This window comes from Brachyistius frenatus, unplaced genomic scaffold (genome assembly GCF_029030835.1).
Source record: "Brachyistius frenatus isolate BFR_SWC_R1_liver_20210118 unplaced genomic scaffold, ASM2903083v1 Contig_30, whole genome shotgun sequence".
Taxonomy (NCBI): domain Eukaryota; kingdom Metazoa; phylum Chordata; class Actinopteri; family Embiotocidae; genus Brachyistius; species Brachyistius frenatus.
In genome coordinates this window covers 2,448,487-2,736,844 of record NW_027210629.1, presented here as the reverse complement: position 1 = coordinate 2,736,844, position 288,358 = coordinate 2,448,487, and the positions used below count along the sequence as shown (strand labels likewise).

Genomic DNA, 288,358 nt, shown 5'->3' with positions numbered 1-288,358 from the left:
ACAAAGGCCTGGAATCTGCTTCTCCCAGTCTCTCAGATACACACAGTCAGAGAGCCTCCATGTCTCTTCACATGGATGCAGTCGCTGCCCTGTTCTCTCGCTCTCTCCCTCATGGACAGCCAGATGTTTACACTAGCTCTAGGCTCAGCCATGTTTCCATGACGATATAAGCCCAGGGTTAGTCACATGCCTAGGGGTAGACCCGAGGCACTGGATCCAGGATCATGGCGCCATCAACACTCTCACCTTGGAGCTTGGTGCAAAGACGACACCTGATCACCTGACTTTAAGATTTACCGTCACAGATTCCTCTCAAATTTACCGTCACAGGTTCTCCTTGGCTAATTATTTGGACTAACATGAAACATTTGTGGGTACTATTTGTAATTTGTCAGCATTTCTTTAAGTCCAAAGTCACAAGCTGAGCCTCTTTACGACACCTCGGTTTCCCAGCTTACTTGGAAGCGTCCTGTCTCTCCGTCTTTGGCGGTAAGCATGTGGGCTCATTCTCGACGGGCATTGTAAAAAGATAAAGGAACTCTCTAACCTAACAGGAAAATAAAACCAGAGCCACCCACATGAAAAGAAACAGCCCACACACAAGCAGAAAGAATCAGCCCTCACCCACTGAAAAACACTGAGCTCAGTCTGACGCCGTCTTTGCAGACGACATGCTCATGCAAGATTTACGTTTCGCATCTTAAATTCTGTACCTTCACGGACTAAATGCTTGAAATGTCGATGTGGGTCCTCAAGAAGCCCTTTGAAAGGCCTTGTGAGCTCTCAGTTAAAAAAAAAAAAAGTGAAGAGGAACAAATTTGTGCATGCACGAGTATGTTCTTGCACAAACAAGCTCACGGTTACTTCAACTTTGTAAGTGGCACAGATTTCTCCTTGGCACTAGTGTGTGCAAACAGTTTTTGTTCCATCAGCCAGCCCCTTTGTTTTGTTGGTATATTGTTGTAAATTATGACTGATATTGCTGTAGTTCTACCTAAACGCTAAGAAACGACATGTGGTTCTACAGCGTCTCTATTAACACACCCAAAGTGAGCCTTTAAGGAGCTATACATAAGAATTAGAGGAGTCTGTGTTATGATTTTCTCCATCTGTGTTACAAAAAGGTAAAAAAAATAAATACAAAAAAAAGAAGAAGCAGGGAACCACCCGCCTGGTTGTTGTTTCACCGTTTCATTGACATCATGATAAAAAGTGGGTGAGAGAGAGTAGATGACGCAGAAACCTAATTAAGATTCTCCAGAGCGTGAACAAATTAACCTGAGTTATGAGCATGCAGAAGCAAAAGACAGACACACACATATGCACAAGCAAACACACACCAATTTGTCTCTGAAATAGGTGGAGCAGAGGAGGATGACATTCACACTCAAACAGGCATGACTGCCACGGACATTCAGTGATATTTTAGGCCTGGGAAAGGCAAAATATTACAGGCTATCAAGTCCAACGACACTACCACGGAAAATACACCAAAAATAGTCTCCTGGGTATCTGCTTTCATTCAAGTCCAATTTCAAGTGTGTCCGCCTCATCACTCAGATTTGGAGCAGCAGCATGATACAATGACATGTGAAAAATTTGCCTAACAAGGAGAGCTGGATAAATAGGCTGTAGCATGTATGCTAATGACATTGCAGAGAGCGACATATGCCAGGCATCAGTATGTCACTCCTTGGGGACATGGGGCTTACGGTAACAGGATAGTAAAAGAGTGAGGTGAGGTGGTGTGTGTTTGTGTGTGTTTGTGTTGTGGTTATGTTGGGTTTTTTTTTGTTGTTGTTTTTTTTACCTCCTAGCACAAAGCCCAGGAGGTAGACAGGGTGGTAGGGTGGGGGAAGTTTAGAAATATAAGTACAAGGGGGTCAAAAGTAGGAGGAGTGGGACAGTGTATGTTATGAATAAATGAGAGAGGAGGGGATGAACTTGACCCAGACTGGAGGACTAAAACAGGAAGGAGGGTAATGAAGTGCAAACATGCTTTGTCATGCCATGTTAGAGCCATAGGATTAGAATTCTATAATTAGAGGACGGGGCACCATAATACTAGCCTTTCTTTCAGCACGATGAGCTGCTAAGAGTCTAAATTACACAAGGGGACCGGGGAACAGATGCTGTGATCAGGACAGGCAGGTCTGGAAGTTTTCGAAACCAGTAAATGATGCTCAATTACCACACTGCATAGTCTAGTCTGATTGACAAGCTACAGAAAACTGAAACTTGGCACGGCGGTGAGATTTACTGATATTTCTGTGATCGGCTCATGACAATGTAATTTTTATGACAGACAGCTGCTGTTATGGGACTGATTTTCAAATCAGCATGCGTATTTAATCTTCTTCATTTGCGGGTTTTAATGTATTGTTACACACAGGACCTTTTCATGCAGGTTGAGGTGAGGTATGTGTTCAGCGGCTGACAAATTCATCTGTGATTCGACAGTGGAAAAGTAGAGTCCAAGAGGGTGGTTATAACACCGCCATACCCGAGGAGCAGTGGACTGCTAGATGATCCTTGCATTCATATCTGAATATTTATCTGGAAGTCTGGCAGTGGAACAGATGAGCTCGCATGGGAGAGAGAACAACCCATCCATCTCACTCTCTGCCGTTTTCTGCGCTTCATTCTTTACTTTCATACATCCTCCTTCTCTTGCAATCACCATTTCAATGCTTCTTTCCTCTTTTGCATTTTCCACCCACATTTTCCCTCAAGGCTTCCCCTCTTTTTCTTGATATCGGCCGATCTATTGCTCTTCCCCTTAAACGCCGTCCCCCCTATCCATTCCCTCCGTAGCACTGATGTATGGAAAGTGATGGAGGAAGAAGAAGAAGAAGAAGAAGAAGGAGAAAAAAAATGAAAAAGCGTGTGATTAATGTCTTTGAGAAAAAGATAAATAATCACAGGAGACTGGGGGCTGGTAGTTGGCCTTAGGGGAGTAAATATGGAGAGTTTTATAGCTTCTCACTTGGGAGAGATAGGGAGGTGGAGGAGGAGGAGGGAGGGGAAGGAGAGGAATAAAGCGACAGCAGATCCATTCAAGTATATTAGCTTTCCCCCCCCCCATACACAATAACTTCAGCATCTATTCTATTGCACTACTGTCTTTCATCATCAACACTGAATCCCATCCCACTGACAGCAGACACACACATGCGCAAGAAGCGACACAAAGCCATGCATGCATGCTTGTGTGCACACACACCCTCACGAGCCACCCTGCACTTTTTTTTTTTTTCCAGGCCAGACCCACTGTATGTGTTTGATGGGCCAACACATGTGGCGTGTGATGTGGCTGACAGCCCCCTCCCATGCTGCCCTGCTTTTAAGCCCTCATCCTCCAGTGGCTGCCTGTCCCCTGGAGTAGATTGCATCTTTTATTTATCATTTTCTCTTCCTTGGCTTTATCTTCTCCAGCTAAAAAAATAAATAAATAAATGAAAAAAATTCTGGGGCGAAAATTGCAATCAGCATAACATGCCGTCCTCCTGCTGTGTACTCGCCTGTCATTCCCCACTCTCTGTGAGCATGCAGGATGAGACTGACAGCCCATGCCGACGAAGACACGCACACATACTCAGACCCATGTACAATCCCCCTCTGTGTTTATCACCCCCCCCCCACACACACACACACACACTGACACACATTCTATCTCTTTCACACACACAGAAGCATGGGCACAGAAAATGACCCTTTTACCCCCATTTGTCGCTATTTCTGACTATTTTCCAAAGCACACGCACATTTCCTCACAGATGCCTCGCACTTTATTTGTATTTTACCTCGAGCTGAATGTTTAGCTTCCTGAAGCCCCAAAAGAGAGTGCACATAAATGAGCCTAATGCTGGGGAATCTGGTAAACAGGCCAGAGAGGGAGGGAGAGCTGCCTGCCTGTCTGCCTGCTCCATGGCTACTATTGTGCACTGCACATTCTCTGAGCCCACAAGAGCTGAAGCCATCTCTCCACACAGATTCTTTGGAAGGATAGTAAGCCAAGAAGTGAGAGAGAGGAAGAGGGAACAAGGGAGAGAAATAGAGAGAGGGTGAGGGAGGGAGGAGGAGGAGGAGGAAGATCATGCATAAAATCTTGTTTGCAGAATGCATTAAGATTCAGATGAACTGGGGAGGGTAATGGGATTAGAATCCTGAACCGTTTCCAAGGGTGGGGAGTCGGATTGACAGCTGAGTCTATTGCACTGACGAATGCAGCGAAATATTGTGGCTCTGGCAAAGGCAGCCAGCCAGCCAGGCAGGCAGGCAGGCAGGGAAGCAGGCAGGCAGGCAGGCAGGCAGGGGGTTGCTGAGCCTACAGCACCTCTGTTTACTCCAAGCTTTACCACAAATAATGCAGCTGATGGGGATGGGGGGGTGGGGGCGGGGGGGAGGGAATACATCTTCGCCTTTACAATGTGCATACAGCTTGGGCTTTAAGTGAATATTGGGAAGGCAGGAGAAAAGCTTCAGTCCGTTTCACAAAGGTGTTTGGCAAACAAAATAGAAGCACTGTGGCTTTAAATCACCGTCCCTCCCACCCCTTCTAAATATCGTCTATTTAGCCAGCGGTGAAAAGATATAGGGGGCTTTTGTCTGCGTACCCATTGGTGGGGGCACAGAGAGCTGGAAAGACACAAAAATAGGAACAAAGTGCTAAGCTTCCATTTGGGATGGCTGTGGGCCATTCAATGCGCGCAGCTCAGTGGGTAAAAACAAGGAGAAGTGGGCTACTATTACGGGCTTATCTGAAAATAGGCTATTCTCACACAGCTATAGGGTAGTCTGGTGTGGAAATACCCTGCATTGTTTATAATAGACCGGGCTGTGGACGGCTAGCGCAAGCCCTTTAAAAAGTCTGGCACGGTTCCACAGAGCGAGCGAGAGGTTTTGTTGATTACAGGCTGCTTTTCCTGCATTATTGTAACGTTTATAGTCCACTCACCGACTTGCAATACGTTGTCCACCCAGCCACCCTCCAGCAGAGTGACACCCCGTAGGAAAGGCAGCTGGGTCTCGTCATTATTGTCCCCGCTAGTTCCACTTTCCTCTCCCCCGGCGTTGAAAGAGGAATACATACAGATCTCCTTCTCGCTTCTCGGGAATGACCAATATACGATCCTCCGCTGGACGGGCTCCGGGATCCTCTCGAACCGCTCCTCCACCCTCTGGAACGGCCACTTCTCCGCGACTCTGCGTGCCGCGATGTCGAGCAGCGACTCCGGGTTGTGCGTTTTCCCACTCCCCGACCCTCCCGGAGCGGACCCCGCACCGCCACACAGGACTCCTCCAGCCCGCTGCCCCTGCCTGCATGCCGGGTTGTAGCCGGGCCGGCAGCAGAGCCGCTTGGCTGGGGGCTGCTGGACTCGCTCGGCCATGATCGCACCGCTTCCAACCTGAAGCGCAGTTCCTCTCCGATCATATAAACGGGATAAGGAAGAGAAAAGGGCAATCTCGCACCGATTGTTTGCCGTACATGGAGAGACTGCCCTTATTTGGGAAGGTAGGCGGCGCCTGCGAGTTCCGTGAAGTCCTTTGTGTTGTCAAAGTAACCGGGATGGGCGGGATTCTGGAGCGCTGCCAGCGCACGAGTGGCGCTATAAAAGGAACTGGAGGCGGAATTCCCGAACGTCGGCAAATCCTTTGTGAAGCCGTTCGGGAGCGCGAGGGCGGAGCCCCGGCGGCCGACGGCCTTTGAAGTTTCCTTCTTATTTGAGTTTAAAGGCGGGGACTTAATCCAGGGGCGGCCTCGCAGTTTCCCACAGGGGTAAAAGGGGGCACGAAAACTGACTTTTTTTTTTTTTTTTTTTCTTTCTTTCTTCCTTTGGAGCCTGAGCTACCACCCCGGGCTCTAGCTTCTTCAATAACAACTTGATGGTTGTTTTCGCTGCTTGTGTCCAAAAGGACTCTCTCTTTCGGCTGTCAAAGAGAGAAAGGCCGTGGGAGGAGGAATATGAAGATATGAAGCTGGACACGCTTGTCCTCTGTAGTCAACATCAGTCATTTTCGGTCAGCTGTTTGGCTGACGATGCTTACAGCCTATGGACGATTAATCAAAACAGTCTTGACAGACAAGCTCGATCTCTTTATTTTTTTAAAGGAGCCTGCCGCAGATTTTGTACAATGAAGATCAAGTCAGCTGAAATTGTGTGGGGCACTCAGCCTGGAAAACAGTTCTGTGGCTTTTTTTTTTTTTTTTTTTTTTTTGGGGGGGGGGGGGGGGGGGGGGAAGCTCCGGGATGTCTGAGAAAATAACCCTGACAGGAGCCTTGATTGAGACATTCAGTTTTTCATTAGAAAGCTTGATGTCCCTATAAAGTTGCTTTATGTAAAGTGTAGGGTGAGCATATATGTAGACTAGTGCTTTTGTAGTTTGACCCATACTTTAGACTTTCAATCCACATATGTAGACCTGATCCTTTGAGTTTGCCCACTGTTTTTTTTGTTTTTGTTTTTTCTAGGCTTAATGAAAGTGTGAATCCTAAAGGCTGGATTACTCCTTTAAGGGCTCTGCATGCCACCATGTTTTCTTCTCTTTACTCACTCCAGCAGTTGACTCTATCAATTTGCAACAGAAAAAAAATGTTGGAAATTCCTCATGGTCTGGCCAGACCTAGTCTTTTTTTTTTTTTTTCTTATAACAATTATGACACATAAACCAGTGGAGCTGGTTAACTATAAATTGTGGTGCAGTCATTTTATGGTCCCCCACCCTGTCTGTTGATAGTTCCATAGCTGTGTCATGAGAAGGGGGCCCACTTCTGTAGGAGTAAAATACTCATCAGGGGTTAGGGTGTGGCTGCCTTGCCCATGCACCCCCCTGGATCTCCCTGCCCGATGAGACACAGCAGAAGTTAATAATTATAAGCACATCATAAAAAGGAAAACCATCAGGTTGTGGATGTTTTTTCTAAATTGTCTATACAAGTTAAACAAAACTATGCTGGTAAACCAGAGTGTGTGTGTTTGCAATGTGTTTGTCCGCTGCATGTGTTCCCAGCTGCCCCGCTCCTTCCTCTGAGTAGGTCTAAAAGGCTGGCCTTTGAACTACTCTGAAAGTGATCCATGCCGTATGGACAGAGCAGATGTGGTCTAACCTGATTTGGTTTCAATACTTCCCCACAGGAAGTTCACAAAGCCAGCAGGTCCTCCTTTGTTATGTTAGTCATCTTTCTCAGAGGGCCAGAAGAGCCTTGTGCTTCTTTTTTTTTTTTTTTGCACAGTTATTGCCTGATTATTTGCTTTATTCTTCAGACAGAGCAGTTCCACATATGATCAGAAGTTTCAGCTGCAGCTAAATGTCATCCGATTCTGTATCCAGTAACAAAGTAGACTACAATGTGTTCTTTAATTCTTCACTTATAAACTCAATCTTTGACTTCAATCAATATCTGTCATTCATTGTTCCAGCAGGAATGTCGTCACATGTCTTTTGTAAAATTTGTATCATTTATCAAGCACATGGTTTCACTTACAAATACCAAGTGTTTTATTTAATTTCACTGGATTTTAACTTTGGGCTTTGGCTTTGACTCCAGAATAATTTAGAGCATGACTCACATTTTACTTTTTTTTTCCAGCTCACCTTGCCACATGTTCATGTCCCTTAATAATAGGCATACGTATGGGCTACTAAGAAGAATAAAATAAGTATAATATCAACAACAATAAACACAGACTTTTGTGTTTCCTATTACTGCTGCTTTCAACCACTGTTTTTTTTTGCATGTATAATGTTTACAACATTATTTGGATGTTTTTTAAAACTCTCTGGTCAGTTCCTGTCAATATGTTTAAAGTTATACTGATGCGCACAGGACTTCCTTAGGGTTACTATCAAAATACATGAACTATTACGTAATTTGAAGTTTTCTTGTAGGTTATTTGTCACATTGCTAAAACCCCTAAATTGTGTGAGCCTCACAATTTTAAGCATCCAGGCAGTTACTTTAAAACAAAGTCAATCACATTAACCTGACATTAAAAAAAAAAGAAGAAAGACTAATGGTACTTCGAAACTCACCGAAGAGGAAAACTCGTGTGACTTTATATCATTTTCAGTGCTTTTTGATTTTCACCCGTATTTCAATGGTTTAAAAAAAAAAAAAAAAAAAAGGTCCAACACTAAAGGACTACATCTCCCGTAGGTTAAGGTATACGTCATATCCAATCACGCGCAAGTACTTATGCAGCGTTCAAGTTACATCGAACTAACAGTAATTTCGAACATCTACAATGGGAAGAACGTTCATGAATTTCCGACACCGGCGATACCTTCACTTGGTAAAAAAAAACAACTTTAGATATGTCAGCATACTGTTGGCAAAATGGCTCCAAATACACATGAAAGCGATTCAACTAATTTTACAGGAGCTCAAATTTGTGTATATCCGGTTTCATTTGGCAGCGAACAGCGACAGATACACAACACAACAAAGGCAGCTAAACTTAAGCTCTTTGTGCGTCGTGAGTCTGGCTAAAATATTAGTGCTAAGGGGGGAATTGCTTAGGAAGAGCGCACGAATCCTGCCAAATGTAAAAAAAATAAAAATAAAAATATAAAGCGGTTTTTTTGTAATTTTTCCCATTTGGTCGATTCCACTTGAATGCGTCATTGTTTAGGCCCACACCAGTTACACTTCCCGGAACAGGGAGGAGCTGCTGGTTACCATCGCGGATACAAACACAAATACCTGCACTGTGGTAAGATTAATCACGATTCATAGCGCGGGTTTTTTTTTTTTTTACCACCACTAACTAATTTGAAAACATAAATTCGTTGTTTTTGTTGTGATCGCGTTCACAGCTGTGGTTGTTGTCGGCCTGTTTAGCCGAAGAGTCCTTGTTCTCCGCTCCTGGAAGTTAGGCCGTTATGGATGGGCGGGTTTTTTTTGGTGTTTTTTTTTTATAGCGTTACCAGAAATATAACTAAAATCTTTTCATCTCGGCAATCAAATGTTAATACGAGCTCAAGTTGTTCCCTGAAATGGTTTACGTTGAATGGCGGCGGCGCGAATAAAGGAGGATTTATATATCCGTGGAAACGTTTAGCGTGCGCTAGCGAGCTGATGCTAGTTAGCCAGTGGTCACTGGCGGTTTACGTTGGTCGGACAGATGGACGGACAAACAAACAAACAAACAAACAAACAATAACTCACGTTAAAATGCGCGTCAAAACCTTTCGAAATGTAATATCTTGGTTCACTTCAGCAAATTCAATTGGAGCGAACTAACCAGACTGAACGTGTATAATGGATCCTGTCACTGTTGTTTGTTTTCGGTGTTGTTGTTGTTGTGTTGTTGTTTTGATCTTTATTAACCAGCTGGTGAGTCAGATTTGTATTTTCCCAGTCGGAGATAATTGAGAGGTACACCTTGAACATCGCCTCGGATGGCTCCAGTTATATTTCAGTAGTATCAAACACACAGTTGGACTTTCCTTAGTCTTGGCTTTGACCATGTTTTTTTTTTGTTTTTTTTTATTCAAGCAGATCAGAGTAAAATTAATTACTGTATACTGTTGCTGTTTTTTAATGTGAAATGAGCCCGGATTTAAAATGCATACAGTGACCACCACCATGGAGTAAATAATAAGCACCGACAAGTGTTTTCTAACTTTTCTAACTCTTTACATTTTTATTAAGGCTCTCAAAAAAAAAACCTTCTTATGAGTGTAATGCATAAATGAATAGATACATTAAAAACATCATCACTGCAGGTGCAGGAATCTCTGGTCTTTTGCCCGGTATTATTACAGAGTTACATGCATACGTAGTGTAAACAACAGTGCTGTTTGTGAGTGTGTGTGAGACCGAGACAGAAATAGAAATTGAATGATGGTTTAATGTAGGATTAAGACAGTGGCCTTAGCTTGTAATTCATTTTTCATAATTTTGAGAGCAGTTTTCGCCCCTCGATCGCAGTCTGAGATTACGTGAGGCATTTACGACCTTTGCCCTGCTAGATTTCCTGCACTGGCACTGAGTTTTAATAAAGGGGTTTTACTCAAAAGGAATTTCTTGTGGGTATGATTTTTAATTAGACATAAAATTATACATATATATATATATATATATATATATATATATATATATATATATATATATATATATATACCTAGAAAGGACATAAATGTATCATGTCAAACATTTGACCAAACTCTAAAGCTGTTTACAAAGTGTCATAAATGTTGAAAATCATTGAGGACGTTAGCTTTATGGCAGTACTGGATTTTTCTTCTTGCATCGTTGCGAGGAAGTACCTCATCTTGTCAGGCATTTAAAATGGCTGATTGGCCACAAATGTTATGTACATCTTGTTTGAGGTCACAACTAATAATCTATCCATTTATTTTTTAAGATAAAAAAAACAACCAAAGAATATAGAAAGATATAAAAGACCAACCAAGCCTTACATCTTAGAAGCTTGAAGCAGTGTTTGTTATTGTTTTTATTGTTTAAGTATTTTTCCTTAAACTGTTGATTATACATTATCTGGCATTTGGCTTTTTCGATCACCGGTCTGGTTGTTTATTTTATTAACTATTTCTCATTCATTTTTCCAGTAAATGTACTTTTTCAATTGTACATCATTGACAACACGTTTCTGAAATGGCATACACTGGTAAAGTAGATCCATCAAGATTACTTCTCTTCTAATTATAGGTAGAAGGTACTAGGATTTATTTTTTTTCTTTACATGTACAGTTCTTGCTATTTACAGCTTTCTCTGTGGTACTCTTTTAGGTTCAGTTAAGCGCCATCGTTGCTGAACAGGATGATTGACATTCGGGGATGGGCGGAGTATGTGGTGGAGTGGGCTGCCAAAGACCCCTACGGTTTCCTCACCACTGTCATCCTGGCTCTCACTCCTCTCTTCATTGCCAGTGCACTGCTGTCCTGGAAACTGGCCAAGATGATCGAGGCACGAGACCGCGAACAGAAGAAAAAGCAGAAACGTCAGGAGAACATAGCCAAGGCCAAGAGGACCAAGAAAGACTGAGCCTGTGAGGGGTAGGATGAGGATTTAACATCACGCTCACAGCCCTCCGTATTCCAAATAATGACACGGTGCCCTTCCTTGTCCCAGCCCGACCGTCAGCACAGGGCCACCACGCCTCGTGTCCGGGGTAGGAGGAGGGACGCTGGCCCCGCAGACCTAACAGTGCTGCGATGGACAGTACTGCCCGGAGGAGACTTGTCCCAGTGGGACGTTGGTCAGCAGGAGCACAGTGGTCCTCTGTAGGATGATTTTATACAGAGACCTGCTGTTATATTGTGCAGCTGTTTCAACACCTTGCATTCCATTGGTAGCATCCCTGTTCTGCTGAAGTGACGATGTAATGAGCGTAATGGAACTTTCAGTCACTTGCGAGCTAACCAAATTATTATTTTCTGGTCAATAAAGTTTTCATGGTTGATAAGAAAACTTTCTCTTCATGCATTTGATACCAGACCGTTAGACAAAGTATAACAAGTGCTTTTAATTGAATTTACGCACAGAGTATTCACCCCACCAACACTGAACCGCAGTCTTTGTAATTAGGCTCCTACGTACTAATCAACAGAAAAGACTTTAATGTAACGTAAATATCTACATATAAATCAAAATTGCAGATGCAACAAGTGGATTTAACACTTGGGGTTAAACACTTGTGCGTCTGCAAGGTCCCACTCTTTGTCTGTCAGTTTCTAAGAAAACAAAATGCAGGATGAAGAACAAAATAACATCCAAACAAGTCAGAATGATGAAAGAACATGATAGAGTAATCTTTGCAATAGAGGAAGGTCAATCATAAAAAACAGAAAAATATTGACTTGAAGTGCGTGAAGCAGGGTTATTTGTCGCAGTTTAATTTTATGCAAATATTTAAATTGGGTTTTACATAATTTTTTCTTTATTTAGATACATTTGCAAAGATTTTTGTTCAGTTTAATAGTCTTATCTGTTAATTAGTATTAAAAAAAAATACTTTGAGGTAGGTGGTGAAGGTACATTATGAGCCCGTGAAGAAACAGTGAAAAGTGAACAAATACTTTAGTATATCTGTCTCTCCTTCTCTTTGTCATGCAGTTTTATTCAACCCTATGGTCTGAGATTTGTCATTTCTTGAGAACATTTTTGAAAATGTACAGTGCATCCGGAAAGTATTCACAGCGCTTCACTTTTTCCACATTTTGTTATGTTACAGCTTTATTCCAAAATGAATTAAATTCTTTTTTTTCCCCTCAAAATTCTACACACAATACCCCATAATGACAAAGTGAAAAAAATTTGTTAAATTTTATTTCAAATCTATTAAAAATACAGAACGAAAATATAACACATACATAAGTATTCACAGACTTTGCTCAATACTTTGTTGAAGCACCTTTGGCAGCAATTACAGCCTCAAGTCTTTTTGAGTATGATGCTACAAGCTTGGCACCTATTTTTGGACAGTCTCTCCCATTCTTCTTTGCAGGACCTCTCAAGCTCCATCAGGTTGGATGGGGAGCAATAGTGCACAGCCATTTTCAGATCTCTCCAGAGATGTTTAATCGGGTTCAAGTCTGGGCTCTGGCTCGGCCACTCGAGGACATTCACAGAGTTGTCCCGAAGACACTCCTTTGTTATCTTGGCTGTGTACTTAGGGTTGTTGTCCTGATAGAAGATGAACCTTCGCCCCAGTCTGAGGTCCAGAGTGCTCTGGAGAAGGTTTTCATCAAGGATGTCTCTGTACATTGCTGCATTCATCTTTCCCTCCATCCTGACTAGTCTCCCAGTTCCTGCCACTGAAAAACATCCCCACAGCATGATGCTGCCACCACCATGCTTCACTGTAGGGATGGTATTGGCCAGGTGATGAGCGGTGCCTGGTTTCCTCCAAACATGACGCTTGGCATTCAGGCCAAAGAGTTCAATCTTTGTTTCATCAGACCAGAGAATTTAGTTTCTCATGGTCTGACAGTCCTTCAGGTCCCTTTTGTCAAACTCCAGGTGGGCTGTCATGTTCCTTTTACTGAGGAGTGGCTTCCGTCTGGCCACTCTACCATACAGGCCTGCTTGGTGGAGTGCTGCAGAGATGGTTGTCCTTCTGGAAGGTTCTCCTCTCTTCACAGAGTAACACTGGAGCTCTGTCAGAGTGACCATCAGGTTCTTGGTCACCTCCCTGACTGAGGCCCTTCTCCCCCGATCGCTCAGTTTGGCCGGGCGGCCGACTCTAGGAAGAGTCCTGGTGGTTTCAAACTTCTTCCATTTACGGATGATGGAGGCCACTGTGCTCATTGGGACCTTATATAGACGGTGTGTGTCTTTCCAAATCATGTCCAATCAACTGAATTTCCCACAGGTGGACTCCAATCAAGTTGTAGAAACATCTCAAGGATGATCAGTGGAAACAGGATGCACGTGAGCTCAATTTTGAGTGTCATGGCAAAGACTGAATACTTATATACATGTGATTTCTTTCATTTTTTTATTTTTAATAGATTTGCAAAAAATTCTAAAAAGCTTTTTTCACATTATCATTATGGGGTATTGTGTGTAGAATTTTGAGGGAAAAAATGAATTTAATCCATTTTGGAATAATGCTGTAACAACAAAATGTGGAAAAACTGAAGTGCCGCGAATACTTTCCGGATGCACTGTATATTCAACTCCAGGTCACGCTGCTTTTTTAGCAAGTTTCTGGCCTGATAACTTATTTCAGTAACTCTGACCATCATGCACTCTGGCAAAAGAAGGATTTCTTACTGGGGATCAATTCACTGTAACAGCAATCATAGTGGCCACCATCTCCCTGATAAACAAAAGCATTAACGCAGTAATTAATGTAACTACAGTTACATTTTATTACATTTAATAAAAAACAATTTCAAACAGTATCCTTTAAATGTAGAGTTGTACTGACTGACAACCATTCACAATTTCAGTTTGTCTTCATTAACGGACCTTTCAGCCTCATGAAATTATTGTCGTCGCTAGAAGTCAGCTTCAAGATGACTGATGGATGTTGTCTTGTGTATATAATTTTTATATCATATACACAGACAGGGAAAGTAGGAACCTTTTTATAATGTGATGAAGTCCAATAAAACAGCCTTGAAATAAACACATCCTCTGCAGATGAGTGGATCAAACTAGTCATTTCTGAGGTCATAGTTTATAGAGTTTTTGACATGGAGTTTCTGATATTAAATTTCAGGTAAAGGTAGATATCATTTCACAAACACCGTTTTTTTTGTTTTTTGTTATTGCAGGGCCTTTCTTGAGGATTGTATTACATTATACCACAGTCTCAGTCTATGTGGATGTGCCGGTCTATTTCTTGGAAGTGGGCATCCAGGAGCCAGGCTGGAACGTGTTTGCCGTGCTGCTCGGCTCTTCGCTGACCTCCTGCTTGCCGAAGCTGGTGGTGGCTGCATGGCCTTTGGCCACAGTCTTTGCAGGAGTTGCCACCAGACCTTCCGCGTACTCCTTAGCCTGTAGAGACAGATCTTTCTCCTCCAGCTCTTTGGCCTTCACCTTGATCTGGTCCCTGTTGAACTCATTCTTCAGCAGCTCCTGTAAAATACACAGACAAACGTGCAATTCAGGGTTTCTGCAGTGAACTCGGCAGTTTTTCTAAGACCTCACAGAACGCAATTCAATACTCTTTTCTTTTACTGTCACTGAATGATGGAAAACCCATAAGGCCTCTAAGTACATTAATGTATTGGACATTCATATCATATTCTTACTTCTCAGCTATATATAACAATATTTTTGCAGATACTCTGATATTACGTTGTAGTCTGTGATACCATCTATATAAACATTGAGCATTGTGGGCGGGTAATATGAAAAAAAAAAAAAAAAAAAAGTCCTGTACATGCTCAAATATAATTTTAAATCATTCCTGATGTTTAAACAAGGATAATTTTTTTCTGCATTTAAATTTATTTATTTTTTATTATCAATTATAGTAAATACCAGACAAATCCAAATTCACATAGATGTAAAAATCCTATAAAATATTCAACGATCTTCACGGTCAATGATATACAATGAGCTTGTTAGTTTCCAACACTTCCCATTATGGCTTCTTGGTTATATTAAAGGCACTACTATCACAGTATAGCCAGTACAGCACAGTCATATCCACCCCTGCTGGACTTCAGCTCATCTGCTGAGGCGCGTGGTCAACGCGGCAGTTTCTTGAAAATGTTTGAAAATGGAGTGTGACCACAAGATTACTTGCTTGAACCTCCAAACTGTGCTGCAAAACTGAAGCCGTGATAATTTCCACTCCTCTGTTTTGTCTTCGAGCATCAGCTGCTCACTAGTCAAAAGCAGAGGAGAAAAGAAGTGAGGCTGGGGAGCTTCCAGGAACAAATGTGTGGACCTGGCGAGTATGAAGTAGGGCATTCACCAGAAAAAACAACAAACGTGTTCAATTCACCTATATTGGTCCAATGTTTAAAAATGTAGCACTTGGAAGAGATTGGTAAGCTAACATGACAGGAGGCATTCACAACATCAACAACCGTTCCAACTGGTGAAAACTATTCTAAACTGAACTCAGTCCACTGGTGGAACAGTTACCCACTTGAGCCACAGCAAGTGTCCAGTGATGTTAGCCTCTCCCTCGCACTGGGAGCCAAAAAGGAAGGGAGGACTGGGCATAATGCTGTTGTGTGCTGGCAAAACTGAAGGACTGGAAAAGAGAGGGGAGAGCAGTGGCCAAAAAGCCCTGCTTTGGGGAGGGAGACAAACATACTGAGCTGCTTTTCCAGCCTGTTAATGACAGGATTTAATCCAATCAATTTATGTCGGCTTGGACCAGGAAGAGAGGGAGCGTGACAAGGGGTAGGGTAATGTGCTGGGAGTGAAGCCTTGGCCACATCAACACTGTCCAGCTGTCGATGGCAGCTATTGGGCAGACGCAAGGCAGAAAATTGGAAGAGAATGTTCTGGCACTGGAGGTAGGGGATGGCATTGGCTACTGGCAGGGAGCGAGGACAGAGAGATAGAAAGAGTGCCTGGGTATCGGCCTTCCAAGGGATTTCCTATAGACCCAAATTTCACCGGCCAAATAATTTCCAGCATGCTCACATTTAAAGAGCAATAAACCCAGTGAGAGGTACACGGGGAGTGGGGGGGGGGGGGGACTGCACTCCTTCACCATTTCCCATCTTAGAGACTGCCAGAAATAAAACACAAAAAGCCGAGATGCAGGCTTCTGCTGGAAAAAAAAAAGAAGTAAACTAGGACATGGTGTCAGTGAGCCCCCTTGTTCGGAGGCTGTTTTTGCTCTCAGTCTCGCCATCAATGCGCTTCAGCTGCTGTTTATTTTAACACCTGTCCCCCAAAGTTCCTGGATTCAGTTCGAAACTGTAAGATAAAACAAATCAAAGCCTTTCCATCTTTGCTTCTTTCCCTCCCTTGTAACCAGCCCCCCAGAGTCCAACCATCAGCACAGCAGGGAGGTTTGAGGAGGGGGGCGGGGGGTGGGGCCTACCTCGACGGAGGGGGGCTTCTTCCGTCTGCCTCGGATCCAAGCTGGAGGAGAGAGGAGGGGAAAAAAAAGAAGAAGAGTGAGAACACCCACACAAACATACGCAGCACAAACAAAACCTGCAGTCACATTTAAAGGCTGCAGCTACGGCATCACTGAGTTTTAAGGGCACTACGGTAGCTCAGTGTAACTACTGAGTAACCGAGATAGCTAGGGGAGCATATCCAGGTTTTTGTTGTTGTTGTTGTTGTTTTGATTCATTTCACTTAGCAAACTATAGGGAAAACATGCAGAGCAATACACACGGTAAACTCAGAACATTAATACTGCTTTAGTCGAGGTAGAGCAGTGCCACCGAGTGCTGCGTCTCAGAAGACAAGAGTGTGGATGTGCTCTGATCTTTGAATTTGAAAGTACACACTCTATCATTCTTCATCAATACCTCTGTCCTTCTTTTTCCTCCTGAGTAGAACTGTATCTGTCTGTCATCTTTTTTTTAAACTCTTTTTAAGAAGCTCTATTTTGGCTCAGCTGGCTGCACAGCAGAGCAGGTTAAAGGGAGCCAGAGAAAGAGAGAGAGAGAGAGAGAGATATTTTCTAACTCTTCCTCCAGCTAGCACAGGGATTCTGGGCCTCTTTTATCCCCTTCTTATTTGCATCCTGATGAAAATGCATGAGGGATGGGGCGAAGCAGGATGAGGGGTTTAAGGTGGATAAAGCCGGTCTGAGACAGAGGGAACAGTTTGTATCCAGTTGTAAGAATTTTGAAACACTATTTTATGGTACGGTTGTATAACACCAGCAGAAGGCATCTTTGATAAACTCATGAATACGCTTTTCCCAGCCCCCATCCCATCTTGCAGTATGAAAAAAAGAAAAAAAAAAAGAAGGATGGATTAGCCAAGGCCCCAAAAGATACAGCCGTGAATTTGTCATTCCATTTTATTTGTGCAGCACTTTGTGTACTCTGCTGGATAGCTCTTTTGTTTACACAGACATTTATCCATGTTAGTGATAGTTAAAGTATGTAACAGTGATGCTGCAGCCCAGACTTACCATCCCACTCCATCGGAATGCTGCCTTCCATGTATTCGTATTCGGTCGGATTGGCTGCCACTACCATCCGCTTGGCACGGACAGGCCTTCCTGGGGAAAGAAAAAAAAAAAAAAAAAAGACAGCAAGTGGAAGCGAGAGTAAGATAGAGATGCTCAACAATGATGCATATAAAATTCGAAGGAATACAAACAAACACAAAGAGGCGCAGACACAATGCTCTGTGTCTCCAGCTCGCACAGACACAGACAGACGCACAGACACACAAATACACAGAGGGATGACAGTGCGGTGACAGGCCATGGATGATTACCTCGTGGCCCTCGGGCCCTTCTCCTCAGATCTCGCTGAGTGGCTCCAAATCTGGGCTAAGCCTTTATGCAAATCAGGCTCCCTTTAACCCAACCAACCACAGCCCCCCTCACCGACAACCTCTTCCAATCACAGTGCTCCGGCTAACAATGCCCACCAAAATCAACATCAAGCCGAGCAGGAGACAAAAGAGGTCAGATATCACAGAGAACAGGAGAGGCACGAGCTGCGTGGAATATTAAGTGCTCCTTTCCCTATCTGTATACAGCACGACGCTCGCTAGCAGCAAGGCCACCGCCAATTATTTTGGTCAAATCTGCTGATTAGACAAGTTTGGCTGGCACACAATGACATGGAGACCAAGGCAGAAGAGGAGGGGAGGGGGGTGATTGAGGACGATATAGACAGAATAAGAGAGAGCAACAACAACAAAAAAAAGACCCAGTTGAATTGCGTCTTTGTGTGGTGCTACAGAGCTGCATACAGTAATAACGAGTGCTGTGTTTCCATAGTTTCTCCTCACAGGTAGCCGGATGTCTATCCATCGCCTCCATCCCTCTGAGAAATGATGAGGCAAGGAGGGAGAGGGAGAGGGAGAGAGTGATGATGCATGGCAAACATGGCTAGGAGAGAAATAGATGGGCAAGGAAAACAACACGCTCCAAAACACAGACAATCTGTCAGGATTCCATCACAGTTTCGCCGCAGCTGACTGGACATGGACAAATGGAGGCAACCACCTCCATGCACGCTGCAGACTCATGGCCTTAATGTTTACTTCAGCCATAACAGATAGGCATGGCACTGGGATGGATGAGTGATGGCACTTGGAAAAATGGCTTCAGTGTGGGCTGTGCAGTTGCTCCGCTCACGTTTCCCCCAACTGAAAATGTATTTGTTTGGGTTTTTAATTTCAATGAAGAGCATTTTTCATACATGTGCTGTTCTGTAATTATGTCTTGTGAGGATGACTCCTTTCCATACTTTATCCAGCCTATATAGTAATCAGGTCAGCTAATTAGGCTAGTATTGCTTTGGTTCTGCTTTGGTTCCCACTAGATTGTCACTATAGGGCCTCGCAGGCTGCAGCTCTGCAGCTTTAGTTTTGCGATATCCAGGTCTGACAAAACACCGCATTCTCTCAGCTTATCAACGTGTACAACACATGACATGATCCTCGCATTTGTTTGCATCCATGCCTTAAAAATGTCTTCAGAGGAATTGTTTCCTAGAAACCCCCCCCCCGTGATAGCACAACAAAAACAGCTGCCAGCAAACAACAGGCTGCGTTCTCTAGGCAATACTAACAAATACATTTAACAGGTATGCTAATTATAAGTAGATCATATCCATATTTGCATTGGGTGTGGGTGGCAGCAGACTAAAATGGCACAATTATATTACAGTCCCCACAAGCAATGTGCTTAGCTACAGCTAATGGCTGGCTAATAAGCATAAAGAGAGGCACCTACTTTTTTCTCTCCATCTCTATCTCTCTCTGCTCGGGTTGCATTTCTGCTCTCTGTCACACTCCAACGTGGCTCTCCTCTTGTCTTGTTGCTTTTGCAGCATGACTAAACCCCTTCCACAACAGCTTTTATCCTTGGATTTGAATAACGACTACAGTATGTACATATATTTATGAAACACGACTGATCCTCCCACCACATACACGTTGGGAGGAGGCTTGTCAGTCTGACTGGGGTGAATCTGGCTCTCTGGGTAATCTCTGATGTGGGACAACTATGGATAAAACAAACCTACAGGCCAAGGCTATACTTTTACAACAAAAGCACAAAGGAAACACAGAAGTTCTCTAAAAGCAGCTAATTATCTCCTCACACGAGCTGATGGAAGACTTGGCAGTGTAAGAATTGGGTTTATTAAAGAATGAAATTACTCCACATAGGCCGACTCTACACTTAATGTAGCATAACAGAATTGGCTGGCCAAGCACATTTTTTTGCATAGTGATTTCTCACCTCAAGGGGCTGCCTGCAACTAACAATTACCATAATTACCAGTTAATCTATAGATATATACTGTACGAATTAAGTGTTCCTTACTTTTCACATCAACAAGCAACCTAACGGAGCACAAACACAGAACATGCACACAAAGACAGGCATTAGAGCACCGACAGATTCTTTTTTAATGAACTGATTAATCTTTAAAATGACAACAAATAATAACAAAGGTCTGTCAGAAGTTATCAGACCCATAATGATGCCTTAACATGTATTTATAAATCCAAAGTAATTTGCTACAACAGTATAGAATGTGGAAAACTAATAAGCATTTCAAATGTAACAGCTGTTGCAAGTAAATATTACAGATGTTCAAAAGTCAAAACAAGAAAGTTGATGAAACGGTCTATCGCACATTACTGGGGTCCATCCCAACATCTTAAAAGTCCAGTGAAGTCAGACTTTGTTATTTACTATATGTACCTTGAAAAACACAAATTTGAGTCAACGTACAACAAAGTTAGTTTCTTTGTATACCTAAAAATGTCAAAAGCCACAAGTATTCACTTCCCAATTGTTTGCTTCCAATTGAAATGTAGGAATGCAATAACATCTTCACATTAGGGAAGATTTAACCTGCAAATGTTTTGTATTTTTCTTGAAAAAGTTCAGCCACAAAGCTGATTATCACTGCAGTTACTCACTAACTGAATCATACAGCCTTAATGGTAGCTTCATATACACTTCAGGGTGTAAGCTGTCCTTCGACTTCACAGTTCAGATGTGCACCCTCATTCTCCCCCACCTTGAGAGAGAGAAAAAGAGAGGTATGAAGGGTGTTGGGAGCTCTCGATCTCAGCGGGCCCCCTTGTGACAGGTCTGCCTTCTCATCACTCACTAGGGGAAACCTACTTACCACACACACACACACACACACACACACACACACACACACACACACACACACACACACACACACACACACACACACACACACACACACACACACACACACACACACACACAACTGGCTAGAGAGCAGGCAGATTAACCTGAGGGACAGGAGCGAGGACACTGCCTCTTACCGTGAAGGACAAACGCAGCACTGCGTTGGGGAGGGGGAGGGGCCAGCGGCAGGAGGAATGAAATCCCAGTGCATAAATATTCATGAGCCATCTCACCTGTCTGAGCGCGACTCATCTGTGAGCCTAGCTGTGGAACCAGGGGCGGGGGGCTGGGGAGGCGAGGGGAGAGGAGGGGTGAGGAGAGGAAAGGAAGGAAGGGAGGAGACAGAGAAGCAGGGATGGGTGAGGGGTTCCCGTGGCAGCAGCGCTTCAATCCTTACCATTCGTTAAAATAAGACATGATGCGCTCCGAGGGCTGCTCTTTGAACCCTGAACACACCCAGCTAAACTCCATCACCTGCTTCAACACACACACACACACGCACGCACACACACACACACACACACACACACACACACACATGCACACACACACACACACACTCTCACAAAACCCCCAACTTCACACATCAGCTCCCAGGTGAGTACTGCTGAGAGCGACCTGAGAGGTTTTTCACCTCCACAATGTCATTCCGGGCATCTTGTGCCGTCTCTTTCTCCGTGTGATTTTCCTCCTGCACTCTGTTTTTTCTTGTCGACACAGATGTCAGAGGGAAACACACTTTGATTAGCAACATCCCAGAAAAGGAGAGTCCTCAAAACTCAAGACAGGACACAAACTGAATGAGCCCTCTGTATCTGACCCTCAGCTGTTGGTCTCATGCTTCAGACCATCAACACGGACGTCTAGGAAAAGAAAACCCCCCATGTTCACTTGTCTCTGAACAGATTGCAAAGTAGACCAAACTGCAACAGCATGACATTCACCTCTCAGCAGAGAGCAGCCTTCTCCGTCTTCATGTTTGTGCGAGGTGAAGCAGCAAGATTTAGGCCCGACACGGTGGTGGAACGAAAAGCAGCGAGTCCATCAGCCTGGACTGAGCCTGGTTTATTCCTCTCCAGCTGAGCTGTGTGCTGGAGAGGGATGAGGGACCAATGCCGTACATCGTAATGGACGGCTTTATGAAGATGGAGTGATCCGATAAGCATCAGTGATACAAGGGCAAACAGGTACCGATATGGACACTCCCTCCAGCCACCCGCTCTCTCTCCCTCCAATCTCTTTTCCTAGATGAGAAAAAAAAAAAAAAAAAATGGAGGGGATGTGTGAGGCCTATGTAACCATGGTTACCCATTAGCCAAGAGCCTGGTGATGCAGGATGAGGTTTAGAGGGAAAAGGCCAGTCGTTGTTTTGCATCAGTTCTGGTGAGAGGAGGGGCTTCGGCATAAAGTAGGCCTGCTGCTTCTGCTGCTGTTCGGTTTTATTCAGCCCTCATTCTGTTTGTCCCTGTTGCTGTCGATCCCGCTGAGGCTTGAGCGACTCACGGCAGAACAGAGGAGAATAATTCATATCGGAGTAATAACACGCTGAAATGAACACTTTGATTTCTCCAGTGTGCTACTTTTAACAAAACTCAGGCATACTTAAGGGTGGAGGAGATACTTCAGCCCCCTGAGCCTACGACCACCCATTATCTTGAAGTCTCCACCCCGCCCTCAGAAGAGGACCATGGTAATCCAGGAAGTTAGCATCCTTTATAAGGCTGTGGAACGGTGTGGAGCAGCAGACTCCTCTGAGGCCCACGCATCTGATGACCATACACCTTGCTGTCCACCCCTTTCTATTCACCTCCATCACTCCCATACAACCCCCTTCCATTTCCCTCCATTGCACCTTGAGCCCCCCCCTCTCCATTAACCTATCTCCACCTTCTCTCTCTCTCCCCTCTATCTGTCTGCCTGATCCACCCACTCATTTCACCCTCTTTCTGTCAGAAACCCTCCTTTCACTTTTACTACCCCCCACACACACACACCCCACTCTATAATTTCACCCCATATGTCAGCATCCCCTTTGTTCTTTGTCACTCACTTTCTGTACCCCACCTTCTTCTCCACCCTCTGTGAGTCTCCCTTGGCCTTATCACATCCTTCCTTATTCCTTGCCTTATTTCTCTCTGCCTGTCTGCTTTATTAAAATATTCTGAATTGAATAAGCAGCGGCAGGCTCCAGGAGATGTCTGCTCCTGTGCTGGGCCTGTCTGTCAGTCTTCCAGGGTTCAGTTTCTGACCGACAAAGAGCCCAGAGGTGTCAAAACATCTCTCTTGCTATCTGACCAAACAGAAAACGCCTTGGACGTGAATCACATCTCAGGCCAACTGGAAAATGGATTTGATTAACTTGTTGTCTTCCTTCCTTCTGTTAGCGTCATCGACTGTGCACCATTGCTAGTCAAACAACAAACAACAAAAATTAATATTCAGACTGAACATATACACGGGTCTACTGTGGATAGCCAGTGTTTAATGGACCTGCAAACTGCTCTAACCACTGACATTGGATCCAGGCCCATTTGAAATTTTCTGCCATTGAAAATAAATGTGCCCATCTCTCATTTTCAGCATCTATCTTTTCAAATGCCTTTTTAATGAAGTAGTTAAGGCACTCCGTGATGTACCGGCAGATACACATACAAATACGCACTTGGCATCCAGCAAACAGCAATATGAGCAAAATCCTATAATGATTCTAGAATGAATCCTTCATTTAAACCCCCATGCATTGCAAAGCTGCTGATCTATTAGCATGATTTACTGTAGCGGCTCTGGACATAGCCGTTCCATGGTAAACACCAACTTGGTGTCCTACTGTAGGATAGACCTTCCTTCATCACACCCTGGGGATGACTTGTGGCAGAATAAACAGCCATTTGGACCCTCGTCGCTCTCCACTGCGACTCTTTTCTGTGGAAATATGCGGCTTGAATCAACGCTCTGATGACACACAGCCATCTGTTGTTGTGTTAAGTGTGTTAGGGCATGAAGTGGAGAGAAAACACACAATTGCAGATTTTTTTTTTTTCTTAAAAAAGAAAAAAGAAAGCAGATACAAATGTGCACGCAAACACACAAGAGTGTGTCGTTGTCATGCCACATAAACACATGTACACAATCACAGATGCACACACTAATGCAAAAGCACACACACATCCCTCACTCGGTCCCCAGAGTCGCCCATCCTGAAATAGCAGAACTGAGGCCTTTTCAGTTTTTCACTTCATAGAACAGAGCTGGGGAATCAAATAAATAATAGACAAAGAGAGAGGGATAGTGATAGGACGACAAGTCAATGCGTCTTTTCTCTGCAACAGCGTGGCACACCTCTGAAGAACCTCTGAATCTCTTCCATTCTCCACACAGTGGAGAGGACCAATAGATTAAAACTGCATGGCACACACTGCTAAAATGAATAGCGCTAAAAATACATCCTTTTCACCGAGACATGAAAGGAAACTGCCTTTCCCCTGTCCAGTATTGAGCAGCCATTGATTCCAAGACAAAGGCTACACCTCCTCAAAGAGGTAAGAAAAATAGCAATCATACAGGCAATTATTTTCAAATGTGCCTGCAGCGGCCGATAATGTCAGCGCGCCTCTCTTCCTAAATAAAGGGAGGGAAGGCAGGCGTCAAAGCTGCGGGCCCGCTGCTGAAGACGAATGGGCCCATCCACAGAATGCTTTGCTTTCATCAGGGCAGCGTGACACGGCGCCCCATGCAGTGTGAGGCAGAGCTGGGCCTTGGGGACATAGAAGGAGAGGAGAATATAGATTCTCTATTCAGCTCTATGGAGACAACACCAAGGCAAAGACCTTCTAAGACCAGTGGCCAGATTGCCAGTGGCTCTCTTGTAGCCCTGCCACAGACAACAATCGCTGGGCCTCCTCAGCCTATAGCACAGTTCTCTCTATGAGGCCGCAGCTCACGGTAGGCCTTTATTGCTGGACCTTTTGTAAAGACAGAGACAGAGATTCTCTCCCTCTCTCTGTCTGTCTGTCTGTGTGTGTCTCTCTCTCTCTCTCTCTAGGCTTGTACTTCAGACCCAGGCCTTTTCATTTTGATGAGGAGCAGCATCTGAGGAGAGGGGGGTTCGAAAGCTCTCTGCTGGGTCTCGCCCTCCACACTGCTGAAATACTCCAGTGTTTTGAATAGAAATCTTCACTGGAGTTACATCAAAAGGAGGAAAATCCAGAGGCGGCAATAAAGGGGAGGGGCGAGGGAGGGCTAGGAGTATGCGAAGGCAAATAAAAAAGGGTAAGAAGCGGTTGTGGGAATCTGATAGGACAGATCCACATAAAGCAAAAAAGTTATTTCCTTTTTAGTTTTCTGTCAGAGCCACCATTAACATCCTATATTGTATGCAGCCTACCACGGGCTGTCAGAATTGCTCACGCCCCAGTTTTCTAGAGTTAACAGATTGAGAGAGGTAGAAAATGGGAGCAGCAAAGCATGGATAAAGGTAGAGAGGGATGGACTGAGTGCTGGAGATGGACAAATGAATAGATGAAGTAGGCAGAGAGAGAGAGAGACTCCTCATCCACTTCAACCACTACTCCTGCTGCAGTGGAAAGCCCTGCGGTCCATGCCTTAAGGCCCGGAGCCCACGCTTGGCCTATCAGTTTAAGATCAAAAAGAACTCGCTTTAGCAAGACATATGGACTGAATAATGCATCTGCTTTATTTCCACAAGGCTGGACGAGGTGAGCGGTAGACGCAAATTTGTGCCCCATGTATTTCTTCATGTTTGTTATGTATGCATATGTGGGTCTGTGTACGTGCCTTTCTGGCGGTCATAACTGTGTTTGTTTGGAACCAGTTCCTCCACAAGCAAACTAGCCTCTCTGCATTGTCAGTCATTGTGACGAGAAAGTGAATACGGTAGCCTGTAGCGTGCGAGAAAATGGGCTTCTGTGATGTCTCATTTGAATAGTCTGACAGCCAGGGGGTGGAGGAGCAGCCTTGTAATGAATTATAAATACGAGGTGGGTGCGAGTTTCCACACAAACTGCTGAGAAAAGGTGAAGCACAAAGTCAAGTTCAGTCAGGAAGAAAGCTGGCTTGCAACCTGCCAGAGGTCGGTCCCTCTTCAGCAAAACAGAAAAAAAAACTCAACAGCTTGGTTGCACTCGCTGAGAAAAGTAGCACTGGGTGTATTCACTGTATGATATCTATTCACCCTATGCTAGTGAAAGATAAACTTGATCCAGCTTGTATAATGTGGGACCAAGAGAGGGAGACAAACACAAGCATGGGATAAAAGGATTCCCAAAGCACTGCCGTCGACAGATTTCTGTAGATTACAGACACACAATATCTGGAAAAAGGGGGGGGGGGGTACAGTAATTCTAGCAAAACCCAAACGGCCGAGGCTGTTAAGCAGCAGTATCCTGTCTTACGCAGACAAAGGTCTTGCTCTTTAACCTGTGATCCCTGACCTGTGACCTATCGTCTGCAGATGATGATTTAAGGCGGTAAAGAGAGGGGAACGTGGGATTCGTAGCCTGGAACAGCGAATGTGTTACGCGGGGGAAAAACAGGCCTTCTGCACACTTAATTTATCAACATATTTTACCTAAAAAAAAACAATGTAATGCTGTAGTGAAAACATTTCCCTTTGGATTAATAAAAGTAGCCATCCATCCATCTATGCACGCATCTATCTAATGTGCAGGTATCACACAATATCTAGAAACTTCCACAATGCACTTTTGTTGTCATTTGGTAAAAGTGAAAGTCAATTTTGCAGAATTTCCCCCTCTCACAAAAATCAAGTATGAAAAGCCTCCATGATAGTAGTCATTATCACGGCCTCCGCCTTCCTCCTGTTCAAGGTGCACCTCTAATTTACTGTTAGAAAGACAGGACAACTGAAGGACTCGCAGTAGGTAAGCCTGTCCATTTGAGTCTCCCAAGCCAACAAGCACGTCCTTGGCCTTCTAAACCAGAGACGGTGTGACTGGCATCCCACCGTGGATTAGCCTGACACAGTTCGACTGCTTGGCTTGAGCATTACGTACTGTAGCACCGCCACGTCTCAGTAGGTATGACCTCCTTACTAATCCTCATCACGGACAAGAAATCATTTCATCTCCAACAGGAGACTGTCAATGACTATTGTCATTGACAGTCTGGGACAGTGGAGATGTCATAACCGCCTTCTGCCTCCTAAAAATCACTGAAACCTCAAAGCAGTGACTTGCATGTATGCCAAGAAATCTTTTTTTTTTTTTTTTTTAAACTCCTTAAAGTGTTGTTATTGAGACTGATGCTCCATCTACTGGCAATTTTATAACACTACAAGGGTGAAAGGGTTGAAAGGTAAAGTCGTATACAGAGCAGCATGTTGTAGGAAGAAAAGCGGTGGCACATTGATGCAAAAATAATTACTAGAAAAGCCGTATTGTGAAGTGTTACAGAACTCGGTATCAGATGCTGAAAAAAAACAACCCAAAAAAGACCAAAAGAGGCTGCAACAGATTAGTTTGTGGTCGTGAATACAGCCACAACCCGAAGAAATGTCGTCAAAGACCCAATAAGTGTCTCACTATGACGTCATGTTTAAGAGCCGCTCTTTGTCGCCATCTTCGCCGCTAAACGGATGTTTACGACTGTCCACCGTCTTTATTTACCTGTCCATGACTTCTGCTCTGGGATTAAGTAGTATTTATTGCCCAGATGATCGGTACCAACGTGCTCGCGTACTATCCCGAAGGTACGCCGAAGAACGCCAGAAATCCTGCTCATCTCCGCAGTGTCTCCCCGCTCCTCGTCACCTGGTTGTTTATGGAAGTGTTCGTGGGACCGGAAGAAGAATTAATAAACCCTTTTGTGATTGGACGGCTGGGTACGCGACCAGCCAATCAGCGCGGTTGTAATAGAACGAGCGTTATAATCCAACATGGCGTCTCGTCATCTGGAGATACTACGGAGCTAGGCGAAAATAAAGCAAAACAACAACAACAACAAAATAAACAATACATCATGATAAACGGCACCCTGGTGAGATTTAAAAAGCGTAGTTCAGTGTTGCGGAGCTGCGGGTACAACATAATGCTTGGTCGGACACCCGGAGATTCAGTCTGGATTAAAAAAACAAACAACCCACTTCACTGTAACATGTTAGGTTTACAGCTCGGTTAGATAATGGCAGCGCAGGTTAAATACTAAAACTCTGCTTCAACATTAAAAGCAGTTTATCTTCCAGTTGAAGCGATGTTGGGGTTTCTGGCAGCAAGGCAGGCCGGTCTGGATGACCCTCTGCGGTTGAGGCGTGCGGAGTCAACGAGAAGGTGAGAAGCGTTTCATAACGAGTCAAAACAAATGAAGAGCCTTGATCTCATTCATGTTGTGTGGTTTGTTGACCTAGTAAACTATATCACAACCTGTATTATATGAAAGTTATGTAAGTTAACAGCATGCGGTATAGTTCACGTTAACATACCTGCCTTTTATCTTAAATATCGGAAGTTACATTTTTATGTTACAAGCAAACGAACTCCAGCGTATAAAGCTTTCTGGAGACCTTTCAATGGAGCCCACGTTTTATCCTCCTTATTTTAATCGAGTCTGTCGAGTAAGATTGCCTATTTTGTTTGAGGAATCGCCACAATTATTCTTTATTCTCCAAATAAAGAGAACACAAAGCCAAACTTTAGCTCTTAGAAACTTGACCTGACCAGATTTTGCATTAAAACGTGTGAACTACTTTCTGCTTCCTGTCAGGACACTCCCGTCTCCTCAGAGGCATTAAAAAACTAAAATATTATCCAATATTTTAACAACTGTGTGAGTCACTTCAGAAGTCCAGTGATGTAGAGGTTCACCTTTCTGTATCTCCGCAGGGTCCTCGGTCTGAAGTTAAATCCTGACAGAGATGTGGATCGAATCCATGGAAATGGCATTAACTCCATTGACATTGAATCTATCGATGGAAGATAGTAAGTCCACTCAGGCTTGATTTAGCATTACTTTACCTTATGGATTTGTAATACTGTTAAATTTAGTTTTGCAGTGATTGGGTTATTGCAAATAGTCAAATAAGCAAGTTTGGCCTGCAGCTGGGAATTGTTCAAAATATGCTGATACCAATACAGTGTTATATCAGAGTTTTAATGCAGACATCTAAATGTTTTTTTTCCTAGCTGTGTTCTTCCACAGAGATGTTTTTTTTTTTTTTTTTTTTTTTTTTACAAAAGTCTTTACTGGTGTTAAAATGTGAGCTGTCTTCTGACAAACAGACAGACAATAATTTATTTTAAATCGGGCACTATTCGACCCCCTAAAAACAGTACATAATTGTAGGAATCAATTGTGGGCTCGGTGATTCTCTGTAGGATTCATAAAGTGTGTAGGACAAAGTAAAGCAACATTTGAAGTTAACATTTTTCCTTGTTTAGCATGTTGTCTGCAGGTGCAGATGGAGTCATAGTCATCTATGACCTGGAGAACTACAGTGGAAAATTACAGTACACCTGCAAGGCAGTCTGCACAGTCGGCAGGTAAATGTTTCTCCAGTTACTCATTTCATCCCCTTGATGGCAGCATTCTATTATTATCTCAGTATTATGTCGCTCTCAACTTGCTATAAAGCTTGAACAAATAAGGTGATCTGAATGATTGTTTTTCTTCTCTCATTTGTTTCAGTGTAAACAGAGAGTACCCTATTAAATCTGGTTTTGTCAACGTTAAAATATAAATCAGAAGTGTATTTGATTTGTGGCAATATAACTTTAGTCTAAAAAGTCATATCTATACATATATTTGCTCTTGCTTTATGCAGCGTTGTCTTTTTTTCTCTCTTTTTTTTTTTTTTTTAGGTCTAGCCGGTATGTCCACAAATTCAGTGTAGAGACAGTTCAGTGGTATCCTTATGACACAGGGATGTTTGTCTCCAGTTCTTTTGACAAGACCATGAAAGTCTGGGACACTGAGACATTAAAGGTAAGGCATGTCACCTAGACACTTAATTACCAGGTTTATTCCATATTATATGCATCCGTTGAGTTTTATTTGGGACGTCTGTACAATTAGTTCCCACTGTGCTGTAGGTAAAGTGGTATGGGCAACATTGAAAGTACACTAATATTAATGCAGTTTAGTATAAGCTTAGTTAATGCAGAGCTAAATCGTCACCTCTGACACAGTGTCAACAAATATTCACTGTTGTGATATAAATTTCACAAAGATAGAATTTAAAATAGAGCGCAGGGATTGCATTGCAGTACTTTATCTAATTCTAGTATATGGGTCCACACTTTTAAGCAAAATGTGGAGCTGTTTTCACTTTGTCTTCCCCTCTCTTTCTTATTTTCTGCTTCATGCTTTCTACCTTTCTATGCCACACGGTCCCATATGGCCAGCCCAGAGCTGTGCTAGAGTTACACTTGCACCACGGTTACCTCAAAAGGTCAGGGAAGGGACAGAAAAGAACCCACGGACCTTTCAATTGGTTTACTCTGTGCCGTTCTGTCCCACACTCCTACCTACTAAATTATTTATTGTGGTTGTGTTTTGCATTGTTTTGCACTTAGTGTATGGCTATGTGGGACATTTTTATGCAAACAGAGCCTCCTCTGTGTGTGTGTGTGTGTGTGTGTGTGTGTGGGTGTGTATGCACCCATTGGCTAAGTCCATACTGGTGCTGGCACACAGTGACAGATGGAGCACAGAGAGGCTTTTTATGTTTGCTGAAGAATTTGCATTGTAACTGCCACTGCTGCTCCGGTGAGCTGCCTTCTGAGCTCTGAGCTGCTGTGACCTCCCTCTCTACTCTTTTTTTTTGTTTGTTTTTCATCTAAATTCATTCTGTGAACTGTGTCACTGAACTCTGTTTAACCAACGTTAAACTGTAAGGCCGTGGCTTTATCTTTGGCCATGTTTTTATATTTTATTATAAGATTATATTTTTCTTTCAGCGTACGTACAAAAATATGACCTAAATATTATCAGAATTCCTCCCCAAACTGACCCTCTATGTCTCTCCCCTCTCCTTATCTCACTTGGTGATCACTCAGCCTGCTGAAGTGTTTGAGTTCGAAGGCAATGTCTACAGTCACCACCTGTCCCCCATCGCCAGGAAGCACAGTCTCATTGCAGGTGTGTGTGTGTGTGTGTGTGTGTGTGTGTGTGTGTGTGTGTGTGTGTGTGTGTGTGTGTGTGTCTGTCTGTCTGTGGGTGTGTGTCTGTGTGTCTGTCTGTCTGTCTGTGTGTGTGTGTGTGTGGTGAGAGTGAGAATGTCGTCACAATTTATGCTGATGTCGAAGAAGCAGAACAAACCAGCTGCTCGCGTTTCTCTCTTTGTCCGGTGAAAAGCATTGAACTTAAGACAAAAATCGGATTAGTTAACCCGTCCGTCAGTAGTTTGTTCCTCCACAGTGTCAGTGCGTTGTACCCCGGGATGTAAAGTGACGTGCACCTGGAGGGGACAGAAGTGGGCCAGAAGCTGTTTACACATGGACAGATTTCTGTGGGGAAACATCCAAGGAATCTCCTCATGTCACTAAGCAGGACCAACAGGTTACTGACTGAGTGTTGTGCTGACTACTGCTCTCTGTCACACAAGCCAGCCCATTTGACACGCCTCTTCCCAAGCCGGAGACAGTCACAGTCTCTGTCTATTTTGTTTTCTCTTAACACGTCCTTCCCTCTCAGAGGAGTGAAGATAAGGACAAACAGGTCGAAAACGTCCCCGGTGTCTTCTCTTTTATCTGGGAAGGCGCTTTTAAGGACTCTGTTCCTAAAATGCACCATTATTCAATTCAATTCAACTTTATTTATATAGCGCCAAATCGCAACGTAGGTTATTTCATGGCACTTAACACATTAAAGTCCTTACAGCAAGACTTTACAATTATCTTATTAATTCTGCATAATTTGGGTTGTTTAGATTTTAACAGCTGTCTAATCATCTTCTGGTTTTTTTTCATTTTCACCAACTACCTTGGCCTCCTCCCCTGTAATCATGTCAGGTGTCTTAGCTCATGTTTATCAGAAGTTTGTATCAGTGCGTTTTCATATTTAACACACCTTATCTGTGGGAACGCAGGTTTCCAGTTTTTTACCATTCCTTTATTGTAGCAGATTACACTCACACATTTATTAAGATAAATGTAAAATGTGACAATATTGATCAGTAGGCATGCCACGTTGAAATTGTATAGTTGACTGGGATGGTAATATTCAGTGTTCAAAGCCAGGGTAGGCAGTTTTTTTTTTTTTTTTTTTTTTTTTTTGGCCACCTTGGTGATAATTCCATAATAACCTTTCAACATATTGTAATTCAAGTAGTCCGAGAGAAAATTAGTCTTCCGCAACTCCTGTGTATTCAGGCTTTAGAAAATCTAGCCCGTGATGGAGACTTCAGACCAATCCCGGCGTTCCTGTTGGCTCTTTTACAAATCTAGTGCACGTCCCATCAGATACTAAGTCCGGATCAGTGGGAGAAAATCCTAGAGATAATTCCAGCTTAGTCAGCAACTAGGAGACATAGAACCACCAACGACTCTTTGGTGGCTAGCCAGAACCGGGTCTCGCCAGAGGGGGGACCCCACACTGGCCTCTTTACCCATACTGACGTCAAGTCCATCAGCCCCAGCAGCGGGCTTGCAGCCTTTACCAGGGGTACCTCTGCAGGCGACAAGAGGTCTTGGCAGCAGCGGATGTTGTGTGCCACAGGGAGGGTGAAGGGCCAAGCCCCCCCTCCCCGACCCCAATGTTGGGGCCAACAGTTATGTGGCCAAAAGACCCTTGGCGATCTGGAGACAGAGGAGCGCGCAGCTGCTTCACTAGGCCCGAGAAGGCGGGCAACCATTGTGTTGTGCACATGAAGTGTGTGCATATGTCGGTGGTCGTCTGGTAGGAGAGGCTCAGGGCACAGAGGGGTGAGGGGAGAGCTGCAGGAGGAGTTCCCAATTTTCAAATTCTGGCAATTGTTTTTGCCGCCCCCTTGATAACTGTATACTCCAGCTTTAAATTATCCTCATAGTTCTTTGTTTTCAGTGTTTTCAACCAAGAAAGGAAGTCTTACTATCTGACTTTTCTCTGTATCTCTGTTTCCAGTTGGCACCAAAACCCCCAAAATCCAACTTTGTGACTTGAAGTCTGGTTCACGGATTCATGTTCTACAAGGTTAATGGTCTACAGTGCTTTTCCTGCTGTTTTTCTCCAAATACACGTAATTATGGTTGCACACACATACCGAAGTGATAATCAAGAACTTATTTGCCATTCCAGGTCACATAGCTGAGGTCCTGTCTGTGCGGTGGTCGCCCAAATATGAGCATATCCTAGCCTCTGCCAGGTAAGCTGTTAGCTGCCATTCTTTTCCGGGGAGATTCAGCCTCTGAAACCGTAACCCGGTTTGCCCTCAGAGCCACGTGAAATCCAGGTACAGGACAATTCCCACCATGTGTTGTCCCAGTTGTTCTTGTCATCTCACTTCCCAGCCATCTGGCCACATTGCAACCCCGAGTCAAGGATAATGGCGCCACATCGCTACTAGATAGGCGCTGTGGCACTTGAGTAGCCCTGTCAGTCTGGCATATGGTAGATACAGTCCCCACCTGTTTTATGCCACATTAGACCTGCTAATTAACCCATTGGGATCGGTGCACTCCCGTCCCTTTGGACTGTAAGTGATTTTGAAAACAACTGGCACAGTGAGGCAAGCAGAGAAATGTATATGATATTCTATTATGGACCAGCATGTTAATTCCAAATTTTCTATTGGGAATTAACATGCTTTAGAAACAAACACTAGGTTACACACACACACACACACACACACACACACACACACACACACACACACACACACACACACACACACACAGCTGTATATGAAACACATCGGGCTGAACGTATACTATGTATTGCACTTGCCGGCGGAAGAATTAAACACGAAGCTTTTTTTTTGGATAGTTTATAGGACTCTGCCTTTATTCGTTAACCAGGAGAAAATAAAACAAACAAATAATACCTCCATATTCGCCCCCTCTAGTGCAGACAGCAAGGTGAAGGTATGGGATGTTCGTCGTGCTTCAGGCAGTCTCTTCACTCTGGACCAGCACAACGGAGACAAGTCGAAAGCCTCCGCTGAGGCAGGTACCGTTACCTATCTACTACTTTTTCTTTCTTTTCCTGCATCTTCTTTTACTTACTTAGTTTGACGTTAAAAATGGGAGCACATACATTGAAGGACATTGGGACAGGATTTTTTTTTTTTTTTTTTTTTTTTGTCATGCCGTGTGGTTCGCTGGGTAAAAAAAACAAAAATCAACTTCAACTTCCGTTTAGTGACCAAATTGTACCTTTAACCACCACGATAAAAGTTACAATTCAGGTTCTCAACTGGTGGGTCACAGGACCAGTCAGAGGGATGTGTGGGTGTCGAGGGAAAAAAGTCAAAGTTAAAATTTTTGATGTAGGACTTTTAATGTGAAGGACATATGTTTCCAATGACGCAGCGCATGCAGTAGCTGTTTGCTAACAGCGTTGTCACATCAGAAGTTTTCTCTCATTTGAGCATTTGTAAACAGGTTTAGGATAACACACACATCTGACTTCTTATTTAATTCAAAAAAAAGTATTTAGATTTCATCAGATTTTTAGCCCTAGTTGCATTTTTGTTGCAGTTTTTTTTTTCACGTTTTTAACATTGCACAAAGGCATGTTGTATTACTGTCCTATTTTTCTGTGAAATGAATTTGAATCTGCCTCTGAAATGTAAAAAAAAAAAAAAAAAAAAAGGGGTCAAGACTTAATGAATAAGGAAAATGTGGGTCCTGAGACAAGTTGTAAACTGCTATGGTGCCGCGCAGACCTACTGTATCCGGTTGATATAATAGGAGCTGAGGTGCATGCAAACCCCCAAATAAGTAACAAGGGATAAATTGTGGGGGCAACCCATTACTGTAGAGCCACAGAACTGAGCTTCCCGATTAACTGATACTTACTGATTATCTATTTGAACGTTACGTGTACCCCCAACAACATTGTTTTCTCTCAGCTGGGATGTCTAATGATGTTCAGATTATTCAGGGTAAATATTTTCTCAAAGTTTGTTTCTCTGGAGGAAAGCCAACATTCTGCACATACAGTATCTGTTTTGTTTTTTTCTGCCGTTCTCTTGGTGTTCTACTGAAGGGTCTAGTTCCTGAAAAGGAACCAGTTTGTAACTGAATCTCATCAAGACTCTGTAAACGGTTGAGATAAGTAGTTTTAACAACAAACACGCCTAGAGCCTGAGATTGATGGCTAAGTATGACAGCTCATTAGGTAGAAAAAAAAAAAGTGTTTTGTTACACCGGTGCTCTGATGGAGGAAATAGATGCCAAATGCACTGTTGCCATGTCTTACCTGTCTCTAAACCAGTAAACACAGCTCACAATGGCAGAGTGAACGGCCTGTGCTTCACCGGTGACGGCCTCTACCTCCTCACGACTGGAACTGATGACCGTATGAGGCTATGGAACAGCGCCACAGGGGAAAACACACTGGTCAGTTGTTTGATTGAAGGCTCTGTCCTCGTAGCCAACCGAAACGAACACTTTTGAGTAGTGCAGTCGCACTACGCAAAAAGTAATTGTACAACCCGCTGAACATCCCACTCGTATACAACTGCACAAGTCTTGGAACCCCCCCCCCAAAAAAAAAAAAAAAAAAAAAATACCCGTGAAGATGCATTCAAAACTTAAATAAAATCAACTTTAACTGAGCCAAAAAAAAAAAAATAAAAAAAATAAAAGACACTGGGCCGAGTCATTTAATAAACAGACTCTTAAGAAAAGTATGAACAATAAGTGAATATACATCCAAAAACAGCCCAGTAGATATCTTCCACTGCAGCGTTAGAACCCGCAGAAGCTGTTTCTGGTGGGTTCAGCAGATATCCCTGAAATACAGCTGCCATCCAGTTGTGTATCCTGAATTTGTAATTTGACGAGTTGTTTTGCGGATTATCCGTTTAGGTTTTTGAAAATATTGATTAATATGGGTGTATATTGAATCGAGGACATCAATGTATGAACTTCTATCTACTTATTAGTGGAAAATTATTCTTGGCGCTAGCGGGCAGTCTTGTGTCGTCTTTGTCCCAAAAGCCAGGAACATCGAAGGTAAACAGACCATTGGAGTTGGAATCCTAGAAGCTTTTACGCTTTTACCCGAGTCCTAATGACTGTAAGGCATCCGTAGCTAAAACTGGATGCTGCTGCACAAGTTCTAACTCGGACAGGAAATCTGACAACATCCGAACTGCTCTGAAGTCTGTACACATCTCTCCAGTGAAAGACTCAGTTCATACCATTCCTTATTATTCACTATTCCTATTTTTAAATAAGGTTAACTCAGAACTGTGGTGAACATTAAAGGCAGATGGTAAATAGTCTATAATTCATTCGCTTATTGTACTAAAACGTAGTTAACATGGTCCATACTAACAGAACGAGCTACTTTTCTTTATATTTTCCTGAAAGAAATTGTTTATATTGCCAGTACTTTCTTTTCTAAACTTTGATATTGTCTAAAACGGTGCTTGTGATAGAATCAGTCAAGAATTGGGGGGGGGGGGGTAACCAAATGATTTAGCCTGAAATGATAAAATTTGCAGCGTCACTATGCAAACAGCTGAAACAGGATTGAACGTCATTGACGGCAAACAATCAAACCACGTTTACAACACAGCTCTTTAAGGCCCTCTGGGACCGAATGTTTCAGCGTTTGAGGATCAACAAAATAGCATAAATGGGTGTTTTTGGATCCCGATTAACAAAACTTTAATTTACGGCCTTGGATCTATAGACAGAATGTAATATTTGCATCTCCAACCCCGGTACGTAACAGCACACCACAGACTCGTACCTCACCCCGAGGCCCGGGGAACGGTGCCTTCACCCTGGGCTCTCTCACGGGCTCCCATTCTCATTTCCTGCTCCGCTGCTTCGGTTGCCACGGGAGGCATTTTCCATGTTCAGGCTGTAGTCCAGCCGAGACTGCTAGTTACTTCAAGGGTAGATCACTTACTCTGATGAGCAAAAAAAAAAAAAAAAAAAAATCAGACTGGGATTATGATGATGTGGTGGGCATTTCTGGTGAACATTAGGGAGATGTGAAAGGGAATGCCTTTAAAATGCATCGTTATAAAACCTTCAAATATTAGTCTTTTGCTATATTGCTCCCACGTTGAAAGCAATAAGACAAAAAAACACAAAAAAAAACATTGTGTTTCCTCATTAGTTGATAAATTGGGACTTAACGGACTTTTTTTTTTTTTTTTTTTTTTTTTTTAATAAAACTCTCGGAAAGGGGCTTTAAGTAGCATTGCAAGTATTTCCAAAAGTCTTAAATACAAGCGGAGAAAATAAGTTGACCGCGTTGTGTTTTCAGTAACCTCTTGATAATAAACTGAAAAAAAAAAAAAAAAAGAAGCTTCATCTCCATCCAGGAAACATGTCATCTCACATTGGGCCCGATTTACTAGGATCTCAAATAAAGGGGACTAAATTCCTTCCGTCCTCTGAACCCCCCCCCCCGGTGTCCCGTGGCCTTTTCCTCCCTCAGGTAAACTACGGGAAGGTCTGCAACGAGAGCCGTAAAAGGCTGCAGTTCAGCGTGTCGCGCGGCTGCAGCCCCGAGTTCGTGTTCGTGCCGTGCGGCAGCTCGGTGGCGGTGTACGCCCTCCACTCGGGGGAGCTGGTCGCGACGCTCAGGGGTCACTACAACAACGTGGACTGCTGCGAGTTCCACCCAGACCGCCAGGTGAGAGACACGGTCCCTGAACCCCCCCCCCCCCCCCGCTGCCCTCGTTTTTGTTTTTGTTTGTTTGTTTGGTTTTTGGTTAAGTCAACATTTGCTGCCGTAAATGCAAATGCGGGTGCCCCCCCCCCGCCCCCCCGGGCCTCAACGGCCGGCTGCGTTACTTTCAGAAGCGCTTCTGATAACCGTTTCATTTGGTGACGAGTTAAATCGCTGAAAATGCTGTTTTTTTTTTTGGTTTTGTTTTTGTTTTTCAGACGTGTTGTAAAAGGGAACTATTTCAGTAACCTTAACTTGCTTTACAGTAAACGACTTGATCGAGGCTGCGTGGTTAATGTTTCAACGGGCTTTACTGCAATACGGCGACAGAACAAACACGCGGGCGAGGTTCACCGTTGGCAGCTTCACAGGCCGGGCAGGCGCAAATTGAGATGAAATAAACATTGATAGTGGATTAAAAAAAAAAAAAAAAAAAATGTAAATTAGAAATGAATAAAAGCAACGTGCTGAAGTAAATAAGTAAAAATGGCACTGAAGCTCTCGAAGTTTAAGGAGATTACTTTGAAATAATGAGCGCTGTGAGCTTCAACGTGCTCTATTGAACCGCTTTTTATAGATTTGTATACGATTACTACTAAATGCCTTTTTTTTTTCCTTTTTTTTTCTTGAAGCAGATATAAGCACGCTCGTATGTGTATTTCTACTCGCGTGTCCTTTAATAATAACAACCTGACGCGGTAGTTCTCCGTCTTCGCTTTTCAAGCGTCTTCGTCTTTCCAAGCGTTTTTCATCTTTTGAGCCGAGCGGCTCCTGAACTGCACTCGCGAGCGTCCCGGAGGCAGAGGGGGACGTCCGACCCGCGGCCCTCCTCGCTCGCCCATTTTCGGCGTCCGGTTTCGCACGTACAGGTCGATTTATGGTGTGCGACAACGCGCGGGAATGCGGTCGGGCGGCTCGTCGCTCTTTGGCGAGCTTCGGGATGGGGCGCGGGATGTTTTTTTTTTTTTTTTTTTGGGGGGGGGGGGCGGGGGGGGGGGAATGCTTTGCCGAGGAAGTTGTACCCCGTGACACCGTGTGAGGGTTTCCTTGTTGTTTGCACGTAGGAGCTGTACAGCGGAGGTAAAGACTGCAACATCCTGGCGTGGGTCCCCGTCCTCCGGGCCTCGGATGTGGAAGAAGAGTCCGGCCGTCCAAACGAAGTAAAGGCCATAATGACAGGAAACAATACCGGAGAGGGAAATATCTCATATCTTAAGTTTTCCTGGAAATTAAATCCTATTAAATCATCATTTTATTTCTATAAATATATATATAAATAACGATTTAATAGGATTTAATTTCTCTGTGGCAGAAATAAAATCGCAGATGAGCGCGCATAAATTTCCAGGAAATGTAGATTATGACGAGAGGAGTCAACTGGTTCACGAGACCAGAGTTACCTTTACTCGGCCGTGCGACGCCGCTTCTGGTTCAAGGCAGTGTTTATTTTGTTACAGGTGTTTTTTTTTTCCAGTCAAACCAGTTGGCGCGTCATCGTCATCAATCGCGTACAAATTGTCGTCTCGCCAATTTTTTTTTAATTTTTTTTTAATGAAAAACACACGAGCACCAATCGTAACCGCCGACGAGGTGTTACACTCGAGGAAACAAGCGAGCGTCGGCACATCCGCGCACATCTGCACATCCTCCTCGGGCTTGAAACTGAGCCGATTTTGTCTCTCATCCTCACAGGCTGCCGGTGGCCAGTCCTCGGCGCGACCTGCCTTTCAAGACGCGTGGAGCAGTGACGAAGACTGACGCAGGCGTTTCCCACGATGAAGGTGTCTGAGCGTGCAAATGAGCTCGCCTTCCTTCACAATTGCCGCGTCGCAAAAGGAAACCCGGTCCGAAGGACGCCGGTGAAGATAATTATGGGTTCAGGGGAAACCGACAGACGAGCGCCTTAAGTGTAAATGTTTGTCTGACTGGAAATGCGCACACTGTTATGAATAACGTTTGTTTTTGTACATTTGATACAGCATTGTTATTTTAAATTTTTTTTTTTTTTTTTTTTTAAATTGGAAAGTAAAGCCTCGGTCGGCGTAATGAGATTCATGTTGTTAATTCTTGTTCCAAACCAGTTTTGCCATTTCATATCATTCGTGGTGGTCGCCAGGGATATTTTGCCAAAGTTGGTGCAGATTCCAAACATGAAATAAACTTCATGCATCTTTGCCGTCGTTTCACACAGAGCTCGCGCACACCTTGTGACGCCGACACGACATTTTTGTAATATTGATGGGAGGCTTCGGGGCTCGAGCTGATCTTGCAGCGGGATTTGTAAGCTTTTTGAAGAGGCGTGGTGTCACAAAGTCTTTCGGTTTGGGTGTTTCTGCAGCCGAGTTGGGGAAAAGCTTGTTTATAATCCTCACATGGGAGTAGCCGGGCATTCAAAAACACATATTGTCGTGTTGTCATTCCCGGTTCTGCCGTCAGCCCTCGTTGAAACTTATCAATGAGGCGTGAACCTCTTTCTCTTCGACGCACCCCCCCCTCACCGTTTTACACATTGGCCCCGCTGCCACATAAACATGTGAAACATTACTCTGATCAACACTTGTCGATTGTCCTGTTTTGCATATACATGTATAGTCTTTCATATCAATATTTCAAATGAAGAATATTTACTGTATATTCTGGATTATGTTTCTCTGTCCTGATGTACTGATTTAAAATGTGAGAGATCTACCCTCCCACCCCCCAAATTACCTGAAGTGTCTTTCATTATTGTAGTTTTTTGTTTTTTTAATGTGTTTAACTGTGTTTTATAATAAAAAATAAAAAAACACTGGAAATGCAACCTCAATTTACTTTAAAACACCGACTGGGATTTACAGGGAAGCAATGGAAAAAAACAACAACAAAAAAAACCCCCAATACTAATTGTAAAAATATTTTTGTACTGGAAGTATTTATGAATCACACCTGAACAGGATGTACTCTATTGTTACAAATATGTACATAGTTTTTGACGAGGCGTCCCTCAAACGAACAAAACAAAAAACAAAAAAAGACCTGGGATCGAGCCCCGTCGCGTTTAACCGGGAAGTGGCCAATCAGCGGGCGAACTGGCGTGGCTCCGGAGCTCAGGCCCGGCCCCCCCCCGCCCCCCCCCGCCAGCTGTCATAAGATCCGAGGAGAGCGTGCCTTCCTTCAGCCCGTGAGCAGCAGAGCCAGAGGCGCACCTGTGTGAAAGTAGCAGGTGGCTCAGAAGTGAGGATACAGTCTGGACGGACCGAAGGGATTTCCCGTTGAATGACAGCACTAAAGGTTAGTCAATTAACTTTTTTTTTTTTTTTTTTTTTTTTCATGTGTTTTAGTCAAAGGGGGGGGGGACCCACACAAAAAAAAACAGGACAGTTAAAAAAAAAAAAAAAAAAAAAAAACCTGAAAAGCACCTGTGCCTTGTCATTTATCGCGAACGTTTCCTGGCGTAAGATGGGTGGTCTTGTTTTCATCACCTGTTCCTCATTTGAGAATTACAGCGCGGTGGTCTGGAAATAATTATGAATCGATAACTTTGAATGTCAGGCTGAGTGGCCTACTTGAATATTATGTAAGAATGTAGGCTACTTTTTCGAGGGTAACGCGACCCTAAACTTTTTTTTTTTTATTTTTTTTTTTTTAAAGCCCTCCATTCACAATTAAATAAAAAAAAAAAAAAGGTTGTATATTAGGCGTGGTTAATTAAGTAGTCTATACATTTTTTTTTTTTTTCTAAATTATTGGTTGCTGACAAAATGAATCAGTTCGTCTGGACGATAAATGGTCATTTCTCTTCGTGTCTGGTAAACGTGAATAACTTACCGGTGTTAAAAAGGTCCGTCGGTATTTTTCCTGGTGACACGTCCGTGTTTGTATTTGAACCGTGACCCCGTTTTGCTATTTTAGAGCCACATTTTCACACGAACGTGCGTTTTTTTTGTTTTTGTTTGTATAAACTGTGGAGAGGAGACATTTCAGACGTTTTTGACGCGCTGCTGAGGAGGTGCGCCGTGGGAGTAGCAGCCTTTTACGTCACGATCCCTCGTTTTATCGCGTTAATTGGCGTGTCGAGGCTTGTTTGTCTTCATTAGGAAAGAGACTCCAGGACAGCCTTGCCTTTTTTTTTTTTTTTTTTTTTTTAATTTCTTTTTTTTTAGTCGGTTCACCGGTCAAGTTCCTTTTTTTTTTTTTTTGCGGGTGGACACACCTTGAAAACCTGTCATGTCGGATTAAGTCCCATGTACACCTACTACACGGGAGGTGTTTTAGTCTTTCCAGTTATTTACCCAAATTGCACAAAGGTTTTCTTGTTGGGGTGAAAAAAAAAAAATAAAAAATAACATGACACATCGTCGTGATTTTTTTTTTGGTTTGACTTTCTGGATTGGCGAAGTGTGTTTCGAGAGGTGTCCCCGGACATGTTTTTGTAAACCAGTCAGGCCAGTCATTGTGAAGGTTTACTTCAATTCCCCCTCCCACAGTTGCCACATTCTCCACGTTGTCCGTCCTCGTCCGTCCTCGTCCACACTGTTAGTTCTGAAAAGCGTTTCTCGTTCACGAGCCATCAAGGCCACTTTTTGTCTTTTTTTTTGTACTAATGTTTCTATGATCGTGAAAGATGCCTGACAAGAATCCTGGTTTTCTCGAGGCACATTGGTCCTTTTTTTTTTCTTAAAAACATTGACAACTCTAACTGGTTTTCAATTCTTCCTGAATATATTCTGATCACACTGGTGTTCCTTGTCTGATAAGAGGGAGACACAGGCTGCTACTCTTTGTACTCTCGTCACACTCTTGGCTTTGTCCTCCTCAGAATGGCTCGGTGCCCCCCCCCCCCCCCCTCGTATAGTCGAGTCTTTTAGACCGTCCCAGTGTTTTGGAGGGGCCATATTCAGCCGGTTGCTGTAACACGGTTCAGATCTTATTACATCCTGAGATGAAACGCTATTTGTATGTAGAGGAAATTATAGTGTGTACTGACCTGTTTCATTGAACAGCTCGGGTCCAACTTGTTGTTGGTTTTTTTGCCCCCCCCCCCCCCCCAAACCTGTGCACCAGTTCTTTGGTGTGATTTACTTCCTGTTTGGCATTTGTAATGAACTTTGAGGATCTGCTACAATACCTCGCCTTTTAATAGAGGCTTTATGTTTAGATTTCTGAGTTTGAGTCGACGAAAGTGTTTAGCTCCTAAAATACAGAGGCTTTCCATTCGTGAACACAAATATCAATGACTCTTAATTCTGTGTTGGACTTTTTTTTTTATTATTATCCAAATGCCAGTGAACTCGTATCTAACCGACATCCTGCCTTTCGCTTCTCAGGAATTACAAGGTCTCAAAATGGAGTTTGATCAAATCAAGTCCTCCGCTGCTCTCATTTATGACGAGTTCATCCAAAGAGCAGGTGAGTCTTTTGCCATCGGGGTCGTCATCTTTTTTTTTTTTTTTTTTAAACGCTTCAATGGTCACGCTTGTAATTTAAAAACCCTCCACGATGTCACTTCCGCTTCGGTTTCCGTGCACGATTCTACACTTTCCTTTGCACCTGAACATTTGTTGGTCTCACAAACGCCCCCCCCCCCTCTGTCCTTCTGCTGCAGACTTGCGGACGGAGAATTGGCTGCTCATGTCGTCCCCTCTCCCCCAAACGATCATGATCGTAGCGTACATTTACTTCGTCACGTCGCTGGGGCCTCGACTAATGGAGAACCGCAAGGCCTTCGACCTCAGAGGGGTTCTCATCGTCTACAACTTCAGCGTGGTGGCGCTCTCGCTCTACATGTGCTACGAGGTGAGCTGCCCCCCCCCCCCCCCGTGGACTATTGATCTAAGGTTAAAACCAGATCAGCAGGTGTGATTTCTGCTTCCTGTTCACTGGAACCTTCGACTGCTGCCTCCAGACTTGTATCTCACCTCTGCGTTGTTGGGACGCACTTCCTTTCGTCGAAGCATTGCGTTCCCATGTCGTAAATCAAAATCACAGCATTTTTTTTTTCCCTTCTTTGTAAATTACACTGTTAAACCTGTTATGCCAGATTTTAGTTTTTCGGTTTCATTTTTTATTATTTGTTTTACTTCACAACCTCGTTTTCTCGTGTAACTTTCATTTTCACTGTCTCTCTCAGTTTGTGATGTCGGGGTGGGGAACGGGATACTCTTTTCGCTGTGACCCGATTGACTACTCTGATTCACCGCAGGCTTTGAGGGTAAGCTGCTCTTTTTTTTTTTGCAGATGGGGCTCTGTTGTATCATCTGAATTTTTGCACTGAACACGTGATAGAAGTTTTTTTTTTTTTTTTTTTTATTTTTTTCCCCCCTTTCTCTAGATGGCGGCAACATGCTGGCTTTACTACTTTTCAAAATTCATTGAGATGTTGGACACAGTAAGTGACAGAATCTGTCTTGTGGTGCAGATTTAATTACATTTATGTGTTACTGAGTTATACCCTTTCCCCCCTTTCCCCCCCCCCAAAAAAAAAAAAAAAAAAAACTTGTCCCTTTCCAGATTTTCTTTGTGCTGAGGAAAAAAAACAGCCAGGTGACCTTCCTTCATGTCTACCACCACTCCATCATGCCCTTCACCTGGTGGTTCGGTGTTCGTTTTGCTGCAGGTAAAACTCCTCCGCAACGTGCAAGCAGCGTTTGCCTTGATTTCGTTTTTTTTTTCCCCATTTTCCGACGCCGTCGCTGCTGCACTCTCCATTTCAGGCGGACTGGGGACATTCCACGCCCTGCTGAACTGTGTCGTTCACGTCATCATGTACTCGTACTACGGGCTGACTGCCTTGGGCCCCAACTACCAGAAGTACCTGTGGTGGAAGAAATACCTCACAACCATTCAGCTGGTATATTTGAAGTAGTCCGTTGCGACCCTGCTTGCCTTTTTGTTTTTGCATCTTGTGTTGTTCAAAGTGTTCCTCGGAAAGACCCGCGTTGACACTTTTAGCAGCAGAAGTCAACCCTTCCTTTTTTCTTTTTTTTTTTTGCTTGTCTGTTGCTCCCTAGATCCAGTTTGTTATGGTGACCAGCCACATCTCCCAGTATTTCTTCATCAAGGACTGCGCCTACCAGTTCCCTATCTTCGTCTACATCATTGGCCTGTACGGCCTGATATTCCTGTTTCTCTTCCTCAACTTCTGGTACCACGCCTACACCAAGGGCAAGAGGCTGCCGAAAGTGCTGCAGGCTCGGACGTGGGCGCACCACACCAACGGCGTTATGAACGGGAACGCCAATCATGAAAAAGACGAGTGACGACGGACTCTGGCTTATCGAGGGAGGGGAGATGGGGGGGGGGGGATTCAGGGTTGACCACCTTTTTTTACGCAAGCAAACCACTGTGGTAGTCTTGAGATTCCACCCCAACTTGTTTTTTTGACTGTATTTATTTTCAATTTCTTGTCTTTTCCACTTGCAACTGCAAAGACAATCTAAACATATTGACCAAATCTTTATTATTGAACCAAACTGATGAGTTGTTTTTTTTGTTTGTTTTGGTTTTTTTTATACTGAAGGTAAAGCCCAGGTTTTGCCAAGTGGATTTCTAAATATTCATCCTTTTTCTGATGCAATTTTAAGCCTCAGAAATTGACTCCAGCGTTCACACTGACTGCAGGGCTTCACCGACGGAACGACTGTAGGGCCCTCAGCTGCACAGTCACACCGGGCCTCCTCAAAAATCTTCTAATGCCGAGATCTTTTTTTTTTTTTTTTTTTTTTTTTACCTTTTTTGCAGCTTGATCTTAATTACAAGATTTTTAGGAAGTTGAGTTTAGTTTTTTTTTTTTTTTTTTTTTTTTTTTAAAGTTGTGCACTGAAAAGTTAAGGGTTGTTTATTTCACTTGGCCGGACATAGTGTTTACTGTTCTGAGTTGACAGTTTTTAAGACTGCGTTTAGGCCACACATGTCCTGTTGTTCAAGTCCTCGTTAAATGGTTCCACCATGCACGCTAAACAGGGCTTTGAGTTTACTTTTGAGCACACATTCACGCCCACTTCTATATGGTTCGAGTCACAACTGCTGCTGATGGTACAGACATTTTAGGGGAAAAGCATTATTTCCTCTCCTGGCTTTTGAAAGTTCTCCTATGAAGCGATTGTTGTGACGGAGGAAGCCGCTGTGGTTCTTGTAGGATGCAGAGTTTTAGCTACAGTCTTACTACTTCCTTACTGAGGCATATTGCAAAAATAACATTTTCAGGAAACTGTACCCACACTTGCATGTATTTAACAATTTAGCCAGTCAGGCGGAACATGAGCAGATTGCTTGCCTGCTTTTGAAGTATTTTGCTTAATGTGTTGAAGCACTGCGGCTAACAAGGGTCTTCACGTGGTGGGGAGGCAGTGCCTTTGGACTCGGCTCTATCGAGTAGTTTTGTATCTCGTTATGATGATCTTTTTAAAATGAGAAGTGAACGTAACGCTGCTCCTCTGGTGAGTGAGGACACAGGATCGAGCTTTGCGTGGAAAGAGTTCCACCTTTTTTTATCCAGGTGCAAACCTACGCTAAAGATTTACATGTTTTGTTTTTTTAACGTATGCAAATGTGAGTGAACTTTTTCTTTTTGTCCAATCCCTTCTCGTACTAATGGATAAATCTGTAAAATATCTGTGAAAATGTTTATACTGTATTTTATATGTATTTATATAAAAAAAATAAATGATCGCCGTACTCCAAAAAGGCCTTGGCTTTTGTCTACTTGACAGAAAATGACTGACGCAAGATGTAAAATACGACTTCATAGCAGGGCTTCACATCGCTAATCGGTAGACTGAAACTAAGGCGGGTGTTGCTTGTAGTTGTTCATTATGTTCGCAATAACGTGGAGCTCTCTAGGAAATGTGGTTGTAAGGACACGGTCCCATCTAGACTCCATGCTGGCTTAGTGACATTCCATTTGCTTTAGGTTTTGGTTACATCTGACTGTAATGATCTGTTTTTACCAGGAGGAAGTGCTGTTGACCCGCGACTAGAGACTGTTCTCAGTGCATTATGGTAAAAATAGATCACCACAACGTAGATAAAATCATTTTCACATTCACGAAGAAGAATGGTTCGATGTTGAGCCAAAATCCGTTTTAATCTCCGGTTGACTGTACCTCCGTGTAGTTCGTCATCTGCAGGATAATGAAGAATTGCATTGCGTTGTAGGGTGAAAGGAATAAAAAAAAAATTGTTTTTATCCAACATGCATTGTTTAGTTTATTTAGAGGAGTCAAATGTAATTTGGCATGGAGCCAAATCCACACAGGAATGCCTTGAAAACGGACACATTCATGATCAAAAGGTTTCAGCTGAGATGGCGCCTACTTGAAAGAGACCGTTCACTGTGTCTGCTTCCAACCTGACAGAGGTTGAGTATTGTTTTCAGAGAAGAATGGAGAAAATCCAGATGGGCAAAGATAATAAGAACAATTCCCACAGGCTGTACTTCTACGCTGACTTGGGAAGGACAAAGAACATAAATCGGTATTTTCAAAAGTTTTGATCGGTTTGCATCCGTTTTCCCTTAAAACATAAAGGGCCATTTTCTGTTGATCGGTGTTACAGTTGTCACATTTAATCTTTTTTTTTTTTTTTGGTCAGTGTCCATGTCAAACATGAAAACATTTTGGTTTGAGTGAATATTTCTAACTGTATATCCACTGTAGAAATAATTCAACCCTTCTTTCTGCCTGTACTTACTGCATATGCGCACACACACACACACACACACAGCACACAAACTTGTCTATTAGATATCAGTCTCCATCTTAACTTGAGGGGTACATAATGATGCAAGTGACTGCTGCCGACCACCAAATGACAAACACAAGAGCTTTTCTAGCACCAAGGAAATTGACATCACGATACAGCAACGCTCTACAGAAATCATTTAGAAGATTATTCAAAGTTTTGTTCCCCATATACATATGCATCAACGTGTAACATATGAGTGCTGAAGCTGACTGTGTTGAACGGAGAGATGAGGACAGGCAGCAGGACCGCCCGGCTCTCGGAGGGCACGGACGATCGCTCTACGCCATGATGAGTTCCAACGACCCCTGTCTGTCTCCGAGCCACCCTCGCAGGTCCTCCCCTGGTCTCGGGGTGGGAGAGGCTGCGGTAACTAGGTCACTATCAGGCTGAATGTGTGAGACGACTCATCATTTCAAATATGTGTAACACAAATGAAGTGAGTCAGTGGGCCCGATTTGTTCCTGCCTTTCACCACAAGAAACGCCACAATATAGTTGTGAGAAACATTTCAATTTGATCATTTAATCGCTTTTGTGTTACAAAGAACATATTACTCACATTTCAAAATGAGAAGCAGACTAAGTGTCAACTTACGCATTCCCCATATTTTAGAGCCTTGTGTTTGAAAGAAATTGTCCAATAACATGTGAATCATTAACTGAGTCTTAATTAGGTCTCATAGCGGAAATACACACGTTATCCCGACATTATTTTCTGTGTCTGTCAGACTGATGCCATAAATAAGTTTTACAAGCTCTAATTGTATTTGCTCAGTGACATTTCTTTGTAATTGTTTTAGATTTTAAACGGATCATTGATGCAGTCACTGTGTTGCAATTCATTTCCATGTTAGGCACCGAGAAGAAATACATAATTATCAACTAACTATGTAGTCCTGATGGATAAAAATGAAATGAGTTAAATGAAAAAATACTACAAAACATACTATAAATTCTTGCATCAACTCTATCTTAAGGGCAACAGAAAACCACAAGCCATGTGCTCCTGTTAATGTAAAACCACACCCATAAAGTGCTGATTCTTAACATTAATAATTCATTCTTAAGGTCAGTCATGACTATTTAAAGCCGCAACAACTGGCCTTTGACCACTTGGGGGCAGCAGAAACCACCTGTAAAGCCAATATGGCAAACGTACTGTGGCCTTTCATCTCAGAGCAATATCAGTACTGGAGTTGTGCTTCTGTCCACCTGGTGGATGAAAGTCTGATATTCTTTTTCCTTCTAGGTTTGCTTGCCTGCGGTTTGGTGCTGAGCCGGGAGTGTGCAGTTGACCTTTAGAGCTTGACAGCCTGCAAGACACTACGAGGGCTGTGAGATTGAATTAAAACAGTGAAGCTGCACATCGTAAAATTAAAACAAAGAGCTTTAAAAAAAATGATGGAAAACTCCACAGGGCTGAGATGGGAAGATATAGCACTTTGACATAATCATATATGACGTAATCTAGATCACAAAGGGTGGTCTTTGTCCACTACCGCGTCGGGCAAACTCGAGGGACTTTAAAAAAAAAAAAGAAAAGCAGAGTCAGTGTAGAGAGGAGGAGAGAAAGTTTAGCAAGGTTAGCAGTGTTTTCTCCTGATCCTCTATCTTGAGGAGAGGTGACAGGACCCTGGAAACTTTCCAGTCAAGGACAGCAATGACAGGTACTGAGAGAAAAGGAAGCTGCTGGTGGGGACAAGGAGTCCACAAAAAAGTAAACAAAAGAGGAGACAAAAACTCTATATCTTTGACGTATACTTCTGTGATATCAGTTTATGTGTAGTGACTCATTTAATGAGGGTAAATTAAACTAAAATGTCACCAAGAGACATTTGTGTGTCTACTGCTGTCAGCAGAGAGCAGATGGTTCTCTGTAATTATAGGTGTTTTAGATAATTGCGGTATTTGGTTGCCCTAATAATAACCTAATCTCCCTCTGTCCCTGTCTATGTCTGTTTCTTACTTCCTCTTAACGTCTCCTCTAAGTAGAAAGTAAAGATAATGATGATTTGACTCATTAAAATTTAAGTAACAGATAGTAATGTTCTGCCAGCGTGCTGCTGTCATTGTTTGTCCCAAACAGAGTCTGCTTTCATTTGTAATGCCTTCAAATAGAAGATTTGTCGCGTTGTGAAATCGACTTTGATATGCTCATTAAAAGCAAAGCTTTCCGTCTATTTTTTTTTGTTTGTTATAATACAGCTGGCAGAGGTACTGCTCTACAGGGAGACATGATTTTCTGAATGTGCAACTTGTGATCATGTTTCTGTTTTTAATGTCAGTCACCACACAGATAATGTGCCGTGACGTGTTATTTGAGACGCTCTTTTTTTGTTGTTGTGTGTGGCCTACGGTACAAACCTAAAAGATACGTCAGCTTAAAGCAGCAAATCCTCTCATCAAATTAATATCCACAGCAGGATTTTATAATTCTCTTTACAATACTTAAAGCGCAAATCCATATTTGTCAAAACGGTCAAAGTATAAGGCCACGGTGCAAGGTGTTCTTCACATTCTGTCAATGTTCAGCTTATTTTGGGGATTTTCTTAAAAGAATATCAACTTTGTCAATCAATTAAGGCCGATTTAGGAAAACAAATCTGGGAGGGGGGGGGGGGGCTTTTCCTTAACACGTTAAACATAGTTGTTTGTCATTAATGGGCAGTTGCATTTAGGTTGGACTCAACACTACAGGCTAAGTGCATTTTCTGATCAGCTGCACTTTTACAGCTCTTATTACATAACTTCTGCTGCCCTTTGGGCAAACAGAGTACCGAGTCCCTACACCTCACACCGTGAAGAACACCTCTTTGTAGCCAACAGCCTTCGCATGTGTGTGTTTGTGTATGTGTGTGTGCGTGTGTGTGCGTGTGCGTGCGTGTGTGTGTGTGCGTGCGTGCGTGCGTGCGTGCGTGTGTGTGTGTGTGTGTGTGCGTGTGTGCGTGCGTGTGTGCGTGTGTGCGTGTATGTGTGTGTGTGTGTGTGTGTGTCAGCTGCTGCCTCTGTGGCTCTAACCTGTCAAATCTGCTTAGGGAAAGGCAGCAGAGAAGCTATTTGTGTAGCCAGTTTTCCTTTCTTTCAGGAATTTTGACCATTAGATCCTTTAGGGTCCTTCAGATTAAAGACTTTGCTCTGACAAATCACAGATGTAAATTTGACTTCGTATCCTGGTGTTTATCCATGTGTACGATGTTTTGAAGCAACATAACGGGAGAGAAACAAAGTGTGCACCCTTTGCGTAGTATTAGCATAACCCTTCCACTCTCGTGAGTTTGACGAACCTTGGGGCCAGGCAGCTTTGTATCGTAGCAGTCTGCTTGCTTGCTTTGCTTGAGCCCAGCCTGCATGCCTGTGCCTGGCTGTTCCCTGAGGGCCTGCCAACTCTGAGGCCTGTATCCCTGTCTGCCTGTTTTGCTCCTTCCTTGCATGTTTTCCTGTCATGAAACTGAAGTTCGATATTCATTGTTAAGTTGCACCTCAAAGGAATAGCTTATTATTATTTCCTCTCTTTCTGAGTGTTAGATGAAAACGTGGATATCTGTCTAATGACAAATGGGAGAAAGAGCAAGTCTCCATCCTCAGGTAAAGGAAAATCCTTCTACTTGCATCTTTAAACTTGACAAACCAAAATATTCTTTTTTTTTTTTTTTTTTTAAGCAAAACAAAAACTAAAGAGTAAAACTGACAAGTTGCGATGCAGTTTGTTTCGATGTGTTTGTTTCGATGCGATGTCGTTTTTTCGTGGGACTATTTCTATTTCACAGAACTCCAGGAAGTCACTGTTCCTGGTTAAAACGTCTTCAACGAAATCACATAAACAAATGTGTTCATCGTCAAGCTTTAATGGTGCTAGTAGGTCGATTTAAGTTTTATATATAAAACTGCACTTCTAACTTGAGCCGGAGTTATATGAGACCCGCTGAAAAGGTAATCTGATTGAGATATCATCACTGTGTGAAAAACGGCTGGCTCTTACAGCTGTCCAAGCTCCCAGTCTGTTTTCGCAGCAAATAACTTCAATGCGTATTTATGTGAAAGGCTCTCTTCCCCCCGGGGAGTGGAGGGAACATTACCTTAAAATGCTTTCTCAGAGTATCAATAACTTAGTTACCATGCAATCTAATCTGACCTGGGCGTATGTTCCCGTGAGGTTTATGGACTCTCTGTGCCTTGTTCAATTTTGTTGTCATAGTTGTTGTTGACAATCATTTTCAGATCAACAATTTGGACACGGATGCAGTGTTGAGTACAAAAAGTATGCGAGCGGTCAGCCCTAAGCCGAACGTGTTCCAGACATAAAAGTAAGGACGGCAGGCAGGCAGAAATGGCAACAGTCGTCCAGGGCGGCCTCACGTAAGGTGCACACTTACATTTTTCATGTATCTTATTGTGGCACATATGCTCACATTTTTAAGTGCAGAGGTACTATAACCGTTATGTCCTTATTACCTGCAGAGATCCACATGCTGCGCTTACTGATCAGTTTAAAGGGATCAGCCAACAATAATATACTGCAACTTGCGCAAAGACTTGTCATAAAAAAGGCAACTTAAACTCCCGTCTCACCAAATTCACCTCTTGACTGAGGTGAGAATCTCTCTTGATCAAACACTCCAGTTTCTCAAGGGGAAAAAGAAAAAAATGTCTTGAGTGTGCATGCAAGCATCTGTGCTGTTATTGGTGCAAATTGACAGCTCTGGAGGCTAAGTAAATATGACAGCTTGTTTCAGATGTATACAAGCAGAGCAGCTGCTCATCTATTCTGAAACACAAGCTATATCTGTCAACGTGTCATTACGAGCATTTGCAGCTAATGTCTTTCAGGGCATGCTGTGTTTCCTGTGGTCGCTGAAGCAAGAGAATCACATCACCTCTGGGAAATGCTAGTTCATCAATAGGCGAGCTACGTAGTAACATATGTCACAGTCTTTATTTATATAGTTATATATAAGTTATTTCCTCATTAAAAGACCCTAAAATGTTGGAGGATTCAATGAACTGTTATTCATCTCCAGTGTCTCCCGAAGTAAACCTCCATCATGCTTCCTTGAGTATATAATCCAATATTAATTTGACTGATCCAGACAGTGGTAAAGCACGGTCAACAGGGATATATCAGCACCTCTGCGTAAGCAGAGCAGCATTTTAGTACTTTAAGTTAAGCCGATCTGATAAATGATCTTTTTAAAAAGCATCTTGACACAGTAAATCCTTACCAGTACAATTAATCTTCGGCAGATTAAACAACAGCTTCCTACTCTTCCTCTGTCCGCTGCTCTTTTGTCATTGAAATGTTTCCACAACTGCTCTATTCTTGTTCCCTCAGACTGTAAATACAACAGCGATTCCTCCCACTCTGTCATACTCCACAAGCAGGAGTTTGTCCACAACCATGAGAACTTTAAGCAGGAGGAGGAGCGGGAGAGAGGCTGGAGTATGACAGATTAGTAATTGGCCAAGAGGCAGAGAGCACTCTAACATGATTGGCTGTGAGCCTGGGAGCTGCAAGCAGAGTTCCCTCCTCATTTCAGAGAGCATCAGTGAGCGGCGGAGTGGGACTTGCTGCGTCTGAGATGCACACCAGATACTTTTGGTTTTTTTTTCTTTTCTTTGATTGGGACTTTCACAGAGCAGACAGAAGACACTGTACAATAGCCCAAAGTGGATAAATAATCTCTTTCTGGAACTTTCTGACCAGGACATAAAGTAAGTACAGACACTGTTTTGCTGTGTGTCACTGTATTGATAGCAGTAGTACAGTAGCGTTTCTTTCTATGCTGGTGGAGCAAAAGTGACACTGTGTATTTGTGACATGACTACGGCACAAAAACTGATATAATGTGAAAACAGATGCGCACACACAGAGGTGCATCATCACCATCATCAACTCTTCATCACAGTTTGTATTTTAGAAATTATAAGTTGTGCGCATGCATGTGCAACGCTGTGCACGCCCTGTAGTAGATCCACTTGCATTGTGCGTGTTTGAAAAATGCATAGAAAGCGGCCTTGTGCTTTAAGGGAGGGACCGGTGCAGTGCGACTTCAGTGACCAAACTCATCAGCAAACCTGTCACTGCAATGCTTAGCATTGACAGAGGAGCTCAAGGACTCCCCTCCCAAAATCTCCTGGTGTGACTTTCAGGCTGCAGGGTAGCGGAGGCAGCGACGGCGGTGGCAGTAGTCGGCTATAAATAGTCCAGCTCCAAATTGTGCTGCAGTCACACATAAATTCACAGGGAACAAGGAATGACACAGTCATTGTTTATATGAGAGTTGGGAACACTTTGATCCTCTTCGCTTTCTATTTTTCAGACAAATTAGAGAATAACTTAAGACTCCGTTTGGCTTTCATATCATATGTAACAGTAACAGCCATAACAAGAGAAGGGTTGGAGTGAGAAAGGCAGAAACAACAGATGGAGACAGAAGTTGTAGCATGTGTCTGTCAGTGTGTGTGTTTTTGTCAGGATGTGCTGTACGTGCAGATGTACGTGGGTGCGAAAAGTGTTTCCAAGTGTCAACAGTGTGTCTTGTTAAACTGTCACATGTGGCCACATGTGACAGAGCAACAGTCCCCCGTTAAGATTGTTATTACCTCTGCTCGCTTGATTTCCATCGATGTGAAGTTAAAGCAGCTCGCTTTAAGGTGAAGTGGATGTCTTTGCAAATGTTGGAGCCCACACAAGGCGCAGGGCTTTTGTCTTGGGATGATGTGTACTCACTTACAAGAACACAGGAGGAGTGAGTTTAAAAAGTTACATCATGCACACACAACATTACACACTTATGTGTACGCTTCTAGCCTGCAGCCTTTAATATCTACCTGTTTATCAGCCACAGCTCTATTATTGCAGTGTAGAACACAGGGAGCCTTGTAATGTACCTGACCTCTACAATGCAAATATATGCCAGCAGTCTACCAGACAGTGCTGCTCTCCTGCTCCACGTGGGTGAATCAGATGCGAGCGACACACTAAGCCCATTGTTTCACCTGTGCGTCACCTGAGTGCTGAGATGATAGAGGCTGTAGCTGCAGGCTGAGACTCTGACCTATGTGACAGGAGTGCTGGTGCTCGCCTCCCTCACTGTGCAGAGATCAGACCCAGTCAGATGAGGCTGAATGATGAATAGTTGTGCTGACTCAACAAAGACTGCTGTAAAACCTCACAGCATCAGGGAAAATGCTTATGGAGCACACATGGAATTTTTATTCTTCTTGTGTTGACCTGAGTGTTGCTATGTGTCAGTGTGAGCGAATAGGACCGCAGAGTAATGAGCTTGGCTCACTGTACTGTGTGTGTCGTGTGCAGGGATGAAAAGCCTCTGCACTGCTGCTGATGTCTTTGTGTCAGTCTTCTAAAGCGGGATTTCTGCAGCTGTTTGTGTATGTCTGCATGTTCACGAATCTGATCTGATCGGTCAGACCTTAACTTCAAGTGACAATGTCAACTCAAGTGTTTATCAGACTTTTTTTGTACCAGGAGAAGCTATGACTTATATAGTGAGTGATGCAGCTCTTGAATTTCCAGAGGTGAGGGGTCATGGGTAAAAGAACAGTGGGGGGGACTGCAGTGTTTGGTGCCAACAAAGTCAAATGTCACAGGTTTCTCTGGGCCACTCTTGGCATTTTATGTGTGGGAGTGAATGGAAAATTATATCATTTGCTTCCCAAAGCATATTCATTACTGTAATAAAGGCAGTGTTTGTTTTCCTCTGTTTTCCTGGCAAGGGAGAGCATGCAAAAGTCCTCTAAAGCTCGCAGTCAGGGGCCCTGCAATATGCATACACACACACATGACAGGCACACACAAACACATATAAGCACGCAACACCAAAGGCATTTAAGTATCTTTTTAGGGAAACTTTGTTCCCATAATGAGCAGGAAAATCTCGGTGTGCTTTTAGAGGTCGTTCTGGGACTATCCAGCTTCAGTCATTTTTACTGGGCTGGTGGATTAACTGTAAAAAGTCAGGTCCTGTTCTTTCGTCTGATCCTTTTAAAGAGATCACCCAAAAGCATTTTCATCAATTAGTCTTACATCTGTTATTCCCTTCAATGGTTGTTAGAGTCATGAATGGTGCATTGTTGAGCGAAAAGATGTTCCCTGTCTCCAGCTGTTTTGCAATATTGTCATGAATCCAGTACAGAATGTGCTGTCTGAGATAAAAAATCAGAGGACAAATGTGACTTTTGAACCTTTAATGGAGTCTTTTCCCACCGTACACCCGTAAAAGGCTGCACCATGGGCATGCCTTGAGAGTATCCCATGACGCATAATGAGTAACACAGACATGTTCAAAACAGCACAGAGAAAACAGATAGAAGAAGATAAATGCGTCCCTCTCCGTCTCGCTCTTACTCCGCAGTGGCGCCCAATAAACACTGACCTTCAGCACAGCTGGATGGTATCAAGACAACCACAACATTACATCTAAATACGAAGCCACAATGTTATGACCGGGAGAGGAGCTGATTTAGCCTTTCATATACTGCACAAAAACACGAGCAGGAGCTGACGAAACAGATCCTTGAGAGGCTCTCTACCTCTGCAGCAGCATCTGCGCGTGATGACTTTGTTACGTTAGGCAGGAAGAATGACCTCCAAGGGACACGGGAGAGGAGTAGAGAAACAGCTGGGGCCGGGAGCTCTCTTGCACTTCCTCTTGCATTTGTTACGCTGGAAGTCCTGTCATTGTGTTTGGTAGCTTTTAAAAAAAATTTAAATTAAAAAAAAAAAAAAAGCTTCACTTCCTAATGGGGGGTACGGGCGGAGGGATGGCTTCATAATGTCTCGAGAGAGAGAGAGAGAGAGAGTGTTGGTATGTAGGTTATGTTCTTCCCATGCGCATCACATCCTGGCGCTTTGTTTAACAAATCCAAAAAAAATACTTTGTTTTCATACGCCACAGAAAACTTTCCATATACACCCGTTGACATTTTCCATGTTTGGACCGGGGCATTGCAATGTTGCTCTTGAAAACATGACATGTACACAGAGGACCAGAAAAGCTTTGTGCTTCTGCAAACTGGGGCAAAGTTTTCCTTGAAACCGAACGCCGGTCCCACCAATCTGCACACACAAACAGAGAGTGTCCGTCCAAGATTAAGAATAAAAATAAGTGCATTCAGCATTTAATGATCATTCCGGCCGCAATTTCTCAAACAAAGAGTCAAACAACTAGATAGAGTTGCACTGCAACATATCAACTCGTCTCACGCTGAGGACTGATTGCATTGCCTGGAGGGAGCGCAAACCGCAGAGTAAGTAGGGTTAAGTGCCTCTGACAACTTGTGTTTGTGCAAGGAGGGGATGAATAAACATCAGGGGTGGCACACCGAGTATTTGACATTTTGGTCCTGCCACAGAACCAAAAGGTTTTTGCTTACTGCAGATAATGGCACAAAGCCTCCACCCTCTCCTAAATTACATCTGCTGTGCTTTCTTGCCAGCTGGCTAGCGAGTTATATTGAAACAACAGCATTTTGTCAGGTGTCCTATATTATTTATTAGGTCAAGGCCCTGAGAAGAACCCCGCCTGGTCCAGGACACTGGGACTAGAGGGAAGCCAGTAAGCTAACATTAAGTTCAGGAACACTTTCTTTGAATTACAACACTCCTCACTTCAACACATAGATAATGCAACTTTTTTCACTAATGGGGTCAATTGAAACTACCTCTGACAAACTGTCCTGAAAACAGTTCAGTCATGTCTCATCAGAGCAGTTTTACTGTTCACTGTGATTCTTTACTGTTGCTGTCAGGTTTTTTTTTGTTTTGTTCCTTTTTGTTCCTTGTCCATCTCTTCCGACCCACCAGAGGTTGCCTGTGTGGCTCTGTGTGGGTCTCTCTCTTTCTCACTCCCTCTCCGTGATTGATCTCTTGCCTCCCACACCCACCTTACCTGCTCCTTGTTCCCCAATCAGCCCCAGCTGCATTTACTTGCCCGTCATCCCGGACACTATGTACAACTGGTGGTTGGATCGTTTTGTTAGTTGTCAGTTTTCAGTAAATTAAAGTCTCTGCCTCGTCCTTTTGTACCTGTGCGTGTTCCCTCGTGTTTGGACTCCTCTGTTCCCCCGTGCTTCCCTGGGTCTTGGATTTTGCCTCAGCCCTCGTGGCAAGTTAAGTTTTCTTTGTTTGCGGTAAATCCTTGTGTCTGAAGTTGTGCGTTCGGGTCCTTGATCATGTGAATCTTGACAGTTGCTGCTTTTGAATCTCCTGAATTAACATCCTTGCATGCTAGGATAAATCTAATTTATATAATATTTGCCTGCCCGTGTCACTATGAGGGTAACATCACACACTTTCAGACCTGGAAGGCATTCATAGTGTTACTGTACTGTTCACATTAAAAGTGACAGAAATGGTTGTGTAAAGATTTTCAGACAACAGGAACCCTTCAGATATGTGCATGCATTGTTTTAATTTTTTTTATTTATGTTGATGCTTTTGCATCTATTGGCTGCTATAGCTTCTGCTTAACTGTTGACATCCACCAAATAATGGCATGGTTATGAGTAACATTTCATAATTTATGTATTATAAAGACTAAGATAATTAAGTCTTCATTTTGCGGGTTACAATACAATGTTTTCATGCTTATAAAATACTATTAATAAATGTGCCTTTCATGGAGCTTATGACTAAAACACAAATAAATAAACAAACAAACAAAAATAAGGAGCCTTTTTCTCCTGAGGCTGTTTCCTTGTTGTTGTTGTTGTTGGGGGAGGAGGGGGAGGTTCCTGTTGAGTCACTGCAGACTAGGGTCCACACTACGTTTAATACACTATAATACTGTAAATTATACATACATAATCATTTTCTTGTTATATCAGCTTCATGGGGAACACAACATAGCTTGTATCAGACAATGTCGTATTTTTTTTCAAGCACATCACGTTCCTCGAACCATGTGACAAACGTTTTAGCGCAAAAGCAAAACGTAGTGGCTTCCGTTCTGTTTCACGCCATCAGGACGTCAAATGAGCTTTTTCATATATGCTGCTGGTACACTCATTGCCATCCATAAATCTATGCCGCATGTATTAATAGTCATTTTAGGATTGCATGTCACAAGTGGTGGTTGAACGTGTGTTTTTGTGAGTCTAAACATGGATTAACATTTATCTGCTGTATAGTCACGTCTTAGCCAGCGGTACATATTAGTACGTATCAAATGGATTAATGGAAATAGATGAAACCATCTCAATCCACCGCATCTCTGCAGGGTTTGGGGGTGCTTTGTTCACTTTAGTTGAATCCACCCATGTTCAGATCTGTATCTAATTTAATAAGTTTTGAGGGAGACATTTTTTATGGTACGAGTTCTGAGAACCCTAAAGATGGCGCCGACATATGGCGACATGCAGCAAGCTGCTCTTATCTGGATGTTTTCATCCTACGAGGGTGCCATCACTCCCTGCGCTCATCTTATCTTGAGTAGGGTGTGTGAGTCATTGGGTCAGAGCCTAAATGCCAAAAATCGTGTATTCATATTATAAATCTGTTCCACATGATTGGCTGATACAGTTCCAATAACATCACAAGGTCACTTACAGATATCTTACATGTGTCATCACATTCTTATCGGCCTCACAATCTCCTTTATCTGTTGTATAGCCAGTTATATACACGAGATGGGACCGCACACAGATACACTAAATGTGTCAGGATCCCTGTCTGTCCCTTTGTTCTCCCCTATCTCCTTTTCCTCATGTTCCTGTCTCTCTCCCCTGTTTGTGTCGGACCACGGGTGCCACACAGTCGATCCTGTCTGCTGTCCGGTGTCGGGCCACGGGCGCCACACAGTCGACCCTCCCTGACGTGCTGAATTATTCCCAGGGAACCATTCAGTCAACCCACCGGATAACCTGTTGTTTGGAAATAAATCTTCTTACCTGTAATCCAACTGTTGTCCGTGCTGCATTTGGGTCCACTCTCACCACATATCGTAACACAAAATGTTTCTCTGAACTCAAATACTTACAACAACATGGACCCTTGTGTAAAGTAAATGGGTAAATTGTTTTTCAGCCGTTTAACTTTGAGGCCTGATTTCATTTGTCTTCTGGTTCAAACTACAAATGTCACTCTCGATTTTGAGTCCTCACTCCCACATTCTTATTTGCCTCACCACAGCGGGTGCAAGAATATTCTGTAAAGTCTATCGGTTTAATTTCATGTGACCATCAAAGAACGTCGTCGGCTCACAAGCCTCAGGCAGACCTAAATTAATTTAATATCAGATAAGATGTTGATCTGTAACATAAAAGATGGCTTTGCACTTGGCTATGTCGAATAAACCAGTCATGCAATGTTATACAGTTTGAACAATGAGTTGTACCGAATATCATTTAATGGATGCATTATTATACTGAATGCATATGTGCACTGTGTGGTTTGCTGCACACAGAAGTCAGGTCAGCTCTGTCACAGAGTTGGTGATGTACCCACGCAAAATGAGCTTTGTGAAGCCTGCTGCACCACACCATTAGCTTGTTGACAAAGCACAAAGTGAAATATTGGTTGTCTTTATATGTTAAATGCACATACGGTGGTGCTTAAAAGTTAATGAACCCTTCAGAATTTTCGATATTTTTCCATAAATATGACCTAAAACCTCACTGGATTTTCACACAAATCCTAAATGTAGATAAAGAAAACCAAGTTAAACTAATAATACAAAATTATTTTACTTGGTCATCTATTTATTGAGAAAAATTATCCAATGTTACATATCTGTGAGTGGCAACAGTATGTGAACCTCAAGCATTAGCCGTTACTTTGAAGGAGAAATTGTTGTTGGGTGTTTTCAGTTCATGTGAAAATAATCAGGAGTTAGTGGGCTGTTTTATTAAAAGAACAGGGATATATAAAAGTCTCAGCTTCACAACAAAGGTCCGTGGAAGTGTATCATTGTACAAAAAAGAAATGTCTGTGGACCTCAGGAAAACACTTGTTGATGCTCATCAAACTGGAATTGTTTAGAGAGCCATCTTTTAAGAGTTTGGACTTCACCTATCCACAGTCAGACAGATTAATTTAACAAAAATGATGAGAAATGGAGGCTTTCCAGGAGAAAGCCACTGCATTCCAGTAAAAGAACTCTATCCCATCTGTGAAACGTGGTGGTGGTAGTAGTATCATGGGTGGGGCCTGTTTTGCTACATCTAGACCAAGACAGTTTGTCATCATTGATGGAACAATAGTATAAAGTTACGTTTTTGTAATTGCAAAGTCAAAGTCTTGACCTCAATCCGATAGAAAAGTTGTGGAAGGACCTGAAGCGAGGAGTTCATGTGAGGAAACCCACCACTATCCCAGAGCTGAAGCTGTGCTGTACAGGGGAAGAGGTTGAAATTCCTCTAAACCGATACTCAGGAATGATCAACAGTTACTGGATACGTTTAGTTTTAGTTATTGATGCACAAGGGAGTCGCACCAAATATATAAAAGCAAAGGTTCAGATACTTTTGCCCCTCACTGATATGTAATATTGTATCGTTTTCCTCAATAAATAAATCACTAAGTTTCATATTTTGTCGCATTTGTTTAAATGGGTTCTCCTTATCTACCTTTGGGACTTGTGTGAAAGTCCAAAAAATGTTAAGGTCATATTCATGCAGAAATATAGAACATTTCGAAGGGTTAAACTTTCAAGGGGAATCAGGAGATTGTGATAAATCTGTTCTATTTCACTTTGACTTTAAATAATCAAAAAGTCACAATCATGTTCAGCTCTAATTATCAATGGGAAGCGTTTTCTCGTTGCGTAAGCCCAATTGCTGGAAAATAGTTGGTTTTGTGGCTGTATGGTATTACATCGACAACTTGTAACATTAGTCTGTGTTTTTTGTGGCACTTCAAACTTTCAAATCAGGGTTTCACTGGAGTAATCAGCCCTGCTCTGTATTTCTGCCACTGGAAATGTTTTTATAAAAATAAGATTACAGATATGTAATCAGCTTTCTGTCTCTCCTCATATAATCCAAGGCCAAACTAAGCCTCACTGGGTAGGTCTCCGTTACATAACATGACAAGAAATCGGAAACGACAAATCACCTCGGAGCAGCAGAGTTTTGGCAGTCCTCTTCTCAGCTGATTGGTTTGTCTGGTTTACTTAACCCGTTATAACCCTCACACTATCTGCCCAGAGAAGGGAGCTCCTGCAAAGCCCTTTCACTACACCGGCCACAATTTCTGTGAACTGTATGTTTCTGGACAGCTCAACTGCACCAGTATGACCCACCCTGTGAGATGGAATACATTTACATGGAATGAAGTTTGCAGGAGTATCATCTGTAATCGGATGCAGGTTGTTTTATAGCTGGAGTCAAATTTTCAATAGGTGGATGTTGCTAAAACTCAAGCCAGAGAGCAGGTTCTGAATGTAGCATTGATATTGTGTGAGGGTCTTTGACCACAAAAACAACAACAACAACAACAAAATAAAAACAAGAAAGAAAAAAAACAACCTCTTTTGTCCTCACTACACAAATAGGTACACAGCAACAAACAAAACACACTTGCTTTAAAGGTTGAAGACAGCATCACGCAACAAACCAATCATAGTGATCATTGAAAGCTGGGATGCCGGAACTCAAAAAATTAAAATAAGTTAATACCATAACAAAAAAACTGGACTCACAAAAGTACGGACGAGCAGTCAGAGCAGTGCAGGCTGAAACTAGCCTGAGTTCAGGAAATGTCCCGCCGCTCCAAACAAGCTGTCACTGCACTGAATACGTCAAGTAGGGGAGCTAACATTGTAAAGGCAGAAAAAAAGAAAGCAAGATAAAGAAAATTAAAACCTTACAGGTGTTAAATGTTTTCGCAGCTTTTCTCTTACAACATTTGGCTATGGACGAATGGTATTGCTTGGTGTAATTATCATGCTAAAATGTTGGCCTTCTTTTTTGCTGGTTTTGATGTACAAATTGACTAAATGACTAAATAATTGCTGAAATAAAATAACAGGAATTAATTTCATAAGCAAGCAATGAAACCAGCCAAAAAAAAAAAAAATGACCATGTCATGTTATTTGAGCAATAAATCATGACAATGTACTCCACTGTTGTTTAGTATGTGGGCAGGAGCAGAGGAAGTGAAACTGTGTGTCTCTAAACTCCCCACAAAAAGAACAGATTACATCAATGTCTTTCTTTAAATAACTTTATGTCCCCACCACTAGGTCTGATTAAAATTTGAAAAAAATTTAAAAAATTTAAAAAAATTTAATTGACATTTTGACGTCTACCTCTTTAAATTAGAGGGCAAATACCAACCAGTCTTATTACAATGACGTAGTGTTGTTGATAGTATTAAACCTCTTCCAAAGCTTCTCGACTGCGTCTTTCATAAATCTGATGCATTTGAAATGAAGCACAATAAATGTCAAATGCGTCACATGCTGAAAAACATGCGCACCAGAGAGGAAAGCAAATCAGCATCATAACATGCAACTCGAGGCTGAAACACAAACAAAATATCTGAAGCTAGCTACAAACATAAGATTTTGTAGTTGCAAACGTACAACACGTTTTTATCCACACAGACACTATGACTATGACAAGTAGAATACGGTCAAAATGCTTCAGCTTAATTTATATAGAAACTGACTTTTCGTTTAACTTGCCAGTAACAAAATGCTTGCACATGAAGCAGTGTCAGGATCCCATAGGTACTCCATTTTCCCTATGATGTGTAATATCTAATTGCCTGTGCACACTTCCTTCTTAGTCTTCTCAGAGGCCTGTTTTTCAGTTTCATAAAAACTTAGTTCCGGGTTTGAGAATTTAGCCTATTAAATGTAGCTTAATTGAACCCTGTCTGCAAATGCACATCTGTCGCGCCTCTTCACAGTGGACCTGCAGGGTTCACACTCCCTCCAACTCTGACAGAAGATGGTTCTGAATGTCGGCTTACTGCTTAGTTACTAGCTAATACAGGTTGTTGGTTTTTTTTGGCAACTTTGGTGTTAGTATGAGGTGCATTCCTGCTCTTTAGGTGGAGGCTAATTTGCCTACATCTGCAGCCCCTGTGGCAAGTTTGCACATCTGGGACCTGCACCGTGGAGCATGTGTGTCTGCATAGGTTAGGTTAGGTTAGGTAGTTACTTTATTAATCCCCAAGGGGACTTTTTTTTTTTTTTTTTTTTTTTTTCGCTACAGCAGCATACAGGAAGCAATAAGATAATAATAGAATAATAAAAAGCAATAAAATAGCAGTAAAAAAAAAAATTAAAAAAAAAAATATAAAATGCACAGTATATACAGTACAGTATGCATACCCTTCCTTGGTAAGCATGGCTCTGTCTGGGATCAGTGTCCCTCCTCTGTGTGCACAGATGATAAAGTTGAATTCTTCATCAAACTACTGGTAAAGCTGCACAACAACACACCACCAAAGTATTGAAGTCACAAATTATTCTACTGAGATTAGTAACTGTAATGTTTAATTTGCTTATATTATTGATAGTAAATCTATTTGACAGTGAAATGCTAAAAACAAACAAAAAAAAAAAAAACACTGACACTAGAGCCCACAAGGCTAAAAAAAAATAAAAGAGAAAAAAAATGTAAAGCATTAACAGTTATCCTGAGAATAAATAAAGTCATTTAGAATAAGCTATTAAATTAGCAACTCCTTTATCCTAACAATAGCCAGCTTGTTTAGCACAAAGCTAAATGCAGAAAAAGTAAGTTAACAAATAACAGATCCATAGCTAGAAAACAACTATAATTAAAAGATACTTCAGTAATTTTAATATACACCGAGCCATCACGCCATTAAAACTAGTGGCACAAGCATTATTCATCCAACAGCCCGGTTATTAAATCTCCCAATAAATCGTACGTTTCAGTGATCATTTTGGAGATCATAATTTGTGTCGCAGTTGAACTGCACTGGATTATACTGTGAGGTGTCCCTTATACTTTTGTCAACCCAATTTATTTGTATAAAGGGGACTAAATATTAGAAAGACCTCTCAGTATGACCCAGTGACCTTCACCAGTACCACAAAATTACAGTCTCCACAATGAGCGTTTGAATGAATCAGCAGCTCTCTCAATCAAACAAAATGACAATTTGGGTCCTTACCAAGGAAGGGTATGATGCTGGGCTGTTGTATTATACTTAATGCTTCACCTGACAGCGGTTTAAATGTTATGGCTGATCCGTGTATATGCTAATATTTGCTTGACGACAGATTTGACAAAACACCAGACACAACTGAAGCCATTAGAGGCTGCACTACGAACAGAACAGCGAGCTGAACCCAAAGCACAATACCCCTGCACAAACAGCATGAGGCTGTGGAATGACTGGGGGGGATATAATGTTAGATCATTTAAAAAAAAAAAAAATTGTGCAGTCGTGTGGACAGTTACAGTAGGTTTCTATATTTAAATTGACTCTTTGTGAAAGTCTGGGAGCTCTACAAAGCTGTGTGCATTCAGATGGACAAAATTCTGCATGTTAAAATATTGTGGTGTAGAAAAGGTGCAACACTGACACAGCAGACCTTCACAGAAGCTGAAGCTATCATGCTAAGGGAAAAACCACATCAGGCTTTGGATGAAAATGTTCTAATGTGCTTGGACGTAGTGTTGGGATTTTCTTTCCCGCTCTGTGTGTGTGTGTAGCATTCCTGTGATTGTACTGCGAGCTTCACAATAACCAAATATATATTTGTAAAGTACATTTGATTTTGGTCTGGATTATTGCTCATTAAAATCAAGTTCAGTACTTCAGGTTAAGTTTGATATACGTTAAATACATTTATAAGAGAGGCTACTTCCCTTCATAAATACACCTGTCTCACCTCTCGTTTGCTAAATATATCAATCTAAGCCCATATTAATGTATTGAAAAGGACACACAGAGAGCCCACCATAAATTATGCTGCCACTCATTCTCAAAAGTGCTGGATCATTAAACGGGATGAAAACCACGAGGGCTGGGTTTCGTGACCTTGACGTTAAGTGGCATTGCTGTGTTCAGTCAGTCATCATCGTGCGTAATAAATCACATCTGATGAGAGAGATGGAGGATGAGATTGGGTTCAGCACGGCGTGCCTGCTGTTTTCTGCTGGGCTGTATGGATACGAGTGACTCATCACCAGCTATGCAGGGCCTGCTCATGCCCTCGGTCAGTGATGTCATTAGGCTATAGTGCCATGTGTCTGAAAGAAATGGGACAGTGGACAATGTTTTTTGTGTGTAAAGATGTCACAGTTCAGGATGAAAAGAAAAAGACACCAGAAATGCTTCAGATTGGACAATTTTATTTCTCCACACCCATATGGTAGACGTGTTGTATTGTGACACCTGCTGTGGAAACAGTATCGAAGTTAAATTTACAAAGTTGCTGCAGATTTTGAAACTGTTCTGTAACAGGGTTAGAGTGGAGGACGGAAAACAAGTGAAAGGTTGATGAGAGACACTCAGACATCTACTGTACAGCTCTCTGGGAGCCCCTGCTGTCAATTTAATGCAAAGCAGCACACTGTTTTCATGCATCATGTGATCTGAATTTAATTTAAGGAACTCTTCAAATCCAGTTTGATTTACATTTTTAATGCTGTTTTGTTGAATATCACCGATGTGGGTTGTAGCTGCTGCTGACTGAGACACTGCAGGCTTTTTACAACCCATTCTTTACTTTAACTGGTCCACAGTGAGTTATAAACTGTTCCTGACAAAGACTTCCTTGATTATCAGTCAGCAGTAAGAAGAAAGAAATAATACAGTTTCAGAGACCACAGACAACAATCTCTTTACTCCAGTAAGCTAAATTGGCTTTTAAGACTAATTATCGTACAATTATTATTAAATATTTATTCCTACTTGATAGACCACTGCTTATGGCCAATAGTAACACTAATTACATTATAGTAGAATTAAAAAGCGGTTTGGTATCATTAGCCAATGATATCATATTGTTATGGTCAGTGTTTGGGTCAGTATTTAGGTCTGATGTTGATCCTGTGTTAAAGCAGCATCAGTTGGCCACTTGGTGGCAGCAAAACAAGCTGTAAACACAGAAGACACATTCACCTTATGGAGATGTTAGCAAAAGTGTCAGTAAATGGCTATGTTTTTTTGGGCTGACTTGATGGTTGAGTTGTTAGGGTGCATACCACATGGGTGGAAATGTCTACAGCAGCACAGTCCTTGGTCTGACCTGCTGGACCTTTGCTGAATGTCATTCCACTCTCTTTCCCACATTTCCTGTCTGTCTTCACAGAAACTATACAACTCCCCCCAAAAGACCTAAAAAAAAAAAACATTTGCTTGTATATGCATTCAATGTAAATGCAGAAAAAAAATAGTGTACACTGGGTTGATCTGAGCATTTATTCTGAAAACAGATGAGTTCTGTGACTGGAGGTGAGGCTGATGAAGGCAGCGGGTGAATCAAGCAGGAAAGTTGCAAACTGTAAAATCCAAAAAGTGAGTTGAAACACCTGCACCATTCATAGTGGCATTCACTGGGATTGAAGATAAGTGAACATTTGTAAAATGCAAAACAAAAAAACAACAACAAAATCAGGAATCATTGCCTTTGATAACACGTACTTAGAGATGTTTAACATTTTCTTGAAACATTTAATAAGTCATGAGCATAATACTATAAATAGGTTATCCAGAGAGGTAGTATTGCACTTACATTAATCTATCTATCATTAAACTATGTGACATATCCTGAATTTCAGTTTCCAGTTGATGTTAAACTCCAAAACTGCTTGACCATACACCTTATAATTGAACTCAATAGTGTCTCCCTGCCTGGTAAACGTACCCATCTGTCGAACCCAGAATGAGAAAGCTCCCTTCAGAGCCACAGCATATATTATACAACTGATTTCACAGGACGTGTAGTATTCTCCATAACAGGCAAACTGAAGTTCATGTGTGAAACGTTGTGGGGGCAATGATCCTTTAATAAATGGGCTTGATTATGATAAATTAATTGTTAGACTGGTTAGCAGCAGGTTTTACTTTATTTAACCTTTATTTATGAGCTACTCTCAGATTAAAATCTCTTTTCCAAGAGATACCTGAGAACAAGAAACATTCACAAGAACACAACACAATACAATACAATAAATATTAAAACAATCATAATAAATGTCCAATAATTAATTGATTAAAAAAGTGCATAGTGCATTTTGTGCCAACATTAGTACGTACAAGAGAGATATCTAGTAGAGTGTACTGTAGGTACTAGATTTAAATGAGAGAACAGTTGTGAGGTAGTTTGGTAATGATAAAATATGAAAGGACTTGACATCACAAACAAGGATTGAGGAGGTGATTATTGGTATATATATATATACACACACACACTTGTTTTTTTTTTAACCAACCCCCTTCCCCCCATTCCCCCTCCTTTCTATCACATTTATTCCACAATGAATAATTAAACTGTCATATTATATATTATACAGTGCATCCTGAAAGTATTCGCAGCGCTTAAATTTTTCCACATTTTGTTGTTACATCATTATTCCAAAATGGATTAAATTAATTTTTTTCCTAAAAATTCTACACACAATACCCCATAATGATAATGTGAAAACATTTTTCTTTGAAATTTTTGTAAATCTATTAAAAAAAAAAAAAAAAATCACATACATAAGTATTCACAGCCTTTGCCATGACACTCAAACTTGAGCTCAGGTGCATCCTGCTTCCACTGATCATCCTTGAGATGTTTCTACAACTTGATTGGAGTCCACCTGTGGTCAATTCAGTTGATTGGACATGATTTGGAAAGACACACACCGTCTATATAAGGTCCCACAGTTGACAGTGCATGTCTGAGCACAAACCAAGCCATGAAGTTCAAAGAATTGTCTGTAGACCTCCGAGACAGGATTGTATTGAGGCACAGATCAGGGGAAGTGTACAGAAAAACTTCTGCAGCATTGAAGGTCCCAATGAGCACAGCGGCCTCCATCATCCGTAAATGGAAGAAGTTTGAAACCACCAGGACTCTTCCTAGAGTCGGCCGCCCGGCCAAACTGAGCGATCGGGGGAGAAGGGCCTTAGTCAGGGAGGTGACCAAGAACCTGATGGTCACTCTGACAGAGCTCCAGTGTTACTCTGTGAAGAGAGGAGAACCTTCCAGAAGGACAACCATCTCTGCAGCACTCCACCAAGCAGGCCTGTATGGTAGAGTGGCCAGATGGAAGCCACTCCTCAGTAAAAGGCACATGACAGCCCGCCTGGAGTTTACCAAAAGGCACCTGAAGGACTGTCAGACCATGAGAAACTAAATTCTGTGGTCTGATGAAACAAAGATTGAACTCTTTGGCCTGAATGCCAAGCGTCATGTTTGGAGGAAACCAGGCACCGCTCATCACCTGGCCAATACCATCCCTACAGTGAAGCATGGTGGTGGCAGCATCATGCTGTAGGGATGTTTTTCAGCGGCAGGAACTGGGAGACTAGTCAGGATGGAGGGAAAGATGAATGCAGCAATGTACAGAGACATCCTTGATGAAAACCTTCTCCAGAGCGCTCTGGACCTCAGACTGGGGCGAAGGTTCATCTTCCAACAGGACAATGACCCGAAGCACACAGCCAAGATAACAAAGGAGTGGCTTCAGGACAACTCTGTAAATGTCTTTGAGTGGCCCAGCCAGAGCCCAGACTTGAACCCGATTGAACATCTCTGGAGAGATCTGAAAATGGCTGTGCACCGACGCTCCCCATCCAACCTGATGGAGCTTGAGAGGTCCTGCAAAGAAGAATGGGAGAAACTGCCCAAGAATAGGTGCCAAGCTTATAGCATCATACTCAAAAAGACTTGAGGCTGTAATTGCTGCCAAAGGTGCTTCAACAAAGTATTGAGCAAAGGCTGTGAATACTTATGTACGCGTTATATTTTCATTCTTTATTTGTAATAGATTTGAAATAAAATGTAACAAACGTTTTTCACATTATCATTATGGGGTATGGTGTTTAGAATGTTGAGGAAAAAAATGAATTTAATTCATTTTGGAATAAAGCTGTAACAAAAAAATGTGTAAAAAGTGAAGCGCTGTGAATACTTTCTGGATGCACTGTACATCAGCAGTTCTAAAATTGATGTTCAGGCGCTTCTAGAAATGTTTCAGACAAAATTGGTATTTTCTTTCTTCTAGCGAAAATGATAAGCAGCGCCCCGCTAATTTGATTTACGGGTGTTTCTTTGTCATTTCTGTTAAAGAGTAAATGTGTCTTTGTGTTCGTGGATCAGAGCAGGAGAGGTGAACAAAGTACTGAAGTGTCCTACTGTTTGAAGTTGCCCTTGAACCTCTCGCGTCCTCACTTGTTGGTTGGTCAGGGGCTCAGCCAATCAGAGAGGGGCGGACAAACTGGCGGCCAACCGGTCAGTGACGGACGAGCAAACGGCTAACACGCTCGCGGCTTCACTGAGGACTGCGCTGCCTGCGAGGGACAGAGACACAGAGGACAGTCTCTCCTGTCAATCAACAGCGCCTTTCCTGCTTGACACCAGGCTTTGGGAAGACTGTATCTGAGGAACAGTGAGTACCGACCACTCTTTTCTGGTGGAGGATTTAAACGAGCTCCAACAAGCGCGCCAACGTATGCTACCATCAGCACAGACTATTAATTCCCGGGTATTATTTTTTTTTATTTTTTTTTTTATTATCTACTGTTACTGTTTGTGTTGTAAATACATGTTAACTGTGTGTTTGCATTCAATGGGTGTAGTTGAACCATTATTGCGGTAAAATAATTGCTATTTGTACTGAAGAAAGTAAGGGTTTAAATAAGAGTAGTTTACGTAACGTAGCGTTGGGATGGTAACGGTTTTTTTTTTTTTTTTTTTCCCAGAATGCTTAGACGTTGTTCGAATGTTCACAGTTGGAACCATAAGTGACATCAGTTGAGCATTAATGTAACTACCTGTGATGTGTGTGTGTGACGTCATCTCTCTGCCTTGTCTCGGCTGCGTGTAATCCCTGATTTGTTATAATGTATAGTTGCATGGGAGCTGAGCTCACACTGACGGTATATCTATATGTTAATAGAACCAGGCCTCTCTGTACTTTAGTCCCAATCGTACCATTAATTGGGGGCTAGTTTAGACAAGTTCTTTAAAATCTGTAGTTTTCTTATATTTGGGGCCTCAGTGTGGATGAAGATCCATATGAAGGCTACAGTGTGCTTGAAACTTGAGTTCAATGAAGATGTAGTTGGAGTAGCTGAGACCACAGAAACACTTGTGCTTGTGTGTCCAGATCCGGCCACGAAAGGTGAGGCTTTCTGTTTCGGTTGGTACAAACACCTCTGTGGTTAGGAGACTTTTCAGTTCTTGTCAAAACCAGGGAGGAGATCATTTTCTTCACGCCCGCTCTGTTCACCCAGCTATAAAAGAAGCTTATGAGAAGTTTCAGGTAACTCCTGTGGACACAGCTAAGATAAATAGAGGGACAGTCTGGTTCACACGAGACACGCCTGTCACCCTGCCCTCTGGTGAGGTCGCCACAGTCACCGGCATTTCAACGTTTGCTGGAAGCAGCTCTGGTCAAGCGGTTCTCGTCGACCGCCCAGAGGAGGGTTGTTTCCCAGGAGAGCTTCTGGTGATGGCTGCGGTCGAAAAGCCAAATTGCTGTCCATTGTCGTCGCATCACGGTTGCGCTGAGAAATATGTCTGGTCATCGTGTGACATTGAGACGTGGAATGCAAATTGCTCACCTTTTTCCGGTGGATGTGATAAAGACCGTGCCAGCAAAGACGAGCACCCTGACGTGTCACTGCTGCTTAAACAGTGGGGAAAAGCTGAAGGTCAAAGACTCTGTATTGTGCAGAGCGAGTAAGCCACCAAACAAACCATGTCGCCAACAACTGTTGCTTCCCAAAGAGTTCATAAAGACGGTACTTCAGTCCTTGCATGACCAGTCGGGCCACCTTGGGTTTGACAAGACCTATGGCCTTTATAAGAGAGAGGTTTTATTGGCCTCGCATGAAAGTACAAATTGAAGAGTACTGTAAAAACTGTCCCGGGTGTATTCAGAGGAAGACACTGCCCAAGAGAGCTGCTGAGTTGTCACAACCTTGAAAGTGATGAGCCGATGGATCTCGTCTGCATAGATTTTCTGAAGATGGAACGTGACTCCGGGAACATTTGCAATGTGCTTGTTGTTACGGATCATTACACACGATATGCTGAAGCTTTTGCAACTAAAGATCAAAAGGCAGTAACGGTCTCCAAAGTTCTGTGGGAACGGTACTTTGTCCACTGTGGTCTGCCACGGAGAGTACACGCAGATCAGGGCACAGATTTTGAAAGTCGCCTAATCCATGAACTGTTGAGCATGCTTGGTTATAAAGAAATCCAGAACTACACCCTACCGCCCTCGGGGGTGATCCACAGCCTGAGCGGTTCAGCAGAACTCTTCTGGATATGCTCGGAACCCTTGAAACGCCAGACAAAAGCAAGCGGAGTAAACGCATAAGCCATCTTGTCCACGCGTACAATTGCACGCTGAATGATACAACATACTCCGTACTTCCTCATGTTTGGGCGAGAAGCCAGACTGCCTGTAGATGTGACATTTGGAGTCTGAAGTGATGGCAAGGATTGTTAATGGCAAGGTATGTTAAAAACATGAAACGTGATCTGCAAGCTGCCTATCAGTTGGGCTGAGTTTGTCAGAGAAGAAGAATGAATGGAATAAGCAACGCCATGACCAGAGAGTTCGTTTCTGTCCGCTGGTCTCTGGGGACAGGGTTTTCATCCGAAACCTCGGACTACGAGGGAAAAACAAGCTTGCCGATCGTTGGAAGGCGGTGCCTTACAATTGTGGACAGTCAACTGCCTGGTTTGCCCGTGTTCAAATTAAAACCAGAAAGTGGGCGGGGCCCTGAAAAGGTATTGCACCGAAATCACATTTTGCCTGTCGGAAAGGAAGTGCAGTTACAATCTAAACGGAAGGAAGAGACACCCAAACCTAAAAGGAGAGTCAGCAAAAGGCTTAAGGCCAAGACAACTGAGAACCGTGATCTCTTTTCTTTCCCGGCCCCTGAGCATGAGGACAGAATGGAGTTTGCATCTGACTCCGAAGATGATGAAAGGAGGTGTTTGGTTTGACTATAATCCACCACGAGAGTCACAGGAACCTAAACCTCAGAGCAATGAACACTCCGAGCCTGTCTGTCCGGATTTGGATTTAGCCGTCTTCCCACGTCACTCACAAACGGAGGAGACCACAGCTCAGGAACCTGGAGCAGAAGCTGTAGAGACTGAGGAGGAACTCCCAGTTCAAGACAGGGCTGCTGAAAGAAGTGTTGAAGCTGACACAGACACCCAGACACCAAATATAAATGAAACGACGGAGAGACAAGACGGTGTGACACCTTATTTCCCATTAAGAGATACAAAAGCACTTGTTACGCGTGGATAGGCTAACACGCTCGCGGCTTCACTGAGGACTGCGCTGCCTGCGAGAGACAGAGACACAGAGGACGGTCTCTCCTGTCAATCAACAGCGCCTTTCCTGCTTGACACCAGGCTTTGGGAAGACTGTATCTGAGGAACAGTGAGTACCGACCACTCTTTTCTGGTGGAGGATTTAAACGAGCTTCAACAAGCGCGCCAACGTATGCTACCATCAGCACAGACTATTAATTCCTGGGTATTATTGTGTTTTTTTTTTTTATTATCTACACACACTGTTTGTGTTGTAAATAAATGTTAACTGTGTTGCATTCAATGGGTGTAGTTGAACCATTATTGTGGTAAAAGAATGCTATTTGTACTTAAGAAAGTAAGGGTTTAAACAGGGCTACATATAGCTGCATGGGAGTTGAGCTCACACTGACGGTATATCTATATTTTAAGAGAACCAGGCCTCTCTGTACGTTAGTCCCAATCGTACCATTAATTGGGGGCTAGTTTAGACAAGTTCTTAAAATCTGTAGTTTTCCTAGACCCTCTCCAATACACCTCCCATGCGCCAGGGTTATGCTATGAAGACCCTGAGATAGAATAGAAATGGAGAAGGTGGGCCACATATAGAAAAGTAATCCATCCTTAAGTGGAAAGTGATCCAATACATTCTCAAGACGTCCTGCTAATTAAGGTCATTTCAGTCAGATAGAGCTTCATTGTCAAAAGTACTCCCACATCTGATGACCTCAATTTCACGACACAAAAAAGAAAACGGTAAAATGTGTGACTCACACTCGGGTCTGCTGCACAATAGGTGGACTTGAGATGATTATTTTCAAGGATCTTGAGGTGCGAGAGCTAATTTACATTTCAAGCAACCGTTATTCACTTGCTGGTGAAATTGTTTCGAGCGCTGCAAAGGCTCATCACTGTCAACAAAGTGCCACAGGAATCAACCCAAAGAAAATTGAGTTGTTTCGCCACGTATGGCTTTATTACAGCAACTTTTAATTTGTTCGTACTCAAAATGAATTGGAGCTCCGCATTGGATCGAGTGTATTTTGAAGTACAGAATAAGACCTGTTGTAATGAAATGGAGAGCCCGTGTGAAGTGACAGCGCACATCTATCAATTACGGGGAGGGGGGTTGTTTCAAGAGCGTGATGTGCACAACATATACGTGAGCATGCCTTCTGAGTTTTAGTGCGCGACTGTGTGTGATTGTATTACAGAAGTGACATCCCTCCCCGTGGTTTGATCCTATCCGATTTGCGTGATAAATGGATTGCTGCGGCAGCGAGGAGTTGTCCTCGGTGTAAAGGACAGGACAAGGTCAGCCAAACAAAGGCATCAGCTACCGGGGGGGGGGGGGTTGGAACACGAGTGGATTGTGTCATCATATAAGTTGGAAACTCACCCTTCCTATTTTTTTTTTTTTTTTTTACCACCACGTCTAGTAATCGCAGCACCACTTGGAGGAGCCACTGCTATGTTTCAGCTCGTGCTTTGAGTCAGTGGGTGGGTGAGAGCGCTGCCTGATGAGGACCAACGCACTTCTTTTCTATTCATGTATGCCTCCATGCGAGAGCCCTGCAGAAGTGGTTCAACAGTCATCTTAAAGCTGCAATCAGTGACCAAAAAACAATTACTAAATCAATAGGATAATGATTTGTGTTCCCATCTTCAGATAAGTGAAAGAACTTGATGAGGTGGAAAAATCCACTTTCAGAAAGGAGACTGATAAGTGGATGGTACACAGGGACCTTTCAGTGTGCAACAAACAACTGTCACTACCTATTTACTCTGTGATGTACCGTATAATAGAGTCTAATTTATTTTCATTTGAAGAATCTTAAGATGCTGCTTTGCAGTGGCTTTGACTGATTTGATTGCCCCATTTACCGTGTAAGCTCGAATATTAATGTGTAATCTTCCATTGGCTTGTCTACTAAATACTCGCTTGACAAATCGAACAAAAAGCACATTTGATTAATACGGTCTTCGCAGATCTGCCTACAAAGAGAATAAAAGTAACTGGCTACTTCAACAAAGCCACAGCGGCTGCTTATCTCTGATTGAATGCTGACAATAAAAGGCCGAGATACTTTTGAGCGATTACTCAATAAGCAGCTGTGGGAGCTCAACAAGACAAAAGGGACGTTTCACACAGCAGCATTTAGAGCACACAAGACAGCCATGACCTTCTGCGACAGGGCGAGGGGAAGCCATGGCTCCGCTCATTTTGCACTCTCTCGCCTAATGCGATCACGCAGGATAAACTCACATCGCTCTCCTAAAGATGGCAGGAAGTTAATTGAAAAAGCCATCCGAGGATGCATCAAAGGGACAGTTTTCATATCTGAATCTCTGGTTGGGGAAGGGTTGTCGGTGTAATTGTACCTCGTGGAGCTAAAGCTAGAGCCCAGACAGAAATCAACCCCCTGTGGTTGCACTGTAGGCACACGCCCAGCTGCATCAATCGAGGCAAACGCGCACACGCACGCACGCACGCACGCACACACACACACACACACACACACACACACACACACACACACACACACACACACACACACACACACACACACACACGCACGCACAGCGAAACACACAAACAGGATGAGCTTTTTGTCTTCAAAGCATCGTTAAAAAAAAAAAAAAAATCAGGTGTAATGTACAAACACTGTGTTGCTAACTGCCAGGTCTTTGACGCATCAGCGAGACAACTAAATTGTCAGTGAAGTGTTGCCATGTCTGGAAGAGAGTGCGTCATGTGACTGTCAGTTTGTATCAGGGAGAGTGCTCTCATGCGTGAACAGGTCTGTACAGCCCAGTAAAGTTCCCTGTTGTGCCAATCAATGGCTGTAGTTTAGATTAAGGATTTGCGTGTTGGAATACTTTTGTTTCCTCTTAGCGCAGATTTCAGGATCATGCATAACAACTCGAATAATAATAGCTGGCTGAGATGAGGAGCGGGATGTTGTTTGTCCATCTCGTTCTCTCTTTGTGTACTTTATATCCGAGCCAGGTCTCCTGTTGATTCAGTTTTCTGCTAAATTAGCCTCGTGCTTTCAAAGCTGAAAAGCTCCGCGTTAATTTGGAGGGTCGTTAAAGTTGGGCCCCAGGCCCCGGGCCCACGGCCACGCCAGCGAGAACGCGAGAGATCGAAAGAATGAATCTCATTTCGTTTATTTTAACAGCTTCTTTTGTTTAGTTAATGCCAAGAGACCTTTTAGTTAGCTTATGCCCGTTTTTCCACCAAAGCTAAGCTGCTGCTGGCTCCGAGATGATGCTCGTGCTGTTTCACAGTTGGTTCCACTTACAATCTAAAAAAAAAAACCTTTTCCATGGTCGAGAGATGCATCATTACGTCACTATACACTGTACACCAGCTTTGGATCCAGACCCTTTAACTGTGGTTAAGCATTGTGGGTGGCGCTGGTTATAGAAAGTAGCTGACCGATGAGCATACTGTAGGTCAAGGCTGTGGTCAGCCCTGAGGTGCTCTGAGTGCATGATTATCCGCCTTGTGCGTCCAATGCCATAAAATGTTTTGAGATTTGTTTCCTGGGGCCTTTAATCACGTTACAATGCCATAATTATTTGGTTTGTCATCAGCCTAAATTAACAAAGGTAAAGGGATAAATCTTTTGTTTCTTCTTTCTAATAAACTGCAGCAAAAGTGATAAATGTGACAGGAAAGAACACCGAAATTTCCCCGTTAAATGCCACATAACAGATAAACAGATGGAAATATGAATATGTTTAAAATCTCTGACAACAGGAATTATTTATTACTTGCAGACAACAATATTACCAATATGTGCATGCTTGATGCTGTGCATTTGTTTGGCATATGTACAGTGTTATGCTCGTTAGTACATTTCATTTTCAGGATGAAATGCTGTTTATCTATCTCAAAGGCAACATCATGCAAAGCACATGCATCATGTCATGACTCCTCTCCTCTCCTCTCCTCTCCTCTCCTCTCCTCTCCTCTCCTCTCCTCTCCTCTCCTCTCCTCTCCTCTCCTCTCCTCTCCTCTCCTCTCCTCTCCTCTCCTCTCCTCTCCTGGCAAATGTGGACAAATTGGAGTTGGTGTTGTTTCTGGGCTCATTGACCATAGAAACGAAGGATCATGTATAGATGGGAAGTGACACAGTTATAGGCGATGTGTTGCTTTATGGTCTGAAAAAAACCCACAAGTTTTTCCTGGGTATTGCTGTGGATTACAGACAAAGGAAGTTGCTGTAGGGAAAATATTATTCAGGAACAGCACATATTCATTTACACAAAACTTGATATATATATATATATATATATATATACAGGACCGGTTGGAGTTATAAAAAGAAGAGCAAAATAAGGATTCCATAGTCACCTGCTTACCCTCCCGATGCCTCTTAGCAGGTTGATAACAACAGGAAGTGACCAGAATGCTAAAACACAAATGGACTCCCTTTATCCACCAATCAAACCACCGGAAATGTATTATTTATTTCTTTGAAGTTCGACAGCAGGTGAATGGCTTTGGACACCCATTTCAGCACAATTGGTATTGGATAAGTTTGTGTGAAACAGAAAGAAAGAGGCAGATGTAAACTCTGGGTTATTAGGCTCGGTAAACAGAATAGGGTTGTGTAACTCTGGCTGATAATTCACTGACCTTTTGCCTGTTGCACTCTAATGCATTCTAATAGCCCAGTGGATCCCAGCATGTCTCCTTTCTCATCAACAGTGAGATGCATTATGTTCCCCAGTCACGCCACATACACATACATACACATGTACACACAAGTGCCTGGTTGTCTAGGAGATCAAAGCTTTCATCTTCTCAGACCACAAAGCCCCTGTGAGGTGGAAGAGCCTCAGCTTGTCGAAATACTGCTATCTAACTTGATAATAATAAACAACAAATTAAAAAAAACTCCATCCTGTGCATATAAATTATTCACAGATAGTTGTTTGTTGTGTTTTTTTTCCTTTACAGGTAGTAACTATACGTTTTTAAAGCTAAACTTTTACTTTACCAGGTTAAGAATGAATGCGGATGCGTACAAATGTTTTTTCCCATTTTCTTTTTATTGTTTTTTAGCCCCCACTCCCCGAGCTGATTAAGTGTGTGACGGAGGCCTGCCAGAGGTGGCCTGCATCATGCAAAAGAATGACCGGTCCAGGGACGACAGCCAGCGGGACAGTGTAAGTGAACGCTAGTTTTTTTTTTCCCTCTTGTATTTGTATTATTTATAAGTTTTGTCTTTCATCTTTACATAACAAATATTTTGAATGATCTTTTCGCTATCGAGTGTAAAATCATTGCAGCTGAAGTATTTATAGCACCGTATCACGCAAACTGTACAGGAGGCTCAAAACAAGTAAGTCGATTTCATTGCATATCTTCTTCGTCACCCATCCCCCACAACAGCGACATGGCCATCGAAACCGACTGTATCTGTGCTCTCACTTGATGTTGTCACAGTTGTGTGCAAGCTGTCTGTCACCCACCACTATCTGTCTGGATGTCATCGGAAGGTTCCTGGAAATCCAACCAAACAAGAGAGGTCGGAGTTGCTGTGTTCAGCTAGAGAAGGAGTTTGGATAGAGCAGCGGCAGACACTGACAAACTTATCGTCCCATGCGTGAATAAGATATTCAATCATAATCTCTGGCCGTTGACCCTGAGTTGAGGTTCAAACGTGGTGTCGCTCCACCAGTTTTGGGATGACATGCGAGAGGAAATAAATTGAAAGTGCAGATAGAGATTCCAGTGAGGAGAAAAGCTAACATGCAGATGACAGATTTCAACAAAGAAAAAAAAAAAAAATCCTTCCTTTCCTGCTGTTAATTTAAAACATGCTTTACATTTCTATGTGAATCATTGTGAAAGATGAGACAGGAATGTCAAAATGGTATTATAGCTAACAGGTTCCCACACATCCCTATCTGTCTTGGTGTGTACAGTACTTTATTATTAGGCGTGTATTGTATATTATTCTACAGCTCAAATGCAATTCTGTGGAATATAAATGCACTTGGCAAGTATTTCCCTATTGAATGGGTATTTCTATATGAACATGACGTCCATGCTCTTAAATTGTTTGTGTCTTCCATGGGGGAAAAAAAATAAAGCCAGAGGTCACCATTGAAAACACATCCAAAGACATGGTTGCCTGCAAGATGGGCTGTTCAGACTGATTAACATAACTTAACTGATTGACATGCATTAAAACAAAAAGAATGTAGTCCCATTGGCACAATACTATAAAGAGTTGGATAAATATAAAGGGTTATTTTAATCCGCTCAGCAATCGGAGAAAATAACCTTTGAAGTGGAATGAAACCACTTCTAATGGAACAGAAGCTGATTGATGATTTACATGTTGTGTCTCCTGAGGGGTCTGTAAAACTGTTCTAAAAATATATATATTGAATTGTTACCCCCCCCCCTTTGTTAGTAGTGGGAAAACACTGAAAATGTTAACTGAGATACGTGCGAGATATGTAACCAGGTAGCAGTAGTGGATATGGCAAAATGAGCAGTAGTGCATGTCAGATGTGCCTTTGATTGTCTTCATCAATTAAGATAGAGTGAAAGGAGTAGGTCAATGGGTTACAGGGGAGAGACGAGTGTTGGGAGAGAATGGGTGGGACATCAAGAGAGAACAGGTAATTAGAGAGGAGAGGTGGGAGGTGAGGTTAAGACTAGAAGTGAATGTAAAAAACAAACAGACAGCGGCAGCGATTATCTCTCATCATCCTGAGGGCCATATTCAGGTGGAGTGGGGACACGGGCTGCGCTGATGAATACGTTTCGCAAGGCTCTCGGGAAGGGGCTGTCCAATCAGGCAGGGCCATTGATGAATAGTCATGAGTCACCTTATCAGCATCACCATGGTTACGCAGATGTGACTGTAGCCCTGCGAATGTGACGAGGGAATAGAAGTGGGCCAAACGCTGCTCCGTCTCCTTCCCGTACCCATTTTGATCACCAATTAGAGTCCAGCAGGGGAGCATCCCGACCATGTGTTTGTTTTGAGGATAAGTTGAACGGGTTTTGAGGGAGGTGAAGGGACAGAGGGAGATGGTAAAGCTGATGGTTAGAGATGTAGTGCACGCGAAAGAGTGCTTAAAGGGAGGAGGAGGCAGCTTTTGATTCGGCTTGAATGGTTTGAGGACTTAAAATCACATTACTTACTGTTAAAGCTGGTTGACACACAGCACCTACAGGTGATGGCTGGCAGGCTGAGGAGAGGGGAAGGGGATGACAAGATATTTAATGAAAAGAGCAGGGAAATTAGATTGAGCTGGATCAGAGGAGGGGAATATAATTACAAAAGCAAAAAAGTTACTGAAGGATGAGCAGGACAAGAGACAATGGTAGGAGATGAAATTAAGAACATGGACAACAATATAATGAAAATAGAAGGGCACTCAGAGAGCGTACACCTCTGCCAGGGCCAATAGTACTTGCTTATTATATGCAAATCTGCACCTGCAACCCCAATATATGTCTGGATGTATTTCAAAACCTTTTCATGATGTCAAAACACGTTGCCCTGATGAGGCACCACATTTCTGCTCTTGTACCGGTTCCGATTCCCCCCCCCCAATGAAACCACTGACCCTGAGTGCGCCATCACGACTGCTTGCTGTATTTAGTTTGAGCACTTACATTTGCATCCCAGAGGATTACTGGTACCAGTGAATGTGGATTGGGATATGAATTCACGTTTTCTCACGATTGAACTTCGGTCTAATGGATTTTTCAGTTCAATTCCATTCTATTTATACAGCGCCAAATCACAACATAAATCATCTTAGCACACGTTGCATAGGAAGGTGAAGGACTTACAATATTATTGAGAGAACCCCAAAAAGGAAAAATGACGGGAAAAACTAGATGAGAAGAAACCCTTAGACGGAACCAGACATAGAGATGGACTTCCATCTGTCTCGGCCGGTTACACAAGCTTCTGTTTAGGCCTATGCTTCCTTCATACTGTCGTCCAGACAGGCCTGGCTTCACAGCCACTCTAAACCTGCCGAGGGACAGTTAACAGGGGTTTTGTTGGGTTTGCCTGCACCGGCTACTTGGGTCTGACTAGATAGATAGATAGATAGTTACTTTATTAATCCCACAAGGGGAATTTGTTTTTCATAACAGCAGCATTATAGACACAGGTAAAGAAATAAAAATAACAGAGTAAAAAATATTAAATATGAAAATGCACAATATATACAATAAAATAGAATAATATTAAAATAAACGAACTAAACAATAGTGCAAAGATTTAAGCAGCAAACACACAACCAACGGTATTATTGTTCGGTGATGGATTTGACCAGAGGTGATAAATTGTATAGTCTTATTGCAGTGGGCAGGAACGATCTCCTGCGTCGGTCCTTGTGACAGCGGAGCTAGAGGAGTCTTTTGGAGAAAGTTAGCTACCAAAACTAACAGGTTGTTTTCTATAGGGTGGAGCTGCGCTTCCAATTCAGTTAGCCAATGCTGGAAAAGAACTACATTTACTGCAAATACCATTGTCAAAAAAAAACTAAACATCTGACACTGAGCAGGAGGGAAAAGGGGAAGCAGAAGGAAAGACAAAATCCATTGACAGGAGACAGAGGCCAGCTTTAATACAACTGTGCGCATTTCCTCCTGCAGCTCTACCGCTGTCGCCATTATTCAAACCACATTTTTAAAACGAGCACTTGACTTCAACGTCATTTACGAGACTCATTGAACATAGGTACCAGTTATCTACAACAGGAATCAGACTGTTTTTAATATCTCAGCTAAAGGAGGAAGGGTGCTTTGTCTTTCTTCTTAACTAATTTTTCACTGAAATGAACATTTTGCTGCATTATACACAGCAGAGGTCATTGATCTGATAAACCTGATAATTGCAGTCTTATTATCACTGCTTTATCTGGCCGAGTGAAAACAATGTTAATTGTTTTTGAGCCCCTGCTTATCTACGATGTTTATTTATTTATGAGTACGTGGAGCAATATACTGCATATTTGTAACATGTTATTAGATTAGGGACAGACACGGGCACTCAGGGAAATTGTATCTGTTTTTCCTCTCAAGCCTGCCAAAACTTGACGGGCAAATTTGTTTTATCTATCTGGTCTCCAGGTACTTTTCAGGTTCTGGGAACCTTTTCTCTTGTCTATGCAGAGCCTGCACTTAAATGTACCGTTATCGTCCTCACGCAGTGAGTTAGGCGGGCTTGATATTTATGTGGTCTTCCACACCGTGTGTAAAGAAACAACACCACCCTCTCACCGTTCTCATTTCACAGCCTGTTGACCGCGTTTAAAGTGTGATTAATCTTGCATAAGATGTTTGGCAGTGTGCTAGTTCTGGATGTGGAGTTGATGCATGAAGAATGGTGTGTAAACTCCGCCAGGGCAGGTCGACTACGAGGTTGCATGGGATGATGAATCTGCTACCTGGTTCATGTCAAAGTTCGCATGGATTCAATTCATGGATGACGCATGCTGCATGTTTTCCTCTTACAAAACAATCTAGACACTATTGCTTTATCTTCAGAACAGCTTTATTGGAAAACACCACGATTGGACTCCACTTTATGTCTCCATATTGCACTGCTGTGACCCTGACCCTTTGCCCAGATGAGGGAAAATACAGAAAGTGGGTTATGAGTTTTAAGGAACCAGCTATCAGTGTTGTCGAGCGTTTCCTTCTGCATTTGCTGCAAAGTTTCCCCTTCCTTGTAGGTTTGGGGCACTTCCAAGGTATTTCATCTCATTTCGCTGTGCACGGCCCAGTGCAGCCGAGGAAGACTCCAGGTCTCGTCCCTGCTAGACATTTGTTCTCCCGCCTCAGGCTCCTAGATAGGGGCTCTTTGAAACAAATTGATTCATCTCCCTCACCTCCAATGTGACACATCAGAACACTGCGGTTGCTTCTTTATCACCTGTCTGTCTACTTTTCTCTCTAATCTTTTCTCACGTCTCATTTTTCTTACTTCTGCTGGAGCTGTGATAAATAGGGAACAAGAGAATATACCTCCGTCGTGTCCTTTGTGTTTGTTTTGCCGTTAGCCTGCAGTATAATGCAATCATGCGGCAAAATCTGACCTTTTGCAACCTTGTTAAAAACATATGCATTTGGTCAAATACATGCAGTGCCACATACAGTATTATTCAAATTAAGCAGCCCCAGCAGTGATGTAAATATAAACAGAAATGTAATATCATATTTTCTTGAGATAGAAAAAGGGGAGGGAGAATTTCATGGCTTTATGCGTGCTGCGAATGTCTTGGAATAGAATCACGATTTGCATAACATAGTACGAGCAGCAGCAGAGGCAAGGAGGCGTTTTGATAGCCCCCCCTCAACTGAAGGTATGGAAAGCAGGAAGCATGTCTGAATGTACCATGAGTGCCACATGTGGTGCAGCTGCAGCCTATTTCACACTGTATTTCAGATTTCACAGTAAATGTGTGAAGATGTGGATGTTTTGTGATGATCGATGTAGAATCAATTCCTGAAGATTTAAACTATTTACTACCACTTTTATTAATAACTTCTCTGTTGTACATGGTGTGCAATAAAAAACAACAACAAAAAAAACCAGCATGTAGTCATTAAAAAGAAGTGCAACACACATGTGGTAAAGTTACTGTTGTCCATGTCTAAAAGGAGTTCCTGTATGTTTTTTTCTTTTGTTTTTTTTCTTGTGCGGGCCCTTTTTATATTCATAGGAAATGTGTTTTATATATACATAAATAATGAAGATTTTTTTTTTTTTTAAATAATAGAGTATATTATCTCTCAACACATTTCCCAATGTATGGAAACCATGTACTGACTCAAAAGTGGATGAGCCGAGGCAAAAAGAGAGTAGAATATTCCAAAATTCTTTATTCTCTGGCCGTAGCACATGCTGTGAAGCTCTGAGCGCAGTGGTGTGGAGGATGAGTTCATTTTTATTACCCTACAGGATGCTGTGTTTTACAGCTACATGAACCATTAGATCAAGCAGTAAAAACAACACACTGGTCGTAAATACCGGTGACTCTCACCATGGAGTGAAAGAGAAACCTGTATTGTTTCAGCGACCTTTCTACTAAAATACCATATACCAAGCAAAGCCATGGATATCACATTTTCCTAAATCAGCTTGTATAGTCTTAAGAGTGGGGGCTACTCAGGCAGAGGAGGCCAAGGAGGCAGAAAAGGAGCTAATCAATAAAATGAGCCTGTAGATAAAACCTCCTTCTCGCTGCTTTGTTTAGAATCTTGTGTTGGCTTCCAGAACGCTGACAGCTGCCTTTACTGTGAGATAAATGGAGGACTAAATTGTTTTTTCAACCAGGTGATTTACTGCATCTCCTCCAATAGCAATCTTATTTTTCATCTCCTCTCTATCCCTCTCTTCTTTATTGTTAACTTCTTTTCACTTTTCTCCTTGCCCAGAATCCATTTAAAAATTATTCTTTGATCAAATCAATTGCTGAATTGAGAGGAGAGAGATAAATGATGGTACTGATGATGAAATGCAGACTGCCCTCCTGGCTTGAAATTATAATAGTGTGTTTCTGTATTTTAATCTTACCCTAGAAGCATTTCATGATCACAGCCATTTTGTTAAGTATCTTATAGCAAAACCAGTCTGCTGAGATTATGAGGTGTTAGAGGCCCTTGACAGCAACTTCTTGAAATTATCACATCCTAGATAATTTTCTTTAGTCTTTGAATGTGAAATGATGTAGCATCTATTAATATACTGTAATCAGAAACTGAAAGGGGATCACATATTTTCTAAGAAAGGGAAGTGAGGGAACACATCTCGGCTTGCCTCAGGTAGCGCTCAGACACTCTGCAGAAAGGTAAAGAAAAGCTGCACCACTATTGAGTAGTGCATACTGATGATTAACAACATTATGCATAGTTTCATAGAGCTTATCTTGACCTTATCCGTACCTAATTTAGACTTTATCTGGACCTAATTTAGACTTTATCTGGACCTAATTTAGACCTTATCCGGACCTAATCTAGACTTTATGTAAACCTTATCCAAACCCTATTTTGACCTTATCTAGACCTTTTGATAGGTTATAACCTATCATTATAATAGGTTTGGAAATGTATGCAGGCATATGTAGTGGTTGCAGGTGCAGGTTTGCATATCATAGAAGAGTGGGCTATTGGCATTGATGAAGGTCTGTGCTCTCCGTGTGTACTTCTATTTTTCCTCTGAAATGATTTCTATATGTGCATAATTGATATCACGCGAAAAGAAGTGGAGGACTGAGGTCTTGTCCAGATGCTGTTTTTACTGTTTCCACTGTGTAGTCGTAGAGAAATTTTAAAGCCAAGCAACCCCTTAGGATTTTTGGTGCCATCCTAATCTCTCAAAAGGTCAACAGAAAAAAAAAAGGTGCTAATGAAAAATTCAGTTTATGAAAAAGGGATGGGTTCCTGTTTGCTGTCTAATTGTCATACATTAATTCACAAGTCATGCACATGAGTGTGGAGTAGCTCTAAAAGATCCCCCCCCACGTGTTACAGTTTGATCCCCAGTGATGTGGCTTGGAAATGGAACTTGATGGTAAACCGGGATGTCTAATGTTTGAGGGCCATTAAAAACGTGGAACAGTGAAAAGGAGTTCATATCATCTGGCTTAATCACTTAAGTGGTTGGAGAAGACAAGAAAAGGACTGAATTAGCGCGAAGGCAACGTCATGAAATGATGAAAATGTGTCCACCTCTCAGGCATGACAAAAATAAATGAGTTCGAATTGGAAAAAAAATACCTAAATAGAGCCACTATTGAACCGACACGTATCTAAGAAGCCTCGAATCTCGAGTCTTCATTAATGGCTGCAACACCCTGGCAGAAGAGGGAGTGAATTATTTGTTCTTTTTCTCAAATAAATTCCAACTGACGTTAATTATTAATCACTCTCATTTTATAAGGATAAATCAAAGCACAGTGTGAGCTGTTTTCTCCACTGCTGTATGTTGGTTGCCCCTCCCCCCCCAATACCTGTTTTACAGATATATCAAGTGGTAATACATACTGATGTGCTGATGTGATTAAAGTATCCTCAGAGTGCTTAAAACAAACTTTTTATCGACCACGGTTCTACTTGTCTGTCCTCACAGCAACACTCTTCTGTCAGATTTCCTCACAGGGCCGTGCAAACACATGTAAGCTCAAGTCAGACCATGACCCATTTTGCATTGACTTTTCTACTCCCTCACCCACCTAAACCAAATTAGGGGAATTACGTACTTTTTCATTGTGAAATTAGAGGATATCACTGTGTCACAAGGCTCACTTAAAGACCTGAAGTGTCCTTCCGTCCACGCCATGAAATCCATCTCTGAAGGAATGCTGATTAGGTATGACATTTTTTTTCTTTCATTTGCTAAACATTACATTACATTTCATTTAGCTGACGCTTTTATCCAAAGCGACTTACAACATACCGATGGTACACCATCGGGAGCAATTTAGGGTTCGGCATCTTGCTCGGGGACACTTGGGCGTGTGGGCAGGGGGAGCTGGGGACCGAGCCACCAACCTTCCGATTGGTGTGCAACCCGGTCTACCGACTGAGCTACAGCCTCCCTCCCCAATTTGAGACCAATGTACAACCCGCTGAAATCACTAATGCCAAGATTGGAACAGTTTACCATTTACCGATTGTACAACGATGTTTGGGTGTCTAGTCAGCTACGCTAAATTCTGTTAGTTTTGGCGCAAAATATAACACGGTGGTCAATGCCGATTGGTTTCAGGGTTCTCCAATAGTTTCAAAATGAACCCGAGGTTTACAGCCCACAATAGTAACCAAGCATTACTTCAGTGGCGAGGTAGAACGCCAACAACTAATCTGATAAAGTCTGTCAATGAAAGCATCTGTTCCAGCCAGCAAAATTGACAGTCACCTTTCAGCTGCACGTGAGAAAACGCTCCCGTCTGTTTGTGTCCCATTGTTTAAAAATGACTATGAATTGTGTGCAAACCTGCCGCCCGCCTCTGTTATCATCGTTATGTTCATATCTGCCATGCAAGAACTGAAAGCTTGACACGTGTAACTGAGGGGGCGGGTTTAGTGAATGGTCAATGTTAACCATTTACTGAAACCCTCCGTTTCAGTTTGGTTTGATAGTAAACTCACACACAATGTCGTCCTTAATTGAACTGAGATTCTCTAACAAAATAGAATGTTACGAAAAAAAAGTCGCCACATGTTGGCCTTTTACCAGAAACCCATATATTGATTTCCTAAAATCACACACAAACAGTTCGACTTGACCACCAGTGGATTGGCATATAAAGTGCGAAGGGAGCACAGGACAGTCACAGCAGACTAATTAACCTTTCACTGATTCCACTTATCATAAAGAGCCACTTCAAGCGTTAGAAGAGAGACAGCACAAGTGAGTGAAAATGAAGGACTGTGTGCATAATCACAGTACAGTGGGAACACACACACACACACACACACACACACACACACACACACACACACACACACACACACACACACACACACACACACACACACACACACACACACACACACACACACACACACACAGAGGCACGCTGCCAACATTCATACCCTCAGCAGTTTCTTTTTGCCCCACGTCTCATGGTCTTTTAATGGCACTTTCACATGCCTTCCATGTTTTTTTTTGTCAATTTATAATTTGCTTATTCCTTTATTATATTGTACTTTATACATGTAGCAAAAACCACAAAAGAACACAAATTGAAATTTGAAGCCTTTACTTTCAACAATTTCTCTTAATAAACATTTGGTAGATTTATTGTTCAAGATGAATGGGAGCACTCTTTTTGGTACATTTTTGTTAGTCTGCCCTCGACTGAAGAGTCTCCTCGTATAATAATATGTGTCTAGTCAAGAATTTTTTTTTTTCGTGCATTAGAAAACCGTTTAAGTTTCAGGTCAGAGTTTTCTTTTAATCATTGTTAGCATTGTGCTACCTTACAGAGGCAAGACTGTTAACATGAGCTTTCACTTGTAAAATAACTTTTACAGTCACACATGAAGCGAGCCGCCTGTTAACGACGAAAGCAGCCGAGGAGACTGAACATTTTGTTGATTTATTTCAAAACACTGTATCTTAGCTTAACGGTATCTGTCTCGAGGCTAACAGATTAGTGACGACCAGGGCATCAGAGAACACGCACCCTTTGGTGTGTGTTTGGTAACTAGCCTTTACTGTCCAGACCAACTCTGCAGTGATGAGGAGAGGCCAGCACACTGGTGGCATTGTCTGAACCGGGCCTTTATTTTGTTTTCTGGGTCAGCAAACACAATAAAAAAAAAATAAAAAAAATATTTGTAGAGCTGTTATACTGACGGTTGGGCTTATCTGGACACTTTATGACTGATTCGAGTAACTTAATCATAGCTGTCGGTGTGCACGTCACAGTGACTGTGGCTATGTGCTGTTAACCTTACATCTCCCTGGCCCGACGTCACCCCCAGGTTACCCACAAGGCCACCTTCCTAAAGGGGAAAGATCAGCTTGTGACAAATGTTTCTTATTTAATAATAAAGTCTCTTACAAGGCGCAGTTTGAGCTTTTCTTTCCAACTGCGACAAAACGACTAATGACGACTAAAACTTTTCTCATTGACAAACGGTTATTTAGCAGCTCTTTTTTTTTTTTTTTTTACTGTGAATATCTTATTTCATTTTTACTAGAGAATGTATATCAACAGAAAATTGGGCACAAAACAGAGAGGAAAACCATAATGAATTTAGGTGTATTAACCTTTCAGAGAGCGACTCATTAGGGCTAAAATGCATGACCTATCAGTGCCCTATATCACGGTAAGAAAGAACAATAGGCTCATTGATAAATTGTGGTCGTCTCTGAAAATACTGTCAGAGGTGTTTACAGATAACACCGACTGAACCTCATTGACTCATCAGATTAATTATCCACCCGCTTTATCTTCAGCCTGCTGAAAAGTGAGGGTTAATAATGTCGGCTCCCCCATTCCCCTCTGTAAGCCACCGTTTGCAAAGAGTCTAATATTGGTAATTATGTCGGAATGAAAGGCTCAATGGCTTCATGGATGAAGATTGGCATCTTGATTGATGCAGGGGTGGACGGGTAGAGGGGTGAAATGGTTCAGCTATACAATGGAGGGTGATGCAGAACAGTCACGACAAAGTGTGGAGAGGGGAGAACAAAAAAGTATCCACATGCACACACAGGTCAGCGCTTCGAGAAGTTCCTCTGGGCTAATAGAGACATATAATGCTGTACGGGGCAGCGTATTGTGCTAACTGCCAAGATAATCCATTTGTTTGCAGTTGGAAGCCGAACAGGTGTTTTTATGCAGCAGGTTGCCCCAGGCCATGCATGCACCATTGAGCACAGGAAATCAATAGTGTATGAAATTCTGCAATGCACACTCAGTCGGGCAAAAGAAGAAAAACAGATTTTTATTTCAGCTTGCTGTTGTCGCTGGACTAAGTAAGGCTGAATTGCTGACTAGAAAAGTAGGCATCTGCCTGAGATCTCAGACCCCGAGGGCCAGGTGCACCAGGTCCACATCAGATGTACAAAGTCAGTGAATAAGAGTCCTTCAACAATAGCTAATTTTGTGGCTAATAATCGACGTCTAAATTACATTTTTAAGAGCTTTATTATGTTAGTTTGTGTTGTACTCACATAAAGCATGTTCCCAATGAAGTCATGTTTAATGAAAATACCACAAATGAACATAAAGTATCTTTCCAGCTCAGGAGTACTGGTTGCCCCGGCAACAGAGTATGTACACTGTCTTCAAAAGAGACCAAGAGCAATTTGTGTTTTTCATCAGACCTCTTACCTCTTAACGTGATGCTCAGGCACCTCAGGGCTTTTAACTGTCCTATCTGTCTCTCTGTCTTGTATGTAGAAGTGGGAGACCCTATAGCTATACTCATTGAACAAGTCTATAATGTAGAGGTGATCGCCCGTATAAGAGCTGCGCGGAATGTAAATGTTAATGGCTGACCCTTACTTTGACCGAGAGGCCTTGTTTATTCATGCAGAACAAAAACTCCTAGTGGTTTACAGTAAGATTAATGGCACAGAATCAGCCTCAATTTATCATGCTGTCTCACCAGCTCACTCCATATGTGTGTGCTTGTGTACTCAAGTGTGTCCTGAATCAAAGATCGTCCTGGACCCACTCAATACACAAATAACTGATTACCTCCTTGCCGTACCTATAAGGACAGTGTACAAAAAAAAACAACCCAGCACATAATTGAACTTTTTCTATCTGCTGTTCAACAGACTTTGTGTTCAGTAAGAGCAGAAAAATAGCCTCAAAGGAAGCAAAATAGCAGTTTGTGTATTCAAAGTATTTTGCATAAAGTATTTGTTTGGTCATTCTTAAAAAGGGATAACTGTCTGCCACTGAGGCTTCAGGTGTGAACGTTTAGAAGACGTTAGAGGATAATGTAGAAGACATTGCCTTGAAGCGGTGCTGTTTTTAAAGGAAAGGCTCTTCTGCTGCCATCACCGCAGCACAATCAACTTTTCTGATAAACACTTAATGGCACATTGACCACCTGATGTGTTGCTTCCAGGTTAACTTGGCACTGCAGAATGGCTTTCTGTCCTCTCACTATATGCTCTCACCTCAGATGTACACAGTCTCAGCTATCAGATGACTCCAGCCCCCTGCTGAACTTCTTATCATTCGATACCCCCCCTTTCCTAACCCAGTGTGCTGTGTCATTTTCACTTTGGGCTTCCCCTTTTTCTCAAGTGAGTGACTTTTCTCATTGTATTTAATCCTTCTTACTTGACTCTTTATATTTCATAATCTCCACTCTCTAATAGTGGTAGCGTAGCCTGTCGCCATTGTGTGTCACATTGCAAGTGACACAAGAAATCTGATCTGAGCCACCAGAGCATCCAGACTGAGATGCATATGTATAAATCAGATATGAACCACATTTCAAACCACCTCAAAATGTGGTTTGGATCGGATTAACCAATTAATGTTGTTTTTTTTTTTTTGCTGGCCAGAATGTAAACAATTATGACCAAAAAAAAAAGGATTTGGGCTAGTAGGCTGAACAAAGACTAATATCTTTGTGTAGAAAAAAAAAAAAGTTTCGCAAACTGTGATAGAGACTCAGGCAGAGAGGCACGACAAATCCAGGTTAATAAAGCAAAAATTCATTCATTCATTAACTACGAAAAACAAATATCGGAGGGTCCTTTATCAAACGTAACATGAGTGAGGATTGGACTGAACATTATAAACCAAAACAAGTTTAAAAAGTGGAACACGGCAATCATGAATACACCTGTTTTGCCTGCTGTGACAAGCCAAAATGTCTTGTTTGAAAAAGGTCTGTTGTTCATATAAACAGATAATTTACATCAAGTAAACACTATACAGCAACAAGCATGTTTGCTTTAGTGCAGGGGTCTTCAGCGTTTTTCAGGCCAAGGACCCCCAAACTGATAGAGAGATGGAGCAGGGGCCCCCTACTATATATATTGTATAAAATTGTGTTTTATATTAAACTGGAGGAGTGCAGGAGGCTTGGAGGGACATGTCCAGGCTAGTCTCGCGCTGCGAGTGAACCGGTGTCCAGCTTGAGAGAGCTCCTGTGTGTCGCTGAATGTGTGCATTTCTGACTGAAAGATAAACATCTTCTGCCTCCATTTATCCATTCGCTACAACGTGTTGGATTCATGTTAATGTGCATTTAAAGACATTTAAATTTGTGGGGGAAAAAATGGGGGAAGAAAATATAAAAAAAATATGAAAAATTGTCTAATCAACCTAAAAATTTCACGCCCCCCTGCAGTAACTCTGCGGACCCCCTAGGGGTCGCGGACCCCCTGTTGAAGACCCCTGCTTTCGTGGTTTACTGGCTTACTTTTGAGCCTCATTGGAGCGAGCCGCAGCGTGTTATTCATATGGAAATCCAACAAGATCCTTAAACAATCCAAAGGGGAACTCTTTCTATTTAGCATATTATTGTTACACCGAGCTACTAGTATGACCACAAACTCTCTCTAATGTCAGTCCTGTTTCTGATCTCCTGTTCTCATCACTGTTTGGATATTTTCTGTCTTCTGTGAAGAATCTCTAAATGCTTTCTTATTCTGAGTCTAATCTGATGTACCTCTTCCTTGAGTTCAGAATTCACCTTGCCTTCTTTCGTCTTCCTCTAGCTGTCCAATGATTCATCCGACTCCCCAGAGCCAGGGCCCGTCCTGTGCTTTGAGCCCTTCATGGTGAGGAGGCTTTCTTGCCGGACGATCCAGTTGCCCCCTCTGGCCTTCAGACAGGCAGAGCAGTACTACTATGAGCGTAAGCCGGAGCCAGACACTGTCACAGTTCCACCACGGCCCACGACACTGCCACTACGTACTCCGCCACTCATCGCCATCACCTCTGCTGACACTATCAGGTAGGACTGTGTGTGTGTGTGTGTGTGTGTGTGTGTGTGTGTGTGTGTTGTGTGTGTGTGTGTGTGTGTGTGTGTGTCTATTTATTCATTGGATTATGAGAGTTATGAGTGAGACAGGTGGAGTGGTTTGATGGATCAGCAGTAACTGTTTAAAGAAGCTGAAGCAGACACACACTAAGTACCTGTCACTGTATTTACAGGCTGAACCCAACGTGTTTAAACATTTGCTTTTCATTCACCTATTTATACACACAGCACAACTGAGGATTGAACCGCTAACCTTACGATTAATGGGCAACATGCTCCACAATTTGAGTCACAGCCGCCCTGTGTCTGGTGTACACGATTGCAGCCATTTGCCGAAGCCTGCCGCTCACTCAGATTTTGTACATTTGTCTCAGTTCATGTCAATGCAATGTAAAATAAACCTAAAACTAGCTTGAAAGATGAAATTCATCACAACCAACGCACCTTGCAATGCTGTCCATACTTAACATAAGAACAAAGACGGCTTTCAGATCAGTCCCTGTTTTCTGCTGACACTCTATCCCAACTTTACCTAAAAAGAACTCATTTTTAAACAGAAAATAGAAATACACACGGCAGAATTTTTTATTATGATAGATTACCCAACCCATGTAACTTTCAAGTCTCTTCAAATTGAGTTTTGTATTTTAGTGAAGTAATGAGAAACCAAACGCAGCCTGAAAAGAAATCAAATACGGCATGATTTGGAAATTGGTTGGCAGTGACGGAAAATATGCTTGCTATGTGGTCGAAAAACACAGAAACCATTTGTATTTAAGCTCTTCCTTTCTGGCTCCATGCTTTTAAAGAGGTTGACTCATAAAATATCAAAGCCTAATACGTTTCTGTTGGTCACCATGTCCCTCACTAAACCGTAAACTGAAACATAATAATAAGTTAAGAGAAAACTCTCACAGAAAACTACAGCTAAAATCTGTCCATTCTTGTTACAAAGAATACAACGTTTTGCTGTGTGGATTTGATTAGTCTAATGTACAGTACACAGTCACCATATATATATATTTAATTGGTTTTCTAGCCATAATGATGTAAGCGTTTGTGTGACATTTCGTTTAACATATCATCCAGGCTGTAGACCTTAAACTCTCAGTTTTAGAGAAGCGGTAGCATTTATTATTCTCAGAGTTTAATAACAAATGTATGACAAATGAATGACACCAACAGTGTCGACTCACTGTCTCTCCGTACCTGGAGATTGTGCGAGTCTCTCCAAGCACAGCTACAACTGCTGAGAGAAGAAGCACGCCCTCTCCAGAGAATGCTGGAGAATGTTTCGGAGCCATTTAGATGAAATGAGGTTTGGCAAAAACAGACACCGAGTCTCCATCCAGCTCGGTTCTCTGAGGTGAACAGAAACAAATGTGCCAAACAGCATTCTGTATCAGAGATTGTGAGCCAATGGAGAAGTCATAATTTGACTTGGGGAATGAGACATAACCAGTTTGAAGTGGCATATAAATTCAGTAGTCAAACGTATCCGTCAGAAAAATTCCTTTTGTCCCGAGTTATTATCGGACATGGAAACGTGACAGAATCCTGCATCAACCCAAGGGAAAGTGGTGCTCCTCTGACTTGCCTTTGATCACAATGGCATGCTTTAAAAGGCTCTTTATGACACTCATACCCATCGTGCTACTTGCATAACACTGTTCAATGGATCAGCTTGTGCCATATGACAAAGAAAATGGATCAGCTTTCTAATTTCCCCCTTTCTTACTCTTTTTTTTACTTTCCATCTTTCTCTTTTTTTTTTTTTGAGGATAACGTTCACTGTCTCTCAGAAGGAATGAACACTAGATAGATGAGCAGTGAAGTACAGCTTACTAACGAGACCCGTGCTTGTTATTGTGGCTTTAATTTGAGAATATGTTATTTGGTGTTGAGAACAAACTAGACAAGACAAAAGTGTTATTGACTTGTAGACGTCTTTACAGAGACACAAGAAAAGCTGCTGTCAGTTCTAAATGACATTTTCAGGCAGGCAGTGCAATTTTCACAGCAGCTCCGATCCACGGTCGAACTGACATTTTCCCCCCCCCTCTTCTTCAGCATTCCTGCTTAAATATCAAGGGCAGGTTCATTCTCAGACATACAGCATATTATTTTCTTTGTTTTGGACATTTTTGTCTGCAGCTGAAAGCATCTCACATCTACACGGTATCAACTTTATCACTGACAGAAACTGGAGAAACAGTCAATACTGAATAATTTATTATGGCACTGTGATAATGTCAAAAAGTGTCAGACATGAGATGTACAGCAGAGACTTCTGTGAATAATTGTCAGCAAACTTTTACGTGAACTTCAGAAAAGAGCAAACTATTCCCAAGTGTGCACCACTGACCACTCTTTGGCAATTGTGCTACGCAGGCTGGGCAAAGAGTTTGCGGTTTGAAAGGTGGGCTGAGTGATTCTTTGTAAAAAGGCAAAACAGGCCTGTCACAGTCTCCACTACTTCAGACGCTTGTATTGGCTATTTTCAATGGTGTCATAGCTGTTTCTTTTCTATTGTTTTTCTTGAAGGAGAAATTGAAAAGCTAATGGAGGTGTAATATTGACAAAAAAAAATAAAAATGATATCTCAATATTGTCTGGGATTTTGTTGATGATAAAAGTCTTGTATAGGACTAGCTTGCGCGTGGTGATACAACATGGGGTGATAATTGTTGTTTAGTAATAACATTAATAAAAGGTACATTTCTTATTTGAACACTGAAATCACCCGTGCGAGTTGTATTGTTGTCATGGATAGTTGACTCCCAAAGATTTGTTTTTGTTTTGTTCTTCATATTTTCGGTGGTTAGTCGACAGATAATGAAACCCGTTTGTTTTTCAGCTGTTTTTAATGCCAACATAGTTTGCATACTGCCATCTTGTGAGCAACCTCCGTCTTTTCAGAGCCAAACCGCCTCCTTGTGAGCGAGGACGATCTACGTCTAGCGATTTAAGTTAACCAAGTAGATTGCGAGGCTCGCGGTGTCAGTGTTGTGTCTCCTGGCGCTGTTTATTTATTCATTTTTAACTACACTAATGCATTTTTTTTTTTTTAAGGCAGCTATATTAACTTAACTTGTGGTGTGGTGACCATGCGCACCTCTACCAGCACTCTGAATGTACTCTGAATGCACACGCACAGTGGTTAACCCCACTAGTCTGTATGCAGCCGTCAATACGTGGACTCTCCAGGCTCGTTTGTGAATGTTTTTCAGTGACGTACTCCATTATGTCAGCTCGAAAATCCTTAAAACATTTTTTTTGTTCTTCTTAATAGGTGTAACGTCATGTAAAAACATTCTAAAACATGTTTTGATTGTCACCGCAAAACATTTGTATAATGTTTTAAAGTGAATGTTATCCTGCACAAAAATAATACAATTCTCTGTGTATTTCAAAAACAAACTGAAAACATTTGAAGAATTGGGGCCTAATGTACTGACAATGTTATGAACAACATTTTAAGAATGTTAACGCAAATATTTTGAGAATGTTTTTACACAATGTTATCCTGCCTTTTAAAAAGAACATTCTGTGAACTACAAAAAACAAACTTCCTCCTGAAAATATAACTACAACATTGCATAATGTTCTCAGATTGTTTTTAAAGCTAAAAAAAAAAAAAAAAAAAAAGCACCTGTGTATCATCATAGGCAATATACAATCACAATTACTTTTATTATCTTCCTTTTCAAAACTACTGCCTGCACTATTAAAAAACAAAACAAAACACAATCCAGTATGAAATCACAGTGTGTTGTTGTGTAATATACCGTGTGCTTGACAACATTTTTGGCTGTGAATATGTAACTGTTTATTGATTTTAATCCACTCAGTCATTTCTGACTCCAAAAAAGCTTATCCATTAAACCCTGAGTCACGTTTCATCATGTTAAAACCCCTCATCGAGCAAATCTGACTGCTTTCATAACACAGCGTCGTAAGTGTGATCAATTAAAGGGAAATAAATGGACTGCAGGGAGGAAAATAGGTGATAAGAAGAGTATTAACAAAGGCCATACATCTTAACTTTGCTTCAGGCTCGATTCATCTATAATTCAGCACAGCGGCGAGGAGGAGACGTACAGTTGTGAAGCTTTAAGGATGGAAGACGTGCCACTTAAACTGCTCCAGCTGCAACTGCTGAGTGAATTTAGTGACATTAACTTCGCACGCAGCTAAATGAGACTGACTGCAGTATTAATGGAAGTGCCAAAAAGTGGCACGAAGTAGCGCACTGCTTCCATTAGTTGTTCTCATTTAGTGAAAACAAAACAATGTTTTTTTTCCCATTGAACGGTAGCCTACCAGAGAAGTTGTTTTTGCCTGTCCTCAGTGACTAGAGAACACCTAGTATCTACCAACAGTATGAAAGCTTTTGTTGAATCTACAGTATGAGAAAGGCAAGAGATTTTGACATCATTTCTAGCTCTTAGTACCAAAAAAAAAAAAAATACACAAACAGATACTGATTTTGCTGGCGGATAGACGTCCCAAGAAAGTACGTAAGTATATAAATAATATTAAAGTGGTAGATAGTGGGTGAAATGTTGCTCTGTTCACATACACACAACTGTTTTATTTAAATTTTTTTTTTTTTTTTTTTTTTTAAGGCTAACTTTAAAATTGCATCACAGACAAGGCTCAGAGATGAGCACAACACGTTACCGACAGATCAACAAATTAGCTAACTGAACACCCGCAGATGTTAACAGTATAAAACAACAAACCGTCAAGTTACAAATTAACTGACAAAAGCTGGAACCGATGTCCTTAACAGTATTGGTATCAGTATATTGATTTCCCAGGCACTTGGGATTTCATCCAACAAGTCCTTTTGCGTTATGTCAGAGATGAGTTCTGAAATGAAAGTTTTCACACACAAATACGCGCAGATTACATATACAGATGTACGGATCTCACTTTTCTCCCCTGATCCCAATCCAGTACCTCTACTGTTTTGTCTTTCTTCATTAAAACACTGTACCGCTCACTGTGTGGAACTGATCGGGTTCATTCTCCGATGTGTAAGGGAACCTGAGGCGGCACCCGGACATTACCTCTTCACTACAAGTAGAAACACTTATACAAAGATAGTTTTCCGGCTTGTGCCAAGTGTAATTATATTCCGGAAGTTTTATAAAATTGTGTTGCGACTAAGAGCGCACTTAATTTGATGAATCAGTCAAGCTAGGCTGATAACCTGCTCTGTTTTAGTTCATTATTGAATCAGTCAGGTGGAATCACGAATCATTGACTGCACTATAGTTATCTGAGTCACTATCACATTATTTCGAACCGTCTAATTCAACATAATAATAAGAGAACACACACAAGGGAATAAAACTAAAATTACATATAGAATACACTAAGAATATTTAATCATGCTTATTAAAAGCATTTTATGGCTTTAAACACTCACGTTATATTGATCACTGACAGATTTATGTATCGACAGATGCTTTGTGTTTACAAAGTTATTAAATCCAGTGACAAAAATTACGCAAGGTGCGTGGATATGAAAAGTGGCCAGCGTGTCGTTCGGTGAAGGTGACTCCCACTGCATGTCGGGATACCGCCTTCCGCATGACCTTGTTTAGGAGTGCAGTTCTGCAGCACGTGTTGTTATTTGAGCATCGAGCATCCAAGCAGTGAATTATGGTTAATTTTGCCAGATAAGTGTGGACCAATTCCAAGTCCACACACGTGGGATGTGCGCCTGCATCGCATGCCTGTGCTCGTATTCCTCTTTTGCTCTGTGTGCTCCTGCCGCCATTACACTTACCTGCCACTTCAACTTCCAGTCACCTTCTTTCTGTGAAGATTACATTTCTGCCGGTAAAGCAGGAGAGATTACATTCCCCACATGGTTAGTTTCCAGAGTAATGGGCTTGAGCTTTGAGGGAAGTGTAGGGAGAGGAAGGAAAGTAAGTAGTAGTCCCCTTTCCCCTGGAAATGATGGGAAACGGAAGAGAGGAGGAGAGACTTACCAAGGTGGCTGGATGTTTGCTCTTCTCTGTACCCTGTGGACGTCACAACTGCCTGTGATGACACACGACCCGTGATGGCTCCCAGCTTAATTGATTACTGTGTAGGTGAGATTATTTTACCCGCAGTGTGTTGAATGTGTGCCGTTATAAAGAGGTTACTAATTTGGTAAATTCTTCACAGTGTATGTCCACTCCTCCAGCACTACAAAAACGGATATTTTGTGAGAGATGGATCTCATTTGGACTGTTGGGTCATAAAAGTGGTTCAGTGTTGTTATATGATTTGGCCACCTGGCTGTCTGCCCACTCCCACATCCTGCTTTTCACTCAGGGAAGGATTTCGGGGGAGGTGCTCTGGGTGAGTGCCTCATGTTTAATGTATTAGCCTGTTCCCTATATCCCGTCGCCGCTTGTTCCTGCAGGGGACTTGAGAAAGGAAGATCAGTTGTCACGTCTGGACCTTTTTTTTTTTTTTTTTTACGCACTCTATGCATCAAGTTAACCCGACGGTTTACAGAAGTTTGCACGTTGTGGGGAGACTATCCCCTCGTTTGGACTGTCCTGGACTGAACACCTTGCACTGTCGCAGGAAGAGAAGCACCTTGCAGAGATGGGCGTGGACGAAGAAAGCTGGGAGCGCTTGGAAACCAACTGAGGGAGTTCCTCCTCGTAGTCAGGAACACTTTTCCCGTCAAAACTGCAATTATAGAAGTCGACCTCGTCATGCGTAAATGGATTCAATTTTGGCTCCGTTCATTGTGCTCGTGCATGGTGTTGTCGATAAAGTTGATGGAGTTAAACTCACAACGTGAGCTCCAAAAAAACAAACTGGACGTAAAGCACCCAGAGTAAATAAAAAGTTGTCTCAAATACGTCGAGGGTTATATATATATATATATATTTTTTTTTTTTTTCAAAAAACACCTGAACTCGCAGTGTTATCAATCCCCTCCCATCACCCATTCCCGGGGCCATTACATTTGAATGCTTCCTAAGTGTAAAATTTCTTTATAACAAATATTTATAAAAGTAACGTGGCGAGGAGGATGGACCCCGCCTGCGGGAAAGTGGGGACGGCGTCTTTGGTCGCCGGCGGCGGAACCGGCGTGAGTGCAAAGGCGCCCAAACATCTGTGGAGGCAGCAGAACCAGGCGACGCTCTCCCCGTTCCACCACGCGCTCGTAGTGCGCAAGAACGACCGAGTGAAACAAAGAGGCTTTTCGGACACCGAGCGATACCTCAACCCGAGGAACATGGACCGGACTTACGCAGTGGACACGGGGCACCGACCCGGGCTGAAGAAATCCAGGATGTCGTGGCCGTCGTCCTTTCAAGGTCTTCGACGGTAAGGGCAAAAGGGAAACTGCTTCTTTCTTTTTTTTTTTTTTTTTTAATTCCCCTCGATGAGGATGGGCGTTGTGTGCCTGACTGACGAGCGAAAGCGGAGAAGTCTTTCGGCTCGTATTTAGTCCCAACTTTGAGGAGGTTACAGTGCTTTTTTTTTTTTTTTGTGGCTTTGCCTATGCCCGACCTCTGTTTTACATCACTTTTTTGTTCCACACTGTTCAAAGCATTTACTATGCTGCGATGATAAAGAAAGGACGGATAAACTATAGGCTGTGTGCAGTCGAGAACTGAAGGGTTGTAAATATATGGACATATTATCATCATAACAGCGCTGCCTTTGCTGCCTCTTTTTTGACAATTAAAAACACACTATCCCACACAACTTCCATTTGTTTTATTATTTTCAATAATAGACAGTATTACAGTATCTCTCAGTTGGCAGTTTAATCTAGGTCAGGGTGATGTGTCAACCTGGAAAGGATGGGTTAATTTCTCAAACAAGAAAGATAATGAGGCAAAGTGAAAAGGAGTCATGTAGGGAGTTGTCACAGGCATTTGTGCAGATGTTCATAGCCTTTAGGTAGGCTACATCTGGCACACCGGGCAGGCAGAGACCTATTTTGTGTACAATGACAAAAAAAGAATGATGTAAGTCAAAGACAGGCTTAGACCAAAGGAAGGTCACAGGAAATATTCATAAGTGCCGTACCCTGCACACATCACATCCAAGCAGCCTCTTTTGTATCCGTAAGATAGTGTTTAGTGATTATGAGGGATTATACCACTTAGTTTTATTATCTGTAGGTAGCCAAGTGTTCATGTTTGTAAGTGTTACAGTCTGCTCTCTGTGAGGGAAGGAGATAAAGTAGGACACCTTTACTGATGGTGACCACATTCGCTGAAATGACACAAAAATCTGACTCACTAAATATAATAATATTAAAAATCACAGCGCATGTATGACAAGTGCAAGGTCTTAAGACGTTGCTTGCGCATGATAATTTAACCAAATCAGCTACTGTAAAAATGACGGCAGTAATTTTTTGTGTGCAAAAACAACAGTTTTAGTGAAGCCTGCCTGCAGAGAGACAGACACAAGAGCAGCTCTGTAGGCTCTGGGTGTGTGGGGAAATGTTTCTGCTCTAATTACTCACTTGTTCTGGGAAAGAGGGAGGTAAAAAAAAAAAAAAACCCAAAAAACACGACCAAATGAAATGAAATGAAATGAAATCTGAGAAGGTCACCTCAGGTCCCTGGCTTAAGTGACCGTTGCGGATTTAGGGTTCTGTCAAATGGCTCGCTGTTTCCTTTCTGTCATCTCTTCTTTATGAATGTTGGTTCAGATATGAGTGACACTCGCCTACAGGTCCAGTCACCAGTCGGCTGTAGGAAGTACACCGGCCTGTCTGGCCGACACACAGGGAATGGCCCCCTGTCACGGTGGCAGAACAGTCACAACAAGGAGAAGGAAGGAGGGAGGGAGTGGTGAAAAAGTGGTGCGCTGATTTAAAAACACCAATCAGATGTTAAAATATTATAATCAAACCTTATTGATTCCTAAATGTAGAAGGAAATCCCCATGCAGGTACGCTGCATCCAAGATCTTTCGAGCTCTTTTTACGTTTCCTTCAAGGAGGGACATTTTAATTAGATTCACCCAAACAAATCAAATTTCATACAGAAGGCTAATTACATAAGAGGCACGTTGCGCTCCAGCACATACAGTATACTAACGCCAGGCCAAATCAAATGATGGCCCTTCCACACCGCAGCCCAGCGCGCTGTTATTTGCAGATGGTCAATAGTGGCGAGTGATTGGTTGTGTATTTTATCTTGCATGTGTCCATTATCTTCGTTTCAATGTCTTCTGCCACATGCGGCGGGAGGGGGTGGGGGGATGTTTCATCTGACGTGGGTGTCAATAACTTCAGGGTGAAAATCGTTAAACCCTATCATGAGACATTGTTCTCAAATATAGTGCAGGTGATTACGCGATGCACAACATATTTCAAGACGACCAGAAGAGCAACCATTGTGAAAAGCAGAACAGCTGCAGTTGCATTAAAATGTGTGTAGTGAAGGGAGCCATCTCTGCCTCAAAGTGACTCACCTCTTTTCATTTTGTGTAAATTAGCTTTACCTTAAACCGAACAATAGCACCTCAGCAGAAAAAAAGACGAGTAATGTAAAATCCATATTCCTTTGTTTCATAAAAATGACCTCGCCTGGCATTCTGGCTAACGGGTCGCTCATTCAAACCACCAGTAAGTTGCCTTCGTGGAATTTACTTGAATTTCTGTATTCAAGAGTCCTTCAACAGCCATTATGAACATGCAGCCAAGCTAGGTCTGCTCGTCAAGGAAGACAGCTAACTTCTCCTCAAGGCTGCAAAGCTTTTAAGCTTTCAGATTCTCCTCAGCCTACACAGTACTTCCGTGGGATGCACGTGTTGTTTACATTTGAGCCACGCGTTTGATCGCCTTTTCTAATTAACAAGGCTGCTGCAGAAGTTCACATATCTTTACATGGAAAAACCCGGCAATCAAGTTGTTGCTGCAAGTCAGGTAAAGAAGACATATTTCCTGATTGTATCCGACACGTATAAAGAACTTCTGCGGCAGTGCCCCAGTGGAAAACTAATAGGAAGTGCCAGCTACTTTCTCTACACATACAGTTGAAATCAATCTCGTGTATAGAGAGAGACAGCGAATCTCTCCCTGAGAGCACTGCGTGTGTCTGAGTGGCTGGTTTGGCGCAAAGTCCAGCAGCCCCTAGGTAGAACACATCACCCGGATGTGTCACTATGCAGGCAGGGCTTGGAAACTGCTCAAGGCTTCTGTGAGACCTCAGCGAAAATCTGGAGCAACCTTTGATGACGGGGAGATGGCATTTTTCCCATCCCTCTCTTGCTGCCGTCCCTGCCATGGGGACGCTGGGGGGGGGCTCTTTATCTTTGGAGATGTCAGCGAAGAGGACGATCACGAGTTCTCTTCGCTCTGTCCAATCACAATCAAGTTTTGGCTGTGCAGTGCGTGGAAAAGGAAATGTCAAAAGAAAAGACGGTAATACATGTAAAGAAGGAAGGGAGAAAGGAGAGGAGGTGCTCCATCTGGATACTTTGTCCCCTCATCAGTGACAGATTGGAATCCGTACCCTTTGCTCTCTCTCTCTCTCTGCATTGTAGTTAATAGCTGTTGATTTTCCTCCAGCCAGTCCTATTGTGAATGGCATTGCCATAGTGAGATTTTTTTTTAGCCAATATGAAGAGTAACCTACCCTGGCTATGCCATTAGATTAGATTTAGTGAGCGAGACAGGGAGTGCTATTGGGTACACGGCTATATATAACCCCAGTTATGGACATAATAATGGCCTTACCGCATCGGCTTCTGTAGCACTGTCCCAGTAAACATCTACTGTATGGCTGTACTCTCAGGAATGGGGAAAAATGTCCAAAATGTGCTAATGAACATATTGCAAACATGGTACTAAACTTTTCATGAGCATTGATCAGTATCAAACATCATGCAGCTTGGCTAATGAAATGGGTCAGGAGTGATCATTTCTGACTTGTTTTTTTCTGCTGTGTTTAGTGTCACAGAATGAAAGGCAGGCAGAGCTGATAATTATGTGAATGCCGACTGGTTGTCAGGGTCTTATTGACCTTCTCATTCAGGCAGAATGGAAGGAGTATTGAGCTTGCTCTTTAGATGAGCTCCGACTTACCCGGGCTCTGAGAGCTGAGCATTAGGAAGTTACTGATGCACACATATTGGAGTGAGAAGTCAATTTTTGCCCATTAAACGTAAAGTCAAGCCACACCTACTTGGTCACTTATTGTATGGGATGTACTAGATTCGCAATTGATAGTTAATCCTTTTAGTTATGTTATAAAAGAACTATCGTAATGAATATATTGTAAATATATACATTATTTCCAATGGATTATTGTCTTGTATTCAATCCAGGAACATAACCTTGTAATGCAGCCATAGATCGTGAATTCTTGTGAAAAAGAAAAAAAAAAAAAAAGTTCAGATATATCCTCATCCACAGTATATGCCCTTATTAAATAAATAGATAGTACTTTGTGCATATAGAATGTGTTTCAAAAACATATAGTATACAACTAGTAAAATAACATGCATTCTTAGAAGTGGAATCAGTATGGAACACAACTAAAACACTCATGGTGAACCATAAAAGTCCAGGCCACTTGGCAGCTATTCAGAATCCATTAGCAAGTCTCTCTCATTTGTATTCAGTGTTTTCGTCAGTCTTGTATGTTACAAAGTAGGCCTGCAAGATAAGAGAAAAATGTGCAATGTGCAAAAACATTATTCAACATTGCAATGAAAATATGAAAAATATACAAGTATTAAGGTGTGACTATCAGTTGTACAGTTTCTCTGTTCTTTTTCACTCAGGTACCTTGCTAAAATAGACCTCAAACACTTGATAACCTGTGCTTAAAGAACATATTTTATTGATAAAAATGCACATTAATACCTAACCAATCAATTCAAATATGAATGGCATGCCGCATGTATCCAGAGCTTCATCTGATTGGTCAAATGTTTGCATGCCGAGTGTGAATTCATGGAATGATTTCTCTTATTAATCATTTTTAGGGATGGGTGCTGAACAAAGGCATCTACTATCGAAAAAAATACCTTTTCATTTGGTACTAATTTTCAACATCCATTTCTACATCCACACTGACACACATTCTTTCTAAAAGCCACAACTTTTTACTCTGTACCCAAGAATAAATGTGCGTTTACCATCAGCAGGCTTTACTTGGGAAGCTTGCCGAAGTGGTTAAAATCTCCGTTTCAACTTCGGTAAATCTTGTATTAGGATGCCTTATTTCACCTTTTTCAAACACAGTTTTGGTTTGAGTTGTGTGCGCTGCAGTAACTAGAGGCTTTTCTGTGCACAGCCAACTAGCTGGTGTCTATAGATAGCATGTGACGCACATATGGAACATTGGTAAATTGTAGGATATAGCAATTGCTTCAATGTGAGGCATTTAGGGAACATCAGTAAATTATAGCGACGACAAAAATACGTTATCCTGTCTCTCTCTAAGTATCAGTTTACACTCTTTCACACTGACCTCAATGCATGTCTCCATTGTTCGTTGTTCCTTAGAAATAAGCAATGGCATTTGATGCCTGGGTTATATGAAGGTTTTGCGTTGTAAAGGGCTTATTTTATCCTGTTATACTATCTTTGAGGGGACATCTTACAGAGCTGTGAAGGACAATACAGTCTGTGAAAAGGGTTTACCCTTACATTAACAATTCCTGTAAATTCTATTACCGTTATATGTGGATGCGTTTCATTTTTTTTTTTTTTTTTTTTTTTTTTGCAAGTGGGGTGGCTGTTTCTATTCTACTGGATTTTTTTTTGAATATATGTTCTTTGTAACGGACTTCAATAAGTCCCTAAATGGTGTGGTGATGCAAGCATACTGTATGTTGACACTACAGTACAGTAGGTGCTGTACTTTATTGTAAGTTGGGAACTCTCAAGCACACAAATACAGTTTAGCCGCCTCTGATGCTCTGCAGTACAGCTTGAAGGGACAACACATCTGTTCCATTTAATACCTGCAATTATGGTGTCACAGTTAAGAGAGTGGTAGCACGAATTGCTGTCTTTTTTATAAGGTTAAGACCAACAATTCTGTGTGAGTATTAAATATTCCATCTATGTCCAATTCAACTTCTATATAAAGGCACAAACTGCAGTTTTATAAGAGAAATGGAGTTGTACACTGAATAAGTCATTTTCTTTACCAAAGCAAATAACACTTAAAAATGATCTTCAGCAGCTGGGAAAATGAACGTTTAATACACACATCCATTATTGTACAGCACTGCTTAAAGGCAGGTCCGGTGGCGTCTTGCTTTGGGGGGGGACATATTTATCCACTGTCCCACAAAAAAAAAACACAGGACATTGTGTGTGACTGACTCTGAGGAAGTATTATTGCTTCATAAAAGCTCTGCTGAAATCTCAAATAGAAACAGAGCTCTAACAGCGTATCAGAGAGGACTTGTCATCTAATTTTTACTACCAGGAACAGGCATTTGTTTTTCATAGACCCCCTGTGCGGCTTACTTTTCCTCGCTGGTCATCTGCGAGGCTAATAAAATGCATGAAGTACAGCCTTGTAAGGGGCTGAAACTGATACCAGGTGATTCCCTGAGCTCTTGGCAGGCTGTGCTGTACTGATCATATTGCACTCAACAGGGCGATAAAAGACTTTCACTGGGCAAGCCACTGGTCTGGTCGAGCGTCTGCTGATTGCTTTAAAACAGACAATTCAGTGTTATCGGTTATTTGTTATGTCTGTAAGGAATCAGGAAATTCATTGTCTTACAGTTCACTGTAGGTCTTTAAATGCAGTGGAAAATGTATTTTTATTTGATAAATCTTTGACTCAGGGTGCAGCCAAGGTTTTTCGGGGATAGGTTAATGTTTTCAGTAAGTATCTTGTTAAGAGAGCTAATAAATAGCCAAGTGAGTGTATTGCTTTAAAAATACAGGAGTGGGAGGAAACATTTTCATCAATTAACAATGTTTCCAGAAGTGATTGATTCTCTGTGGAAGCGGGTGAAAGTAGGATTCTTATCTTCGTGGGTGGGAAGGAGTGAGTTTTAAAAACAGCCTTGTGCAGTTCTCTAATGTACACCATGTTCTTTCAGTGGCATGGTGATTAAGTAGACGGCACAGGGAGTGCTATACTCCCTCATATCTGGTGATGTCATGGTGAATACATATGATCTCACCCTGTGGTGGGAATAGAGCCGCTAAGCAGCAACAGATAGTAGTGGTGCAGAAATGAACCAACAATAAACAACCTGGCAGCGCGCTGTATGTCTCCCTGGTCACCATTTCATACACCACCCCGGAATGAAGGAGGCTGTTGTGATAACTGTCAGTCATGCTAGGGTTCAATACACCATGCATGGTGCTTGGTTTCTCAGATTATTTCCCTCAGCTTTTGATTAATAATTTTTTTCCCTTCGCCAATTTTCTTTCCAGCTCTTTCAATCAGTTTGCTCTCCTGAGATATATTTTCTCCGTCTCTTGATTCACTGACGCAGACATGGGCACGCTCACAAATATAAGTTTGGTTTGTGCGCATCAGCTCAAACGAACATAAAGTCCCTCCCCGGATTTCATCTTTATCCTCCTTCTCTGCTATTGTCTCTCTTTGTCTCTCACACCTGCGACTTACATCTATTGATTCCGCTTCCTCTTTCAGCATCTTGGTCCTGAATGGTTCACCTCCGAGGCCCACGTGTCTCCTGTCGCATCTGTCATCTCTCATCTGAAGTCTTGCCACACACGCATTTGAAATGTAGCACGCTCCAGTCATGAATCATGAAAGTAACCCCTGCAGTGGATCTTCATCCTCCTGAATGACTACCTTCCTCCAGCTCTTCTTTAATGTTATCAAAAGCTAAAGAAATTAGCCACAGTTTTCTTTTTTCTCCATCGGTATCATGGAGAATTTCCATTGCTATTCAGAACATTGTGGCTATTACCATTCAATTTTGCATTAAAAAGTCGAGTTTTCCTTTGAATGTAACCAGTTTCATCATAACCAGTAATGTTGAGGTACTTTTATGGATTTCATCAAATATTTTGAGAGGACCGGAAATGAGGAGTTAGAGGGAGAGATGGGAAGTGACATGCGTATTGTGTTGGGATGGTTACCATACCTATTCAAGCAAAAACGCTATTTAATATTAGCTCCGAATTATTTACTATTATTTGACCCCCACCCGTCTGCACTCTAATTACTGTGCATAGCTGTGGTAGATTGATGATCTGATAAATTTACCGGGCAGAATTTGCACTGCACCTCATCTTTATTCATATTTCAAAGTTACACACAGAGCTTTTTAATGGCTATAATATTTGCATGTTTCTGCTGTTTGCACTGTGACATCTAATCTCACAGTGTCACTATTATATTTGGCAAAGTGCAGCAGTCCAACAGCAACGCGTTCTACTCGTCCTTTTGTTGTTCAAAGGTGGCTGGCAGAAAGCTTTTAGGTTCATTACAGCTACCTTCTGTTGGCAGTAACGCGTTACAGCCAGATGCACCTAAAAACGACAAATACGGAGGACCAATTGTCCTTCTATTTGATTAGATTTTTCATCATAATGACTATTTGAATATTTGGTATCAATAGCAATACTGCTTATCGGTACCAAAATGTATATATACTCTTATCAATACTACTCTACAGTGGTACAATTTTTTTTTTGATAAAGACATAACATAAAGATGAGACAAGATTGAACTATATTTTAGCGATTTTAATGTCAATGACAATCCAATTGGTTCTTCTGGGTTTTTTTAAGAGAAAAAAATGCCAAAATGTACCGTATATATTGAATGACATGATAGTCATAACGTAAATATAATTGAATTTGTATTTAAGGGAAAATAAGTTGATGGTGATGATGGTGACACTAATTTGCAAATAACTGAATGCCAAGGCTTGCTGCAGTAATGCAACAGCTTTTGTGCTGTACAGTAAAACATCCCTGGAAAAACACAAGGTCATCTGTAATTTGCATTTTTGTTTCCTTGAGACGGATAAGAAAAAAAAAAGCTGCAGCCCATCTGACAGTGCATGCATAATTCATGGTTTATCAGTTACGTAGCGGTACTGTGCTTTGAAGGAAATTCATTCAAAACATGATTCATAGGATTTGGACCCAAACTTAAAATACCCTGTTTTTTTTAACTTGTGACTGTATTAGTCATAAATTGGTAGACGTTGCAGTGAAATGACCTACGCCACAGAAACGTCTGCTATGTTCTTGTTTTCTTAAATTTGTATAATTTTCTCTATTACGGCAATCACCTCTAAAGTAATATTCCACAGAGGGCTGAGGCGTTCGTTTTCAGATTTCCCATTTAGCCTTGAAGCGTTGGACAGCTGAAATAATTTGCTTGTCTCTGCTGGGGATGTGCTGTTGTCCACAAAAAAAAAAAAAATGCAGGAAAAGTGATGAGGCAACTCATGTGCAAGCCATAAGTGTGTTTTTAGTCCGATACATAACATAATGATGGACAGTGGAAAATTGGATTGTAACGCAGCAGTCAACGTGAAGTTTCTGTGACCACTGTGATGGAGCTGAATAAGTTAATTCATGCTCTCTGAGAAGGATGCTTCTGGCTTTTACAGCCTACAGGGTGTGTATGTTTAATATTGAAAAGCTTTTTGGTAGAGTAGCAGTTTAAGACCATGACTCATGAGTTGAATTTATGTCACTCTGGGGATTTGACTGTCTAATAAATCGGCCCAGGACCATATCCTTATTAACAGGAGATGGATTTCGTACGAGTCTGTGGGGAAGAATGAAGAGGCTGCTCTTAAAGCCTCCTATTACAGAGCCATTAGTAGACTAAGTGACATTGTGTATCAATATCTATATTTACACGTGACCAGAGAGAGTCCAAATTTGTTTCTTTGCATATCCAATCAGAATCCTATTGGCTTGATTGACTCTCCGCATCCCATACTGCAAGTGATCATCTGACATTGTGTGTCCGGGCAGCAATCCTCATCTTGGTCTCATCCACATTAGTTGATGTACTAATGATATTGCACCTGGAAGTAGAAGTAGTTCATATAAATGGGCTTGCTTATTAACCGCATGGTAATGTGGATCCATGGTGCAGGTTTTATGACAATAAAGAGACACGAGGGGGCGGAAGAAGCGGCTCGCCTGCTTTTGCTTTCTGTTTTTCATGCAGCTGTTGCCACTGGTATCACTGTCCAGTGAGAATTGTAGTCCAAAAAGACCAGCTGTGACTGTGTGATGTACACGCAAACTTTGGCATCAAAAGACAAAAAAACCCATAAACACCTGAAATCAGATCAGAGCAGTCAGACCTAAACAGATTTGAAAATATTTAATGAGTCGAATTTCAGACCACATGTGGTTTAGAATGGATTCATAAAAATGGAATCTTTTGTGATCTTTAGTTGTTCAGACTTGCTACATCCGAGCAGATTCCAGTCTAATATGCACTGAAATCGGATTTTGACTGCGAGTCTGAACATAGTTTTAGTTTGACCTCATGTAACCCACAGGGATTATCCAGCTTTGCTTGATTTATCACTTTTATAATGATGGTGAGCTACCTGAAAACAAAACAAATCCTTCTACAGTTATTTCCAGTAATTTATTCTTTGCATGTCCAAAACTAAAAGAACATTTTTACATCGTGATTGTAAGTGTATTATAAAGCTTTACTGTTGCCAATATTAAAAGATCCAAAAAGTTGTAGAGTAACTGAGAAAACACCATTTTTCATTTCAAACAATGCAGTTTAGGATCCAATCCATCCTCTATGCTCAGCCACAATTGCTAATAAGTTTGAACAACTACATATTGCCTTAAACATATGATCATAGAAGTACACCATAACATTGAACAGACTTTTATAACACAGGACAAATGAATGATGGCTATATGTCTCTGTAAATGAACCAGAAATACTGCTAAACCCCAACTGGCAGTGAGTAAACTATGCTAGTAGCATTAAAGTGATACTCTATCTGAAGTCTGCCTTTTTAATAACAAGTACTAAGGTAAGTATTTTATGGAAAAGAATATTGTGAATTGTGGAGTATTTCTTCAAGTCTTGGCCACCTTTACAAATACTCATTTCTGTCCTAGCATTTATTTGTCATGTCACTATGACCTTCATTACATCAGTGAGAATCATGCTTTTTGAAGGCGAACTCTAAAGAGAGATATTATGCTGTAAACGGCACAAAAAATCGGAAGTGTCACTGCCACACAAGAGTGAATAAAAACTACAAAGGAAGGCCTTTAGCGTTCACCTTTCACAGACTTTGACACTTGACAGCACACATCAGCAGCTGTTCAGAGACGTACAGAACATTCGTTCCTGTCTGTCTCACAGAACGGAAGTGATGCGAATCTGTATGGAAAACCAGTAGAAACCAGCGCTGCTCCCGTTCTACATATTATTGACAATGAGTTTCCTTCAAAAATTCCATGCCTCAATTTGTACTGTTAATCTGTAATGCTCAACATTAAGGCCAATTATACATTAAATTAGATTTAGTGGTAGAAATATGAAATAAGATCCGTCCTGTTTGAGGTTGCATTCTCCCTGAATGCATTCACAGAAGGTCACCTTGCTCATTTGGGAAATAATCTCCATGGCTACATTAGTTAGAGGGGTGCACTGATTTCATTAGTGATGAGATCTCATGAGGATGCTTTGAGGACAGTGAGCAGGAAATAAGAATACGGGGAGATTATTTGTGGAGAGCAGAAGAAGATGGAAAAGTTCTTGTTTAAAGCAGTTTTCATTTTCTAACTTGGTGCTCCACATATTTTTTTTTAAACTTGCAGGCCTGATGGGGATGATAGATTTAATCATTTTAATGTATGTGGTAGGGATGGGTCATGGTTAAAGAAACTTGTCTTTTTTACTGGTGCCTGGTAGTAATGCGCCACTTCCACCAGAAGGGTGCAGCAATTCACCTAAAAGCGTTTCACCAACTGCCAGTAAACAAAAAAAAGGAGGAGTGGAAGTTGTTTCTACCAGTATAATGTATGTGGTGCTGCAAAATTAGATGCTACGGTACAAACAGAAGACGCATGCAAAGACGTCTACAGCCGCTAAAAAGTTCTATGAGGAACTTCTTCAAAAGAAGAGATGCAGTGATTGTAAATCAAGGTTATTCCACCAAATATTGATTTCTGTTAAACCATTATTATTGTGTTGTTTAAAAATGAATATGAACTTGTTTTCTTTGCATGATTAGAGATCTGAAAACACGGCATCTTTTTAGTTATTTTGACCAGTTGTCATTTTCTGCAAATAAATGCTCTAAATGACAATATTTTTATTTGAAATTTGGGAGAAATGTTGTAAATCCGGAGAAACTGATCAATTTGAAGTGGTTTCTTAATTTTTTTCCACAGCTGTATATATCGCCTGTCTGCATCTTTAATTTGCTGAGTTAATGCACTAAATGCAGACATACAAGGCAGAATAGATATAAGTTTTTTTTTTTTTTTTTTTTTAAGTCTGCTGCTTTGTTAACAGTACACAAAATTTGGTATTTCAGTCCATATCTGGCCTTTTTGGTCATCATTAAGTGTGCTGTTATTACAGCAGAGAAAAGAAATGCACACAAAAAAACCCCACTACTTTAACATGATTCAAGCTCAACCATTTACCGCATGTATGCGGTCACTTGGAATTAGGTGTAGGAGGAAATAATATCACCATTATGTCATCACGACAAAGCAATAAAGAAAATGTATGAAAACTTAAAGGCAGTTTTAACAAACAACCACCTTCTTTAATAGGGTTAAGGTTATTAGAATCACTAATAAAAGACTTGGTTAGCCCTCAGCCTGACATTTGCCACTCGTGACACACGTGTTATTTTTATTAAGAAGTTTGCCTGGCAGTGGTTTTCATGCAAGAAAGGAGTCACGGAAAACAGCTCACATTGTGACTACAGGAGTTGTAGTGGCCCTGCTATTTTTGCCACACTTATTTGGGTTTGATGTACATTGACAGAGTGAGGCAGGGCTGGGGAACATGTGGTAGTTACTTACAATTGATCTATTTTCTTCTAGATGCAGCAGCAGTAAGAAAAGTGCGATGTGTCTGCTGGGCATGTTGGAGCACTGGATAACTGTGCCCTACTTCCATCCTCTCCCTCTGGAATGCCCTACCTGCCTGTGTGCATTTGCATCATTTATTGCAAGATGACTCAAGGCTCAGCTGTAACATATCTCATATTCATATTTCTGAGCTGCGAGGGTTTGGAAATATGAAAAAAAAAAAAAAAAAGCTTAACGAATCTTTACCAGTTGAGACACTACTGAATTTTTTTATCTGCTCATAAAGTCAAATGTGAAACCTTAATTAATATGAATATTGATCTAGTTTGGGTTATTTTTTTCTATATTTTTGGACCCTAAATTCATAATTCAGCTAAACATTCTTAAATATATATTTCAACGTGCAGTGGCGTATGACTTGAAAGCACCGTCACAATTTGTCTTCCCTTTCCTCCACTCGTGCGACATGCTCGTCCTTGCTTGACGTTAAGACTCTGAAACCATACCACTGACCTTTCAGTGGGTGGTCCATAGCACAAAGAAATCTCACTGGCATCTTAACCCACTTTGTCCCCTCTTGTTATTATCATACGCCGCTGTCATGACTTGCACCAGCTGCAAAGAAGGGGTGTTAAAGGTAAAGAGGAAGCAGAGTTGAGAGAGAGGGGAAACTATTTATTATTTCCATCACATTGTTGAAAATCCGCTACTTTTGAATCAATGATGCTATAGTTAAGTATCTAATAAGGTGAATCCACTACTCTCACCTGCTTTAATTCTGCACCTACCCTGTGTGCACTGTAGTGTGGGTTTATAATCACGGGCTGCACAGTTTCAAACATATTGGACGTGAATGCCATTATGATCGTGGTATGTCCGCTAGCATATTTCCCCTGAGTCAGTATTTAATGAGACTGCAAGTCTGTCCATCATATTGAATCATTTTTTGTCTTCTTGCCATCATCAGAGATTTTCTCATGCAGCACACTCTGTAAACTGGGTCATACCCAAGCGGCAACCAGTGGTGATGTCACCCATTGGTTTGTGAACGGCCGTTATGAAGCCTGGAGTTCGGAATTTGGCCGGCAGCATCTTGCTGGTCCGAGCGGTTTGGAGCAGGTAGTGACCATATTTGGGCGTGCTAGGCGGGAGCGAGCGGGGGGGGGTCCTGACTCGATCCGATTGGAAACGCCCACCGATAGCTGTAACCAGACTGCGTCACAGGCCTGTCAATCAAGCCATCTTTTTGAAGCTTATTTTATCAGCTTTATTTTATAATTATAATCAAACTAATCTGGAAGGGTGGGATTAGCAAATGACAGAGAAAACTTGTGGAGACATTTTATTGATTTAGGATTTTATGAGAGAAGTTGAATGTAAGTCTATGGAACCGGAGGCTTTTCGGAGCCAACCTCTAGTGACAGTCGGTGGTATTACAGCTTAAGACACTTCCGCATTGGCCTCATTTTGCAGACCCGGAAGCTACTTCAACTTTTATATACAGCCTATGATATGATATACCCCTGAACTTAAGGACGCTGTAACGGTGTCTACGTACCATGTTTAAAGCGCTGCTGTGAAACTCATCTTCAGTGTGACCAGTTGCTTCTGTGGTATGTATGAACAAAAAGAAAGCTGATACACTCAACAAAAATATAAACACAACACTTTCTCGTTTTTGCTCCCGTTTTTAGGGACATCGAATATAGGTTCATTTAATTGATGACATTTTGAAAGCACAAATACAAGGGTAGATCAATCAGTCAAACTCTAGGAAAAACATTGAGTTCAAATGACCCAAGCTGTGGCTATAGCATTTAGGTTCTCCCAACATGACAGGGCGCCAGTTACTCATTAGGCACGGAGCACAGCACCGTGACGTGCACGAGCAGTCGTCCCGGATCTTATTGATCTCCCCTCGTGTCATGATGAGATCCTGAGGCCCACTTTTGTGCCATTCATCCGTTGCCTCGTTGCAGCATGATGGTGCACGGCACCATGTTGCAATGATCTGTACAGAATTCCTGGAAGCTGAAAAAGCCCCAGCTCTTGCGCGGCCCGCATGTTCTCGAGACATGTCACCCATTTGGCATGTTTGGGATGGACTGGATCGGCTCATAAGACAGCATTTATCTAATTCCTGCCAATATCCAGCGACCGCAGAGCTATTGAAGAGGAGTGGACCAGCACTCCACAGGCCACAATCAACAACCTGATCGACTCTACGAGAAGGCGTTGTGGCGCCCTGCATGAGGCAAATGGTGGTCACATCAGATACTGACTGGTTTTCTGTCACCCTGCCCCCACTTCAAGAGAAAATGCACATTTGTAGCTATATGTGTAATTGTGGAAAATACAGTAAGATATAAAGATAAAACTACACATTTTAGAGTGGCCTTTTTTTGTGTGACCAGTACAAAAAAAAAAAAAAAAAAATACAACTTTTACATTAACTCGGTAAATATGGGAGCAAAAATAAAACTGTTGGGTGTACTTTTCAAAGAAAAGCTGGTCTTTTCTCCCACTTTAATTTTGTTTCTGGAGTTTGTCCTTGCCTGGTTTGAGATTGGTGTCCTTATCACAAGGACATGACATGATGCAGTTCCCCTTTTCAAAGCACATGTAAACACTTCAGAAAAGTGGAGTTTACCATTTTAAAAACATTTTACTCAGAGAATGAATGTTAGTGCCATTTAATCAAGCCTACATAGACGATGTTGAGTCTGAATGCGACATATAAAAGAGGCTGATAGAATCACTGAATGAATTATATTTTTTTATTAAGTTCAGAGGATAAGATGATGACTCTAGTCTGTACTGTCAATGTACTCTGTAACTACCCTATAAAAGGATATACTGTTGCAGGGAGACAGTGATTCATATATATGTAAATTACTATTAAAGCCATGAACTGTTTATCACCTTTTTTACAATAAGTATGACCATGAAGGAAGTATCTCTTGTTTTCTGCTTTTCACTCCGCAGATGAAGCTCAGCCGTGACATAAAAAAAAAGTAGAGACGTGAGAAGTGGAGGCTGTGTAGTGAGATACAGAACACAGCACTGCTTGATTTATTTTGCTTTGAAGGGCGTGATAACACTTTATACTATGGAGAAATAAAGCTTTTTTATATTGCAGGAAGACTATTTTGGTGCAATGCAGACAGGTCTAGTGTGTATTATGTTTTTCTTCCTCTTAAATTGGACATTTTCTTTGTTCCACGTAAATAGTCGTTGTGGTCCAAATTACATTCGGAAATGGGAGAGAAAAAACCCCAATGTGCGGAACACTGATGGCTAACTGCTAAAGTGGACATGAAGCAGCATTTGCAGACAGTTTAGATTTATTGACCTTGTTAAAATATGAATGACACATAAGCAGGGTTTCATAAATGCCTGTTTGTACTTATCTGCCTTTGAGATTTAATCTCGTTTTGGGATTAATGAGCATATTTTGTTTCGTCGATATTTTTGTAAATTGTCTTTCCCTTTTTGATGATTCCAAAAGCGCAGTTTGCTGAGTGCTTTGCTTGTCTTGTGTTGTCTTGTGTTGTGTTGTGTTGTGTTGTGTTGTGTTGTGTTGTGTTGTGTTGTGTTGTGTTGTGTTGTGTTGTGTTGTGTTGTGTTGTGTTGAGCCTGGCAAAAGTTATTGCAAGTCAACACAATCAGTTTAACTCTTGTCTTTCTTACCGTGGACTTCACCTGGCTATAATACATTCCTCCTCTGGTCCTGTAGATCACCCTCACTGTTTCATTCACTAATATTTGCTGAATCCCTTATGCTCTTCCTTTCTCTCAACAACTAACCTCTCTTTCTCCAGGGGCTCTGTCTCCTCATCTCCTGCGCTCTCCGAGTGCCTCTTGTCCTTCTTAGAGAGGAGTTGTGTATACATAACCCTTCACCCGGTATACTTGCGTCTCTACTCCCTGGTGTGTTCTCCGGTGATGAGCTGAGCTCCGTAAATCTGAGTGGTCAAGATTTCAACTGCACCAAATACCCAGTGGCTATAAACCACCATCCCTTTGCTGCCACATAACTAAGATATATTGAATAAGCTGGAGGTTAAGAATATGTCTTCTGCTACAGAGTAGAATAGCAGCATGGGCCTGACTGAAAGGGAAGAAGTTTACTTGACTTATACTTGAACCAGAGTTTGTAAAAATACATGTACAGCTCTATTTTCTGCTGTGTCTGTTTGATAATCTTTAAATGAACCGGTGGGTGGAATGGGAGTGCTTCCGTCTTTTTAAAAATGTATTGATTCAGTGTGGTTTGGGAGCCTTCTTTGGCTTGAAATTGTGCTTCCAGCTGCTTATGATACCTCTAACATTTCATAGTAAAGACACAAGAAAACACAGACCTCTCCTAAACTCCATAATAAACTGTCATGTGTCTTTCGACTTTCAAATATAATCTCTTAATTTAATTTAAATATGTTCTCACAGTATTTTTTGCAGTCAAAAGTCTGAACCTGTTTACATTCTAACTGAAACAATTTGTTGGTTAACCAAAAATATCAAACTTTCCCTACATCTAGCTTCTCAACTGTCTGCTTGTCAAGATCTAATGTTATGATCTTTGATCTTGGGCTGCTGGACAGACCAAATCAATTTGAAGATGTTTCCTTGGGCTCTGGGAAGTTAGGTGTCCTTTTTAGTATTTCAAAATAATTAATATACCAAACAATCAACAAATTAATTAAGTCATTAATTAATGAACTCATCTGAAACATAACTGGCATCAGGTCAAATACATTATTTCACTTCGTTTCCTATATTTCAGTTCAGGCGAATAGGAATTTTAACCTGTTGGTGGTGCTGGATAAGGAATTGTAATTTGTCTGATTTTTTAAAAAGATATTTCACTTAAAACCAAAACATTCAAGCTCATGGTGGTGCTAGGGAAAAAGAGAAGTGATCACCGAGCAAGCAAACTGTTTTACAGAACAGTTGGATACTTGACTTGATCTCTTGATAACAAATGTACCATTGAGTGATTTTGGATATCTGTGTGGAACAGATTTCATGTCAATTTCATTCCCTAGGGGGATGTGAGTACCTCTACCAAATTTCATTGAAACTTATGGAAACATTTTTGAGATATTTCAATCGATACCAAATGGTAGCCCGACCAGCTGGCAGAATGACACTGCCATTCCCAGGCTGCGACTCGAGTCTGGCCAAGAAAATACGAGGACAGGCAGCAATACTGCACAAGAAAAAAAAAGAAGAGGAAATGGAACAACCAATCTAAAGATAGAAAGCTCTCTGTAAAGTAGACATGATTGTTTTGAAGGTTGAGGCCACGCAGACTGCATTGCTTGATTCAGTAAGAGAAGAAATTAACTGGTAGCCGGTCTGGGCAGCAGCAAATGGATCCCAACCTCAGAGAGCCAAACTGTTCTACAAATTAAGAAGACGAACTGGTCGGATATCAAATAAATGGGTGGATTTGTGCTGGCAAAGTGAAGGTGTTGCTGGAGGGGTCCAGGGAACTGGCTCCTCTTGATGAGTGTCTGGCTTCTATAATTGGACACTGTTTTGTTGGTGGTGCTGTTTCACAGAGGCAAGTCGACAGACCCGGCAAAGGACAGAATTGCTGTTGGTAAATCTTTGCTTTCTTGTGCACAAAGAGCACTATGAATTGCACATTTAAAATGCCAATTAGCAACTTATACATGGCATCAGAGACGAAGACAGGAACATGACTGCTTTTTATGATGAGGTATGTAACGATTAGAGGCTGAACAAGTTTAGATAAACTGAAGAGAAGAGTGTAAAAAGCACAATATGTATATGCATAGTTCAGTGTCTGTGTGGATGTTGGTAAAAGTTGATTGAATCCCTTTGGTGTGCACAACATTAGTAGAAGAATAGGACACGCGGTTTTGGCGGCTCTGACTCAATTAAAAGCATCTTTCACACCCAAGAAGATGCGAGTTAGGATAGGATACCACCTTGGTGTCTAGATGCTGCTGGTGAACCTATTCTCATCTGAATCCTGAGACAGACTTGTGCTTCCTACCTCCTGGTGATGGGAGGAGATGGAAAGCACTGAGATCGATCTGAGAGGCAGAATTCCAGATCCATTATCTAAAATGAAGAATTTGCCTTCCATTTTAATCAATAAATAGGAATAAAGAATATATACAATTTGAACCAGATCAATATTCTTTTTTTTAATTTTTTTTTTAGCGTGAATATAAACAAACTGTCCCTGTGAATTTTGTGAAAAGCCAGAATTTTTATAAAGATATCAGCAAAGTCCAAATGATGTTATTTAGAGACACATAGATAATTAAAACAATGTCTTTTCAATCGATGGCCATGGCTGGTGCTTTACTTACCTCCCACAGGGAGCCACTGTCTCTTTCTGCCTTGGCTCTCTGCAGTTAGTGATCACTGTGTTTGTTTTTGGATACCTGCAGCAAAGAATGTCAAAGGAGCCAGACATCACCGCTTACAGGACTGAAACATTATTGGGATTTTATTCCACACAAGATTAATTTTAGGTGAAATCCCCTCAGTCAAATGCTGAGACTTAGGTTAATAGTTAAGCTTTTTAGTTTTAGCTGGATAAAAGGACAAATTACCTAATGACATTTAAAATTTCACAAAAACCTCCTGGTAAAATGTTTAAACATTTACTAGGCCCTTTTAAATACATGTATTATGCTCATTTGGTTCATCAGTTAAATACCATATTAAATACTTTAGGTATTCTAATGAAATTTACAATTTAGTGTTTTGACATTTCATATAATTTCGGTGGTTTGAATGGCAGGAATTATATTGTCCCTGTAATGAAAAACATACACGCAGATTATACTGCTCAACATTTTGTGTTTTCTAAGTTCACTGTGGGGCTAGTAAAACTTGACAGGTTTGTGTCTTTACATATAACATATTTGTGTTTCCAAGTGGTCTCCGTGGGGTTCGTCCTGTCTCTACCATCTGGCTTGAGTAGTGGAAGTATTACGAGGTCCACTCCTCTGCAGATGTCTGTTACCTGATTTATGCTGGTCCGATGAGAGGGTTTCCTAAATGAACAGCCTCTAGATCCTTCCAAAGCTTGATAACCTGCTTTGTCCTGGAACAAGGAAGATTCCTGAATTGAGCAGAATTGAAATATGGCACTGGGATTTGTTCAAATCTAATGGATAATACTGGAAATTAGAGCTTAATGAGTTTAAAGTTTTAAAACTCTGAACACTGTACTGTGCAGCCAAATTATTGAACATTTTGATATCATACAGTGAGTCAGTTCTTTCTTTCGTGGATAATTTGATTGTGCACACTCGAGCAGAGTGCAGCAGTCGAGTAATGTTGCATATATTTGTTTACAGTAACCACACAGATGCAAACCGAGTTCCTGATTTAATTGTAGGCCCACATAAACAGGCTGCTGCTGGTGAACTCAGCTGTCCGTCATTTGCTTTGTTACTGACTGATATTGTTGATTCTGTTGTAAGCATGATGGACACCTTGGGCCTTCAGTTATAGATTAAAACCCCACTGGGATCCAGTTGTTAAATGTTGTCATCAGGCAGCTGTGGAAGTGAAAGCTGGTTCGGCTTTGCTCTGCTAACAAACGCAGCAGTGTAATTAGTCTCTGTTTCCTTTGACCATAATTAAAAAAAGGAAATGCATTAAAATCAGTAATTTCTACTGATAATACTGCAATTTTTACTGAATATTTGATATATAAATCTGTTAACACTTCATTTCTTGCAACTGTATGCTCTAAAAATGACTTATGAAATATTTTTCAGTATTTTGTCATATTGTCAAGGATATTGTCATTGCAGAAATACCCAGAAATATTGTGATATTTATTTAAGGCCATATCTGCCACCCTGAATACTTTGTTTTATAGACATATTCTCTCATAAACATGGATGAAATTATAATTGTATTGAAAGAGGCAAGACTTTTCCATATTCACGCTTATCACATGGCTTTACTTTTGTTGGAGGGAGAAGGTGACATTCTCAAATGTTGAATGATAAAGATGAACGGAGGGATGAGTAGAAGGGGGAGAATAGTTTTGTTCATTCGAGGTTGTCCTATGCAGGTTGACTCAGAGGTGAAAATGTGGCTTCCGCACACAAAGCGGGTATTATATATAGTGGGAGCTTGCAGTGTTGAGGTAATTTCAGAGGTCATCCAGCTTTGTGTTTATAGGTGATGTATATTAAAGCAGTGTGACATTTAATAGTGTGTTTTTTTTCTGACCAACACAGATCAATTGTGGTCATTGATTATGTTAGGGCTGCTTGAGCACTTAGACCTCTGATTTGATTCCAGCTAAATGGATTTGCTCTCCATCGTTGCTAAACATGGCAATTCGTGTGTCCAGACTAAAATGCCACCGACATCAACCATGTGTATTTATGATAAGAGATGAAGAGCGAGAGACTATTATTAGATAAAGTGCAACACTTTTGTGTGTCGATCACAGACAGGCAGTCAAGAACAGATAGGAGTCATACCCCTGGGAAAAATAAAAATACATTATTATGGGCAGTCGGAAAATTGCAACGGTCATTTCAGTCTGTGTAAGTTCACCTACATGTTTATTATTGAGGTTGTAGGCACTGGCTACAGCACAGTGTCAATCTAAGTGGTAGTAAAGGTAGAATTTATGGACAAAGAGTTATATAGGATTACTTTTTACAGGTGTACGGCCACATTATATTTTTTGTATTAAACTAATTAAAACATTTTAAACAGTCTATCTAAATGTATTTCTTACAATGTATGAGAAAGTCATTCTGGCCTTCATTTTAATTCACTGTAACATTTCAGGTGGTGTGCTTTTCAGAAAAACACCAAGATCCACATTTTAAAGCCTAAGATTGGCATCTCTCAAACTCTGGGCCTTTTTGATGAATATTCCATCCGCTCTATTTTTGAAATAAGAGCTGAATCAATAGTCATTATCAGCTGCCACCATATGAATGAATTGGGTGAAGCTGTATTAAGGCACACCTGCAGGGCTCAGCCATTCGGTGGCGTTTGTTGTCGTGTGTGTGATGCAGGGAAGGGGCCAAGTCAAGTAAGTTGGACTCGGATTGGGCAGGAGAGCTGAGGCTGCAGGCGACCTCAACACTTCAGTTTCATCATCATTATAATTACCAGAGACAAGGCAACGTCTGTTACATCCTTCAGCTTTCTGATTTTACTGTCGAGTACTTGCTGTCTTATATTTTAGAACCAGTCTGCATGTTTTTGTCGACACAGAATGCGTGCACAAAAAATGCAACTGACTGAGCACTTTCTAAAGTCATGCATTGGTGTTTACGTTACTTTCTTTATGTTAGTGGCACGTCTTTGAAGACATGACAGCTGCAAGTGTCCACAATGCCGCTGTTGGGACGACTAAAGGGTCTGCACAGGAAAAGAAGGGGCTCTGGCTTCTGTTCCATCAGTGCTTGGCACATCAGTTCCTGTAATTGGGGTTTAGTATGAAAAATGCCACATGGCAGTAAAATATTCAGCCCTGTAAGGCGGACCATGTCGCAGCCTGTGGCGTTAAGCAAGTAATACCTGATATTATGTTTCATCACTGACCATATTACTGAACGTGACCAGCAGCCTTACAGTACTTGCTGCTAGTATTACCTGTGCAAACTTTACTTGCCAAGATTGCTTGTCCATAGTTTCCTGCTTACCGATGGCTTTATCTCTGATTGCCATTTCTAAAGTGATGGTAGACTACAGACCACACAGCAGTGTTTGACCCTGGACAAAAAACAACAACAACAAAAAACGAACACAATAAGCGTAAATCAAATTTGTGGCAAAAATCCAACCAATCTGTCTCAGTCTTCAGCCCTGAAAGTAGAACCACTAACATGAAGAAAGTGATTCATTCTACATACAGTATAGCATATTTCTCATCAAATGTAGTTTATTATAGAGTGAATATATCCTCTGCAAAATGTCTCTAAGGCGCTCATTAAGAACACCCTGGGGAGCGGATGTATGCACAGAGTGTAGTAAAGGAGAAAGAAGGTTAAATTGTGTGTGCGCTCTGGGACTTTGTCCTCTTGGTAACAGAAGGTGGACCAGCCAACCAGTAAGCCAATCAGACGGACAGCCACCAATTCCCAAGCCATGAAGCGGGCAAAAACAACAGCCAGCCACCCAACCAAACAGGCATTCAAAGCAAGCTGCCATCTGCCAGGCACCTACACATTCAGTCAGTCACCAGTCCGAGTGGTGTTCTTCCTCACTCTTTCTTTGGATAAGGAAAGGAAACATTTCTTTCTGTTGGTTTTGGCTTGGATACATTAAAACACGACACGAGGAGCCACGTTTGTGCTTTTTTTTCCTGAGCTTGGCAACCATGCCCATGTTTTTGCATGCTAAAACCCCCTTTACTATTTTCCCACTGCCGCACATGTGTTTAGGTACTGCAGCTTTTATGCTTCTGTCTCCTCTTTGTATTGCTTTTGATGTATGAATGTGACCTGGGGAAGAGCCCAGAGTCTAGCCGAGAGATTGGACAAATATATTGGAGATAAATCCCAGACACTTGAGTGTCTCTGAATGGAGAAGAGTGAAACAGTAGATCCCTGGCCTTTTCTCAACACATATTGCCGACGTGCTTTTGAGCAAGGCGGTTAACAGCCAAATGCACTGAGTAAAGTTGGTTAATGACTTTGTACTTTCATTTAATCCATGTAAAATTTGATTTGCCGTGTTTGATGTAATGACCCAATGCTAAATGAGAGAATCAATCAGAAGAAAATATTCGTATATGTATGGACGATGTCCGCTTGCACACCATATTCACATCAGGGCATCAGAGCAAATAACATGAATAAGTTATGACCCTGCAATAACTCACATACTGTTCATGAATGTACTAACAGGCCATATATCAGAGAGGCAGGGAGACGCTTAGTGAGAGATGTGGTCGTTATTTGAAGTGGAGAGAGACAGCAAAATGCCTGATAGCTTTACACCAGAAGAGATGAAAGTGGAGCAGATCTCAGAGTCTTAAGTGACTCTTGAGTAACAAGCACAGAGAAAGAGCATGGTACATTTGAGCAGGCAGTAAGGAGCTCTTGTGTTTCTCTATGCAACATGAGTGTGAGCACTCAATTTCCCCTCTTTAAAGTCAAAATCACTGACTTTTCCTCCGAGGTCTTTTATTTCACTGTGTATCACGTACAATTTAAGCAATTTAATACTTTTAAAATTTTTAATTTCAACTTGTGCTATGTAAAATATAAGTACAACAACAACAAAAAATGCATAAAGCGTTTGGCACCTGTCACTGTTTTATCTTAAACTGCACTGGTCATTTTCAAAAGAGTTTTCAGGTTGGGCTTTTGAATCTCAAATGAAGTCTTGGGAGGGTAAATCTTAACATTTTTCTGTATCTCGTAGTGACCACTCAGACGTCTCGAGAGAGGGAATAGAGAACTTTTCATGCTAGGTGGTACAACATGACCACTCAAAGGTCAAGTGAGACAGCTCTCAATAAATGTGGTCGAGAGAAGACCTTAAGAGGATTCGTGTTTTGAGAAGGGAGTCTCTGTGCCACGGGAGAGATACGTATTGTAAAGACCACTGATTGCTCCAGAAAGTGTCTTTACAATAAGGTGATTGTACCTGTTTTAAAGTCTAACCTATACCGTCGGTCATATAATGCCAAAGCATGTACAGCAGTCAGTTTGTTAGTGGATACTGTGTCAGTGTCACATTTGACATGCTTTGACATGCTTTGACATGCTTTGGCATGCTTTGGCATGCTTTGGCCAACTTGTAACCAACCCTGATGCACCCTTCAGTCTGTGAGCTGCCGTTCTGAAGCCTCAGGTTTGGCTTTTCGGCCACTGGCGTTTTGCTATGTTGGAGTGGTGGATCTGACGCGATCTGACTGGGAACCTGAGGACTTTATGTCCTACTCATCTATAGCGGAAACCTAACTGCACCACAGGCCTGTCAATCAAACAGACACTCCCCCAAACATTCTTCTTTTTGAGGCCTAATGTCTAATTAATGATGGGATTATTTTCAGAAGGACCACCAGAAAGAGATTAAGTTACTTTAGCAAATGACACCATAATGATTTGTTGGAGAAAAAAAATGGTTGACTTTGTATTTCAGGAGAGAAGTTGAATGAGAGTCTATGGAAGCACAGCCTTTTTGGAGCCAGCACCTAACGGGCCTCAGTACGATTGCAAGTTATGGCACTTCCGCATTGGCCTCACTTTTCAGACCCTGAAGCTTTTATATACAGACTATAGTTCAAGTTTGAAAAGCAATATAGTTAGGTTTAGGAAAAGATCATGGTTTGGGTTAAAATAAGCAATTTTACGTAATTATGGTTGCATGCATCATGTAAGGTACTTAACCTACATTACATACGTTAAATACGTTACATTATGTATGTAGCTTAATTACATTACTTAAAAGAAATCCACATTGACTTGAACTCAAACACAGGTCTTCCAAGGGAAAGCCCTGTGTGCGTTTCATTCAGCCACTCGGCCTTTCACAATGAATACATAACCGCCCTGATCACAATTATTTGGGCGTAATCATCATCATTATAATCTCTTCCATTCATGTGTATAAAAAAAACAAAACGAGGGACGAAACTAACAGAAATGGCATATTTACATGACTATTTCAACATCATCTCTATCGTTTGACTGGCTCCCTTTAAATGGTGTCATCTCGTCTCGCTCCCTTCTTCTGGTATCGTTTAAAGGCACGAGTGGAGAGTTAGTGCTACCAACCGTTAACCTTGAAGGGCTGAACTTCTAATGTTCAAACGACCACATTTTGATGAGCATCAATTGACATTAACATTGTGGATATAGTTGCAAAGCCAATACCACGCAGTCTTCTCCTTCATAAGATATGTGTGTATTATTTAACATGTGCTATAATAGTGGCATAAAATGAACAGAAAAAGACAATTGAATCGTTAATTGCAATTATTTGTATGACATTTATTCGTCAACTAAAATGTCAGGATCGTGACAGCTCGACCTACCGACCCTCAACCTCCACCTAATGCAGACTCTATCACAGTTTTGTACCGTGTCACATGACCTCCTTCTTTGTCAATCAGTATCTTTTGCGCACAGGCGAGGCAAAATGTGGCATCATATTCCCTAGTGGACTGACGGGTGTATTACATGCTTAGGCGTGATCATTTCGGCGTGTTTTTAGAATTTCTTCCAATTTCAAAATTCAAGTTGATGAAGTTGAATTGTAAATTCAACTTCATCATCTATAATTAACATACCACAACGGTTAAAAGAGGATTTTTACAAGTCATTGTTACCGACTGTCATACTACTGCTGACACTAGTCCAGCTCAAAAGTTAAAAAAAAAAAAGTTAAAGGACATGGACAGTAATTACTGTGTGGTTGTGGATGGCTCGTGCACGTGTGAGAGAAGAAGCGGCACGTGCATGGAGTCACTGAACACGATTCTGCCTAAAGGGAGCACAGAGGAGTGAAGAGGGACAGCAGCAGAGAGGACAAAAAGTCCCATCCCATCCCCCACCCCACTCCTCCTCCTCCTCCTCCACCACCACCACCACCATCATCAGGCTGAGACAGGGTCATACCAGCCATGTCCGCTGGGGCCACAGGAGCAACAGAGCACATGTTGGTGGGGGGGGGAGACTAGGATAGGGGAAAGAGGATCAGTGGGAGGTAGAGTGGATGATGCTGCTCTCTGAGGCTCCAAGGAGGCTAAAGGAGACGTTGTAGCGCTCTGTGGTCAAGCAAAAAGAGCAGGGGAGCTGTATCTAGAAAAGAAACATAATCATGTGAGGATAACGTCCACAAAGCTATCAGCGTAGTGAGCACGTGTGCGGTTAGAATATCATTAAAACCGCTAAGATGTTATCAAACACGAAATCCAGTATAGAGTGTCCTAGAAGAGTTAATGCTCAAACCTTTTTGCAGATAAACATTACGTATGGTATCATATTTCTGCCCCGGGGGAAATATGATGATCTAAAGTGGGTGGAAGAAAACCTGTTTTCTTCTTGGCATCCTAGCCGGCCAATTCATTTTTATAGATGATCCTCAGGCGTAGCAATCGGCTACCATGAGCCCCCTTCCACTCCTCCCACTCCTCCCCCCACTTCATGGCATGGTCTATTTAATCTTTTTTACATGCACGAACACATATACTTGTCCGTCGTAGTCTTTCAAGTCTTTTTCTCCATTCACAGATTCTTAAAATGAACACGTTGCTCTGTGAGTATAACATAAAGCAATTGCTATCAGCAGCGTAACATATATAACACAATAAATTGGAGCTGTGATGATAGCTGTGAACTTTCCAAACACAGCTCAAACTGCTCTCTATTAAACTGCACACTGCCATCTTGGTTAAACCCAAGCAAATATAAAACAGTACAGTACAGTTTACCCCGGAGGGAAAAAAATGATATGTCATTATAATAATTCATAATTACAGTAAACAAGTGCCCTACCATCACAGCATACATCTCCTGCTTGAAAAACACAATTAAAATGCAGTCGGTAAACAAGAGGAACATTTATTAATTGGGAACACTCACATTTCCAGAGTGTTTTTTTAAAATTAGAACATTAACTCCCATTTCCGTCACACATGTATGTTCATTTCTAAACACTGATGGTGAGAATAATTTTAAATGAACAATTTTTGCAAAGTTGATTTATTATTACTCAGAGAAGTAGTAGTCCCTATAGAAATATTTTAGTGTCATACAGTTTATTTTGCACAGCAGTAAAAGCATTAATATTTAATTATTATTTTTTTTTCATTTATGTTATTGGGTGTGGCTATATGTTGCCCCAGGGTTTAATATAATTCCCAAATTTTATACGTGCATGCCTTTCAAGTATTGCCAGAACACTATCACAAGAGACACCTGACTACACTAAAGTGTATTTTACATAAATTTCAGTGCTGTTTTTCACAGCAGCGAGACAGCTTCTCTCCAGGTGAGACATGATTTGCTTACATAAAGGCCATTCCCGTGTGATGCTTCTTGATTTCCGTGCAGTTTTCGGTTTGTTTTAAATTATAAACCAAAAGGAAACTGTTTTTTTTGTGGTTGGTTCTTTTCTTGTTTTTAAGTTGGTAACATGTCAGAATAGATAAATACTGCATTTATACACAGTATTTAATTTTTTTTTTTTTTTTTTTATCAGGCCACTGTAGCTAGTATTTTGCCAAAGAATTTACACATTGAGTGACACCTACATGACACTTACATACTCTTTGATTTCACCCTCCGGTCACTTTTTACCTACAGAAAATTACATGCAGGCACGTACTTTGGCAGGTTATGTGTACGTAAATCTAATAAGCTTTTTTACTGCAGATGTCCCTGATGACATCTAGCTGTGTGTCTTCACTGTACACTCAAATAATTCGGGCGGCCAAAGTGCACAGCCATGTTTTGGATTGGTCTGGGTTTTCAAACACTCAGATCTTGAATAATATGGTAATATGTTTATTAAGTAATATATTGACATTTTCTCATTCATTAATGGAAGCTAATCAATAGTGAATAATACTTATTCTAACACACATTCTGAATTTTGTCAATTGGTTTTGTTTGTCATTAAGAATGCTGACAGAAGTTAAAAAAAATATATATATATATTTGACCTCATTAATATGCACATTTGTACACTACGTATCTACTCCATATTACCTGCAGTGTAAGTAGGGAGTTTGTATCATTGTACTTCTGGTCCATAAACCATAGAGTCTGGATAATTTCATCGTCATTGATGAACCAAAGAATATTGCATCGTTTTCAAGCCATTCTTTGCCTTATAAATTTCAATGTGTAGGTTAGTTTCAGCTTCAGTGTGCGGCTCCACGAGTTGGAAGCAGTCAGGCAGAACTCGGCACAATGCCGCCCAAACACAGGATGGTGTATGTCTCTGTAACAGGCAACCTGTCAGTGGAAACAACACAGAAGTATTCCCGTGTTGCCTGGACAAACAATCCATGACTGTTTACATCCTGCGACTGTACCGTTTGAAATTGTCGGATGCTGTATTGTTTGTTTCAAAATGTTTCTTCAGAAGCAAGCATTTGAGTGACTTTATAATAAGGTGTGACTGGAAAAAAAAAAAAAAAAAAAAAACATCAAGATAAAAATGACATGATCGAGGACGGAGCATACTCTAGCAGCTAGTTAGCTAACCGTGCCGCTGCCGCTCTTTCACTTCACTTCACAAGCGGGCAACGAATGACAGCCAGCAAACGCTTGGTTTCCAACTGCGGTTAAAGAGTAAATAGACTTACATACATATAACTTGCCAAAGTACTTGCATGAATGCCAACTGGCCATCTACTGGAGAGCACTCGGTCTGTCCGGCATTTGTGGACGCTCCCAGCGCGGTACAAGAGTCTCAAAAGGAACAGTTGGAAACTCACAAATATATTTCCATGTCAAAATGCTCAGTTGAATCTGAAATGATGATATAGGTACGTACATATATATGCTTTATATTAGAAGCACTGATACAGATTTACTGATTCAAATCACTCTGCATTCATTTGCGCTTTGTGTTCACTGAGTTATACGATTTACGGAACTTGACATTTTTTGGGTCAAAGTCACAGGGTCACATTACCCTTAATAACAAATTGTATGTAATTAAAATAGAGATATTGACGGTGAAAGAAGTACTGTAGGCAGTATTCACCTCAGCCAAAAATGTCATGGTTTCATCCCTATTATATTGTTAAGAGACTTGAAAATGTGCGCATTGGTGCGTGAGGGAAGAAAGAAGTTATTTGATTTTTATTTTCTGTAATTACAGTGATTACAATATAATGTTTTCACTAAATAACATAAATATAGTTGGAATTCTTAACATTAAAGGTATTTCTGCAGTTGTAAATAAACTGAACTTAGAATTTAAGCCGTTTATAGTGTTTCTGTATTCAAAATGAGCAATAAGGAATTCTTCAGGGAACCAGTGAATTGGTCTTTTTGACTGCCCTTATTTTCTACACTGTGGTGAGATCACAAGAATAAAGTATCCTTGAACTTTAATGTTCCAGTGTGCCTCACTTTCATTTCCATCAGTCGGTAGTTCACTCGGTCTTCAACGGCGCTCTTTGTTATGCCAGCGGAAACTGTCGATGCGAGTGCTTTGCTTTGGCTGGCGTTAAAACATGTGCCACATCGGTGCGTTGGTGTGTGAAAGAAGAACTTGTTTTGCTGTTTATTCAAGATTTTCCGTGTAGCTTTACTGTGGAGGTAAAGACACGAAGAAGCTGAACTGGACAGTCTACACTCTCCTCTGCAATGCAGTTACCATAATGGCTAATTTAGAATAAGCAGAACAGGTTGTCTGTTATCTTTCAAGTGCAATTTAATTAACACGGATATACATAGAAAGTGGTTGACAATATTGTGATGAGCCTTTTAGTCCTCTCATGTTACATTACTGCCTGTTGTATAGTTTTTGGTATTTTTGCCTTGTTCGAACACTCATTACTCCCCGGGTTTTCTCAAAACAAGTGAATTGGTTAAAATGCCTTATTTTCTTTTGTGCTGTTCCTTTTTTCAGTTGGTATTCATTTCCATTATTTTCTCTCATCAAAAGTTCTGCATAAAATGTCTTTATTGTGAAATCACATCATGGAAACAACCCATGTTTAAAGAGGCTCTTGGCGTCTTCTTTTCTTGTTACTGGGGAATGATAATGATTATTCATGCTGTGCTAAGTTCTTGCTTCTTATCGTATTGTGCCTGTGTTTGTGTGTTTGAGAAATCTGATGAGTATCAGCATCGACCATCTCAAACAGACTTAACACTGAAAGGCTCTGAGTTTGGAAACGGCACTTTGGGTCTATTTTACCGCCTGGGTGAACAACTTTAACTTTAAACAAAGATGTTTTATTCAGCCAGGATAAGGATCAATTACAGGATGAAAATGAATGACTTTTTAAAAATCAAGACATGAACGTGATCCGCCTGGTTTCACTGTAGCCCCCTTGTTCAAAATTCCTAATAGAAGCGTCTGCTGAATAGAATACAGATTAAACTTTGACTTGTCATTATGGATAAAGCGCAGGTATTACTAATAACCTTAAAAATGACTCTGGTTAAGTGTTCGACCTCGAGCCGAAATGGAATGGAATTCATCCATAACTATTTCATTATTTACAGCTTTTGTGGCCCCAAAGCTAGCTCTGTGGACTCTGATGAATTGTGATGTCACCTGTGGACATTTCTGTTTGAGGTAAGCTCTAGGCCAGCGGGTGTCAAGGCTACAGTACCTGCTATTTGCATAATACACCTGAATCCCAGATCGTTCTGCCAGCGTTGGGTTACATCACAGTTAATGTAGGTGTCAGGTTTTGAATATATTCGCGTTGGAGGAGTGCAATGCTAAATCAGTGGAGCACTTATTTATTGTTTGTATTGAACACCTCTGCTGGAACCTACTACGTGCTCAAGACCTGCCATCAGGTTCATGGATCTTTGAAGTGTCCAGGTCCTCCATGATGCAGCAGAGTGCTCGCGTGATGTAACTGCTACCTTTTGGGCCTTTCTTATGACGTCTCTGTCATTAATTCTACCGTGTTGTTTAGAAACACTCAACAAAGTTGCGATCACTTCAAAAGTTGTTTTCTTTTTTTTTTTTTTCTGGCGATCATTTCTCACCCAGGGGTATATTTTTGAAAAGTATTGATTTCCTTATTAATTATTCATTGTCAATTTTGAGGAGTAATTCTACTCTCCACATATCAGTGAGCACTTCACGCCTAAGTTTTAAAATCCCGGCATCATCACCCCATTATTCCCTGCTTATTTTGAGCCACATTAAAGTCCACTCTTAACTCATTATTTTGCTTTAAAGTAATTATTTGTTTGTGCTGACGTGAAATGCTCTCTCTCCTGTCTAGATGAGAGGAATGGATGTGTGAGGTCTAACCTATATACTATGAGTGGTATACCAATGAGGTGTGAGACATGCTTACCCTTATTGAAATGTCTTATAGGAGAAAATAATTAGTGTTACACCATCGTAAAACCCCTAAAATTTGTGATAGTACATGATTTTACCCTTTGGACTTCCTTCAACACACCTATATTTTCTATAAATTAACACATTAACTGAACCTGCGCGTCTATTGTATTACTCATACACACAGAGAGACTCATAGGACGTTGAACCTTGCTGGGACCACCATGTTTACAACCGTGGGCTGTTTCTGGAGCCAACCTGATTTCCGTGTCCTTCTCTACCCCCACCTCGCTCCCTCTCAACCCTTCTTCTTTATCCCTGTGGTCATTTGTATTCATCCACTTTCATTTACTGTCACCCTGTGTCAGTCACAGCCTGCTCTGAGCTCCTCTATCACTTGGCAAGCTGTTCTGCTAGTTTCCCTCCCTCACTCTTCTCAATCCCTCAGTTCTGCCCCCTTCCTTCCTCTGACCATTATCTCTCATCATGGCAGGCGGCATGCAAGCCAAAGAGCTGCTCAATAAATAACTATTACCATGCTCCAAAATAAGCGCAATCTAACCGTATACACGAAGGTTACCATTCAACGCCATGCACGCTCTCATGCACACATTTAATCAAACGTTCCAGCAGAGTATTCTAATGGACCCTGGCCGGCGTCTGTATTACTTTCCCTGGCAGTGAACCCAGTAATAACGGAATCCCTGAAGTTTTGGCTTACTGGGTTATTATTCAGTCTCGACACGCATTTATTTTGACTCATGATGCTTAGAGAATGGGCAGTTTCAGATGCATAATAACATAATAGTAGATGCTGTTTCAATATTTATTCTTGTTCCATTATTTTCCCTCTCTCCTGGCTCTATTGTAAATAGGATTTGAGGTAATTTGGCCCATTGGGGCTGCTGTTGGATAGCAGACATTTAAAATGTTGTTCCAAGCATTAGAACACATCAAAGCACCTGATTTGCTCATGACACATTTAAAAACACATCTCATAACTTATTTGGTGCTTGCAGGCAGAACAGCACTAATTAACAATCTCGTGTTCATGCAAAACTGAAACATTGGCTGCCTAATATCTACAGAGTTTGGAAACAGGTGAACAACCCAGTTCTATCACAGTTGGTTATAAATTATCTTTGTGTATCTGCCATTATGTCTGTGCGTGTGTGTGTGTGTGTGTGTGTGTGTGTGTGTGTGTGTGTGTGTGTGTGTGTGTGTGTGTGTGTGTGTGTGTGTGTGTGTGTGCTTGTAGTCTAGGATGGGATAGGGTGTAACCTTTTACTGTCAGTGGGAGTGAGGGAATTAGACCACAGTCCCTGTCAGGGTAACTCTTACGGCTGTGCTAATCAACTATGAGATATTCACACTGTGCCTGAGAGACCAGCTGCACAGGACAGCAGGAAGATGGATTTGGAAAATACAGAGGGTATGCATAATCAATAGAAATATGAAACTGAAACAAATAAGATTTGTAGGTTGCGTAAATTAAAATAAGAAAAAAAAGCTGTTTGCTATAGAAATAAATATTATGTCTCCAAATGAAGTGTTCTTCCATTGTGTTTCAAAGTGTTTTGATTTGATGATATACTCGCATGCGTTTTTAGTTTCGCTGCCTTCAGTATTCGTGTTTCTTTTGTGAGGGAGTGTTGGGGATGTACACTGGAGTAGAGGAGGGGTGCAGAACCATAGTTCTCTTGAATAGTGTTGCCATATCTCGTGTCATTTTGTTGCACCAAACTGTCTTTTGTAAAACCCGTGAGAGGCGTGTAGTTCATAGTTCACTCTTAGTCTGCAGTTTGTTTCCCACTGAAGAGTGGCTCCATTTTGCCCTCTCAAGGCTGACAGCTTTCACCGCAGGCTGAGTCATGTGAAGAAAGAGCTCCTTAAATGTTAAAACTGTGAAGAAAAATGTCACGGTACTAAAAGGCAAACAATGTAAAACCCCATGGTCATGCTGAAAAAGACAGTATTTCTGAGAGCTTCAGAGTTAGAGCTGTAGAAACTAAACAAATGCTGCCATCTATTGGTCAAATATGCAAAATTAACTCTGAGCTTTCTGTCGGACTCTACCTGGACCTGTTTTCATGATATCTCTTTACATAGGGTAGATATCTAGTGCATGAAAGATCATATTTAGCATTGCTAAGATGTTGCCTGGCTCTTTACTGACTGTACCAAATTTGACACTCATCTTACTTGATGTAAACCATAACAGTAGAACCGAGAATGTTTTTATTGTGGGATTTTTTTTTTTTTAATCTGTACCAAAATGTCTGCGGCTGCCTACAAATGAATTTGTGTTTGTAAAAAAAATATTTACACGTAAACACTTTGAACAGTTGTGGTGACCGGATTGCTCCTGGTGGATGTAGTACTCTGTGACAGTCTGATATGTTTAAATAGGTTTTATCCAATATTCTTTGCACCCAATGTACTGTGGCAGAAATAGAGAGTGGATCTCAATTTTCAGTGGCTGATTTCTGAATAATTTGTGAAAGATTCCAGCTCCCAAGGATATAAAACAAGATTAGAGATTGGCTAATACATTAAAGAACAGTTTATGGAAGGTATCAGGGACATCTTCCCAAAAACACACAAGTGCACAGAGATTTTGACATATCTGCAACGACAGAAAACTCAGTTAGCTCTTTAAAATGGAAAACTGCACATCAGTGAGTCGAAGCTTCTTTGCTCGGCAACATATTTCTGTCTCCAGTACCTTCTGAACATTTATGGTCAGCCAATCACTGGGAAATGAGTTCGGGTCCAAACGTTCCTATGTATTTGGTCAGGTGGTAGCAGCTCTGACACTTTTCCTGTTTCCTGGGCCAGTTGCTGCATCTCACAATGACAGAACATGGCCACCTGAGGGAGGCAGAGCTGCATGAAGGTTTTGGCTGTGTTGGGTTTGTTAGTAATATTGTAGTTTGCAATGACTTAGATTTCTGTTGAACTGCAGAGAATTGTTTTGGTGATTCAGGTCCTCCTGATTGGTTTTTAACCACCGGCCACCCCAACTCCTCACACCTAATACTATTTTAATAGTATTTCAGCACTGCTCCTTCACCAATCATACATACATCTGCTTGACCATCAAATTTATGCAAGTGGTAACTATAGCAACAGGTACGTGTAATAAATCTTAGTCATAATAGATGTCCTTAGACATAAAATGAAATAAAGTGCACTGATTTGATAGTCAAGTGTCACGCAGGCAACCCTTTGCCAGCAACAACACCAGATCCCACACTGTGCTTTGCAAGGTGACGGCATGCTGTGTACCGCCAGAAGAATGGCATCCAGTCTGTCAAGACTAAACAGTATTTTTGCAAGGAGCTTGTGGGTAATGCGATTTACACACTGGTTTGATGCATTATTTGAGTGTTCTCCCCATTTTTCACTCAGGATTTTGTTTTACAAACAAGAGGAATGGGAAATGAATGTGCTTAGACCAAACTGAGTCACAGCTGCATCTGCTCTATTATCTGATGTATCAATCATACATCTGTTATCCTGAAGGCTGATATATAATGTCCAAAGCTTCAGACTCCATCATCTCCTACACACTAAGAATGTTGAGTTTGTGTTGAGACTCTTAGAGCTGTTAATCTTTATATTTATAATTGTAGGCCTTTGGATGTGTTTTTGTCAGATTGCATTAGTGCTGTATTACATTAAATTAAGTAACTTTTTAGAGGGCTATTGGGTTACATTTCACTTTAAGATGTTCATCCCTTTGTGCCCACTCCCTGTATATGAAAGAACATAGGAGAAGTCTGAGGTTTGTTTGCACGGTCTTTTGGTTCGAGGATCATTTCTTTGCTGTATGCCCCAACAAAAGACGGCCACCTGTGTGCTGTATTAACTCCTTGCTTTCCCTTTCCTTTGAGTGCATGACAGTGTTGTGTGCTTATATCTGTTGTAGTGTTTTCAGGGTGTAGGTCTGTTTGAGTGTCTGAATATCCTTCAGTTTTGCCCTGCAGATTGTCTTCCCTTTTCTTGCTTTTGTTCTCCAGCCTTTAGGTCTTGACAAACCCACTTGTCCCTCTCCATCCATGTTGCCCTTGGTAACCAGGGGGAAATGCACATAGACGTCATGCACACTAACGGGGAGTGGTCATGAGAAAAAATGTTTAACAAAGCTTGGGAGAAAAAGAGACAGACAGTAAGACAGGTAGCAGAAGAGAGGAAGCACGAGACAGATGGAAAGCAATGATGTGAGCTTATCATGTGGTAGAAAAACAAATATAACATTTTCTTGAAGAGTGGTATTCATCTTCTTTGACTGTTGTAAGGTGACGATAAATTGCAAGCCGTCAAATGAAGGCCAACAGCTCTCCACTGCCATTACGGCTGAAAGTGTCTTTGTGACTGGCACAGCCTGCCTTTGAGTGAGGGTTGCACTGTGATGATGTTGACAGGCAAAATGCACCAAACATTATGCCTTCAAAAATTTTACATTTTTAGGAAGTTCGTTTTCCTAATTACTTTCAAAGCGATTTCCTTAACTTGTTAGTACGGAGCCCAAACCTACTAGTATGATCTGTTACTGTGGCAACAATCATAGCTGTGACAAAGCTGAAGGTATTTATTTAAAGCCTTACCAGGCTGCAGTCAGGGGACGGGTTACACCAGTGTTTATTACCACCGTCAGGGAGGTAATCTTTTCAATGCTTTTTTTTTTTTTTTGTATCTATTTGTCAGCAGGATTATAAAAAAAAAAAACTACAATTGTGATTTCCATGAAACTTGTTGGAACCAAGTAGAATGGGTCAAGGAAGAACACATTATATTTTGAATCGGATCCGAGCCACGAGGCATGTCAACAAACTATTTTTCACTTTCATTAACATTTTGAGATAGAGCATTTGTCTTACTAAATTGTGACAAGACAGGCAATTCTAGAAATATATGGTGACTCTGTTTTACAATCCACATTCACAGGGACCAGTAATCCTCTGGGATCATAGAAGAGTGGACTAATGCCCTTGGTGCAGGTTTACACTCTCCAAGTGCCTATATCTAGTATATCTAGTTGACCATGATCCAGTCTGGTGACCTCTTTTTCACCCACAGTATTTTTTTTCCTCACATATTTTACTGCTACAGCAATAGGCCAAACATTTTCCCATTAAAATCTATGATAAGTATGACAGCCCATTTCCCCAAAGCTGCAGTCGGCAATGTTAATTCATTAAAACTTTGCCTGAAATGACTAATGCCCGTTACTAACAACATTTAATAGAAGCGTTCCTTTAAAGATTTTTCTGTACTTTTGCTTTAAAAAGTGGACCTGGCATGAATCAAACAACCACTCAGAACTAAACAGAACTGAAAAAGCCTTTTGGATTGAGAGGTGAAATTAGAGCAAGTCACGTTGCCTTTAGATAACCCTTAAACTGACCATTACTGGGATGAATGAGAATCTTCAGACATACAACCAATCAAGGTTAGCTAACTCATAACTACAGTGACTCTGCACAAACAAGGGTCATCCGATTCCTGTGTGTCTTGCTTTTTTAGAATATGTTTCCGGTTTGTACTCAATTTTTTTTTTTTGTACAACTTACTTAACTAACTAAATCAGATGTAGTATTTTAATGTAAAATATGTTAACAAGTAATTAAATGCCAGCATTTTTGGCCAACAATGACAGAAATGTCACTGTTTTGTCTAGTTGCCCAATTTAGCACATATTCAGACTGCAGTCTTAGTAGATATTGCATGGATTGCCAATACATACATTAATTGTGCCCTAAGGAAGATTCTCATCGACTTTGTTCATCTAGACCACACGTGGGTTAAAGTTCTAAATTAAAGTGGTAAAATCTCTCCTTGCCTATGAGATGAATTGATGCAAAAGTTGGAACAAATATTGGTGGTTTCTGGATGACACATTTTAAAGACTTTTGGTGATCCTCTGACTTCTCAATTTGTACCACCAACAGGTAGAAGTATAGTATTACCAGAACTTTTTTCCTCAGCTGATCTTTGTGTTTAGCTCTAACCAATGTTTAGCCTGTTGTTAACCAGATCCAATTTTACTGCGTGAATATATGGTTCTGGCCTAGCTCCACACGGAATCGTTTGTAGTCGTGCCATTGCTGCAACTACTTACACCACCATAGTACTGCATATTTTTTTTAATTGTTTTAATAAATACCAGGAGTTTGACAAGGAGCTGAACGGTGATTCTGTGCTGAGCAATGAACTTTCTGCGGGTTGTTTTCTGGGCAAAGAGGGTTGAAAAATGTTAACGCTTGTTATGAGGTGAGGTGTAACAGGACCCAAACGCAGGCAAACAGACTCGGGTACAAGTTCAAAACAGTCTTTATTGATCAACAAAGGCCGGTACCTAAAGTCAATGTCTGATTCCCCAGTGAAACTCCACCAACTCTCACCATAGGCCAGGGGGAATCCCGAGGTCCTCCACAGCGAGCGGCAATAGACTCTGGTACTGGAGTGACCGGGTAGCTCTGCAGCACCTGGTACTCCCAGGTGGTCTCCCATCCAAGTACTAATCAGGCCCGACCCTGCTTAGCTTCGGCGATCAGCCGAGATTGGGAGCACTGACTGATCGCACGGACTAGAAGCAGAAACAGGGAGCAGGAGCAGGAGGACTGGCAGTATCTAGCTGTATGGAGCGACACTAGATGACTGCAGGGGCAGGGTACATATAGTCCGGGGAGGTGATCAGGGAAATGAGCCATCTGCAGGTGGTGATTTGGGGAGAGCAGGTGGTGATTTGGGGAGAGCCTGGGGTGACCGTTCCGGAGGACGGCCACGGGGCAGGACGGACTGGGGTGACCGTTCCGGAGGACGGCCACGGGGCAGGACGGACTGGGGTGACCGTTCCGGAGGACGGCTACGGGGCAGGACTGGCTTGGGGAACCTCTCCGGACGCTTTGCTGGAGACCGGCAGTGGTGGCGGCAGCGAAATCCCTCCAGACCCCGAGCTGGAGGCGGGGCATCGACCCAGCCGGAGGCAGGAGCTGGAGGGGAGGTGATTAGGGAAATGAGCCACCTGCAGGTGGTGATTTGGGGAGAGTGGTGGCAGCTGCTGAGACCGGTGAGGGGTGTGGCCATGGGAGGTGACAGGAAGCGGGGAGAGGAGGACACACAACACATGGGGACACAATAGCAGACAGGGGAAAGACAGAAAACACCAGGAGAGGTGATTGGGGACAAAACAGAGGAGCAAACAGTAGGAGCAGACAGGAATCCTGACAACACTGAGCTCGTCACTGTCACCAGCTGTCCAATCACAGTTAAGGAAGGGCGGAACAAACACGGTTAACCACTGACACTTGTCACCGATTGGTCTGCCCTTCAGAGTGGCTGAGCAAACACTAATACGAGCTGAGTTCCTAGACTGTTATCACAGTGAAGACAACCAAAGCTGTGAGTGACAGTTGGCACAGTCAGGCTAGCCAATGTTAGCATTTCAACTCACTAAAGTGCAATGGTGAACAGAAACATTATAACGACTAAACGGCATGTTACCATTGTCCTTTTGATCACGTGAACATCAATGCTGTGATGCCAGCTTTTAGATTATACTACGACTGCTTTGTAGGTCAGGAGCACATTAGTGTGGTTTCCCTAAATCTCAGAAATGTGAACTGTTGCCACAGAGATATCCTGGGATTAGGGTTTGCTCTTTATTTTCCCTTCTTGCATATCTGCATACTGCTAAAGCCAAACTAATAATGCATTTCATTTTGTATTTGTGCATGTGCATTGGGAATGATTCAGCAATCAGTAGTCTGAATAAGAAAACACTGCACCTGTGTTGCTTTAGGGTTGCTGCTGGGCAAAGGTTAAAGCTACTCCTGTCAGCTTATAGGTGATTGAATTAGGTGGTGTGTGTGTGCTTCGGCGTATTTGTAGGAGCTGGATATCTAAAATAGTACTGTAAGATTGTTGACACCCAGAGGGAAGTTTTTAAGGGTGTGTAGTTGTTGAAAGCAGAACGACTAAAAGCTGGCTAGAGGCAGGGACGCTCTGTGTTCAGGATACGATGCTGATTGCTAGGCGGAGGAGGATAAAAGCATGTAAGGAAGCATGTGAGACTCAGTTGACAATGCTGACATGTCTACCAGTAAGTCTACCCTCATTTTATAAACTAACAGTGAAAGGGAGTGGTGGAAGATTAAGGCTAGATGAGGTTGGTTGAAACTCCTTCCTAGTTTTATCTGGCATTTGTTTAAATGGTTTTTTAAATGAAAATGCCAAATCGTGCAAGTATAGGTATACACTTTGCATCGTCTGCGGTTCCTGGGGATGTCCTCTGAAGCCGAGTCGGCATTAAGGGTTACCCAGTAACTAAAGTGTGTCATTAGTGCAGTCTGCAGCATCGAGAAATGCACCCCCCTCAAAGATGCATGTGCCTCGACTCTCGAACACATGCATGCAACATTATTTTTTCGCAGCTGTAGTCGAGCTCATCTCTCCCTCCCTCTCCCTCTCTCTCTCTCTTTTTTTTTTTTTATACCTCCCTGTTTTTCTCTCTTGTGTTGTGTACACATACACACACTCTCTCTCTTTCTCTCAAACACTCTCTCACACATGCTCAAGCAGCGCTCAGCTCTAAAGGATCAGTAGCTTATAAACTGGCTGCAGTCAGCAGTCAGTCTCTCTATGTGGGGAGAGGAAGGAAGGATAAATTACGTCCACTGGATGGAACTGAACTCAACCAAGCCTTACTGGATTGAGTCATACTGGGCTGGGGGCTTTTTACTGGTGAACCAGCGCAGGTTCCCTGTTCTGGGCTCGAATAGGCTGAATTTGGTTCAGGTAAACTCTTGCTGCGTTTGATTTCCCTGGACTGTGTTGAGTCTGCCAGCAGATCTTGGGTAGAAAGGGCTGGAATGGAATTCCCTGTTTTTTTCCATTTTTTTTGCATCCCGCCCTCCCGCTCTCCTCCTTTCATGCTACCCTCATCTTCTCCCTTGCACTTTCACAGCAGACATCCAGTGTTGCAGAGCAGACAAAGACAGCAGCCCTCAGTGCTTCAGTTCTTCTGCCGGCTTCTTTAAAGACAGAAGGGGAAAAAGGGATTATTTTTTTTCTCTCTCTCTTTTATTTCCCCCACTTTTGCACAGAGGGAGTTGCTGGTGTGAGAAATTACCAGCAGCGTATTTTTTTTTTTTTTTTTTTTTTTTATCATTCAGAGGATATTTGGATGTCTTTTTTTTTGTTGTTGTACAGATTCCTAAACTTTGACTCTGACAAAGAAGCAGCATACATTTAGTGTGTGCTTTGGTTTATCTCTGCTACATCTCGGCTGCCTTTGCTGTTCGTTCATTTTGGCTGGTGCTGGTGGTTGTGGTGGTGAAGCCGGGGCAGGCATGGCCCAGCAGGCAGGCATGGGGGTGACCCACCAGGACACCCTGGCAGTGCCCCCCATGCCCAAACACTCCGGCCTGAATGAAGACCTGGTGAAGATCCTGCGGGAGAACCTGCTGCAGCCTGAGAGGCCACGAGGACACCGGCGGTCCCCCTCCTCCATCTCCCCCCGCCTCTCCCCGCGCAACTCGCCACGACTGCTCCGCCGCATGTTGCTCAACAACAACACCCACAAACAGAGGCGCTTCACTGTCGCACACACATGGTGAGACATGGCCTTACATACGTTCGTTGTGTTGGTGGCTGTAACTGGGGAGCTGCGTAGTGCTTGTGTTTTTGTCACACAACATGTGGTCTAAACCGCAGTCGTGGCAAACTTTCAAGGTCAAAACTGTTTGTCGAGCGTTGTGTGGGAGGGAAGTGTCCGTGTGATAAGCCATTTGAGTAATTTAACTTTGTTTGCAGTTCAACTTGAATGCTTTCCTCTTACAGAAATGGCAGGAGCATGTGTGGTTATCCTTGTTAAATCTCCTAGGAAACCCTCTTGTCACATTAGATGGGTTTCTGTGTCGCTCTTCCTCAATGTCTAGCTCAGTCTCTATTCCTGTGTCTCTCCCTGCCTACTTCCTGCACTACTAATCTCCCTCTGCCCCCGATCCCCTTCCCATACCGTCTCCTCTTTTACCTCTATGTGATGCAATGATGCAATATGTGACGAGATACACCCCAAAGCTGCCTGTCTTGTTAGTTTGGGTAGGAAGCCATCCATCACTGCATTTATTCTCTCCCGCTGTGGTTCTCTCCACACCTGCCTGCCTGCAGTTTTTGACTATTAATTAGTCATCTATTCCTGGCTGTCTATCAGCCTCTGTTGCATTCGCCCACGCCTCATCCCTTCCCATAGAGTCATATCTTCATTCTCCATTCTGGTATACCCCTGAACCTCTTGCCTCCTACCCACTCTTCTGTTTACTCTCTCCCCTTTCACCAATTTAGTCCCCCCCCTCCCCTTTTATTCCATCCCATTTCCCTTCCCCCTCCACCGAGTATTTTCATGTCCTTCTCCATTTTTTACGACTCATCTCTCTTTCACTAGCCTGTCAATTTTTTTTCCTCTGTCCCGCTCCCTCTTTCTCTATTCGTCTTGTGCCCCACTTCCTCTACTTCCAATTTCTTCCATGAGACATCTCCCAACTGATGTCAGGATCGGGCTACGATGATGTCATTAAAAAAATAAAAAAAGAAGCAAATTTACATTGAACATTTTTTACCCGGGTATTTGGTCCTTTGTTTCTACCTCGAGGTGTGATGGATCTCAGTTTTGATTACAGACAGTTTTCTTTTATATTCGTCTAGTACTCCTCTCTCATGCATTCTCCATTTATAATACGTTTTTTTTCTTTTTTCTTTCATCCATCATTCCTCTGTTCTTGTACTTTTGGCATTAATAGCTCACAGGGGTATACAGTATCTCACAGCTCCTATAGCTTCTTGCTATTTTAGAGGCACTGCGTCCTGCATGTTTGTATAATTTAGATTTTATGAATGAATTATCTGCGTGCCAAATTATATCATGTCTGTGTGCGTACTTGCAAATGTGGATGTATGTGGTTGTTAATTCAGATTATGTAATATAAGACGCCACCGCCATCGCTCTCCCATGTGCCACTTTAAATAGAAAGCTATTTCACACACAGCTCCATATTGAGAAGCAGGGGCACTTTCTTTCTCGGAAAAATATTTTTTTCCCCTTTCTGCTACTGTGTGACGCGCAGCCTTGTTATCAGTGTGACGGTCCAGCAAGTCAAGCCTAATTTTCATGAAAGCGTCATTTGTTAAATATCTGTATCTGATGAAAACACATAGGGGTGCAGAAAAGCATTGGATAGCATTAGAAGTCATTTGTTGTTGATGAGCAAATAGCTGTGGTATTAACAAAAAGGCAAAAAGTTAGCTTCTATATTTGAATGAAAAAAAGCTGCTCATAAGATTCTGTTACAATGTTCAGGATGTGAATTGCCTTCTGGTCATTATTTAATTGGGAGGAGTTTGAATGTAGTCTAGTGATTTGGATTAGTGTTAAATTAAAGATTCACATTTGCTCCGTGACCTTCTGTCATTTGACTTTTAGCATGACATTGTTGTACCCAGTGCCATCAATAATTTATGAGGACCTATAAGCTTATAGTCCTGGTAAAAACAGAGCAATGCTGGCATTATTTCATGTTATTGTTATTGAAAAATCCTATGCAAAGACCAGTATGGTCTGTTTAGCCACACCTTGACAACGCTCATGTCCCCTTCCTATAGCTTGCACCTGCCATCCTTCGAATGCACATTAAAGAACCATACTGGAAATGCATCCTGCAAAGATGTTGAGGGAAATCCTGACACCCAGTTACTCTTAAGTGATCCAAAATGCCATCACAGAATTGTTTCAGCATGAACTACACCAGCTGCACCGACTGTGGGAACTGTGGGACAAAAATTGGGATTACGGCACGATCCTGTGGATCATCAGACTTCAGCTTCACAAACAGCAAATGTTAGAAGGATAATTTCCTTGTTGGTTTATGCCTTTTGAAGGGATTTCTTGTTAAATATCTCGAGCTAAAATAATACAACCCTAATCTTTAAACGTCTATTTAAAGTGTCAGTTGTAAGTTTTTGAAATCTAATAGCTAACACCCATTCTGATATTTATCCTCATGGCATTGGAATAGAACACTTTTCTGGTTTCTGCTGTGGTTGCCATGAGTCTGTGTGAATCTGGGTAACGTGGGTTAAAACGTGTAAGACGCTCGTCTCTGGATCATGACATTTAAGGTGACAGGTGAGCAATTGTAGGAAAAGACGGTAACAAGAAAGAGAAATGACCACTTAATCACTGTGTAACTTGTTGTTCTTTTTACCAGTGTTGTGTCTTGACATTTGAAAAACAGTGGCAGACAGAATATCAGACAGAGATAAAGAAAGTGTGGGAGGTTAGGAGTAAAAAAAAAAAAAAAAAAATGCTGTTTGTGTGTACGTGTGTGAGCCAGGGGATGGGAGAGAAACAATTTGTTTGTAAGAGAGAGAGAGACACCACGAAATGGCTGTGAGCGGTCCGGAGGTTGACGACTGTAGTTTTATTTACTCCAATCACCTCCTCATTGTTTTACAGCTGCAGGGAATCACAGGACCGCGGTGGTGTAAATCCTGTGACATACACTGCCCTCAGTGGCTCCACTCCACACTACATTAACGAGACAATTCCTCTCCTTGGACCGATTGGCCTGATGTACAGCGTCGCTGTTCCTATGGGCTCGACACTGTGGAAACCATTCAAAAATAGTTTTACAATCATTTTGAGAATACTTTGGAGGATGCGTCTCAAACGCTGATTGGCTACTTTGCTCTGAATTAATTTTAATTGGCCGTAATTATTCCCAAAGACATGAGGAAGGTTTCCTTTCGTGGATTTTATTGAATGTAATGATTCGCTAAGTTCTTTACGACAGGGGCATTTCAACTCCAAAAAGTCCCAATTGTTAAAAAAGTATGATGATGGCACAATGGAATTTTGAAGGCAGTAAATATTTGAGCTGGGAGGGTTTTAAGTGAGTGTGGTAGTTCTTATACAATTGTTGCCGGTGTCATTATAACCTAAGCTGCAGAACTACCTCCAACAGCAGCAGAGGCTTTAGGGTGGCTATATTTATGGAATTAGGAGGTATCTGCAAAACTGGGTGTGCTTACAACAGACTTAAGGCTCAGTATGACATTGTGCCGTGCTAAGAAGGGATATATTTATGATTTGGGTTACTGTTAACAAAAGCTAATGTAAATCAGCATTGCCATAGTTGGAAAGATTGAGTCACTAATTTGAGAGCCTCTAGAGTTGATGTTAGCAAAAGAAGGCGCGGCAGCTAATAATGCCTTAAATATTTGTGATTTTTTTTTTTTTTGTGTGTGACTTTTATTTGTACAAAATGGGTGACTATCTTTCAGCTATTCTGACACATTGATTACTAACATAGAGCACCTTCTTCACCTTGTGTACACGTTTGGGCTTGTGCTGCAGTATGACAGGATGTTAATTGCTTTCAAGAGTCATGTCTGCTTCATAATGACAGTGTGCTGACACATTGAATAATACCCCTGCATGCGCTTGTATGAGAAGATGTGATTGAAAAATGGCCTCTCACAAAGTTGAGCGTGGATCGGTCTCTCAGCTTCACAGCAGCGCAGTGTATACAAAGCGAGGTCTGTCTTTAAGTGACAGACAGACCGACACTCACGACTCTGTTTTTTTGTACTCTCTCCACCAGAATAACTCGGTTGATATCCTGTTTTCAACTTTCCTCCTCACTGACCCTGAGGTATTTTTAATGCTGTTGCACAACAGCGTCTGATGCTGCATTGCAACAGTGCAAGTGTCTCTTTATGTAAGAGGAGAGGGGGGGGGGGTTCAAGCGGAGTGGAGAACAGGTGGCTCCGACTGGTGGTGCTGATGCCAGTGCTTCGCCTCTGGCTGAGTGGTCCGACCGGGGAGTTTTGGTGGGGATGGCTGGAAGGATGTTGAGAGATGAACGTTTGATTGATGGATTTCTGGATGAATGATTGATGACTGATGGGTGGATAAATGCGGGATGGGTGGGAAGAAGGCAAGGTGGAAGAGAGGGAGAGTGTGGGAGTAGAGGACCTGAAGCTAAACAACAGCGGTGCTAATCTAGGCAGAGCACAGCTCTTTTCACTTGGTTATATCATCTCTCTTTTGTATGTCTTATTTGCTTTGTCTCTCATTTCTTTTTGCTATGTTTTTAAGGCAGCTGATCAACTTCCGACAGTAATTGTTGGTCAAGGTCTCACATTTGTTTCACAAATCTGCGAAATCTCAATAGTCCTGTGACTCATGGTTGGCCGTTCTGTTTTTGTATGGACTGAACAAACGAGAGACTGTGTAATGTGTTAATTAGTGAGCTGTTGGTAGGCAGATATTCTAACAGAAAACACAAAACTATTCCTTTAAGTTCTTAAAATGTTATAATGCATGTGCAAGACTTAATTATTTTGTTAGCTGTGTTTGATTCATCATCCATATTAGCAGTGTAATGCCTCGCTAATAACTTCATTACTTGATCGACAAAAAAAATCAGATCAAAGCAAACTGTTAACGATGCAATACTCACTGAGTGTTGTGGCTTTTATTTGTCATGCTTATCTGAATATCTGTGGGTCAGATGAAATTTGAAAGTTAGGTATGTAACTTCGGTTTCTGGGTAATTTGTATTATACCAAATAGTTTATAGGCACAACGATTATTTATTGATGAATAATGACAAAAACATTAAATACAGCCTGAACCGGTAGGATGTTTCAGTTTAAAGGCTAAAATGGCAGATTCTCATCACATTAGTTTGAAATATTTAGCAGTACAAGTGTGTTTACACATTTGTAAGACAGCTGTGTCGCAAAATGCCCTTCAGCAAAGCCCTGAAATCCTAAGTGGTCCAAATACAAGATGCTTTTACCTGTCAACATTTCCGTTTATACATATTAAATATGAGGCGGCTCAGGTGGTTAGATTCAGCAATGGCTACCAGAAATATGTCTGTTTGTTTTTACCTTGAACCATCATGGGTTCACCCTTTCCAGCTGAAGCCCTCTTACAGCATGCTCAGCAAGAGTGTCCACAGTGAGTTGTCAGCCATTGCGAGGTGGGTATTCCAGGTGAAATAAGACTCTTTTCTATTTGGAAATCTTTTCTATTTATAGTCGGTGCCATTTTGCCAGTTGTTCTGCTGTATTCCCAGCCTCCCAGTTCCCGGCTCATACCTTCCCTCACATTTTCTTTTGTTTTAAGGGAGTACATTTGTTTAAGTAATTACCTTGCATTCATGTGTGGTGGCATTGAGCTGCAGCTGTCATCCTGCTGTGCTGTAAGGAGGATTCTTCAGGTTTTATCAGCCCAAACACTGCTTTCCACCGGGGAGAACAGAACGCCTGTGATTTGCATACATATGAGCATTTGAGCAGTGCTGCTGCTGCTGCTGCTGCTGTTCTAACAGTGCTGTCTGTATGCTACATCAGTCCAGGCTTTTTCATTTGCAAGGACAGGCAGACTCAGACTAATCGATAGCATGCACATGATCTTGCATACATGTACAAACATTTCACACCAACAGATACGTACACTCACTCTGTGTCATTTTCTCACTATTAGAGATTAGACGAGACCCTGGTGATATGACTCAGCTTTGATTTTGTATTCTGAGCTAGTGGCCGAGTCAGTGTTGGCTGAGATGAATAAGAAAACTAAGATTATATAACAGTGTGACAGAGAAAGACTGTGAAAGAGAGAAGGAGGATAAGTGAGAGGATTTTTGTTTTTGTTTTGTTTTATATACTGGAAGAGTATTTCATATCTCACCAACTGTAATATTTCACTTATGACAAGGAAGAAGCCCTCTGGAATTACTTCTATAATACAATCATTCCATTTATTATGCAGTTATGAGACATAACTGGATTATTTTGGAAATTATGATTACATCATTGGCACGTTGCCTCATTATAATTAGAACTGCGAATGCTCTGTCTTCTGCGTTAATAGTAAATATAATAAAAGCAAAATATTTGGAAGTAAATAAATCCTGATGAATGCTCGAACATCTGGCTAGGAAATCCCAGAGTTGAATCAGTTCATCTGTACTGAAAGTAAAAAACTAAAGTTTGGGTCCAAATGACCTGATTCAACAGTCTGAGGTTGGAAATCTAAAAATACTAATATTTGTTTTTTCATACAAATAAATGTATGAACTTACTGGTTTTACAAATGAGCATTGTATGTCAAATAAACTAATACAATATATTGATTTTTGCTGCATTTTTTTTTTTATCTCCAAAGTGTGGATTCTTCAATCATTCACAATAAAACCACTGAACAAATTGCAATTGCCAAAGCCATGAGAGAAGTCGGTCATGATTATAAATATTTATATGCGACTAGGTGTTTGGTATAAATTGTTTTTGTACATATATTAGCCATCCACATACCAGTAAAATAAAAGGTAAAAAAAATGTGTGTTCACAAACTTCAGGTTCAAGTTGAGGTAAATGTTATTATTTGCTGACATGAGTTATCTAAATGTCCTGATCTTAACACACGCATGGACAGATCATGTATTTACCATGAGTGCTGAATGTGCTGTCAGACAGAAGGAGAAATAGTCACACAACAGCCCTTGCACTCTATGATTTGGAGAGTGGATGTTTCCAAATGTGTGCATCTGAGTCTGTCCAGGCTCCTGTGACTCTCCGTTTCCCTCATTCTCCTTCCTCTGCTCTTCATTTTCTTCACATTGTGATCGTCGAGCCTCGTGCAGTGCCAGAATTAGTCAGGCTCATATCCTTTACGTGTCAAATTCTATAACCCGTTTGAAAGCAGCGGCGACACTGACACCGCCTCTAGTCCAGCTTGCAGATATGTGTTTTTAACCTTTTAAAAGTTATGATACTGCCCAGTCTTAACGTTGTAATTTTCCTGACGCCCATTGATATGTGTGACAATCGGCTCCGTTCACGTCAACAGGTCTACGGTGATCTCAAATATAAGGTTATGTGCATATTGATAATCACTTGCCTCTAACAGGTCCGGACACGTAAAGGTGTGTTAGCAGTGGTTAGTGCACCACCAGATTTAATTAAATGACGACCAGAATTAATGTGCATTGAAGAGGCCACAGCTGCAGGGCCTCATCAAAGGCCTTTTGATATGTTGATATCTTTTTGATTCATCCGAATGACGGAAAAGATTCTGCCTGTGTTCGATCCAGCATGTCAGCCATTCATGCACTTTTGTTTTCATCTTGTTTGTGTGATTCACATCCAACTGTCTCTATATGTCTATCAATGATGTATGAATGTTCGACTGTTTTGTTGCCTTTTTCCCACCTCCACACATTTCTTTTTAATTGACTCGCTTGGACCTTCATTACTTTCAGCTGTGTTGTATTTCAGCTGGTTTCTCCACCAGAACTTTGACTTGATTGCTGAGGGAGAATTCACATACTGATTAGCGGGCTGCTCCGCTAAATGCAGCTGCACCAGAGCCTCAGCAGAATAGCCTGAGGATGGAGAGAGTTGAGAAGAGGAGTGCCAAAGTGAGGGGAAGTTGTTAATGGCTATGAGTATCTTTGTAATGGACTGCAGATGGCCATGTACTCTTTTGTGCATATGTGATACAGCCACTGTGGAGGTTGAGCGGTACTGGCTTTATTTCTGTCCCCTTTCAATGCTCCATTCTCACCGCAGTGAAGATCCTCCTAATTTGCAAGACGAGTAAAAAAAGAAAATGTTCGCGACACAAAATGATGCTTGAACGTGGCCTAAAGCTTTCATTATCGTTTTCTCTGAGAGAGCCTTATTAGCCTGAGGTGAGATCCATTAGAGATGCATGGCTGTGGTAAATCCATTGGTCATGTGTGATTATAGTTGGCAGGCTCAGCTCATTAAACAATAATTGAAAGTATAACCCTCTCGAGTCATGATGCCCATTTTTCTCTACTTAGACATCATTAGTTTAATGTCCATTTAGGTTCACGTAAACTCGCACACAAGAAAGACATGAAACTTGCAGCACTGGGGTAGAATTGGTTTCTTATCAACAGAAGAGTTTTCCATTCTTTTGATTTGGGAAGCAGAAAAGCTGCAGAGTCTACAGAGATACAGAGTATTTGTTAAGCTGGCAGATGGAAAACTTTAAACAGCCCATGAAAAGGGTTAAATACAGTCTGTATATGTATAATAATTTCCTTACGAGTTAATGAAAACATTGATGAACATCTGAGATTCAGCTATTTAGGTTTGACACCGTATGTTCCAAAGATTACAAGCTTGAATATTGCAGACTTGTGTTTATCACAAACATGTGTGGGAGATATCTGTTAAAGTATATATGCTAGATTCCTCAACAAGTAATGATGCCCTGAAGAATTTCTCTGTAGAAAAAACAGAGGAAAGAAAAGTCTGTCCTTGCACAGAAAGTCATGAAAACGCTCTCCGCTGCCCTTTAACTTTTTGTTTTCCTCAGGCTTACGACTCGCTCAACAGCTATTCTGTCCGCATCCTCTATCAGATTTTCAAGGCTTTGTCATTTATTAAATAGGAGAATACAAGAGCACGGGACAACGTACGGCTCCTTTGACATCGGTTAATCTTCAATCATCTAAAAAGATCCCCCGTTTGATCCCTTTGAATTCAGTCCGTTCACTTTACTCTTGATTTTAGTGGTCTTGGGCTAGATAGGTAAGGACATAGAAAGCTGCATCTTCTCATGCATTCTGCAATTGCGAAGATGATGTAGGACAGAAAGAGGCAGTGGAAGGACAAAGGACTCTTAGACTTTCGTGACTCCTAGTGGTCAGGTAGGGTGGGGATGTTGGGGGACTTGGCTGCTTCTCAAATTCGCAGGGTGGAGGGGAAATGTTGACAGACATAAGTCATCAAGGGAAAAGCTATCTGCATTTTTTTTTTTTTTAAATGGTCAGTATGTCTTTGTTTCTCATTCACTTTTACAACCCACCCGGCTCCTTCTGCCGACCTTGTGTAGTTTGCCTGAATTGGGCCTCGGTACATACAGAGGCAGCGTCCACCTCTAGCAGTTCTAATGAGGTGCATGTCCAATTAAGATGCAGCTGCCTCGTGTGTTGTGAGAGCCATCCTGTTATTGATGTCATCCCTTGATCATTTTTCACAGCTGCTTCCAATATCCTGCTCTTTATGGGAGCGTGTTTTCATCTTTTACGCGTTTGTGTGCGTACGTGTGTGCAAACATAGACTGTGCAAATACATCTGGTGAATTCAGCGGTGCCTCTGTGTGTGTGTGTGTGTGTGTGTGTGTGTGCGCATTATGTGTATATACACACACATAATTGTGGATGCACATGCGTGTGTGCGCACGTCTGCGTGTTATGTTTTTACAAGCATGTGTGTTCTTGCCGGCGTCAGTATCCATCCTGATTACCAGTCTTCTGCTGTCCGTCTGACCACTGGGGTTGTCTCCTTTGATTGCATTGATTTAGTGCCGCTGAACGCGGTAATGAAAGATGAAAAATGAACAGCATGCTCTGACTATGAGGTAATTGGTCCGCACCTAGTTTCTCATGGTTCTCAGGAGTCAGAGGGTGAGAAAGATGGAAGAAATTTAGTGGGGGAATCCACGCAATCACTACTGAGTGTCTCGGTCTAGTATACGTTTTTTTTTTTTTTTTTTTTGGATGATAGACAGTATTCAAAGCTCCGGTGTGATATTAAAATCACGTGTGATGTTAGGCGCAAAATCGTCTCTGCCAGTTAAACTTAAAAGTCTGCTGATTACTCATGTTCCTGTTTTGTGTCATTATATTGCTAATGCAATGCCACAATTGATTTCCCATCGACAGCAATATTTTCAGGTGAAGTACACTTAGTTTCCACTAAAACTGTTGATCGCAGAGTTTTGTAGTAAAGCTCATAATAGACTGGATCAACGGGAGGGACACGCTGCCTCCAATTGGTTGTTAAGTTAAAGGAAGGTCAAGGTAATGCTTAGCACCAACCTTGCAGTTATTACACTGGACTAGAACTAATGTAGTCTAATACAACACTCCTCCAATATATCCTAACTTCATGAAAGTTGTAATGTAACCTAACGAGGTGAATCAACTGAAGGATCATTTTGGAGGATGCTGTGCTTTTGAACTCTTATTACATAACGGACAACGTTGTTTCAGTTATTTGTCCACTTGTTTTTTTAGTGAGGCTCCCAAAATAAATATTAGAAATTTCCGAATGGTCAGATTGTAAGACTTTTGTAGTAAACTGTATTAGTTTTAGCTGGTTCTTTGTATTAACTGGAAGACCCTTAGATCACCACCACATAGAGAAGCTGGTATTTGCTCTGCAAAGCCCGGGCTTTGCATCCAGACTCCTGATTAAGTTTAGGCAACAAAGCACTTTGGTTAAGATTAAGAATAAAGCTTGGTTTGTGTTAAAAGCAAACATGTTCTGTATGCAAGTAACTGGAAATGTGTTAAGTATCAAACCTGACTGCAATCTTCTGCTCACATTAATCAAGTTGCTGCCAGTGACTCAACAAAACCATTGAACAAAGTTTGGTAATTGTAGAGCGACTACAGATTGATACTGATCTGCAAAATCAAATATTATGGTGGAAATATGTTGTATCTGAACATCTTACTGGTGCGCTTATTATTAACATATTTGCAATCTGCCAAATTAATCAATTAACAAGATTTCATCAAGCAGCACATTCATAAATGTGTACTGTGTCTGTGTGCACTAACAAGGTCTTTTTTGCAAGCTTTCGGGGAGTGTCTGGTCTTTGAGCTGGAGAGGAAGGATTAGTGCAGTTGCTTAAAACAGATCACTGCCTTAGACCACCTCTCCTGGCTTTAAATGGATGTTTCTTGGCCAGATTAACTGTCAAACCGTAAGAGAGTGAAAAGATAGGATATGGATTCAAGACATGAGTACGAGTAAATCACGATCCACTGAGTGGCTTTGACAACACAAATCATAGATATTTTCCTCCCCATTTCCCAAATTATTTGTTTATTTTAAAGCCAAACAATGCACAAATTTTACACTTGATACTCGTTACACCAAATGAAAAACCATCAAAACAGGTTCACTCACTCAGCGCAGTATTGTTTTCAGGGATATTTTCACACAGGTAATGAATAAGTTTACGTTGTGATATTGTCCTTAATCGCTGAATATACCTATCTTGAATTGTTTTTGCAGCAAACTGAAAAATGTCTGCTCTTCAATCCCAAAGGCTCAATAGCTTGGCAACATGCACTGCAGTAATGCCCACACACAGTGTAAACAGGGAAACAGGAAAAAAACGCAGGAAAACAGTTATATCACGCGTCCCCCACAACACACACAGACACACACACACACACACACACACACACACACACACACACACACACACACACACACACACACACACACACACACACACACACACACACACACACACACACACACACACGTGCACAAACTCCAAAATCTGCAGACATGCATCCAAATTTACTTCTTATCCTTAACTGTCAGTCTCATGTTTACAAGCTCTTGTAACCCAATATATGTAAAGTATCTCACACTAATAGGAGATGCAGTATATTTGTGATGTAAACTTTTGTTGCTGGCAAAAAAACAAAAAAAAAAAGAAATGTAGTCTAGCTTTTAATGTATCTTGATGTCAGTTTATCCAGTGGGATTTTTAAAGGGCTTCATTATTGCAGAGCTGTTTGTAGGTGGAAAATGGTGGGGCAAGAAGCACTTCAGACTCCTGAATGACAAGAGAATAACAGATTACCACTGTTGAAGTGGCCAGTGTAATTACAAAGGCCAGTGCACTGAGTTGTTGCTGTTCCATAATGTAGATACAAAAAAAAAAGTCTCCTCTGAATCAGAAGCTTTAAATATCTGTATAGTGTGGTCAACACAGTGTTCTATTTCAGCTCTGAGCCAGGAAAGGACAAAATACATTCTGGAGGAGAAGCTTAGTCAGCTGTCTCTACATTTTGTAGTTACTCATTCGGTACAACAAGCTGCAGCAGCGGAACAGGAAACCGTTCCAAACATCCACCTCTGGCGTTGGATGATGCAGTCCTTGCGATTTTTTTTGTGGTGTCCCTTTTCACTGGATGCAGTCGTCCTCCAAAGCAGCTCTACATGTTTCTCTCAACAGTTTTGCCTTTAAACCTCCATTATCCTTTTGTTGCCCCTGCTAGAGCTGCAGCTCATTTTGTAGACCATCAGAAAAAAAGGGGCAAAGGCAGTTCAGATTAAGAAAATATACTGCTATAATATAAAAATATATATATATATATATACAGCAGATTTAGCTGCTGCATGTTGCAGGTTACCAAATAGTTTGTGGCAAAATCTCCCTGGTTGTGCTGCTCCATTTAATGTTTGATTATGCTGTCACTTTAGGCAGCTGTGTTTGCGTCTTCAAAACAGTGGTTTTAAACAATATCTTGCAGCTGCTGGGCACCATCAGTGTGACTTTATATTAATCTGCTTTGTTCATGATGACTGATGCTGTTGTTTTTCATTGCAGAAGGCTAGTTAGCACGGGGTGATGACAAGTTAGAGTGCAAATTCTCAGTCCACTCCAGGGGCCATGAATTATTACTGTCAAAAAATGTATTTCAAACATTCTTGGGGGTTTATGGAGTGAGTGGTGGGAGTTAGCTGGAGTTTGTTACCTTCAAACTGAGCCAAACTACCCGTTTCCACCTCCATTTTTTTTACCTAACAGACTGGTTTTATAGCTTCATATAAATTACGCAGATATAAGCGGTAAATACAGGTAACTGATGATAGCTCATTTCGCGGTATTTTTTTTCTTGTTTTTTTTCTATCTTTTTAACTCTTACCAGGCTCTTCATTAACTGCCCAACCCCCATCACCACAAAACAATTGATTACTGATGACAGCTGTCACAATATTGTTTTTTCATTGTTCACACAAATAGCGTACAGATGCTGATGGCTTTGGATAGTTTTCAGAACTCCTGCTTTGTGTGTACACCTACCAAATGAATGGTCTATAATACTTCTGTCAAAAGGTGTTTCCAGTGACCTTGTCATGTCAAACCTTCACAATTAATTAATGTGACAATACTGCACATCTTTTCCATCCTGAACACAGACTGTCCAGTAATTTAACTTTGCCACAGGATGAGGGAGAGGTGAGGAAGAACTGTGCACACAGTGTGAACTCTGAATGACCCGGTCTGGCAGAAAATCTCCTGCACTTCAAGCAGCCTGCGTTAAAACAGTTTATGTCATTTTATATATCCACTACAAGTAGATGTATGCTTCTGACTGTGTGCGCTCCCTTGGGTCTCACAGTATTACAGAAAACACACACACACACACACACACACACACACACACACACACACACACACACACACACACACACACACACACACACACACACACACACACACACACACACACACACGCATCCTGTATGTACACTTCAGGATCCATTGAACCTCTAAGTGGATAGAGCTGTTGATTTTTAACTGTCCGAGGACCCTGTCACATCTGGATTGCTCATTGATTTCCCAGAAAAGGCGCTTTCAGCCACTGGCCACTAAAAAAACATACTCATTGGTTTCCGTGACAACAGCTGGCTAACTTGGAAATGAACTCTTCATGCGAACAGGCGTTGAGGGAGTGCTGTGTGTCTAAGGATGTTGGAAGGCTTGGTGATCAAACCCCCTCTGCTTTCCCATCATTTGTGGAGAGATGACCTTTCGATATCGCTGTGTGTCTTTGTTGCTGGCGTGAGGTTTGATTGCGTGTCTTGTGGACATTATCCAATCGAGGGTGCTTACACCTCAATTTCAGTGCTCACCTACACTTTCTGTGGACCTTAATTGCATCTGTTTTCTAAAGGTTCACTAAGGATATTATATTAGGCGTCGCCTAGTTTATTTGCTGACCTGTTGGGAGGATTTTTCTGTAACTGGATTCATCTGAGCTCAGATTTCCAGTGTTGCACATGTGACACCAGCCAGCACATATAAACAGGCAGCTCATGTGCTTGACTCCAACCACTCTATGTGTTTAATATTGATAACAAGCTGGAAATAAGGATCTAATTTCAAGATCTAATGTACCTCAGTATTTGTCTGAAGAAATAATGGCGACTGTGTCTCTCAATTACTTCTGTTGTGTTTGATTAAGGTGTGACAATGTCTTGTCTTCTCTGAGGAATGAGATGTGTGTTGATATGCAGGCACTTGTATGTCGGTGTGAATGTGTATTCACCTCATGTGCAGTGTCTTCATGTTGCAGTGGGGGGTAAAATTGATTTGAGAGCCAGAACTACGTAATCTTCTTTTAAAATTGGTATTCGACAGAAAGCTTATCTCACAAGCCAGGGGAGAGGAGATGGAGGAGAGAGAGAAAAAAGGAGAGGAGGAAGAAAAAAAAAAAAAAACAAGCTTGGGATTGATGTCTTTTGCGTCAGTGGCCTGATTCTGCTTTGACTTCTTTGTTTTGACTTAACTTGTTTCCTCTGGATGAGGCATAGGATTTCATCCAGGGAAATATAATGTGTTTTTGGAGAAGAGCCAGCCAAAAAGCCATTCTCAGGACTGTACTCACTGTTAGACAGCTGATGTTCCTCTCCGTCTGCTCTTCACAGAGGCATGCACTGTATATTGAAACAAGAGCTCTTAATTAGATTAGGATTCTGCAGTACTAAAACATATCCATCCAATATACAGGTTTTATTTTTCTCCAATACAGTGACATATTACTGTTGTTGAGTGTAAAACAAATCTGGGATGTTTCAAGCAGCCAATATAAATGTCCCTCACCTGGTGGTTAAAGTTTACCTGTAGACACAAAGAAGCTCTGCAGCACCTTCGCTTCGAAGGAAGCTATTAATCTCAAGGATGTCTTCTGCAGAGGTTAAAGGGCAGAGCCTTGTGAAAACCCAGAACACCCTGAATTTGGCCTGGAAATGTCTTGCAATCCCACACAGGAAGCTGGTAGACATGGCTGGGGAAAAGGATGTCTGGACTACTTTGTGCAGCCTTCTTCCACTGCAGCATAGTCAAGTGCCTGAAAATGAAGGGACTATAAGAATCCTAACCACAACATGGCACACTGAATGAAACACTCCTTACTACTTATGACAATACAAAGAAATTACTGAAGAAATATGTAAAATGCATGGTCTGCATTTAAAGTATATTATGCCTTTCTACCTTTTTACCACACCGATGGTGACAGAGCCATTGCCGGTCAAGCAGGAGCAACTTGGGGTTCAGTGACAACGATGCACTACATGAGTTTTTTTTCTCCTCCAAAAAGAATTGTTGGTATTTCTCTAACATGAAATTGAAATAGCTTTCTCTTTCTGTGGTCTATTTCTTTTTCTATCCGAGAACAGAGCAGCATTTCATTTCCCCTCTCATCTCTGTTTCCTGGGTTGCTTTGTGATTGGGATAGACCAGACAGTTTATGTACAATTGGTCTGATTTTTCTTTAAAGGCTTTTTTTTTTTCTGGTCGGATGCTGTATGATGCAACCAGTGATATAATAAATATTAGAGGGCTGTTAGAGCAGAATAGAACATTAATCTGGTATTTTTCTGAGTCTCACAGGAGACATAATTTCATAAATACCAATATTATGCAAAGATCCATTCAGTAGTCAATCATAAGCTGAGACATAAACAAGACAGCCATGCTCATTTATCCCCCATAGGGGCTGCGGAGGCAAGTGATGGAGGATCTACCATAAATCAGACAGTTGATTTGTGCATGCATCAGCAAATTGTGCTGCAATAGACCATTTTGCTGACCAGTACGTTTTGGTATGATTCAGCAAAAAGCTTTTTACCTCGAGCCATGTAATTTGATGTAGGAGTTGGAGAAGTTCTGCCATATCCTTGTTTTTTTCCCTATGTTATATTAAAAAAATAAACTGTATGATGTTTTTTATACTGTACATATTGTATACTTAAAATGCTTACTTAAAAGAATGGAAGATAATCTATGAAATCTGAAAGTGCTTCATAGTTTTTGAATTCCATGAGACAGAACTTACATTTTCATTTTCATGGACCTAATTTATAATAATGGTATTCACAAAGTGATACCACATGAAGAGAGGAAGCCTACATTATTCATAGGGACAGAAAATGCTGTAATAAGATATGGGATTAATTTGATGAAGAGGACGATGATACCTTTTTTGTCCGTTGGGTGAAAGTAATTGCTTGTGGCAGCTTGTCAGGTGACATATAACATTACAAAACAAACAACGGTATAACTACACATGAACCAACAGCCAGCCATACAAGTAATACTATTTAATATTTAACCGGTTGCTAATGTACACTGACGGGCACAGAATATCCCCAGCGTGGTTTCCGTGAGGCTCAGGCAGCCTGTACGGCCTACAGCACCCCGTGTTGTGCGCTTCAAAAATGCGCTGGGTCAATCAAAATATGAATCCCTTCCTAATTAGAAATTAATCATACAATTCAATTGTTATCAAAAACATTTCCAGAGAAAAGGGGAGAAAACAGTTCTCACTTCATGAGATAGTTATAACAGGAGATGTTTTCCATGGTATTATATTTTATATACTGTATGTACTTACTTGAGTAGAAGGGATAAGTGACAGCTATTATTTTATTGGAATACATTACATTTTTTTATAAACATTTTGTTCATTTGAATTATTTTTGTCATATGTACAATTAGAGATGACTAAAATAGACTGCAAATCCTTGTATTTGAGAAGCAGAAAACTTTTTTTTGGAAAACATTTGAATCATTTAAAGTAATTGCCGATGAGTGATTTTCTTTTTTGTCAATCAACTGGCGGATTAATTGACAAAGTTTGATCCAGCATGTTCACATTTCAGCCAGTACAGATGGACATGCCCGGTGCGTCACTGAACTCATCATCAATTCTGACGGCTTGTACCTTTTCTGGATATTAATTTTCTTTGCCTCACAATTATAACAGCGAACTGCGGGTTTGATTGGCCTCCCAGTGGTGGTGGTGGTGGTGGTGGTGATGAGAGGGGTAGCATAATGTGAAAGAGTGACATCAATGCATACATCGCCTTTCTCCACCTTTGCACCTTATTCTGTATAACAGCAGATCATTTCTGCTTTAGTTTCACCCAGAGAAAGACTGAAAAACAGCTTGGTGAAGAAATTGCAGATAAAGTTCAGGGGTTTGCAGTTAATTGAAGGCATTTTTCATAACTATGAAACATGAAGGCTCCGCTTCGACTATAGCACTTTCTATTGATCTGTAAATTACACACATCTCTTAAATCCTTTTCGATATTTAGTGACACCCTTCTTGAATTGAGACTTATGTGTGTTGCATGCAGTGCCTTTACATTTATGTTGCCATATGAGGTGGTCAGACTGTGATGTAATGACATGATTTTGCAATTGTGCGTCAGTGTATGAACGTCTGCATGTACGTTTTCAATGTATGCATGAGTGCACATACATGGCTGCTGATGCTTGCGCAGTATTTTTGTTGTTGTCTGATTATGCATGTACTGCGTACAAGCCCGCAGTATGTTATGAGCGGGTGGAGGCATCTGCAACGCTTGCCAAAGGTGGGAAAGCAGCTATTGGTGGGTTCCCAATTGTGGACCGAGTCATGGGGAATAAGCTGCTACGATTAGGCAGAGCTCCGGTCTGGTATCTTTGTTTGTTGTGGAGCTTAAATTCTTAAGTGAGCACTGCTTAGAGGTGAGGCCTCACACTTGTATTCCCCTTGTTTCCTGCCTTTATTTTCTTTATACCGCCCTCCCCCTCGATTGTATTTTCCATTTTTCTTCTTCTTATGCTGAAGAAAGGAGTGAAAAGACGCGATAAGAGGGTTCCAATCCACGTTAGAAAGCAGAGACAATGTTTTTCAGTTTGTGGTAGAGTGGGATGTGCTAGAACTATTTGCGTCACTGCTTTCTTGCTTGGTGTATTCATTGTGGAATTGCCCATGAAACACCCAAGTGTTTTGTGGGGAGAGGACGCTTCTGAACACACCCTATTTCCCTGTTATTTTTTTCTGTCTCATTATCCATCCTCTTTCACACAAACACACACAGAACACAAATACTTTTATGCAGAAATATACTTACATAGACATGCAAACATGCAAATCACCTGTATACAGATCTATCATGCAAAGTGCCAAAATTGTGCGCACGCATGCACATAAAATACACACATGGACAAAGAATCTCCACACTCTCACACACGGTTTCCTATCTCGGGCTCGTGATTAAAAGCCATCATTACCTCGCTATGTCCGTAATGAGAAGCTCACACCTGTTTTCCACAGCTGTTCCCAATCACAAGCTGTCGTCCTTCACTCTAGGACCAGAAGCTTTGGAGGTGATGGCTATGTGATGCCATAAATCACCTGCTGAGAATCTAGTCACCACGGAGACATGCCTCGTTAGGATCTGCTAACTGAAGAGAGTTGTCCTTTAGTTGTCCACTGAAAGTCCTGGAGCAGAATGGCTTTCAGTCACCGTAGCTCTCGGCGTAGCCTTTGGCCCTGACGCCATGCAGGACAAGTATAGCATGAGCTCATCATGTGAGCAGTCAAAGGCCGTAGCGGTGCCGGGCTTCATGAGTTATGGACCTTTTGCAGAGGTTAGATATCGACTTAAAGGTTCAGTGTGTAGGATTTTGGGGGAAATTATTGGCAGAAATGGAACATAATATTCACAATTATGAAACTAAGAATCGTTGTGTTTTTGTTACCTGTTCGATTCAAAGGGGAGGATGAGGCGAGGGGTGGTTGCACCCTGCAACCTCAGTTAGATGCCACTAAATCCCGCACACCGCTGCTTTAAGCATGGCTGACATGAGAATAAATATGATAATTCTCCCGATGCAGTCAAGCATGCACATAAATTGGTATGAAATAAAAGGATTTGGCCCGGTTCTATGCCAGGTGCTATTTTCCATTTTATTTTGCAGTACAAGTAATATACATGCAGTTAGCCCTGGCTTGCCACATTGAGAAATGTTTCTGAGAGCTTGTGTTTCCCTAATATCTTCACAGCTGATGTCTTTGCTGCTCGTAAACCTACTGCCTCTCCATAAATGTCACCCCTGACAATTTGCGAATGGACGATGTGACATGTTCCATTAAAAGGCTCTTTGCCCCTTGAGCAAGACAATTCAAAGACATTTCTGAATGAAGACTGACAGAGTGGACTGAGATGGTTATAAAAGCATCACTGATGTTCCAATTATGTCTTTTTGAGTCATTTGTCACCAGAATCTACCGTGCACACTCTAAAGACAGAAAAGACTGTAATTATATGTAGTTTGGGTGACCGTGGCGCATGTAGCAGGTTGGAGGTTCAATCAGGCTCCTCCTGTTTACATGACAAAGTGTCCATGGGCAAGGCACTGTTGCTCCTGATGGCAGGTGAGCACCTTACATCACTGCTCTGTCGCCATTGGTCTGGGAGTAACCTATGTGGGTGAATGAGAGGCAAAAATTGTTGAGCGCTTTGTAAACTGGTAAGTTAAAAAGGCGCTATATAAATGCAGACTGTTTGCCAGTGTAAAAACAAAACATTGTAATACAATATTGAAAGGAAAGAAAAAAAACATGTATTGAATATCAACAGCCAAAATAATAAATGTGTTTAAAGTCCTGTATATTTCCATAGTCCAATATTCAATTAGGAATTTGCAAGGCACTTTCCTATAACCTTGGATGGGGCATAGTTTCACAGTAAGTGTTTAAGATTAGTATGGAATATAGATTTAATGAACACATGTGGTTACTGTGGCTGTGAGCCTGTGGCGAAAGGGTGTCATTTTCCATCCATCGATCTACCTGTGTCTCTGCCCTTTTTATTAAGGCACTAGTTATTGTCATATTTCTGCGTCTGGCTTTCCCTCTCGGTCTACATCACTGTTTCTCTCACCATTTTTATAAACAAAACTGCAGAAGATGCATTTTAGTTGCATTTTCTTTGAGTCTGCCTTTTTAAATTGTCACGCCATCCAGTAGGTCTGCCAGCTTGACATTTCAGTCTGAATGTGCTATAAACCTTTTGGACCAAGACAGAACTGACAAAGAAAGAGACAGGAAAGACAGACAGGTGGGGGGATGGGGAGTTGATGGGAGGGGGGGGGGGGGGGGGAGGTTGATGGATGGAAATGAAAGGTGACAGGTAAAGTGGTGTGTTATGTGTTGTCTCTATAACAGAATTCAGACTTTGGTACCAATATTGAGTTTTATATTAAATCAACAGTATGACAATAAGGAAAAAAAAACATTATCATTCCAGAAATTTTAATGATAAAGTAACCAGACCGAAATGCTTCCACAGATATTGAAGTTACAGCTACGACAGTATAAATGGTACGGCAAAATCTTTTGACAGTTATCACATTTTTATCATTTCACAGTCGATGTTGTCTTATCACCCTGCTGTGCCCTCAGTCCTGCTGTGTCAACATGTCTGTATAACACGTCCAATGTGCGGTACGGAAATCGATGCATGTATATGTGTGCAAAGCGGCCAGCATGTTTTCATTTGATACCATGCTTCAGGGGAACAGCCCTGTGCAGACTTTTGTGAAGAGACTTTGATGTATAGTTTGGTGCCTGTCTTATCAGCACTGTTTGTGAAATAGGTCCATGTTTTGCCCCAGGTATCCATTTCATCAGCACTTTTCTGAATTCAGTATCGACTTGGAACGAAACTGAAGTGTTATCAGAATTTATCATTTTTGTGACCTTATAAAAAAAACAAAAAACAAGCGAAATTCCATTTATTCAGCCATTCATCTTTATGCTATTTGTCCTGGAGACGGAGGGAGGCAATCCCCCTCCCACCCACCCCCACCCCCGACATCAAGCACCCTCCTCAATATCATCATTTGACATCATGCAGGCATTTTTCCTTTTTTTTTTAATGGAGAAGGACTGAGAGCTTTATGCACAGATAACAAAGGGTTGCGGGTGTGGGGAGAGGAGACGGGAGCTGAATATGGGAGGCTCGACTCAGATCAATAGGCTGGCATTGGGATGGAGAGAGATACGAGAGATAAAGAGAGAGCAGTTTTCTCACCACTGCAGTATATTGATATACGCGCTCAGACATTCTCATTATTCCGGTGTGTGTGTGTGTGTGTGTGTGTGTGTGTGTGTGTGTGTGTGTGTGTGTGTGTGTGTGTGTGTGTGTGTGTGTGTGTGTGTGTGTGTGTGTGTGTGTGTGTGTGTGTGTGTGTGTGTGTGTGTGAGAGTGCGAGTGTCCATAAAGCAGAAGGAGTTACATACAATATGCCCCTGATGCTTGTTTAGACGCAAATTACATCTCGCTGCAGCAGTCAATAGATTATCCTAATAACTTTCTCTCTTTGTCTTCCTCCCTCTCCCTCCCTCCATTTCTTTTCTCTTTCTAGGTAAGTGACAAAACAGCAGAGATTGTGTCTGAACATACGATGCCTCAAAAGGTAATGTTTTTGTTGATTTTCTTTTTCTTTTTTTAGTGGTTTCAGCCTGAATATTTCCACGGGAGTCAAAAACATGAAAACTTAACCCCGGTTATACCATCAGCAGTATCACATTACTATTTCCTCTAGTGCATTTATTACAACTACAGGCAGTGATCTTTTATACATAATAGAGAGTAATAAAAACGCATAAGGGATCTTTCAGCCATCAGCCGCATTTTATTTTTATGCTCCTCACTTACTGTAAGGCTGCCAGTTTGTGTAATGGGCCTATCGTGAGCAGTATGAGTCTGCACTGCTTTCACCTAATGGCAGTGTTGTGTTTTGCCGCTAATCTGTTTATCTAATAAGATGCTGAGGTTAGGGGGGGGGGGGTCTATCTCATTAACTTGCAGGATATTGATTTCCTGTGTTTAGAGCAAAGCGCTCTGCAGCAGCCTGCTTCTACGTTCCCAGATGGGAGGAATGCAGGTTGCTTTCCTCATAGCTCATCAATCGATCCCGCCTCGGCTCAGGGCTGCTGCGCTCTGTGTTGGTGCGTGTGATTTTTGTGTGCCTGCAGTCATTCCTCGATGTAAAAATAGCAACCAACGCAGATTGATTGCCAGAGAGGCATGTTTTATGTTAAGAGGCAGCTCGATAGAAAGACGGGCGAGATGGATGGCTTTTAAAAAGGATTTGGCTGTTAGCCTTGTTTCAGCACTCTTCCTCTAGATAGGCTATAAAAACATGAGGTCATAGTACTTACCATTGCAGTCGGCGTTTTATAAATTACAGTAAGGAAAAGTCTTAAATATAATGTTTTTTTACAAATGCATCAATGTTTGGAATTCACCGCTTTTTAAATACATGTGCTCATCCGCACTATTGGCATGTGCAATCAGTAAGTGCATAGCAAGCTTGATGCGGTTTTATTTCTTTGTTGATAGCAAAATTTGCAGCTATATAAATCTTTTAATACCTGTAGGTTAGTTCCACCAGCTGTCCATTTCTGCAGAGGCTCAAAATCCGACATTTAGCGCTTGAGCTAAACTTGCCAAATCTCACCACTGAGCATCAGTCAAACTGAATGCAGAGGCATAAAAAAAAAAAAAAAAAAATGCCAAAATGTCAGTTTAAGTCTGTGCTAGAAGAGTTAAGTTGATCTAAGGCTATTTGTCATTTCAGCGGCTCATAACTGCAGTAGCTCACGGTTTCCACATAGTTTATGGACCACCTTGATTCTAAATGTTGCAATTTCTGCCGTTCTGCTCCTAAGTAGTGTTGTAGTAAATGCACACCCCGCTGTCGTGAGCGAGATTGTCATAAATGTTTGGATAGAGCATAGAGCACATCAGTGTGAATCTGTGCCATTTACTGCATTGAGGGCGATGTGTGTACGTGCGTGTGTGAAAAATGTGTGAGGGCAATGCGTCATTCTGCGACTTGCAGAAGCCCAGGAGCTCCCCTTTGGTAGCTCCCATGGTGCCTCTATCTGTTATGTAACTATGCTCTACTCGTGTTCTCACACTAGTGCCCTTTTCTCTCCCTCTCGCTCTCTCTTTCTCTTGTCATCCCCCTCTACTTTTTGTTTTTGTGCATGCACTCGTATGTGCAGAGTCGAGCAATTTTTGGAGCTTTGGAGTTTGGGTGGGATTTCAGGGATCTTTTGTGCTGATGCAGGGCTCCACAGTTGTGTGCCACAATGCTGCAGACAGCAACTTGTAGAGGCACCCAATCAGTATTCTGTTTGATCTACCATTTTTTTTTTTTTTTTGGTCTCTGCTTTGCTCTATGTCTCCTGCTGTCTGTGCCTTCCTTGTAGTATAACTGTATTCTCTCTGTGTATCCATGCATCCATACCCACCCACTCACTCTCTGCGGCACCTTTCTGTGATACAGATGGAGTCACAGTCAGAGAAAATAAGATTTAAAAAAAAAAAAAAATGATTCCTCCCTTATATATTAGTCACTTACAAGAAAATTATTTTCTTCGCTAGGGAGCTATTACTTAGCCATAAAAGTAGAAAGTATTATCCAATTATTTTTCTTGAGCTTTTCATCTGCATGGTAAACACCTATTATAAGACTTTTTTCTGATAAATGGGGTTAAAGTCATTTAATAAGTTAAATTGCTGTTATATAATCAACCAGACCGCGCCAGGCCAGGTTTACTCAATAGGTGACCGTACATAACTCTGCAACGGGAATCAGCTGTTGCGCAGTCAGTGGGAGCAGGTGTTTGTCAGCATGGCTCATCCATTACCTTTGTGGACAATTTTAATGACAGCAGTGACATGATACTACAGTTTGTTGATTGTTTCAGGGAAACTCCTTGTGTGTTAATAGAAGTCACTGTGTAGGGTCAGGAGAACAGCACAGCAGGAGGTGACAGTATGTTGTATGGAAAGAAAGAAAAAAATCCCCCCTAAAGCATTCTGACACGGCTGTTGCATCTGCCATTGTGCCTCGAGTTTCTACGTTAATTTGGTGAATTGGTTACCTCTTTACTGTACCTGGTAAATGTTTTCAATATTTTCTTTGTCACCTTATCTGTATTCAAGCAGTCAATGCCGAGAGTTTGGAAAAACTTTGAAGACATCCGCAGGTAATAGTTATTGAACCAGGTATCGCACCAAAGCATCTAGTACACCGCCAGTCCACTAGAGGACAGCGCGTCACTGTCCCGCTTTTGCCTCGCCCACCTGGTTCGCAAAAGGAAGAAGATGCAATAAAAAGAAGCGTACTCGATCCAAACCGCATCCTTTTTCTTTTCACTTCAATTGTTGCGCAATGGATCGCAAAGGAGGGTCAAAGTTCAAGGTGTATTTTTACGACGAAGTAGTACGTCCCAAATTTTCTGCATACTGCATGAAACAGTACATACTTTGCAAGGGTAGCTGGAGTACGTACTGAAAGTAAAACAAAAAAGGATGCAATTCAGAACGCAGCTTGAGTCCAGGCCACCCGTCACACTCATACACTAGCGGACTGAGGTGTATTACATGCTTTGGCTCGATACTGGGCTGAGTCATCATTTAGAGAGTAGCAGTTCCATCTGCTTAAATAGGACTGTGTTGGTGTGGTTTCTGATCCCACTGTCATGTTTAAAAATTACCCTGCTGACCCGTAGTAGCACTGTGAAGTAGTTGTTATACCTGTGGGTCCCTGTTTTATTTGTCTCATTTGCACACTTAAGGGACACGCAAACACTTTACTGACACAAACACAGCACTGCCGATGGTTTCACACTGTGCCTCTGATCTTCAGGTACTGTTAATGCATTTCAAAATGTAGTAATGCGCCACTAAAAACAGGGAAGACAGCCAGCTAGTAAGCGTGCAGGATTTTTAATGCTTCAACCATTTTGAAAAATGTCTTTATTGTAGTAAATCATGTGTTATTTTATTCCCACCTTCTTTTTTTTTTTTTTTTTTTTTTTTTTTTTACAAATAAAAAAACAAACATATTTTAACATGCCTTCTTTAACACATTTGCTGATCTCAGCTGAGACAAAATTAGGGTCCATCTTTAATTTTTTTTTTTTTCTGCTGACATGGGCCTCAGTGGTCATGCTTTGAGATGCATTTTAAGTAAGAGGGAAGACTTCACACTTTTATCGACTGGAAAAACTCATTATGCTGCCATTGTCACACTGAATCCTCCACCCACGGGTATAACACAACTGAAATGCAGAGTGCTCACAAATGTTCCCCGGAGGTTGTGGAAAATTTTCCCTGGAAATGCAGTAGATGAAGCAGCTTGTGAGAGAGTGGCCAGAACACTTCATTATAAACTAATTCCTAGAATACGCTGAACATCAGGGAGCTTTATATAACATATGAGGGTGGAATTTTCCAGTTTCAGTGGTCAGTATCTGTCAGCGAGGGGGGGCCCTTCAGGTGGACGAGAGATAGTCTTGCATAGTTCTCCTCCCTGCTGTGTCGGTTTGCCCAGAAGTCAAATTTCTGACTGTTTTCAACCAATGTGATACACCCAATGTTTTATAGCTGCCATTTAAACAGTATTCTTGTTTTGATCTCATGTTATAAACAATTCAGAGTTGTAGTTTCTCCTACAACCTCTCTGTTGGAGTCTGCAACTATATCAAGCATACTGAAAGGCATATCCTTCTGCATACATGCAATTATGAAGTGCTCACCCACTCATTCATATTTACATGTTTTCCCACCGCAAGTTCACATTAGTGCTGCCTTTGAGTTTTGCATACGAGTGCACTCACCCTGCCAACTTTAACTGGCAGCAGACTCGCACAGATTTTATACAAATATAACAAGCCTAACACAGATTGCCTCTCACCGACGCTCCGACTTTAAACATGTTAAAACGCCATTAATCGCCCCCCCACCCCACACCTCATCTCCAGTTGCAACACCGCATTTTATAAAAAGTTTAGTGAACCTGTTTCATCCGTTCTCCTCTCCTCTCCTCTCCTCTCCTCTCCTCTCCTCTCCTCTCCTCTCCTCTCCTCTCCTCTCCTCTCCTCTCCTCTCCTCTCCTCTCCTCTCCTCTCCTCTCCTCTCCTCTCCTCTCCTCTCCTCTCCTCTCCTCTTCTCTTGTACAGTAAAACTGATTTCTCTGGTTTTTCAGCCACTTGTCCCTTTCTCTCCTCAGCGGTCTTCAGCTTGAAGCTACCACACTCAGTCTGCCATTGGTTGCTAGTGTGCCAACAGAATTCATGTGGTGATAGTGAGGTGTGGTTGTGTGTGTGTGTGTGTGTGTGTGTGTGTGTGTGTGTGTGTGTGTGTGTGTGTGTGTGTGTGTGTGTGTGTGTGTGTGTGTGTGTGTGTGTGTGTGTGTGTGTGTGTGTGTGTGTGTGTGTGAGAAAGTTTGACTTTTAAATGTCATGGGAGCCATGACGGCAGACATGGGTGGCATGGCCATTTCTGTCTGCACCTCAGCCTTTCCTGTCATATCCAGTCAAGAGGCAAACACAGAATGTGCCTTCATAGTCAGAGAGTAACACACTGCAGGTAACACAGGTCAGGGTAACATGATGCGACAACCAAAGGTAATGTAGGCATAGATCAACGTTTTACTTCACAGTCTGTGTTTATAAGTGCTGTTTTAGTATTCTCTTTAAAAAGCATAGTTGAAAACAAACTATTATTCGGTGGATTGTTCTTATTATATTTATCCCAACTCTGTCTATAGACAATAAAGTCACTGTCCCACATATTAGGAATTACTTTATAATGATCTGACTTCCAAAATATGACAAAAGCATTGTAATCACAGGCTTATTTCTCTTTGAGGAAGTCAGTTTTTTTCAGTTCATTTGTAAAATAATTAATGTTTTAAAAGAAAGCTCAGAAAACCATTTTTTGAGGCACAAATGTATTCAGGCTGGCTACCTATATACAGTATTTGGTGAATCTCTAAATTGAACTGTATGTAAGGAAACACTGAAAATAATTGAATATAATAATACAATACAATATATAGTATATTGTTTTTTAATTGGTTGTTATAAGAGTTTGTCATTCGCAATGAAAAAGTAAAACATTCATGTCGCTCTTTTAATCGTGCACTTATTCCCAAATAGGGAAGTTATTTCCTTAATAATCTGATTACAGTTGGTTTTTACTGCATATCTTTCGTATATTTGTTTTTGCATTGATCCATTTAATACGGGACTTTAATAGTGTCAGAGGACTTGTGACCTGGCAGATGATGCCAAAGTGGGAATTTTTTTTTTTAGATTGTGTAACTACTTTCGTAACTTTTGTACTCACACTGCCACTTTGCTTTGCTTGTGTTTTATCACTATATAAATATGAACTAATTATGGAAGTATTTGGAAGGGCGTGTGCTGTTCTGTGTGAACAGAGTTCAGTGGTTTCCTCCACCGTTTGCAGACAGAATTTCACAGACTGAACCATTTTCAGAGTCTGATAATTTTGCAGCCGGCATGCCTCCTCCTAACATGTAATTACTTTAACAGTTTAATGTCACACGAGTTCCCCCACAGTGCTCTTTCCTACATGCTGCTCCCTCTTCATAATTTATGCCCTTTAATGGAATTTGGGGCATCTTAAGAAAAACATGAGAAAGAGAGGCCTTGCAACAAATTGAAATTGCACACATTTCCTTCAGTACAGTCTCTTGTTCATTGAGAATTTCCAGGAATATCTTAGTCTTCTTCTTCTTCTTCTTTGCAATATAGCTCTAAAAATGAATCCAAATGAAAATATCTCCAAATCTACTTAATGGATTGACACAAAACTTAAAACACACATTCACGCTTTCCCACATGGTAAATGCCAGGTCAAATGGTCAATTCCTCCAACACTCTTTATTAGCAACTACCTGTAATCACATTTTCATCAGTTTCAGCTGTACTTTGTGTTTTGTGATTATGAGCAGATATTAGCATTTTAGCATGCTAAACTAAGATGTTGAACATGATTAACAGTATATCTGCTTGGCATGTTGATAAACATTAGCTCAAAGCAAATGCATCACACTTTGTCTTGCATGTGCTGTATGAATTACAAAACTATGATTGCACCCTGCTGTGACAGACTGACACACATGATGCCAAATAAAAGCAAACAGACTGTAGAAAAAAGCAGCCAAGTCTAAATGGTATCAGACATCTGATTAAAGGTATCAGATGTCTCCTGAATCCATTCTGAATGCCTGTCTTCTGAGTTGAAAGCAGTTAAAAATACTTTGAATATGCTTTCTCTGTTATAACAAATGAAATGGTAACGTGGCAGATAAATGAAACTGAACAGATGGGGAAAGTACAAAATTTCAGTAGGCCCCTGGTTCACATAAAATACTAAAACATGCACTAAATAACTGGACCTAACCTAAAGTAGCAATTAGCTTTTTTTGATTCTTCTCCAGCTGCTGATAGTAAACTAGATACATTGCCTCAAAGCAAACTGCACTGAACAAGATCTAAGTGAAATTCTTCATTCATCGAGTGTAACAGTGACCTGCCTCTCCCCCCCTCCCCCCAGAGCCTGTAGTAATTAGCATATCACTGGAGGTCATCACTGGGTCATATCATCCCTCAGGGGAACGACTAATCACACCCAGATAGACACGAGGTTCATCCAGTGCCGTGATTAAGGCTCAGACAGTGCAGGGGGGAGCCTGTCGAGTGCCTTGGCTGCAACAGTGACACAACGTTGGTGCAATGCAGGAGAAGTCTATTTTTGGCGGGGTTGAGCAACAGAGCTGACACCGTGGTTAGGAATGGAGGTACGGGGAATATCGAATGGGATAGATACGGATATTAATGGAGTTAGAGTGGCAGCAAACAACAGAGTTACAGAAATTGAAGAGCAGGTAACTGCAATAGTAAGAGTGCATATGACAGCAGATGTATGCTATTAGCAAGTATGTATTTTTTTTTTTTGAACACATCTGTGAACAAGATGTATCTAGTCCCTTTCTTACATCTGTTACAACCTTTGGTCAGAGAAATATCCTCAGATGAAAACCACAACAGATCTTGCATTGAGTTTCAAAACATGCTTTGATTTAGGGAAATATTTTTTGATTTGGTGATGCTCTCTGCTTCAACAACATCTTTTGAATCTATTTTCCCAGTATTTAGTTGGGGATTTTTGTCAGTCTGTGTGTACAACATCTTCCATTTCCCAGTGAAAGGATATTTTCTCAAAATTAGACTATTGAGAGAAGACCAAATTTCTCAGTTTAGACATTTTGACTTGTCAAAGCAGGATAAGATGTAATTAATAGGTATTAATGATGCATTTTTTTCCAGCTGAATAAGTTTAACTAATATTGTTTGCAAGACATGTATTAACGCATGGAATATTTTGCAGCACAATCAAAACACATTGACATTAAATCAAGGCAAAATTGCAAAGAAATAACAACATATACATTCACTTTCAGCTATCTACATCTGCAGCAGTGCACAGTGGTGACTGCTGGGAACAATAATGAGCCCTTGGATTTTAAAGTGGCTACACTACAAACATCTGACTGGTGAGCGGTGAAATTTTGTGACACTCTAACCAGTGTGCTCCCAGAGGCACCATCTCCAAAATGTACTCAACCCTGTGGGATGAGTGGGTGTGCTTAATTTGATGGCCCGCGTACAAAGCTCTCATTGAAATGTGCAGTACAGCGTTTACGCCCTGGTGGCAGCAGATCAAAAGCCCAATGCTGGTAATTGACAGAACATTTGATAATTATTGTGATCTTTAGCCCGCACATATGTTTGACAGGGTGTGGACATGAACGCAGGTCATTTTGGACACACTGTGTGACACCCCCCCCCCCCCCCCAAAAAAAAAAAAAAAAAAAAAAATCAGTGCATTTGTTGCCATCGAGGCTGAACAAAATGTCACAAATGCCTCACAGCATAAGAACTGAATGTACATGTGCAACTGCGTTTCATTGAGCCAAAAACAATTGGAGAGTGGGGGAAACTGAAAAAACAACAACAAAAAAACATACCCATAAAAACTGAATTGGTAAGATATACTATGTTTGCATAATAAAACTAAAGGTGCGGTTATAGATGGATAATCACAGAACAAAAACAGCCAACGCATTGTTGCTCCTATGTGGTTATCTCAACAGTTAAGACTATCTGCAATATACTGCTTCTTAATGTTTGTCACTTGTATGGACACGCCTGCAAACCTTCTGACGTCAAATGGGAAATACCAAAGTCGGCAATAAATCCTGCAGCTCTGTTATTAGTGCTTTATTGGAAGCAGGTGCATTGGAAATGTCCACCAGCTACATACTGTATGTAACACACAAATGGAGCTAGTAGCATTTATTGCAAGATACATTTACAGTATGCTGTCTGCTACAGTTAGAGTAATAAATAAATAGTTAATACAGGTATTAATTTTAGTGTGAAAAACATGAATAATATATGTAGAGGAAATAACAAAGCCAGGCATAAAAAAGCTGTCAAGTTGGCGGGTTTCCCTGGCCAGCATTTGACCTTTTACACCAAATTGGTGCTGCAAAATACAGGTTTACTAATGTACCTTATGTTTTTCCTTTGTGTGTGTGTGTGCGTTGTTCTTAATCTTTATGTTGCATGAACTGGAATGACAGTCTGTTTTTTCTTACTATCACTGGACCCCAAACCCACCCACAATATCTCTCCCCAGAGAGTCCCACAAATGATGTTGGTTCTGCTTGTGCCCTTTGTGGAGAAGGGCACAAGCAGAACCACACTGGAATGAACAGCTAAACCCAACTACATGATGTATTGGCAGATTTCAAATAAACGATTACAGTGTGCATGTCACTGTACACAATTGTTGTTGTTGTTGTTGTTGTTGATTACAGCATTGGCATATTAAAACAGTAGAAGTTGGGCTTTCTCAATCTATGTAATGTGATAATGAAGGTATCAGAGAGAAAGCAGCGTCGATTGCTCCAACAGTTAGTGAGACTCATCCTTACCAGATGGTGTTGTAGTGAGGACTGCCTCTGGTAATGGACCACTGATATTTCCTTACGTTCCCATCTGTACCAGCTCCCTGAAAACAGCCTCATGAAGCAGTCAAAATAGATAACAGCATTTACAATTAGTGGTTTTTAACTGGATATTTATGATGCTGTTAACCATGATGTTGTCTGGCCCCCCCATCTGATTGAGATGATTTATTAATGAAGGCAGAATTAGTTTACTTCCTGTACACTTGGTGAAAAACAAAATTGAATTTGAATCCTGTTTTAATATTTCAGTCCTGTTTACTTTGGTGTTGATCTGCACATGCTGTCTGTTGTTATACATTTTTACAGGGGGTAAGTGATGAAACAGACATATCATAACTATCTGTTTGTATGGTCGATTAACAACCAGTGTTAGAACCTGAATCCTATTTTATTATAAATATATTACTGTATTTCAGTGTGTAATTCAGCACATTATAAGCCTAATTAATCCACTGTCGAATTTAGTTTAATCTATAGTTATACATTTTGTTTGTAGTTATAATATTTCATATCATACACACTCTGCTTAAACTGATGATGCGTTCAGCCAGCCTGAGCACAGTCATAACATGAAGTACTCTTTGTGTAAATAGCAAGTGACAACCTGCCGTGACGTACATCACCGATTGGTTTGTGAGCCGCCGTTTTGAAGCCTCGAGTCTGGCATTTTGGTTGGTGCCATCTTGTTCTTTCAGTGCCAAAAGTGAACATATTTGGGCAAACCGGAAAGGAGTGAGGGGTGGAACTGACTGAAAACCCAAAACTGCCCACTGCCTGTACCAGCGCCCACCAGAACACTGATCAGAAGGAGTAAATATGAGCGATGCCTATCAAATTGGCATATTACGATGTCTTCAGTGAATCAGCGCAATGTACAATGATATCGGTCATTTCTTATCACATCTTGTAAATTATTGAAGATTCAAACTTACATAACGCTAGACTCCCGGCTCCCTGTTGTGACGACTGTCAACCAACCCTTCATCTGCCCATCTCTGCTTTTTATTTTATGAGAGAAGTTGATGCTTTTTGAACAGGAGTCTAATGGAGCTAGAGGTTTTTTTTTGTTGTTTGTTTTTTAGCCAGCCCCTGGCTGTCCACAGTGGTAATGCACTTTGAGGTACTTCTGCATTGGCTTCATTTTTCAAACACCGAGACTATGTCCATTTTTATGAAAAATCTATTGTAGTAAGGTGCAGCAATTAAAACTAGATATATATTTTAGGCAGTAGACAAATGATGGTAATGTTGCGTAGTATTTTATTTTAGAGAGCTTAAATCAAAATATTAAAGGATACCTTTACTGTTATTACAGATTTGTGCTATTATTCTTAAAATTGTTCTTCTCAGTTGTGTAATCAGACCATATGCAGCCACGTTTTTATCAAAGTAAAAGTTAAATAACTAATTAGTAAAAATATTTTTTAATTGATTTGCAGAGCTGTACAATCACCACTACCCACAGCTACTGCTTTGTTGAAAAGCCGCAATTTTGTTCTAATAGATTAAGTCCTTCCCGTCTGTCTTTTGGTCTGTATTAAAATCAAAGAGTCAGGGGGAAGGGAAAAAAAAAAAAACGCTCCACACTCCACAAGTGAGTAATTTTTTTGGCCACTTAAACTTCACCACGTTTTACAAATGGCCCTTGAAGCCTCCGTGTCCCCATTAGTTGTGGGAATCTAATTACAAATATCTGATTTGAAGGGGGAATGAGTTAACCTTTTGCTGAAATGCCACTGCATAACCATCTGTGAATGGCAAGAAGGAGGACCAGGCCAGAGGCACTTCCACGACAACACAGAGTGATGGGCAGCTGGCCTACCTCGGAGGAATAATGTGCATGAGGCCCTGTTTTCACTCAATGTCGAGAGAGATTTCCTATTTGAATGTAAACAAAAATGATGTTAATGTAATGATAGCTACATCATCAAACGCACGTGCTGCTAAAAGTTTGAATTCTTTGAATTTGCTAATTGTGGTCCAGAAATTGAATTTACTACGTGACTAGGCATTAATACACAACACAGTATATACATGGATTTTCTCATTACAAAGCTTACCCAGCAATCCTTGGCAGGTTTTACAAGTTCAGGAGTTGCGTGTGAGTTTATTTGCAAACACCTGGAGCTAAAGCAGTCATGCCGCTGGCAGGCCATGCTGTTGGACCAGCTCCATGACTTAAATAGAGGTTGTTCAGCTCATGCTCTCTGGACAATTAATCTGCAGGAAAATAAAGAAAAGTGTTTTGCTAAATGTCACTACTCATGAAATCAATACGTACTTGTCCCATTCTGTAATCAGACCCTTCTCTCCGGATGCCCAGTTACAGAGACAGACCACTAATGTAATGGAAAAAGGCCTCCTGATTCAAATATGATGTGATATTTTGGAGATGGTAAATACCATTGTTCTGTTTACAAGCAGGGGTCACAGATGATGATACGTTAATACTGTTCCAGTGTTTTATGGCTGCAATATGTTGCAGCGTCATGACGGGCACATACTGTATTGTTGTTTCAAGGTTTCTTTGACCATACATTACGGCTTCATTTCATATTTTGTTTAGTGTTAATCAATCTTGCCGTGTTCTGCTGCTGCTGCTGCACTTTCACAGTGTTTGTTTCTTTTTCTAAAGATGCTGGCCCGTTCGTCAACCTTTACCCTCGACCGTACTTTCCCTCTACATCTCTCTTTCGCTGTCACCCTCTTGCTTTCTGTATACATTTGTTTCTGCCTTTACACTTACTTTATTTTTTTTTCTTCTCTCCTCCAATCTCTCAGTTTACAGAATGAGTCGTGACAGCTCACCAGTGTTGAGTAGAGCAGGGGCCAACAAACCCCAAAACAGAGACTAAGATTATGCAACAGCACACACATATGCACAAGGACACAGTCTATATTCTTGTTATTAGAGCTCTGGCCCCACTTTCCATTTGCATGCAAGATATCTGAAACAATGGGATTGTTTTAAAAATAAATCTCCGACAGATGCAGAGTTCATGTTTTTCCTGTGCGTCCATAATGAATCGCAGGTGCTCCAATGCTCTCTAGCTGTTTTTTTCTTTAACCTTTAAAGACACTTAAATTAAATGTGTACTCCCTGTTGCTACCTAAACTGTCAACCCCGCCCCTCTACACGCACAGACACAACCTACCCACGTCTCCCCAAAGAGTCGCAATTCTGTCTTAATTTTCCGACAAGCAGATTCCTCAACAGTCTACTCTCCTCCGCCCTGTTCAAGAGTAGCTGTTGTGGCTGAAGGTGCAGGCTTACAGAGGCTGTGAGGTGGTTTGACTTTTGGCAGGAGTTGAGAAGCTGCTGACGTGTGTGTTGGGCAGGATGTGTGTAAGAAGCCGTGCTGGATCCTGTTTTTCAGACCGCAGCAACTGGAGCTTAGCCACAGCTATGGCTTTTAATGCAAAACACACACACACACACACACACACAACCTTAGTGTGTCTAACCTCAACCTCGACTCATAACTTCCTTGCCAAACACCAACCAATCGCAAACAAATGCCTGAATTAATATGTGCACGCAAAGTCACTCCTCCACATGGAGGCAAACACCGACACACGCAGACATGCACTCTGAATGACAGCATTGAATAAAATGTAGATTTGCTCTGATTTGTCTTGTTATCTTTGTGATTGAGTTGACAGAAAAGACATGAAATTTACTCTCTTTGATCGCTGTTTGGATTATAGGCAGACTCACACAGACTCTATCAGGAGCCCAAAGCTGCTGGTGGAAGAGCAGAGGAATGCATTATTCTGCAGTGAGGGCACCGACATCCTGTATAACAAGTTTTTTTAAACAAACATGCCTTGAGAGGCCCCACTGCGTGCTTTTACAGGCACACGCGCACAAACTATGGTATTCATGCACACGCACGCGTGTGTTCACTAACATGCATGCAGACACTGGAGACGGACAGAGGGTGTGCTGAGAGGAGCAAGAACTAAAAAAATTTTTTTTTTTAAACCGACGGGGCAACAGCAGCGCTCGCGTTGTTATGACGAAGGAGGGCTCCAATGGAGACAAACACGCACTCGAGGAAAGAAAAGTAGAGCAGGAGATTTAAGCGGAGGAAATGAAGGGAATTGCTTTTGTCAACACTTTGCCCATTTTACTATTCAGTATACACTAGAGGCTTCCTATGTCATTATGTGCAGTCCTCTGTGTGCACATATGCTGACTTGCTCCTCTCTGAATGAAGTGGTAAGAGGATCAATAGGTTTAGCTGAGTGGATACGGCAGGCACACCTATTACACAGGGTCAGGACATCCCACTGACTGGAGCAAGAAGGGAGGAGGGAGGGAGGGAGAGGGAGAGACACAGACACGATCAACAGCAAGACGGAGAGAAGGGGAGACACTGAGGAGACGCTTCACTGTTTGTTTTTTTCTGCCCCTACTTCCTCACTTCCCTTCCTGAGAGGTTGTGAGAGGGCAAAACTGAGAGGGAGACACAAAATAAGAGAGACAAATGGGGAAAAACCGAGAGGATGAAAGCCAACGTGAGTGCGAGTGACTCTGTGTGTAACATGCTCTGTCATGCTGGTGTGACTCCCGCTGCCTCTCCAACCGGCGTCGTTGGCTGTCAGGAAAAGGAATGTTTTCCGGAGGAATGAGTCCCTGAACCGGTTCACCATGTGGATGTGGGACAGTAATTTCCAAACCTTTGCCGGAAGAATACCACGGAAAAAAGAGCAGCGGCTGGAGAGCTTAGTTGGTCCTGCTGGGTGGCCGCCTGTGTGCTTCTACTGCTGAGACTCAGTTCTCACTGGGATTACGTCTGCTTCCAGTTTCTTCTATTTCACGTTTCTTGTTTTAGTCATCTTTCATTGGGATTTCTGTTTTCCTTCTGGAACTCAATGGATTTCATGGTGCTATATAGTTTGATTTTTAAGATTGCCTGGTTAGATGTAAGCCTGCTTTCTTTGTAATGATGACCTAGGACCAAAGAAGTGAGACTGAAACTTTACAAGTGGCTCTTTACTGGAGGACTGGTCTGAATGTGCACATCACAGCAGTGGACTTTACTATGGGATACTACACTTTGTGCTGGGGCCTGCGGATACAGTGGAGCGGTGTCTGTAGATAGATAGCTAAATAAATAGGGGGGCTCAAAGGGTGAAGTGTTAACAGGAAAGTGGATCAGTCCTGACACAGCGCCGGAATGAAGCCTGGACAATGTCCAGGTGTTCACAGTGATAGGTCCATGATGCACCTCAGCCATTATCCTTTCAGAAGACACTCCTGGATATGGTGAGTATTAGTGGTGATGATTTAAAGATGTTTTTGTTGTTGATGTTTTTGTTTTCTGCCTTTAATGACTTCACTGCTGTTCATTCACTGTGTACATGTTTAACAGTTACAAAAATGTAAAACACGTAAAGTTGTTCGTCGCTTTGCGTATTAATTTGTCAGCATGTTTGTTGTTTTGTGATATGGTTAGAATTCCCTTAAGTAAAGCCCAGTCCAGCGTCATTTTTTTTCTTCCCAAGCCGAGCTCAGATGTATTCAGGGGAATTTATTGTTAAATGGCCCAGACATTTCCTGTCATTTTCTCCCCACACAAACTGCTTCAGTTGATCCATAAATGTGAGGGCGAGTCAGAAATAGCAAGCACATTGAGGTGTTGTAATACTGAAATCGCTTCTCAACGGCTGGAAAAATATTTTGATAAAAGTGCTGTGTTGTTTGGTTTTTCTGCTGTCTTGTTCTAATTAGTCACACTTAGGACGGGTATCTTAAGGGAATCATCGTCTCCCAGCTATGTTATAAACTGGGAGGGACACAGAGCAGTCAGTGATGTCATCCGAGTGGGCCGCTGGGATATGAACAATGTTCGTATTTCCACCGATGTTTTTCCAGAGTTTTTTTAACGCTTCTCAAGCAAAAGATATTTAGGCAAGTTGTCAAAGCCTTCAACAGTTGACTGCTATAGCGTTCCATCAGACCTGTCAACTATTGTTCTTCAGCATTACTCTCCTCTGTGATGCAACAGTTCACATGCACACACACATGCTTCATTTGCTACACTTTACCACAGTCTTAACCACACTTTTTGTGTTGGTTTTTTTTTCAATCATAAACAGCGCCGGGCCCCTGGGTATTCTCTATGCTTTGTTTTAATTATGTTGAAAGCTAAGATACGAATGCCATGTTTGAACATTTCCTGTTGTTTCTCTCTCTTTACATGGAAAGGCGGGGAGGGGGGATGCACCAAGATGATTTCTATATTAGATTTCATTGCAATCTACAGTGTGTTGCGTCTCTTGATTCATCTGCTCACATTGCAAAGAATGACAAGAGCGTGATAATTGCATTCAGTAGATTTAAGCATTGAATTCCATGTCAGCTAATAGAATAGAAAATAATCCATTTATTTAGAGCTGCGGAGAAGTCAACCGAACACAGAAGAATAAATGTACAGAAACAGATGAACTCAGTGCAGACGTCATGGCGACAACAAAAATACACACATAAACGTGTCCACCCAGCTAGTGAGACCGACTCGTGTGCACACGTAGACAGAAAGTGGGCCGGCCTTTGAGTCAGGAAGAAGATTACAAAGGAAATATTCCTCTGTAATTCATGACCGTTCTGTAAACAGATACACAGCCAAACATCCTGGTTCCTTTCTCTCCTCTACATTCGGATGCAGTCGTGGATGACTACAGAGTCAAGTTCAGATGAATGAGCCTGGAAGTTAGTGTCTAGAGCTACACACCACATCTGTTTTAGTTTTGTAATATTTATTTACTTAAGCATATCACGTTTAATTTACGCTGCTGTTGCTCTCATTGAAATCCATGAACCCTGAATAATAAACGGTAAATCACAGTCGCTTCTATTACAAATATTAAAAAGAGGAATTGTGTTACTTTCGACACGCATTGGCTTCGATACAGTCTTCCCTTTTTTGCTGTAGTGCTTTGATTCATTTAAGGAAAATCTAGGTAAGATGTACATCCCAGTCTGCTGGAATGTGTTGTGAAGCTGAACTGGATGGATGGTGCAATTCTAGTGACAGTGTTGAAACAACAATTCAGAGCTGTCGCAGTTGTCAGAGTCAAGCATTTGTCTCTGAAGATGGGAGATGAGCCTGTCAGACTTCTTTTAAACCTGAGGCAGGATTTATGTTTTCCTGTTTCTCTTGACAGTAAATCTATGGACCACGTGACTGTGTATGAGTAAAAAAAGGAGCTTTCGGGAGTCCCTGCATTATTCATTGCACCTTGATAATGGACTCGTCCCCTTGTTTTTGTGTCACATCTGTGGTGCACAAGCCAAGTAGCGCTGAAAGAAGAAAGCTCATAAAGATTACGAAAAGATAAATATATTTTTAGGTTTTAAATATGCATTCATATATGCATCCACCCTTGCATGAATACACAAGTGGATTTGTTGAACCTTTGAATGCTAAAATAACATATTTGGACTCGCTGAGACCACATACAGTGGGTACGGAAAGTATTCAGACCCCTTTAAATTTTTCAATCTTTGTTTCATTGCAGCCATTTGCTAAAATCAAAAAAGTTCATTTTATTTCTCATTAATGTACACTCAGCATCCCATCTTGACAGAAAAAAACAGAAATGTAGAAATTTGTGCAAATTTATTAAAAAAGAAAAACTGAAATATTACATGGTCATAAGTATTCAGACCCTTTGCTCAGTATTGAGTAGAAGCACCCTTTTGAGCTAGTACAGCCATGAGTCTTCTTGGGAATGATGCAACAAGCTTTTCACACCTGGATTTGGGGATCCTCTGCCATTCTTCCTTGCAGATCCTCTCCAGTTCCGTCAGGTTGGATGGTGAACGTTGGTGGACAGCCATTTTCAGGTCTCTCCAGAGATGCTCAATTGGGTTTAGGTCAGGGCTCTGGCTAGGCCAGTCAAGAATGGTCACAGAGTTGTTCTGAAGCCACTCCTTTGTTATTTTAGCTGTGTGCTTAGGGTCATTGTCTTGTTGGAAGGTGAACCTTCGGCCCAGTCTGAGGTCCAGAGCACTCTGGAAGAGGTTTTCTTCCAGGATATCTCTGTGCTTGGCCGCATTCATCTTTCCTTCAATTGCAACCAGTCGTCCTGTCCCTGCAGCTGAAAAACACCCCCATAGCATGATGCTGCCACCACCATGTTTCACTGTTGGGATTGTATTGGGCAGGTGATGAGCAGTGCCTGGTTTTCTCCACACATACCGCTTAGAATTAACGCCAAAAAGTTCAATCTTGGTCTCATCAGACCAGAGAATCTTATTTCTCATAGTCTGGGAGTCCTTCATGTGTTTTTTGGCAAACTCTATGCGGGCTTTCATATGTCTTGCACTGAGGAGAGGCTTCCGTCGGGCCACTCTGCCATAAAGCCCCGACTGGTGGAGGGCTGCAGTGATAGTTGACTTTGTGGAACTTTCTCCCATCTCCCTACTGCATCTCTGGAGCTCAGCCACAGTGATCTTTGGGTTCTTCTTTACCTCTCTCACCAAGGCTCTTCTCCCACGATTGCTCAGTTTGGCTGGACGGCCAGGTCTAGGAAGAGTTCTGGTCGTCCCAAACTTCTTCCATTTAAGGATTACGGAGGCCACTGTGCTCTTAGGAACCTTGAGTGCTGCAGAAATTATTTTGTAACCTTGGCCAGATCTGTGCCTTGCCACAATTCTGTCTCTGAGCTCCTTGGACAGTTCCTTCGACCTCATGATTCTCATTTGCTCTGACATGCACTGTGAGCTGTAAGGTCTTGTATAGACAGGTGTGTGCCTTTCCTAATCAAGTCCAATCAGTTTAATTAAACACAGCTGGACTCCAATGAAGGAGTAGAACCATCTCAAGGAGGATCAGAAGAAATGGACAGCATGTGAGTTAAATATGAGTGTCACAGCAAAGGGTCTGAATACTTATGACCATGTGCTATTTCAGTTTTTCTTTTTTAATAAATTTGCACAAATTTCTACATTTCTGTTTTTTTCTGTCAAGATGGGGTGCTGAGTGTACATTAATGAGAAATAAAATGAACTTTTTTGATTTTAGCAAATGGCTGCAATGAAACAGAGTGAAAAATTTAAAGGGGTCTGAATACTTTCCGTACCCACTGTATTTCTCATCACAGAGGCCACGAAAGATGATTATGCGCTCTCTCTCTCCATTAGCATGTTCGCAGCATTATTGTAGGGTTATTTTTACACTTAGCATCTGTATTGATTTCAATGCTGCTTGGCATAACTTTAATGTATAGAGACTCTCAGTAGCAACGCAGTAACTGTATTTAACGCTACATTTTTGGATACGCAGGGTATTGCCTCGAGCCCCACAATGTATAAACTGAGATGTATGATTGTCTAAACTTCATTAAACACTAACCAGAAAGGAAATGAAAAGTGTGTGTAGTAATCCAATTATGTGAATCCAGTGCCTCAGAGACCAGAGAGAGAATAGACATGGCTATATTTAGAACAAAGATTGGAAATGCATTGCTGCATCGCTTTTTTTTCCCTCTCCCTCTTGACTAAATGTTGCAGGGTGTATAGTGTAGGTGGATAATTGATGGTTTACATATGACATTTTTGTGTATTTGTACCCAGCTGAAGGTGTTGAAGGACATGAAGTTTAATTCTCTGAGCCCCCCTTCTCATCCTCTCTTCCTGGCTCTTGGTGGCCCCATGGGTGGCTTCCTCAGACACACCACATTTTGTCACTAAGATAACAAGACACAAGGAATGGTTATCTCATTTCTTTGAGGCTTTCTCCCATTGCACATTTTCATTGATTCTTGTGCTGTTGGGTCAATCTCAGCCTAACTTTAGATTGCTTTCAATTACTTTGTTGGGACTGAGGCGGAGATTTTAAAATGGGCTTTTTGGAGACAGCAGAGACCAGCTGTCAGTTTTCAGGAGACAAAGTCATCAGTCACTGTTGTCCCAGGGAACCACCAGAACTGTGCTTTTGTGTGTGTGTGTGTGTGTGTGTGTGTGTGTGTGTGTGTGTGTGTGTGTGTGTGTGTGTGTGTGTGTGTGTGTGTGTGTGTGTGTGTGTGTGTGTGTGTGTGTGTGTGTGTGTGTGTGTGTGTGTGTGTGTGTGTGTGTCCCTGCTCACCTGCTGCATCAATCTTTGCCAGTCTACTGTGCAGGGCTATGCTGATGTACTCAGTCTTATTAAAGGTGCTCCCCGTTCACTCCCCCTGAAAAAGCCACACAGTCTAACATTCCGTTCTTCTTCACACTTGTTCTCACACTACATTCTTTCACAGAAACCTGGCTGCTTTGTAAGTGTGGACATTCTGATTAATAACCACTCTGGGCTTGTACACAATACACAGGTTATTTTTCACATTACAGTGCAAATCAGTGCATCTTAATATATATATTTTTTTTAAATTACTTAAAAATATACACACTTCCTTGTAACAAAAAGCAAAGCTGTAATATACCAGCTGTCAGGTAATGAAAATTTAGATATTTTTGGACCGGGTCAATACAAATACATACAAATGTATACAGATTGATCTGTTTTACCTTGTGTGCCCCATTTTCAGCCATACACTGAATCAAACAGCTGCATATAGTCAGTCAGCCCACAATGTCTAGGACAAATAAATGAATTTCGTGCAATAGAAAAGCAGATTATGGGATACGTCTTCTTTAAAAGAGTAGGGTTATTACTGTATCTTTAGTTTTAGATTCAGCTAACATCAGAGTCAGGTCTGCATTATGTAAGGAAGCACCAGGATAGTAAGAATTACCTGGAAGCTATTGTTACCCAACTGTTCCGCAAAGCAGTGCAGTGCTCAATTGATTGTGAAGTGGCATGAAGCGCGACAGACATGTTCTTCCTGATATGTTTGAGTTCCTCACTTTAATTTGCACACGGGGCAGCACACTCTGCTGTTGAGACCAATGCGCCACTGTTTCACATTCTCTCTGCCAGAGGAATTTCATTTAGCCTCTCTCTTGAATTGCTAAATGATTAGTTCATTTTTTTCACACCTATTTTTTTTTTCCAGGACATCTTGCTGTTAGTGTGTGTTTGTCTGAGCACACACAGTGAGTCAGTCAGTACTGGCAGTCTTTAAGGTTCTTCTCTCTCCCAGCCTTCCACTTGCTCCATCATCCAATTTATCTTTCACACTTTGCTGCTCTTGGATTTCTCATTGTGTTATTCTGCCACTTATTTTCGGTTGATCCCCCTCTTCCCCTCTTACTCTCTCACCCTCTTACTCTCTCACTCTCTCACCCTCTCCTATGTGTTACACAGTAACACTTCATGTGTTACATGAAACATACCAAATGACATGCAGTGCAGGATGAAGAATATCTGGATGAAGGCTTGTCATTACTCTCGAGAGCAGCGCAAAGCCAAAAGCACACTTTCACTTTGGCAGACAACAGTAAGCTTGCACAGTTTAGCAGTATTAGCAGTATTAAATTTTAACATATATGTTTTCTTGTTATCCAGACGAATACAATTAGTCAACCTTTGTGCTTATTTGTCTGTTTATATAGCTGATGATGGACTGCTAAAATAATACAATAATACATCGCATTTCTGTCCATCTTGCTCTTTTGAGCTATGAACTACAACACGGGCACGCTTTACAACAACTCCCAACTGTTTCTTCTACTTAGTCTTCGGTAATTATAATGAATTATAAATACAGATCAATAGAACAGAGAAACAATCCAGTCTTTACAGCAAATATGTCTACATAACACCAGGGTTACATAAATTGTTTATTGGTATACATTATGAAATGAATAGAAAGGCCAGAGTTCCTGCCTTGAGGCAGCTTTGACATCATATCCATTTTAAATATCCATTTCATTTCAATTTTGTTCATTTCAGCCTGTGCTGTCTTTCGCTGCTGTCCGCACATCAGCTGCTAGAAAGGGGTATTCAATTTTGTGTTCATCACCGGGACCGAAGCAGAAAGATGGACAGATCAATGAGAATACAGCGTGGCAGCCAGACATATTGGAGGCAGAGGATAAGCTGCAGGTGCTTTTGTGAGCTCCTCATAAATCAAAAACACAAATGTTACAAGCTCCAAGAGCTGGAGGTACCCGAGCAATGGTAGAGGGGAATGGCTGATGTTTGTAAATGTAAAATACAATAAAATAAAATAAAAATAGGGTTACTTTATATCTAATATTTGCTTGATCCTGTACAGTAAACTACGGAGTGGAATGAAAGACTGGTTTGTTAAAACATCAGAGTGTATTGTGATTTTTCTTATGAGTGAGTGGTTTTAGCTTTATAAATTTAAGAAATTGTTAATATTTCTCTTGTATTTTGTGATTTGTGTTTCTTTGGTTTTGGACTACTGATTGGACAAAACACGCAATATGAAGTTGTCAATATGAAAGCTCACTTAAACTATGATGGGCATTTTTTACTTTTGACATTATATACTCACATAAATACAAGTAGATATTTGTTGCATCCCTAAAGTCCACCACAATACTCTGTCCATGTCCTTTCCTCTACAGTATGCTGTGTAGTGTCTTTAATTGTTGATACAAACAGAGATCCTGACATTCAAATGTCAGTGCTGATTCAAAAGGGCTAAGGGCAGAATACAAAGAAATTAGGAAATATGATTAGATTGCAGCCGTGTACGTCAGCATTTGACCCAAACAAAACCAGAATTTTTGCCAGCAGATGTTATCTTGCCCAGGCCCTTTCCTGCACGAACAAAGCTGCTCTCTGAGAGCAGTGTGTTATGTACTCCCACCGTAGCGTAAAGAACAAATAGTTGCAATGAAACAAGAAGATGTGGAGAATAGTGTTTCAAGGAAAACAGTGTGGAAACCTATCCCAGGGGTTATCTTTAAGATAAGACTGGAGAGTTTATGCCAACTCTCTGTCTGGAGGTGTGTGTGTGTGTGTGTGTGTGTGTGTGTGTGTGTGTGTGTGTGTGTGTGTGTGTGTGTGTGTGTGTGTGTGTGTGTGTGTGTGTGTGTGTGTGTGTGTGTGTGTGTGTGTGCGGGCGCGGGCACACGCGGGGCATCTTCCACCTTTTATTTCTTGGCTGCTGCTTTTGTGAGAGGCTTTAACTTAACCGGTGACCCCTTTTTAGATTGAGCTATTCAAACGTGTGTTAACATACCCTAGAGAATGACCCTCATTTGCCGCTGATCTCACTCAGTCAGCTGTTTTTAGTTCAGCCACCTCCCTTGTGGTCTGCGTTCCAGACATAAGACATGGAACATCACAAGCGTGATGGGAATTACTTCGTATTAACAGAAAAACATGGTGATGACGATGTTCATCTCAGGGGGGAATTGCTCGTGACGATGATGGTGATCAAGATTTCCATGATGACGACAACGTTTATGAGAAGGCATAGAAACAGATTAGGAGGGTTTTAGGCTGGGAGAGGGAGTCCCCTCAAGCATGCACACGCGTCTGGCGGGATTTATAAATATGACATACTTATGCAGTATTATAATTCCATCTAATGCTTGCGAGGAAACCTGTGACGGTAAAGCAAGGTGAATAACTTGTCGAGTTGTATTTAATAATGTCACACTTTGGCAGAGACAATGCTGTATTACAAAGTTAAACTGGAGAGTTCAAGTCCACACATAGTATAAATTGGGCAATTGGAGTTTTCTTGTGATTGTATCTGCTTTTGTCTTTTGTTTAGTGTTATTGGTGCATTGTGTCAGACTTCCTTTCCAAAATCTACACATCCAATCTCTTTTTATAACCAATGTTTAGTCTACACATTTCACCTTCCTCTGTATTTTTGCAAGCACTGGCAAATTATGAATGCATTTGTTCAGTGCTTCCTTAGAGGGAACTCCCACTTGCACAACCTGAAACTGCTTCACTTCTCATCCATCCGGTAAGACAGACTTGCACATTGCGGGGTGTAGAATAACACTCTCTCAGCAGGACAGGAATGAACACGAGCGAAGACAGTGAATTTGTGATGACAATGAATACCTGCACTTATCTTCCTCTTCATTTGACACACAATCCATTACAGAACCTCTTTTTGTTGACTGTTTCTTAGGGATTTAGCTCTTTTCACCAGCTCAAAGGTCCTGTTTCAAGTCCTCCCAAAGGGGCTTTTATTGGGCTGAGATGAGGGGAGTAGGTAGGTTGATCTGTGTTGCACTAACGAAGGCGAAAAATGTGCCTCATATTTATTCATCTTGACAATATAAACATGATGAGTTAAGGGGGCCTCGTGCATTAATATTAGCCTCACTACAAACATGTAATTTAACACCTGACAGGACAAATCGCAGGTTTGGAAACTCCACTAAGTTACTTGGCTTGAAACTGGAGCGAGTTTGGTTTGTCCATTAAATGCAAAAGGTTAGATCCAAGGAGGAAGAATACAAAAATCAGCTATCTGTTCCCTCTGCTCCGAAATGTATCTTGTTTTACTGACCACCTGCAACGGGTCCCCCATGTGCTGTCTTTGTTCTGATTTTCAGCTGCAGCAGCTCTGTCTTGTCATTTTCGTCATTTGCCATGCTACCTAGTTTCTCTCCTCTTGGTTGGCGGGAGACCCTGGAAGTTGTTTCCTTTTCGATCATGTCTTTAATGGCCCTCTTTATTATCTTCCTCTTCACTGAGCTTGGAAAAGTTGCTCTGCAAAGCTCATCTGCACATCACTGCTACACTTTTTATTTGTCTTATTTGTACATTTGTGACTCACCTATCAGCAATATCTAGATACTGTTTTGCAGTGAAATACCAGAAGTGTGACAACAAAAACAAGTGCAGGAATAAGTCAACTTTATATGTCTTAACTGTACTGAGATTGATCCGAGTGGCATTTGCATTCGTCTTTGAATTAAAATTTGAAAACAACACACATAACACTGTGATTAGGTAACCACATTGCAAGTTTTTTTTGAAGTGGCATTACTTGACTGCAGTTCACGTTAGGTTAACAAGTTCCTCTCAACCCTTTCTTCTTACATCCCTGTCTGGAGGTTGAAGTTGTTTCTGTGATTGCAGAGGCGTGCTCAAAAACTGCATATGGGTCTGGAGTGTAATCAAGATGGCCACTCTGACGCTAATGTTCCCTGAGTGTGTTTTGAGGAACATCTTAACCTGGATTACCTGGAGTCCGGCAGGGGCATCCTCGCTGTACAGGGTATCCCTTACGCACATAAATATGTGGCTTCAGCTCTCACACACTCTCAACAGTGCAGTGATGTCATCAGGGTTTTAATGAGGGATTACTCTGACATCACTGGGGCCGCTGCCAAGTTAAACCTATTAGCTTCACCATGTGCTTGAGGTGCACTACAGCAAGAACTGCGTGCCCATGTGTGATGTGTATGAGCAAATTGTTCAGTCTATGGCTGTCTGAATCCCGTTATCATCTAATAACTAATGTCCCCTTTCATGTGTCCATCAAAAAACTGTCTAAGCTTGCCAGGCAAATAGTGTCTGTGATGTCCATAACTGAGAGTTTACTGTGATTTTTAACAGCAGACCTTCAAAGAGCTTGTGAGCAGCCATGACAATGAAAGGCAGTTTAAGACCAATATTATGATATTCTGTAGTGTCAGCATACTGCCCAAAGTACACACAAGCTCATGAAGGGAATACTAAAAACACATTTCTTGTCAGTGTTTGGCTCTGCTGTTCATTGCCTTACGGTGCACAGCAAACTTCATTTACAAAACCACTTTTGAGATTAATGGATAAAGCTGTTTGTGTTTGGCTTGTCGAGGCACAGGCTACTTAAAATGTTTTTTTCCAGATTATAAAACCCACCAAATAGCATCAGCCTGGATTGTAAACAGTTGCTTTTGTTGGTGTTTGAGCCAGTGGTCTGGTGGCTATGTATGTGTGCCAGCACTGAGTGTTTTTTGACACTTTGACGCTTACACATTAACAACAGCTACATGCCTGGAAGCAAAGCTGTGTTTCGTTTCAGTGTGGATGTATTATGTTTGAATTTGCCTGTCTCAGACATGTTTTTTAATCCTGAGACACAAATCCTTGTGAGTCTGCATGGAATCTACGTTTGTGTTTAGGAAGATTGGTTGTAGAGTACAAGCTGTTCTGAGATGCTTCCTAATTGTGACAATGCAGCACTTCAGGTTTTGTTGTTGACACACTCTCTCTCGCTCATCACTCACACACTCGGTTGACAGATTATGCAGCAAAATGGACACACTCACAAACATGTGCCGTAACAGTAAGAGCTTCTGTTGGTCTTGTATTCAATAGTCACGCTTCTCCGGATTTTTTTTATTTTTTTTTATTTTTTTATTTTTTTATATTGTGATGTTGGTGTTTTTCTGTTCTCCTTTGTGCTTCAGTGAGTCTGTGAAGCAAACAATAGTTCAGCCAACTTAAATCCTCTCTCCAGCCAGTGAGTGAGTCAGCTGGATGTATAAATAGAGCACAGGTAAGTCATCCATGGCGGCGGTGAAATATTAAGTGGCTGCTGTTAATAGCTAATCTCTCTGCATGAATCACAGTCGCATCCTGCACTGAAGTACCTGTGTTGATCATTTTGATCAGGGTATGTTAACATGTAAATTCCTAACCCTCTGATTGTATCACTTCACTCCCTGTTTCCGTCTCTGACCCTGCCATTCTCATTTTCTCGTTACACAATCTGCCATCACGTCCTTAGCAACTGAGGGCTGATTGGTTGCGAGGACCTACCTGTCCCTTTTGAATTCTGCCAGGTCACCATGGAAACCACATTATAAACATGAATCCAGCAGGGGACTGTGAAGGCAGGCAGGAGGCGCTACTCTAGCTGAGGCGAAGGAATTGCTCCTTGACACACATAACAACAGCTGTTTTCAAGGCAGCATGACTGGCTGAGAGCTGTTCCCATTTATGCAAAAATAGTGTCGCATGAATCGCAATTACCATTCCATTGTCGTCTCTTAATCACATTACCTGTGCTGATTTACATACTTGAAAACAAATACCCAATCATTGTAATCATATTCTTGCAGCAGCAGTGGGAGGGGGGGAGGGGGGTGCAGTTGCCATGGTCCTAAGCTGCAACAGTAGCTTTAAGTCCCAGTTGTGACAAATTATTTTCATCATGCTGCATCACACTGTCACCCTTTGCTTTCTCATAGCATTCAGTTAGCTCACGAGGAGGTGTTTCCTTGATGGACATGTCAGATGCAAGAACATGACAGATGGGTAGAGAGCAAATCCCCTACCTCCCTGTCACTCTCTATGCTTGTCTGTGGGCAAAGCTTTGCAGCAGAGTGGCAACTGAATAAGCCCAATGCCATTTCTGTCTCCTAATTCCTCACAGTCTTAATATTTGTGTTAGGGCGGAAACAATGTAAAAACAGTGACTGCTTTTACCTACTTTTGTATGGTTAACTGCTGTCCCTAAATCATGTCGCCACTGAAGAAACATGTGTCAAAGAAACAGGGAGAGCTCAGTCTCCGATATGCTGCAGGCTCAAAGCCCAAAAGATAATACTGCTTCGAGAGCTACTGATTAATAAGGCTAGGTATTGAACTTCATTTCTTTTTGCTACTACGAAAAGAAAATCGTAGTTGCATTAAATACGATGTTCTGAAAGCCGTCATTGAATGTCTGGTCAGATATACACTTGTCCTTACATGACCTTTGATCAAATACTCCCAAATTTGGCCTAATTGTAGACTTTATTTGCATTGCTGTGGTTCTTACAAAGCTTCTTGTTTTCTTGCAGCGATAAAAAATGTTCCTCCTGGAGGGAGATACTTTTTATTGATAAAAATCTTAGTTCTTTACTGTGTGGATGCCAAAGGAATCGTTTTTATGCAGCGGTCCTAAAAACTGAGACGGCGCCTCACCAAGAGTGAATGAATCTAACTGATGAGAATGAATTTCATGATGACATTGATAAATAACTGTGTTTAATGTTGATTGGTCTCATCCCACTACTCAGTCCAGTGAATTGAATATTATCATCCCTACCTCAGACAGCATCTTACATTTGAAAAAAAGATTTCTTTTATTATAAGAAGATATGAACAAATGTATAAGTTCACGCAAAACCAAGGTATTCAATTGGCTTATCTCAATTCAAATGATCTGTTCCTGTGACAGACTTCAATCGAACTCGCCTTCCTCTTTCACCAGTCTCGTTTTATTGGCTTAACGTCATGTCTTACTGCGAATTACGTAACACTCCTCCCTCTGCCTCAGTCCCAGCCAGACTGTGAGGCTAGATTGTCCTGAAATCGCTCAGGAACTCGCTGACCACACCACTCATCCCTGACATTGATTACTCTATTCAGCTATTTTTCTGTATTTCCAACCTATTTCCTTTTTTTAGTGTCTTTTCTGTTACCTTCTTTCTCATCACTGTCAAAATGCATTTCAAGTGTGTGAAAAATTAGTATGTTTTTCTTGCATACTTTATTTTTATGCAACCATGAAAATAAATCATTGTTGTATTAAGATGTAACTCAAAAAAATTTGAATTTTCATGTTTTCTTTTCTTTCTCTGGTTTAGTTGAAGCGTAAACGCAAAAAAAAAAAAGATTTGCAGCACATCATTAAAAAATTAGAAGACATACTAAGGGATGCAGCTTGTACGTACATGCTTCAGCGTTCAGATACAGTGGTTCTGGTTTGATGGCTTTCAGCCTGCAGGGACACTGAGTGACGACAGTCCCACCGTCACCTGGCGCTCTGTCACAGCACATCGCTGGCACTGACACTGTGTGGCCGTTGGTGTAATGATCTGTGTGTACTTTATCTGCTTGTACATGTTGCGGTGTGTGCATTTACAGTACTTGCTTTCAGACAGCACTTGTGGGCTTGTGTGTAGGTGTGCTCATGTGGTAATGTTCGGTGCGAATGGAGAAGCCTGTTGTGACTGCCATTGCGTCTGTGACTTTGACAGCCTCCCTGTCCACCCAGGAGCTGTTGTCACATGCTTGCTGCATCTGTCAGAGCCGAGCAGAAGCTGTAACTCCGCAGAGATTTACCGCTTTGTGTGGTTGTGCCTCTGTTAGTTGTGCTGTTACCCAGCTTTACCTGCATTTTTCCCTGCATAGCACACTGCCCCCTGCTGGCGGATAGGAACAGAACACTCCGGTGGTCGTCAGTTGCAGTGTTTTACAGCTCTTTATTTTTACAGTGGTGAAGTATCTGAAAATGCTACAACATGGTATTAAATGACAGTGAACTCTTTAGACCCATTTCCATGCTCAGTTGATTCATTTGCATCTACAACTCTTACTATCACTACACCTTATTTTCCACACAGTGCTTTATATAAAACAAAAATAAAATAGTAATATATTCAAATGTGCTGGCTCAAACTGAAGTTACTGCTATTTACTTGATGGCATGTTGTTTGTCAAACTCTGCTGCCCCCGAGTGGTGAAATATAGCTACTACCAGGGTTGGGATTGCAGTGTGGCCTGGGGGCTTCCAGTTTTATACCAATGATGTCCACCTTGGGGAGGTTAGTTTCATTCATTTTCATTAAATAATATTAGACTTCTGGGTCAAATTAAAGCCAGCATGAGGTGACTTAATTCTCTTGTTCTTGGTTTTAGCAGTTCCGCCAATTCTTAAGTAGTCTGTGCAAATGCATAGTTTATGTCATTTTTACATAAGCAATAAAAAAAGAAGAAGAAATAGAGAGAGCTCCTTGTCCTTTATCCATCCAGTAAACTCGCTCAACATTTGCGTGACAGCTCATGAAAAGCGGCCCCATACAATTTTGAAAAAAAGAAACGATAGAGAGAGGTTAACAAGACTCGTGTGGAACTGGTCATTTGGTAGCATGTTTTATATCAGTCTTTTGTGTTCACAGTGAAATACTGCCACATACTCATACCTCTTGTTGATAAACACTCGCTGCACTGCAACTTCCCCGGCACTTTTCAGGTGAAGAATAGGTCCAACAAGATGTATTAAACTTAAATAAATCAGTTTGTGCTGGCCAGTGTACGATGACCGATTTGGGTTTCATGCACAACTTTACCTTCTGGTAGTGTGCAGAGGGAATCAGTATGGAAGATACTCTCCAGCAGGGCTTGCAGTGTTAACTTTTCTGTTAAAATTGTCATGATTTTGAATTTTAATCTGAACTTTTACTCATACCACGTTACGCTGTTCATTACCCCACTCTTGTCCATCGATTGCTTGAAATAAAGCAGATTTTTTATTGCACATATGACATGATTAAGTAACTTTGCAGCAAGTCTGCTACACCACTAAAAACGTGTGGTTCATATGGCTGTCAACACAGACTCCCAGTGGTTATCTGAGCGAAAAGCTAAATTAGTTTGCTCTCCCGCTGCACTTTGCTCCTCCCTTTCATGCATCTCTCTTTCTTACTGTCATTATTTCTCAATCTTTTTCTCTGTTCAACCGGAGAGTCACATCCTCTCCTCTCCTCTCCTCTCCTCTCCTCTCCTCTCCTCTCCTCTCCTCTCCTCTCCTCTCCTCTCCTCTCCTCTCGTGCCCACCTCTCCTCACTCACTCCTCCCTCCTTCCTATTGAGACAGCTTTATCAGGCTTGTCACTCTGTCTGTTCACAGTCTTTCTCCGTCTATATCTGTCGTGCCACAACTGGCACTGGAAAAGAGCCTCATCAAAATGAGTTTGCCTGTCAACTCAGATTATCTATCTTTGGAGAGGATAGCTCGTTACCGCCACGCCTGCTCCAATGGCTCGCCCTACGCTACGAACAAGCCCATCGACATCAAACCTAGGGGCAGGAGAGGGTATGGCTCATCTCTGAAACTGAAACTATTTGTGGGAGGGTGTGTCCTGGGAGGGGACCTTAAACAAAAAAGATTTTCTTGTTGTCTCCTGAAAGTTACTTTTCATGTGCAGAACTACTTTAAATCATCAATATTCTTAAAGTTATAATCGGTGTCAGCCTCAACTTGTTTTCCTCCTTCAGTGTAGTTAACATCCAACTGTCGCTTGCGTGTGGTAAGTAAATTGGTAAATAAGGATTAGCAAGACGGTTCAAGAGGAAAACTTGGTGAAACTGGATGGTTGTCTTGCTTAAAAGTGCTCTTTCTTATTGCTTTGTGTGTGTGTGTGCTTTGACTATGTTATCTGATGTGTTTGGATTTATGTGTTACATGACTTGTATGAATGTAGTGTTTGTATTCTCTCTTATCAGATCATTAGCTAATGAATTGTTCCATCTGGACAACACAGAACTGGAGCCGAGTGTTGTGTAAACGGTCGTTGCTTGGTGGCTGGTCGTGTTGTTAGAGCCCCCTAGAAGCTGTAGTTCTGCTATTTGCTCTGCTAAACCTATAGTGTGGGCCTGAAGTGTGTGTGACTGTGTGCATGTTTGTGTTGCTTTGTGTTCCATGATAAAAAAAAAAAAAAAAAAAGCTTCTCTGCTTTTACAAAACACAGTTAAAAGCAAAGTAAATGATAAATACGCAGGTTCCATCCAGTCATCGTCTAAAGCATCAAGGTCTTGAGGAGGACAGGTCCGTTCATTAACAGAGCAGAGCGTAAGCTAATCATCAGAGCACTCTGTGTCCATTAAAGCTCACAGAAATGTTAAGACCTTGTTAGGCCCATTTTCCTGCTGCATTTCTCTGACTAACATGAAGTCCACGACCCCAGTGTGCTATCATCTGATGTACATCTCTTCCCAATTGTCAGGCTTTTGTGTGTGAGTGTGTGTGCGTAAACACTAATTTCAGTTGTATGTGTGTGTGTGCCTCTGTGATATTTAAATATGAAGGAACAGTAATGGCTGGTGGCGTTTGTAGACATATAGATATGGATGGATCCCTGTCAATACTGTGGACCAGCCATCTGTGCTTCACTCCCTGCTCCTTTGTTAAGTGCTATTTATATCATTCACTGTGTGTGTGTGTGTGTGTGTGTGTGTGTGTGTGTGTGTGTGTGTGTGTGTGTGTGTGTGTGTGTGTGTGTGTGTGTGTGTGTGTGTGTGTGTGTGTCAGTCAGTGTCCGGCACGACACACTGAATCTGGTTTATGGACGAGGTCCTTTAAAATAGAAAAAAAAAAGGAAAAAGAAATCAATAATTTTGTCAATTATTGTAGTTACTTAATCCATTTAACTGGTTTTATGACAAAAATTACATTAATTTTAACACTAGGTGGCAGTAAATGGTGCTTATTACATGGTGCTACAAGTGGTTTAATGTCACCATGAACATATTACATTTAGCATGCAATTATTATGATAGCAGGTATACCGTTTACATCAAATTAAGCGGCAACTGTTTTGCTTTGCTTCTGTTTTTGTGTAAAAAAAATAAATAAAAAAATACGTGAACCAGATGTTGCAATTTCAGCAATACGTTGATTTTTTTTTTTTATTTTTTTTTTTTTAATAAGACAAAGAGAATATGATCTGTTGATATGAAAACTGAAATTTCCTGTTAAGGCTGATGTATTGCGCTTTCATGGTATTGGGGGAGTTACATATTATTTATGTACTCATCAAAGTCTAATTTCATACTGACTATACAATTTGTTTCTCACTTTTGGGCAATGTAACACTCTTGCTTGCTGCAAACCTGATCCCACTTGAGCAGGATATGGTTCGCTCTTTGTGTCATACATCTGTGCTTCCTGGAGATGGCAGTAGTGTAGCCTAAAAGTAAATACTCATGAAGTGCAAGTGGGCTACATTCTTTTTTACAAGACCTAAACCTAAAGAAGGAAAATAAAGAACCGACAGTTTGACTGTATTTTTTTTTTAGATATTGCATATGTAATATACGTTATATATTGGTTTTGCTCACAGAGCCAGAGTCTTAAAGACCTAAGTTCTGAAGTTTTTGCTGCTGAAATCATGAGAGATGCTGTTTGTTTCAACCCATCTGTGCCTTTAAAGTAAAATAATGTCATCTAAATGTGTTGCTTAAACGCTGAAGGCACTCAGGTGATGTGGGTCGGAGGGTATTTGCATAGCTCTCGTCATCATGTCATGTGCTCTGTTTCCATGTGGGTTTCATAAGGTTTCAGTGGAGAGGAGAAGCAGCCGGGGTGCCCAGTTTTTGTCAGGAAACCGCTCTCTTTTGTTGTTCTTTCCTTGACCACATGGAATGTGCCGACCGTGGTAATAGGATTAGTTTCACCACTTTGACTGAGCTATAAACTACATCATTCTGTCATGCTACAGTGAAAGCATTAGATGGGCCTATTCAACTCACTGTGAATCACTGGAAGTGCTTCACACACTGTCACTTTTTTTTTAGCTGTATAATAATGTAAAAGCCACCAGCACCGCCGTGGTGAAATCAAGAGTTCTGTTCAGGAGATGTAAGTTAGAGTGGAAAGCTTCACAAGTGTGTGTCGTTAGACTTCATTCTTGGTCCGCCACGACATTTTAAACTGATAGACACATACGAAGAGGAGCCAAGATCCCTCAGCTGATTTCTCACTCAGTGCATTACTGTGCACATAAATGTATTTCGTGAGGGTTAACTTGTTGCATTATTATTTAGCTGGAGGTGTTTGGATGAATGGCTAGTGAGCATATCCCTGTTAATGTGTCATGTGTGCATTCTGCGTGTCAGCTCATCTGCATGTGCACATACCAGATATTAGTATTTGACATCCGTCTTGTCCTTTCCACAGATCTGCCTCCTGTCTTCTGTGACATAAAAGCACATCCTTGTATGCGTTTCCTTTTTCTGCTGCTTTTTGTCTCTCCGTCCCATACCTCTCTCAAACAAAAGATAAGCGCCCTCCGACTGATGTCACTCCACCGTTACTTATGCCTGCAGCCAGTTATGCTATTGATGACACGGAAATATTCTCACTGCCTTCACGATGAAAGGGCAGCAATAATGTGTACGCGACGCTTCAGGGTTTCTGGTTGAACGTGTTGGGATCGTCTGTTTATACTCTTGTGGGTTTTTATTTCTTAGAGCACAATTGTTGTGTCCTGCTCGGTAACAAACTTTGATCAAATATCCTAAATGTATCCATACATGTATACTGAATAAATCTAGCTGAAGTGGTGCACGCGTACAGACTGTGTTGATATTGGCGTATATATTTCTAAATGTATTGTGTTTATTGTGTGCTATATTTTTTTGCAACATCCAAGCTACACACTTGACTGCCTGACATGACAGACACCTGACACACCTGCCTGCCTGGTAGAGAGCTAAAGTTAGCTCGTTGGCCCACATCACTAGCAGCAGATTATGTCATCTAACGCGCTGATAATTCCATTTCATAGCCAGCTAATGTTGTCTTTTATGTAAAAAATAATTATTTTATTATTGTAAAATGTGCAAATACACAGCATAGACAATTTAGAAATCCAAATTTTTAGAAACCACAGTTTTAACTCTGAGAAAATGAAACATTGAAATGATCTAGGCATTAAAAAAAAAATACTGATTTCATTTTACAGTTCAGTATGTTAATACGTTTCTTTACTTAGAAGTAGACTATGGATAAATATTACATTTACGCTTCACAAGCTCTACATCTATTTCAGTCCCTTTTGCCCACCTCATACCTTGTCTGTTTATTCCCACACATTTCCACACATTCAGTTTGAATAATCTGTCCGTGTGCTAACACAGTCTAAACCCCTGGTCAATGTATTTGTAAGTCTGCCAAAAAAAAGCATTACGTTCTCAGTAATTCTTTATTTTCTCAGTTTATTTCCTCCATTTTTAGACTCACTTGCTGAAACTCAGCCAACACTATCTTTGCAGCATCTCACCAGGTCATTGGTGTGCTTAGCTGTTGGTTTTAGGTTACTGTGGTAGCCAAGTGATTGACACTTAAGACGATTGTTAGAATCGCTGAAGGATACAAGTCCCGCCCTTTAAAGAAATTACTACTATCAAAACAACCCCTCCCACTCCAGACATACCCAAGCTGCAGCTCAGGGAAACGGAGAGAGAGACGAAGAGAGAGACTCCTGTAGCTCAAAGACAAGAACACAGTCATAAAAAGACAGAGTAAGAGAGACAGAGGTAAGGGGAGAGACACGAGGAACGTGGGACTAAGAGGAGATCTTATTTCAACCAGTCAGGGGGTTGAAAGAGAGAAGCAGAGCGAGAAGGAGCAACACAGTAAGTGCATGGCTGGATTAGGAAAGAGGAAGATCACACGCTGATCTGGGAGGAAAGATAAGTGTGAGAAAGGGAGAGACGGGGTAACGAACCAGCGACTGTCAGACGATCGGAGTAAGACCAGGAGCAGCAGTGTCGGGACAGAGGGTTTGCTCTCTGGTTTGGTGTCAAGCAGCTCCGCAGAGCTGACTACCCCACCGGACTGAGGGAAGGAAGCTGCCACTGTGGGCTCTAGGTGGCCCCGAGTGTGTGTGTGTTTGTGTTTGTGTGTGTGTGTGTGTGGCTTTATGTGTGGACATATATTATGCACGTGGATGTGGAGGGAAAATCCAGACCATGAGTATCATTCTTAAGCCACGGTCACGCTCTACCAGCTCACTGAAGAACACGGAGGCAATATGGTAAATAGCAGATAACTTTGTCTTGCTGGCAACATTTCCATGTTAATCCTGCTTTGTGTGTGTTGCTCTATTGTTCTCTATCTGCCTGTTTGTTGCTTTCTGAAATACTTTTCCTTGTTTGTCGAAGTTGGTTTGCTGTGTGCTGTGTTTTTGGATTGCTTCAATGCCGTCTCTCTCTCCAGTCAAAACTTCTTCCAAGGTTCACTGAAAAAAAAAAAACTCCTGTACCCTGCAGATATGTCCGTGTCAGTTTTCTGTGCAAAGCATAGCTTGTTTTGAGGTCAGAACAACAGACTCACTCTGTCCTCAACTTAAGTGAATGTTACACTTTATCAGACTCATTCAATAACAACAAGACACTTGTTGTTGTGTCTCCAGTCTCATCCCCTCAATGTGCCTTTATTGGAACTCTATCTTCTATCAGCTGGGGAAATTGCTGTGACATATCATTCAGTGAGGAATGTTTTTATGTCGCTCCATATGCACATGGCTCTAAATACATTCAGCATGCAGAAAGCTTTGCCTGGGGCAAAACTTGCCCTGCCCCCTCTCTTGTGCCCCGTCACCCTTCTTGCCCCCTCCTGTCTCAGCTTGTCCTTGCCTGTCAGCTCTCTCTTTTGTTCGGAAGACACTGCCCTGTAGCTTGACAATTAGAAGTTAATATTCACAGCTTGTTTTCCCCTATTGCACTACTTCCTGGCAGTGCTGTAAATGGATCAGAACAACCCTGGGCAAATATACAATGTTTGTGAAGTTGTGGTGGTGTTGGGGAGTGTGTGTGTGTGTGTGTGTGGGGGGGGGGGGTTCCAAGCAGCATAAGCAGCGTGTGTTTTAAACTGTCAGACTTCCCTGTAGTGTTCGCACATTGTCAGTTTATTAATCTGCTCTGCAACCGCCCCAGCAGGAAATGACGCTCCAGTGAAATAAAGACATGGTAATGAGGTCTTTGAGGGTTTGTCTGACAGACATCACTGTACTTGACATAGTTTGATGTACAGAGGGTGTAAGCCCCATCGTTACGGCCATGCATAAAACTGATATCTGATATCAACGTTAGAGCCTGCTGCAGAATGTAGCTTTTTCTCATTAAAAGCTGCGAATCTGGCAGTGTTTGCTTTGTATGAGCCATCTTTTTGAATTGCTACCAAAACCAGTACTCAGCTGGACAAAGCATACCGCCTCCTCCATCTGTCCTGCCCTCCTCTCTTCTGTTAGTAACTGTTTTATGAAGGCTTCTTTCACTAATTTACATCATCACTTTGTCTTTCATAATTGTTATCACAGGGATTTTAAGATTCAGAGGAGATTTGTGACTTTTACAGTCACCTGAAACATCTGAATTGTAGGTGATAATTCCGCTGTTTGTGTTAGGGTGGGCGTGCTTGTAAGTGCAGTAGACACGCAGGTTAAGTATCCGTGCATGTGGTTCTACGCTGTATGGTTGTGGCAGCCTTACTGTGCTTGTGGGCTCATGGGTATTTGAGTGTGCAAATCCCCCACGTGTGTCTGTGTGTGCGTACCTGTCCAAGCCAATGACGTAGGCCACTCCCCTCCTCCCCCTTTGTCCTGAACAAAGTCTCACAGACCCTTCTCCACCCAGCCGTGCAAATGCAGGCGTGTGTGTGTGCGCTGGCTTTTGGTATCCATCAAGGTGTTCGCTCAGTAAACAGGGCTGAGTTTTTGGAAAGGTGACGGATGTGGAGATGGGAAGGATCGGATGTTTAGGAAATCTGGTTAACTTCACATCCACTGAAGCGTGTCCAGATTTAGCCTTTAGTTATCCAAGATGGTGAATAGAACTAAAGTTAGGTTTATAATTAAGTGGACTTCTATGGCTATAGGAGCAAAACTGGTTTGGCTTGCTTTACTTTGAACTATGTAAACTGAGATAACTGCATTGCCATGGTGACCTCTTTACGTGTCTCATGATTGGCTGAGTTTTCTGAATGGTGCATGAGCTTTCAGGATGTGTCACGACTAAAGTGAAGAGTACACATTAGTTATACCTATCTGAGCAAGAAAAACCAGAAGGAGAGAGGCAGACAGTCAGAGAAAGAAAAACACTGAGGATAAGATTTGACAGACTAAACAATTTTATCTGGGTACCTTAACTTTAATGCAAACAAGCCCCAATATATTTTTTCCAGGGTGTTGCTCTGTACAGTCAAGTCCTGTATGTTAATTAGAAGCTGCACGTTATTAAACGTTATTAAAGTGTCATCGTCTCTAAAATGCAGTAGCAAATGTAGCATAAGATATTTTTTGATGCCAAACGCAGGTTTTTGTAGCATTTGCTGCCTACATACTTACTGTATGTGTGTATTTGGAAGGGTGTTTCCAAACCCGTGAATGTGTGACTAAGCAGATGTGAATATGAGTATGAGACAGATAGAGAAAAAAAAATGTCTCGTTATCAGCAAGTGGTAAGTCACTTATCTGCTTAGCCAGACTGCTCTGTGTGTGCTGGCGGCCTCTTCACAGGCCTCTTCGTTTTTTTCTGCTCCGTCTTGTGTCTAATGTTATCTGTAGGTTCCCATTGTTTTGCATGCTTATATTTCATACAAATATTTGAGGATATGAGCATACCATGTTGCAGAATGGAGCCATTTATTTGGCCAGTTTTATAATTATAAGAATATTCATCAACGGAAGTGAACCATTCAGGACCGATGGGCGGGGCATGTTGATTGGTCAGTCACTGGCCAATTAGAGTTTATAATGTGAGCCTGTCATCATTGTTCATCATTGTTTTCAAGATACCTGACCAATTAAATGCATCGTGATTTGCTGAATTACACAACGACACAATAAATGCACAAGGGGTGCTCTCTCAGTCACTTACCAGTGCTCCCCTCACCCCCCCCCCCCAAAATAAAAATAAAAATAAACATCTAAATCTGCGGAGACAAGTAGGGTTCTCCACTTTGGTGGAAGTAACAAAACTCATGGAAAACAGCAGCTGATGTATGTTTTGTGCAGTTTGCTGGCAATTTCCTGCAAAGATAGGCTTCAGTTCCATGAAAATGTTCAAGACCATCTGACATGTTTGCTCTTCAGTGCTTTGCCCAGATAGATCAAATCACGCTCTTTTAGCGTCAGTAAATCTTACATTAGAATACCCTATATTGTTTTTTTCAGACTAGTTAATTTTTGGCCACATACCTGTTTTAGTTGCGCTACAGTGTTGACTTGATGCGTTTCTGTCCCCAGATGTCCAACTAACAACCTGTACGTGAGGTGATTACATCGATAAATAGTAGCGCCTGTTTGTCAGCATGTGAGATGTTTGAAGGACATCTGTAAATTGTAGCAACAGAAAATAACCTGGGTTAAACTCCCCCCCTCTAAATTGCATAAGTCTCTGAATGAACATTGATCACACACTGCACCCCCCCCCCCCATCACAAGTAAATTCTTAATCTGTGGCAAACATTTGACCAGAAACAAAGACTGCTTTTAGCCAACAACATGATCATGGTCCAACTAAGGTCACAGACGAACATCAATTTGGATTAGAGGCCATTTTTACTCTGATCTTGTGATAGTATGAGTAATGTCTTTCGTCACATCATGTCATGCTTATCTATGACAATGATGACACTGTATGTTTATCAGTGGTGATAAAGTTGTGCAATAAATGGTGGCTTAAATACATTTTTGTTCAGTAAGTCATCACCAACAAAAGCCCAATCTGATATCACTCTTTTGTTCCTGATGGGAGTCATAATTCTCATTTACTGTCAGAGTAGGTGACGCTGTCGCAGTATCCCCAACATACCTTTTCTGTTATGCGGCATATGCCCCAACACAAGTGTCATCCGTGTGTGTTACCTTTGGTCTCTTTTTTTACTTTGAGTCCTGGGTTGCTGTTTTGCATTTAGAACAGGGCTAAGGTTACCGCACACCACAGGATCACGTACCTCACCGCTACATGCATGCATGGGATTACAATCCTCATGAATGCATACACTTGAGTGCTCACACACACACACACACACACACACACACACACACACACACACACACACACACACACACACACACACACACACACACACACACACACACAGGTACACATAGGTACACATAGGTACACACATACAGCTTGTGACATGTTTATCCTTCTCCTTCCTTCCCTCTGTGTCCTCACAGCTTTCTAAAATAAATCGAGTGTCGTCTTCCCTCTGCCTACCTCAACATGCATCTCTCTTCTGAGCCAGACTACGCTACACTTTACAAACTCCTTTCTGACACTTTTTTTTTCAAATATGGACTCGGTTTTATCCTAGTTTGAGATTAAGTTTAAGTTCTGGCACTTTAGACATGAACATCATGATTGTATTACGCATTATTTCTGCTATTGGTGGACATTTTCTTGTCCGCCAACTCTGATAAATAAGCTGAGCTGAGGATAGTGCGGCTCTGTTTTCCAACAATCATTCAAAGACACTTGTGCACTGACCTCTTTCTCCAGTGTGCCTCCTCACAGCTCTGTCACGTCAACTCCTGTGGTGTTTATAATTGCTCAAGTGACCCAGGGCTGAAAATGAATGAGTCAATGATCTATGCCATGTCGTTTTTGTGTGTGTGTGTGTGTGAGAGACAGACAGACAGATGGATGGAGACAGAGATGATGGAGTACCAGACATACAGAGAGAGAGGATAACAGAGCTGTGCTGTGTCCTCGGGCATATGTGACCCAGCGGCGTTCCTACAGCACAAAGTCACAGCCGGCACTACTCATCTATCTCAGTGCCCTTACAATCACTGTATGTTTCCTGTTCTTAAACTGTTTTACACGGAATTTGAAAGCTTTAGTGAAGCATATTATGGTTTAACTGTTTATCTAACTGTTATTAACTGCCATGTGGAAATAAGGACAACAGAGTAAAAGATTGCCTGGACTCCAATAGCAAAAGAAGAGATAAACTTTGTCACTTTAAACTTTGTAAAGTCAAACAAGATTTTAAGGACAAGTGTTACCAGTGAAGTTCAGCAGATGGGATATCTGAAGCACCATAAAATAGGTCTCTGCCATCAGTGCAGTGTATGCAGATCAAATATTCATTTCCTTGCCAATTATATCTCGCTCCTTTTTTGGGTAAACTGTGGTTTCCCATTGCCTTTCAAGTCATGCTGGATTTACTGACCCATTTTGAGAGTAATTCTCTTAGGAGTTGCACTCGTGGATTCTCTCAACATAGACATAGCGGTTTTGACGTTTTTCGGTTCTCGCTGCTTTGTGTCAGAGTTGGAAAAAATGCCAGACATTCCCACTGTGATTTCAGCGTTGTGCAATATTTCGGTAAGGTAGTAACACGATCATTTGTGTCATTCCTAAAGAGGGCGTGTCTGTGGAGTGACGCAGTGCTCATACGCACACAGGTAAACACACACACACTGAGAGGAGTTACGTTGCAGAGGTTTTAGGTGAGAATCAGTGTGGCTGTGACGTCAGAGTAAGTGTGATAATGAATCAGTTGTTAGACATATGCTGGGTGCAATGTTGCGATACTTTCACTATCTCTCTGTTTGTCGCCGTCTTGTTCACCCAGATGATACACACCCATACGCACTTATCCCTCAGAGCAGCTGGAGAACAGACAGTCTTGTGCGGTGAACGCAAACTCATAAGCTGCCTGTGTGAGTCTGTGCTTGAGTGAGTGAGAGAGATAAAACCAGTTTAGATTGACATGCTTCTCCTGTAGTTCTAAATATCGAGAGATAGTGTGAGAGGATTCGGGGACAGAGATTGGGGTCATTTTTGAAAGATTAGACAAAAGCAACTGTGGAAACACGTTTCTGGAGTCATTGAACACACACATTACCTCTGTGTATGTGTTTGTGTAAGAACTAGTTGGAGAAGGGGATGAGGAAAATACACTTGCCCTTTCCTTGGGCATCAGGCAGACGCCCAAACTATCACATTCCACAACCAAAGCTCAAACTCATTTAGCTGCTGCTGAGAGAGATCAGTGATAGCCGCGTTTAGCCATTTAATTGTTGTGGAAAATATGCTTGGTATGTCCTGTGTCTCGTCGTGGCTGTCGAACTGTTCAAACACAGAGATTACTTGTTTCTGATGTAAGAAGTTACCGCTCTAGATATGTGTATTGGTTTATATTTTTCTCCTTTTTCAGGTGCCTGAGAAAAGAGGTATAAGCCACTGAATTTGATCCTTGCTGTACTAAGCATGTAATCCATACACTGCGCATTGAATGGATAGCATTGACACTTTGATTCTAATAGAAGGATGGGATGGGGAAAAGGAGAGTGGGAGAGATGGAGCTCATCCATAATACATAGTTGTAGCTTAAGGTGTAAAGGTGAGACTTGGACTGTGTCCGTGATATTTCCCCAGGGGGAGGAAAACTCTGCATTATGGCTTTCTCCTCATTGCACTTTTACACAAACAAATTACAAATTTAAAGCCATAATAAATTACAAACTGAATCATCTGTTGCTAAGAATGTGAAATATGCAGAAGAATACATACAACAGGGAAAACAGGGAGAGTACTGATAACAATATTAGTTATTTCTGATAAAGAATGTTTTAGTCCTGGCTAGTGCTTTCTACCCCAGACAAGTAGGGCCGGAAGACATAGACAAAATCAAATATATCAGTATTTTTGACATAATACCTCCATTTTGTCACAGTATCATGGGGATGACTATTGGTGCTTTCACAACATATTTGCATAATAAGACTTTTGATGAATCATGATCAGTCATGTTGATGTAATGAGAAAGTAAAGTGGAGGTGAATAATAGATCAGCTAGAACCGTCTGGGGAGTTCAGAAAGTTACATACATCAATCAACAGTAATACAGCCTTTAAAACCAGGAAAAGAAAACAGTTAAGCCATATCGTGATTTTCAGAAACCAAAAATCAAAGTCTTATATCATGATATTGATACACAACGTATTATCAATATATCGCCCAAACACTCTGTTCATTCACTTCTTAGTCATCCTCTGCTCTTATTAAAGTATAAACATATCATTAGCAAAACGCTTATATCAGCTGGGTCTCCCATACTGGTTGTGGTGTACAGTAAATAATATTGGATTACGTATGTGTCTGTTTCCGGAGCGAGGATGGTGATAGTGATGATAAAAGGGGACGTCATCCCCATGCCTGTTACGCATTGTGCTGAGGGGAATCCCGCACTGACCTTAGTATCCCACCAGACAGGATTATGGGATTGCTTGGTAGCCCTAGCGATGAGGCAGATATCCCTGGTGATATGCGTTAGTCATCACCTGGGTGAACAGTCACCTAGGAGACTAAGAAGCTCATGTCATCCCAGTGGGAAATGGTGTCACTGGTTTGGAAACACCTTTCTGCTTAGAGTCAGTGGTATTAATAGAGCAGAGGTACTCCCTGTGACTCTTGAGTTTAAACAAAGAATATTGCCATTGGTTGTATTGTACATTGTTTTAATATTGCTGCATTTGTTGTAACTGTTGTTGATGTGACAATGTGCCACAAATCATAATGAGCCAGCGAATGAGTGAGTGGCTGATCATAATTTTAGCAGATCAATCTTAGAGCAATTTTACCTGAGCTTGCAATGCATGAGTTGTGTGGAGCCTCATACGGAGCCAACATACCCACAGTGTAGGCATGCCGTTATGCTTTGAATTTCACAGCTCATGAACATGGCGGCAATTTACACCAACATACGGAAATGCATACCACAGCCTATGTTATTGTAATGGCAACAATAGTCATGTGGTTATGGTCAGTATGTGTGTAAGCTCTGTAGTCATCACTGGCATGTAATTCATGTTTGCGTAAAGTCTTGGATTTATTCAAGCATGAATAGCTGACTTACATAATACAATCCGTCATTGTATTAAAATATATGGATTTAATTTTTTTTTAGTATTTGAAACTTTATTTCAGACTCACAAGAACTTATGGGCTGAAACAAGTACAATTCATTGTTCAGTTTACATTTAAATACAAGTAAATATGTAGGATGCCTCTTTTGTGTTTCCTAAAAGATTTGTGCACTTTTACTGGGACTGATATGTAACAAGATTGGAGAAGTAAATTGTTTCAGGTGGCAGTCGCATTTTAAAATTGGCCTGAAATTGATTCTTAGGAAACTTGATTACTGTATCCTTTCCCTCATCTTTCCACCATTTAAAGAACATCAGACAAGCTGTTACTATAATTCATAATAGCACTAGGGATTTGATCATGTTCACAAATGATACTTAACTTGTCCAATTATAATCACATCCACCCATTATGTATACCCGCTTTATCCTGAACAGGGTCACTGGAGCCTATCCCAGCTCACTTTGGGTGAAGGCAGGGTACACCCTGGACAGGTCGCCAGTCCATCACATAGAGACAGACGGAAACAAAGACCATTCAATGTCTCATTCACACCTAAGGGCAATTTGTAGAACCACCAATTAACTTGAGGTGCATGTTTTTGGATGGTGGGAGTACCCGGAGAGAACCCACGCAGGCACAGGGAGAACATGTAAACTCCACACAGAAAGGCCTGGATTTGAACCCAGAACCTTTTTGCTGTGAGGCGACAATGCTAACCACTGCACCAATAACAAATAATGGTTAAATTCTTCACTAGGACACCCTATTAGATACTTCAATCTGTACATTTTCTGATACTGATCATTGTTCCTTTCTATCTCTCTCTCTCTTTCTCTTTCTCCACATGCAGTTTCGATGTGGACAATGGAACATCATCAGGTCGAAGCCCCCTGGACCCCATGGCCAGCCCGGGCTCAGGCCTCATCCTGCAGGCCAATTTTGTCCACAGCCAACGGAGAGAGTCGTTCCTCTACCGCTCCGACAGCGACTACGACCTCTCGCCGAAGTCTATGTCCCGAAACTCCTCCATTGCCAGTGACATGTAAGTGCACAATGTCTCCTGATTCCACCTGAACCATCATAAAACGTACCCACATGCTTTCTATTGTGCTGAATGCAGTCAATTGTCCCCTTATTTTTCTGCCTCTGAATCCGTGTCACGGCTGGATGTGTGTAGGACCAGGTCTTAAAGCTTCCACGCTGATTACTTTGGACCTGGTAGGAAGTGTGCATGACCAGCAGCTGATTGTATGGTGTCACATCTATTCTTAGCCATAGCCAGGAGCATAACCAGGGTGACAGAAGCATTGGACATGTGTCTCTGATAGTTTGTCAAATTGTTGTTTTTTTATGTGCTATAAGGACAACGAGATGAATTTGTTTACAGTGTGAGTTAATTTGATCACTTTTCTTTTATATTTGTAACTCCCCATTACCTGACAGCTTTAGCAAAGCACGGTCCAGACATGATGATAACATACAAATCAACTAGCATCTACTGGGTCACAGCACATATTGATATCATATTCCTAATTTCCCACACACTAGTGGCTATCCAGTTACATGTACTGTACATTTTGTGCTACAGTAAATACAAATATTGACTGAAAACATAGCATTTCGATCCTGCTTGGGGGAAAGACAAATAGACAAAAAGATGAATAATAACGTCCTGCAGTAACCTTAGACTTCCTCCTTACTGCCTCTTTTGCTCTAAACCAATGATCCCTCCTTGACCTATATCCAATATCCAGTTTCCATGCTAAAACTTAATTAATTAATTTCCAATGCCTGATTCTCACACATCTTACACAAGGAAATTTGAGACTGCTCGCAGGAGGAAAGGAAAGAGTACAATAACAGCTATGTTTATAAAATTCTTAACAACACCGCTTCACATTCAAGTTACTACTTCAAGTCAGGTCAGCTTGTGAAATATTGAACTGGATAACCCCTTAAGTCCAGAACTGGCCCAGAAGTTTCTCAGGAAAAAAATGAAAATGAAAACCTCAAAACAGAGCTAGGACAGCCTGCCTATGCTTGCGAAATGCTTGAAAAGTTAAGTAGGAGGCGAACAGCTATCACCTAAATCATTTTCCTACCCTTATCTATCTGCATAGATTCCTTCCATCACTCTCAGAGAATACTCTGTGTGGCCCATCATATTTACTCTGAGTACCTCCTGTTTGTTTGGCAATAGCAGCGCATGACAAGCCTGTGTCTGTTATGACTTTCATGCCAGGCATGTCCGCTCACGTGTTACAGTGTGTGCATGACATGGCTGTGGTCTTGTTCAAGCGAGAGGCTCCGTGACACTAACACACTCCTGTCACCTGAGCCAGTGTCAGTGTTCACACAACTCAGAGGTCAGCAGGGTACTGACTCAAAGTTTACCGGTTAAAATTGTTTCAGCTTTGCCTGTCCAATGTCCACTGAGGTGCCCTTAAGCAAGGCTCCACCTCCAAGAGCCATGTGCGTACCAGCATGAAAAACCAGAGGAAATGTTTGAAGGCACGTGGTCAGCTGACTTTTCTCTTGATAGATAAAAGTCAATGAAAAATATGAAACAAGAGTTGTAAAAGCCCTGAGGAATATAGTTCAGGGCAGAGAAAAGGGAGGAAGTGGCAAGCAAGGCAAAGAACAGGGGGGGACTGTGTGAGGCACGCTGTTGGTGTCGCAGCTACAAAGACATCTTGCAGTGTCCTTGCTGTTTGTTAGATGCTCAAAATGGCATACACTAAATCACCTTACATGTACAGAGACACGTCCAGACATTAAATGCCCTCTGTTCTCTCTCTGAAACCTGAAACTGCTCTGAAACTGTGACGCAATGTGAAGAAGGGCCTCATGTGGAAGCTGATGTGGATAGGGATCATGTCACTAGGTTTGAGTGCATCAGATACGCTGAAATTAATCTGATGTCATGACCCTCACTTCTCCCACCCCCTTTGACCTTTACAGAACATCCTTCTGTTGTTGATGGAAAAAAAGATTTGTCTCTTCCTCTTGTTTGCATTGTGGCTCCAGAAAGTCTCTTGTCAAGTCGGCTCTGAAAAACCTCTTTTGTTTTCTCTCTTATTTGCAAGTGATTCCTTTTTGTTTTGCTTTCCGCGTCTAATTGACGACTCCCCTGTGATCTTGCCAATCAACCAACTCAGTATTACCATACGAAAGCAGATACAAAGGGAATGGGGGTGATTGTCAGCTGTTTGTCACACTGTATAAAAGCTGCCCTACGGAGGAGATCTGGGAGCAATGCTGGGGAGAGCACTGCTGGACACCTCTCTTTGAGGGTGCATGTATTTGCTCCTTCTTGCAAGAATAAATGTCCGATATGTTTGATTTTGAACCAAGCCTCTGAGTAATTTTTCCAACAGTTGTTAAATGTCAACATACTGTAGACCTGCATCTAATTTAAACTCTTTGTTTCTTCCAGTCATGGGGACGATATGATTGTAACGCCATTTGCACAGGTAAACTCATTTTGTTGTGTTGGCTTTTAGATTCTCATAAAGTGATAAATATTGCTCGGTTCTGTTCTAATCTCTCATGTCCCCCTCAGGTTCTTGCAAGCTTGAGAACTGTACGAAACAACTTTGGTGCATTAACTAATCTACAGCAAGACAGAGCGTCCAATAAGTAAGTTGCCAGAGTTGCCAAACTTTACTGTTTTTTTTTTTTTTTTTTAATTTAATTTTTTTTATCTTCAAACTGAAATTTATCAGTAGTGAGATGAGTAACCAACAATGGACATGTCACCATGTTTGATCACAGTCACCTTATGATTAAGATACTCTAATTGGCAAGGGGCAATAATGCACTGTGTCCACTTCTCACTCAATAGCTGGTTGTCTTAGCCCTCTGCTGTTCATACTGAGTACTACAACAACATTATCAATAATTTGCTGTAGACTCCTCTGCACCAGTGTTTTGTAAATGTGCAGAAAGAAGCGAATGGAAATGGTTCTTCTTCACTGCCAAATATGTTGATGTAAATAACTGATTGTATTGTTTTGGGAAGGAAATGTCTCAGTGTGTGTGTTTGTTTCCCCATGACAGGAGATCACCCATGTGTAACCCACCACCTATCACCAAGACCACCTTCACAGGTATGTGGGCAGAAGAGAGGCGTGCTGATTTGTGTCTTCTGTGTGTTTATGTTTCTGTATGCAATCTGATGCAAGACATTGAATTAAGAGTGGATTTTGCTATGGTAAAAGTAAAGATTTGAGGTAATTCTTTACTTTAGCACTTAGTAGGCGAATATAAACATTTTATAAATGGTCCACAGCACGCTAAGATGTAGATTTAAGCAGTTATTTGTTTACAACTATAATTTATGTAGGCATGTGTAGAAACAATTGTAATTGTATAGAATATGTCTTCATTGGAGAGGCTATTATTGTACAATCACTGTACATTAAGAAACACTTCATATCTTCTTATATGCTTAAAGCTATATTATACTGTGCTACAAACCACATTTTGAATGTCAACAAACTGTTGGTAATGCTAAAGTGTAGCAGTGTAGTAGCAGCATACACTCTTTTATTTTATATCTGGAGGCTGAATGAAGGATGTTTTTGTCTACAGAGTGATGATGATGAGGGGCTGGCAAACACAGCCGTACTGTGCAGCCAAAGAACATGAACGTGATATCCAACACGGTCAGAATACAAATATGGACAGCATATTTAGCAGAGAATTGGTTCACTGGTGCAAAAGAATAATGCTGCCAAATATTCAGTCAGTTTCTGAATAGCTAATAACAATTTGGAGTCTGGCAAGATGTGTGGTTCACGCTCTGCTTTTATTTAGTAATATGCTTTTATGTTCCACAAATCAATTTTGGTTTAATCCTGCAATTGTGCCATGTTTTGTGCCATGAGGCTGCCATGTGTAGCACTTTATCTATAGATATAAGACTGCTTCTATAATAGATGGACTCGTCATATATACAGTATAAAGATACTTGACTTGGATAGTCTGATGTGCTCTAATTGCTAGACAGACAGCTTTTGTTGCACAGCCTGCCTGGCCAACTTTTAAGTGTTTTTGTTGTGAGGAGGAAATGGCACAGACAGTGTTGGATGGCTAGAATACACGTGCCCTTGACAGTCACTTTGCTTTTTAGCAGTATCAATAGCTGCAACCCAGCTGGTGTTTGCAGGAGAGACCATATAACCTCCACCATTAATTAATAATATCACTGTGCATTGTGTGTCAAAAACTTCATAAAAGTGATGTAGCTTTACAGAACAGACAATATGTGACTGTAATATAGAGTAGAAAGACTAAATCTGCTGTCAAAATAAGAGCTTCCTATGCTGTTTAATTAATATTCATTCAAAATATACTGTATGTACAAAAACAAAGTGCAGTCTCTTACAACTTGAAGCTTCTTTTTTTTCTTCTTCTTCTTCTTCTTTTTCTTCTTCTTCTTCTTCTTCTTCTTCTTCTTCTTCTTATTATTATTATTATTATATTATCTTCAAGTGAGTAAAAAATATAAAAGAAAATGCACAATGAGACAGACAAATCTGCTTTCTACTTTTGATGGAGACCTTTATACACATTCCTCTTATGAATCACATTCCTGATACATAACCTACTTATACAGGAGGACCTGCTGACATTGTGCTAGATTTAGAGCACAATCATACTGGTGTATAGCCAGTATGGACCCTGCCATAAACTGGTGACAGCCGTGAGTCATGAACATGATTGTTTTAGGATATTGACTGATACTTGTAATGCAAGGGCGAACTGAGGCTGCAACTAAGTCATCTTGCATACAATATACACAGTATAATTAATAATAACCCAGTAAATCAGTCAAGGAGAAGATGCTGGTCAATAAAAGCTGGATTGAATTAAGGGTTATTTGCCTTTTCTCTTTGTCTTTCCATCACAACCTTGCTGCTCATTTCTCCTTCTGCCAATGCATTTTTCCATCATCTGTCACAGACCTACTGTTGAGATAAAGAAAATTATTTAAAAAAATTTTTAAAAATAGTTCTGTGACCTTTTACCTATCGTGAATGAGAACAGATGTTGGTTAAAGCTAAATAAAAATACTGTTTTATAATCACTCTGTGAGACTAGCAGAGCAAACAGGGTAACAATTCATGCTGTTTCAATCAATATATCCAGACGTTATTCTTTAAACATGTGACCTCACATCTACTCAATTCGAAATGTTATGACAATTTTTCAAACTTTGATTTCAGTATCTGCTAATTAGTGTCTAAAGAGACAGGCAGTTATTTCTTTATCAATATGCGACACAGGTGACTTCGTAAAGATGGATTTCAATGTTTTTTCATTTTGGAGTGGCATGGAGAAAGAAAATATCTTTTTAAAAGTCAATAAAACCAAATCAGACTGCAATCAGGATAAAACTGAAGATCATGAAATAGGATTTAAAAAAATCTCTGAATAGGAATTGAAAATAAGTTAATTAATAGTTTAAGTCAGTCAGGCCAAAAAAAACTGGTACCAGACTTTTTAATTGAAGAAATTCTTGCTCTTACATGTTTTGGAACGAAACCGCTGTTTCGGCTGAATACAGTGACTTCCTGTATCTGTGTCAAATTAAAAGCCCATTTTTCAAATTAAAAGCCCACTTCCATATACAAGGTTTTTGACATAGCCTTGTTTTATATCATTGTAAACTGAATATTGGACTGTCAATTATGCATAAATAATTTGAAGACATCACCTTAAGTTTTAGCACTATTTCCTATCTTTTCATTAACTAAATAATGATCTAACTAATGATAAGGCTAATTGATAATGGAAATAATGATCCATTGCTGACTTGTCAGATGACACATGTAGTACAGTACTTAACATCAAAGTGTTTTGGCTGATCCATGATAGAATAGCACACAACATACAACTGATCAGATATAAAGTAATTTATGACAGATACATTATTGTTTTATTGAAGCGTGTTCCCTCCTTTCCCCTCCTCTCTGCTTCTCTCTTCCTCCCCCCCCCCTTCCTCCTGCTTATCCTCCTCTCTCATCTTCTCTTGCTCACGGTCCGACTTCGCTGTCAGGCTGTTCCGGTACATAGTTTGGCTGCAGCCCTGCGTCTGTGCAGCAGAGTGGCCTCTCCGAGCGCCGGTGTCTGATGTCGCACTAAGCATGAGAAGAATGTCATTGACGTCAGTGCAGTTGCTGTCAGAAAGAGTAGCACCCCAGCCACTGACACCACACCAGGGAGAGAGACAGAGGGAGAGAAAGAGGAGAGAGCGGAGACAAAAGAGGCAGGAGGAAGGATGATCAGTGGAGGAAACGAAGAGTGTGGGAGAGGAAGGGGACTAAATCGAAGGAGGAAGGGGGAGATTTGTCAAAGACAATGGAGGGGGGGGGTTGAATTGTTTAGAATATAAGGTGACAAAAAAGGTTTAGAGGTGGTCATGCTTGTGAACAAGAAAGACCTGCATGGATACAAAAGATATTTTGCATTTTTCCAAACTGTATGTTATTATATATTTCATACCTGCAAATTATTATAGTCCAGAAATATAACAGAGCTAAAAACTACACATGCATTTGAGAGCTGTAAACTTTGCATTACTTTTGTCCCCTAACGAAAGATAATTGAACGAGCTGTCTATATATTATTTAAGCCAGAGTGACCGAACAGTATTTTTTCCAAAGGCTGTAAATCCGTCTAAATTCTAACTACAATGTAAAGCTGATATGGAATCATGTAATTATATTTGGTCCTTGGGTGTTTTAATCTCCTGCTGTTTTCTCTGTCTGTGTAACTGAATTATGCCTAAAGTGACCCTCGCTCTCAGATCACATAGCATTAAAAGCCTGTGCTTTCCCAAATTAGTCAAGGCATCAATGTTAATTGGCTTCTGACAAGGTGACATTTTCTGTTAACATAGACTGACTTTGAGAGAGGCATGTCTTCAATTTCAAATTAAAAGAGAAGGACACCGCGATGCTATGATCTAGGGCTCGTGGCGTTAAAGCTCTGCAATCTTCACCATATCGTCAGCCATCCATTTACCTCCTTGTTTTGATGTATTTGTAGGCAGAACACATATTAGCATGCATTCACACAGTATAGACAGCGCTCAGCTCTGGCTTCATTCCTCTGTCAATCCAGTCCACATTTTGTCAGGCTCCCTTCCCCATCCACAGTGCAGTCCTCGCAGGCTTTAGGTACAGCTTGGGGAGAGCAGCACGTTTGGCTACCAGGGACGCCGAAGCAACACCCCCCTAAACACACAGCATCTATAGGAAACAATATCCAGCACACACACAGCACTGGATTATACTCGTTGCTTCCTGGATACCATGGATGTTTTTTATTGGCAGAGAGGCTAAGGAGACAAAATCATGATGTGTTATGGTTAGCTTTTCGTGTGTGTGTGTGTGTGTGTGTGAGAGAGAGAGAGAGAGAGAGTGTGCGTGAGAGTGAGTGTGTGTATGTGTGAAAGATGTCTTTGTGTTTTTTAAGCATGTCAAGGTGCTGTGAACAGTCTCTCGTTTGCTCCGTGCTGGACAGTATTGACATAAATCTTGACAGGTTCTGAGACTATCACTCTCCTCTTCTCCACCATCCCTGTCTTCCCTCCATCCCTCCTGTATGGCAGACATGGGCCAGCTAAGCAGACTGTTGATCATATTGCTACATGACTGGAATTATACTTCTCTTATAGATGACAGAGTAAACCCTAAAGACCTACTGTAGATAACTGAGTGTGGAGTGTATGAGGGGATAGTGAGTGAGTCTGTCTGTGGGAGATTTCAGTTTTTCTACGGTTGCTTCCTTTGTTCGGTGGGTTTCACCTCTATTCTCTGCTGTGGTTTCCTTGCTGTTAACAAACATCTGGACTGAACTGAATCAGGGTGGTTGTTTGCCATCCATCACCTACAACTGTCCTCCCAAGGATTGTATCTGACTTAATCTTAACAGGAGGAATCCAGGATTTGAACTGCAGTCCTGCATTGGAGGTTTCTTTTCTCCAAGGGAATCAGTGAGCTTTGCTTTGAACTGCGATTGCTCATCTGTGCGTTAGGACACGGGACAAGAAGGCCCCACTCCCAAGCCCTCACAGCTGGCTCACCTGTCCAGTATGAAGAGTCACCCATGTGTCTACTCGGGGTATCCCAGCTTAGCTGTCTGTGGGGTGGGAGACCCCGGGCCTGGACCGTCCCCTAGCCTTCTGAAGCGGGCCCTTACTGACCCCTTGCCCTCCTGTCTTGCCCCTGCAGAGGAGGCCTACCAGAAACTGGCCACCGAGACCCTGGAGGAGCTGGACTGGTGCCTGGACCAGCTGGAGACGCTGCAGACAAGACACTCAGTCAGCGAGATGGCCTCGAACAAGGTGAGAATAACGAAAAGGTTTACACTAAAACTTTCAACCTTTTGCAGTTCGGCTCATGGCAGCATCTGTTTGAAGTTTTGATACAGCTTTAGTTTTTTTTTCTTTTTTTTCTTTTCAAATGCACAATTGTTCAAATGCATTGTCAGGAGCTTTGTATTGAAACATACAGAAGCTGCTTCCCAGGATTCACTGCTGTGCTTTTTTTGTGGCTCATCAAGATGTGCTGCCAAACTTTGTTTTGAGTGTGATACTGCTGATTGCGGTGGAGGACACGTAGTATACTGTACATCCCAAACGCTACCTAATGTTTCTCTATTACTGGTACCTGTGTTTATTACAGGTTGGGATTTAATTTGCGGTAGATAAAGCAAAAAAACCTGGACTTTCAAGTAGGCGACAAAACAGTCCTATCCTTGCTGATTAATTTCAGATGTTGGGGGTCATTTATATAATGCATTGCTTGTGAATGCACCATTTCAGTAGATGATTGAATCAATTCCATAGTTCCTTCTGACTGAAGAAATATCAAATACAAAGAATTTTTTTTGTCATATGAGTTAGTAGGGCTTTTCTCTTCTCTGATATAATATGTTGTAAATTGCACCCCAACGGCCATACTACATTGTCATTCAGCAGCACTGGTGGTGGTGTTTATTTTTCACAAAGCAAAGCTGATGTTCAGCATGACTTTATAAAAATAGCCGGGAACAAAGAGATCCAGTACATCATAGATTGCTAATTTAATTGATTGTAACATTTGTAGTATAATGTTAACTAAATGTGACCTCCTTTGTGTGTGGCCCTCCCTGTTCCATGTTAATTTGTCAAGTGTTTATCGGCCATAGTACTTTCTATTGGAGCCTGAAGAGCTCACTGCTGCTACAGTCAGTATTTTGTTGTCCTATGACCTATGTGCTGTTTATATTTTGTGCTTTAATGCCTTTTGTAGCACTTAGCCATCAAAGCCCACATTGGACTGTTTGTGTTGTATTGTCAATTGTCAATGTGTTAGTGATAGTATCGTCATGCAGGCAGGGAGTTTTGATATGAGCATGCTCAATCGCCTCCAGTGTGTGTGTGTGATGGAGAGTGTGAAAGGGAGGCTGCTGTGCTGCTCTGAATGCTGATCAGCTCTGGGCTCTGGTGATGTCACACACGGTGATGTCACATGAAGGGGGGTGGACTAAGAGGAGAGGCATGGAGGACAGACAGACAAAGGAATTACACTGAATTACAATGCACAGGCACACCTCTGCTGTTGCCACGATCACATGCATGACCCGTACATCTACCTCATTTAAAGGGGAAAAAACTGTAACAGGCTCTGCCTCACCATTGCTCACCAGCACAGCTATCTCTGGTTGTCATGGCAACAGCCACAGGCCCAACCACTCTGCTATCTCACTCCAGCAACACACACACACACACACACACACACACACACACACACACACACACACACACACACACACACATCACAGGTAATACAGTCGCTACATCTCCCACACATAGCCATCACTTTGTGTCTGTAGCCTGCAGACTTTCATTTATCAGCACTTAACATACACCTTAATTTATCAATGAAGGAAACTCTGAGATCAAACAGAAGAAATGAATGAAATTGCAGCAAAATGTGCTCCCCATTGCCGCTAAGTGGTTACATTTCTGTTAACATCATCACCCATACCGGTGCACCAGCCTAGGTGCTGTTTTGCGTGGGGAAGGAGTACAGTACCTTTTGCTCCTCCATGCCTCTAATAGGAGAACCTGAGACAAGTTAGTTTTAAACGGCTGCTGCTGATGTGTTGTTCCAGTAGTAATTCACAGTAAAACCCCCCCAATCACATTTTGACATAACCTAGTAAAATAATGCATGTCACCTCTGACTATGAGCATCCTCAGAGTTACTCTGTTTAGCCCAGTGGCTGCTCTTACAGTAGGTTAAACAAGGTGACATACCTGGTACTACGTTACATCACTAGCTGTTTGTTGCGCTCTCATACAGTAGCGGAAATACATACTGTGCACACCTATTCTACAGTTCTCCATCTCTAAATTAAATACTTTGTTGAGAACATAGTCTTTGACATTAATACATCTCTGTAGGGCCGACAGCTGCAGTGAGGGCCTATCTGGTGGTTATAGTCTAGGATGTGGTTGTGCTTACGTTTCCAACCTTTGAGTCAATGTGTTTATGGAATCAGCAGCTGATCTTCCTCTGGTGCTGCTTTAGGAACCGTGTGTGCTGGTCAAGTTTGAGCAGCATACCTCTTTGATGGAAAGAAAAAGATTGTCTCTTCTTGTTTGCATTGTAGCTCCGGAAAGTTTCTTGTCAACCAGGCGCGGAAAGGTTTCTTTTGTTTTACTCTTATTTGCAAGTGACTCCTGGAAAGTTCCTTTTGTTTTGCTTTCCGCATCTAATTGACGACTCCCCTGTGTCCTTATCTTGTGACCTGCAACCAACTCAGTATTACCATACGAAAGCAGATACAAAGGGAATGGGGGGTGACTGTCAACTGTTTGTCACACTGTATAAAAGCTGCCCTACGGAGGAGTGACGTTGAGCAATGCTGGGCATCCTTCTTCGAGTGTGCATGTATTTGCTCCTTCTTGCAAGAATAGATGTCCGATATGTTTGATTTTGAATCTAGCCTCTGAGTAATTTTTCTAACACTCTTCTAGGCGTGGTCGTTTTCTCAGGTAACTATAGAGAACAAAGGATTTAAGATACCAGGATGTCTTGCTTGAAGATACTTTGGGACTTTAAGAGTACTTGTTACTGAAGGCAAGACCTCTCTTAAAACTTCTGTGATTTGGTTGTGTCATGATCTGATCTGTTGATCATTGACTCAGGCACCTGGCCAGTAACTAGTTAAATATTGCTCTCAATTTTGTTAACACATGGAACCAAAGCTGAGCTGGAAATTGGACTGTTTTACTCAGCATGTGTCACTTTTCCTTTTACCTCAGGATTTGGACTTCTTTCTAAGCAAATTTGTTTTAACTGTGATCAAAGGGTGTACACTCCATGCTGTGAATATCTTTTATTTTCACAATACCTCAAATTCAGTGCTTGTTTTGGCAAAGTCGGGAAAGACTAAAATTAGAAATTGTTTCTTAAAAGTGCCATTACTTGTTGCTGTTTTTATAAGTGTAAACAGCCATTTAGAGTGACATCACAGTCTTTAAGTTCAAATGAATCCTTGACTATCAAAGTCACCTCACAACAAAAAGGTTCTGGGTTCAAACCTCAGCTGAGGTCTACCTGTGTTGAGTTTGCATGTTGTCCCTGTGCCTGCGTTGTTTCTGTCCTGAGGCTGCTTCCCACACTCCACAGACAGGCATGTTAGATTAATTGATGATTCTAAATTGGCCGTAGGTGTGAATATGAGCGTTAATGGTTGTGTGTCTAATTGTGTTGGCCCTGTGATGGACTGGCGACCTGTCCAAGGTGTATCTTACCTTTCGCCCAAAGGCAGCTGGGACAGGCTCCAGCCCACCGTGACCCTATACAGGACAAAGTGGGTATAGATGATGGATGGATTGATGAATTCTTGACTTTAGGCCACTCCCAGAGTTGTATGGGTTGGGGTCATACGTAGATACTTGAAGGGTTTTTGCACTCACCTCATGCCGGGATGTTTAGCTCTGGCCGCCACACGACCTTACAAACTGCATAAAAGCTTAATTCTGGAGATGCCTGAGTGGGTTTGGTGCAACAGTTTCAGTATTTAGATTTTCCCTCTTTGAGGCACAATTACTGTTGACATACATTTGTGGATCGTATGATTTGATATTGTGTTCAGTTTAATTTGGCCAGTCGTAAAACACACGCTCATGATCTTGAGATGACAACATATATTTTGCAATCCTGGAAGTGATGTGAGCTCTATCTGCCAGTGAGTCATCCAGGACATCTATCGTCACTACTTTTTCATTTCGTTGTCTTTGACTCTTTTGGGTATACACAGGCAGCTCAGAACATCTGCCTCCACACTTTGTTTTCCTGGCCATATCCTTGTTGTACATACTCAGGCACACAGGTCATCTAGGAGCTGGAAGATGACATAGGACGCAAACCAAACCCCTCTTCTTTTAAGGAGACAGCCCTGAGGATGTCATACAGTGCAATACACATGACATGGTTCTTCAACAAGAGAGTGATGGTCTGTAGTGCCTCAGCTGGCTGCAGCAATGCTTTTGATTTCTTTAACGGCTTTCAGCCCATGTGTGGTAGCAGCTCATTCCAAGGTGGAGCAAGGAACAGGTTCCTAAGCAAGCACTTTGTTGGAGTTATTCAGTTGTCTCACTAAAGTATATGACTTGATCTCACCTACATGGGGGTGGGAGCTTCCATAATGGCTTTCACTATTTCTGAATATAATCCATAACCTGAATATTTCACTTTGTCCTGGTGCAGTGGACTGGTGTTAATTTCAGCTGCACTCTGGTCTCTTCTAGTCTTATTTCTTTACTATTCCCCCCAATACATCATCCAGTTAAATTCTATAGTCCTTGTAGTCTGTTGGCGCTCAAACAAACAAGGCTCTTCACTGTTATATTCTGATCCTGCAACTCTTTTTTTGTTGTTTGTTTTGTTTATGTACTTTGCTTTTACTGTATGCTGCTACATACTGCGGGCGGCACAGTGGTGCGGTGGTTAGCACTGTGAAAAGGATCCGGGTTCGATCCGGGGCCTGGGCCTTTTCGTGTGGAGTTTGCGTGGGTTCTCTCTGGGCACTCTGGCTTCCTCCCACCGTCCAAAGACATGCAAGTCAGGTTCATTGGTGATTCCACAAATTGCCCTTCGGTGTGAATGGTCTTTGTTTCGGTCTGACTGGCGACCTGTCCAGGGTGCACCATGCCTTTGCCCAAAGTGAGCTGGGATAGGCTCCAGCACCCCGTGACCCTGTTCAGGATAAAGCAGGTATAGATAATGGATGATGGATGGTGGATGGATGGATGCTACGTACTGCTGTGTCCTCAAAAGTACTTCAGCCAGGAGAGCTTGAAATTGGGTCTTCATTCTTCTGCTAATTTGTTAGTCTTCCACAAAGTCATTCTTCAGTAGATTAACTGGTTGCTGGTACAATTAGTCTTTGCATCTTTCTGTTATTATTCATTTTTTGTATATATATTGTATTGATGTTCTCTTCCATTACCATTTCTCTATTTATAGCCTTCCTGCGTATAGATTTATTTCTCAGTCTCTTGTGCGGATCATGAATGGACAGCAGACCTTTTTCTTACAGACTGCTGTACATTCATTAAAAAACAGTGGCTGCCATTAGCGTGCTCCTGCAAAGAGGGGGCTTCTGCTCTCAGAATAAATGTGGAATGTGATATAAGAAAGAAAGATCTGAGATCTGGAGGTGTTGTGGGCTATATGCAGCAGGGAATGGATATTTTTGGTCACTCCGACGAAGAACAAATTAGTCACAGCTAAGCTTGGTGTGACACTTTCCAATTTTTACCCAATAGTTTGTGTTCACACCTCCTGACTAAGCTATCACTTTTTGTGTGTATTTGCGTGACAGCGAGGGGGAGTTTGTGTGGCTAGGAGGGGTGTCTATGGGTGTTATATTTGTGTATCTGCTCCAGCTGGGAGTAAACTGTGCGTGTGTGTGTGGTGGGCTTGTGCTGGCCTGCTTGGCTCTGAGTCAATCAAAGCCACTGGATCTCAGTTAGTCGGTGGTCTCATCTGCTCCAGCGTAGCTGCAAATTACTCACAGTGCCGGGCTGGCTGTAGAGGTGGGGTGTAAAGTAAGCAGAGACAGGTTTGGTCCCTTTTCAATCCACGTAACCACCGGACCATCACAGAAACTCGACACATGCTCTCTGTGTTTACAGACACACACAACACAACACACCAGGAAAAACAAGGAAGAGAAAAGAGAAGAGCTCCTTTCTTTAAGAAATCATCAAAAGATTCATACACTGTGGAGGTTCTGTGGGATTAGGAATTAGTATTCACAATAAAATTAAATTAATTTTTGACACGTCCACTGTGTCCACATTTAATAGTAACTTTACACCTTTCCAGACAGTATTATTTTTAAATAATAGTAAAAGTGTCAAGGTTCAATATACACCCATACTTGTAAAATTACTCATCACTTGTCCTAGATGAATGAGATTCAGATGCTGCACTCTCTCAATCCCTTTGAAGACTTTTACGCTTTTTAACTAATGTATTTTATGACACTTGTAATGATTTTAAGTAATTCCTTTTTTGACTTGACACGCCCGTTGTTTGTCATTAAGGTGTGGCTATCCGTATGGTCTGACTGACTATCTGATGAAAACAATAACATTATGATGGCAGATAATTAAATGATATTGAATTAGTAGCAATAGAAATGATTGCTACATGTAACATGTTCATAAAGTAATGTTTGGATTACACAATTGCAGTTTTCAGTTTATTTATTAAGGGAACCTTTCATACTGCTTTTGATGGAAAAAAAAATGTAACTCCCCCTTTACTTGAGCCCTTTATTTCAACCAAAGCGACAATCTTTTGATCTCACCGACACACAACAGCCTGTGTGGACACAGTGCTTTCAGTTTCTGTCCCACTGAGTCCACTTCAAATAACTCTGACGCTCATTCTTTTGTAAGATTAATGTGTTTTTTATGCGTTTACCTCATCCAATCAGTGAGGTTACTGTGACTCACCTCCTGTGAACACTGGGGCTGAGGATGACCTCAGTTTTTCACAAAAACTGTATGATGTTGGATGAGGTAACCTGTGCGCTTACATCATGTTGAACAGAAGTTTATCACGGTCAACATTTAAACACACACACACACACATCTAATATGAATATGTCTTGCATACATACACACATGTACACAGGCACACACAAAATCACACCGCTGCACTGCAAGAATTAAAGGAAAGGGAAGGGGGATATTTTCCACTGACTTCGGTACCAGCCAATCACACAGCAGGCAGTCTCAAGCCTGCTCCAATCCAAGCCAATAAGAGGTGATGACGAGCTCACACTTCTTTCATATCTGGGCCCTGATTTGCTGCTGTTGTGTGACACTGCAAGAGAAGCAGCCTGCGCTCTTCACATGGGAGCTTGTGTCATACACGCAGAAGCAGGCAGGCAGTCAGGCAGCCAGTCCTGTTTGGGAGCTGTTGATAGAAAAATCTTGCTGTCCTGGTGCTTTGGCATATACCGAGCATCCGCACCATCATCAATTATTCACAACCTCAGCAGTGTGTCTCTGTTTCTGACTGTGTGTGTGTGTGTGTGTGTGTGTGTGTGTGTGTGTGTGTGTGTGTGTGCGTGTGCGTGTGACCGTGCGCACACATACACGTCAGTGTGTATCACTGTGTGTGGCCACATTATGCTCTCATCGGATCTTTGGGGAGCCACGTTCCCGCATCTCCTCTCTCAGAATCTGCTTTTCCTCTCAGCTTTCACGGACTTGGTTCTGTGGATTCTCACAGGACAGGAACACGACGCTTCATTTACGCACTCTTTGCAGCTGATTTACTTGGAACTGAGCTGTGACGGCTCCTCAGGTTGAGGTTGTCCTGATATTGGCCAGAACTGCGGACTTTTGTTTTACTAGCTGCCTCATGCTTTCATCGACTGAACTGAATACTGGGCTTTAAACCTGTACCTTTCTCTTTTTGGATCTATTTTGTTGATTTGTCAAAATGCCTGAAGCAAATTATCTGCTCTCTGTTTCCTGGGGATATATAAAGGTAAGATATGTTAGTATATTTTAATTCATTATTCATGTGTTCCACTCCTGCTTTATTTGATTTCTTGAATTAATTTCTTAAGAGTGGAATTTGTTTTCTAACTTAGATTTATCCTTGAGACAGATTTAGCTGTGGTGTTATAGGAACACAAATAAAACGCATCTTCTATACATATCTACTCTCCAACATGTCTGCCATGTAACAATCCTTCATAGGTGTGACTTTTCTGGATCCGTTATCCATTTTGATGGATCTGTGATGGGAAGAGCGGATGATGCTTGCACTGTGGTTTCAACGGTGTAGACATGGCTGGATGAGAACATACATGGTTAAATGAATTTGGATTTAAAATCACAGACATTTTCACTTCACCTGTAAAATGTTAATGTTGGTCATTCCGGGTTTTGAGTGCCTCAAAGGGCCTCTAGATGGAATTAAAATCATAATGCTATGATCTCCTTTTTATGCTGACAAGCCTCTTGGTGATCGGGTTGCCCCGTATTTGTTTAAATAATCAGGGATATCTGTTTTTTAGGTTAAGCATAAATCTGAGATTTATCTCCAGACCTCATCTCACTGTCATGGCATTTATTTGCTTCAGTAATTATGGTTCATGTAGATGCAGCTTTACCTGATATGTATTTGTTGCTCTTTTGCTCTACTGGCTCTTTTTACCTGATAAAAGCACACGTCAGATGGTTCTTTGCCTCTTTTGTCCCCATTTTAAAAAGCCACCCAATGAAAGCCCGTGGGCGCTCTTCAATAGGATCTTGATGCACAATTGTGCAATAAGCACTTTGCATTGTTGTTATGGTTTATTTTATGTCAATATTGGTTCACATAATTAATTAATATCATGCATTTAGACCAAACGTCACAATGGTCAGAGGTTGCAGCACCTTCGCTTGTGCAATCTATTTTGTAATTTTGTTGTTTTGAAACCTCTTTGGAAAAATCCCTGATTTCAAGCGTTCTCCTCCACGTCAATCAGTTTGGTCTTCAAATCAAAAGCCGGAGCTAATTTTGGGTCTTCCACTTCAATTACAAACAGAAGAGAGAAGAGTAAATGGGAGAAGAGAGAGACAGGCGGGCTGGCAGGGGCAAACTGAAATTGAAAGAAACTGGGAAAGTGGGTCAGTGATTACTTTCATCTGTGGCAGCAGCCCTCTGACTTTCTGTGTGTGTTTGTGTGTCATTCAAGAAATGGTGACGTTCCTGGGAGTAGCTTCTGTATTGTGACTGAAAGTTTCACTTCATTTCTTCAGTGACATACAGAAAAATTCATTTTAATTAATTAAAACGTTTGAGGATTTGTTAGTGGGCTCACATTTTTTGCCTCAGACATACTAATACAGTCAAATAAGCTTAGTTTATTTGGCTCCTGAGCTGTGTTTGTTAATTTATGTTCATTTGAACAGGATTTATTTAAATATGGTGCCTCTAAGTATCTGCTGTAAAATCAAGTAATTGTGATATTTCTGCCCTGTATTACACACTGTCAAACCCATCATGTATGTGTGTGCGTGTCCATCTTTCAGTTCAAGAGGATGTTAAATAGGGAGCTGACTCACCTATCAGAGATGAGCCGCTCTGGGAACCAGGTGTCTGAGTTCATCTCCAGCACCTTCCTGGGTGAGTTATGACAGAGGCAGATGTACTCGCTGGTTTAAAAGATTTACAAAATAAAACCCTCCGTTCTGCCTGAACAGTGAGAATCCTTCCTTGTATTCACCATCCGTTTGTCTCTCTAGACAAGCAACATGAAGTGGAGATGCCATCCCCGCAGACGCAGAAGGAGAAGGAGAAGAAGAACAAGCCCATGTCTCAGATCAGCGGGGTGAAAAAGCTGCAACACTCCTCCAGCCTCACAAACTCCAATATCCCTCGCTTTGGGGTCAAAACTGAGACTGAGGATGAACTAGCTAAGGTGTGTTTGTGTGTCCTGACAAATGGTGTTAAAAAAAAAAAAAAACAGCCTAAATAATTCACATAAAAACACATTGTACTGTGTGTACAAGCTGGTGTATAAGCTCAGGTATTAATGAAGGAAATGAAAAGAAGGGTGTTTTGTTTCTGATTGTGTCTCTAATTCTTTTTTAGGAGCTGGAGCATGTCAATAAATGGGGCCTTAATGTTTTTAAAATCTCAGAGTTCTCTGGGAATCGGCCACTGACAGTCATGATGCACACGATATTCCAGGTGAAGGCGGTCTCTTCCTCCGTTTGTCTCGCTGTTTCACTACAAAACAAATGCTCATTGAATCCTGAAACTGTCTCAACAATTAAAACTCCCTCTTGTCATTTCTGATTTGCAGGAGAGAGACTTGTTAAAAACTTTTAAAATTCCACTTGACACCTTTATAACATACCTGATGACCTTAGAAGACCATTACCATGGCGATGTGGCCTACCATAACAACATCCATGCTGCTGATGTCACCCAGTCAACCCACGTGCTGCTATCCACCCCTGCCCTCGAGGTGAGGCACAAAATAAATGAACACGCACTTGCACGTACTCACGAACACGAAGCCCATTCTTTCACAATCAGCCTCAGTCAAATGCAGGCTCAAAGTCCAATCAATGGCTCTTACTTGAAAGGATATTTTTGTCCAGTGAGTTGATTCTCTCATCAATGCCCTCCCTTGCTCCCTTCCACACTCCGTTCTGTCTTCCAGGCCGTGTTCACAGACCTCGAGATCCTAGCTGCCATCTTTGCCAGTGCAATTCACGACGTGGACCATCCCGGAGTCTCGAACCAGTTCCTCATCAGCACCAGTGAGTCTAAATACAGCCCTGTCTTCGCAGCTGCCAGTGGCTCAGGAGCGTCATTCTCACAAACACAAAACACACTCACAGTCTGATACCAAAGTGGGAACATGTACACTGTAGAACACACACCAGGTGGGACAGTAGTTTGGCCCCCTAAATTACAATACATAATATTTTCTCATTTATCTTGTATGGTAACTAATCAGGCAGACAGCTGCCAATAGTTTTGCTTTTTCATTGCAATGTCTGCCTTTACCCTATTAAGATTAGGTTGTTGATCAGACAGAATTAAAAAAAAAAAAAAAATTGTTTTTAAATTTCAGTTCAATTTTATTTAGGATGTAAAATCACCATGACACAGGGTCTCCCGAACTAAAACTAGGGGCTGTTACCACAGTGGAGGTGCCTGACAGCTAAAGGCTCTGCCTCCCATTCTACACAGAAAATGTGATTATTTTTTTTGTATTATTTTATTTGAATTGCCGAAAATATCTGAATCACAGCTATGCTAAAGTGAAGGCAGAAATCACAAAGAGAAATGTCTCAAAACCTAGAATGATAAAAGCCAGACCGTCTGCATGACTCATTACAACCAAGTGTGGCAGGTAGATGAACAGAGCTTCTAACCAGACTTAACAAGGTTCATGGTGTTGTGTTAGTAACTGTGTCCTCGAGCGGGAGACTAAACCCCTCTTATCTCTCTTTAACTGACTCACTCGCTCATGGCTGTAGGTGCCACAAACGTTGTCTTAATTTGGCAGTTTAGCGGAAAAAGCAAACAAATAGACTTTATATCCACTGAGTATCACTTTAAACAGCCATTCTGCAGAGCATTACAAATGTGAATGTTGCATTAGAGTGTTTCTAATACCTTATCAGGGCAGTAAAGACACCGCACAGTCTCATACTCTTCACACACAAAATGTGTCGGGCTTTCCATAAAGCCCAAATGGGGAATCCCTGCGGTAAAGGCAGAGTGAGTCATCCTAGTTAGGAGCCACCAGACTGATCTTCTGTCAACCAAAGAGCACCCGAGCAGGATCCCCTTTCTCCTCTCTGCTGCTCTGCTCCACCGTGGCAAGACTAATGCATCTTAATGGCAAATCTAAATACAGCCAGAGGACCTTCAAATGACCCAGAGAGGGAAACCTCACAGAGAAAAACATGCTGCTGCTTTCTTGTACAGCAGCACACGTGCAATTATTATCAGAGGAATGTGCGGCTCTAATTGGCACCTCATTCTGTTTGAACTTGTTTGGTTATTGTATGTGTTATCTTACAAAATTATCAGGGCAAAAATAAGTCTCATTTTTAAAATGTTTTCTCCCACTCAGGTGTGGTTTCAGGAGAGCGTTTGTCACGATGCACCTCTGGACTTGATGCAAATGGAAAACCACAATTCTGCAAACTAAAGTTATCCACCTTTGTGTTTCCTGCAGATTCAGAGCTAGCACTGATGTACAATGACTCGTCGGTGTTGGAGAACCACCATTTAGCAGTTGGTTTCAAGCTCCTACAAGAGGAGAACTGTGACATCTTCCAAAACTTGACCAAAAAACAAAGACAATCACTGCGAAAGATGGTCATCGACATCGTAAGTGAGAGGATTGACGTCTCTTCTGTAACGTCTTCATGAAATGACTGTTTTCTGCACGGAATGCCAGTAACTTTTTGTTCCGGGTGTTTCAAGGTGCTCGCAACAGACATGTCCAAGCACATGAATCTATTGGCCGATCTGAAAACAATGGTGGAAACCAAGAAGGTGACCAGCTCTGGTGTCTTGCTGCTGGACAACTACTCGGACAGGATACAGGTAAAACTAGAGCTGCGTAGGACAAGTTTTCCTCCTTCAGCCTACCCTGCAATGTGGGACATACTGCATGGGCACAGAGGTTTAGACCTTGTTACTGGTTTCATTCAGGTCCTCCAGAACATGGTGCACTGTGCAGACCTGAGCAACCCCACCAAGCCTCTACAGCTGTACCGGCAGTGGACGGACCGCATCATGGAGGAGTTCTTCAGCCAGGGTGACCGAGAAAGGGAAAGGGGCATGGAGATCAGCCCCATGTGCGACAAGCACAACGCGTCAGTAGAAAAGAGCCAGGTAACAAACACAGGCGGATAAAGCTACCGTACATGTATTGTGCGTAGACACACCCTGAGCGCCCTGTTTAAACCCTTGTGTCTTCCCTAGGTTGGATTCATAGACTATATCGTTCACCCTTTGTGGGAGACGTGGGCTGACCTGGTCCACCCAGACGCCCAGGACATCCTGGACACGTTGGAGGACAACAGAGAGTGGTACCAAAGCACCATCCCCCAAAGTCCCTCCCCCGCATTGGACGAGCCCGAGGATGGCACTCGACCCCCGGGAGGGGACAAGTTCCAGTTCGAGCTCACCCTGGAGGAGGACGGGGAGTCAGACACTGAGAAAGACAGCGGCAGCCAGCCGGAGGAGGAGGAAGAGGTCGAGGAGGACGAGGACGAGTTAGCGGATGAGGAGGAAAACAGCTGTACTGACTCTAAAACACTCTGTACGCAGGACTCTGAATCAACAGAGATCCCTTTGGATGAACAGGTGGGGGAGGACGAAGAGGAGGAGGTGGTAAAAGAGGGGGAGACGCCCGGCTCACAACCGTGTGTTGTAGAGGAAGAGGTAGCAGAGGAGGAGGAGGAGGACGAGGAGGAGGAGGAGGAAGAGGGGGAGAAAGAGAAATCCCCAGACACATAGCAGTTTATGGACAGCATCTGATTAACTGTTTTTCTTAGTAATGACAGATGATTATTTATAGAATATTTTTTGGGTTTTGTGAAATCTGTCCGTGTTTTTTATACATCTGTGTTTATGGTTCCAAAGCGTGCGCTGCTCTCCACCTTGGCCTCCTGTCAGCTTCGTTCAGACACGCCCACCGGTACTACTTCAAGTTTTTTTGCACTCAGGAAAACTCCTTTCCATTCTCTGTATTTGTACTGAAGTGGTGTATCTTTATTTCACTTTTACTCCTCCCCCTTTCCGAGCTACAGTATAAGGACGTGGAGAAACAGTCTGCTCAGTGCTGGTCATGGGATGCATAATGTCACATTGCCCTCCTCTCTGCTTCGTCTCAGCCTTGCCTGAAAGTTAGGCAGTGTTTCTGTGTATTATTAAGTGCCCATAATCCACAGAGACACTTCTCGGTGCGTTCAAGGAGAATCTCCCGCTCGGCTTAGGTCATATCCTCCCCACTACGAATTAGGAGACACGTTAATGCTGCCGTTCTGCTGAAAACCCGGCGGGACGCCACTGAGATGAAATCTGCAGCGCACTGAGGGGAGCCTTTTTCTTGCGACACATTTCTGATGTGGAAGTCTTCCTTGAAAACCTGACTGACACAAAGCTCAAATCTAAACAGCCATGAAGCTGTCCAAGACCTCTTTCATTTTTGTATTGTACTCTATGTAAGATTCAGATATTTTCTAGAATTTACTTTTGCAAACGTAGGCTTTTTTGTTTTTTTTTTGTTAGAAAAGAAGAGGAGACAACTTTTGGAAACCAATGGAGAGAAACGTGTGTCAGGTATTCAGTGTTTTGAAGGGATATCTTCACAGCTGGATTACATAAGGAGTGTTCTGAGCTGTTTGCACTTGCTCCAATAGCATTTATACTACTATTCCCATACCACTATATTTGGTTAGTCCTGTGAGTTCAAATTTGGAGTTCATTCATGACAACTCTTTGTTTGTTGAGAGTTTCCACTGAGAAGGAAGCTGAAGTCCTCACTCTCACTGGAATGATGTGGATGAAGCCTTTACATTTTATTATTGTTGCCTGCAGTTCTTTTGAACACATCCTGAGACAATGCAATGCTTTGTAGTCGATACAAAAAGCACCTTTTTTAGAAGCTTGATTTGTGCTCCCAAGTCTACAGAAGTAGTAATGGTGTTGAGAATTACTAGAGGTATTTTATACCAATGTTATGAAAGCTTTTATTGTGCTTTGTTCTATTTTGTTCTTGCCCATTTTCTCAGCGACAGCTGCACACCACTACATTTTCTGTTACGCTACAGGAACTCGTTCATCAGAACGTTGTTGTATTTGCCGTCACAACATTAAATCCAGTTACTGTCTTTGTTTTCGACAAGACAATCAGCTCCGTTGCGTGGTCATCAGATAAGACAATTCTCTACGTAGATACTCTAATGCACTGATATATTCATATATCATCACTTTAATATTTTTAAAACGTTAAGACTCGCCAAACACTCACTCATGCAGACACAGGCTTGAACATAGTTGTCCTTCCACCTCAGGCAAGAGTCTCTTTCCACGTCAAACCTGATGCTATTATTTATTGGTATATTTTTCTATTTGTTGAGTCATTTTTTTTTTTTGCAATATAATAGTGGTACAGTAAATATTCACTGTAGCATAGACCACAGTACAGGATTGCCAGTTACAATACCCAAATATAGTTTTTCCCCGTGTATATAAAATATATTTTAAAAAAAATCCACAAACATTAAAAAAAAAAGGAAAAAAAACCCACTTGAAATACTGCACACCGCTTTTTTAAAGAGTGCTCGTTTTACTTCTGTCATTTTCAAACGTTTTATTTAATCTTTCATTTTGTGCCAAGATTATTATTATTATTTTTTCATCCTTCACCCGATGCCCTTACCTGTAATAAAATTTTCTGGTTTTATCGCTGTTTACAAACATATATTTATTGTGCTGTATATAATATATAATTATTAATGTTATTCCTATCATAATGCAGTTTGCTGTAAATGGTTGATTCTTATCATCCCTTTTGGTGATGGCGTGGCTGTATTACGTACCTCTTGTTGAGAGAATGTTTATTACAAATGAGCTTCAGTGTAAAAATGATCCATCAACATGTTGCTTATCTGAGAACTAGCTCAGTGAAGAGAGGGGGGGGAGGAGCCAAATTGTTTTTTAAAGAGAAACTGTTCCTTGGCCCATGGGCTGTGCCTTAAATTCAACACGTCATTTATTTTAGCCTTTTTTTTTATTTTTTATTTTTATTCTCTAGTTCTCTTTTGCTGCATTAGTGAATCTTTTGGCTTTGGTTGGCCTGATCTCTTGATGAGAGTCCCAAAAAAAAAAAAAAAAAAAAAAAAAAAAAAAAAAAAAAAAAAGTTGCCTTGTCACTATCACAGCCAAACACAATTTGCTCTATCACAAATATAGCACTAGGTAAGAAAATATGTTGTCAGTGCAGAGGTTTGTAGAGCTTCGGGTCAACCACAAGTTTCAGATTTATTACATGAGTGATGTGTGGCCTATAGCCAGATGTCCAAGAGTCGTATTTTTTTGCTTTAGACCTGGTCTGAACAACTCGCACTTTCTTTACGCTCTGCCACTACACTCAAAAGATGTGACTCGACCTGCCGGATGTAAATGACACAGCGGTAACTCCACGTGGAGTTACCGCTGTGGCGTCTGCGTCCATCTGGTTGTATCGCAGCCACAAACACTGAATATGGGGCGCAACGGTAGTGCGTAGTTGGTGCTTGACTATGGCCCTACAAAGCACAGAGGCTTTGAGACACATCTGCATGTTCAGCCACTGCTGCATTAATTATGGCTGTAACACTGACGGTGTGTTTGCTTATCTATGCTCGGCCCACACTTCCACTCACATTCCTTGCAATATCTAAAACCACTGACATCTTTCTGCCTGGACAGGAGAAGGGTTTAGCATATTTCTGTAGTGAACAGGGAGGGTGAGGTTGGGTGGGTGGGCTGAGGGGTGGGGGTGACTGCATCATTGTCCTGAAACAGGGACCCTTATTTTGACACACATACTGTAGATTCTAAACAGCCCTGGACCAATGGAAATAGTGGGTTCTTTTATCGTTATGTGTTCTATTTTTTTATGGTATGAAAGTAAAAACACAAACTGTAACTTAAAAAAAAAAAAAAAAAAAAAAAAAAAAAGGTCTTCAGGACAATTATTTTTTGGGTTATGTCTTTAGAATGCCAACTTGTCTGGACGTTTCACAGGACAATTAAAACGTTATTTTAATGGATTCCTTGTTAATTGCAGTCTATTGGATAGCACTGTAGATCATACAACTTTATGTAAAAAACAAGTAAAAAGAATGAAAAAAAAAAGTTTTTATATGCAATGGATTAAATAAAAGCATGGGTTGATTCTGCCTACTCACTGGTTTCTTCTTTTCATTGTTTTCGAGGGTCTTATACAGTCATATGTGGAATTGAGGCACAGCATCTTTGTTTCATTGACAAGAGGATGACAGTCTGAGAGGAGCGGCAGAAAAAAAAAATGAATTCAGTGTCTATATTTGACATTTTAGTTCTTCCCTACTGACTGCTTTGTAGGTGTAAAGACACGTTTCACAACTAAATTAATGGCTGTGGTTGAATAGTGTTCCTTTCACAAAGCCATATTTATGTACCATGTATATATGTAAATATGATATATCATTGCTTTGAAATAATCCAGAAAAATGATATTTTCAGCTCTTATATCTTTCATTGTTACTGAGTGTGTCTTTCATTGTATCGGCTGTTCCACCCAGTGAATTTACCGTTGCAGCCGTTGTAGTTAAAAGGCTATGATCGACATTTACCGTCACACACACCTTTACGCTTTCTCTGCAAACCCATCGTACACGTATACACGTATTATTCAAACATATGTTTGGTAGCAGTCATTAAGCAATGATTTGATCCATTTTGCCCAGATTTATTTAGTTCCAAAAGTAGACTACGGTTTGTGTTCAGGTGGAAAGACTTATGGTCACATCTGGTACATTTGACTTTCATTTTTACCTGGTAAAAGTAACAAAATGTAATTAAAACTGCCCCGACGTGCAGCACCACGCGAGGGTCCGCATATTCCAGCTTGCAGTTTACATTTTTTTTTTCTCGATCTCGTTCATTCGTTCTTCTTTTAAAAAAAAAATTAAAAAAAAATTGGCTTTTATTGGCGGCTTTAACATCTTCAAAAATTTGGGATTTGTTTTTGCTGGAGACTGGTATTGTTGTTGACCTTTAGTTTGGTATTAGTATGACCACACGTACAAACCTGAAACTGTGCGGCTTCCCCTTAGAGGGATTTTCTCTCTGAACCATGTTTCTTGTTAAGGGGACTTGCTCTGCATGAACCATGTGTGATACCTTGAGCGGGGCTCAAACCCGTGTCTTCATGAGGTCGTTTCCTGCTCTGAAGCGACGTCGTAGACCCCTGGACTATCTTCAGCGTCGGAGAACGAGTCGCGGCAGGAGAAAGTGTTTGGACGGAGCTCACTCAGAGTTTTTCCAGTGACTCAACTGACAGTCTGGTTAACTCAACAGGTAAAAGATCCTACTTCACCAAGGTTGATATTAATGGTTCAGATTCCACCTGTTGATGGTGATTCGACTTTTAGTGAAGTTGAAACGTTTGGAGAAATTGAAAAAGTTTTGCATCCACTACACATCACAGGAAGATATTTAATATCACTGCAGACCCCCTTGAAAACACATATATCGACTATACAAAGAATGTCCGCGGCAATTTTGATCACATCTTAATGAATATCTGTGGAAGGTGGAGTTAAAGGTTGCAGGGAGCCAAAGATTTGTCACAATGCACATTCCTATAGGAAGATTGGTGGTGCTGTGGTTATCACTGTTGCCTCTCAGCAAGAAGGTCTGATGTTTGATCCCTTCCTTTGTCATGACTTTTTTTTTTTTTAGATCATACTATGGCATGTTGTCCAAATTATAAAAAAAATAAATAAAATAAAAGTCATACTATAGCAAAAAGTGACCCAAAACTCATTTTTGGGTCACTTTTTGGAAAACATGTATGACTTTTAAAAAAAAAATAATAATTTTTTTTATCACATTTTGGACGACATGCTATATTATGACTTTAGGGTCACTTTTTGGCCGCCACAGGCACACCGATCGACGAAAACGAATTCTTATGATAGCTTTTAATTACAAACATGTTAAGAGTGCACAGACTAAATTTCTGTGTCGCCCGACAAAATTTAGAGAAGTTCGTTACATGTGCGAATCGCCGAAAATGGCGACTAAATTCAAAATGGCGGACTTCCCGTTGCGTTGACGTCATGGTGCAATGAGACGTGATAAACACGTCCACCGAGTTTCGTGCATGTCGCCGCCGAGGCATCTCTCTAGGGGGCGCTAGCGAGCCATTTGGACACGCCCACAAAATACGATTTTTTTTTTTTTTTTTTTTTTTTTTTATAATAATAATTGCTTGAATAACAATAAAGCTTTCTCACCATCAGCGCTCGAGCCCTAAAAATAATTTAAACCAAATAATACCAAATAATTAAAAAAAAAAGATCGTCAAATACATTTTGCGGTATAACCTTAATTACATTTGTTATCACTGTGTGTCCACGAGGTGTCGCTGTCGCGACATCTGGAGCTGCTCACGGGTACAAGAGTCGTGGTCAGGTGATTGTCTTGTCCCCGGAAGTGCGAAGGTTATTATTATTATTTTTATTTTTTAAATCTAGTGGCGCCAAAGTATGTACGTCGTGCTCCAGACTGTGAGTGTGTAAAGTTTTGCTCTAGTGCGGGATTACCGGACATTTATGTACTGGAAAAGAATAAAAGGGGGATTGTTATTCTGCAACCAAAGGAACAGCCTGAGGAGGAGGAGGAGGAGGAGGAGGAGGAGGGAGTAACGGAGCATCAGACCACCGGTTCACTGCCCGGAGACCCGGAGAGGTAAGTGAAACCCCAACACTGTTGAACGGCCTTTTAAACTGTGGGGAAAAAACAAAAACACAAAAACACAAGTGGGCACGAATGTAACGCAACGTAGCAGATGGGAAATAGACAATTTAATAGTGATTAATTATTCATAGATGGATAGATATAGAAGTGTAACATTGAAGTGCTTTTATTTAAATACAGTCTGTCCATCGCTGGATTTGACTTTCTAAAAAAAAACCGGACCACGTCATGTTCATCCATCGGGTATCCACAACCTTTTAGATGTCGGTGCAGGCGTGTCGCTGTGACACTAGGTGGTGTACGTCGTCTTGAAAATGCCACCCAACCCCTCCTCCTCCACGTGGTCCCGAGTAGGGAGAGAAGTGACACGGAGACCCGCTGGTAGAATTTGATTTATTTGCTATAATCTCAAAAACATACTTCTTACTTTGCTTGCACTCCAAGAAATAAATATATTCAATTATAGGCTATGTAAAGTGTTTTAAAATGTGACCAGATTAACTGTTTGGATGTCATTAACTACTCCTCTGTGAAATGAATCTTGACTTGGGATCTTTACAATAATTTATTTCATGGCTATTGGCATCAAATTATGATATCACACACACACACACACACACACACACACACACACACAGACCCATATGTACACACATTATGCGCAGGATCTTTGAACTAGTATATGTGTAATCCCTTTTCTTGGAATTACAACAGCATGGCATATATATGGCATGGACTAAATTATCTCCCTGACTATCTTTTACAAGGACACTGCATTTTGACGTGATAATACAAGTTCAATCAACACCCAACAGTTAGCAGGAACGGCATATAGTACGTGAATACAGTTGTACAAAAGGTATACACAAACAATACACTATGTTACGTAGTTTGTCTCTTCAATATGGCAGGTACACACACACACACACACACACACACACACACACACACACACACACACACACACACACACACACACACACACCAAGTCACATATTCTGTGGCTGCAGACACTGAGTGAAGCACGCACTCCTTTGTTAGAGCTTGTACATCAGTTTCAGAGCCGCTCTGACCAGCTGTCACTCACACTGCAGATAGTCTTTGTACTCGAGGACAGGAGGAACTATGTACAAGGTTTAATTCATAAAATATTGCACTTATTGGCCCATTGCATCTCACAGCAACTGCTATGACAATGCTCCTAAGTCTGTAACACAGAGTGATATATACAGTGTCTTATAATATAAATCTACATAGATACGTCAGGACTGACTTCATGCGTTTTTTTTTTTGGGGGTTTTTTTGTTGCTTTTATTCAACTATGCATCAAACAACCGACGACGCTAAAAGAATTGTAATGTTTTGGCATAACTGGTTTTTTTGTTTTGTTTGTGGATTTTAAAATAAGCTACAACTTTTATACTACAGACTTATCATTAAGACACTACAGTACAGGATATGCCTGCAGGGGGAAGCTTTCCATTTTAAACTACTGTTTGTGGTATTTTCTAAGCAACTTACTAAGATTTTTTTTTCTTTCAGGAGGGACTTAATTTTACAGCACAAACATGACATTGAAGCATGCTGACTCAAAACTTAAACGATATTTGTTATATATGGCTGTTTATTCCATGCCAGAGCTGATCATATGTTGTATGTCGTACACTGTGCTGTGCTTTGACAGTTTCAGATTTTTATTTCATGAAATGCTGGATAATTGCCATCATATGGAGTTGAGGATGGTTAGGTTTGGGTAAGGCCTATCCTTAGATAAAACAGCACATATTGATTTTTTTTTTTTTTTTTTTTGGCAGCATGCTCATTGCATCAAACTATAAAGGGTTGTCTTAGAGGTTAAGCACAGAGAAATAGTTGCTTTTAAGATTTACAGATACACTTATCAGAGAAATCACACATCTACAGACAGCAAAGGGTGGAATAGTACTCACATCAACATTATACATACTGGATTCGTTCCAAAAGTCAGCAGGACAGAAGGACTTACAGAGGCCGTGTTGGAGATGCTAAAAGGCCACTTCTTTTTCCCCAAGGTAGACGATTTCTTTTTTTTTTTTTAAATGGCAAAGTTGCAGTCATTTGTGACTCAGACGTAATACTCGCACTCATGCAAACCCACACTCACTTACTGTACAGTCACGCAACAGCCACACTCCCCATACACACACAAAAAAGGCGCTACATCCCGTAGTGCACAAAATCATTGATTTGGCAACTTTAGGAGACAAAATAAACCTATAAAAGGAAAATACTGTACAAAAAAAAATAGAAAAAAATAATTATTAAAGCACTCACTGATTCTTTCCCTCATTGTATAATTATTCTAGGTCTTTAAAGGTTTTTAAAGGTTTTAAGGATTAACTGTACAGTATGACTATGAACTATTTCCAGCCTTATCAAACATACTTGTTTATAACCATACTAACTAGCCAAAGAATGGGAATATGGTGTCTCTATATTCTAGATATCCTGTAATGTTACACATTTTACAATAGCCATGTCTGTTTTCCTGGTTATTTGCTCTTGATATAAGGTGATAAAGTAGAGAGATAATACGACAGCATTTTGTAATTCTACCACTAAACAGGGTTTTGAACTGTAGTCCAGAGAAAGCAGCACTAGCAGGAGTGACAATGCTGAGGGAGAACAATACTCTGCACACTCTACCACCTTACGGGACCCCGTGCTGCTTTCGTTTAGCGCTCCGACGTCGGTCACTAACAGTTGCATCCGGGCTGTTGGAGGGGCGGAGCGCTGTCTGTGAGTTTGGCAGTGGGTGCTCCCGTGGTGACAGCCGGATCCGTGTCCAAGCTCTCGGACATCTTGTCGCAAATTAGGTCGACGAGGCGTTCAAAGGTCTGCTTCACGTTGATGTTGTCCTTGGCGCTTGTCTCGAAGAACTCAAAACCTTAAGATGAGGGAGATCAAGACAAATGTGAACATACAGAAGAGGCCACGGCCAACTAATGATCGTAAGATCGATTTAATGTGTTTGTCGCGACGGATATGACTGTTTTTGTTGCTTCTGAAGGTTGCAAACAATGCTTGATTCTTTTTACTATTTCTATTATAATCCCAAAAAAGAAACATCCTGGCAAGCGTAAAAGAAACAAAAGGCACGGAAATCATATTTTTATGCAACAACATGATGATGCCACCCAAGTTAAAAAACAACAACATGAAGTGGTGAATGTTGCTCTTAGACTTACCCAACTGTTCTGCCAGCAGTCTGCCACTATCCACCGAGACCACTCGCTCTTCTTCCATATCACACTTGTTCCCAGCTAGCACCACCTGTGCGTTATCCCACGAGTAGGTTTTTATCTGGGTCGACCTGCAAATAATCAGAAACAAACGCATAAAATGATATCACATTCAAATTACCGTTGTTGCTCTGTTTTCTGAGAGAGTATCAGGCTTGTTTTGTGTCACTTTTTTATTGGACTGGATCCATCGCAAACGGACAGAAAGACGAAAGGGTGGAGGACATCATGAACAGTTTGTTCGCCATTCGGGCAGTTCATGAACTGCTTTTGTTTGACATCTTGAATGTTTGAGTCACCGACGGCAGCAGTGGGGAAGTGGTTCAACTGGTACTTCATAATGAAAATATGAAGTCAATATTTCTCAAATGTAAGTTATCTTCTCTTTTCTACTTATTTGTAGTTTGTCATACATAGTGGCACCGTAGCAACGCAGGTTATTAGCTTTAATCCCACCCAAACATATTGGCAACACTGGTTTGTCACCTAATATGGTAAACCATCAGTAAAGCTATCTTATATTGTGTCGTTGCGGTCGTAACAACCAATGTAAACAATGAAATATAATCTATAAAAACATTTATTGAGAATTTTTTTTTTCTCCAATACATTATTAAGCCTTATTAGTTCCTAATATTTATTATTTATATTGTTGTCATGCAGTTTACTGTGAATCAATGAGGTGCTTGCAACTGTTCTAATCTCTACAGGATGCTCGCAATATGGGAAGGAATTTAAGGAACACATTTCTCCTGTGGTGTTGCAGTTTCACTGAAAGTAGGGCAGCGAACATACCACGGGCTGAAAACTGGAGAGAAAAAGGCAGCAATTCAGGAAAGAAGAAGAAACAATGACGGAGAGGGAGAGAGCACGCAGCATCATGTTGGCACTCCTCCTCTCTCTCCCTGTCCAGTTCAGACTCGTTATAGCAGTTCAGATGTGGGTCACTTTGAATCCAACTGCTGATATTTTTCACTGACAAAAAAAACAGCAAAAAAAAACTGCTTGTGTTTGTATCACAACTAACAAAGCTCCATATGCAGGCGATTGTGGGTCCATAAGAGTCGCTAAATTAAAGAGGCTAAATGCTTTCATGTTGCTGTTGTAATTATTTCAAGTTTATGTGTAGAACAATATTAATATGATTCATTTCTTCAAAGTCCGACATTTGATGTCAGCGTTACAATATTTCCCTGTTTTGTCTGTGACACAGGCAGGAAACGAGCACGTCACGAGCTTAATTCAGCCACAGTCGGGGAAGGAGCCATTGCCATGGCAACACCCCCCCCCTTTTTTTTTTTTTCTCTGCAACCTTGTCAGAAGGAACAAGGGAAAGAGAAAGTGGAATTAAAGCCTGTGGCAAAGGCAAAAAAAAAAAAAAAAAAGGAGGATACCGGTTATGTGGTCGGTAAAAACTAAAAAAAAAAAGAGCCTCTTCTTTTGTACGGATTTGTGCCGTCTGGTAAGTGAGGTCACAGGTAACGGCCCGGGATTGTTGCTGCCAGTGACACACTTGGCTACGTTAATTAAGATACCTGTCACAGACTGTGCTCAGACTGCAGTGTTCCATCAAAGTGTCAGACGGGGCCTTTTAAAGAATAATAGGTGTGTCTGGCTCCGACCTCTCTTTACAAGAAAGCCTGTCCTGCTCACGGTGACGGGAAATTCATCCGAATACAAATCGGGCTGATAACGTGGAGTGCTTTAACACAATTCCTGCTAATAATAGCGTTCAGCCTCCCAGCTGTACGTCGCTTTTAAACATTTCATCCCCGCTCAAAGAACGCCAGGTTTTAAACACGCGTCTGGTTGGGTTAAATGAAACCGCTTCAGCCGTGACGGGTCCGTCCTAAAGCAGCTGTCAAGTGTTGCCAGCTATGTGACAAAGGCGAAGTAGACGCTGGCCTTTTAATAAGTGATTGTCATAGTCCCACAGTGATTGCAGGCCACCCAGCAATGCAGGTGAAAAAAAAAAAAAAAAAAAAATACCACCATCGCCAGCATATCACATCTTTTCCCTGCAGCTGATACAACAGAAACATCATAAGAATATTAATATTATCAATCAGAAATGTTTCCTCTCAAACCTGCACAATTCTGTGATTCCGTAACCAGAGAGAGAAAACTGTGAGACGACCAGGTGCGGATAAAGTAGGAAAAGGACCGTTTCCTATTGCAACACCTCACGGCGTTAAGAGAAAGATCAGCGACATGTAAATCAAAACGCGTTCCTCCGCGACGGCAGCGCCGAATCTCCTTTGTGTTTCACCAAAGCTTCGGAGCCGTTGTGCTGTTCTGGTAATGTGTTGTTTCTAGTGCAAAACTCCTAACCCACAAACCTGGTCCTCTGCGGCTGATTGAACGTGGCCTTCCGAGTCCCGTTTTAGACACGAATGCATCGTCATAAATCACAGCCGTTTGGGCTTGGCTCAGAGTTACTAGTCAGCCGGCAGACACTTGTGTCGTGACTCATGAGCGTACCAGAGCCACGACCTTGACAAGTTTCCTCCTGATCCTTCGGCCTGACGAAGACGCACACAGTACGCCATATGACAAGCCTGTCAAATATTACACAGAGAGAGAGAGAGAGTTTGGGGAAGGGAAGCAATTTTGAGTCGTAGATTTCAGAAAGGAAAAAAAAAAAAAATAATCACGTGCAATATCAACCGGGCCAGATATCAACTCGCTGCATTACGGCTGCAAACGGGAAGCCCGCTTTTAGACGTGGACGTGACGCTCGGAAATGACATAATTCCCCATCCAGATTTCGAAGATGACACTTTGACGCAAAACTGTCAAAAATGGGGAAGTGTGACTCACCAGTCCTGCACGGCACCGAAAGACTCCTCGTTGGTGATGTCGTACATGAGGATGAAGCCCATGGCCCCGCGGTAGTAGGCGGTGGTGATGGTCCTGTAGCGCTCCTGGCCTGCCGTGTCCTACATACAGACGGCATGATTTAGCGTTGTGGTTTTGGCGGCCGACTTGATCTTCAGACTTTCAGGTTAAGCGACGTCGCCGCGGCCCCCCCCGCACGGCGCACGCCGGGTACGCCAGTCCGCCGCGGTAAATGAGCAGACGTGCGGCATCGCTACGTGCCGCTGTGCGTTCATATCAAGAGACTTTTGGTCTGAACTGGAACACATATTTCAGGTTGCTAAATCGACACTCGCTCACGGCTTCGTCAGCGCTGAGGAAATTATCATTGCACTAATTGCCTCGCTTGGCTTTGCGTTAATAAGGTGCCAAAAACAGCGATTTTCGGTTTTGGCTGACGGGATTGATTCTTTCCTCTCAATAAAATAACCGCTCAGCTGTGTTAAACGTCGGCTGGTGCGGCGTTAAGAACTCGGCTTGCCGTGTGTATTTCTTAGAAAAGGGGGTAAAAATGAGAAGGTAAAAGGACTTGGACGTCGGAGAAGCCGCTTGCTGTTCATGGTAAGGCTGAACAAATTGCTAAGAGGAAAAGCAAGCGATTACACAGCCCTTGAGGAGTAGTACAGTGTACACAGATTACCTCGGAAACGAGCAGTCGCTGCAATCTCTGCAACTTCAAATGCTTACCGAACAGATGAAGCTTCGCGTTTGCGTATGAGCTGCCGTGTCCGTTTTGATCCTCGCCCCGATTATCACTAAACTCTCCTGTAATCGATTACAATTTACAGACTTGTTTTGCATTTCCAGCTACATAACGACAAATCTAAAAGACACCCCCCCGTTGTTTGTGCTGCGTGTTTAACCGCTGCTGTTATACCCGCGACGGGTGTGTTTGCCCCGGCTTCTGTGAACCGTGACAGGGGACTTCTGGCTGCTCCACTCGGCCCTCTTGTCGAACAGAGGCCCAACAGGCGGCGCTGGATTGTATTTACCGCATCAGTTTCGCTTTCTGTCAGTCTGCACATGGCTGCAACAGTGTGCCTGTTATAGCCAGAGGACAGCTCTGACCTTCACTCCACAGAGACAGGGCTCACAGCCTGCCGAGCTTTCACACACACACACACACACACACACACGCACGCACACACACACCACGGCGAGGACCCTTTTGTTCGTTTACAATAACACAAAAACAAAATGTGGACGTGTGTAGGTTTCGCGTCAGCGGCTTGTCTGCGTAGAATAAATAGTATCTTTTGTGGAGTGACAAGCTGAACAACGCGGAAGATGACGATGAATGTGTTTCAGTGATTTATTTATTTATTTATTTATTTTTTTGGAGTTATGTTTTGTTACTTTGCATACACCGAGTCTCGTTCCGGTCATCTGAATGCTAGTTTACCCTCCAGCCTGTTTTCTTGTCTGAATTTGAAGTCTTTCAGTCACCTATTGATTCTTGGCCGAGTGCTCGACAATGACCTTTGCGTTTCCAGGCTATTTTGGTGGGTCGGTTTTGCTTGTTCTCAGTGAAAAGACACAGTGGGACGGGGGGGAAAAAAAAAAATTCTGCTTGAGTCCGGAGAATTTGAGCTCCTTGAAAAAGCTTTGCTCGTAGCCCGCCGCTCACCGGTAATCAATCGCCAGAACTCTTCTTCGCTCATTGAAGTGAGTTTCTATTTTTCACGAGGATGAAGTTGCCAACACGGTTTCATTCGCTTCAGCCAAATGCGACAACGGGGACAACTCTATGATGCATTATGATGCTTTTATCTCTTGGCAGATTAATGGTGCGACTACCACGGTGACATCAGCCAACACCCATCGCCTTAAATGGCCACTTATTGTACGTCTCAGCTCTCACTCAGCCCAATTAAAAGAGACAGGCCAATTGTCTGGACACGAGGCCGGTCCTTTTTTCTCTCTGTGTATGCTTGTCTTTGCTAATGACGTAAACGCATTATCCCGATTAGCCAGACATTTGACGAACCCGAGCTTCCACATCCTGACGGAGCGCTTTTACTTTGTGTCTTTATGTGATTAGCAAACACCTCTGAAGGAAAGCTGGCGTCGGCTGTAGGGTAAAAATAAAAGAAAGCGTGAGAGAGAGAGAGAGACTGACGGGAAAAGTAGTGAAGTGAAAGAACCAGAAAGAGTGGAGCTTTTACGTATCTTTCTCCTCACTATCTCAGACAATCTGCTTCCACAGCTCAGAGGAACTCCTAATTAAACAGCCGCCGACATTCTTCAGTTTCCCACACATTCACAGGAAGGTGTCGCTTCGGCGTTCTTCCCCACTGTGTGCCAAACTAACGCTTACTAGTCTCCTGTCAGTACTGTTGAGACCTCCATCTGTCTTGCGTACTTATATCGGAGGGTTAAACCAAGAAAACACAATAAGCTTTATAGAGTTAATAAAGCACACGGCTCGATACGCCACATTTTTGACATTATAAAATGTCTTACAGAGTAATAGTCCTTTTTGTAGGAATTCATCATGTAAAATATTGCTTGTGGAGATGTCCTAGTCCATTATTATTGTTTACCTGTTTGTACCTGCAATGCAGAAATGGTAAAAAAAAAAGAAGTAGGGATTTGCTTTAATTATACATCTCACACGTTGACTGAAGTTTATACAACATAACCCAAATCCTTTCTGTAACGAGACATGAAAGGAAACGCGTATCTCGGCATACTAAGCAAGCATGATCTGTCCTGAGAGCCTAAACCCGGACTGAAACTGAATTAATGCAGGTGATCCCTCGTGCGCCGCTCTTTTTTTCCTGAATGGCCGAGCATACTGGCCACAATGGCCCGCCTTTAAAAACTTATTGATTGAAAGAGGACGATATGGGCAGAGGTCAGGACAAAGTGGGCACCGCACATGCAGTGGATTGACAGCCTTTTACCGACAGTATTCACTCTGTAGGAACACAAAGATGGAGAGAACAAGAGAAACGAGGGAGCAGGGCGACTCGGAAGAGCCCCTTTCACCCCCCACCCACCCCTTAGAGCTTAGATAGTCCGCCGGGAGACCTTGGAGGAGAACAGAAAATAGATTTCTTCTACACATTAACTGTATTTCAACATGTTAATGTTCTTAACTTCAGTGAATTAAATCGACACAAAGAACAAACTGAGACGTGATAGCAAAACATAGCAGCGGTTTGTTGTACGTTGGTGCTTTGTAGCCTAGAAATGCATTTTCTATCTTTATAAATTGCCATTATTGCTTTATATGTATATATATATATAATGAAGTTATTATCTGGTGTTGACCAGGGAAGGAGTGCAGCATGAACAGAAACAACATACCTTCGATTGCAATTTTATGCTCGTTTCATCTGTCTTGGTCAAAATCAAACATTTTGTGGCTCCCCTCTAAATGTTTAATGTTTGGATGTGAATATTTCATACCCAGATCTGCAGTTTGATCCTCTTGTCGTTCTTGTACACAGTCTTCACTTTGAAGTCGATGCCCACTGTGCTGACGAAGGCCGAAGTGAAGGCGTCATCGGCGTAGCGGAACAGGAAAGACGTTTTGCCCACGCTGCTGTTGCCGATGATCAGCAGCTTGAACATGTAGTCAAAATTTTGGTCCCCTCCCTCTCCCTTTCCTTTCACATCCTGAGTGGCAGCCATCTGCAAAAACAGGAAGAGATGTCAGAAAGAATGCATTCAGCGCTTAACCGTACATGGCTTCTTTTTTTTTTTGGAGATAGATGTGAAACCATCTTAGAGATCGTTTGCTTTTTCACTTGACTTTGAACCATTTCGGTAAACAACCCCTAGTTTACACACCAGGAAGTACAAGAGAGGTGAGGACATAGATGCAGTATGCAGAGTACTACAGTACAAGCTTGCTGTCCAGGCCGCAGATCAGAGGTGACAGAAGGCTGTGTCAGGCAAAGCAGCATGACCAACGCAGCAAGCTGTTGTATCGATGAGCATTAGATAACCAGGGTTTAAAAAAAGAAGAAGCTGAGTTTGTCTTTTTGTGTTCTAAGCCCTTTTTTTCCTTAAAGGAGTTTCTTTGATGAAACCAGGGGATTGTTATAATTGTTATGAACCCAAGAGCAATAATTAGCTCATAAATAAAATTCAGATTTTGTTCTTTTTACGTACCGGTTGAAATACTGTTTTTAATTTTCAAAGTGGACCTAAAACATGTCATACCTCCTTTTTTTTTTTTTTCTTCTTGCAGTTTTACATTTAGGACATTGTCATTCTGCCTCAGAAAAGTTGTCCTACCAGAAATACAGCCACGTTCAAGCAAACATCAAATCTCTTCCGTGTCACAACTGCTATAATGTCGTTCAAAGGGCAGAACAGGAATGAGTCTCGCAGCGCATCGACAGCGAGCGTTTCCGTAACAGCAGTCAGCGGTCAACGACCCGAGAGGACGAGAGTACTACGATCAAGATGACAAGAGCGCAGTCATCGTTGCTCCAAGGTGAATGTTTTGACAAAGACCCACTGAGCTCATGTGCTAATAAGCATGTGCATCCAAAGCTCCCTCTGTAACGAGCCCGTGCAGTTAATAAAAGATGCCGGACCTTCCCATCCTGCACTGAGGTTCTGATCGCTTCCGTGTATGAAACACCCACCGAGGGAGGCTTTGCAAGGACACCGTTTTCAATATATCATTGCAATAATGTCATTTACGCGCACCACGATAAAAAAAAAAAAAAAACCCAAAAAAACATGCATTTTGATATGAAATTACACGACGTAGTTGAGCAAGGATCCGCACGCCGGCTAACGTTAGACGAGCAATTCTGGGCAGGAGGTCATTTATATCTATTCATGAAATTCTTCCACATAAGAAACTAAGAAAACGCGCTGAGGACATTGTGAGAACAAACCTTGTTTTGGAGGCCTCGCTTCTTATCTGTATCTGCACCTGTTTCGTACGGTACAGTTTTTTTTTTTTTAATATATATATATATATTATATATATATATATATTGGAATCTAGTGCAGACGTTGGTTTTCTTCCCCCCTCCGTGTCTCTCTTTGGAGCGCCGAGCAATTTCAGCACCTGGGAGCTGTCCCCACCGCTTCGGATCTGGCACGCGCCCCTGAGCTTGACCGGGCTGGCTCGCGTGAGATGAGCACGAGCAAAAGGAAAGCGAGTTTCGTGCGTATCTCTGACGTCACGGTGGGGGGGGGGGGGGTGAAGAGAGCGGGAGTTGTAGTTTTTTGCGAGGTTCGGGCGCAGAAGGGGAGGACGGCATCAAAAGTACAGCTTTGACTACATTACTCGGCATGCAAGCGAATCACAGCTGCCAACAGCTGTGTGATTTACTGTGGAGACCCAGAGGAAGAAAAAACAACAACCTTATGGTTCAGCTTCTTTTCTTTTTTTTTTTTTATCAAGCATCAGACACGCATCGCGCCACAGACGCTCCCTGTCGGTCAAGACTACAGCAATAAAGCTGCAAAAACCAACGTGCAGCCTGTCACCGTCGAGTAAATAATAGCTTATTGCTGAAGGCTTAATAAGGGTTTCAAATATGGTAAAACGCATCTTACCTTTCCATACAAGTCCATCTGTCCTTTAATATTTCACCTGTTTGTGTTACAACTCGCTGCAGTATCTAATAAACTCCCTGCTGGGCAGCATCATTTTTTTTTTTTTTTTTTTTTTTCAGGAAGCAATAGCCTCTCCTTTTGCGTCACTCTCGCTCGGTACTTCTGACGCCCCCCCCCTCCCCCCCTCCCCCCGCCCCTGAAGCTGGAGCACCCGCTTCAGAGAGCAAGCGGCTGAGCGATGTCTGAGTGCTGATGAATATTGTTATCGTGGGCCTTTTCAATAGGAGCAAGTGCAGGAGGAGGCCGCGGCGGAAGTGGAAAAAAAAAAAAATAAATGGACATCTTTGCAATTGTAATTGCACCGCGGCCTCTTTTTTTTTTTAGGCGGATTCAAAAACCTGCATAATTAATTGGAGAGGTGCAAACGCGAATGGGTAATATTACAAGACCATAAATCAGCACCGGTAGGCTCATACTAATTTGAGCATTTTCCTGTGAGCATCTGTAGTTTATAAATTAGGAGCCTACTATATCCTACTATTCACCCCCCCCCCCCTCCTCCTCCTCCTCCTCCTCCTCCTGAAAGCCTATGGCCGAGCCTGTAATAGTCACCATGTCCCATGACCCACAGCACTAGACACAGCACATGAAATAGTCCCTAACTTCGGAGTGCGACTCGCAGACAGACCCAGGCTCTGGCTGTCAGGCGTATCGGACCGAGCAGACATGATAGGACGTGTATGAAGTTATAGGGCGGGATATACTGATTGATTGGCCTCTGACTGGATGATCTGTGTGTGCAGGCTGCCGAGTGCGCAGCAGACCAGGGGGTAGGTCAGGTAGGCTGCACGATGTCCGTCTCTACACACGTTTATGTAGCTACCTTCACAAGTGTAGGGATATATACACACATACAAAGCTCTCTCTCTCTGTGTGTGTGTGTGTGTGCGCGTGTGTGTGGCCTGCTCATAAGCGAGTTGTTCATGCATTTGGTTGCGTTTTGCAGATTTATTTATTTTTTCCAGAATTGAGAAATCCTCAAACTCTCGTCGGCGTTGTTTGAAGGTATAAGCTTCTGGAATAAGTTGTGCTCCCGGTCGAGCTCCTCGCGTCGTTAAGAGTAGACCGATCTGAAACAACACGAGCTGTCGTTTCAGATCTTTTAGCACATGACCGAGGTAAACAAAACTTTTCGAGAAGGTTTTTTTTGCTTGCGAAAAGGCCGCTGCAGCGCCATCTGCTGTCGGAAAGGGTGCCCCTGTTGAAACTTGTAGCCCAACTCGGCAGCAGGACAAGTCGGCCCTCAGAGGCTGCACTGTCGTAATGATTTAACAAAGCAATATGAGCAGAAATCGAAGAACTCGCTGCATCATCTTATCTCTTGATAGCGAAGTGAGCTCTATGTGTTTTACGTTGTGACTTTTAAGTTATTTTAGATCTTATTTTCCAAATGAAATTCAAAAGTTTATGAAATGACAAAATATTTGTAGAAAATTATTCTAGCGTGAAATTAATACATTTGGTGGTTTTGAAAAAAAAAAAAAAACTATCAGACCTTTTTAAAGTTTTTAGTTTACAAAATGTAAATCTTGCTTCTAAAGACTGGATTCTAGGAAGATCCTGATTTATTTTTCATAAAACATTAGGAATCATACTCCTCAAAGCTGTAGATGGTGACCTGTTTCTTTACAGAAATGTCAGCATTATTTTTTTAGTGTATCCATGAAGCATTTAATAGCTCAACTTAGCAGGGCTGATATAATGGCCAATATTGGATTTTTGTGTCTGAATTTTGGCACGATAGTCCCGAGAAATTGTCTGGCCCGATAATCAGACTGAATTTCTAATTTGTTTCACTTCACTCATTTAGTCTTGTTGGCGGGGGGATGTTTTACACGCCTATTGTTTGTCTCTAACCGCCAGTCATTATGAGTGAGCTTATATTTTTGGCAACATCATTTTCAGTGGACACAGAAGCTGCATTTGTGGATTATTTTTCTCATTGATCAATGAAATATTCTGATTTTAAAGTTGTTCTTGTCATCATTTTATTGGTCGCCCTCACTCTCAATCCCTATTAAGATCTGATGGGTCAACGCTTCCTTCGAAGGCACAAACAGACAACGATGCACCAAACAGTTGTCACAAAAATAAAGCAAATACAAATTGTCCTAACAATAAATGTTTCTTCAATAAACCCTTCGAAATTGTTTTTACTCAAGAGTGAGCTATTCAGAAGATCTTTCGAGATCTTTCCTGACATAAAAGATATCGTTATCTAACAGGCTTCACTTATATCTCCGGACAGTTTGCAATGGAGGACTCCATTGAGGTGATTCTGCAAGACCACGGCAGGGCCTTTCCCACCAACAGACACCATCCCGTCGTGTCAGCCTGCACAGGTGCTCTGCTCACAGGCCTGTATGGAGTATGGAGCCTCTTTGCCACCCCCGGCTTCCGCAAAATCCCGCGGAGCCTCAAGGTGCTTGAGATTTCCTTGTTGTGTTTTCGTCCGACCCACACACACACACACACACACACACACACACACACACACACACACACACACACACACACACACACACACACACACACACACACACACACACACACACACACACACACACACACACACACACTGCCCCCCTTCAAATATATTGAATGCTTTACGGAGAACTTCACCATCAACTACAGTGTTAATCTGAAGTTCATTTCATGTTTGTAGTACTCGTGAGATGATTCTTGGCTGCCGACCGGCTATATTTCACATTGAACATGTAATAGCAGAAAAGTGGATTTGTACAGTATGACAGATTAAACCCAGGGTACCAGAGCTAGACACAAGAGAGTCTTGTTGAACTTGTAATTCAGACAGATGTCGTGCAGCAAGTCCACTGACAGTGAGTCTGGAGATCAGACTCAAGGTTGTGGTCGCAGCAGATAGAAGACTTGTCTGTTGTGAGCAGAATACTGGTTTATGTGAAGCTTCTCCGAAAAATGTTTTAGATTAAGACCTCATGGATTTTAAAATTAGATTTTAGGTTGTAATTTGCACTTTTCCGTCAAATTTATCTGCAATGTTGAAGCTCTTATTTACCAGCCCGATAGCAAGGAAGCCTAACAATAATTCCCCTACTACCTGTCACATGACTTACTCTGTGCTTGTACTGTGGTCCAGGTTCCTTATTTGCCCTCCAGTAAAGTTCAGACACTGAACACTATGAAGCTGCTTGAGGGACGAACAGGTCGCTTAGCAGATCTGGGATCAGGAGATGGAAGACTGGTGAGTGAGATGCTTCTCTCTTTGAAAAAAATGTGGATCCAAATGTACAAATCTGACTGTAAAACTGTGTGTGTGTCATGATTCAAATCCATGCCAGCGTTTGTTGTGTTGTAAACGCCTCTATTGTTGCTCCTAAGCTACTTATTGTCATATTCCGCGCGCTCCTGTTTGATTTGCAGGTGTTTGCGGCCTCTGCTGCTGGTTTCCAGTGCACGGGGTTTGAGATAAACTCAATTTTAGTGGCGTATGCCAGGAGCAAGGCCTGCTGGACAGGAGTCCCCTCCAGCCAGGCAAACTTTGTTAAAAAAGACTTCTGGAAGGTAAGATTTTTAATGGAAATGACTGCTTCTCTTACACCTCATCAAAGTTGTGACATGTTTGTGTCTTTTCTTTTGCCACAGACTGATTTGTCTTCATACAACAACGTGATAGCTTTCCTTGCTCCGGGAGTGGTGAGTGGTTCCCCTTTTAAAGAATTACTTCTCTCCCTTGCTGTGGATCGTTTGATGCTGTATCGATAATCAGTATACCATTGAACTGATTCCTGACTTGCGTTGTCTGATTGGTTCACAGATGGAGGTGCTGGGTGAGAAGCTGTTGAAAGAGCTTTCCAATGATGCGCGAGTCATCGCTTGTCGTTTTCCTTACCCTAACTGGCCACAACAATCATCTGTTGGTTCCGGACTTGACAAGACTTTTGCTTATGACATTAGCACCGTGCGCTCACAACTCGGAAATGTCCCGAACACAGCGGCGTAATACAACCTCTCCCCCCGGTACTGTCAAAACCCTCCTGTCACTTTGTTTTTTTTTCTAGTAACTTAAAAGAGTACTAGACAAAGAACACGTATCCGTATTGGGTAATCAGAAACCCTTTTTGGAAATACAACTGCTGTCTGTTAGTTCTATGGCTGGTCAGGAGTGATCCTTCTGAAAGATTTCTTTGAACATTAAACAAGGATGAGCATTACTTTAAGAAAAAAAAAAAGTCACATCATTTGGCGCCGGCAGTGTTTGTTCAGTCTTTGCACCTCGAGCACAGACTGACTCCGTGCTATATTGCTGATGACCCTGATGTAAATGTCCTCATGCACCACTATCTCAATTATGGCAGAGCTCTCTTCCTAAGAGCTCCTCCACTACAAGTAATTTTACTTCTGTGTCATAACCTATCTATCCACTTAGTAGCACACTGGAAGAAACACGGTGAGGGAATATGTATTTGTTTTGTGAGGTTGTAGTTAGATTCACAATATTTCACAACAATTTGTATTTAGTGGCATTTAAAAAAAAAATAACAATGCTTCTAGCTTGAGGCCATTCTGGGATGTCCTCCATCTGACTTTCAGACAGTCACGAAGGGTTAGGCACAGAGACATTTTTATGTTGTGCACAGCCACTATACAGGTGGTCCAAAATAATTACCCGTGTCACTGACCCTTAGAGTACATCGAATAAGTAGCTGGGTAGAGAAATGGGCATTTTAACCTGAGAACTACGGTTATGTATGTGTAACCTTCTGTTTGTCTCTCCAGTGGACAAATGATAAGCTTTTGATTTGTATTCAAATGACTATTTTATACACATTTTGAAATGTAGTATTTGGCTATCCACCAATGAGCAATGAGGGTCTCTGCTGCAGGTAAAATAAATCTAAACATGCTTTTCATGGATATGGAATATGAGAATTTCTGCAGCCTTGGTGAAGGAATTAACGCTCTGTGGTGGGTGGTGTGCTTAAACTGTCTAACTGTAGCACCCGCAATGAATGACAGGATAATACTATCATTTTAGTTCATAGGTCATTACAATATACCTGCCACTGCAAACTAGAATACTAATTTTCCAGAGTACTGCCACCTCTACAACCTTTCATACCACTGCTTACATTCGGCGTAGTCGTTCAGTGAAGTCTCTCACTTCACTGCCCAGTTGCAATACGATACATGTATAGACCTGGGTAAACATCTAAGGGCAGAACGGGTCTGTAACCTGCACCGTGGGTGTTACAGTGCTTCAAATCGCCACCTGAGGGTGCCAGTGCTCCAAACTGGGTTTGCTGCAACAACAGGATAAGGTGAGCCTGAACAGAATACAGATAGTGGTCCTCCTCTGCATAGAGGATATTTCATCGACCAAATATTTCACAATTCCAACACCTTGAAATATATTTTGGACCAGAATGTAAAAGGAACACTCGCCTGCCTAGTTTGCGTGAACAAAATAAGGAAACTACAGCACATGTCTGTCTCTGTTATTGTTGTGACTGGTGATGGGAATTAACATTATTAATCGTCAGGTTCTACGCGCTGCTTTATCCACTTTCCATTTCATATCTGTGTCATCACCAACACAAATGTACATGCAAGGAAATCAATATCAGGCAGACCTCATGCGCTCATTTCTCTGCGTGACGTCAGAGAGAGGGCGGCAGACAGAGGGGTGGGGTGAGTGCCAGGGTATAAAGTCTCGCAGACGGACTCTCCGGGCAGCATTCTGAGTGCGGGACGAGAAACCACCTCATGGAAGTACAGAGGAGTATCGGGCCCCAACAGACAAACAGCAGCAGCATGTGTGAGTCGTCGCAGAGGTCCTGCGAACCTCGCCGAAAGAGAGTGGATGAGCGCAGTGCACCCTCAGAAATGGCAAGGATAATCACTGATCCTGCCACGGGCAAGTGCTACTGCCGTGGAAAAGTTTTGGGAAAGGTAGCGCAAGAATAAAATCTTTTTCTCGACTTTTTGGGATTTACCACGTAACCTGAAGACAAAGCATGTTAACAGTGTTTTTTTTTTTTTTTTTCCTCTTTCCAGGGAGGGTTTGCGAAATGCTACGAGATGACCGACCTCTCCACCAGTAAAGTTTACGCAGCTAAAATCATCCCACACGCACGCGTCTCCAAACCTCACCAACGAGAGAAGGTAAGCGCGCAGCTCCGGTCCCTGGGCGCACTAAGTGGACAACTGCCATTACTAAATTGTCTTCAATTACAGTCGTGACCGTTTTGTATTTTCCCCCTGCTAGATTGACAGAGAAATTGAGCTGCACAGAGCGCTGCACCACAGACACATTGTGCACTTTTATCACCATTTTGAGGACAAGGAGAACATCTACATCCTGTTGGAATACTGTAGCCGAAAAGTGAGTGCTATTTTGTTTCTAGATTTTCAAACACGGTGTTTCTTCCACCGCTGTGTATTCAATTCGGATAGCACCCGCAATGCACCCAAAGTCAATGGGGCAGCACTTTGTTGATATTCAGAGGGTGTCCACACCATCAAGAACTGTAATGGTTTTAAGTACTGCCATGACATAGGAATCATGTATAACTACACTATTATAAGATTGAAGAACGTTATCAAGTATGATGAGTTTTCCTTTCGAGGAAAATTTGAGATTTTATATTCCATCGGAAAGCAGCTCCATAATCACTCTCTTCTACATGTTTTGTCCTATTTGCAGTCGTTAGCTCATATCCTGAAGGCTCGCAAAGTGCTCACTGAGCCGGAGGTGCGTTATTACCTGAGACAGATTGTCTCTGGACTGAAGTACCTCCATGAACAAGAAATCCTCCACAGAGACCTGAAACTCGGTAAGAAATCTTCATGCAAGAAAGTCACGCTACATGTACAGATGCATTCAGTGCAGGGAGGATATCGTGTCTTGATGTGAACCTTTTTTTTTTTTTTCTTCTTCTATTGATTCATCTTAGGGAGAGTCAGTGCTGGATTCAGCCTTTGATCCTGGGTTGAATATCAAGTGCTCATCATCTCATTCCCTTTCTTCCCTGTAGGTAACTTTTTTGTGAGTGAGTCAATGGAACTGAAGGTCGGGGACTTTGGTCTGGCTGCCAAGTTGGAGCCGGCGGGAAACAGGAGGAAGACGATCTGTGGAACTCCCAACTATCTGTCCCCTGAGGTGCTCAACAAGCAGGGCCACGGCTGTGAATCAGACATCTGGGCCCTAGGCTGTGTAATGTGAGTCGTAAAACTGTAAAGTCATGATTAGGGAACTTCAAAACACTTTGTAATAGTAGTAATTTGTATGAATTATAAATGAATAGACATTGGCATCCGTTTTTAGGAACAGACAGGATCATTCCTTGCCTGCAATCACTTATAAAGTGTCATTTCGAGAGATGAAATCCACTCTTACCCATTGCCCTCTATCCTGCTGCAGGTACACCATGCTGTTGGGCAGACCGCCGTTTGAAACCACCAACCTGAAGGAGACGTACAGGTGTATTAGAGAGGCGCGTTACTCTCTTCCCTCCTCCCTGTCGCCACAAGCTAAGCAGCTAATCGCCAGCCTGCTTGCTAAGACTCCCGAGGACAGACCCAACCTGGACCACATTCTGAGGCACGACTTCTTCACGCAGGTGAGATACCACTATCAGCTCCCTGGCTGTCTCCCCTCTGCCGGTCTGTGTGGAAATGTCACTGTGTAGGAGTTTAAAAGTGACCCCCTTCCCACCAGTCGCACACTGACCCACTTTCGTTCACCGTAGGGCTTCAGTCCAGAGCGTCTGCCGCCTAGCTGTTGCCATTCGGCACCAGATTTCCACGTCTCAAGTCCCGCCAAGAGTTTCTTTAAGAAGGCTGCTGCTGCGCTGTTTGGTGGGAAAAGGGACAAGGTCAAATACTATGAGACACTGAGTAAGTATTACAACAGCCACTGAGAACTTATATGCCCATCAATCCATCACTTGCACCACTCATTTAATTAACTCTTTAAATGATGGTGGAGGCCATAAGCATCATCTTATCTCATTTTTAAGACAACGGCAAGCATTTGTCACATTTGATCCCATATCACCCTGATGTCATGTTTTTTTGCAGCTGCTGGTTAAAAAGGTCATGCTCTAATTTGTCTGCTCTCTTTTTGTCTTGAACAGATAAGTTAACTAAAGAGGAAGAGGAGATCTATAAACTGCAGCACGACTTGGAGAAGACCGTCATCAGCCAACAGCAGAGCAAAAACATTTCTGAGGTAAGAACGCAACATATTTACAGAAGTGTGGGTGATGCTGCAGGTGCATTATTCATACAGCAATTAAATACATAGGTGGCATTGGGATGCTGTACTGTGGAGAATCCTATGAGTCATTCTGCTGCTGTACTAAACTTTATAACGAGCACAGTTTCTGAACAAACTAAAAGCACTTATTTTCAACCTTTTAAGCCAACCACTCTGCATCTGTGGGTGACTGCTGAGTCACGGTAGGAAGAGCGATCCAAACTCACAGATTCTAAACCGTGTCGTCACTGATTCCCACCTCAGAATGGAAGTCTACTTCCGCCATCTGCCGAGAACCTTGTTGCCCCGGCAACGGAGAGCCTGTCTCCGACGACGCAAGATACCATCCGTCTGATCGTCAGAGGGAGTCTGGGCAGCTGCAGCAGTAGTAGTGAATGTAAGTTCATCAGCCTCAAACACAGATCACAGAACGACCGGAATACATTTAATACAAAAGGTTTTAGCGTCACAGACAGGAAATCTTAGGGCATGTGCGAGAGATATAATATGACAAACTCAAGTTCAAAGAATTTTTTTTTTGTACTATACCATTGTGACGTCAAGCTAAATGACTCCCTGTTCTTGTTTTTTAAAGGCCTGGAAGACAGCACCACAGGGAGTGTGGCTGAGACTGTTGCAAGTGTGTTGAGGGGATGTCTGGAGAATATGCCTAAAGGTGAGAGAACTTCCTAATGTTGTGCACAAAGTTATAACCTGTACATACAGTTATTATTCAGATAATTCCACAGTGGCAAGTTTCAGGACACAGCTAAAGGTCTTGATCTATATTTGACCTTGAAATGTTTAAAGTAATAGACATGCTGTTTAAAAAAAACTATGAATATGCCGCTCACTTTTTCCGTTTTGAAAGGGACACGTTTTAGGAAACTCTTTTGCACTGTAATGTAGCTGTGTCCCGGACCGCATTAGTGCATGGTGCATTTAAGTTTGTCATTTTCCAAGATATTCCTTGTGATTGTATCCTAATTCTCCTCAACCGTGTTCTCACCCTGCAGCAGACGACATTCCTCAGGGCTCAAACAGCTGCAGTTTTCAATGGGTGACTAAGTGGGTGGACTACTCTAACAAGTACGGCTTTGGCTACCAGTTGTCCGACCACACCGTGGGAGTTCTCTTCAACAACGGCACTCACATGAGCCTCTTGCCAGACAGAAAGTATGTACCATTCTTCACAACGCTCCACCTTCACTTTGAAAGTTATTAGTCACGAAATGTAAAGTGGATGGTCTTGTTTAAGCTTGTTGTGACATAGAATTACTCTGGAGAATCACTTAACCAAGTGAATCTCAGATTTAAATACTAGTATGCATTTTAGATTTGTGTGCATTATCCTATATGGGTCAGATAGTTATCAATAATGTTCTGTTTTCCAGCGAGAACATTGTTTTCAGTCAGGAATGCCTTTGAAATTTAATGGGTTTGTTTTTTGTTGTTGCTGTCAAGTATCAATTTATCTGAATGGTTGTGTAACTATTTGTTTACCTTATTTTCAGGACCATCCATTACTATGCAGAGTTGGGCCAGCGCTCTGTCTTCCCCACCTGTGAGGTTCCTGAACACTTTGTGGGCCAAGTGACTGTGCTCAAGTACTTCTCCCATTACATGGAGGAAAACCTTATGGATGTAAGCAGAGATTTCCATTCCCCCACTACCGTGTTCAGTCCTGCAATCTCTAGCCTCTTTGCTCCGATGTGTCTTTTGTCTTTCCACACCCTGAAGCATCAGAAATTTCAAGTCCCAGCCTGCTTAATCCTGATGTGCCACTCTTTTGCTTTCTCAGGGTGGAGACCTTGGTACTATGACGGATGCACACATGCCCAGACTCTACCTGCTGCAGTGGCTCAAGTCTGACCGCGCCCTCATGATGCTCTTCAACGATGGCACTTTCCAGGTAAACACACACACACACAATAGGAAACATAGCCGTTGCTGGGAATACTCAGAGGAGCACTGTTTAGGTGTAATGCATGACACCATTTTCTTAAACAGAGGTGGAGATTTAGAACGCAAATCAAATGACAGAAAAAAAAACACCTATGCTGAAAATTGTTTCTTTTTTTTTTTTTTATTATTATTTTCAAAGGTCAACTTTTACCACGATCACACCAAGATCATCCTGTGTTGCCAGAGGGATGAGTACATGCTGACATACATCAATGAGGACCGCGTCTCCAAAACTTTCAAACTCAGCTCCCTGCTGACGTCCGGCTGCCCTACTGACCTGCGTGACCGCATGGTGTACTCCCTCAATATGCTTCTGCAGAGATGCAGCTAAACCCACAATAATAATGTGTCTTGGACAGACAAACAGACAAACTGTGTTACTGCTGTGCCGCAGTGGGTCAAGGACCCAGAACGAATATGTGAAAGACGGGTGGATTTCAAGGATGGACTTGAGCAAAGTAAATTTACATTCCTCCACCGTTGCACCTTTACGACTCATCATCGGTGCAGGTGAAAAAAATAATGCAGAGAAACGGAAAGAGACTGGGAAAATGAAATGTAGCACAATGCCTGTGGATAGAAAAGGGCTGATACGTATGTCGATTGCTAGAAGGGATGAAGGGCTGAGTATGTTGGTACGACTGTGGACTCCAGATGTTTGGGGAAAGAGAGGGATGTTCGGGAAGTAAAGGCAAACGCTGGGCTGGCACCAGCTTAACTGTGTATAGTTTAGTTGAGTCAATCCAGAGGCAATCCTTACAATGATGCTCTGAATGTTAACAGAGTTAGACCATGGAATATTGTAAATGATGTACAGTATATGTCACAGCCAACTCAGCAGTGCAAAGAAATGACTCTCTCTTATGTGTGGATGCCACAGAGTTTGGGTGTTTACACGTGTGAGTGTGTGTCTTGAGTGGGAGGGGTGTAACATCACACTAACTTTTAAAACTGTGATTTGTTCTCTTTACTGACAGATGGACACTCAGCACATTTTAGCTGGGAAGAGAGTGATGTAGGGGAGGGGGCAGGAGGAGAGAATGACATTAAGAAAAAAGAAAAAAACAGTACCACAGATCCTCTAAGGATCCCTTAAGAGCCATCATCACCTTGGTAAAAATGTCCTAAATAACTTATTGTTTAAAAAAAGTGCAGTATTTATTTATTTAATAAATAAGAGCATTTTCTAAAAAAAAAAAAAAAAAGAAGAGTATTTGTCATTTTTATTCAGTGTTTGTACCCTGTTTTATTTTCATAAACACAGAGCTGTCTCCATAAAGCTGTTATTAGATGTTTATAGCCGTTCCATTGTCTGAAAGCGGCCTCAACGTAGATGCCGGGAATCAAGATTTCTCTTGTAAACAAACCTGAAAACTTCATTGTGTCCTGGTTTCATATGAAATAAGTTCTTGAGTTCATGTACTTTACAGTGTGGGGAGAATTAGATTAAACTAAAAACGTTTATATCTTTGCACTCAAAGCAAGTATTTTATACCGGTTATCTTTAAGCTTTTGTTTTTCAACAGGAAATGGGTGCACGGAGAGAGATGGATAGATAGGAGGGCACTGAAGTTGTTTATGCTGTGGCTCAAGGCTCCGCCTTTTGATGAGCTATCTTTGCAGGATGGGGAAGATGTCTTACTGTGGGATGCAGTTGACCTTGTCTCGCCAACACAAACACACACACACACACACACACACACACACACACACACACACACACACACACACACACACACACACACACACACACACACACACAGGCACTGGTTATAATTCATAAAAACAAGGGCACTGATCAGCACATAGGCTGGCTGGTTGATTCAGAAGTATGTAAGGACAGACAGCCTCATAGTGACGTGCAGCTACAAGGAGAGATGCACTTATAAAATGACAGACTCTTGACAAATTTTTGTCAGTGATTGCATCAGAGCTTTTGAGACAAATTGAGTACAATCATTCCTGGGCATCCTTTTCACGTTCACCCACTGTAACCATGGAAACAAGCAACCGCTGACCAATTTGGTGAGAGTCGGAAATCAATAAAAGCTGCGTAAAAGACATCTGACGCGGCTTCTCCTTGTCGAAAGTCAGAACTCGTGTCCTGACGCACTGGTGTTAAAATTACAATTAGTGTCTTTTGCCACTGATTGTGGAGTTTCTGCTGCTCGTTCTTTGTTCTCCACGAGTATTTGATCCGGCTGTCTGTTGAACACCTCTTCACCCTCCAAGCTTATGTAATGTAATGATGGAAGTTGAACCTGGATGTTTGAGTCATCCCTTTTGGATGTTCACTCAAAATATCTGTGCTCGTCAGGGTTCAATAATGAATGCCTCATGCATAAACATACCCACACCAGACAGAAACAGAACAGGAAGAAGCTTACAAGAAGAAGGAGCAGGAATTATTCATGACGACATCTCCAGGTTTGAGTGTGTGTGTGTTTTGACAGTAATGGCCCCTGGACTTGATGCTTCAGTCAGACAGAAATAGACTGTGTTGTTGACATGGAGTTTTCTGGCGTTCGAGGGCATTTTACCCCTGGTCCTAACATATGAAGAGAAGCGCAGCATTTCTCTCTGCACTGGTTTGAACCAATTTAGTAACAGTGCAAACAGGCAAGAGGAAAACTGGCTCTTTCTCTGAGGTTATGTGAGTGATGACACTTTTTAGTCCAATGTAGATTCAGCTTTTTATGAGTGCTGTTTGCAAACATTCAGGTCAGAGGTGAGTCAGAAAATGTTAGCTGATCAGCTTTATTGGGCTCATGGGAACTTTCTGTACTTCTGTGCGCGGAACACGTAGATAAACTAATTAGAGAACCGTGTGGAGTTAAAAAAAAAAAAAAAAAAAAAGTTAAGAGTGCAAGCTCACATGATGTTCTTAGTGTCACTGCAATGTGGAAAAAAAAAATGTTTATCACTGCAAGTTTTCAGTATCATCCACACAGGGCTGCTAGTCTGTTATGTCATGTTGACAGTGGGAAAAGTTTTGTGTGTGCAGGGAGGCTTAGCTCTGGAATGAGTCTAAGCCGAGCTGACAAAGGGGATCTTTATACCTCAACTTCTATCATAAAGTTCTCTGCAGGCAGAAGAATGAGTCAGTTTGGTATTAAAAGTGATAGTAGGCATATTCTGACATAAAAAAACATGCTTTGATATGTGCACACACTGGGATGCTCTTGGGGGATTAGAAGGCCTTTGCAAATCAAATGTCAGCGCTCCTCCTCCTTCTATGTGGATGAAAACAGATGTACTGTAGAGGGGGTTGGGATGACTGTAGCGTTGCCCATTCTATGTTGTAGCCTACAGTATCGATTAGAGAAATGAACAATGCACAGCAGTCCAACCTGCAAAGTTGCCAGCGCAAACTTCGTCAAATATTGTACTCTCACTAAGAAAAAGTGTATCCTGAGTGTGTTCAAGCATTTGAGAAGGTGTGTGCGTGTTGGTTTGTTTGCTTCTCAACGTATTTGGTTTCCTTCCAGGTGTTCACATATGTATAATGTGGTGAATGAGTCACCATGTGAGATGTGACCACTTCCTAACTGAGTAGTGTGACGTTCATGTTCCTTTGCCTGATTCCTATAATTTTCTACAATCAGATCTCTGAAAATGTCTTTTGTTCTGGCTGAAAATAGAACCCCGTGGATTGCTACGGTAGTTTTAGATTCATTCATCGATCAGAGTTGTGGTACCCCCGAGTCCAACTGAACAGCAGATAGTAAAGGTGGAATAAAGTGAGATTCGAACCCACTTCATATTTATCACCATCACCTTTCTTCTTCATTTTTGACATTTTAGCATATGGAGCTTTGTTGTCGTTCAAACAGGCACTGAAGTCCCCTTTAAAAAAAAAAAAAATTAAATTATTTTTATAAACTATCCACTCACATACATGTATTTCCTCAGTCAATCATGTTTCTTGTTTCATATAAACATCATTCTATCTGCATGCAGAAAAGCTTTGCACTACATTCTTACTGCTGCACTGCTTCCTATTCTCTAACACAGTCTATCTGTCCAGTGTTCCTTTGTCCAGTCCTTATGTACTGTAAATCATTACTTAAGTGTTTGGGGTTCATGTTTTATTAAATGCATCTAATTATCCCATAATTCCAAATGGGTTTTCTTTCCTTAGTTATTAGGTATATGTTTTAGGATAGCTCAAATGAACTGAAATGAATCTTTGCTGACAGCCTGCATCACTCTGGAGGGTTGCAAGCACTATCACATGCAGTCGATGAGCATCACAGGCCGATCATTGTATCTTAATGTCTGCTATTTTTTTTTCTGTTCGACTAACAGATTGTCACACGTCTCCTCTTGACTGCTCAGCACCCTGCTCCATAGTGTCAGTAGAAAATGTGACTTCCTCGAAATGGGGTAAGGACCTGCTGACTTTTCCACTAAAAATGTCACATGATTGTTTGCTGGCAGCCATCTGGCAAAGGGCAAAGATAAGACTGGAGAGGGGAAAATGAGAAAAGCTCTGCAAGAGCTTCAATGGAAATGAACGTTTTTGAGCTATTACTCCAAGCAGAAATTTATATCAGCATACAATATATACAGTTTCGGCTATTATATTATGGCAGTATAAAATTTCAGCCTTAATACAGTGCTATAAATACCATTAATAATTTACCAGGCGACGTAAAAGCCCTATATTGAATAGGTGTCTCGGCAAATCCAATCCAAGCCAGGCCAGATAGTTCAACAGCACGAACAAACACACGTCTGTGTCCCTGTCCCCAGCATTTTTGCTTTTTGGTTGCAATTCCTGTGGGAAGTGAAGCTTGTCCAAAAGTCCTGCAGCGTCAACCTACCCATCCTGTCATTATAGCATAGTAGTTTTACAGAGGATCATTGAAATGCACTGGATTGGGAGATAATTACTGCTTATGCTCTTCTTTGCTGCAGCAAAGGACAAATTCCATCCATACCAGTAAATGAAAGGGTGTGCTGCAGTGATTTTCCTTAAGTTCCCTTTCCTATATTCACATTCTTATTTGCAAAGTTTCAACTTGTCTGGAAGTTATGAAGCTGAATGTAACGCATTTTGATTGTTACAACCATCACTTAAAGCTGTCAGTTTAAAGATCACCTTTAGAGATGATTTTATCTTTCAAAGGCTTTTTTTTTTTTTTTTTTAATAGCTAACCTAAATGATGCTAAACAACACTGCTACTTCAGCCTTTAAACATTATAAACGGATACGTAATAGATATCAAATGAAACTCATAAGTTTAAGCTTGATCCATCATTAGAGAAAAACACGTGGTCCTCTTCCCATCGTTCAATCGCACGTTGGCACGTGGCTCAAAGGCTTTTTAAGCCGAGCAGGTATCGCTAATGTCGAAAGCATTTAGCAACAGCCGGTGAAGTGTGTCAAGTGTTTAAACAGAGCCCTGCCTTGTGGAGGGAGGAAACTCCAGAGGCTTCAAAGCAGCATTTCAATCCTGTGATTCACAAGACAGATAGAAGGATAAAGCAAATCCTACACAGCGCACACGTGCACACACAGGTGGGGCTGCGTTGCTCAACAAGTTCACAGTTTAATGTTGCTGTTCCTTTCTGGCTTCACGCTGGAGCTTTGCAATCCATTGTCAGTGGTTACTGAGTGTCAGTGGTAACCAGTGATGTGCTACAGTGATAAAAACACAATATAAATCATGTATATAAATATGTGTGCCAGCAGATTTACAATTACCGATACAATGTGCTTTGATTCAGTGCTACACTTTTGACATTGTCATAACTTGCCTGCACACTTCAGTGCCGTTAAAACTGCAAACTACAGGGCGCATTATTAACCCTCCTTAAGACTGTAATTTTTAGGCTCTACAGAAGCTCTTATCTTTTATCTCTGTAGGAGTGTCAGCTTGTTACAACAAATCCCTCGTTTCATCTGCACCTTCTTTGAGTTCGAGACGTTCGAGACGTTCGAGACTGCTGACTCATTAATAAAGTTTGTTCAGAGATTCAGGCAGAAAAGTCTGTGACACAGCCCGTATACCTTGGCATTTCTCCAGGCCCGCAGTAGCACGCCTTCGTCTGGTAAATGCCAAATGTACAGTTACCCAAATTGCAATTTTCCCAGCATGCACTGGACAGATGCAGGGGCGGACAAATGAACTGTTGTGCCGGATGGAGGAGGATTGGCTTCATGATGTCGGCTGGGAGATGATGAGTCTCCACAGGGCCAACTTAGATGATGCTTCAAGGCGATGGCATTTCAGGACACACACTAGTGACATTTTTTTTTTTAAAGAGCTAAAGTTGAAGTGGAAAAAATGGCATCATATTGTGGTTTTTTTTTTTGTCGTTAATTTCTGTAGTTTTAAAGCTCATGTGATGTAACCACCAGGCCATACAGAGAAACCATAAACTACAGTTTATTCACATGCTCTTAATTGCAGGTTAACAGTTGAACGTGGCTATTCACTGAAAGCAAGAAAAGAAGAACTACTGCTCATTATGCTGCGGAAACTGCTTTAAAAAAAAAAAAAAAAAAAAAAAAAGGACTGAATAAATGAAAAGTCAATTCAGGTTAATGGAGATGACAGATTCTTTGCAATCATGCCTGTCTGTTCAACTCCTGTCCTCTCAATGCGTCGAGGTGCGCTCATTCATGAAAAATCGGTGCCTGCTCTTGCGTAGGAAAAGAGAGAGGGAGAGAGAGCGAGAGAGAGAGAGAGAGAGAGAGAGGGATGACGGGACAAAAAAGAGACGAGAGTCTGGCATGAGGTTACTATGGTCAACGGGAATTGTTTCCGGAGACTTGTCTGACATCCGCATCAATGAGCCAATCAGCGCATCATCTCTGATAATAGATCGGCAGCCTCCACTTGCTCTGCTATTGAGCTGAGTGGGAGACACACTACTGTTTCCATGGCAACTGGTATTCTCATCCTCGCCCGCACGTAAACATCCAGCTGCAATTTATGCGGCTGCTCTCTGTTAGTCATCCCGTGTTGCACGCACTCCTCCTCAGTCAAACATTGCGATAATATTATTCCATGAAACTGGTGAACAAGTGTCAGAGTGCACATTCCTGACATTACTTTCTTCAGAACAAAGCCACTATTTGAATCATTCAGAGATGCATTTTTGTATGAAGCCATGCAATTAACAGCAACCTAAACTTTTTTTTTTGTCAACATAATGGTGTGATTTCATAAGATGGTGACAACTGAAATATTTGGAACTTCTTTGTAATTTATTAAGTTTAAGTTTACAATACCAGATCCATGTCCCTCTTTGACAGAGTCAAACGCCAATATTTGCAGGCTGGCTTCATTTTAGTTGCTTGCCAAAGCTCATCTTCCTTATCACTATAGTCTCATTTTGCACTGGTATCAAACTCTCAATGTTATTCTCCTGACTCCCACAGGAAGTGTCCACCCAGATGAAATCCTTGCAAAATGTTGTTACACAAACACAATTATCTGATCTTTCAGTATTTTGAGAATCTGATAAAAAGCCCTCACAACAATTATCTTCAAGCATTTAAAAATGACCAGAAACATGCATGCGAGTATATGAAGTCGTTTTTTTTTTTTTTTTTTTTACAGAAAATGTGAGAATTAAAAAGTTATGGAGTGGATTGGGTTGTTTGAGGAGCCATTGTGTTACAAAATGACAGTTCTAGTGGTTGTTACAGAAATAGCAGGGTGTAGCAGCTGCCGTGGCTCTTATAAATGATTGAGAACGACTGACACAGGACTGATAGACAGTGACAGCCATTGAGGTACATGCATTTATGAATAAACCTTCAACCAGCCAAATGTGACACAATAACTGTTGACGAACTGTCATGCCATTTACTGTTAACCAGACGGCAGGACAATAGCTGTTGTCACAGTTTGTATTCCTTTCAGGGGAAGTGAACAGAAACACATCCTACTGGATATGCTGGATTTCTTTTTTGATCATGTGAATGAGATGGCAACAATAAGCTACATGAATTTAGGGCTGGAAGGAGGAGGTGGACTAATATCTTTAGAAGACGAAACCCTATTGAAATAACATAACTAATACGATAGGGGTTTGAAAGCAAGACAAGTTAACAAGCAGTAAAAATCCTTAAAGTCAAATATTAACCTGCTGGGCAAAACCAAAGCAACAACACAACATGCCTTTATTAAATGTGCTCACAAACCAAATACTATTTAAATCCAGTAAAATGCAAGTGGCATAGCTGGTGTTACACAGCTGAAGTCACGTAGTTTATGTCATGCCTGATAGTTTAATGCAGTTGTTCCCCTAAGGGATGATAAGATACCGAACGTTACTGCTTTGGTAAATTTTTAGTTACTTTATTGGCGACAATAAAGACAAAGAAAATACCTGTATCTTTATTGTCCCCAATCTTTAATATAACTCATGGCTGTAACTAAAAAGTCATAAATTAATTTAAAAAGAAAATTATGTTTTATGTTTCTGACTGAGAAACTTTCTTTTTTTTGTTTGTTGTTGCTATATTTCATTCTTTCTTTGGTTAAACACAATCTAGGTCCACAGTAAGACAATGAACCATAATGATTGGTCACATTTGACATTCAGTCACAAGTTTAGAAGGCAGTGGGAGCTTAACATATGATACATGAAGCCACAGTTAGCTTCATGAAATTTACTTAAACTAGAATAGTTTTTTTTCCAAACAAATGACTTTTCCCATATTGAAATGTGTTGTTATTTATTCAGATGCCGAAGAGCCATAAAATGATTCACAAGCCTGTGTTTTGGTTTGGGAGTCTTTGTCCTTTATGTAAGGACTGGTTGCCTTCTCCCCAGATATGTTTACGTTCGGTGCTGAGGAGCAGGTGTCATTGCGTGCTGTGAGGCTCTTCTGAGTTCACCTATGTGACTACATCGACTAAGTGCAGCAAAACAGGCAAACAGCTTTACTCATCCTCCCTTCAAAGTGTTGTGATGACTGTAAATTGTGAGTTGTGTCTGTGCGTCTGTGTGTGCGTCAACTGAAAGCCCACCTGCAGGCCCATTTCCTTGCTTGACTAACACCTTTTAAAAAATATCTGCAGTGTCAGGCTCACTGCTGCACGCAAGGTCGCCGGATTTAAATCTCACACTTGTCACAGTGAAGTTTGTAAGGTGTTTTGCATGTGTTGGATTTTCCTCAGATTTTCTTCTCCAATTTATGGACTCCGTTACTGCTCATTCAAACATCAGACCCTATAAATCTGAGTGTAAATATCCTGGAATGATGTGCTTACATCTCTTGAGGATGATTCTGTACAAAGTTACGATTGTGCGAAGTGCTATGTTTAATTGCAATCTTGCAGTACTTGTACTCCACTTGAATATTCAGTCTCTTGTTACTTTATCCTTTTCGCCACAATATTTGGGAAGGAGTCATTTTACTTTTTGAGGACCATGATTTAATTTCTCTTAATATATAATACATTGTTGTGAATTATACTCAGTAATAGAACGTACTTCCAGTACTTCCACTCTACCTCCACATTGCAACTTACATCTACTTACATCTTTGGCCGTTCTGCAAATAAATATGTTGAAAATACATTTTGCTACATTTTATTCTCACACTTGTGTAGTAAACTCAAAATGTAAATATAGCTAGTATTTAAGGTGTGACTGTTACTTTTACTGAATTAAATGATCTGACTACCTCATCCACCACTGTGTATGTATATAAATACCGTGTATCCACACAATAATGATAGTGTTGAAAGAAATAGGTGCCTGAACGTGTTGAGTTAGTTTCGGTGAGACAACTCATCTCTCTTCCATTGTGCACACATGTTGTAGTCTGCCCCCCGATGACCTGAATAGGAATGAGAATAACTGTAGGAAATATAGCAATGGACTTATGTTCATTATCAGCCAGTGGACTTTTGTTTTGCTTTATGGTTTATAGCGCCTTGAATTATTCAAGCTCTCTGAGGCTGTTAATAAGGTAATAAAAGATGTAGATAAAATTCTCCTTAGCTACCCTTCAAAATCAAATATGGTTTATAAAGGAAATAATTTCTGTAAGTAAGCCTTTGCAACAGTATGATGAGTCCAGGCATGCCTCTGAGTCCAACCCTGCAACCTCCCATTATCAAGAATGAGGAAGACATTTTATGCAGTTGGGCAATCCCTGTTCCCAGCAATGTTTCATTTGCCTCTGCTATCTCTGAGCAGAAGATGCCGTTGTTCATTGTTTCTTATGTTTCCTAATGTGAGGTTCAATTGTCCAAAACCACAGGAAAATAAGGATACCCACGTATGAAATTGAGACGCACGTGTCTGAAGTCAAGAAGTAGGCGCCATCTGTCCTCTTTGAGACATGGGGGATGATATATCTATCAGCCTAATGCATTTAGAGAGAGAGAGATCTCCAGTGGGAATGCACACAGAAACACACACGTCAATGTCTTTGCAAACTCGGTAAAGGTATTTTAAGCTCCCAGGAAGCACTGCAAAGAGGAATGGAAAGAGCACAGTAATTATCGTTGTTTTATTTTTGTCTCTGTCAATGGTATCCAAACAGAATACCAAGAATTGTGGGTAATCGTGGATTCTCAGTCATATTATCTGTGATTCAGTGCCTGAGAATAGAAGCTGTCAGGGTGCACATTTCCATTCCGTTCATCAACAGTTCCTATCAGGTATTTTTATCGATCTCTGCGTCTCCAGGTTTAGAGTGAGCCCTCATGAACTTATTCTCAGAAAAATGTGATGCCATGATAAAACTATCAGAACTGTGTCCTTTGAAGCAAAACATTGTCATTTCCTGCCAGTCATAGGACACACACACGAAATTAGATCACATGCTTACACATCTTCTTATAGGAAATAGACAAAAGGAGATCACATGTCCCCCCCCACCCCACCCCCGATCCCCCACCTTCCACCACCACCACCACCACCACCACCACCACGACTGTCCCCACCACCGTCCCCCTCTGTTACTCAGTAAATGAAATCTCCCCTCTGACACATTGGCTAGACAGCGTTATACGACTCAACTGACTTCAGCATCAGTGCCTCGGCTGGAGACATTTTACTGCCAGGGGCCTCAAGGGACTGATGTCTTTAGAAACACATTAGGCCTTTACTTATGTAACACAGAGGGGACAGGTTGTGTTCATTAGCTGTACTGTATTGTCGAAGCCTTTGAGCTGTAATACACATAAATGTAAGAAGTTGCTGAATGTAAATGTATTCATCTTAAGAAAGAAACAATAGCACAGTGTAAACAAAAGCCCGCTACAAGTACAAGTCCTGCATTCAAAACTTAACTTGGTTATGAAAAGCAAAAGTGTACTTCATGCAACAATACTGTAAGTACTTATAATGCAGAATGGCCCATTTTAGAACCACACTACTGGTTTAATAACGTATTAATGTGTAAATCACTCTGATGTTGCAGCTGGTAAAAGAAGCTGGAAATAGCTTATATATTCCATGGCAGTTTAACCTATATTACTGCATTAGAATTGATTAGTTGATTATATTTTGTATTAATAATGCAAAGTATAAAGTGACATAAAATGGAAATACACAAGTCAAGTCAAGTAGTTATTTTCTTTTACTGCATACAAAGGTACTTTTGTAGCAAAGTGGGTTTTTAACTATTTAAACCTCTCTAATTTATTTGTTTTTAAGAAGGTGGCAGGTCAACTAATTAAACTGACAATGAAAAAAAAAGTTGAATCAAATTGGACTTACAACATCACCTTACCTAGCGTAGTGAAAAACTAGCCACAATTTAGTTGAATTAGTTTGCGAGTTGTTGTTTTCCGTCACTTGCTGCAAAGTGTTATAATTGTAGAAAGATAGAAGAAAAACAAATTTAGGTTTGAGGGAGAGTTGAGTTTAAAGTGTGTGTGTTTGCTGTGAGCAGCTAAAAGCAGATATATGACTGTTGTGGAATTAGGAGATGAAAAGATTGGGGGGAAAATGGGGGCGACTGGGGGCTGGAAAAACAGCGAGGCGACCCAGCAGCCTCCCAGCAGGACCTGTTGTTTCAGTCTATAAGCAATCAGTTGTCACAGCAGCATGCAAAACTGCAAGCTACACATATAGCAAACCAATTAGCACAAAGTCTGTGTATACTGATGTGCGTATGCATGCATGTGTGTCACTGTTCTTCGATGTGTCTGTCTATGGACAGGAGAGAGAGAAAATAGAGAGCCGCATGAAAATGATAAGAAAATAAACAACAACCTGTTTCCTTAGAAATACACAGTATCGACCTCGAAATGTCAGTCTGAGAGGCCCAGTGCTCATAGGTAAATGCAACCAAATGACACGAGAGCTGCCATTTGCTTGCCAAATCTCAACTGTAAAGGAAAACACTGCACAATAAAGTTTTTGAATCAGAGGGGACCTTGTGAACATGAACTACAGGTGTTTGGAGTGTTCCTTTTATTACCTGGAATAGACTTTCAGAGATGTAAGTTCACAAAAAGTGCAGCTCTGAGCAGCCTGTGCACGGCTCTGAAAGACGTCAGCAGAAATGACAGCTCATTATTCAGCTGTGTGAGCACTGTTAAACTGTCCTTCACAACTTTGATAGCTTTTTTTCCCTCACGTTTTCGCTGAATCATTTTGGCTGCCCAGGGATAGAATGAGATCTGAACAGCTGATTGACAAGCCAGGTTTTTGCATTATTTTTGCAAGTGGGTGTAGAACCCATTTATCAATGCAGCAAACTTCTAAGCAAATTTCAATTTTCACTGCCAGGTAACTGTATGAAAAGGTAAATTATGCTATAATGTTATATCCTACCATAATATGCTCTGTGGTGATGAGAAAAAAGGATAGGTCCAACACGCCACAACATGACTCGAAGTCATCAGTCAACCAATTGTTGCCATCTCGTTGCATGATATTCATTTAATTAGCTAAATGTACACATTTTGAACTATCAGGAAATAGTTTGCGTTCCAGGGCTACAAAGAATGTAATGAGCGGTCTCTGGTGTGAAAGTAGTTGTTACATGCCCGCCTTGCACGCAAACTACCTTCTGAAGATGAGACTTATTTCTCCCAATGATCCATTCTCTCACAGATATACCTGCCTGTGCTACATTACAGAGATACAAAACTGTAGTATTTAGCTTTTAGAATAAAACTTTTACAAGTGTGTGCACAAAGTGAGCTTACCGTTAACAACGATGCTATTGGAAAAAAACAGTAATGATTCTAAATTTGTCGGAAAAAGCTGCAAGTAGACTGAACATAATAATCTTAATTTATTTCAACACAGTATTTTGTATACCAGCCTTTGTCTAGGACTAAGAACAGACTATTGACAGTCAGGGCATGTGAAGACCTGCAGCCTCTGTGCGTGTTAGTGCGTGTGCGCGTGCGTGCGTGCGTGTGCGTGTGTTTGTGTTTGTGTGTGTGTGTGTGTTTGTTTAACTATCCTTTACTGTCTGGACCGCATCTGCAGTGATGAGGATAGGTGGGGACACCTTAATGTTGAATGAACCGGGCATTTATTTCTATCTCTGGGTGTGTGAACACAGTGCAGAACCGCTGGATAACTGGGCTTATCTATACACTTTAGTAACTACAGCTGTCGACATGCACTGCGCAGTGGCTGTATGTGTTGCCAATGTTAATTCTCATAAGAGTCGCTCACTTCACAGAACAGACTGGCCCAGGCTACCCACAAGGCCACCTTGCCACAGAAAACTCTGACCCAGTCTTTCTGTAAGTTATTTATAATGTCTCTCAGAAGGTGCAGTTTGAGGTTGTTTTTTAGTTTCTGCGACTAAACACCAAATGAAAACTTGGTTGACTGAGACTATTCTCATTGACTGACTTGAGTATTTGGGGCCGCCTTACTTAGCTTACCACAAGAATTGTCATCTGACAGTAACCCACATTTCTACTATTGAAAGCATCACTTCAAGATTTAAGTGCCATAAAATAGACTGTTAACTTACAGTGTATGGATATAAAGTGGTACATCGCTAATGTTAATAGCAGAAACCTTTTCTCCACTCACGCTACAGCGGATTGTCGGTTGTACATTGAGTGTCTGCAGCTGCAGAGCAGTGAGTGCACAAGTGATCACACCTTTCCTTCCAGCAGGAAGGAGTTGGCTGTCTAAGCACAAGGCTTCCTGCAGCCTAAATTAACCCCGCAGTTCTTTTCCTGCCAAACTGCTTCCTGAGTTAATGAACCATTGCTAGCCTCTTACAATGAAAATGTGCAGCTGGAAAGACCTGCTTTGTTGGCTGCATTCAGCTAAATGGCTTTGAAGCACATGATTTTTTTTTTTTTTTAATTTGTATTTCATCGCCTTTAAGTAAATCAACTTTGACTTTGGTTAATCTGTTCTAAACACGGGTAGCTTTGGCTGTTTATCAACAACTCACTCACCCACCCACCCCTGCTTTCAATCTCTGCGTCCCACGCAGTGTTTACCCTCTGACCAGTGGGTGGAGCAGATTTAGCTTCACTTCCTTCACAACAGGAAACAGAGATCAGTCCAGAGAGATGGAAAGGGCTCTGATGAGTTGATGGATGAGCTCCTTTTACCCCCCATTGTCTCTGCTTCCCCAGACAGGTGCAGATGAGCCTTTAGTGGAATCACAAAAAGTGTCTTTTTTGCTTGTTTTTAAAAGATTAGAGATCAGATGAGGGTTGATTTTGCAGAAAATGTATTCTCTTAACATTTCTTTGCAACAAAGCAGCCATGTTCCTATTAGGATACAATAAAATATGACATGAAACATGAACAGTACTGTTCACTTTCTCACAATTTACAAGCAATCCATTATAACTAATTACAGTATGTGCTCAACCCCTACCATTAATCTGATACATGTGCTAAATCTTGCTAGTTTAAAAAAAAAAAAAAAAAAAAAAAGTCCCTCCTTCACAGGCAAAACACTAAACAACATCTTCAGTCATTTTTCTCACAGCTGAAAGCAACCAGTCATTCATGCTGAAGAGGTCATCTCACAGGTGTAAATCATGAGCAATTAGTTTTCTTATTTACTTGGAAGGTCATCAGTGAATTGTTTCATACTTGTATTTATGACAAAGTGAAAGAAAGTACAGTGAAACCTCATTCCTACATGTTGTATTCACTGGGATTTCTGTGAGGGGTAATGTATGTGAAGATTACTCAGGAGGTTTTTTTTTTTACATTCGGACACCATCAACAGTAAGTATGTCTATTTATGTTGCACTGTTCAAGAGCAGACGTAACAACGTGCTTCACAATACAAGGAGTAACAAACATAAAAGTTAGTGCATAAGCAAAACCAGTCATAAAGGACAGTGTGCTTTCGTGGTTGTATCTGAAAAGCACAAGCTCAATTTGAAGATGCACTCACTGGCAATGTCATTTGATGATGACATTTGGCATTTTGCACTCCTGCTGCACTGCGGGACAGAGATTACTCTTTGATGACAAAAGTGTAGTCACTAACAGCTTTAGTGTTATTCACTCAGACTTTAAGGTTAATGTCAGGGATTCACCACAGTGCTCTGTTTGGAGTAAATCCTGTTTATTTTAACATTTTAATCATTTTTAGAGGTAAAATGGGGCTTCTGCAAAAGTCTTTGTTGAAGGGATGGCGTTAGAATCACACCAACATCAAGCTAAGCTGCTTCTTTGACTGAATTATGAAAGTGCCTATTACTCTAAGAGCTGTTCCAACACATCAGGAGCTATCAGTTACACGTGTAAAACTCAGTGTTTGTTGTGTTGTAACAGGATCAGGTGACAGCTCTGCTGAGGCATCATTTCAAGCCACAGTTAAAGAAAATGTCCGGGCATGTCTGACATACCATAAATGAGCCAAAGCCGGAATGAAAGCAAGAATGAATTCCTAAACTGTATGTTTTGCAGTTTATTGACAGAATGCAATTATTTCCAAACACAGTAAACAGAAGACAACTCAAATTGCTCAGCAATTGAATCAATTTGTTGACACACACAGATTTTGACAAAAGCCAAAGATTTCTTCCCTGCAGCTTCATTATTTGAAAGTCTGTAGCTTGTTTGTACCAGTCATCATTTGCTCAATGACATACCAACAAGGTTGACTCGCTTGTTTATACCAGGCAATGAAATAAGAATGAAGGTGAGGTTGCACCACCTTTACTTGTGGTGTGCTGGCATTTCACAGCAAAAAAGTAAAACCCTCTAACCATTCACAGTACCTACAGAGCAGTACTGTATTTTTCCTTCAAATGACAAGTACATGTATCATGCCAGAAGTGTTGCTAATACTCCTGGCTTCATGCAGAGGACAGTTTGGGAGTGAGATTTGTCCTAGAATGTCGCAGTGCTCTCACAGGACTACAGCTTGTAATTGGTTTTGAGGGTTTTGTGGGAAGACAATGAGAAAGCGAGGGGGAGAGAGAGAGAGAGAGAGAGGTCCATGATGTGAAGAGGTATGATTGTTTTGTGCTTTACCAAACAAGTAAAATCTCTAAAGAGAAGTTGGAGTGCATGGAGGCAGCTGGTGTAATTCTGCACTGGGTGTTCCTGCTGTCTGTGCTCAGTTTTGTTTGTGTGATATGGATCAATCTTTCCAACCAGATGACTGAATAATCAAGAAGCACACAACATGACACATGCATACAGACACAGAAGCACCACATGAAGTCATGACGAAGTACTAAATGAAGGGAAGTAGACATCTTACTGAGTAGCAAAGTAATGATGTTAACTGGGTACATTGTATTGATTCCTTGGGGTAGCAGAGGAGGATGTTATGTGAGTGAGGGAAAAGTGATGTGGTTGGTCTGATAATGGCCTTGTATGTACTGAAAGACTAAAATGATAATAGATGAAAGGAGGGGTGAAAGCTACAATGTGAGATATGGAAAGATCCTTTAGATTACCATGAAATCAAACCCTGTCAGTGCATGTCTGCGTATTTTGTGTTTCTTTGCTTTATTCAATTCATGTTTTATGTAAAAAAAAAAATAATTAAAAAAAAAAAAGCGTTGAATTGCATTGTCCTTGAAAAGCGCTATACAACTGCAATGGAACTTTTTATTCTTGGCAGCAGTGTCGGCTATTCCCTTACGGGAGTCCTACTGCCTTCACACGCACCTCACATGCCTCACTGTTTAATGTTCATTACCACGAGAGCTGTGTGAACCCGACATTTCCCCCCTGCTGCTTGTCCACATTTTACACCTTCAGCTGGTTACTTAAGTGTAGCAGCACCTTTTGTCAAAACTGTCAGGTACTGTTTACCACATGTGTGTAGGCCAGTAATAGTGACATCATGTGGCACACAGCAGTGACAGTCAGCAGTGGCATATGCTAGTAAAGAATATATAAAGACTGACTACGGCAGTAGAACAGGAGGACCGTAAGGTGGTGGAACAGCAGCGACACACCACTAAGAATTTACATATGACACAAGTAACCCAACGTTGGTGTATCATCACAGTGGCATATGTAAGCATGAACTGCTCATGAGAAGTGGTTGATGAAAGTGGAAAGTAGAGAACAAGCATGGAATACCATCAGACACTTCTCGATATCACTGGTACTGGCGCTGTAGCTGAGGCAGGTTAAACTGTTTTCCCAGAGGCTCCCTGCCTTTGCACCCCTGCTGTGCTGATGGACTGGCTCCATTCCCAAATGAATAAGAGGAGACTGCCTTTTTTGTGCAGAGCTACTGTCAGTTTGGACACAGCTGTGTGTGGATGGGTAGATACCAGTCTAGCACTAGGACCCAGGCAGGCAGGAAGGGAGGACAGAGCCTATTAAGGGAAGCAGGAAGCTCACCTGGGCCTCCTTCCTGCACACCTGTTTGGTGGTGATTTTGGTAGGCTCCCTTTGTTTTAAAAGATTTGTTAAAAAACATGGTTTTAGTAGGGAACAAATATAAAGATGAACTGTGTCTTTTAGCTTTTAAGACAAAATAAAAGATGCGTTAATCAATTGTTCTTTTTAACATATTAACTTGGCCTTTTTTTTTTAAAAAAATTATAAATAGTCTCCAGGCACCTGCATGTTTCCAACTGAGGGGAAGGCCTTGTTTCAGGCCTGGACAGTATTTGCTTTTGTTTCCACTCTGCATAGAGTTTGTAAAATGTGGTTGTAAAGTTTCTTTTGTATATTAATTTGTTTGTTTGTTCCCTTAGTTTTTTACCAGATACTTCTAAGAGAAGCCAGCCACTGTTCTTTTCCCACCATTTGTTAGGTTTTAGTTTGTTTTAATAAAAAAAAAATGTTTGGGCTGTTTTTCTGTTTCATTTCCTTCCAGTGTGGCTGTAATTGGGCTGCCAGGGAGAACAAAATGGTGGCAGTCTTCATGCATGTTTTGTTTGAGTTTCTTTAAGTTTCAACATATTGTAGTGCTGTTAAATAGTTTAGTTTAGCTGCAATTAGTTTTTTTTGCAGTGGTGTTTATTTGTTGTGCATCTTACTTTTCCACCAGCCTCCCTGACAGTGCAGTTTGGACCCACATTCTTTATTTCTTTGGTTGTTAATTTATGGTTGATTTGATTTTTGTGTTAAACGGTTATTTCAACCCTTTCATTATTCCCTGTGTTTAGTTGGATTATCCAGTCAACTGGAGATACGTTTTATTTTTTTATAATGTAATAAAGCTCACATCTTTGTCTACATCAGTCTCAAGTTCCATTTTATTCTGGCTCCTGTGTATTATCACCTGGTCACATGTGGATGAAGAGTTACAGGAGACAGGATGCACACCCGATGCACTGGTGTTGCATGGAAAACTCTCACAACATTAACTTACAATTTTTTGTTGTTGATAATGACATGATGGAAAACGGAAAATCATAGACTTCTTTATCAAAATATGTGAGTTTGTTTGGCTGCACATTCTAGGCTCGGTAGTATTAAACTGCACTTGAATGAGGGCCAAGAAACCACAGGTGCTGCCACATGGGACTTTACTACATTTCAAGGCTATAACATTCTAAAATGACCTGACTGTGAGAAAGTGAAAAACATGGAAGCCTGGATGCTGCAGCAGCACTGAAATGATGATGTTTCTGAGCTGGAACATCCTTCTTTGCTTGAGTTGGCATTGATGTGAAATTAGCATATTATGCTTCACTGAACATTTAAATGTCTTTACAAATGCCATCTGGGTTACTAAGACACAGCAGGTATTCAGTGTCATAGTGCAGCCCAATCCTCCAGGATTTTATGTTCATGGTGGACTTCACATTCAATTTGCTGTGAAATACATATAATTAAGCTGGAGGACTTGCATTACACACATTCATAATAAAACAGGTCTGGAAACTTAAGCTGTTATTTTTGACTAGGTTGCAATTTCAAGGTGATTGTCAAGATGCTGTCTCGTGCCGTATTTCCCTTTTTATCCCATCTTTTTGTTTTGCTTTGTAATGCCGCATTGTGTCGTGCTGTTTAACGCTGGGTTGTGTGTTGTGCTGTGTGGTGATGTCTCGGGTCTGTGTCTTCCTGAAGGACTTATCAAGGCAGACACTGAGACAGGTTGCATTACAGCTCTAATGAAATCTGTCAGCGTCGACTGCACTCAGGGGCAGGTTGCAGTGCAGCAGCACTGCTTACCACCACACAGGAGAGGGAGAGAGACAGCGGGTGGGTCTGGGCAGACAGGATGTAACACAGACATAGGTAGACATTTAGCACAGAGTTAATGTGTGAGGTTGTGTGTGTGTGTGTGTATGTCTCTTTGAGTAATTAAGCTCTGATGAATAAAATATTCTGCCGTATAGGGTGCCTCACTCCAGTGGCTTCAAACCAGAGGAGCAGACACCCAAAGACTCTCTGCTTCGACTGACTGGGACTGAACAGAATACTAATGTGAAGAAGAGGTGAAGAGACGGAGCGGTAGAGAGATGGAGCGAGTGAAAAGGGTGGAAGAGGAAGCCAGTGTGAGAAGAAAGACACAGGGATGGGTATTAAGGACTGGGTGCAAAAAAACTGAGAAGACTAATATGGGATTATAGACAACAAATGGTGAAATATGGGGGTCATGAAGGTGAACCATGAATCCTAAATACGATTCGAGATAAAATGCCAACAATGAATGAGAACAGGAATTATCAGAGCTGCGTGCGGTGATGGGACGTATAGAGAGACGGCTCACAAAGGTCACATCTTGCTTTACAGCATCAGTAACATGTGGCAGTATTACAGTCAGATAAAGTAACCATTGTGGAGTTTATGTCAAATATAATCGAATGTGAATTAGGTATGAGGAAGAAGCATTGATGAGATTATTATGGCTTTTTGTGGAAACAACATGGGTGGTTGACATGAGTTTTTGTTCCTCATTCAGTTTGCTGTGCTATTATGTCAGAGATCAATTAAAAAAAAAAAAAAAAGTATGTTTCCTCTATAAAAGCTGCCATTGCAGATTAAACAATGTTGGGATTTAAAGACTAAATGAATCACTAATGCAGCCGAAATTAAATCAAAACCTGCAAAAATTAAGCAATAGTCAGAACAGAAGGGGAGGAAAAGCATCCTGGGGTAATGCTGCTGAATATAAATCCCGATGCCATCTCCCTCTGTCACTGTGTGCTCCATTTGCCATCTCTCCACGGACGACCACTGAATGCAGTTCAAGTTTACAAGTCGATAACAAAACAAACTGATGGGTTGTTTGAGTCATTTCCTGTAGAACACAGAAAAATGACATCATACTTGCAGCTCACACAGCATGACATTTAAGGCACATCAGCATGCCATTCATTTCAGGATGTCACTTAAACACTAATCATTGCAGTGTAAAGTTGTTGAGCTGAATCCCTGAATAACAAAGCAAGTACTCTCTGATGTGTCATCATTCTCACACATAGACTTTGCATGATGTGACATTTTTACATCAGGGATGAGTCTGTTTCGTTTTTTGGTGATTCATCCTCTGGCTGCCCTGACATTTTATGTCCTATTACCAAAAAAAGGCTTTCTTTTCCCATTAAAATGTCTGAAATCAGATTTATACAGCTGGATCCACCTTTTATTTTTGCGTTCTAGCTTTTGTTAGAGCTGCATCCTCTTCGTTCCCCTGTGGTGGTCAGTGCCCCCCAGGTTAACATTGCAGTAGCATACATTATGCAACCCCAAAGGAATACTGTACAGTTTAAAAAAAAAAAAGAAGCTTCCCTCTTCCTCTTGATCTGTTTGTTGTGGTCTTCCCCAAAGTCCAGCTGAGGCTTTGAAATTCAAATTCACATTAACCACAGACACCCTCGAACTACAAGGGTTTCCCTTTTATTTATTCGTCATTGGAGGCTCGTATCGCTGTAGTATCTTTTAAACCATGATAAAAGAATACCATAATGCAATCAAAACAATGATGTTTGGTGAAAATGATCATCAGATGCATCCCGTGTTTGTTCAGACACAGTTGAAACTCAAACATCAAGATATGTTAAAGGATGTGACCGCTTTATTAGACAATGGGTACCTGAACTGAGGCACGTGGAGCCCCGAGCCCCATTCACAGAGCTATTCTGCTGTCTAACTTTAATAAATTACTTTGTCCATTACTGTAACCCAGATGTAATTTTGTAGGGAAAAATACAAAAAAATTATGAAAGAGAAGTAAAACTAAACTGCATAACTTTTACAGTAACTAAAAGTAAGACAATGATACCACTGTAACAAAGGGGAAACTACAGCTGGGTTTCTAAAAGATATCAGAGTTGGTATCTGCTTTACTTGTAATTTCTAACACTTGTTTTGTTTATGGGTATAACATTTCTGCATCATTTCTGTTTGTGTGCGTGTTTTGATATAATAATAAACAACAGACGCATAAAGAATTGGCTGAAGCATATGTTACACTAAATGAAGAGCCTCATGGTTTACCTTTTTATTTTTATATTAATGTTACAACTATTCTTAACTGCATTTATTGTCGGATGCATGCCACTTTCGTTCATCATTTTCAGCCCTCTTGTTAAAATATGTTTTTTTATGGCTGCTTGATCTCATCAACATGTATTCGGCAGAGATAATTTCCAGAATACCAGCTGTAATGTGGATCGTAACTTTGGCGCAACATGGTCGCATTTTGGGCAACTCACTACCTGCATGTGGTTGCAGGTGATTTTGGAGATGGTATTTAGATTAGCTGTTGGCTGACCTGACATGGGTGGACAGTGAAATTGCAGGTTCATCGTGAAATCATGATTTTGTGTTCGCTGCTGATTGATAAGCTAAGCTTCATAACTGTGAACATTGAACATGTCATTGAGGCTGTGTCCATTATTTTTTCAAATGCTTTTAGCCCTGTTAAGTAATTCATGCCAAGCAGGCTTTAAGGTCAGTTAAGGGTCAGTGTATGAATAGGTATCTCTGTTTCTGCTTCTTCTGTTTGTTGAATTCTACTGCTCAAATGTGGGTCTTGAAAAAAAATAAGCTTTTCTCCTGATTCTAAGAATCTGCTTCCTCTTAAAATATATGGCCATTATATCACATCTTTCTTTTGAAACAAAGTGCTAGTCATAATAAGAGAATGCCACAATCTGTTCTTTAACAGTGTTACATAACTAATGATCATTAAAATGAATCACAAGTAAAGAGAAAATTCTAAGAATGCAGATGGCAGCGTAACCTTCAAAACCTACCTCACTTGACACAACTCACAGATTCACAGCCTTTATTGACTTCCTGAGACACTGAAAAGTAAAACTTGCCATTTAGTCTCATCTTGCGTCGCTGCAGAGCTTGTTACCATGACGAACTCCACTAATGTATGTCACATCGCAATGCGTTTGTTTTAGATCATCATATCTCATTTTTGGCTCGGTTCCTGTTGTGGTATCCATGGTAACACACACACACACACACACACACACACACACACACACACACACACACACACACACACACACACACACACACACACACACACACACACACACACACACAGATGATTTATCAAGGAGACATTTATTCTTAAGGTCAACCCTGTCAACTGCAGCTTCCCCTGCTTACATGAGTTACTGCTAGTGATGCAGCATTTCAGCTCGCAAAACAACATCAAATTAACCCTCTGCTTGAGAAAAATAATAACAATAACAACACACTATTCAGATGACAGACCATTAAGACTGATTTTGTAGGTCGTGTGATGATGATAGCAATAATGATGAGGTGAAAACGGTGTCAATGATGATGATGTTAATGATTAATTAAAAAAAAAAAATATATATATATATATATATATTTGTTACTGCCGAAATGTACAGTACAAAAGACTCTTAACGTGGTGTGATGACTTTGTGATAACTTTAATTGATGACATTGGAATTAATGGTAATCATGATAATTGTTACGAAGATAATATGATAAGATTTTTCCATTCCTTTTTCTTTTGAGAACTGTCACATGGTAATTGTTTATATGGTCATGAGAAATATGCTTTTTTTTTTTTTTTTTAAACATGTTGCTTACATACATGATATTATGTATGTATTATGACATATTACTGGATGTTGAGATCATGTCGCAGTACAAAAATATTAGTGCTATCGCACCTGTTTTAATGCCGGAGAAGAAGGGAACATTTTCTTTTGAAAGTGATTTTCAGTGTTTACTCAGTTGTGCTGAGGCTCTATTAATGCTGAGGCGCAAGTTCAGACTAAAAAACTTGTTGGCAGCTTCACTGTAGCCTTGGTCCCTACACACTCACACAAACACACAACCACACAGACACTTTGTCAAGCATCATCACGTCCAACTACCAAGCAACACTAGCCACCCTTGCCCCATGTGGCCATTGCTTGACACTTTTGGATAACACACACACACACAAGAACAGATACACTGCGGCATTCACACATGCACATGCCCAAACACAATGCTCGTTCACAGATGCATACCGCGCACATATTCACAATCTGTCAAACAGACATGCACAATATAGTTTTGATGCCACTGCATTTTAACCTATTTCAGAAGGGAATATAATACAACTGATATCATATTAATCTAATGGTTAGTTTATGGGGATAATGCACATAAAAATTTTTTTTAAAAAAGTGCTCAACATATAGATTTAACTCCAACTTAATTATGATCCTGGAGGAAATTCAGGTTGCAGCAACAAACGCATGTAATTGCAGGACTATAGCAGTAAAAGGAAGAAGGTTAATGCAACATACAAATAAAACAATGTAGAATGAACACTATAGTACTCACTTTAAGAACATTTTACTGCCAAACTTTGATTGCAGACTGAAGTACTTTTGTGTACACGCAAACACAGTGCTCCGGTCGCTCCCCTGCCCTCTCTGCTCTGTCCTCTCATCCAGATGGAGTAACATGTAATTACAACGAGTTAAGCTCCCAGAATCCTCCCTGACTCTTCCCAAAGCTTGAAAAAAATTGTGCTGCTCTTTCCAATCTTCAGTCTGTCTGCTAAAGGTCACACACTTTGTTCTGTCTTCTCTTCCTTTTTAGTTTTCTGTCTCCTGCAGACCTTTCTGCAGCTCACCCTCTGCTCAGTAAAAAAACATGAGACTGTTTGAAGACTGACCTTTTTTGTAGGAAAAATCAAATAATCTTGTCTCAGTGTAACAGTGGACCTTTTCTAGCATTCCGAGTACCCCCGGCCTCGGAGTTATGAGAGAAAACATAATTCAGTTGGACAGCAGATGTATTTTTCAGCAAACTGGTGTGATTGACAGGTCAGTGGACCTTAACTGATCCGGTGGTTTTCTGATGTGGTGAACTTTCCTCCGCTAACCCCGGAGTTCAGGACAACAAGCCCCCGTGTGTTGTCTAGCCAGCTGCACTCCTCAATTTAATGAGGACACGCGTAACTCTGTAAACAGAGGTGGAAGCCAGATGATGGGTTGAGGGTACACTCTTTCTCTCGTGCATGAATAACATGATGGGAAGCAGGGCTGGATATTGCAAGATACATCAGGTATAGTAGTCAAATATTTGCAAACCCATGCAGATTCATTATTCAGAGAAATTAGTTTACAAAAGCATGGTAAAATTATATCGCTTTTTGTAATCCAATCTGGGGATATCTGGCAAATTGTTTTACTACAAGGCATTATTTCAACAAATGTTGAAATTCTGGCTTGCAACAATCACTCAGTATGGGATTCAACATGCAAATCAGACACTCCTGAATAGATGATGCAACATATGTTAGATTTTGGCAATGATATTAAGAGACCTCTGTGTAGGAGTATCCGGATACATAAAGGTTTATGCAAAACTCATTATATCCTCTCATCTCATCCTGGCTTGTCACTTGTCATAAAATTGATGCATTATTTTGTCTAGGGGTTGGAATAATTAAATTATGCATGCTGTGAACCAAAATGAAATCAATCTGTGGGAGCAAAAATGCTAGTTGCAGCCCATGACTAAGAACGATATACTGTTGAGAATAAAACAATAACAGGCAAAGTAACAAAGTGAAAATAACCACATTTCAGGGTTGGACGCCAAGAACATCGCATACCCCCTCTCTCCCCCATTTTCTCTCTCTATATTAGTTATCCCTGATGACTCAGACTGCACCGGAAGCTCAACGGGATACGGAGGGATAATAACGAGAACAATGACCGTTAATAAGCTTTTCCTCAGCTGCTGGTGATCCCTGTTTTCACTGAATTGTAAGGTTATGGATGTCAGTTAAAGGACCTCACTTGGATATACCCAGATTGTGGGGTCTCACAGAAATATGCAAAATAACTACAACCTCTATTACGTAGTAGTGGTATGTAATGAGTTCAAATTGTGTGCCAGTACAATGGCAATAGAAAGTCAAGGATACTTTGAGGTGGTAGCTGTGGTAGCCACACAAAAGCCTGGTGTGTTTTTTTTAAGATAATTGTGCACTTGGGTGCAGGAGGCTACTGTTCGCTTCTTGTTTCCAACTGTGAGTTGGAAAAGATTTGAAAACCTTGTTCCTGTTGCCATGATGACAATTGTAGCGTAACTTTAAGAAGGTATTGACTTTAACTCACAATAGATGAAGTCATCATTTTAACCCAAACCATTACCAGACTTTAACGATGGCATCGTCATAAAACATTAGCATTTTAAAAAAGTGGTTGGTAACGGTTAAGTGAAGGAGGACGGACAAATGGTCTCAGAAATATGTGCAAAGATCAGGACTGCTAACACCATATTATGTGGTGGTGACGGTAAAATTGCATGCGACTTTCATGTAATGTGGTTGTTTAGAGGTTGAGGTCATTTCATATATTTCTGTGAGATGGTTGGATCATTATTGCACTAAATATGTATTATTTTGTTCACATTTTTTTAATTTTTTTTAATATAATATCATAGAATAGAAATAACTGCAAATACATTACAGTTCAGTACATGACATAGAGTACAGAAGAACAGCAATGCACACCATTATGTAACAATAACGGTCTCTGGCAGTTTATGCACAATTTATACAATAACACATGCTCTTAACTCTAACAAGAGTCTAGAGCCTCAGCACCAGCTCTGTGAGGCTGTACTTAACAGAAGCACTGCTTTGACCATAATCCTAAAATACTAGTATGTTCCTAATGCGAGTGCAACAGTTTGATGTTTATCAGGTGTATTTTTTCCCATGTTGGTCAGCTTAGTTCAGTGTGTTAGTGTGCTAACACATGTAAATTAGCTCTAATCTGTGAATATCAGATGTTTAATTGACCAAAGTTGGTACAATTTATCCTCGTCCAATATTTATCATTCAACAAGAAGATCACCAAGTAAAATAGACGTTATCCTCTAAGGATTGTTGATATCTGCACTATACTACATATTTCCATGTTATAATTTTCAAGATACGTCAGTCTCGACTACAGGAGTGATGAACCATGTGACTGACATTGTGATCCCCAGAGCTTCTAGGATGACAAAAAATGTACAGCGTTCCCTTTTCACCAGTAAAAACCAACACCTGGCCATCATGCTTTGTAACAGACACTGACTTTGCAGTTCATGACATCTGAAGTCATGACAGTTTGAAATGATGGTTGTGCTTAATCACTAACTGCCACATCATCCTGCTGCAGGTACCAGGGGGTCTTTTCTGGAAGGGTGTGGGAGGGGGACAGGGGGACAGGGGACGGGGACGGGGGACGGGGACAGGGGGGGGGGGGGGGGTCATGTTTATTCCTTTCACTGTTTGTTTCACATTATTGTTTTGCTCCTGCAGCTGCAAAGTCCTCCTTTTCCTCTCCTCCCTCCTTCTCTCTTTTTTTTTTTTTTATCTCCCCAGTTCCCTTCCTCTGTGTTCAAAACATCTCTAGAAAACATTTGCCTCGAAGAGTTACCTCACCCATTGTGTCCAAGGTTGAGGCTGCAACTCTGTTACTGACACACCAAATGACGTCTACCGTACACTGTGTTTTGTAAACAGCCAGAGAGAAAACCCACAGTGCACTAAATCACGTAACACACTCAACTTGTGAATTATTATCACTTAAGCTCTGAACACAATGTTGAGTGAAGATACACTCACTGTGTCGATCAAAAGTAGCAGTGACTTCATGGATGCAAACAATCCAGAGTAATATACTGTATGTCTGGATCTGGATTCACTGTTTGTAGTTTTCATCTTCAAAAATAGCTCTCATGATAAGAACAATTTCCAGAGAGAAAGCTCATTCAACACATCCTCATCCTGTTTTGTTTTTTCAACTCAGCTTTTACAGTAGTACTTGGAGGGAAGTGAGTGTCATGGAGGGTTTTGTAATTCAGCAACTGTCCTTTTAAATATTTAGGCATTGACATATACATGCATGCATGAATGTATATATGCAACATAAATACAAATGCAAAAGGTCTTTGTGTGCATTTCTGCATGCTCCCTCCATGTAAAAGACAGTTTGTGGACTTTGAATGGTCTAAAAGGTGTAAATGTTAGTCTTGGTGAGATTTATAATTTCTATGTAATGCACTGCCTATCATGTATCCAAGCCATACAACCATTGCTTGCTGGCAAAGCCTAAGCCCAGACTAAATACAAATCAGATTTCCTTTGTTTACCATCGTGAGGACATTTCATCTGTCTAACCTGCCACCTCACAATGAGGACAAGAACTTCCATATCCCATGTGCAGTGACTGGGCCTGACTGATGTTGGTAAACAATTGCAATACACAGTGCAAATGCTGAATGCTCCTTGAATTAGAAAGTGTGATTTCTTCAAGTACTTCTACTTCTAATAACAAAGAACAACAGACATTTGGTAAACAGTCTCTTTCATTAGAAAAAAGAATAATCTATAATTAAAGACTTGCTTAAACTACATTTAAATGTATAAATCCTCCCCTGCTTCACGACATCTTGTTCATCTTCTTTAAATCCTAAATTCTGATGAAAACATTCTGAGCTGTGTTTCACTATTGCCTGAAAGATTCAACACTAAATAGGCTATTTCATAATAAGCTTTGTGTTCTTTTTAGCTAAAGAATAGACACAAATATTTTGTGGTGCACATTTTTCTTTAAAACACTTACTCAGTAAGGTAATTTAGTGTACAAGCATGGAGTCATTTTGGACAGGGCTTATGAATCATAGAAAGGGACTCACTTCCGTTAGAACAGGCGGTTCAACATTCTTGGCCTTAAGAATGTAGAGAAGGTAACTCTCCCTCCATTTACTCAATGATATAAGTGAGAAAAAGATATACATGTAAAATGATAATAATATATTTATCTGCCACACTGGTGACGTTATTGTATATTCATATATGACATAACAGTACTTTTATTTCATTTACCTCTATTTCCTGCTGTATGTTCACGCTGTATAATATTTTCACAAGTCTGTCTTTGACGTTTTAAGACGTCTCCACTCTCCCACATATTCCCTCTTCTGTCACGTTCAGCCAAAGCTCACAGGTGTATGAAAACTGCTCACTCACACATATGGTGAGTGTGAGCGAAGACACATTCACAGGGACATTCCCACACAAGTGTGAAAAATCGGCAGAAGCCCTTCAGATAATAAGGAATAATGTTTCAAATACGATAAAAATGTAGACACGTAGCTTTTGAAAGCGTTGGCATGCATGCAGTGGTTTCAAGCATCACATGGTTGAAGGCAGGAATTTAGACCAGTTGTTCTTCATATGCTTTTTCACCGGTGAGAGAGTGGTACTCCGGCTGACAAAGCTCCCTGCATTCATTTTTCATGACTCTGAACTGGCTGCAGCCTTCAGAAAATAAGGATTCTGATGCAGTTTGACCGGAGTGACCCAAACTTTGTCCACACCTTTTAATAACCTTCTGGAGGAAGTTCCTTGCCTCTCACCTGCTCACCCTGTGGGAGAGGCTTCCTCTGAACCTGTTAAGGGGGAGGCTTCGCTACCCTGCGCGTTCATGGGATTCCGGTAATGACTCACTGAGCTTGCTTGGTGTCGGGCAAGTTATGCTCTCCTCTCTCTGCCTGAGCCGAGCAGCATTTCGCACTCCTCCACCTCTTCCCCCTTAGTCAGAGAGCTGTTCCTTTTTTCTTTTTTTTTTCAGTGAGTCACAAGTGAATCCACAGATATAGATGGCCTATGTAGGTGGATAGTGCCCCCCATGCTCAACTGCTGTTATTGCAAATATGAGGCTCATCCAGCCATCTTCAGAGACTATGGAAAAAGAAAGCTAGCTCCCCCACATTGTCCTCATTTTAACTGAAATATGTTTCACCTGAATTGTCTGCAATATGAAGTTTTGTAGTTCTCCTAGTCTTGTCTGTCCATGAACAAGATATTGCTTTACAGGTTGAATCGCCACACACCAATGCACAGATTTAATCTCTAAAACAATACGTCCGGATCCCTAGACTATTACAGCTAAATGATACAACATGAAATCCAGGCTGTGTTGCATACGATTAAGCTTTCTGGAGGATTTGATTTAACTTTAACAATATTGGGATGCCACTTTGTGTCCAAGGGAATTTCCTTTTCATAGTTCTGAGTTTCATCAGTCCCTTGGCACACAGAAAGCATGTATAGTGTCCAATCACATAAAAAAACATACATGCAGGCACACACCCATAACGGTCATATATTCCCCTTTGTACTCCACAGTGAGATGTGATCAGGATTTAATGTACGAAACGGTGTGCTAATACTTCACACCCAATCCGGACTTCGCTGTTGAACTTGACTGGGCCGAGGGTCTAAAGTGAGGAAAGGGTGGAGCCCTCAGAGTGGAGGAGGTGTGAGAGGCATCCTCCTTTTGAGGAAACATATGGATGGTGTTGAGGAGGAAACCGGCTTCTCCTGAGGATAAAACAAAGGATATAGAGGGGAAGTCAAATTAATTGCAGGAATGTGAGAGGTTTATTTACATTCCTTGAGTCAGCGAGTATCTTGAACACAATGTATTTCTTATACGAGTGTCTTTTTAGAGGTGATGTTTGAGGAATTATAGATTACTTGAGGCACGTTTTGCTCAGATGTGAAACAGAAGTAAAGAACCCTTAAAGAGTTGTTTGATTACGATAGTCACTGGTGTGGCTCATCATCTATTATTGTTAGTGAGAGCTGACTCATTTAAAAAAAAAAAAAAAAAATCCATCATGTTTTATCTTAAAGAACGAGCATTTTTGTTGCATTTTATATATTTAATCTTAGGAAAAAGGTGTTTTCTTAGTTGTAATGGTTTAAATCTAATAGCCTTTGTCAAAAGGGAACAGGGAGTGGAATAATTGTCATAAGTGCTTTTTACTCCATAAACTAATAATCTAATTAGTCATACATCAAATGTCAAATTGCCAATAGAAAACAAAGGTACATACAATTCAAAATGTATTTTCTACTTTTCTTAGACCACGCATAATCAAGCATGTTTTTCAACAATAGAATAATGCCAGAGTTAATTAACATTGTAACTCCTACTGAGATTTCAACTGGGGATTGTTGAAATTATGTAAAAATCCAATGCAAAATATCTCATGCCTCTCCTTGTGTTTGCATGGGTTCCCTCCAATTCTTTCATTTTCCTCCCACACTCCCTATCAGATGGACTGCAGTCTAAATTGCCCATAGGTGAATGAGAAGGTGTATGTTTGGCCTGATGGATGAGCAAGATGTCCAGGGTATTTTCCTGCCTCCCACCCAGTGCGGTCGTGGATAAACTCCAGCTCCCTGTGACCTTGGGAAATGTGGGCCAAGTGAGGAACAAGATCATTGTAATTATTAATGTAACATTTAGTAATGGGAATTAGTTCCACTGAGCTCAAGCATACAGTGCACATTTCCAACTGATTGGTTGCTGGAGCAGGAGTTAAAGGAGTTATAATATGCGACAGACGATCAAGAGAGTGGAATTTAAAGCCTTCGGTCTGCTCAAGTGTCGAGTAACCTTTTTTAGTCCTACCTCCAGTGACACTGGCCTTTTGCTTTGAGCTGTCTAAAGGTGCCTTTGTCCTTTGTGGGGTGAGAGCGTTCATCAGCATGACATCATGTGATATGATCTCTGTGTGCTGCATATCATTGCAGCCCCCTGAGAATGCTTGCAGACTGCATAGTTGTTACGTTTACATCAGATCTGCTTTATGACCAAAGGACTATCAGAATGGCTACACAGGAACAATAACTGGTGCAGATACAATATCTGACCAACTATATTGTCTGTGATGTAATTGTTGATGCCAAAATAATACCAACATCCATTCTCCTGAACCTTTCCAACATGCAGCCATGAGGGTATCAGCCTCTCAGTAAGAACAAGGTCATCTGGCGTTTTCCCACGGTTGTGTATTTGCCTTCATGCTGAGAATCACAGGTTCACTTCTCACTCTGTGTGAAAAACAAAAAATAGTAGTGATTTTGAGAACATAGTAGATGCAACCTAAAGAGCAGAAAAAGTGTAAAATTAAACAGACCCTAAAAAGATTTGAATCTGATTAGTCAGAACAATAATGTTTTATCTTACACCTGTTCACATATACACATTATATTACATTGTACTTAAACTACAAATATCTCTCATCAGTTTGTGTAAAATTACCTGTGTTGTAACATCCTTTCAATAATATTCAATAATATTCTTCACACGTATAGCCTACACACAAGCAGGGTTCTTGTCTTGAAAAGGAAAGAGTACATGCTTCAGGCTTCATCCCATCATCCCTGGGGGTCATCTTCACATCAGAGGAGGGCATCCTGAACTCAGGCTGAGGGGAAGCACAAAGGAAGAGGATGTGTGTTTACTGTTGTGTGTGTGTGTGTGTTTAAGTGTGTGTGTTCCTGTGTTCTTGTGCGTGTGTGCGCGCTTGAGCCAGCAAAAGCTCTTTAGTTCACAGTCCTGGGAACAGCTGCAGGCAGGACTTCCTGTTCTGCACAGGAAACAAAATGGCAGAGCAATGGAGGCCTGGAACAATGCTGTGAAAGTCAGCCACCACCCAGGTTAGGGGTGAGCTGAGCACGTCCCCGTTACTGCTGCATGACCACGTGATGGAACACCTCCCCTCCTACGACCTTTGGATAGAATTCCATGTTTTCTGGCAGGTAAATATTAAAGTAAAACAAAAACTGACAAACTAAAACTCATTTTCCTGCCAATCTCTTGAC

The 288,358-nt window shown here is 41.5% G+C and overlaps 9 protein-coding genes across 23 annotated transcripts in view; 6 read left to right on the top strand and 3 right to left on the bottom strand.

Moving 5' to 3' along the window:
* The window catches only part of LOC138621449 (zinc finger SWIM domain-containing protein 6-like), a 50,612-nt gene extending 45,110 nt beyond the window's left edge, over window positions 1-5,502 (bottom strand). Inside the window, exon 1 of the mRNA XM_069699524.1 lies at window positions 4,958-5,502. Within this exon, the coding sequence (XP_069555625.1) occupies window positions 4,958-5,390 (433 nt within the window). The 5' untranslated portion in view covers window positions 5,391-5,502. The remainder of the gene's footprint in view (window positions 1-4,957) is intronic.
* Window positions 5,503-8,618: 3,116 nt separating this feature from the next.
* Window positions 8,619-11,666, top strand: smim15 (small integral membrane protein 15). Of its 3 annotated transcripts, none has more exons than XM_069699517.1 (3): window positions 8,619-8,715; window positions 10,758-11,017; window positions 11,101-11,666. In XM_069699517.1, the coding sequence occupies exon 2, from the start codon at window positions 10,789-10,791 to the stop codon at window positions 11,011-11,013; it is 225 nt and encodes a 74-aa protein (XP_069555618.1). In that variant the 5' UTR covers window positions 8,619-8,715; window positions 10,758-10,788; the 3' UTR covers window positions 11,014-11,017; window positions 11,101-11,666. The 3 variants fall into 3 exon arrangements, with proteins under 3 accessions (XP_069555618.1, XP_069555619.1, XP_069555617.1); XM_069699518.1 differs by having other exon boundaries at window positions 10,758-11,024; XM_069699516.1 differs by having other exon boundaries at window positions 10,758-11,666.
* A 2,154-nt stretch (window positions 11,667-13,820) lies between these two features.
* Window positions 13,821-27,601, bottom strand: ndufaf2 (NADH:ubiquinone oxidoreductase complex assembly factor 2). The gene is made up of 4 exons (XM_069699543.1): window positions 27,415-27,601; window positions 17,546-17,635; window positions 16,493-16,533; window positions 13,821-14,556 (listed from the first exon to the last, which is right to left on the bottom strand). Exons 1-4 carry the CDS (start codon window positions 27,527-27,529, stop codon window positions 14,314-14,316), a joined length of 489 nt encoding a protein of 162 aa, XP_069555644.1. The 5' UTR covers window positions 27,530-27,601; the 3' UTR covers window positions 13,821-14,313.
* Window positions 27,602-27,646: 45 nt separating this feature from the next.
* ercc8 (excision repair cross-complementation group 8) lies at window positions 27,647-40,907 on the top strand. Its single transcript, XM_069699538.1, has 12 exons — window positions 27,647-28,074; window positions 28,627-28,722; window positions 29,182-29,283; window positions 29,602-29,725; window positions 30,799-30,880; window positions 32,843-32,911; window positions 33,017-33,083; window positions 33,783-33,886; window positions 35,156-35,280; window positions 37,343-37,540; window positions 38,641-38,736; window positions 39,269-40,907. The coding sequence occupies exons 1-12, from the start codon at window positions 27,998-28,000 to the stop codon at window positions 39,332-39,334; spliced, it is 1,206 nt and encodes a 401-aa protein (XP_069555639.1). The 5' UTR covers window positions 27,647-27,997; the 3' UTR covers window positions 39,335-40,907.
* elovl7a (ELOVL fatty acid elongase 7a) lies at window positions 40,756-46,234 on the top strand. Its single transcript, XM_069699542.1, has 8 exons — window positions 40,756-40,846; window positions 42,883-42,964; window positions 43,161-43,351; window positions 43,686-43,766; window positions 43,887-43,943; window positions 44,066-44,171; window positions 44,269-44,405; window positions 44,566-46,234. Exons 1-8 carry the CDS (start codon window positions 40,832-40,834, stop codon window positions 44,812-44,814), a joined length of 918 nt encoding a protein of 305 aa, XP_069555643.1. The 5' UTR covers window positions 40,756-40,831; the 3' UTR covers window positions 44,815-46,234.
* A 45,936-nt stretch (window positions 46,235-92,170) lies between these two features.
* Window positions 92,171-230,303, top strand: pde4d (phosphodiesterase 4D, cAMP-specific). Of its 10 annotated transcripts, XM_069699530.1 has the most exons (16): window positions 187,972-187,981; window positions 197,211-197,481; window positions 206,187-206,378; window positions 208,773-208,809; window positions 208,899-208,975; window positions 209,396-209,445; window positions 214,579-214,691; window positions 223,953-224,046; window positions 224,166-224,341; window positions 224,515-224,613; window positions 224,729-224,893; window positions 225,092-225,191; window positions 226,625-226,779; window positions 226,876-226,998; window positions 227,107-227,289; window positions 227,380-230,303. In XM_069699530.1, the coding sequence occupies exons 2-16, from the start codon at window positions 197,417-197,419 to the stop codon at window positions 227,914-227,916; spliced, it is 2,166 nt and encodes a 721-aa protein (XP_069555631.1). In that variant the 5' UTR covers window positions 187,972-187,981; window positions 197,211-197,416; the 3' UTR covers window positions 227,917-230,303. The 10 variants fall into 10 exon arrangements, with proteins under 10 accessions (XP_069555635.1, XP_069555627.1, XP_069555637.1 ...); XM_069699534.1 differs by lacking the exons at window positions 187,972-187,981; window positions 197,211-197,481 and adding an exon at window positions 92,171-92,185; XM_069699526.1 differs by lacking the exons at window positions 187,972-187,981; window positions 197,211-197,481 and adding an exon at window positions 99,264-99,562.
* A 4,160-nt stretch (window positions 230,304-234,463) lies between these two features.
* rab3c (RAB3C, member RAS oncogene family) lies at window positions 234,464-245,718 on the bottom strand. 2 transcript variants are annotated; one of them, XM_069699512.1, is made up of 5 exons: window positions 245,604-245,718; window positions 243,486-243,710; window positions 240,015-240,133; window positions 237,141-237,265; window positions 234,464-236,839 (listed from the first exon to the last, which is right to left on the bottom strand). In XM_069699512.1, the coding sequence occupies exons 1-5, from the start codon at window positions 245,619-245,621 to the stop codon at window positions 236,649-236,651; spliced, it is 678 nt and encodes a 225-aa protein (XP_069555613.1). In that variant the 5' UTR covers window positions 245,622-245,718; the 3' UTR covers window positions 234,464-236,648. The 2 variants fall into 2 exon arrangements, with proteins under 2 accessions (XP_069555613.1, XP_069555614.1); XM_069699513.1 differs by lacking the exon at window positions 245,604-245,718 and adding an exon at window positions 244,934-245,174.
* On the top strand, window positions 245,484-250,009 carry LOC138621444 (ATP synthase subunit C lysine N-methyltransferase). 2 transcript variants are annotated; one of them, XM_069699514.1, is made up of 6 exons: window positions 245,484-245,587; window positions 247,912-248,085; window positions 248,782-248,886; window positions 249,066-249,206; window positions 249,288-249,338; window positions 249,460-250,009. In XM_069699514.1, exons 1-6 carry the CDS (start codon window positions 245,585-245,587, stop codon window positions 249,643-249,645), a joined length of 660 nt encoding a protein of 219 aa, XP_069555615.1. In that variant the 5' UTR covers window positions 245,484-245,584; the 3' UTR covers window positions 249,646-250,009. The 2 variants fall into 2 exon arrangements, with proteins under 2 accessions (XP_069555615.1, XP_069555616.1); XM_069699515.1 differs by lacking the exon at window positions 245,484-245,587 and adding an exon at window positions 246,436-246,442.
* A 1,362-nt stretch (window positions 250,010-251,371) lies between these two features.
* plk2b (polo-like kinase 2b (Drosophila)) lies at window positions 251,372-257,244 on the top strand. Of its 2 annotated transcripts, none has more exons than XM_069699511.1 (14): window positions 251,372-251,594; window positions 251,700-251,807; window positions 251,911-252,027; window positions 252,349-252,478; window positions 252,680-252,863; window positions 253,066-253,264; window positions 253,394-253,541; window positions 253,781-253,875; window positions 254,167-254,299; window positions 254,498-254,578; window positions 254,922-255,078; window positions 255,417-255,546; window positions 255,704-255,814; window positions 256,007-257,244. In XM_069699511.1, exons 1-14 carry the CDS (start codon window positions 251,409-251,411, stop codon window positions 256,196-256,198), a joined length of 1,971 nt encoding a protein of 656 aa, XP_069555612.1. In that variant the 5' UTR covers window positions 251,372-251,408; the 3' UTR covers window positions 256,199-257,244. The 2 variants fall into 2 exon arrangements, with proteins under 2 accessions (XP_069555612.1, XP_069555611.1); XM_069699510.1 differs by having other exon boundaries at window positions 251,373-251,594; window positions 254,919-255,078.
* Window positions 257,245-288,358: the final 31,114 nt, after the last annotated feature.

Bases quoted from the DNA above. Each gene is read 5' to 3' on its own strand.
- LOC138621444 (XM_069699514.1), top strand. The intron at 249,207-249,287 runs GTAAGATTTTTA...CTTTTGCCACAG, and splicing joins TTAAAAAAGACTTCTGGAAG to ACTGATTTGTCTTCATACAA. The intron at 249,339-249,459 runs GTGAGTGGTTCC...ATTGGTTCACAG, and splicing joins CTTTCCTTGCTCCGGGAGTG to ATGGAGGTGCTGGGTGAGAA.
- elovl7a (XM_069699542.1), top strand. The intron at 43,944-44,065 runs GTAAGTGACAGA...GTCCCTTTCCAG, and splicing joins TCATTGAGATGTTGGACACA to ATTTTCTTTGTGCTGAGGAA. The intron at 44,406-44,565 runs GTATATTTGAAG...GTTGCTCCCTAG, and splicing joins ACCTCACAACCATTCAGCTG to ATCCAGTTTGTTATGGTGAC.
- plk2b (XM_069699510.1), top strand. From the start codon at position 251,409: ATGGAAGTACAGAGGAGTATCGGGCCCCAACAGACAAACAGCAGCAGC. The intron at 255,079-255,416 runs GTATGTACCATT...CCTTATTTTCAG, and splicing joins AGCCTCTTGCCAGACAGAAA to GACCATCCATTACTATGCAG. The intron at 255,815-256,006 runs GTAAACACACAC...TTATTTTCAAAG, and splicing joins TCAACGATGGCACTTTCCAG to GTCAACTTTTACCACGATCA.
- ercc8 (XM_069699538.1), top strand. From the start codon at position 27,998: ATGTTGGGGTTTCTGGCAGCAAGGCAGGCCGGTCTGGATGACCCTCTG. The intron at 29,284-29,601 runs GTAAATGTTTCT...TTTTTTTTTTAG, and splicing joins GCAGTCTGCACAGTCGGCAG to GTCTAGCCGGTATGTCCACA. The intron at 37,541-38,640 runs GTGAGAGACACG...GTTTGCACGTAG, and splicing joins AGTTCCACCCAGACCGCCAG to GAGCTGTACAGCGGAGGTAA.
- rab3c (XM_069699512.1), bottom strand. The intron at 240,134-243,485 runs GTATGAAATATT...GTCTGTATGTAG, and splicing joins GGATCAAACTGCAGATCTGG to GACACGGCAGGCCAGGAGCG. The intron at 237,266-240,014 runs GTGAGTCACACT...GATTATTTGCAG, and splicing joins TTCGGTGCCGTGCAGGACTG to GTCGACCCAGATAAAAACCT.
- ndufaf2 (XM_069699543.1), bottom strand. From the start codon at position 27,529: ATGAGCAGGATTTCTGGCGTTCTTCGGCGTACCTTCGGGATAGTACGC. The intron at 17,636-27,414 runs GTAAATAAAGAC...TTCTTTCCCCAG, and splicing joins AGAGCAGAAGTCATGGACAG to GAAGGCCTGTCCGTGCCAAG. The intron at 14,557-16,492 runs GTAGGCCCCACC...TGTATTTTACAG, and splicing joins AGAAGCCCCCCTCCGTCGAG to GAGCTGCTGAAGAATGAGTT.
- pde4d (XM_069699536.1), top strand. From the start codon at position 140,558: ATGGCCCAGCAGGCAGGCATGGGGGTGACCCACCAGGACACCCTGGCA. The intron at 140,821-206,186 runs GTGAGACATGGC...CTCCACATGCAG, and splicing joins TTCACTGTCGCACACACATG to TTTCGATGTGGACAATGGAA. The intron at 226,780-226,875 runs GTAAGTGAGAGG...GGGTGTTTCAAG, and splicing joins GAAAGATGGTCATCGACATC to GTGCTCGCAACAGACATGTC.
- smim15 (XM_069699517.1), top strand. From the start codon at position 10,789: ATGATTGACATTCGGGGATGGGCGGAGTATGTGGTGGAGTGGGCTGCC.